We start from the raw sequence: 286,547 nt of genomic DNA on the forward strand, positions 1-286,547 counted from the left end.
GAGTTCATGTGATGAAACCCCCTGGAATAATGTGATCTAGATTAGTTTTGATTGCCTAAGGAGGTCGTATGAGCAAGGAGATGGAGCAGATTGATTCCAGCACGGGAAATGCCATGCCATTAACGATTTAGACAAAGGAACTGAATGTAATATCTCCAAGTTTGCAGATGATACTAAGCTGGGTGGCAGTGTGAGCTGTGAGGAAGATGCTAAGAGGCTGCAGGGTGACTTAGACAGATTAGGTGAGTGGGCAAATGCATGGCAGATGCAGTATAATGTAGATAAATGTGAGGTTATCCACTTTGGTGGCAAAAACAGGAAGACAGAATATTATCTGAATGGTGACAGATTAGGAAAAGGGGAGGTGCAACGAGACCTGGGTGTCATGGTACATCAGTCATTGAAAGTTGGCATGCAGGTACAGCAAGCGGTGAAAAAGGCAAATGGCATGTTGGCCTTCATAGAGAGCGGATTTGAGTATAGGAGCAGGGAGGTCTTATTGCAGTTGTACAGAGCCTTGGTGAGGCCACACCTTGAATATTGTGTACAGTTTTGGTCTCCTAATCTGAGGAAGAACATTCTTGCTATTGAGGGAGTGCAGCGAAGATTCACCAGACTGATTCCCGGGATGGCAGGACTGACATATGAAGAAAGACTGGATCGACTAGGCTTATATTCACTGGAATTTAGAAGAATGAGAGGGGATCTCATAGAAACATAAAATTCTGACGGGATTGGACAGGTTAGATATAGGAAGAATGTTCCTGATGTTGGGGAGGTCCAGAACCAGGGGTCACAGTCTAAGGATAAGGGGCAAGCCATTTAGGACCGAGATGAGGAGAAACTTCTTCACTCAGAATTGTGAACCTGTGGAATTCTCTACCACAGAAAGTTGTTGAGGCCAATTCACTAAATATATTCAAAAGGGAGTTGGATGTGTCCCTTACGGCTAAAGGGATCAAGGGATTATGGGGAGAAAGCAGAAATGGGGTACTAAAGTTGCATGATCAGCCATGATCATATTGAATGGTGGTGCAGGCTCGAAGGGCCGAATGGTCTACTCCTGCACCTATTTTCTATGTTTCTATTCCATGAGGTTGGGGGAGGGGAATTTGGAGTTTATAGCACCAGTATATTGGTAGTGATAGGATGGATGAGAGCGCTTTATACAGATGCCCTTAAACACATGTGTGGAGTGCATTTTAATTTCCTTACCTCTTCTAATATTGATGATGCATCATTCACAATTCTCACCCAAAAGTGCAGATCTATTCCATCAGAATGAGTGTTTAGCACTTTTGGAAGCTGAAAAGAAGATAAAGCATGTTTATATACTTTTATTTTTGTCCCAGAAGCTTAGCTCAGGGTCAAATAGGACACTGAGGTTTCGAACAGTCTGGTTCAGCCTCACCCTATTTCTATAAGCTCCTCCAGCCCTACAACTCCTACCACCCTCCCCTCCACCCTCCAAATCTGGCCTCTTGTGTCTTCGGCCCTCATTTCACCCACCAGTGACAGATAGGCTTTTATCTAGGCCGCATTCACTGGAATTTCCCTCCCTAAACTCCTTCACCTCTCCATTGCCCTCTCCTACTTCAAGACTGTCCTTAAACCTCACCGCTTTGAAAACCCCTCCTGATATCCATTTTTGTCTGATTACATGAAGTACATTGTTAATCTATGCTGTCTGGAAACTATTGTGAATATTGGGATGGAGAAACATTATCAAACCCTATGATACCATGGCAGTTTCACACTGCATTTGTCTTCCCGTTACCAGCTGGGTTATATCCAATTCTAAACTGTTCAGAAAATTAATAAAGGAATAAACAACATAAACATTATTGAAAATAATCAACACTGGGGAGTAAATTAAAAGTAATAATTCTACCTCGAGATTCAGGTAAACATGAAAGCAGGTAGTTCTCAGTCAGGTAACTCCACATAGAATTACCAAACTTATGGTCATCAATACAGATAACTTATACAAGTCAAAAGTACATGTAATGAAGATATTTAGTAACAGGCAAAAAGAACACTACATACTTTCCAGCAATAATAAATGAGCAAAATAATGGACCTACTGCTTGGAAGAGTTTAAAGAAGTCCACATTTGCATAAAGTACATCCTCTACTCTCTGGAGCTGTTGCTGAGAGAGAACACACATTCCACTCAGAACGGTACGCAATCCTCGGCGACTCAAGAACATGATGAAACGGTCCAGGAGGACCTGGCTACATGCTATGTCCTTGAGGGATAGGTCTGGAACGCCATAAGCAAACTGGAAATAAAACAAACCAAGAACATTTACAAGCAGTGTTACCTTTAGCTTACATTTCCCAAATACTTCATACAATCTATTCTTCATTAGCAAACACCAACATGTGTGTATCCATGTTCAGGGCCTATATACAGTAAAAAGTATTTTTGCACATACTATATAAAAGTAGATGCTATATATTTTGGGAGCGGAAGATGGTTAGGTGCTCTGAAAGTTCAAATGTTGTCGTTTTGAGAGTATCAGGGTCTAAATACTTTCTGTATGAATAGTGTTCAGATTTTATGATTTGAATTTTACAAGTTCTTGGATACAAATGGAAACTATTCCATACTCTGTTGGCCGGCCTCCCACTGTCTGTAAACTTGAGCTCATCCAAAACTCTGCTGCCTGTACCAAATCCCGTTCATCCATCAACCTGTGCTCGCTGACCTGCATTGGCTCCTGGTCCAGCAATGCCTATTTTTAAAATTCTCATCCTTGTGTCCAAATCTCTTCATGACCTCACCCCCTCCCTATCTCAGTAACCTCCTTCAGCCGTACAACTCCACCAAGATCTCTGTGCTCCTCCAATTCTGGCCTTTTGCGCATCCCCAATTGTCATTTCTTCACCATTGGCGGCCGTGCCTTCAGCAGCTTAGATCTTAAGCTGTGGAATTCCCTCCCTAAATATCTCTGCCTCCCTCTCCTCCTTTAAGTCACACCTTAAAACCTACCTCTTTGACCAAGTGTTTGGTCATCTGTCTTAAAATCTCTATGTAGCTCCACTACGTTAAAAGCACTGTATAAGTGCAAGTTCTTGTTGACTTGTGCTTTGATGCAACTATTTTCTTTAAACAAGTTCAATCGAGTATATTACATCTCGGAATGATCTGGAGAGCAATGCAGAGATATGATAAAGTAGCCCTTGTACAAGGATGCACCAGCTCTCCCAGTTATGATGTTCTTTGGGGTATATCTATCATGAATTGAGCAGGATTGGGTGGGGAAGAGAAGTACTATAAACGTGCAGTGACCAGAAATTCGTTACCTAGTCACATCAATGGTTTTTTTGTAATCCGTATAAAAGTGATGCTAATCAATTCCCCTTCTGATACATTCCTCAGCACCCCTTAAGAACATTCAAATGGGATCAGAAATTCGAACAACAAATCTGAGCCTAACTTCTCCAGTGCTGTACCCCACTGTGACACATTGCCACAATCCCATCCATAACATTTTCCATCGATCTTAATCAATGAAATTGCACGTCTCTCACAGAGTTGCTTGCTTTGGACAAAAGCAACTCATGAAGTTTACCAAGCTCACAATTCCTACCGCTGAAGTCGACGAATACTTGGTAACCAAGCAACCGACATCAGAAGCTTGTTGATGCAATTGGTTTAGTCAGAGAGTCAAGGTTAACTTTGCAAATATTATCAATGTATCATCCTTCAACCTTACTGAAGACACAGAATGTTGTGATCCTATTAATCTAATGAAAGCACACAATTGTGTTGCTGTGCATTTGCTGATATCTAAACTTCAACAAATATTTTAGGACTAATTATAGTTCACTGTCTGTGCAATGGGATTACTGATGTGTCAAAAGATTAATTGTGAACATCTTCAACAGACTGGTCAAATATTTTAAGATGTTAAAAGGGCAGGATGTTAAGAGCTATGATGTTATTAGTTGAAATTTATCCAACTTATTTTGTTTTGAATCATTTTTGCTTTCATTGTTCCCTTGCCTCATTCTCCTTTCCCGCCCAATTGAAAGCGATGATCAGAGCCACAGCTCCTGTGGGAAGGTTCTGCTCAGTGAAACAGCTGCTATGGAGCACACACCCACCTAAAGGGAGATGTGGGTTATGTGGTTGCCTCCCTGTTTTTTCCAAGGTACCCAGCCAACAGCACAGTAATGTCATACTGAACTCCCCAGGCAGGCTGCAGTGTTGGCCTCCCAAGCACTCTAATATACCCTGCTATACTCCATTGATATCAAGCATTGGATTTTTAATTTTCACTTAGATGAAATGTTAAAAAACGTTTTATACTTACAGATTGCCTTTTTTTAAAAATGAATGCAGTAACATTCTACTTTGAAATATTTGGAGGTCTACTTAACGGAAGAATCTAATTTAAAAATCTTGACTCGTCTGGTAATTATTCAGCTATATAGTTATAGATAGCTTGATTTTTGATTATTTAATAGAATCAGAAATGTTAATAGCAAACTGTCTATAACATTTTTGAATGAATTATTCAGATCTGGGAATCTGTCTACAAGTGGGGATGAGGGCCAGACTGAACCATAATCCTAGAATGAATGGTCTGGATCTCTGCAATTGTTTTATATTAGAGGAAGAGGGCAAGGTAATAATGGGTAATACCTCTCACAACAGAGTCTGACGCTGGGAATACTGAACGATTAGAAGAAACTCGTAACTGTAGTAGTAAACAATGAGAAGGAATGCAGCAGACTTCAGGAGAACACAGACAGATGGGTGAAATAAAGAAAGACAGACTTGCATTTATATAGCGCCTTTCACGACCATCAGACGTCTCAAAGCACTTTACAGCCAATTAAGTACTTCTGGAGTGTAGTCACTGTTGTAATGTGAGAAACGCGGCAGCCAATTTGCACACAGCCAACTCCCACACACAGCAATGTAATAATGGCCAGATAATCTGTTTTTGTTATGTTGATTGAGGGATAAATATTCGGCAAGACACCGGGGATAACTCCCCTGCTCGTCTTTGAAGTATTGCAGCAGGATCCTTTACGTCCACCTGAGAGAGCAGATGGGGCCTCAGTTTAACGCCTCATCTGAAATACGGCACCTCCGACAGTGCAGGACTCCCTCAGCACTGCACTGGAGTGTTAGCCGAGATTTATGTGCTCAAGTCCCTGGAGTGGAACTCGAACCCACAAACTTCTAACTCAGAGGCGAGTGCGCGACCCACTGAGCCACAGCTGAAATTAACAAGAGAAGAGTGAAGTGATACATTTTGATAGGAAGAATGAGGAGAAGCAATATAAACTAAATGATACAATTTTAATGGGATTGCAGGAACAGAGAGAACTGGGAGTGTAAGTACACAAATATTTGAAAGTGGCAGGACAAATTGGGAAGGCTGTTAAAAAAGCAAATAGGATCCTGGCCTTTATAAATAGAGGCATAGAGTACAAAAGCACCTTTATAAAACACTGGTTAGGCCTCAGCTGGGGTATTACGTTCAATTCTGGTTAGCACACTTTAGGGAGGATGTCAAGGCCTTAGAGAGGGTGCAGAAGAGACTTACTATAATGGTACCAGGGATGAGGGACTTTAGTTACAGGAAGAAAGTAGAGAACCCAGGATTGTTCTCCTTAGCGCAGAGAAGTTTTGGTAGAGGTGTTCAAAATCATGAACGGTTCTGATAAATAAGCAGGAACTATTTCCAGTGGCAGAACGGTTGGTAACCAGAGGACACAGATTTAAGATGATTGCCAAAAGAAACAGAGGCGACATGAAGAAACATTTTTTTTTAACACAGCGAGGTGTTGTGATCTGGAATGCACTACCGGAAAGGGTGGTGGACGCAGATTCAATAGTTACTTTCAAAAGGGAATTGGTTAAATACTAGAAGTAGGAAAAAATGTACAGGGCTATGGGGGAAGAGCAGGGAAGTGATACGAATTGGATCGCTCTACCAAAGTGCCGACACAGGCACAATGGGCCGAATGGCCTCCTTCTGTGCTGTATCATTGTATAAGAATAGGAACTATTCGGCCTTTCGAGCCTGCTCCACCACCTTCTACCTCAACTCCACCTTCCCGCACTATTCCCTTATCCCTTGGTTCCCTTAATATCAATGTATTGTTGTACTGTGCACCAATCAGGAATACAGATATGTTCTCGAAAATCCAATTCAGTGTTAAGCAGCATATGGGACTGGAGACACAGCACCAAAGGTAGGTGTTTTATTTCAAATTTTAATGGACGTTTAATTTGTGAAATATTGAATCCCTGGTTGTCTAGTGGGAGGAGGATGTATATGTGAACAAACTGTACAGGAGACAGTCCCACTAACCCCAGCTACACGTGGTCTGGCACAATGGTTAGTATGCATTTAGGTTCCCTGGCAGTTAGGGATGGTGCGTTATTTGTAATTGTCCATATTCTGATAAAGTTGAGGGAGGAAAGAAAAGAAAGGAACAGACAGGAAAAGAATATGGAAAAATAAAAATAAAATAAATTTATAGCATCTATCTTGACCTCAGGTTCCCAAAGCACTTTACATAGAAACATCAGTAAGTAACCTTAGCATTATTGTTGCCAAATTAAGTTATTCTAGGGGTTAAGTCATGGCAGGAGAGCTCAGACACGTGTTATGCTCCTCCTGTACTATGTGGGAAGTCAGGGACGTTTCCAGTGTCCCTGACGACTACATATGCGGGAAGTGTATCCGGCTGCAGCTCCTGACAGACCGCATTGCGGCACTGGAGCTGCGGGTGGATTCACTCTGGAGCATGAGCGGTGCTGAGGATGTCGTGAATAGCATGTTTGGTGAGTTGGTCTTACCGCAGGTAAAGGTTACACATCCAGATAGGGGATGGGTGACCAACAGGAAGAGCAGTGGAAGGAAGGTAGTGCAGGAGTCCCCTGCGGTCATCCCCCTGCAAAACAGATACACCGCTTTGGGTACTGTTGAGGGGGATGACTCATCAGGGGAGGGCAGCAGCAGCCAAGTCCATGGCACCGTGGGTGGCTCTGCTGCACAGGAGGACAGGAAAAAGAGTGGGAGAGCTATAGTGATAGGGGATTCGATTGTAAGAGGAATAGATAGACGTTTCTGCGGCTGCAACCGAGATTCCAGGATGGTATGTTGCCTCCCTGGTGCAAGGGTCAAGGATGTCTCAGAGCGGGTGCAGGACATTTTGAAGGAGGAGAATAAACAGCCAGTTGTCGTGGTGCATATAGGTGCTAACGATATAGGTTAAAAAAAAAATTGGATGAGGTCCTACAAGATGAATTTAGGGAGCTAGGAGCTAAATTAAAAAGTAGGATCTCAAAAGTAGTAATCTCAGGATTTCTACCAGTGCCACATGCTAGTCAGAGTAGGAATCGCAGGATAGCTCAGATGAATACGTGGCTTGAGGAGTGGTGCACCAGGGAGGGATTCAAATTCCTGGGACATTGGAACCGGTTCGGGGAAGGTGGGACCAGTACAAACTGGACCGTCTGCACCTGGTCAGGACTGGAACCAATGTCCTCGGGGGTGTGTTTGCTGTTGGGGAGGGGTTAAACTAGTATGGCAGGGGGCTGGGAACCTATGCAGGGAGACAGAGGGAAGTAGAATGGGGGCAGAAGCAAAGATAGAAAGAAGAAAAGTAAAAGTGGAGGGCAGAGAAACCCAAGGCAAAAAGCAAAAAGGGCCACATTAGCAAAATCCCAAAGGGGCAAAGGGTGTAAAAGACAAGCCTGAAGGCTCTGTGCCTCAATGTGAGGAGTATTCGGAATAAGGTGGACGAATTAACTGTGCAGATAGCAGTTAACGGATATGATGTAATTGGCATCACGGAGACATGGCTCCAGGGTGACCAAGGCTGGGAACTCAACATCCAGGGGTATTCAACATTTAGGAAGGATAGACACAAAGGAAAAGGAGGTGGGGTGGCATTGCTGGTTAAAGAGGAAATTAATGCAATAGTAAGGAAGGACATTGGCTTGGATGATGTGGAATCTGTATGGGTGGAGCTACGGAATACCAAAGGGCAGAAAACGCTAGTGGGAATTGTGTACAGACCACCAAACAGTAGTAATGAGGATGGGGACAGCATCAAACAAGAAATTAGGGATGCGTGCAATAAAGGTACAGCAGTTATCATGGGCGACTTCAGTCTACATATTGACTGGGCTAACCAAACTGGTAGCAATGCGGTGGAGGAGGATTTCCTGGAGTGTATTAGAGATGGTTTTCTAGGCCAATATGTCAAGGAACCAACTAGAGGGCTGGCCATCCTAGACTGGGTGATGTGTAACGAGAAAGGGCTAATTAACAATCTTGTTGTGCGAGGCCCCTTGGGGAAGAGTGACCATAATATGGTAGAATTCTTTATTAAGATGGAGAGTAACACAGTTAATTCAGAGATTAGGGTCCTGAACTTGGGAAAAGGTAACTTCTATGGTATGAGACGTGAATTGGCTAGAATAGACTGGCGAATGATACTTAAAGGATTGAAGGTGGATAGGCAATGGCAAACATTTAAAGATCACATGGATGAACTTCAACAATTGTACATCCCTGTCTGGAGTAAAAATAAAACGGGGAAGGTGGCTCAACTGTGGCTAACAAGGGAAATTAAGAATAGTGTTAAATCCAAGGAAGAGGCAAATAAATTGGCCAGAAAAAGCAGCAAACCTGAGGACTGGGAGAATTTTGTAATACAGCAGAGGAGGACAAAGGGTTTAATTAGGAGGGGGAAAATAGGGTATGAGAGGAAGCTTGCCGGGAACATAAAAACTGACTGCAAAAGCTTCTATAGATATGTGAAGAGAAAAAGATTAGTGAAAATAAACGTAGGTCCCTTGCAGTCAGTTTCAGGTGAATTTATAATGGGGAACAAAGAAATGGCGGCCAGTTGAACAAATACCTTGGTTCTGTTTTCACGAAGGAAGACACAAATAACCTTCCGGAAATACTAGGGGACAGAGGGTCTAATGAGAAGGAGGAACTGAAGGATATCCAAATAAAGCGGGAAATTATGTTAGGGAAATTGATGGGATTGAAGCCCGATAAATCCCCGGGGCCTGATAGTCTGCATCCCAGGGTACTTTAGGAAGTGACCATAGAAATAGTGGATGCATTGGTGATTATTTTCCAACAGTGTATCGACTCTGGATCAGTTCCTATGGATTGGAGGTTAGCTAATGTAACACCACTGTTTAAAAAAGGAGAAAGAGAGAAAACGGGTAATTATAGACCGGTTAGCCTGACATCAGTAGTGGGGAAAATGTTGGAATCAATTGTTAAAGATGAAATAGCAGCACATTTGGAAAGCAGTGACAGGATCGATCCAAGTCAGCATGGATTTATGAAAGGGAAATCATGCTTGACAAATCTTCTGGAATTTTTTGAGGATGTAACTAGTAAAGTGGACCAGTGGATGTGGTGTATTTGGACTTTCAAAAGGCTTTTGGTAAGGTCCCACACAAGAGGTTGGTGTGCAAAATCAAAGCACATGGTATTGGGGGTAATGTACTGACGTGGATAGAAAACTGGTTGGCAGACAGGAAGCAGAGAGTTGGGATAAACAGGTCCTTTTCGGAATGGCAGGCAGTGACTAATGGGGTGCCGCAGGGCTCAGTGCTGGGACTCCAGCTATGTACAACATACATTAATGATTTAGATAAAGGAATTGCGTGTAATATCTCCAAGTTTGCAGATGACACTAAACTGGGTGGCGGTGTGAGCTGTGAGGAGGACGCTAAAAGGCTGCAAGGTGACTTGGACAGGTTAGGTGAGTGGGCAAATGCATGGCAGATGCAGTATAATGTAGATAAATGTGAGGTTATCCACTTTGGGGGCAAAAACACGAAGGCAGAATATTATCTGAATGGTGGCAGATTAGGAAAGGGGAAGGTGCAACGAGACCTGGGTGTCATGGTTCATCAGTCATTGAAAGTTGGCATGCAGGTACGGCAGGCAGTGCAGAAGGCAAATGGTATGTTGGCCTTCATATCTAGGGAATTTGAGTATAGGAGCAGGGAAATCTTACTGCACTTGTACAGGGCCTTGGTGAGGCCTCACCTGGAATATTGTGTTCAGTTTTGGTCTCCTAATCTGAGGAAGGACGTTCTTACTATTGAGGGAGTGCAGCAAACGTTCACCAGACTGATTCCCGGGATGGCGGGACTGACATATGAGGAGAGATTGGATCAAGTGGGCCTTGATACACTGGAGTTTAGAAGGATGAGAGGGGATCTCATAGAAACTTATAAGATTCTAACAGGACTGGACAGGTTAGATGCGGGTAAAATGTTCCCGATGATGGGGGAAGTCCAGAACCAGGTGACACAGTCTTAGAATAAGGGGTAGGCCATTTAGGACTGAGTTGAGGAGAAACTTCTTCACTCAGAGAGTTGTGAACCTGTGGAATTCCCTACCGCAGAGAATTGTTGATGCCAGTTCATTGGATATATTCAAGAGGGAGTTAGATATGGCCCTTACGGCTAACGGGATCAAGGGTATGGAGAGAAAGCAGGAAAGGGGCACTGAGGGAAGGATCAGCCATGATCTTATTGAATGGTGGTGCAGGCTCGAGGAACCGAATGGCCTACTCCTGCACCTATTTTCAATGTTTCTATGTTTCTATAGAAACATAGAAAATAGGAGCAGTAGTAGGCCATTTGGTCCTTCGAGCCTGCACCGCCATTCAATATGATCATGGCTGATCCTCTATTTCAACACCATATTCCCGCTTTCTCCCCATACCCCTTGATGTCTTTTGTGTCTAGAAATCTATCGATCTTCTTAAATATATTCAGTGACTTGGCCTCCACAGCCTTCTGTGGTAGAGAATTCCACAGGTTCACCACCCTCGGAGTGAAGAAATTTCTCCTCGTCTCAGTCCTAAATTTCCTACCCCGTATCCTGAGACAGTGACCCCTTGTTCTAGACTTCCCAGCCAGGTGGAACATTCTCCCCACATCCAGTCTGTCCAACCCCGTCAGAATTTTATACGTTTCAATGAGATCCCCTCTCATTCTTCTAAACTCTAGTGAGTACAGGCCTAGTCGACCCAATCTCTCCTCATACGACAGTCCTGCCATCCCAGGAATCAGTCTGGTGAACCTTCGCTGCACTCCCTCTATGGCCTTTCTTAGATAAGGAGACCAAAACTGCACACAATACTCCAGGTGTGGTCTCACCAAGGTCCTGTATAACTGTAGTAAGACATCCTTGCTCCTGTACTCAAATCCTCTTGCAATGAAGGCCAACATACCATTTGCCTTCCTAACTGCTTGCTGCACCTGCATGTTTGCTTTCAATGACTGGTGTACAAGGACAGCCAGGTCCATTTGTACATCGACATTTCCCAAGCTATCATCATTTAAATAATACTTTGTTTTTATGTTTTACCTACCATAGTGGATAACTTCGTGTTTATCCACATTATACTGCATCTGCCATGTGTTTGCCCACTCACTCAACCTATCTAAATCGCCTTGCAGCGTCTTTAATCCTCCTCACAACCCCACCTAGTTTTGTGTCGTCAGCAAACTTGGAAATATTACATTTGGTTCCCTCATCCAAATCATTTATATATATTGTGAATAGCTGGGGCCCAAGCACTGATCCCTGTGATACCCCACTAGTCATTGCCCGCCACCCCGAAAAAGAGCCATTTATTCCTCTGCTCTGCTCCCTGTCAGTTAACCAATTTTCAATCCATGCCAGTATATTACCCCCAATCCTATGTGCTTTGATTATGCATACTAACCACTTATGTGGGACTTTATCGAAGGTCTTCTGAAAATCCAAATACACTACATCCACTGGTTATCCCTTATCTATTCTATCAGTTACATCTTCAAAAAACTCCAGTAGGTTTGTCAAACACGATTTTCCTTTCATAAATCCATGTTGACTTTGTCTAATCCTGTTGATATTATCTAAGTGTCCCATTATCACATCCTTTATAATAGCTCTAGCATTTTCCCTACTACTGATGTTCGGCTAACTGGTCTGTAGTTCCCTGTTTTCTCCCTCCCTCCTTTTTTAAATAGTGGGGTTACATTTGCCACCCTTCAATCTGCAGGAACTGTTCCATAATCTATATAGAAACATAGAAACATAGAAAATAGGTGCAGGAGTAGGCCATTCGGCCCTTCGAGCCTGCACCACCATCCAATAAGATCATGGCTGATCATTCCTTCAGTACCCTTTTCCTGCTTTCTCTCCATACCCCTTGATCCCCTTAACCGTAAGGGGATATCTAACTCCCTCTTGAATATATCCAGTGAACTGGCATCAACAACTCTCTGCTGCAGGGAATTCCACAGGTTAACAACTCTCTGAGTGAAGAAGTTTCTCCTCATCTCAGTCCTAAATGGCCTACCCCTTATCCTAAGACTATGTCCCATGGTTCTGGACTTCCCCAACATCGGGAACATTCTTCCTGCATCTATCCTGTCCAGTCCTGTCAGAATCTTATATGTTTCTATGAGATCCCCTCTCCCATCCTTCTAAACTCCAGTGAATAAAGGCCCAGTTGATCCAGTCTCTCCTCATATGACAGCCCAGCCATCCCTGGAATCAGTCTGGTGAACCTTCGCTGCACTCCCTCAATAGCAAGAACATCCTTCCTCAGACTAGGAGACCAAAACTGAACACAATATTCCAGGTGAGGCCTCACTAAAGCCCTGCACAGCTTAATTAAGACCTCCCTGCTTCTATATTCAAATCCTCTAGCTATGAAGGCCAACATACTATTTGCCTTCTTTACCATCTGTACCTGCGTGCCCACTTTCAGTGACTGATGAACCATGACACCCAGGTCTCGTTGCACCTCCCCTTTTCCTAATCTGCCGCCATTCAGATAATATTCTGCCTTTGTATTTTTGCCCCCAAAATGGATAACCTCACATTTACCCACATTATACTGCATCTGCCATGTATTTGCCCACTCACATAACCTGTCCAAGTCACCCTGCAGCCTCTTAGCATCTTCCTCACAGCTCAAACCGCCACCCAGTTTAGTATCATCCACAAACTTGGAGATATTACACTCTATTCCTTCATCTAAATTGTTAATATACATTGTAAAGAGCTGGGGTCCCAGCACTGAGCCCTGCGGCACTCCACTAGTCACTGCCTGCCATTCTGAAAAGGACCCGTTTATCCCGACTCTCTGCTTCCTGTCTGCCAACCAGTTCCCTATCCACGTCAGTATATTACCCCCAATACCATGTGCTTTGATTTTGCACACCAATCTCTTGTGCGGGACCTTGTCAAAAGCCTTTTGAAAGTCCAAATACACCACATCCACTGGTTCTCCCTTGTCCACTCTGCTCGTTACATCCTCAAAGAATTTTGGAAGATGATAACCAATGCATCCACTATTTCCATGGCTACCTCTTTTGGTACTCTGGGATGCAGATTATCAGGCCCTGGGGATTTATCGGCTTTCAGTCCCATTAGTTTCTCCAGCACTATTTTCTTATTAATAATCATTTCCTTTAATTCCTCTTGCTCACTAGACCCTTAGTTCCCTTGCATTTCTGGGACATTATTTGTGTCCTCTTCTGTGAAGACAGAACCAAAGTATTCATTTAATTGTTCTGCCATTTCCTTGTTCCCCATTATAAATTCTCCCATTCTGTCTGTAAAGGACCTACATTTGTCTTCACTAATCTTTTTCTTTTTACGTACTTGTAGAAACTTTTGCAGTTGGTTTTGATGTTCCTTGCAAGTTTACTCTCATACTTTATTTTTCCCCTCTTAATCAATCTCTTGGTCCTTTTTTGTTGAATTGTAAACTGCTCCCAATCCTCAGGCTTGCTACTTTTTCTGGCAACTTCGTATGACTCCTCTTTGGATCTAATATGATCCTTAATTTCTTTTGTTGGCCATGGTTGTGCCACTTTTCTTTTTGTGTTTTTGCGCCAGAAAGGAATGTATAACTGTTGCAATTCATGCATGCGTTCCTTAAACGTTAGCCAGTGCCTATCCACTGTCATGCCTTTTAATGAATCTTCCCAATCTACCATAGCCAATTCATTCCTCATACCTTCGTAGTTTCCTTTGTTTAGATTTGGGACCCTAGTTTTGGATTGGACTACTTCACTTTCCATCTTAATAAAGAATTCAATCATGTTATGGTCACTCTTCCCTAAAGGACCCCGCACAACAAGACTGTTAATTAACCCCTTTTCATTGCACAATACCCAATCTAGGATAGCCTGTTCCCTAGTAGGCTTCTAAAAAACCATCTCGTACACACTCCAGGAATTTATCATTCACAATATTATTACTGCCGTCCCCTATATTACCACGACTGTTTGGAGGCCTATAGACAACGCCCACCAATTTTTTCTGCCCCTTGGTGTTCCTTTGCTCCACCCAGACTGATTCTACATCTTGATTTTCTGAGCCAATATCCTTTCCCACTATTGCTCGGATTTCATCCTTTACTAACAATGCCACCCCCTTTTTCCTTTTTGCCTGTCCTTCCTAAATATCAAATATCCTTGGATATTCAGTTCGCAACCCTGGTCACCCTGCAACCATGTCTCCATAATTGCAACTATATCGTATCCGTTTACATCTATTTGCGCTGTTAATTCGTCTACCTTATTACGAATGCTTTGTGCATTCAGATACAGTTCTTTTAGATTTGTCTTTTTAACATTATTAGACATCGTAACATTATTTTGTACTGTAGCCTTATTTGTCGTATTGCTATTTTTTCTTACTTGAACCGTAGTAGTGCACCCTTTTTTTTGTATGCTCTGTCCCTTTCTGCCATAATCTGGTTATCCTTACCACAATCACTTTCCTGCATTGCTTCCTTTTCTTTTCTCTTTAGCATTATAGATTTCTCTCCACTGGGTCCTTCCTCCCCTCTGCCGCCCCCCCTTTATTTAGTTTAAAGCCCTGTCTACCTCTCTAGTTATTCGATTCGCTAGAACTCTGGTCCCAGCATCGTTCAAATGTAGTCCATCCCCACGGAACAGCTCTCTCTTTCCCGAGTATTGGTGCCAGTGGCCCATGAATCGAAACCCACTTCTCCCACACCAACCTCTTTACAACCAATTAAGTGTTTTTGAAGTGTAGTCACTGTTGTAATGTAGGGAAATGTGGCAGCTAATTTGCATATAGCAAGGTCCTACAAACAGCAATAAGGTAAATGATCAGGTAATGTGTTTTTTAGTGACGTTAGTTGAGGGATAAACGCTGGCCACGACACGAGGAGAACTCCCCTGCTCTTCTTTGAAATAGCCATCATAGGTGGTCCCGGAGAGATCAGCGACGAAAGATCGCGGCGGAGGTGCGGCGAATGTTGTAGCGGAGGAGCGGTGAGAGATCATGGCGGAGGTGCAACAAATGAGGGTGCGGGGCCCAGAGGAACCGAGGGCCCAGGGGCAGCATGAGCCAGCCCACACTGCGATATGTGTGCGCACCAGGTCCATGCAGCAGAGCAGGTCTCCAGTCGTCCTGGTTTACCCTTGCCACTGGATAAAGGCCTAGCTCTGGGATCTTTAACGTCCATCTGAGTGAGCACTGTTCTTGGTGTGAAGTGAGACCACTTCTTGCAGATGATCTCACTTATGGCAATAATAGCCCACAACAGCAGCTTTACACTGCTCTTTAGGCACTGGCACCACAGGTCGAGTATAAAGGCAGCAGGACTGCTTCAGTCGCAGAATCGGTTATAAATACATTATGACCTTTGACTTCAGCTGCATCATGAGGCACATTAACTCCTCAGTCTATTTGTATGCTCTAAATCAGCATAAACTCTTCCAGGTGACATCGATCTTTGGAAAGATTCTTTTCATTTAATCACATAGTAAAAAAAACTCACTTTATGTCTAAAATAAATAATCTAAAAATGGATTCCAACAGAAAAGCCACAAGTCAATCCTTTGCGAGCTTCTGCAAATCCTTCGACATTCCAGCCGCTATGTGTGAGACATGAAGATATTGTACTATTTGTTTGCTACATTACTATTCAGGACTTATCCATGTGTCATAACCACAAACACATAGAAATACACACTGGTCAAAGAGCCCTGTCACAAAAATGCTGACAGTTCTTTAGGAACGCTCCAGCTTGAAGCTTTTAATGAAGGTTAAGGTGGTTAAGTCTTGGTCATTTTGAATCACAGCATACGTGGATGTTTTGCATATGAAAAGGTCCTTTAGCACTGTGTTCCAATTTTGTTATTATCCCAGCACTGTCAGTCAGTGCTGCTTCCCACACTGGTGCATTCCATCCGTTAAAGAATTTGGGGCCACACACCATTACCAAAGGAACATTCTGATGCAGATTGCAATTACTTCAGCACTCAGACATTCAGTGGGTGAAGGGCTGCACTGTGTCTAAACTCTTTGGTTAAGGGCGTGCACTGCACTTGCAAATAAATCTGTTCCAGCAGATTCTCATCAATTTTTTAAAAACTTTTTTTTAAACTAGGAAGGATTTGATTACGATTTTCAATGATATAAAAAAGTTCCGGATGAAATTTCATGCAGAGAATTCGATTTTGTTTTAGAATGCAATTGTTTGATAATGCTCCTGTGAAGCGCTTTGGGGCACGTTACTACATTAAAGGCGCTACATAAATGCAAGTTGTTGTTATTGTTGTATGAATCCCTCTATCTTCTCCCTGGTTCTCAGTCTCCCCATTCCATACAGCATTTGCAAACCTTGGTGACCTGCTGCCAGGCTGCTCCTAAGCTCATTCTACACCAGTCACTGGCAGGCACATGGCCCAGGGATGAGCCTTCCTCTGATTTTCCCTTGTACTGGGGGCGAGGCGGGGCGGGGCAGGGGGAGGGCGCGGTGGACGACGGTGGGAGGGGTAATGCACCAACCTAACTTGGTACACCTGAGCATAGAGGTTCTTGGGGCATTGGTGAGTCAAACTCCATGCCAATAAACTGTCTCCCCCACACACTCAATTTCTATTTACATAATGAATATACCTAAATGTTCTCAATCTAGGACATCAGATGATGCTATGAGCCACATTAAGACAGTGATATAATTGGTATTTCGTTTCTGCACAAGAAAGAGTACTCTGGATCAATTGTTACCTTTACAAGGGAACTGGGTCAACATCTGTTGAGACGAGGGTTTGAAATTATAGAGACACATTAATAATTTGATTCACATGGGCATTGTGGAGCTCTTGGCTGGGCAGTTTGAAGGAGTTCACGATTGAGGTTGTCGTATGTACAAAAGACAGAAAGGAGATGAGGAAAAGTGGAGGGCAGAGAAACCCAAGGCAAAGAACAAAAAGGGCCACTGTACAGCAAAATTCTAAAAGGACAAAGGGTGTTAAAAAAACAAGCCTGAAGGCTTTGTGTCTTAATGCAAGGAGTATCCGCAATAAGGTGGATGAATTAACTGTGCAAATAGATGTTAACAAATATGATGTGATTGGGATTACGGAGACGTGGCTCCAGGATGATCAGGGCTGGGAACTCAACATCCAGGGGTATTCAACATTCAGGAAGGATAGAATAAAAGGAAAAGGAGGTGGGGTAGCATTGCTGGTTAAAGAGGAGATTAATGCAATAGTTAGGAAGGACATTAGCTTGGATGATGTGGAATCTATATGGGTAGAGCTGCAGAACACCAAAGGGCAAAAAACGTTAGTGGGAGTTGTGTACAGACCTCCAAACAGTAGTAGTGATGTTGGGGAGGGTATCAAACAGGAAATTAGGGGTGCATGCAATAAAGGTGCAGCAGTTATAATGGGTGACTTTAATATGCACATAGATTGGGCGAGGCAAACTGGAAGCAATACAGTGGAGGAGGATTTCCTGGAGTGCATAAGGGATGGTTTTCTAGACCAATATGTCGAGGAACCAACTAGGGGGGAGGCCATCTTAGACTGGGTGTTGTGTAATGAGAGAGGATTAATTAGCAATCTCATTGTGCGAGGCCCCTTGGGGAAGAGTGACCATAATATGGTGGAATTCTGCATTAGGATGGAGAATGAAACAGTTAATTCAGAGACCATGGTCCAGGACTTAAAGAGTAACTTTGAAGGTATGAGGCGTGAATTGGCTAGGATAGATTGGCGAATGATACTTAAGGGGTTGACTGTGGATGGGCAATGGCAGACATTTAGAGACTGCATGGATGAACTACAACAATTGTACATTGCTGTCTGGCGTAAAAATAAAAAAGGGAAGGTGGCTCAACCGTGGCTATCAAGGGAAATCAGGGATAGTATTAAAGCCAAGGAAGTGGTATACAAATTGGCCAGAAATAGCAGTGAACCCGGAGACTGGGAGAAATTTAGAACTCAGCAGAGGAGGACAAAGGGCTTGATTAGGGCAGGGAAAATGGAGTACGAGAAGAAGCTTGCAGGGAACATTAAGGCGGATTGCAAAAGTTTCTATAGGTATGTAAAGAGAAAAAGGTTAGTAAAGACAAACGTAGGTCCCCTGCAGTCAGAATCAGGGGAAGTCATAACTGGGAACAAAGAAATGGCAGACCAATTGAACAAGTACTTTGGTTCAGTATTCACTAAGGAGGACACCAATAACCTTCCGGATATAAAAGGGGTCAGAGGGTTTAGTAAGGAGGAGGAACTGAGGGAAATCTTTATTAGTCGGGAAATTGTGTTGGGGAAATTGATGGGATTGAAGGCCGATAAATCCCCAGGGCCTGATGGACTGCATCCCAGAGTACTTAAGGAGGTGGCCTTGGAAATAGTGGATGCATTGACAGTCATTTTCCAACATTCCATTGACTCTGGATCAGTTCCTATCGAGTGGAGGGTAGCCAATGTAACCCAACTTTTTAAAAAAGGAGGGAGAGAGAAAACAGGGAATTATAGACCGGTCAGCCTGACCTCAGTAGTGGGTAAAATGATGGAATCAATTATTAAGGATGTCATAGCAGTGCATTTGGAAAATGGTGATATGATAGGTCCAAGTCAGCATAGTTTTGTGAAAGGGAAATCATGCTTGACAAACCTTCTGGAATTTTTTGAGGATGTTTCCAGTAAAGTAGACAAGGGAGAACCAGTTGATGTGGTATATTTGGACTTTCAGAAGGCTTTCGACAAGGTCCCACACAAGAGATTAATGTGCAAAATTAAAGCACATGGGATTGGGGGTACTGTGCTGACGTGGATTGAGAAATGGTTGTCAGACAGGAAGCAAAGAGTAGGAGTAAATGGGTACTTTTCAGAATGGCGGGCAGTGACTAGTGGGGTACCGCAAGGTTCTGTGCTGGGGCCCCAGCTGTTTACATTGTACATTAATGATTTAGACAAGGGGATTAAATGTAGTATCTCCAAATTTGCGGATGACACTAAGTTGGGTGGCAGCGTGAGCTGCGAGGAGGCTGCTATGAGGCTGCAGAGTGACTTGGATAGGTTAGGTGAGTGGGCAAATGCATGGCAGATGAAGTATAATGTGGATAAATGTGAGGTTATCCACTTTGGTGGTAAAAACAGAGAGACAGACTATTATCTGAATGGTGACAGATTAGGAAAAGGGGAGGTGCAACGAGACCTGGGTGTCATGGTACATCAGTCATTGAAGGTTGGCATGCAGGTACAGCAGGCGGTTAAGAAAGCAAATGGCATGTTGGCCTTCATAGCGAGGGGATTTGGGTACAGGGACAGGGAGGTGTTGCTACAGTTGTACAGGGCCTTGGTGAGGCCACACCTGGAGTATTGTGTACAGTTTTGGTCTCCTAACTTGAGGTAGGACATTCTTGCTATTGAGGGAGTGCAGCGAAGATTCACCAGACTGATTCCCGGGATGGTGGAACTGACCTATCAAGAAAGACTGGATCAACTGGGCTTGTATTCACTGGAGTTCAGAAGAATGAGAGGGGACCTCATAGAAACGTTTAAAATTCTGACGGGTTTAGACAGGTTAGATGCAGGAAGAATTTTCCCAATGTTGGGGAAGTCCAGAACCAGGGGTCACAGTCTAAGGATAAGGGGTAAGCCATTTAGGACCGAGATGAGGAGAAACTTCTTCATCCAGAGAGTGGTGAACCTGTGGAATTCTCTACCACAGAAAGTAGTTGAGGCCAATTCACTAAATATATTCAAAAGGGAGTTAGATGAAGTCCTTACTACTCGGGGGATCAAGGGGTATGGCGAGAAAGCAGGAAGCGAGTACTGAAGTGCATGTTCAGCCATGAACTCATTGAATGGCGGTGCAGGCTAGAAGGGCTGAATGGCCTACTCCTGCACCTATTTTCTATGTTTCTATGTAGAAGATGGAAAGAGCGGGCTTGATGGGCAGACTAGCCTTTTCTCATTCCTTATGTTATTATGCAAGGGACATGGTCACAGCAACACTCACCTCTTCAGGCCGCACTTGGGCATTGATCAACTGATAAACAACAGAGTCTGAGAGTCCAATATCTTTGAGTAAAAATGAGGTCAGGGTTTCATCATCCTTCAGAATATCTTTGATTCGAATACCTCTCCCTTAAAATAAAAAAGGAATATTGTGAAAATAGAAACAGAGAAACAAAAGGTCTTCTTGACCCATCAACTTATTTTTTTTACTTTGATAGGTTAATCAGAGGATAAGATTGCAGATCATAAAACCTTACAGCACAGAAGGCCATTTCACCGATCATGCCTATCCTATTAGTTCCAGTCCGCTGTTCTTTTCCCATAACCCTGCAATTTTCTCCATTTCAGGTACTTACTCAATTCCGTTCTGAATTTTATTTTTGAATCTGCTTCCACTACCCTTTCAGGCAGTGCATTCCAGATCATAGCAACTTGCCTTGTAAAGAGAAATGCTTCCTGATCTCACCTCTGGCTCTTTTGCCAATTATCTTAAATCTGTGTCTAGGGGTTACCGACCCTTCTGCTACTGGAATCAGTTTCTCCTTTACACCATCAAAACCCTTCATGATTTTGAACACCTCTATTAAGTCTCTCCTTAACAGCTCTGCTCTAAGGAGAGCAATCCCAGCATCTCCAGTTTATCCACATAACTGAAGTCCTTCATCCTTGTTACCAGTCTAGCAAATCTCCTCAACACCCTCTCCAAGGCCTTGATATCCTTCCTAAAGTATGGTGCCCAGAATTGTACACAATACTCCAGCTGAGTGATTTATTAAGGTTATGCATAACTTCCTTGCTTTTCTACACTATGCCTCTATTTGTACTCTAAGTCCTACAAAATCCAACATAAAACCAGAACGGCAAACGAATCTTACTCACATTATCTACCAAAGTCCATTATATTCAGAGGACTTTGCCAAAGCTACGGTAAACAAGGAGGCTGTTAGGAGTTTTGGTCTCCGTATCCAAGGAAGGATATAATTGCATTGGAGGCTGTTCAGGGAAGTTCACTAGGTTGATTCCGGAGGTGAGGGGGTTGACTTATGAAGATAGGTTAAGCATGTTGGGCCTATACACATTGGAGTTCAGAAGAATGAGAGGTGATCTTATCGAAACATACAAGATAATGAGGGGGCTCGACATGGTGGATGCAGGGAACATATTTCCACTCATAGGGGAAACTAAAACTAGGGGGCATAGTCTCAGAATAACAGATCGCCCATTTAAAACTGAGATGAGAAGGAATTTCTTCTCTCAGAGGGTTGTAAATCTGTGGAATTCCCTGCCCAGAGAGCCCTGGAGGCTGGGTCATTGAACATATTTAAGGCGGAGATAGACAGATTTTTGAGCTATAAGGGAATAAAGGGTTATGTAGAGCAGGCAGGGAAGTGGAGCTGAGTCCATGATCAGATCAGCCATGATCGTATTAAATGGCGGAGCACGCTCGAGGGGCCAAATGGCCTACTCCTGCTCCTATTTCTTATCTTCTTATGTTGATACTGGATGAGATAAAAATAGATAAAAAGGAAGCACTAGAAAGGCTGGCAATACTTAAAGTGGATATGTCACCCAGTCCAGATGGAATGCATCCTAGGTTGCTGAGGGAAGTAAGCGTAGAAATTGCGGAGGTACTGGCCACAATCTTTCAATCCTCCTTAGATACAGAGATGGTGCCATAAAGAAGAATTACAAATGTTACACCCTTGTGTAGAGGGTGGATAAACCTGCAATTACAGGCCAGTTAGTTTAACGTCCGTGGTGGGGAACCTTTTACAAACAATCATCTGGGAAAAAATTAACAGTCACTTGGACAAACATAGACTAATAAAGGAGAGCCAGCATGGAATTGTTAAGGGCAAATCATGTTTGACTAGCTTGGTTCTGTTTTTTGATGAGGTAACCGAGAGGGTGGACGAGGATATTATGGTTGATGTTTTGTATATGGACTTTAAAAAAGTGTTTAATAAAGTACCACATAATAGGTTTGTTAGAAAAATTGAAGCCTGTGGGATAAAAGGGGCAGTAGCAGCAATGATACAAAATTGGCTAAGAGATAGAAAACAGAGAGTTGTGGGAAAAGACTGTCTTTCGAAGACTGGAGGTACACAGTGGAATTCCCCATGGTTCAGTACTTGAACTTGGGGTACAGGGCACAATTTTGAAATTTGCAGATGATACGAAACTTGAAGTGTCGTAAACAATGAGGAAGATAGTAATAGATTTCAAGAAGACATAAACTGGCTGGTGGAATGGGCAGACACATGGCAGATGAAATTTAACGCAGAGAAATGTGAGGTGATACATTTTAGTAGGAAGAATCAGGAGAAACCATACACACTAAATGGTATAATTTTAAAGGGGGTGCAAGAACAGAGAGACCTGGGGGTGCTTTTGCACAAATCTTTGAAGGTGGCAGGATTGGTTATCAAAGCAATTATTAAAGCATATGGGATCCTGAGTTTTATAAATGTGTGGTGGAAATTAGTTACCGCCCATTTTGAGATGTTAATCCAGGCAGAACGATAATTTTAACACCTTCTGCCGAGAAATTTGTTGGAATCGGGCCAAGAGCTGACAAGGGTGTTAAATCAGCCATTACACATTTGACCTGGGGGGGGCGCTAACGAAAATACTCGTGTTAAATTCTGGAATCCATTGCGCATGCTCTTAAGTCCGATTTGAAATCCCGATAAAAGCCGAGTCTTAAAGGCGCGGCATTGTAATACAGCCATTAAAGTTTTCAAAATCACTTGTTTTCAAGCTGCAATGTTATATCTGTCTGTGCTCTGTGCAAACGTTGCATTGACTGTGACCTCCGAGGGAAGCGTTTCCTCATCCTTTTAAGTAACCACCAGTTAACGACTGTGGAAGGCTATAACGACTGTTTTTTCCAGACGTTATTAGTGGCGGTTGCTAAATGAGGTAGCGGGGCGCTAGCGAGGTCATTGTACCCGACTGAAGTGATGATCGGACAGATTGTCAGCAGCCAGGCGCTAGCATTTCGCGTCCCAGTTAGCCCTCAACTAAATTTTCCGGCGTGGCGCTAAAAGCTGCGTGCCCGGTCACTAAGCTATCACGCTTGCTTTAACGCCCCTTCTGGCCGCTAACTGAGGCACTGGACAACCGAATTTCCACCCCATAGGGTATAAAAGCCAGGAAGTTATGCTAAACTTATATAAAACACTAGTTTGGCCCCAGCTGGATTATTGTGTCCAATTCTGTGCATTAGAAAGGACGTGAAGACTTTGGAGGGTACAGAGAGATTTACTAGAATGGTTCCAGGGATGAGGGATTACAGTTATGTGGAGAGACCGGAGAGTCTGGGGTTGTCCTTCTTAGAGCAGGGAAGGTTAAGAGGAGATTTGATAGAGGTGTTCAAAATCACAAGGGGTTTAGATGGAGTGAATAAAGAGAAACTGTTTCCAATGGCTGAAGGGTCAATAACCGGAGGGCACAGGTTTAAGGTGATCGACAAAAGAATCCGAGGCGACATGAGGGAAACCGTTTTACGCAACGAAAGGTGAGGATTTGGAATGCACTGCCTGATAGGGTGGTGGAAACAGATTCAGTAGTAGCTTTCAAAAGGGAATTGGATAAATACTTAAAAGTAGAAAAAATTTGCAGGGATATGGGGAAAGAGCAGGGGAGTGCGAGTAACAGCATTGCTTTTTGAAAGAGCCAGCACAGTTTTGATGGGCCAAATGACCTCTTTCTTTGCTGTACGATTCTATGATTCGGATGCCACCACCCTGTTTAGCATAATAACATTTTTATTTCATAAAATTCATTAATTTATGAACAGTCTTGTTCTGGACAATGGACTGTGTTGTTAATTGTTGTTATGTGAGACAGAATTTTGGCAATTGTCAATGCTGTCTCTTGTCATTTCATTGAATCTTCTCTCCACCCCTCCTCCGTCCTGATACGGTTGCTGACTCTAAGAGAAATACGAGCCACTGTTCTCCTGTAAATTTGTTCTCAATGATCTTGATAAACAGCCTCCCTCTATTGCTTCATTTTATTCTACCCTTATATTAGACATTACGTTTTATTCCTGCCAGATCTGTCCGATTTCTTCCACTCTTAACTGCAACATCTCTGGTCCTCATGGTATCCTTTTCATTATCCTCAAGAACTTATCCCTGTCCTCTATACTCTCTTTGTCCCAATCCAACTTTACCTCAACTAGAAAATTTGCTTGGATACAGCCGAAGAAAGGTAGCTGCTATTGCCCCAATATTGATATTCAAACTGCTGTTAACTCTTACATTACACCTTGAAAGCTTTGACCTAATGCATGAATGGTTTTCACCGTGGTTTTCTTTCCTATGTTATACACCTCTTGAATTCTACCCTTGACCAACAATTCCTTGGACAAATTGTTCATCTCGAAAAAAATTCCCATCGTATAACTCCCACCAATGCTATGTACGTGGCTATCAATTTGTTTTCTTAGACGGCACCTTTGACAGTGCAGTGTCCTTCAACGACTGTCTGTCCCCACCTGTGATAGAGACTGTAATTCCTGTATTGGACTGTAGTCACCTGAGAACTCACTTTTAGAGTTCGAAGGACTGCCTATGATAGTGTTAGACTAGATTTTGTGCTCAAATCTCCAGTGTGGGACTTGAACCCATAGCCTCCTAACTAATGAAGCGAGAGTGCTACCACTGAGCCACACTAACACTAATATTATTGTGCATTAAAAGTCATCTTTCTGGGTGGAGGAGCTTGTCTTGTCATTACTGATAGACCAGTGCTGATACTGGACCAGTGCCACTGCTGTACTGAGAGTTTGTGCATGTACCCCCCAGGTCTCTCTGTTCTATCAGTGCTTTGGATAAGAGGTTAAACCAAGGCCCTGCCGTCCTACTCAGTTGGACATAAAAGATGTGAAGGTACAATTTGAAGATGAGCAGGGAGTTTTCCTAATGCCCCGGACAATATTTCTCCCACAACCAATGCTACAAAAATTAAATTAACTGGTCATTCATCTAGTTTTCTATGTGCAGGACCTTGCAAATTGGCTGTTTCTTTTGCCTTTATGACAAATGAAACTTCAAAAGTAATTAATTGGATGATAAAGCTGCTTCTAAGGAGCTCAGTTTCCGTTTCAGGTTGAAAATTAAATTTTTCCTCAGCAACTTGTTTCACTCTACAAAGCCAAGTCCATCTAGAACTTGAAAATTGCTCCCAATTCTGGAGAAGCTCTTTGAACACCTCATTTGCATCCATTGATATAAGAAAATGCTTTAATCTTTAGCTTTCAGTCCATTTTTCCCCATTACAATCTTTCTGGTCTCTTCTAGTTTATCAATGTTACTATGGTCAGCAAAACCTCTGAGCTTTTTTTAAGCTCCAAATATACTGTTTTATATACTCTTGCTCCTTACATCAAAACTCAACACACAACCTCATACTTTCTTTCCCAGAACTTTTCAAATCCTTGCCTCCCCTCAGTTTTTACATCATATTGCAATCTTCAGGCTTTTAAAACTTAAACTTGGTGTCACTTTATCACTACTTCAGGATTTACTTTGCCTTTTTTCTACTTTTGAGTCTTGGCGCTGCCAAATGGGGGCCTCAGCCCTTCATCTAGGTTCCTTAACTTTTAACAAAATGTCATATTATACATGCAAGGATAAACCAGTCCTAAAATCTTCTAGTTTTGCCATATCTTGTACATATTTTATTCATTACAGGTACCATGAAAGTCTATTGTAAAACCTAAAAGTAGTGGAGCAATTGGTATCTGTAAAACAGGAATGGAGAGTGTTTATGCTGCATCTGGAGCTGTGACAGCTCTTCTCTCAGTACAACAGTGGCACTGGTCCAGTATCAGCACTGGTCTATCAGTAATGACAAGACAAACCCCTCCACCCAGAAAGATGACTTTCAATGCACAATAATATTAGTGTTAGTGTGGCTCAGTGGTAGCACTCTCGCTTATGTGTCAGGATGTTGTGGGTTCATAGTCGCATTCTAGAGACTTGAGCACAAAATCTAGTCTAACACTGTAGTGAGGGGGCGCTGCGCTGTCAAAGGTGCCGTCGAAGAGAACAAATATATAGCCAAATACATAGCATTGGTGGGAGTTATATGATGGGAATTTGTTGGTGTATAACATAGGAAATAAAACCACACTGAAAACCATTCATGGAGCAGGTCAAAGCTTTCAAGGCATAATGTAAGAGTTAACGGCAGTTTGAATATCAACCTGCGCCAGGCAATGACAGCGGCAGCTTCAGGGGACATGAACCGGGCAGCCAGCCACTCGTGGGGCGATAGTTAAAGAGGAGGTGCAGCGTTTGTAAAAAAAAAGGTGCGATTTTTTGGTGTGTTCCGATGGCACTTTGAACGCGGGGTCTGTGCCGTGATCGGTCAGCCCGACACTTTGCATGAGTGCCAGGCTGTTGGCTTGGCATCCCCACTCCAGGTAGGACCCTTTTTATAATGCAGTGTTTGCAGCTTGAGCCCTTCCCTTTAATTAAGGGAAGAGCCCCTCCTACCCGGCCCAGTGTGTAGTGCTGCACGCCACTCCTGACCCGGCTGCCCCACTACTGTCCCAGAAAGGAAGTGAAGTGCGTTATTTTACGCTTCACTTCCTTTCGGGGACGGTATACCCAATCTCTCACGAGAGGTGAGACTTCCGCGCCTGCTCGCAAATGTTACCGCCCCAAAACGGGGCGCAACGGAATTTCCTCCCATTATCTGGTCAGTTATTCAATTGTTGTTTGTGGGACCTACTTGCTGAGCTGCCACATTTTCTACATTGCGACAGTGACTACACTTCGAAAGTACTTCAATGGCTGCAAAGTGCTTTGAGATGTGCTGAGCTCATGAAAGGCGATATATAAATGCAGGTTTTTCTCTCTTATAATAAAGGTGACTGTATAGTTTCTTCTTACCTGCAATTTTTCTGGGATTGGTTCTGAGTAAATCCATGAAGTCAGACAGAAAACACACATCTTCCCAGATCTTTTGCAGATGATAGATTTCAGGTTTATCAAACAGCACTTCCTGAGCATCAGCATATACTCGAGCGAGTCTAGAAAGAGGTCCAGGAGAACATGAGAACGTTAGCTTTCATAGCACATGATGCAAACTCACCTACAACTTCATCTGCTACCTTTTAACAATGTACATGTAAAAATATCAATGTTCAAGCAGAACTGTAGGTTTCACATCTAAGTCTAAACAGAGTCAGCTGATCTTAGCCAGGGCGGCAGTTGAGGTGCTCCAATTTACCTCACAGGGAGAAAAAAAGGAGTCACATTTCCCTGCTCCTGATCACTATCCACTGCTGGGAAACATGTATGTTTGCATATCAGGCAGGAGCAGGATTGGCCTCAGCTACAATGCTCTCCATTGTCAAGTAGCTTACTCACAGTCACTGACTCGGCTCATACATGAAGAATGGCCACTTCAGCGAGGAAGTAGAGGGATGTTGGTCTCTTGGAATTGTCAGCACCTTTAGAAGAGGAAGATGAGTATACATTGGCAAATCCCCCTCCCCCTCCTGTAACTATATAATATTGTACAACAGACTGCATGCAGCCATCAACACAACTAAACTTTCTGACACAGAAACAGTTATCGTACCTTAATATATAATTGTACCAGGAATGTGTTGAATCTGTATACAATGCTCAACACAATTGAATGGATCAGCACACGCACAATGAAGACAAAATATTTCAGCTTTCATGATACATTCCCAAAATCAGAATTGCACAGGGAGCTGGGTAGCACACACCAGACTGATTCCAGGGATGGCTGGACTGTCATATGAGGAGAGACTGGATCAACTGGGCCTTTATTCATGGAGTTTAGAAGGATGAGAGGGGATCTCATAGAAATGTATAAAATTCTGATGGGACTGGACAGGTTAGATGCGGGAAGAATGTTCCCAATGTTGGGGAAGTCTAGAACCAGGGGACATAGTCTTAGGGTAAGGGGTAGGCCATTTTGGACTGAGATGAGGAGAAACTTCTTCACTCAGAGACTTGTTAACCTGTGGAATTCCCTGCCGTAGAGAGTTGTTGATGCCAGTTCATTGGATATATTCAAGAGGGAGTTAGATATGGCCCTTACGGCTAAAGGGATCAAGGGGTATGGAGAGAAAGCAGAAAAGGGGTACTGAGGGAATGATCAACCATGATCTTATTGAATGGCGGTGCAGGCTCAAAGGGCCGAATTGCCTACTCCTGCACCTATTTTCTATGTTTCTATGTTTTCTATGTAATGCACGGTGCCATGAGCCAAGGGCCAAAGATTTGATCTCAGCCACTGTTTGACATGACCATTGAACTTAGTGAGGTTATCCGTTGCAATAACAAACCGTGCTGGGTCAATCGAGGAGGAAAACGATATCAGACTGAAGGAATCAATATGCAGCATCTCTTCACCCCCTAATAGCCCTCCTGGCCTTCACACACAAGCCTCTAATGAAGAATGGCATGGAATCACACACCAGCGCTAGTCACGACCGTCAGAGAAGGACAAGAGTTAAGAGTAAGGGTTGTAGCTATGTCCAAAAAAAGGATGAAAATAGATTAAGGGATAACTGAATCATCTGTACTATTCACAGCTAATTCATTTAGGATTATGTTAAAGTTTTAAAACTATTTTTACGCTTATTTATGAATGAATAACCTTTAATTAATCATCTATTGATATATATAGACTTGCAACTTGTTAATTTTATTGTCTCAAATGTCACTGCTGCCAGAATTCATTTTCTAACTTTAATGTTTTAGGTTGTTTCAACTGGTTATTAATGCCATGAATCCTTAAATTATACTTACATGGAGTTGTTGTAGTTTGAAACCACACCAGGAGTTTCTCCATGGGTAGGGTAGTGGAAGCAGGGGTTGTTCAGATTACAGAAAATTCCCTGTAACCATGGCAACATTCCTGCAGAGGGCATCGCTTTATTCGGAAAATGGCCTAAATAGGAAAAAAAATGCAAAGATCTTTCAAAAATGAGTTGTTTGTAAGTTTATTTAATGACTTCTTCTTAGAAACTTATTTAAATTCTCTTTTAAAAACAAAGCTGGTGACTCCAGAGAAAGGAGCTCTGTTTAATACTTTGCTTCTTCTGATTGTACCAATACTTCAGCTAAACGAAGTGTCCTTGGAACTGTATCAACTATTCCGTTTCGGCTCAAGCACCAGAAAGCCTCTCCATGCCGCACCGCTGTTGTTGTCATTCTGTCCATGAAATATGCACCTCTTGGGGAAAGAGATTGATGAATTAGGGCAGCTTGTGCCGTGCAGTTATTATTCAGACCAAAAACAGACGGAGACTCCTGCCAACATTATCCACTTGTAAAATCTTACACTCAGCAGCTCCTCATGACGCATCGTTGGGCTCAGTTTCAGGTTTATAGGTCCGGAGATTCAAAAGCGATGGCATATCTTTTCGGCATCGAGTTACATGTCAGTGATTTAGAAATAACAACAAATGTTACGATGTACATAATCTTTACTCACATTCATGTCGCTGATAGAGTGGATTTGATTTCCGCAGCCAAACCAAAACAAACAAAAGAGATAGAGGCCAGACAAGTTCCACCAGGAAGCGGAGCTGGTAAAACATATAAAATGGGAGTCATTTTAAGAGCGGTGTTAAAAAACAATAAATTTATGTTTTATAAATAGCTTATTAAGTTGTTTTCAATGCAGTTTTCCTTCATTTTACCCCTCATCAAATTTAATTTGGTCACAAATTGGTTCTCTATAACTTCTCTTAACAGCCTGGTGAGTAGGTGATCGCATCAACAATTGTTGGATACTTTTGTCAGTCACTTTGCAGGATGGCTATGCTAGGAACAGATTTTACACTTTAATGGTGTTTACAACTTGCAAGGCAGGCATAACACCTGTTAGAGACAATTCAGAATGTCCCCCACATACTGTGACCAAACCGCACCAGGTCAGGACAAATTATGTTGTGTTTCAGGACTGATTTGTGTACTGGCTTCATAGTTATTGGGAGCTGGATCAAGACTTCCAATTAAGTATAATTAGAAGCACGAATAAATAGACCCCCATCAGCTCTGATCAGTTTAGCGTTCGGACAAAAAGATCAACAAAGACAGCATTATCTTTGACTGATAAATATACCCTGGAGAAAGGAACTTGGACAAATCACACTCCTAGTCTTAATAGACCACAGCACAATTCGTGCCAAGCTCAGTGGAAATGGAAGTAAAATGTGACTACTTAATAGAGAAAAGATATATCATCAAACCAGCCATTTACCTGTCAAGATCAATAGCTGGTGTTTTCAGCACAGAATTTTCCTGAGTCTGTTCCTATGCCTTAATTATTGGTGCCTACATGTTAAAGATATATCACGATTCAAGAATTTCCTTATTTCATAGAATCATTGTACGGAAGGAGGCCATTTCGGCCTATCATGTCCGTGCCGGCTGACAAAGAGCTAGCCAGCCTAATCCGACTTTCCAGCTCTCGGTCAGTAGCTCTGTAGGTTATGGCACTTCAAGTGCACATCAAAGTACTTTTTGAATGTGTCGAGGGTTTCTGCCTCTACCATCCTTTCAGGCAGTGAGTTCCAGACCCCCACCTCCCTCTGGGTGAAAACAGTTCCCCTCAGGTCCCCTCTAAATCTCCGACCAATTATTTTAAATCTATGCCCCCTGGTTATTGACCCCTCTGTTAAGGGAAATGGATCCTTCCTATCCACTCTATCGAGGCCCCTCATAATTTTATACACCTCAATAAAGTCTCAGCCTCAGTTCCTAAGAAAAGAAACCCAGCCTATTCAATCTTTCCTCATAGCTAAAATTCTCCAGTCCAGGCAACATCCTCGTACATCTCCTCTGTACCCTTTCCAGTGCAATCACATCTTTCCTGTAATGTGGTGACCAGGACTGCACGCAGTACTCCAGCTGTGGCCTAACTAGTGTTTTATACAGTTCAAGCATAACCTCTCTGCTCTTGTATTCTATGCCTCGGCTAATAAAGAGAAGTATTCCGTATGCCTTCTTAACCACCTTATCCACCTGTCTTGTTACCTTCAGGGATCTGTGGACATGCACTCCAAGGTCCCTTTGTTCCTACCATTTAATGTGTATTCCCTTGCCTTGTTAGCCCACCTTTTTAGGTGACACCCAGTTAAGGATGATGTGTTTGCCTGAGCTCCCTGAATGTTCAAAGACGGCTAGTGGATAGACAAAACGCAGAACATCTTCAGCAAGATCATGCTCACACATTGTAGACACACATAAAGTTGAACCCTTGACTCAACATGCAGCTATTTCCTTCAGTAAAAGACAGCTCAAATGATGGAACAAGAAGTTGCACATATATCATGTCTATAACCTGGTGAAAACTCATTAATCTATAATCACGTGAGAAAAGATTGCCCTCAGCACTTCATGAAACCATGAGTGGAGCGCCTTTTCTGAAGTATATTAGATTGCACAGCAGGTAATTGACCCATTATTTGTAATAACCCGGTAAGAGAAGCTCCAAATCAACCACATTTTGCAACAAAGTTTAAATTACTAAGCATTAAATAACTGGAACAGTTCAACATAGGTAAGCCCTAAAAATACCTAACACACTATGCAAGTTTCCATGAGCTCCATGGAAACCTATTAGGAAAACCCTAATGTACCTGTACCTTATTTTGCCATTTTAGAGCTTCCAGTTATGAAATTCCAGCTCTGAACTCCAACTCAGTTGAAAACCTTCCCTTTCTACTACATAAACAGTTTTTTTCCTTTAAATAAATTACTTGATTTTCTTTTGCGGGGTCTCCATGTTCCAAGCATTTCCCCCCACCAAGGAGACAACCTACAGTCCTACTATCAGGCCACTGCCAGTGTCGCTCAATACCCAGCCAGTGAGCAATGCATAAAAACATCTCAGGCTGATCTCCTGATTATGGCATGAAACCTTGCAACTGCAAAGACCTGCGGCACCTTCTATGTATTACCAGGAGATTGGGAACATCAGTTTCTAAAATCAGTCCAAAGCAACTATTTATTCCAACTTACTAGGCATTCTGCTTTGTCACTTCTAGTGCCAGTCTAGTAAATCACCTGTTTGAATGCATCAAAATTTCATCTTAATTGTTATTGTATTAAATGGCTAACGTCTATTCTTCCATAGTATTGGAATCTAAATTCCCAATGACTAATTATTGTTTTAACTTGTTGTGGTGAACTTATATTCTTATTCCATTTCATTTCATCTAAATCCTAGTTGTATTTAGTTTGATTTTAGGGATAATAAAACCTAGAATGCTCTGAACATTTTCACTGCACTTACAAGTATTGCTGGACATCCAGTTTGGTTTCAAGAACAAATCTGACTACTAAACAAGCCTAGAGATGTCAAATGTTAGTGGGTGACTTTTTCATTCTTACTGTGGATGATTTGGCAGCCCCAGCTCTTATAGAGCAGTGCTGAATTCCCATAGATAACTGATGTCTGCTGCTAAAGATTGGAACGGAGGCAAAACAGAGCAGAGATCTCCTAGTTGCATGCAACTTCAGAATTTAAAAAAAATTTGGATTCAAATTTTGCTTGGCAAATTGGAGTTGCATGCAAACTGGCATGATCATACATAAACAAAATGAAATCTGTATCAATTGACTGAACACAGTGTTCTGCTGTCCATGTCCTAACTCGCACCAAGTTCCGTTCACCTATCACCCCCTGTGCTTGCTGACCTACATTGGCTCCCGGTTAAGAGACGCCTCGATTTCAAATCCTTCCATATCTCTATAATCTCCTGCAACCCCACAATTCTCCAAGATATCTGCGCTTCTCGAATTCTGGGCTCTTGCAGATCCCCGATTTTAATCACTCCACCATTAGTAGCTGTGCCTTTGGATTTATGAAAGGGAAATCATGCTTGACAAATCTTCTAGAGTTTTTTGAGGATATAACTAGTAGAGTGGATAAGGGAGAACCAGTGGATGTGGTGTATTTGGACTTTCAAAAGGCTTTTGATAAGGTCCCACACAAGAGATTAGTGTGCAAAATTAAGGCGCATAGTACTGGGGGTAATGTATTGATGTGGACAGAGAATTGGTTGGCAGACAGGAAGCAAAGAGTGGGAATAAATGGGTCCTTTTCAGAATGGCAGGCAGTGACTAGTGGGGTGCCGCAGGGTTCAGTGCTGGGACCCCAGCTATTTACAATATATATTAATGATCTAGACAAAGGAATTGAGTGTAATATCTCCAAGTTTGCAGATGACACTAAGCTGGGTGGCAGTGTGAGCTGTGAGGAGGATACTAAGAGGCTGCAGGGGGACTTGGACAGGTTAGGTGAATGGGCAAATGCATGGCAGATGCAGCATAATGTGGATAAATGTGAGGTTATCCACTTTGGTGGCAAAAACAGGAAGGCAGATTATTATCTGAATGGTGACAGATTAGTAAAAGGGGAAGTGCAACGAGACCTGGGTGTCATGGTACATTGAAGTCATTGAAGGTAGGCATGCAGGTACAGCAGGCAGTAAAGAAAGCAAATGGCCTTCATAGCGAGGGGATTTGAGTATAGGAGCAGGGAGGTCTTACTGCAGTGCTTGGTATTGTGTGCAGTTTTGGTCTCCTAATCTGAGGAAGGACGTGCTTGCTATTGAGGGAGTGCAGCGAAGGTTCACCAGACTGATTTCCGGGATGGCAGGACTGACATATGAGGAAAGACTGGATCCGCTAGGCTTATACTCACTGGAATTTAGAAGAATGAGAGGAGATCTCATAGAAACTTATAAAATTCTGACGGGACTGGACAGGTTAGATGCAGGAAGAACGTTCCCGATGTTGGGGAAGTCCAGAACCACAGATCTCAGTCTAAAGATAAGGGGTAAGCCATATAGGACCGAGATGAGGAGAAACTTTTTCACCCACAATTCTCTGCCACAGAAAGTTGTTGAGTCCAGTTTGTTGGACATGTTCAAAAGGGAGTTAGATGTGGCCCTTATGGCTAAAGGGATCAGGGGGTATGGAGAGAAGGCAGGGGTGGGGTACTGAGGTGAATGATCAGCCATGATCATATTGAATGGCGGTGCAGGCTCGAAGGACTGAATGGCCTGCTCCTGCACTTATTTTCTATGTTTCTATGTTAACCTGCCAAAGCCCTAAGCTCCAGATTATCCTCTCTAAACCTCTCTTTTCTCCTTTAAGACGCTTCTTAAAACCTACCTCTTGCCTAATATTTCCTTATGCGGCTCGGCGTCAAATATTTTGATAACGCTTTTGTGAAGCGCCAAGGGACATTTTACTACGTTAGAGGCACTATACAAATGCAAGCTGTTGTTGGTAAAGTAAAAATATCTAACTGAATTCAGTGACAATCTGCTAGTCCAGTGTCTGAACTTGTTTTCACAACATTTGATCCTTTATTAATAGTCTTCTTATTCCATTTCCTTTCTACAGTTAAGTGATGTGGGAATGAATGCAAGCTGTTGCCTTTGTTCATGCACTGACCTTTTGTCTCTTCCTGAGCGTCCAATTCTTCCACAGCAGCAGAGAGATCTGATTGGAGGAGCTCATTCTTTTGCTGCTCTCCCACTATAGTAATTTAGTATGTGCAATCCTAAAAAGTAAACAGCAACGTCTTAAGATACTAGTTTACAATTGAATTTTAGACAATTGAATCATTTTTAGATACAGGAAGGAGGGGCACTTCAGGAGATGCCAGTGCTTGACTCAGAGTTCCTTAGCTTCCACAAATAGCTCCACTGGTTGGGCCAGTGATTAGCTGAACTATACAGACCAGGAAAGTCCCAGAATCTGTGGTATGTTCAGTGTTGGCTGATTTTAGTCAAGGTAGCAGTAGAGAAGCTACAAAAGAAAATGAAAATGCCAGAAATCTTAAATAAAAACAGAAAATGCTGGATTTTACACAGCAGGTCAGTCAGTATATGTAAAGAAGAAAGACTTACATTTAAATACTTTCACCGGACGTTTCAAAGTGCTTTACAACCAATGACGTACTTTTGAACTGTAGTCACTGTTGTAATGTGGGAAACGCAGCAGCCAATTTGATCACAAGCAAGCTCCCACAAACAGCAATGTGATAATGACCAAATAATCTGTTCTTTTTGTTATGTTGATTGAGGGATAAATATTGGCCAGGACACCACGGATAACTCCCCTGTTCTTCTTCGAAATAGTGCCGTAGGATCTTTTACGTCCACCTGAGAGAGCAGACGGGGCCACGGTTTAACGTCTCATCCGAAAGACGGCACCTCCGACAATGGAGTGTTCCCTCAGCACTGCCTGGAGTGTCAGACTGGGGAAAAGACCAGTTAACGTTTCAGTTATGTACCCTTCATCAAAACGGTTCACAGAAATGTTTCTTGGTCTTCAGTTCTGATGAAGGGTACATACCCAAAATTTCAAAATCTATTCTTTCTCTTTCAGATGCTGATTGACCTGCTTTGCATTTCCAGCAGTTTCTGTTTTTATTGGTGGAGATGCAACAATTAGCCCATTTGGTGTGAAAGGGGGAAATTGGCTTCCAATCACTATCCAGTCACCATTGCATGCATATGGATTTCAGGTGAGGGCAGGATCAGGATTGGCTGGGATGTGCTCCTGCAGTTGGACAGCTTTCTGACACTCATTATCCAGATGAAAAATAGCCACTTGGATAAGGCACTGTAGGGTGATGGATGCCTACAGAACCATACAATAGTAAGGCTCTAACACCTTTAGGAGAGAAGAAGGGATAAAACAGATGGGAAAAGAAGCCAGAAAATAACAGATCTCTATCTTTATGCCAGGAACACAAGACCTGGAATATCAGTGACAATGTTCTCTCTCAGACACTGCAGTCTTTGGAGTTTTATAACCCTTGGAAAGAATTGTGGAAATTCTAATACAGAAGGAGTCCATTGTGCCGGTGTAGCTATGAGATCATGTTGGAGCTATCTAGCTTTCCTGCTTTCAGCCTTTATCGTAGATTCATAGAATGTTACAGCACAGAAGGAGGCCATTCACCTATCATGTCTGTGCCGCTCTTTGGTAGAGCTATCCAATTAGTCCCACTCCCCTGCTCTTTCCCCATAGCCCTGTACATTTTTTCCATTCAAGTACTTAGCCAATTCTCTTTTGAACGTTACTATTTAATCTGCTGCCACCACCCTTTCAGGCAGTGCATTCTAGATCATAATAACTCACTCCATAAAAAAATATTTCCTTATGTCGCCTTTTATCAGTCTGTCTATGTCCTGAAGTCTGATACTATCTTCCTCATTGTTTACTACATTTCCAAGTTTTGTGTCATCTGCAAACATTGAAATTATGGCCTGTATACCCAAGTCTAGGTCAAAAAGAGCAGTGTTCCTAATACGGACCCCTGGGGGAACACCACGGTATACCTTCATCCAGTCTGAAACACAACTGTTCACCACTACACTCTGCTTTATGTCCCTTGGACAATTTTGCATCTCTGCTGCCACTGCCCCTTTCATCCCATGGGCTTTAATTTTGCTAACAAGTCTATTATGTGGTACTTGGTCAAACACCTTTCGAAAGTCCATATACACATCAACCCTGTCTGTTACTTCATCAAAGAATTCAAATCAAGTTAGTCAAACATGATTTGCCTTTAACAAATCCATGCTGACTTTCATTTTTAGCCCATACTTTTCCAAACATCAATTAATTTTGTCCCGGATTATTGTTTCTAAAAATTTGCCCACCACTGACATTAGGCTGACTGGCCTGCAGTTGCTGGGTTTATCCCTCTCCCTTTTTTTAAACAGGGTATAACATTTGGTATCCTCCAATCACCTGACACCACCCCCATATCTAAGGAGGATTGGAAATTTGTGGCCAGAGCCTCTGCAATTTCCACCCTTAATTCCCTCAGTAACCTAAAATGCATCCCATCTGGAACGGGTGACTTTTCCACTTTGAGGACTGCCAACCTTCTAAGTACATCCTCTTTATCTATTTATATCCTACCCATTATCACTACTACCTCCTCCTTTACTGCGACATTGGCTACATCCTCTTCTCCAATGAAGGCAGATACAAAGTGCTCAGCTATACTCTCTGCCTCCACAAGAATTTTTCCTTTTTTTGTTCCTAATCGGCCCCACCCTTCCTTTTATTATTTATGTTTTTATAAAAGATTTTTGAGTTCCCTTTTATGAGAACCACAAATCTATTCTCATACTCTTTGCCCCACGTATTCCCTTTTTTAGATCTCCTCTGTACTTCTTACATTTAGCTTGGTTCTCTACTGTATTATGAATCTTACATTTGTCATAAGCCTCCATTTTCTGTATCATTTTAATCTCTCCATCTTTAGTCATCTAAGGAGCTCTAGCTTTAGGCGACCTTCCTTTCCCCTTCATGGCGATGTATCTACTCTGTACCCAAACCTCCCATTGTTCAATTATTGTTCTACCTACCAATTTTTGATTCCAATCTGGGCCAGATCCCTTTTCAATGCACTGAAGTTAGCCCTCCTCCAGTGAAGTATTTTTACGCTTGATTGTTCCTTGTCTTTTTCCATAACTATTCTAAATGTGGTAATATTTTGATCACTGTTCCCTAAATGCTCTCCCACTAAAACATGTTCCACTTGCCCTACATGATTCCTCAGAACTAAATCCAGCACTGCTTCCTTCCTCTTTGGGCTGGAGAGATACAGATCAAGAAAGTTCTGTTGTACACATTTCAGTAATTCCTCCCTCTCTTTGTCCTTTACACTGTTACTATCCCAGTCTATATTAGGATAATCGAAGTCCACCATTGGAGGGAATTTTAACCCCAAAAAAACTGGTGGGTTGGGTTCGGGTGGGAGGTTAAAGAGTTACAAACTAATCCCGCCCCCAACCTGCCCACTTCCGGTTTTAACGGAGTAAAGGACGGGGGGCGGACAGCTAACCCACTCCCAGGAGGCGGGTTGTCCATTTCAATATTCTAATGAGGCTGGCGGGTCTCATGGTGATCACCCTTTCAAATATAATTGTGGGCGGGCAGGTTTCCAGGGCCTCGGGGAACCTACCAGTTAAAGGGAGGTGAGGACTGTTGGATCCAGGAGGTAAGTGCCTTTCTACTTACCTACTAAATCCAGCATCACTTCCTCCCCCACCCCCCATGATTGGACCCCCCCCCCCGATCTCCCACACCTATCCCGGGGCCACCGACCTCCCCTCCCGAGGCCTCCGATTTTCCCCTCTGGCCTCCGACCACCCAGCTCTGACCCCAGATTGCCTTTTGAACTCCCCTCTCCGGCCCTTGATCACCTTCCCGCCATTCCCCCTCCTGCCCTGATCTTCCTCTGGCCTCGGACTACCCGCTCGATCCTCCTCCGGCTTCGACTACCCACCCCCCCCACCCCTCCCTCCTCCTCTCTGCGGCCTAGTGCTGCAGGCCTACCCACCCGCCAGCCATCAACCTCTCTATCTGCATGTTCAGCCATGAACTCATTGAATGGCAGTGCAGGCTCGAAGGGCCGAATGGCCTACTCCTGCACCTATTTTCAATGTTTCTATGTTTCTATTGGACTGGCTGTGGGTGGGAAACAGAGTTTTGAAATGTTAATCAGGTCTTGCTATTATATTCGGCAGGGCCTGCTGGAAACCCCTTCTCCCGGGTTTCCCGACTGCTTTTTAGGCCACCCCTCATGCCCCCGCCCCCCCACCCCCTTTACTGCCTCCAGATTAAAATTCCGGCAATTATCACTACCATGTAGTTCTTGCATCTTTCTGTAAATTGCTTGCAAATTTGTTCCTTCTCACTATTTGATAATAGTTTATTTGATCAATACTGCCACCCCCTTCTTTTTTTAGAAACATAGAAACATAGAAAATAGGTGCAGGAGTAGGCCATTCAGCCCTTCTAGCCTGCACCACCATTCAATGAGTTCATGGCTGAACATGCAACTTCAGTACCCCATTCCTGCTTTCTCGCCATACCCCTTGATCCCCCTAGTAGTAAGGACTTCATCTAACTCCCTTTTGAATATATTTAGTGAATTGGCCTCAACTACTTTCTGTGGTAGAGAATTCCACAGGTTCACCACTCTCTGGGTGAAGAAGTTTCTCCTCATCTCGGTCCTAAATTGCTTACCCCTTATCCTTAGACTGTGACCCCTGGTTCTGGACTTCCCCAACATTGGGAAAATTCTTCCTGCATCCAACCTGTCTAAACCCGTCAGAATTTTAAACATTTCTATGAGTCCTCTCTCATTCTTTGAACTCCAGTGAATACAAGCCCAGTTGATCCAGTCTTTCTTGATAGGTCAGTCCCACCATCCCGGGAATCAGTCTGGTGAAACTTCGCTGCACTCCCTCAATAGCAAGAATGTCCTTCCTCAAGTTAGGAGACCAAAACTGTACACAATACTCCAGGTGTGGCCTCACCAAGGCCCTGTACAACTGTAGCAACACCTCCCTGCCCCTGTACTCAAATCTCCTCGCTATGAAGGCCAACATGCCATTTGCTTTCTTAACTGCCTGCTGTACCTGCATGCCAACCTTCAATGACTGATTCACCATGACACCCAAATCTCGTTGCACCTCCCCTTTTCCTAATCTGTCACAATTCAGCTAATAGTCTGTCTCTCTGTTTTTACCACCAAAGTGAATAACCTCACATTTATCCACATTATACTTCATCTGCCATGCATTTGCCCACTCACCTAACCTATCCAAGTCACTCTGCAGCCTCATAGCATCCTCCTCGCAGCTCACACTGCCACCCAATTTAGTGTCATCCGCAAATTTGGAGATACTACATTTAATCCCCTTGTCTAAATCATTAATGTACAATGTAAACAGCTGGGGCCCCAGGACAGAACCTTACGGTACCCCACTGGTCACTGCCTGCCATTCTGAAAAGTACCCATTTACTCCTACTCTTTGCTTCCTGTCTGACAACCAGTTCTCAATCCACGTCAGCACACTACCCCCAATCCCATTTGCTTTAACTTTGCACATTAATCTCTTGTGTGGGACCTTGTCAAAAGCCTTCTGAAAGTCCAAATATACCACATCAACTGGTTCTCCCTTGTCCACTTTACTGGAAACATCCTCAAAAAATTCCAGAAGATTTGTCAAGCATGATTTCCCTTTCACAAATCCATGCTGACTTGGACCTATCATGTCACCTCTTTCCAAATGCGCTGCTATGACATCCTTAATAATTGATTCCATCATTTTACCCACTACTGAGGTCAGGCTGACCGGTCTATAATTCCGTTTTCTCTCTCCCTCCTTTTTTAAAAAGTGGGGTTACATTGGCTACCCTCCACTCGATAGGAACTGATCCAGAGTCAATGGAATGTTGGAAAATGACTGTCAATGCATCCGCTATTTCCAAGGCCACCTCCTTAAGTACTCTGGGATGCAGTCCATCAGGCCCTGGGGATTTATCGGCCTTCAATCCCATCAATTTCCCCAACACAATTTCCCGAGTAATAAAGATTTCCCTCAGTTCCTCCTCCTTACTAGACCCTCTGACCCCTTTTATATCCGGAAGGTTGTTTGTGTCCTCCTTAGTGAATACCGAACCAAAGTACTTGTTCAATTGGTCTGCCATTTTTTTGTTCCCCGTTATGACTTCCCCTGATTCTGACTGCAGGGGACCTACGTTTGTCTTTGCTAACCTTTTCTCTTTACATATCTATAGAAACTTTTTCAATCCGCCTTAATGTTCCCTGCAAGCTTCTTCTCGTACTCCATTTTCCCTGCCCTAATCAAACCCTTTGTCCTCCTCTGCTGAGTTCTAAATTTCTTCCAGTCCCTGGGTTCGCTGCTATTTCTGGCCAATTTGTATGCCACTTCCTTGGCTTTAATACTATCCCTGATTTCCCTTGATAGCCACGGTTGAGCCACCTTCGCTTTTTTATTTTTACGCCAGACAGGAATGTACAATTGTTATAGTTCATCCATGCGGTCTCTAAATGTCTGCCATTGGCTATCCACAGTCAACCCCTCAAGTATCATTCGCCAATCTATCCTAGCCAATTCACGCCTCATACCTTCAAAGTTACCCTTCTTTAAGTTCTGGACCATGGTCTCTGAATTAACTGTTTCATTCTCCATCCTAATGCAGAATTCCACCATATTATGGTCACTCTTCCCCAAGGGGCCTCGCACAATGAGATTGCTAATTAATCCTCTCTCATTACACAACACCCAGTCTAAGATGGTCTCCCCCCTAGTTGGTTCCTCGACATATTGGTCTAGAAAACCATCCCTTATGCACGCCAAGAAATCCTCCTCCACTGTATTGCTTCCAGTTTGGCTAGCCCAATCTATGTGCATATTAAAGTCACCCATTATAACTGCTGCACCTTTATTGCATGCACCCCTAATTTCCTGTTTGATGCCCTCCCCAACATCACTACTATGTTTGGAGGTCTGTACACAACTCCCACTAACGTTTTTTGCCCTTTGGTGTTCTGCAGCTCTACCCATATAGATTCCACATCATCCAAGCTAATGTCTTTCCTAACTATTGCATTAATTTCCTCTTTAACCAGCAATGCTACCCCACCTCCTTTTCCTTTTATTCTATCCTTCCTGAATGTTGAATACCCATGGATGTTGATTTCCCAGCCCTGATCATCCTGGAGCCATGTCTCCGTAATCCCAATCACATCATATTTGTTAACATCTATTTGCACAGTTAATTCATCCAGCTTATTGCGGATACTCCTTGCATTGAGACACAAAGCCTTCAGGCTTGTTTTTTTTAAACACCCTTTGTCCTTTTAGAATTTTGCTGTACAGTGGCCCTTTTTGTTCTTTGCCTTGCGTTTCTCTGCCCTCCACTTTCACTTATCTCCTTTCTGTCTTTTGCTTTTGCCTCATTTTTGTTTCCCTCTATCTCCCTGCATTGGTTCCCATCCCCCTGCCATATTAGTTTAACTCCTCCCCAATAGCAGTAGCAAACACTCCTCCTTGGACATTGGTTCCGGTCCTGCCCAGGTGCAGACCGTCCGGTTTGTACTGGTCCCACCTCCCCCAGAACCGGTTCCAATGCGCCAGGAATTTGAATCCCTCCCTGCTGCACCACTGCTCAAGCCATGTATTCATCTGCGCTATCCTGCGATTCCTACTCTGACTAGCACGTGGCACTGGTAGCAATCCCGAGATTACTACTTTTGATGTCCTACTTTTTAATTTAGCTCCTAGCTCCTTAAATTCGTTTCGTAGGACCTTATCCCTTTTTTTACCTTTGTCGTTGGTACCAATGTGCACCACGACAACTGGCTGTTCTCCCTCCCTTTTTAGAATGTCCTGCACCCGCTCCGAGACATCCTTGACCCTTGCACCAGGGAGGCAACATACCATCCTGGAGTCTCAGTTGCGGCCGCAGAAATGCCTATCTATTCCCCTCACAATTGAATCCCCTATCACTATCGCTCTCCCACTCTTTTTCCTGCCCTCCTTTTCTGTCCCTATCTTTCCTGAGTACCATGTAGTCAGGAGTATTAAGTTCCCAGTCCTCCCCTTCTTTTATCTTTTAATATTCTCCTTCAAGTGTTAATCTAATTCCTTCTGAAATGTCGTGCTAGAGTCAGCTTCAATAGCTACTTATGATAATGTATTGGCCCAGAAATCCCGGTCGGCTGCTTCCCACGGGCGATCGGGTAAAAAACTTAAAAAAGATCCCGGTCCTGAGGCCTCCACTGACTGCGCATCGCAGCGCGTGCACGTCGGGACGTGCGCAGGGCTGGAGCTGCAGTCACATGGCTCTAGACAGCCAATCAGGTAAAGTATATACTCATTCATAATAATGGAACTCCGTACGTTGGAGTTCCCATTATTATGAATGAGAAACCCCCCCCAAACACACAAAACATTAATAAAAAAGAATAAACTACATATTTAACATTAATTTAAATTAGTTAATTATGTATTATTAAATATATATTTTTTTCAGATTTTTAAAAAAAGTTTTTTTAATTATGCTTTAAAATAAATTTAACATAGTGGGCAGGGTTTTTAAAAATAAAATGTGTTTTTTAAATTTAATTTTTTATGTTTTAAGTGTGTTTTAAAACACTTACGCCTGTAAAAGTGGGCAATGCGCCTGCTTTTGTCAGGCGCAAGAGTTTTCAGGACATTTTCTGGGCAAGATATGGGTAAATACCGCAATCTATCCCTTGCAAATATCCTGGCTGCGAAGATACGAAAGATCTGTCAAGCTCCAGCATTGTGCTCTGAAAACCGGCTTTTGCGATGCCTTCCCGGGTCCGTATACACTCCGTATGGACCTGGGAGGCCGGAATTTCTGCCTCAATTACATTAAGGGATTTATTTTAACTACTCCATTTATATATTTCTAATACTAGTCCTAAATTCATACCCCCAGTTACCAATTCACAAACCATAGAAATAATCTTTCACTTTTTATCATCTCTACCCTATTCAAAACTTTGAACACTGCAATGAAATCCACCCTCAACTTTTTCTGCTGCAGTGTTTTAACAAAACTATAATCTCTCATTCCTTGTAAATGTGAATTGTCCCACATTGCTCCAGTGTCTTGTAGAGATTCATCGTCACCCCCTTGCTTTTATATTAATGTCCCTATCTATAATACCCGCAATCCCATGTGTCCATTTTACAGCTTGAATTATACTTTTACAGATCACACCCCCTAGTCTTCCTCCACTCAATATCAACAAGATATATTTCTGTTCTATTCATTTTCCAAAATGCATTAATTCCCATTTATCTACACTGTATGAGCTGCCTTACCATTGGTACCTTGGGCTTCAATCTTGACAACAAATCTTTTATGCGGCATTTTATCAAATGTTTTTTGAAAGTCCAAATATGTCACATCTACTGCATTCCCTTTGTCTACACACAGTAATTTGAATCAAACTACTGAAGTTCGACCTGCCTTTTTACAAACTTGTTGGTCTTTTTACAAACTTATCGCCCAGATTATCGCCGAGCGCTACTTTCGGCATTTTGCCCACAATTCGCCCAAATGATCGCTGGCCCAAAAATAGGCTACTAAACAGCCTTAATCAACTCGCGAACAGCATTCTCTGTGACTCTGTCAATGATGCGATATCTCTCGATATCTGTTTACCTACACCTCTGTGAAGCTCATTAGGACGTTTCTTTATGTTAAAGGTATCATATAAATGCAAGTGTTATTGAGACATCTGTCCTTATTACAGTTGTCTCCAGTTGCTCATATTACGTCACCTAAAAAAAAAAAGGAAAATATGTTGTGTTTCAGGATATTTAGACACTTGGGCACTTACTTTCGCCACAATTGTGTCTAAACGTTTTTTGCTGCGAAATACTCACTTACCAACTTTCGCCAATGTTTGGACGGCGGCGCCTAAACATTTTTGGTGCCGACCCAAGTCAAAGCAGGATCCAGCGCCATTTTTGTGGACTTAATTGATTTCTTTCAGCGTGCACACTGCCCAAAAGCCCCACGAAAGAAAACGTACGTTAACTTAAGGAATTAGCACAAGAGACCAGGAACGAGGCAATAAGAATACACAACAAAATACCTTTTTTTTTTCCTCACAGGAAACTCTTTAGAGCAAGGGAAGATGATTTCCGGGCCGAGAGGATTGCTCCCCATCGGCTGGACCCGTTGCAATCCCGGGCTGAGTGGCCCTCCCCTTAGTCCCGCTCTCCCTGCGAGTTAAAGTCCGGGAGCGGGAGTGCCATTCGGCCGGGGATTGCAGCGGGTCCAGTCTGGTGGGGTGGGGGGGAGCGGTGGCCGTGGGACCAGCTGGGGGGGGGGGGGGGGGAGGGATCCTTTGTGGCCCTTTCGGCAGCGGTGGGGTAGCAGTCCTTTCGGGGGAGCGGGCTTCAGCATCTCTGGTTGTCCTGGTAACTTCAGCTTTTCGTGCATGCCCAGAGTTTTTTTAGCGCAGACTTGAAGCTCCGACCCCCGACTAACTTCAGAGAGCGCTGTGCCAAATTCAAATACTTCTTGGGCAAAAGTCCCGATTTTTTTTCTGGCGCAAACATACACAAAAAATAATCATACGTTAACGTGCGCGGGCGCCAAAAATCGAGCAAGTTGAAAATAGGGGCCATAGGCCTTGATATTAATCCCCGACAATGCATGAGAGAGGATCAAGGGTGGGGGGTGGGTTGGGGAGCGGATTAAAAACTGAAATATGTGCAGCGGATTGGAAGGTAGAAAATGTAACCCCGCTATTCAAGAAAGGAGGGAGAGAGAAAACTGGGAACTGCAGGCCAGTTAGCCTGACATCAGTCGTCGGGAAAATGCTGGAATCCATTGTGAAGGAGGTGCACTTGTTGTGCCGGGCTGCACGGTGGTGGCCTGGACCATGCCAAAGAAGCACAGAAGGAGCCGACCGGGGAGTCGGACAGAACAAAAATGGCGGTGCTTGCCGTTCCCAACTACCGCTGTAACTTCCACCCCGGGAGCTCGCGGCAGCCTCATGGGGCGCTGGCCAATCTCCACCGCAGGGCGGAAAGGGGACGGTGTGCGACACTAAATGCTTGCTGTGCAGTGATAACGTCATCGCCGGTTGTGCCGTGATCCGGGGCACTACCAGCGGGTCGTGGCACCACCGTAGCAGCGCCTCCGCTAATTCCTGCGCAATGTCATGGGAGCCGGTAGCAAACAGGGCAATTTTGGCCCCAAAGAGTCTGCAAAGGATACAAATAGACTAAGTGGGTGGGCATTGAGGTAGCAGATGCAGTAAAATATAGGGAAATGTGAGGTTATTCACTTTGGTAGGAAGAATAGAAAAACAGAATATTTTTTATATGGTGCGAAACTTTTAAATGTTGGCTGTTATGTATGCATGCCAATGATATAATGATGTACTGTAATACTAGACCTGAATGTTCTTTCACCCTGTATATACCTTACTTATACACCAGAGGGTGCTGCTGCTGGAGACCTAAGGGTCACCTGTACACCGCAGGTAACCCAGTATAAAAGGGAGCTCACCTCTTGGTGTCCTCACTCTAGGAGCTGCAATAAAGGACTACAGTCTGTACAGTTCAAGTGTCATACCCCTGCCTCGTGGCGTCATTAACAGAGTGCCTACATACACAATAACTGGCGACGAGGTTACGAATTCCATGCACAACATGTCTAATCTCAACAACTTCGAACAATTCACCGATGGGGAAGATTGGGGCGCCTTCGTGGAAAGGCTAGAACACTTCTTCATTGCCAACGATCTGGATGGGGACTCACCGGCCACGCTGGCGAACAAGCGCAGGGCCATCCTGCTCAGCAGTTGTGGGCCCACTATCCATGGCCTCGTCAGGGACCTACTAGCCCCAGCGAAGACAACAACCAAGAGCTATGAGGAGCTCGTAACCCTAATACAAGAGCAACTGAAACACAAAGATAGCATCCTCACAGCCAGGCACCGGTTTTACACTCACCGGTGACTCGAAGGTCAAGAAATTGCTAAGTATGTTGCAGATTTAAGAAGATTGGCTGCAGCGTGTGATTTTGGCGACCACCTCACCGAAGCACTAAGGGACATATTTGTTATTAGAATCGGCCACGAGGGCCTCCTCCATAAACTGCTCTCTGCGGACATCACAGTCACCCTGCAGAAGGCAATTAAAGTGAGCCAGGCCGACATGATTTTGGTCTACAACTCCAAATGAATGATGACCCAAACCCAGGACTCTAAACCGATGAGCGCAGTGAACTGAACGGCGACTTTCACAGAAATGCTGCCCCGAGTCCCGCAACCCTGAGTCCGCCACATGGAGCTAACCGGCTCGCCCCATGCTGGCGCTGTGGAGGAAACCACAGGGCCCACCGGTGCCGATACAAAGACTATACCTGCAAAGGCTGCACCGCGAAAGGTCACCTTCAGAGAATGTGCAGAAAAAGCTTTACTCACCGTGTCGCTGAAGAGTTGGCTGATCACCTGGGCTCCGACACTGATGAAGACGAAGCTGCTCAACCCCTGGAAGAAGAGTACAGAATTTATATCTGCTCCACCGAGAGTTCCCCGTGGAAGGTGGAAGTGGACATCAATGGAGTTCCAGTTTTGATGGCGAGCCAATCTTTGATGAGCCAGATGACCTTCGAAAAACTTTGGAACAATCCCGCCGAACGACCAAAACTGTCTCCTATCCAGCAAAGCTGCTCACTTACACCAAAGGCACCATCCCAGTCGTTGGCAACGTAAACGTCCAGGTCTCCCAGGCGGCGTGATGAACAAGCTCCCCCTCTGGATTGTTGCCGGCGATGGTCCAAACACTGCTGGGAAGAAGTTGGATGAAGCAGATCCAAGTCGGTCGAAGCAACGACGGCCTCTGGGCCCCAGCGATTGACATCCCACCCAGCCCCGACCTTGGATCCATCGCTGCACCTAGAAATCCTACTGTCCAGCTCGAATGCGCGGTGAAGACTGCACAACACGGTGGCGAAATCACCCAACCCGAACGTCCAGACCTCATCTTCCGAGTCATGGCAGGACTCCGAGGGAAGAAGATCGGTGAAAAAGGTGGATTCCCGACGTCTGTGGCCGAACCTGAAAAGAAAAAGATCACCACAGCCTACCTCGAGGAGAGCGAGAAGATGGCAGCCGCATCACGAGGTGAAGAACCTAGAAAATGGCTGCGACCAGACCACGAGGGACAGCGTTGGAGGAGCGACACATGGCACTGAGCGGCCAACCGGATTGGAAGGCCCCCTTAAAGGAGACCGGTAACCCAAAGAAATTAAAGGGACAGTTTCACTCTAGGCACAGCAATGCCAAGGACTTTAAAGTTAAAAGTGCAGTAAGCAAATGTAGGTTTGCAAATGTAGTTTTAAATTGTGATGCCGGATTAACTGATAAAAAAATTGTAATGAATGCTTATGAAAATGATGTTAGCAACAAGTTTGCACTGTTAAATAATGATGCTAGAAATTTTAATATGATAAATGTAACCCTGTATGGAAACACCGATATACAAGGAAGTGTTTTAATTGCTAAATGTGACAATGTAAAGAAAGATAACTGTGTAGAATCGACTATTTGTGATCTGAGCCAATGTGTCATGCGTGCAGAAAGTAGACTGTTAAAGGACACTGGGTTCTACAACTACAATGTAAATGCCAGAGGCATCCCCCCGTGGGAGACCCCCAGGTCCAGCGGGCCACCTGACTATGTAGCCTGAGCTTTTGGGACAAATGTGATGCCCCTGGAAGGGCTCACACACATCCAGTGGGAGCAAACCCACTGCAGGGACAGCCACTATCACTGGCAACCTGCCCCAGACCGGCCCTACAGCCCCTGGCCACCAGGGCCAGCACCAGGAGCGAGAGGGCCAGTACCCTCCAGCTTTCCTGGCAGACCCTGGGTTGACCAGGCTTCCACCACCAACGGAGGACAAGGAGCCCACACAGTCCTGTGGCTCTGCCCACCACCAAACACCACCACTTACCCACTCTACAGTGTGTGTACCTTACCCATTGCACTGGCTCCACTACTGAGGAAACCCCAACAGTGACACCCACATGGTCTGTGTGTGGAGTGGGGGGGGGGAGAATGTATGAGGCCAGCCTCAAGCACAGGGATCACACCCGGCACCCACACAACCCTCACCACAACCTCCCACAGCCCACTACTGATCGCCTCCCCAGGTCATGGCAATAAGGACTTGGGAAAGGCTTAGGGGGGAGTGTTGTTATGGATGCATGCCAATGATGTAATGATGTACTGTAACACTAGACCTGAATGTACCTTCACCCTGTATATACCTTACCTGTACATCAGAGGGTGCTGCTGCTGGAGACCTAAAGGTCACCTGTACACTGCAGGTAACCCAGTATAAAGGGGAGCTCACCGCTTGGTGTCCTCATTCTAGGAGCTGCAATAAAGGACTACAGTCTGTACAGTTCAAGTGCCATACCCCTGCCTGGCGTTGAGAGAGATTTGGATGTCTTCATGCAAGAAACACAGAAAGCTAGCATGGAGGTACAGCAAGCAATAAGGAAGGAAAATGACTTGTTGGCCCTTATTGCAAGGGGGTTGGAGTACAAGAGTAAGGAAGTCTTAGTACAATTGTACACGGCTTTGGTGAGACCACACCTGGAGTGCTGTGCACAGTTTTTGTCCCCTTATCTAAGGAAGGATATACTTGCCTTGGAGGCGGTGCAACAAAAGTTCGCTAGATTGGTTCCTGGGATGAGAGGGCTGTCCTAGGATGAGATTATATAGATTGAGCCTGTACTCTCTGGAGTTTAGCAGAATGAGAGGTGATCTCATTGAAACATACAAGATTCTGAAGGGGATTGACAGGGTAAATGCTGAGAGGTTGTTTCCCCTGGCTGGAGTGTCTAGAACTAGGGGGCATAGTCTCAGGTACAGCACGAGCTGGTGCAGGAGGGCGACAGCTGTGAAGAGTGACGTCATCAAGGTCCAGGTCGGTGATTGGAGTATGGGCAGATGCAGCGAGAGACTGTAGAGGGACATGATCGGGGCTCAGGGGAGGTGCGAGTTCGGGGCCAGGGGCCCCAAGGGCAGCACGGACCAGCCCACACTGAGATAAGTGTGCACACTAGGTCCATGCAGCAGAGCTGGTCTCCAGTTGTCTTGGGTAATCCTTGCCACTGGACGAAGACCTAGCTCTGTCAAACCCACGTGATGGCTGGTGTGCCACGGCCACCACACGTTAAAAAAATTCACGCACAGGCATCTTCCACCTTTCAGGATGTAGTTCGGGTCCTTCATTGAAACACCTGTCAACGCGTTCTTTTTTTGGCGTGGCAGCAAGTCATCCTCGTTTCGAGGGACCGCCTATGATGATAATGATAGTCTCAGGATAAGGGGTAGGCCATTTATGACCAAGATGAGGAAGAATTTCTTCACTCAGAGGGTAGTGAATTTTCAGAATTCTCCATCCGAGAATGCTGTGTCTCTGAATATATTCAAGGCTGAGATAGATAGATTTTTGGACTGCAGGGGAATCAAGGAATATGGAAATCGAGTGGGAAAGTGGAGTTGAGGTCGATGATCAGCCATGATCTTATTGAATGGTGGAGCAGGTTTAAGGGGCCGTATGGCCTACTCCTGCTCCTATTTCTTATGTTCTTATTATGTGACCCCTACCACCGCTCACGCATCCGTCGCCTTTTTTTATGCCGGTGGTTATTAGGATGTCCAAGGGTCCCACCCTGGAGGTGGGACACTTAATTAACATATTTAAATTGGTCTCCAACAGTGCAATTGGGAGCTCGATTTAAAATTTACTGCTGCTGCATGGGTTTGTCGGAGTTGGGAAACTCAACAGTGGGAGGCAGGAGCTGCCGGCTTCCCAAAGTAATTGGCTGTTTTAACACTCCTTGTGGGCCAGGAGGGCCAGGAATGTTCCACCCCACATCCCCAGACCCCTCAAGAAAGTCTTCGGCTTCAAAAGGTTTGATGCTCAAAATATGACACAGGAAGTGTGAGGTGACGGACAGGAAATTGCATTAAATTTGCATTAAAACTGTAGTCTGCAGGTGACATGTGGTTAGTGGGTGGAGAATAATTGGACTTGGGGGGGTGTGGGGGAAATTGCCCTCCGTCTTGTTTCGGGCGGATAATTATTCGAATTATTACCGCCCGGCGGGATCATGTCACCGCAACGGTGATATCAGCGTGACGAGGACGTGCCATGTCGTGCTGACGCATGGCAACGTCCCTCCCCTTCAGTTAAAGAGGGGGAACTCTGTCCTTTGGCACCACTGGGCCATCAGAGAAGGATTCGGCCAGGTCGCCAGCCCTGCACCCAAGAGGGGATCCCGGGTTGTCTGTTGGTAACGCGGCCAAACCTGCCGCCGCCGTTGTCGGTCGACTGCAGTTGGTCAACAATTAAGAGAAAATGGCGGCTGCGACGGCGCGCGTTCCCCTTTAAGGGCAGCCGCACCGACCAGCCATTGGCAACTTCCCGCCTCGCGAAGCTGTCAGTGACAACGACCGGCGGCGGCCGAGCTCCCGCAGGCCGGAAAAGGGATCACCGCCGGAGGGCAAGGGGTCGGTGCGCAGCTGACAAGGGGTCAGAGCGCCGGGCGGGGCGGAAAGTCGGGATGGAAAGTCGTTTCTGCTGCCCATGGCCCGGGGGCAATTGCGGATGGAACTCACCCTCCGCCTGCCACTGGTTGGTAAGGCCTTACTGCCCCATTACAGTCTCTAAGAGGTGGTAATGGGCCTTAAAAAAGGGGCAATTTCAACCACTATATTAAAGTCATACCTTCTGTTCTTATTTTTAGCTTTCCATTATAAATTCCTACATATGGATTTATAATAGGAATTGCTTACTCCTGGCCGGCTTCCCACCTTCCACCCTCTCTAAATTTGAGCTCATTCAAAACTCCTCAAAAGGACAGAGCTTCTGTTCCTGATCACTATCCATGATTGTTCCTGGAAATGCACATGTGTGGACGCTGGATTAGAACAGGATTAGGATTGGATGTGGTGCCTCTTGCTTGAATACCCAGTCCACACTCAATGTTAATGGCCACTTGGGATGAATAGTAAGAGAGTGATCGTTGACTATGGAACGATGGGGGTGATTTTGGCATTGTGGCATAGTGTAAAATGGGTGATAGTGAATTGGCAGCTCATTTTACATCTCTCCCGATTTTTATTTCCATTGAAGTCAGGAGAAGGGCATAGAGAAACTTGGTGAAAAATGTTTTCAGAGCATTGCTGATGCTGATTCTCAGTAATAAAAACATAAGAACATAAGAAATAGGAGCAGGAGTAGGCCATATGGCCCCTCGAGCCTGCTCTGCCATTTAATAAGATCATGGCTGATCTGATCACAGACTCAGCTCCACTTCCCTGCCCGTTCCCCATAACCCCTTATCATTTAAGAAACTGTCTATTTCTGTCTTAAATTTATTCAATGTCCCAGCTTCCACAGCTCTCTGAGGCAGCAAATTCCACAGATTAACAAGCCTCAGAGAAGAAATTTCTCCTCATCTCAGTTTTGAATGGGCGGCCCCTTATTCTAAGATCATGCCCTCTAGTTCTAGTCTCTTCCATCATTGGAAACATCCTCTCTGCATCCACCTTGTCAAGCCCCCTCATAATCTTATACGTTTCGATAAGATCACCTCTCATTCTTCTGAATTCCAATGAGTAGAGGCCCAGTGGGGAGCAGTCATTTTCCTGACTCATTTCCTTCCCACTCATCCCGCTCCCATCCCAGATAACCCAATCAAGATGATCTAAAGAAACAGTTTGAGGAACTGTTCCAGATTGGCACCCAAGATTACAGTAGTGTGAACCATTTAGATTATATCTGCTGATATTAAAAAGTTTCAAGATATTCATCCAAGAAGAATCCACTTGACACATATGTGAATATGATTGAAGTTCTACTCCCTATTGACAATTAGGAGTTTGATAATAGCAGTCTAAAGGTATCAATAACCAATGTACAACTTAATATTTTCACAAGATTTGACTTGAGGATTGTAGTGGAATTTTAGACTTCAGTTTATATATACACATTTATTCCACACACTTAATTAATTCTACTTCACATAATTTATGGCAGTGACTTTATAGAAAATCAGTTTAGCAAAGGTTTATTTGAAAAGAGGAATATATTTTTAAAAGCTAAAAGGGTACTTTTTTGCATTCAGAAGGCTACAGGACTGGTTTTATTTCATAATACCAACATTAGTTAAAGGAATTAAAGTCCATTTCATCATTTTATTACCCAAGGTGCACACGTTATGACTTTAGTATAATATCATTTATAATTGCATTACCACTTGTAATGTTCATTCCACATTTGCAACAATATAAAGTTCACAAAAATAGTTACTAATATCTAACAAACTCTTTTTTCATATCATATGTACTATAATTTAAATTTCATTATCTGGTTCAGAACTGAGAAGGATTATTAACAGATCCCATGCTTGCACATATGGGGCCATCATATTCATAAAGCTGGTGCGTTAGTATTGTGTCTGTGATAATACTTAATCCAATTAAAACAAATTCTTATGATGGAAAAGGATTTTATTTTGCTGACATGCCCAGAAATGTGGACCGACGAACATTAAATCCTTATACAAAACTCTCAAGATGGTCATGTAGGCAAAAATCAATCAATATTTAACAGATTCAAATCTAGTTCTTACACTGATTTCTTAGAATGTTGCTTTATAAACTTAAAAAATGATACACATATGAACACGGCAAAGACAACGGCTTTACTGCAACACAACCTTTACTTCAGTTAACAAAACTCCAACCAACAACTTAGGTATATATTCTTCGATGTCTGCAAAAAAATCTGGTCAGAGATCTACAGATAATTAGGTTATACTTAATTATGAAAACACATTTTAGTGTGTACAGATGGAAACGGTCAATTTGGGGTCTTCATAGCCTCATCCCAAGTATTTCTCATAATCATGCCTTGTCCTTTTCACACTTAATAATTTGCAATATTCTCATCCTTTTATAGAAAGTTTTAGTTTGCATTGCACTAAAGCATCTTTAAAGAAACAACGGCCTAGAAATTGGATCATGCTGTGCCCATTTTATAGGCATAAAACAGACGCCAAAGGGTCTAATAGGGTGGGTGGTGTGTGCACGTTGTATTGTTTAGGCCTGCTTAGTCTGTATCCACCTGAAACTGGTGTTAGACCCATTGGTTTCATATGCATTGGACCCAATGCTTGCTTCTGGGCCCTTTACAAAACTGGACTGCGAATAACTACAACAGAGGCTCAGCAGCCAAAGCAGCGGTCCTTAAAGGGACTGCTGGAGGCTGCCACCCAAAAGGTAAGTTTTAAGTTTCTTACTTACCTCACTGTGGAGCCCGGAGCAAGAATGTTCTGCCCAGCGCCGCTTTAAAACTGTCGGCCACTGCTTACCCGGCCCCCCCCCCTCCATCCCCGAGGACCTCAGCCAGCATGAACCAGTCGATTTTGCTGCCCCTGCGACAGCCGAGCTGCTTCTGGGGGCTGCGAATGCTGCCTAAAGCTCATTGCTACTATCCTAATGAGGCTGGCAGGCTGATTTGCTATGGTCTTGCCGCCGGATTTATTCGGCGCCTGCAGCGTTCACTGCACCAGGATTGCACCCCAATTCAGGCACTATCCAATTTCTAGGCTAACATTCTGTACTTTAAAGGCTTTCTATATTGCTTCATACATAGAATTTAGAGAATTACCTTTACACGTATGTAGAATTAATCTGAAGCATTACTACTTCTCATTCTTCAAGAATGTGCATCCATTTCAGACTACATTTTTCCACAAAACTAAGGTTTCAAAGTGCTCCTTGTACGATTCCAGAAGCCAAAAGGACTTTATTCACATGTGCATCTACACAACAATTCTGGCATTCCAACAGTTATTAAGCATGGTTTGAGCAATAATGATCTCGACTAAGCAGTAAGGCCTGCATCGGATTAACAAGAACCTATGGAGTAGGTAGAACATGCAAAACAAGAACTACTTGTTGAATGTAAAAAAGAGAATACTATACTTTAGCCTACCTCAGATTGAGAACTGACATTTGAAAGTAATATCCAAGGGAAACAAACTCTTCTTAAGAGAATACATTTCTAAGCGAATTCCTAATGACCCACATCTCACTAGGAGCTGCTTCAAACTACACAGCTCAATTGTAATCTGATTGTTTTAATCCCTTACTCAAAATGGAACATCTCTAGCTGAGCAATAAGTGCAAGAAAAAACTAGTTAACAGCGATTTGTTTTTTTCCATCGACTTAGTTGAAGAGAAAACCATTTGAACAAGTTATATATTTCACTGACTTCTAATTAAAACATTTGAAACAAAAGCATGAAGTAAATTTACAATAGGAGGCTTTGTTAATACATGACCTACATTTCACGCCACTTTATGATGCCATCCTTATTAAATTTTAGCAAATCATATACAAGGCTGTCATTATTAATTAGTCCAAGATGCAGCAGTACTAAAACCCTCTGCAGATGCAGTAACAGCACAAATTGGACAGGCATAATATTCTTAGGCTAACTACCAAAATAATATCTGCTTAATTGTGACTACAATTATTTTTGTTTAAGGATTTCCATATTTCAATGCTGCAAAAAAGCCAAAAATTTAATATAAAACAATAACTGATAATTTGAATTTTATGAGGATATTCTTCTTATTCTTATGTTCTTGTGTGGGTTGCAGGAAGGTCTAAATGGGCTTCCATTGTATCAGTTGAGGACAGGTAAAATTCTACAGACCAGTCCTGCGAAGCGTCTTGGGTCATTTAACTAATTTGAAGGTATTACATAAATGTAATTTGTTGTTGGTCCATTTGGATTGCTTTGAATACACATTTTCTCACTCCTCCTCTCCAAGTTTTTGGCAGCAGTGGGGATTTTAACCCCTTCTAATCTAAATAGGACTTAAAAGTAATACTTCAATATAAATATAGGGTACGGTAGTGTAGTTATGTTACTGGACTAATAATTTAGAGAATGCGAGTTCAAATCTCATCAAGGGAATGTGAATTCAGTTAAGAAAATTACTGAAATAAAAGCTGGCATCAGTAAAAGTGACTATAAAGCTGTCGGATTGTTGTAAAAATCCAACTGTTTCACTAATGTCCTTTAAAAACGTTATCTTTAGAAATACTGGTGAACTTAATTCACATTGCTGGGCACAGCATATATAAACTTCTAATTATAGCATAGAGTAGCAAAGTGGTGGTATTTACAATTGTACAGAGTCCTAGTACCAGACTTACAGGAAGCAACAGTGTATGAATGATCCATACACTCAGTCGTTGTGAACTTAATCTGGTAGATCTGATTGGGCAGATCACTTCTGGGGAATTAGGAGACTGCAGTCAAACTGGGCTGTTATCATGATCACCTTCTCCATCCAGGCATGATTAGGATCATATAAATTCGGTAGAAAAGGAGATATGCATAAATGAATTTATTTAGTCAAATATGGGATCGTGGGCTGGGAACAAAAGAATAGCACTTGTGCATTCTATCCAACAGCAAATAATATACCTTCTATCAAGATTCACTGGATAATAATCAGGAGCAAAAACTCTGCTCGACTTTCCTTTCACTATCAGAGATGCTGAGGCCAGTTAACTCAGCAGATTGAATACTGAACCAAGAATCCTCTTGTTGCTTGCTGCCTTTTACCAACCAAGGCAGCAGGGGAGCTCAGCAAATTCTTAGTGTTTTTAAACAAAAAAGTTCAAAATCTTGATAAACCTATTCCAATTTCCAGTTTTTCTTCCCTCATCCCCTCCTATCTCATACCAGAGGGTAGTTCCACGGGCATATAGTATCTCATCGAATTCCACCTACATTGCAATACGAGCATACCAAAAGACAGACAGAAAAAGACCAGGTGATTCATCAAGTTTGTCCTATTCAGTCGTGTTCTAACTAGGCAACGTGGCCTCAATGCACCCCATACACCAGCAACCATGAAAGGCAAAAAAAAAACAATTAAAAAGCCCTAGGTCAATTCAGGAAAAAAGGATTTAACGGTGACCATGAGTTACATCACCCAACATCTCATCTACCCTTCTGTATGCAGCAATTACTTATTCCAGAGATCATTAACCCCATGTGAAAAGAAAAACCTCCTGACATCTAACCTAGTTGTATGCAGTCATAGTTCATATGCATGGCCCTTGTTTTCCCCATCCAATTTATCTAATTAAAATAACCCGACCACATGGACAGTCTAGTTCTTTTATCATTCTGAAGTCACCCCAACGTCTATGCTTTTCTAGAGTACAAAGACCCAGCTCTCCAAAGCTATTGTGATAACAAAAGGTTTTTAAAGTAGGTGTTAAACTAGTGGCCTTCATCTGAATATTTGCCAGGGCCGCTATAACTCCCACCACGTAAGAGGATCAGAGCTGGACACAGTATTCTAGATGGGGTCCAACCAAGGTATTGTACAATGACACTATGGTGCTTTGGGAGAGAAATTCACGTTTGGGGCACTAACTTTTAAAAGTTTGAAAAGTTAGTGCCAGGCGCTAACAATTTCAAACTTCAAAAAAAATTGCCGTTTGTGCTCCAAGAAGGAAGTGGAGCACTAAATCAAGTGTTCCACTTCCTTCCTGGAGCGCAATCGGCAGCAGGCGGGTGGTGACTTCAGCAGTGCTACACACTGGGCCGTGCAGTGCTGCTGTGTTGAGAGGCATCTCCCCTCCCTTAAAAGGAAAGGGCCATTGCTGCAAGCTCTGCAAAATAAAAAGTACCTACCTGGACCGCCACAGCAGCCGTGATCCTGCGCGATCAGCCCGGGCAGGAACCGGCAAAAAAAACTGGAACAAAAAAGGTATGTTTTTTTAAAAAACTTACCATGGCTACCTCGCCTTTAAGCATTGCCCCTGAAGTGGCCGGATGCATGCCTCCGAATACCTAGGGCTGTAGAGAGGGCTTTAAAGTAAATAGTGAGGGGGGGTGGTGGGGGAGGGTTCAGGTGAGCAGAAATTTTAAAAGTCAAAGAGCAAGGAGAAGGCAATAGAGCAGGGTAGCACTGGGAGAAATGATAACCAGAGTGTGACAGGAAGGGACAGAATGTATAAACATAAAACTGTATCAGAAAGTGGGATCAAAGCAGGGAAAAATGGTAAAAAAGCAAAATTAAAAGCTCTTTATCTGAATGCATGCAGCATTCATAACAAAATAGTTATAAATGGGTATGATCTGATAGCCATTATAGATATGTGGTTGCAAGGTGACCAAAGCTGGGAACTGAATATTCAGGGGTATTTGACAATTTTGAAGAATAGACAGAAAGGAAAAGGAGGCGGGGTAGCTCTGTTAATAAAGGATGAGATCAGTGCAGCAGTGAGAAATGATATTGGCTCAGAAGATCAAGATGTAGAATCAGTTTGGGTGGAGATAAGCAATAATAAGGGAAAGAAGTCACTGGTAGGCGTAGTCTATAGACCACCTAACAATATCATTATCATAGGCAGTTCCTCGGAATCGAGGAAGACTTGCTTCCATTCTAAAAATGAGTTCTTAGGTGACTGAACAGTCCAATACGAGAACCACAGTCCCTGTCACAGGTGGGACAGACAGTCGTTAAGGGAAAGGGTTGGTGGGACTGGTTTGCCACACGTACTTTCCGCTGCCTGCGCTTGATTTCTGAATGCTCTCAGCGCCCTCCTAGATGCACTTCCTCCACTTAGGGCGATCTTTGGCCAGGGACTCCCAGGTGATGGTGGGGATGTTGCACTTTATCAGGGAGGCTTTGAGGATGTCCTTGAAACGTTTCCTCTGCCTACCTTTAGCTCGTTTGCTGTGAAGAAGTTCTGAGCAGAGCACTTGCTTTGGGAGTCTCGTGTCAGGCATGCTAACAATGTGACCTGCCCAGCAGAGCTGATCGAGTGTGGTCAGTGCTTCAATGCTGGGGATATTGGCCTGGTGCATCTGTTCTACCAGGGGATATGCAGGATCTTGTGGAGATATCGTTAGTGGTATTTCTCCAGCGACTTGAGATACGTGCTACACTGTTGGACAGAGTATAAATCAAGAAATAATGGAGGCTTGTAAAAAAGGAATGGCAATAATCATGAGTGATTTTAATCCTCATATTGATTGGATAAATCAAATTGGCGAAGGTAGACTTGAGGAAGAGTTCATAGAGTGTATCCGGGATGGTTTACTTGAACAGTACATTGCAGAACCAACCAGGGAGCAGCTATCTTAGATTTGGTACTGTGTAATGAGACAGGATTAATAAACAATCTCCTAGTAAAGGATCCCATTGGAATGAGTGATCATAGCATGATTGAATTTCAAATTCAGTTGGAGGGTGAGAAAGTTGGATCTTAAACCAGTGCCCTGAGCTTAAATAAAGTAGACTCCAAAGGTATGAAGGCAGAGTTGGCTAAAGTGGACTTGGTAAATAGATTAAAGTGTAAGATGATTGATGAGCAGTGGCGGACATTTAAGGAGATATTTCATAACTCTCAACAAAAATATATACCAGTGAGAAGACTTTAAGAGAAGGGAGAACCATCCTTTGCTAACTAAGGAAATAAAGTATGGTATCAAATTGGAAATAATGGCATACAAAGTTGCCAAGATTATTGGGAGGCTTGGGAAACTTTAAAAAAACAGCAAAGAGCAATTAAAAAAAATAAAGAGGGTAGATTATGAGACTAAACTAGCAAAAAATATAAAGAGAGTTTGTACAGGTACATAAAAAGGAAAAGAGTGACTAAAGTAAATGTTGGTCCCTTAGAGGATGAGACTGGGGAATTAATAATGGGGAACAGGGAAATGGCAAAGACTTTGAACAAATATTTTGTATCAGTTTTCACGGTAGAAGACACTAAATACATCCCAATAATGGATAATCAAGGGGCTATAGGGAAGGAGGAACTTAAAACAATCACTATCACAAAAGAAAAAGTACTCGGTAAAATAATGGGACTAAAAGTGGACATGTCCTCTGGACCTGATGGCTTGCATCCTCGGGTCTTAAAAAAAGTGGCTGCAGAGATAGTGGATGCATTGGTTGCAATCTACCAAAATTCCCTGGATTCTGGGGTGGTCCCAGGAGATTGGAAAACCGCAAATGTAACACCCCTATTTAAAAAAGGAGGCAGACAGAAAGCAGGAAACTATAGACCAGTTAGCCTAACATCTGTCGTTGAGAAAATGCAGAAAGTCCATTATTAAGGAAGGAGTAGCAGGACATTTGGAAAAGCATAATACAGTCAAGCAGAGTTCGCACGGTTTTATGAATGTTTGACAAATTTGCTGGAGTTTTTTGAGGATGTAACGAGCAGAGTGGATAAGGGGGAACCAGTGGATGTGGGTCGTTGGATTTCCAGAAGGCATTCGGTAAGGTGTCACATAAAAGGTTACTGCACAAGATAAAAGCTCACGGGGTTGGGGGTAATGGATAGCGGATTGGCTAACTAACAGAAAACAGAGTCGGGATAAATGGGTCATTTTCTGGTTGGAAAAAGGTAATTAGTGGGATGCCACAGGGATCGGTGCTGGGGCCTCAACTATTTACTATTTATATTAATGGATGAAGGGGCAGTGTGTAATGTAGCCAAGTTTGCTAATGATACAAAGATGGGTGGAAAAGCAAATTGTGAAGACACAAAAAATCTTCAAAGGGATATAGACAGACTGAGTGCGAACATTTGGCAGATGGAGTATAATGTGGGAAAGTGTGAGGTTATCCACTTTGATAGGAAAAATAAAAAAGCAAATTATTATTTAAATGGAGAGAAATTACAATATGTTGCAATACAGAGGGATCTGGGGGTCCTTGTGCATGAAATACAAAAGGTTAGTATGCAAGTACAGCACGTAATCAAGAAGGCAAAGGGGATGGAGTATAAACGCAGAGAAATCCTGTTACAACTGTACAGGATATTGGTGAGGCCACACCTGGAGTACTGCGTACAGTTTTGGTCTCCTTACTTAAGGAGAGATATACTTGCATTGGGGGCTGTTTAGAGAATGTTCACTAGGTTGATTCCTGAGATGAAGGGGTTGACTTATGAGGAAAGGTTAATTGGGTTGGACCTATAATCATTGGAGTTTAGAAGAATGAGAGGTGATCTTATTGAAACATACAAGATACTGAGGGGAGTCGACAAGGTAGATGCAGAGAGGATGTTTCCTCTCGTGGTGGAATCTAGAACTAGGGGGCATAGTTTCAGATAAGGGGTCGTCCATTTAAAACTGAGATGAGGAGGAATTTCTTCTCTCAGAGGGTTGTAAATCTGTGGAATTCTCTGCCCGAGAGCTGTGGAGGCTGGGTCATTGAATATATTTAAGGTGGAGATAAACAAATGTTTGAGCGATAAAGGAGTGAAGAGTTATAGGGAGTGGGCAGGGAAGTGCCCAAGATCAGATATGATCTTATTGAATGGCGGAGCAGGCTTGAGGGGCCAAATGACCTATTCCTGCTCCTATTTCTTATGTCCTGCAGCTGCCGGTGTTTTCGTCCGGCGATGTTGCAGAGGGCGGAAGGCAATTTCAAGCCCGGAGCGATGACATCACGAACTCCGTGTGGAAAGAGATCGGGGCGCAACACTGTAGCGCCGCTGCAAAACTCCCGCCGAATATGGTGGGAGTCGATGTCATCGCCGTGCCCGGTCGCAAAGCCATTTGCACCCCTTTAGCGCCCCCAAAATTCGCCCCCCCACCCCCTTGATTGGATTGTCCTAGTTATAGATCCTAATCCTCTATTTGCTTTAGCTACAGTATCTTGGTAATGGTTGTGAATGTTTTATAGAGATTCACGCATGAAAACACCTAGGTCTCTTTCCCATTCAACATGCTTTAATTTAGAATTCAGCAGTGTACACATACTTGGCATCAACCCTACCCACGTGCTTAACAATATTTATCTACATGAATTATATTGACTCATTCCTCCATCACATCTAGATTAGATTGTAACCTTTTTGTCTCAAGGGTTCTGACACTAGCACAGATCTTCCAGTTATCCGTAAAACTGCGAACAGTAAATATCCTCCACCCAGTTCATTGAAATAGATAGTGAAAAATAATGGTTTTACCATCTATCCTTGTGAATTACTACTCGTAACCGGTCTCCATGTAGAGCCACTAGCTTTAATGGCAACTCTTGTCTCCAAGAATGCAACCGATTCCCTAACCAACCCAGGATCCACCCTCCAATTGCACAGGACTCTCTCTCTTTTATATAACCTATTGTTTGGCACCTTAACAAAAGCTTTTTGAAAATCAAGATATACAATGACTACAGGGCTACATTTATTTATCAATCTAGTAACCTCCTCAAGGAATTCAACCAAACCTTGTTCAGTCTACATTACACCAACTGCATAATGGCAATGGTAGAATACCCTAGCAGAAAATGCAGGAAGCTTGAACAATTAGATCGCAGAATGACGTTACAAACTTTCCGATTCCATTCAACTGCAATCAAGTACCTTCCTCCACACACGTCTCCATTCGGAGCTCCTCCGAGCCCTCGAAAGAGGTCTAGCATGATCGCTGGGGACTGCACGGATACTTCAATAAGATGAATCTTCTGAAGGCATTTTAAAGTGATTCTACCTCCCAAACATCTATTCCTGGTAGCCTTAAGTTAGAAATACAAACATTAAATTTAATACTTTGTGCAGCTACCTTTTATTCCTTGATTAAGTGTTTAAAAAATACTTAAGGTAGATATATATTTACTTCATTCTCTGATGACCACCATCTGAACAAAGCTAACCATATGATGAGAAGTGTTCAATGGTTGAAAGATTCTTATAGCAAGTCCCTTAGCCAACTCTCTGCTCTTTTCAGTTATTATTGATGATCAATGTTGGGAGTTGGCTTGATTCTGTGGAGTAAACTACTTTAGATGACTGACTTCAGTACTGATGGAGTCAATACAATCACCTGAGTAATTGTTGGAGAGCCGAATGTTCCGGTTATACAACTAGAGTTTGAATTGGAAAGTACTCAACTTCTAAATGAACCTGAGGTTTGGGGCTGATTTGTGACCAAATGTTGGAGGAGGTTGTTTGGAACTAGAACACCTTCACCCCAGCTATAATAATAAATAAAGAATAAAAGGAGAATTTGAAACCCTCAAAAACAGGTGGGTTTGGGTCAGGTGAGATGTTAAAAAACTGAATCCTGACCCCAACCCGCCCACTTGCGGTTTTAACGGAGGCAGGACGGGGATGGGGGCAACCAACCCGCTCTCAGGAGGCAGGTTGGCATTTTAAATATTATAATGAGGTTATGTATCTCATATTTAACTACCATTTTAAATTTAACCCTGGTCGGCCGAGTTTTCCTAGCCTTGGGAGGCAAGGACTGTTGGACCGAGGAGGTAAATGCCTTTCCACTGCAGGATCCAGTTTACCTGCTTCACGTGCCCCTGCAATCAGACACCCACTGAGCCTTCTGATCGCCCCTCACCCAATCTCCTCCACGAGTCCTCCGAACTTTCCTCGACTGTGAATCTACCCTCTGGCCTCCAATTTCCCCTTATCCCGACCTCGTCCCTGCTCCGGATCCTGACCTTGTTTGTGGCCTCCGAACTCTGGACCCCGATCTTGCCTCTGGCTTCTGATCTCCCCACTGCTCCGGCCTCCAACCTCCCCCACCCTCGGCCTCTGATCTTCTCTCTGGCCGATCGTCTCCCCCCACAACCCCGCCTGCCTTTCAGGTTCCTCTCTCCTTCATCTCCGCTCCCCGGCTGCGGCCTCGTGCCAAAAACCTACCTGCTCGACGGCCTCGCAATCTGATTAGCTGCGGCCGGGAAACATCGACAGAAAATGTTAATCAGGTCTTGCCTTTAAATTCGACATGACCTGAGGGAATCCCATTCTTCGACCTCAAAGCAGCCCCCCCTCTCCCACCGAGTTAATATCCAGCCCTAATGTTCAAGAACAGCATCTCACTTAAGCAAGGAGGGATCATCTAGAGATACAAAGACATTTTCTCTATACATGCAAGCTGAGACCAGTAGAGCGTGAAAAACTAATCTTGGCAAAAGTGACACAAGTAATGACAGTTTAGTTTTTTTGAAAAAAAATGCATGGTAGAAGTGGTGTGAAAGTGGTCAAGGAATATGGCAATCTCTATATTATTGAGATTTTTCTTCACCAATAAGCATTCTCGTAAATAAAAAGAACATTTATTACAATCTAGTGCCATACAAGGAGGCTATGGTTCAGAATTTCCAATACTGCAATATAGTAGAATGATTAGGACAGAAAAAAACCAATCTGACTTCATTCCGTAAGCATTACTAGAATTTTCACTCTCCAAAGATAGCATGTGTCAACTGTAAACATAAAACACCAAAATGCTCACAGAATGTCTCAGTGACCATGCCTCACCCTTCCTTCTTCCATCTGAGACCTACATAACATTGCAGGTCTCCCCTCTGAAGGAATACTGAGAACAGTGGATCACTGGTAAAACTTCCTATAAAACGTTGCAACACACAAATGCTAAGCAGAAAAGTGAGATATTCTTGGAATAGCTGTAACAAACATTGATGTGAAACACTGCCCATTTACACCTCAGTCAAATTTTCTACGGCTCAAATAATCCACCTTAAAGCATTACCAGTACAAAAACAGAAAAAGTTCATAATTGATCTTGTATAGATGGTGTCCAATTAGTTTACACAAATTTAACATTTATAAAATACACATATATAAAACCTAAATTTTAATAAATTACATAAGGCAACTTTCCAAAGGTTAAGACATTTCTTTCAACTCATTACACTTCATATACAGGAATTAATATATTTGCTTTAAGGAACATAGCTTAGTGTGTCTTGTGTACAAAGTAATGTAAATAAAAAAAAATACATGCAACAAAATGAACTTATATAAATAATAAACTGATGCACACATTAACGGTAATGCTTTTCCAATTCACATTTTAAGAGAGTCCCTAATGAGTACATCATTTTGGTCACTGACCATACTACATATACCGATATAAAATGAAGACTACAAGTTATGCACTTTAAAAGTCTCTTGCCTTATAATATGTGGATAAACCATTAATATGGACACATTTCAGGGGTTTGCACATTAAGGAACATGCCTTGTTTTTAAGATTGCTATAGGAAGCTTTGATTGCACAATTAAGAATGGCAGCGGAGGATACAAAGCTCGTAAGACTTTGGATGATTACAAAAAATTCTACAAGTATTAACATATTACTATTGCCTTAAAGTATGGCTGTAAGTTTATACTGTGCCACGTATTTAGCAATTATCCCACTTTTACTGGATAAACATACACTTCAACTTGTATATTACTTTAGGATTTAAAATCAACTCATTTAAAACTCAATATGAATATCTTAAAAGACAAACTTCTCCCGCTTTTGTTAGGAAGCTAGGGGAGCTTCAGAAATATGAAAATTGCAACACATTTTTTGTTGATAATAGCTACCTAGAGGAATTTGAACTTCACTTCAAGGTGCATCTTTACTGTCAAAGATTGTATTCCAGATTTTGTTATGGCACTGTTTCCTCACATAGAAAAATAAAACATTTCAAAATTATATTAAAAAGTTACTTGGTAGATTAACACTTCAAGAGTACAGGTCATTGGCCTTTAAACAAAATGGGCTTCTCTGTGTTCATAGTCTGGTGGAATTCGTTTTGATCGCAGTCTTTGAAATGTCAGTTTATGCTCTGCTTGGGCTTCTTTGGCTGTACCTCGTGGATTCTCCATTTCCTTAGCTACACCATTTTCATTATCCTCTACAGGATTAAATGTTCCATTGCCACCTTGTATTGAATCAGCGCTATTAGCTAATGCTGCAATAGGTTTGGACAATGAGTCTCCAGTATGTTTGATTATATTAGAGGGAGGTTTGTAAAAAGTGCCAGGTGGAGGCTGCAAGGTTCTTGGAGGACGAAATGCATAAAGGGAAGCAGACTCTGATGAGTTCCCATCAGTCTTGGTGGTCCTTACTGGCTTAACAGTCACTGTACATGGCTTATTGGGAAGCAAACTACTTGCAAAGCTATTGCCAGAGCTATAGGTTAGGGGTGGAGATAAAGAATTGTCATTGGTTTTGTTTTCTGGAGCAACATTTGCCATAATCATAGCTGTCTTTTGAGTAATATCATAACATTTATACTGTCTGTCCCAAGTTCTACGTAGTGACTGGGTATCATAGTATGAATATCTGCAGCATGTAGGTGTACGAGATGGAATTTTTATCTCTGGGACTTCTTCAATAATAGGACTCCATTCACTGTTGTTTGTATTGCTGCACCCTTTTGAATTTTTGTCATTCAAGGAGTAAGAAATCATGGTTTCAGGAACAGGTAAGCTAGCAGGCCTTGGAATAACTGGTTTCAACCTGGGAGGTCGCATATGAACTTTAACAAGCGGTTGACTAGCTTTGTCAATTAATGATGACTTGTTGGCCTTGTGTACTTCTGGCGCTTGTGGATATTGTAAGTCCTTCAGCAATTCAACAGGTTTTTCTGCATTGAGCGAGACATCTGGACCTGAAATGTTATACCATAATAAGTACTCAAAGTAGATCATTTAATGATTAACAATGATACATTTTTTGACGACAAGCTAAGCATTGGGAGTGTCAGTCTACATTATGTGCTCAAATCGCTGGAGTGGGGCTTGAAACCATGACTTTCTGATTAAGAGATGAGAATACTACCAGAGAGTCAATGCTGACACTTATTTAATGGCTTAATTTCTTGAAATATTGCATATTAATTGTGAAACAATAATCTTATTACAAATGTGGTAGTAATATTACTGCAGCTTGATGCCACTATTTAATACTTGAAAATCTTTTATAATACCAATTTGAAAAAAGTGATTTATAATGTTTGCTTTTACTCAACTTTTGAAATCTCAAAATCAATCACTATTTTTATAAACATATGTCAAGCTACAAACCTGATTCATTGCCTTTTCTGTTCCATTTTAGATCCTCCCCCTCATTTAGGGTCGCACTGGAAGATGCCATTTCTGAAGATTCCCTCTCATTTTCAGACAACCCAAAGCCCTGCCAATGTAAAGTAAGTTACTGCTACATTTGTAAGTTAGGGCAGCATTAATACATCATGTAAAAGCATTGCATCTCCATTTCACTTCATTTGTTGTACAAAAAGTCTAGTTGCTACAGAAAACTTTGAAAACATTGAGGTATTACAGTGCATGCTATAGTATTTTGTATAACACTCAGGGATTTAGTACAGGTAAATACTTTCTAAATCTAATTTAAGCTTTAATGTGGATGTACATTAATGGAATACAGATGTGAAGTATGCCTATAGCTAATGATGTACTTGACTTCTGGTGACCCATATTTTCATGGGTTGTGCAAGCTACTGTCAAGCCTCCAGTTAAACTAAAAACAGAGCCCCAATTTCCTCCCATTTAGCAATGGGAATTGCGTATCTCCAGACTTGATTAGCACTGGCAGGAAGAACAGTAATTAAGGAAGATTGCTGACTTCGCTTTTCTCCATTGCCTCATTTCATCCTACTTGACTGATTTTCTCCAGCAATATGTCTATCATGTACACCCGACATTACTTCAATGACAGATCGTTCCATGTTTTCTGCTTCAGTAGTGGCAGTTATGTTCCTACCCTTAAACTCTCTCCACTGCCATCCATATTTAAAAAAAAAGCTTCATTCCCTCCTGGTTCTTTCTTCAATCTTGCCTTTGTCCTTTCCCTCAAATTATTTTTTTCCTCTTGTTCAGTTTTCATCATCACCCCCTTCCCCCCTCCATCTTTTAAAGTGCTACATTGCTAGAAATGTATTTGTACTTTAAAATGTATTCAAAGTATTGCAGGCAGAGAGGAAAAAGAAGCAGTTATTTTTCACACAATTTTCTAATACTAACTAGCACTTACCTCTTTGTCAATTATTGGATGAGCTTTGTTTTGCGTGAAACCTTCCTCCTGTGATAAAGACATGATCTTGTTTTTCTCATCAGTTAATACATTTCCAGTTTGTGAATTTGATGATGGAGTCAGTGAAGAAACAAATATATTTTCATAGTGGGTTATGAGTAACTCCACCATTTGAGCCTGATATGGATAATCAACAAGAGAAGATAATGATACAGTAGCATCTGTTTGTCTTGGTCGTATGAGAGTGGGCCCAAAAATTATTCCAAGGTTGCTGGCTGACATTTTATTTTCTTCTTCTTTCTCTGCCACCCTGTTGAGCAAAAATGTAAATATGATACTTTTAAACCATGCACTTGGCTGTTTATCCATTCTATGATTAACAAAAAAAAATTACTCACGTTTGTTATCTTTGTTAGCAAACTATCCTTGATACACCATAGGATTGTCTTAGTTGCCAAACTTCTTTTTTTGTAAGGGATAAGAAATCCGGGATGATAAAAAACATCAGACCATCACTTTAATATTAATATGCTAGTAATCTAATTCCGGTATCTTTGAGGTAAACCCACAGCTCTTAAAGCCAATTAACCGATTTAAAAATAAATAAATATGAAAATATTGTTTTCAAAATGTTAAGAGGAGATTTGACAGAGGTGTTCAAAATCATGAATGGTTTTAATAGAGTCAATAAGGAGAAACTGTTTCCAGTGGCAGAAGGGTCGATAACCAGAGGACACCGATTTAATTGACAAAAGAACCAGAGGTATCATGGCGGGGGGAAAATATGTAGCGAGTGGTCATGATCTGGAATGCACTACCTGAAAGGGTGGGAAGCAGTTTCAATATTAACTTTCAAGAGGGAATTTAATAAATGTAAAGGAAAAACATTTGCAGGGCTATGGGGGAAGAGCAGGGGACTGGGACAAATTGGTTAGCTTTTGAGAAGTTGCCACAGGCATAGTGGGCTGAATGGCCTCTTCCTGTGCGATATAATTCTATGATTCTATTAACAAAAAATGTTGTGATCTAAAAATAGAACTTAGTAGACATTGGATAATTTAAAAACAAAATAAATTCAAGTCCCTCGACATCTAGCTATATTCCATACGTTAAAAAAAAGTAACAAGCAAAGAACATTCCAACAATGACAAAAGATTAGCTGGCAAGAGAGGCTGCTGTGGGGGACAACAAATGGGTAAGACCTTGATAACCGAAAGACCCGTACTACTGGGAACATAATTCATCTTTATGCTCTCATTCACTGTACACTATACCAACTGAGGGAGAATAAAGTGGCCCTCTTAGATGAGATAAAACCTCTGCCATGGTCAGCTTCAGTTGATATGTCTGAAGAATTATTTTTGAGATCTACAAATTAAATCATGTGGCTACTTTGTAGATACTTTTAACGGAGTTGTTTTCAGCTGTGAATGTCACTTAAATCAACCTGAAAACTGTAGAAACTGAGGATGCAAGCCAACAACCACTTTGATGGCCTTTGTTTGGAAACGGTGTTAGCTATGGTTGAAGACCACAAAATACTTAATTGACAATATTTGAAGATATCATTATCTGGTTTATGTAAAAAGCCAGAGCTCAGCTTGTATTGACATAGTAGAAATGACTAGATCCAACAAATGAGGCAGAAAGTATAAATGAAGGCATAACAATGTTATAAAAAAGGTGAATTCTAAAAGCATTTTGAGAAGAAACTTAAGAGTTCCAAGAATATTAAATTTGGCAAACCAAGTAAGATTAGGTTGACTGAACACCACAGCTTTTAATTTATAGACCTTCTTGGCTGAGAGCTAAATGATCAAGAAGGGTCTCCAGAGCCAAGATATTTAAACATTACATCACTGAGATTGGACATATTATAAATCTAAGAGGTATAATCTGATAAGGATTCAAGGGAGCATGAAGGGCCTGTGATGTTCAGATTCCAATTGCCACCTCTGGTTGCATTTGCAGAAAAAGAGGCCAGCAGAAATCTTTGAAAGAGACTCCTCCAAAGCTGTAGTAATGAGATAATCATGAATATCGATTCATTCGGGACACTTTCAACAGTTGGTGCTAGCACAGAAACTGACAGTTATCCCATAAAATTGAAAAGGCATAAGCAGATAGCAGGGAGTCCTTCAGCAGCCAAATGATTTCAGTGTTCAAGTGACCTTTGGAAACCAAGGTCGAACCTGGATTGCAAAGCACAGTAACACACTAATATCGTAGAATCATAGAAATTTACAGCACGGAAGGAGGCCATTCCAGCCCGATCGTTTCCACGCCAGCCGACCAAGAGCTATCAAGCCTAATTCCACTTTCCAGCTCTTTGTCCATAGCCCTGTAGGTTATGGCACTTTAAATGCACATCCAAGTATTTTTTAAATGTGGTGAGGGTTTCTGCCTCTACCACCCTTTCAGGCAGTGAGTACAGACTCCTCCCCCCCCCCATCCTCTGGGTGAAGACATTTCCCCTCATATTTCCTCTGTACCTCCCCCCAATTACTTTAAATCTATGCCCCCTGGTTGTTGACCTCCTCTGCCAAGAGAAACAGGTCCTTCCTATCCACTCTATCCAGGCCCCTCATAATTTTGTACACCTCAATAAAGTCTCCCCTCAGCCTCCTCTGTTCCAAAGAAAAAAGACCCAGCATCTCCAATCTTTCCTCATAGCCAAAATATACTAGTCCAGGCAACATTCTTGTAAATCTCCTCTGCACTCTTTCCAGTGCAATCACATCTTTCCTGTAATGTGGTGACCAGAACTGCACACAGTACTCCAGTTGCAGCCTAACCAGTGTTTTATACAGTTCAAGCATAACCTCCTTGCTCTTGTATTCCATGCCTCGACTAATAAAGGCAAGTATTCCATATGCCTTCTTAACCACTTTATCTACCTGGCCTGCTACCTTCAGAGATCTGTGGACCTGCACTCTAAGGTCCCTTTGTTCCTCTACACTTTTCAGTGTCATACCAGTTAATGTGTATTCCCTTGTCTTACTTCACACTTATCTGATTGAATTCCATTTGCCACTGTTCCGCCCTCCTGACCAGTATATTGATATCTTCCTGAAGTCCGCAGCTTTCTTCTTCATTATCGACCAGTCTATTTTAGTGTCATCTGCAAACTTCTTAATCATACCCCCAACATTCAAGTCCAAGTCATTGATGTATAACCACAAAAAGCAAGGGACCCAGCACTGAGCTCTGCGGAACCCCACTGGATACAGTCTTCCAGTCACAAAAACACCCATCAACCTTTACTTCTTGCCTCCGAGCCAACTTTGGATCCAACTTGCCACTTTGCCCTGGATCCCATGGGCTTTTACTTTCGTGACCAGTCTGCCATGTGGGACCTTATCAAAAGCTTTGCTAAAATCCATATACACTACATCGTACGCACTGCCCTCAGCGACTCTCCTGGTTATCTCCTCGAAAAATTCAATCAAGTTAGTCAGACACGACCTTCCCTTAAATACATGCTGACTGTCCTTGATTAATCCATGTCTTTCCAAATGAAGATTTATCCTGTCCTTCAGGATTTTTTCCAAAAATGTTCCCCCATTGAGGTTAGGCTGACTGACCTGTAATTACTAAGCCTATCCCTTTCTCCCTTTTTAAACAAAGGTACAACATTAGCAGTCCTCCAGTCCTCTGGCACCACACCTGTATCCAGAGAGGACTGGAAAATCCAGAGAACCTCTGCCATTTCCTCTTTTGCTTCTCTTAATAGCCTGGGATACATTTCATCAGAGCACGGGGATTTATCCACTTTCAAAGCTGCCGAGCCCCTTAATACTTCCTCTCTCCCTATGTTCATCTCGTATAATATTTCACACTCCTCCTCCCTCATTGCAAAGTCTGCATCGCCCCTCTCTTTTGTGAAAAAGAGATGCAAAGTATTCATTAAGAGTCATACCCACATCTTCTACCTCCACACACAGATTTCCTTTATGGTTTCGAATAGGCCCTACTCTTTAGTTATCCTCTTGCTCTTAAATGTATTTATAAAATATCTTTGGGTTTTCCCTGATTTTACTTGCCGCCATTCATTCATGCTCTCTCTTTATTTTCCTGATATCTTATTTAATTGTACCCAATCACTTCAGGTCTCCCCTCAGTCTCCTCTGTTCCAAAGAAAACAAACCCAGCATCCTCCAATCTTTCTTCATAGCCAAAATTATCCAGTCTCTGCAATATTGAATTCTCGGTATCTGTCATAAGCTCCCCTTTTTTTCCTTTATCTTACCCGGTATATCCCTTGACATCCAGGGGGCTCTAAGATTTATTAGCCACACACTTTTTTTTTTAAGGGAACATACTTGCTCTGTACCCTCAGGATCTCGTCCTTGAATGCCTCCCACTACTCTGACACTGGTTTACCATTAAGTAGCCGTTTCCACTTTGGCCAAATCCCATCTCAGCTCAGCAATATTGAGCAAACTGGAACAGGGAAATGAGTGTGACAGATGTTGATTCTACCTTGGACGTTTAATGTGTTCAGCCTCAGAGGGACAGATATAGATTTGAGTCCCATGCTGCTCAGCTCCTGATTGGAACCAAAGAGAAATCAAAGGGAATTGTCACACCTAGAAAGCTCCTTGCAACCCATTACAAAGGATTTAAGTGACCATGTGGGAGTAGGCCACACAGCCATTGTCTCAGTTTTAAATTTTAAGCCAAGTGCATAAATGAAAAAAGAAATGGAGCGGGGGAGGGTGGAGACAGCAGTACTCAAAGGTCTCGGCCATATTACAATTGTAAAATGCCTAAATATTTTTACTCTTACACACCTGCGAAGATGGCTCATGAGGTACTGCAAAGTGTTGTAATTGGTTTGTGGCAACTGCCGGAGTAGATCTTTGACCTTAAAAAGGATTCTCTTCCTTCCTATGTTGGTTGACCATTTTGTGTGTGCTGTCAGGCTATTTGGTTTCCCATCATTTTCATCACCAACATTATGTCGTTCCTTGGCCAAGCCAATAAATTCATTGTAAAGGCGGAATGATATCAATGGCTCAGGGAGCTATTGGACAACAAAAACAGATAATTATATTCCAATAATAAGGATTAGATTTTAAATAAATGCTTTGCAGAATCTTATCCTACATGGGTTTACCTGACGAAGGAACAGTTTTAGCACATTGCTGATATCATGAGCATACAAATCTGAGAGTTCCACTAAATCCTTCCCATTTTCGAAAGCTTGGCACAGCTTTTCAACTCTGGATTTTGCTCCATTCACCCGATAAATACCCTTGAACAGATAACAATCCCTTATTAAGTGAATTAACACTTATAATGAGTTTCATGTAGGTAGGAAGTATAACTGAAATATGGATATTGCAAAAGAAGATAATGCAAATGTGAGAAGATTGTCACGTACAGAGGATTGGACAATATCAGACAATGATTGTGACAGTAAAGCCTTAAGACAAGTTTTACATTTAAACTGCAAGAGTACAACTTTAATAAAACATGTATATTTTCTGATTCAATCATTTCTGAACTTTTCCATTATAATTTGTTTATCAGATTGTATTGTTCATTAATACAACCATCTGCATTATGACAATCCTGTTGTCATGCACCACTTCTAGCAAGGCAGAGATTTAGAGCTCAAAAGCAACCATGGCAAGTTGCAAATTGAACTCAATAAATCTGGTGATTTGTGGAATGGCACTAGAAAAAGGTAACTATAAAAGCCGACAGATAGCTGTAAAAACCTACAGGTTCACTAATGTCCTTCAGAGAAGGGAACCCAACACCTCCATCTGGTCTGGTTTAACACATGACTAGTCCGATATTACATATCTGACAGCCAATACCTTCTGAATTGGCTCAGCATAGTTGCAAGAACAATTGCTACAATAATTCACTGCCTAACAGGGCAAAAGATGGACAATAAATATGGCCTTACCAGTGTCGCCCACATCCAGAGAACAAATAAAACAAAATGTTGCAGGGCTGAATTTGTTAAAAGAATTCTGGCAGTAGACCAGAGATACAACATCAACGATGGGAAAGTAGTTTTAATTGACTGTATATTAATACTATATGGGCAATTGGTACACCATCATTTGCGGCAATCAGATACTTAGGTTAGCAACAGCTACTATCTGTATAGCAGTTATCACTGAAATTACTAATATTCTTATCCATAGTTTTCATGTATGGAGTACACTCTTTCATGTCCCACATAACTAGAAGGTGCCGTTGAATATAGCATACTCTTAATTGAAAGGGTGTGTGGGAAAGGATGTGTCTTTGTGTGTGTGTGTATATGTGCACATGTTTTTTGAAGAAAACAACTGCACAAAGAAAGTTGACTGAATTTAAAAAGACTTGCATTTAAACAAAAATGCTAATATTTTTGATGCAATGCAACCAATTAAAATGTGTGTTTTTGCAGGACATATGCTTGGCAAGTTAGAATCTTACCTTTATAGTTAAAGCTCGGCTTTCAATCTCAGAAGTGCATTTTTTAATAATGAAGGGAATTCCATCAGAACAATTTTTTGCTGTTTGAGTGAAATCCACCCCAAACAGGTGCAGTCGACCATGAAGTTTCTTATGGCCACACTGTATAGCCAGAGTCTCGAGGCACTTTTTGTGGCATGCCAAAGTACACTGCAGAGTGAAATTAATTGCAAATATTAGCTCACAAAAACTAATCTCAGTTCAAGGCTGATTTCGAGCACATAGGGGCCGAGTTTTCATTTGTTTACGCTTATAATATCAGCACAATCCGGGCGGAATCGGCCGAACCAGTGCAAAGGATTGGGGGCGGGTTTAAACATGAGAGTTATGCTCCCAAACCACTTATGTTTGTGTTTTCTGCTAGTTCAAGATTCAATTCCCCCAGATCAGAACCCAGCCACAAAATTGACCATACCCCCAGGTCAAAATTGCGAGATTCTGCTGGTTCGGGAAGGCTCTTCAAATTGCTCTCATTCTTTTAGGCGCCCAGGCAGTAATCAAAAAATATTTAATTTACAATGAAAGTGACATTTGCACACGAATGAAAATATTAAATGGCTCATTGTAGTTTTAAAAAAAAGTAATTTTCAGAGATTTTAAATCAGGTTACTCACTGGTGGAGGAGTGGGCACTCATTAAAAATACTTCGAGTTGTTAACCATGTTAACTAGTGTCTGGTTCTTTGCAGCTCGTTCCCAAACAAAACCGTTTACCTGTAAGCTCAGTTAGTATGTTGCAAGGACATTGTGTTAAGTTTCTCCCCTCCTACATTAACGATTTAGATGAAGGAATAGAGTGTAATATCTCCAAGTTTGCGGATGACACTAAACTGGGTGGCGGTGTGAGCTGTGAGGAGGACGCTAAGAGGCTGCAGGGTGACTTGGACAGGTTAGGTGAGTGAGCAAATACATGGCAGATGCAGTATAATGTGGATAAATGTGAGATTATCCATTTTGGGGGCAAAAACACGAAGGCAGAATATTATCTGAATTGCGGCAGATTAGGAAAAGGGGAGGTGCAACGAGACCTGGGTGTCATGGTTCATCAGTCACTGAAAGTGGGCACGCAGGTACAGCAGGCGGTAAAGAAGGCAAATGGTATGTTGGCCTTCATAGCTAGGGGATTTGAATATAGAAGCAGAGAGGTCTTAATGCAGTTGTACAGGGCCTTAGTGAGGCCTCTCATGGAATATTGTGTTCAGTTTTGATCTCCTAGTCTGAGGAAGGACGTTCTTGCTATTGAGGGAGTGCAGCGAAGGTTCACCAAACTGATTCCAGGGATGGCTGGGCTGTCATATGAGGAGAGACTGGATCAATTGGGCCTTTATTCACTGGAGTTTAGAAGGATGAGAGGGGATCTCATAGAAACATATAAGATTCTGACAGGACTGGACAGGATAGATGCGGGAAGAATGCTCCCGATGTTGGGGAAATCCAGAACCAGGGGACATAGTCTTAGGATAAGGGGTAGGCCATTTAGGACTGAGATGAGGAGAAACTTCTTCACTCAGAGAGTTGTTAACCTGTGGAATTCCCTGCCGCAGAGAGTTGTTGATGCCAGTTCACTGGATATATTCAAGAGGGAGTTAGACATGGCCCTTACGGTTAAGGGGCTCAAGGGGTATGGAGAGAAAGCAGGAAAGGGGTACTGAAGGAATGATCAGCCATGATCTTATTGAATGGCGGTGCAGGCTCGAAGGGACGAATGGCCTACTCCTGCACCTATTGTCTATGTTTCTATAGCCCTTAGACAATCACAATCACTAAGGAAGTGGTACTCAGTAAAATAATGGGACTAAAGGCAGATAAATCCCCTGGACCTTGATGGCTTGCATCCTAGGATCTTGAGAAGTAATGGCAGGGATTGTGGATGCATTGGTTGTAATTTACCAAAATTCCCTGGATTCTGGGGAGATCCCAGCAGATTGGAAAACTGCAAATGTAACGCCCCTATTTAAAAAAGAAGGCAGACAAAAAGCAGGAAACTATAGACCAGTTAGCCTAACATCTGTGGTTGGGAAAATGTTGGCGTCCATTATTAAAGAAGCAGTAGCAGGACATTTGTAAATGCAAAATTCGGTCAAGCAGAATCAGCATGGATTTATGAAGGGGGAAGTCATGTTTGACAAATTTGCTGGAATACCTTGAGGATGTAACGAACAGGGTGGATAAAGGGGAACCAGTAGATGTGGTATATTTAAACTTCCAGAAGGCATTTGACAAGGTGCCACATAAAAGGTTACTGCACAAGATAAAAGTTCACTGGGTTGGGGGTAATATATTAGCATGGATAGAGGATTGGCTAACTAACAGAGAACAGAGAGTCGGGATAAATGGTTCATTCTCTGGTTGGCAACCAGTGGGGTGCCGCAGGAATCAGTGCTGGGACACCAACTATTTACAAGCTATATTAACGACTTGGAAGAAGGGTCTGAGTGTAACATAGCCAAGTTTGCCGACGATACAAAGATGGGAGGAAAAGTAATGTGTGAGGAAGACACAAAAAATCTGCAAAAGGACATAGACAGGCTAAGTGTTTGGGTAAAAATTTGGTAGATGGAGTATAATGTTGGAAAGTGTGAGGTCATGCACTTTGGCAGAAAAAATATCAAAGAGCAAGTTATCATTTAAATGGAGAAAGATTGCAAAGTGCCGCAGTACAACAGGACCTGGGGGTACTTGTGCATGAAACACAAAAGGATAGTATGCAGGTACAGCAAGTGATCAGGAAGGCCAATGGTATCTTGGCCTTTATTGCAAAGGGGATGGAGTATAAAATCAGGGAAGTCTTGCTACAGCTATATAAGGTATTGGTGAGGCCACACCTGGAATACTGCGTGCAGTTTAGATTTCCATATTTATGAAAGGATATACTTGCTTTGGAGGCAGTTCAGAGAAGGTTCACTAGGTTGATTCCGGAGATGAGGGAGTTGACTTATGAGGAAAGGTGGAGTAGGTTGGGCCTCTACTCATTGGAATTCAGAAGAATGAGAGGTGATCTTATCGAAACGTATAAGATTATGAGGGGGCTTGACAAGGTGGATGCAGAAAGGATGTTTCCACTGATGCGGGAGACTAGAACTAGAGGACATGATCTTAGAATAAGGGGCCGCCCATTTAAAACAGAGATGAGGAGAAATTTCTTCTCTGAGGGTTGTAAATCTGTGGAATTCGCTGCCTCAGAGAGCTGTGGAAGCTGGGACATTGAATAAATTTAAGACAGAACTAGATAAGGGGATAAGGGGTTATGGGGAGCGGGCGGGGAAGTGGAACTGAGTCCATGATCAGATCAGACATGATCTTATTGAATGGCGGTGCAGGCTCGAGGGGCTGTATGGCCTACTCCTGTTTCTATTTCTTATGTTCTTATTTAACTTGCTGCACACAGGCAGGGTCTGATGGGAAGATGGTCAACTAGTAACAGTCAATATTCTAACATGCACCAGGTTACCACTTTTAAGCATCAAGGAATACTTTTCAAAGGAAAAAAAATCAATGATTACTGGCTGATTGCGCTAGTTCATGGAAGATTTTGTTTGTGATTATGCAAATGAATTTCAGTGGAAACTTAAACCATAACCTACAGGGATGTATACTGGAACACTCACTGGGAGGGTGTGTGTGTGTGTAAGGGAGGGAGGGTGTGAGTGTGTGTGAGGGAGGGAGGGTGTGAGTGTGTGTGAGGGAGGGAGGGTGTGAGTGTGTGTGAGGGAGGGAGGGTGTGAGTGTGTGTGAGGGAGGGAGGGTGTGAGTGTGTGTGAGGGAGGGAGGGTGTGAGTGTGTGGGAGGGAGGGTGTGTGTGTGTGTGAGGGAGGGAGGGTGTGAGTGTGAGGGAGGGAAGGTGTGAGTGTGTGTGTGAGGGAAGGTGTGAGTGTGTGTGTGAGGGAAGGTGTGAGTGTATGTGTGAGGGAAGGTGTGAGTGTGTGTGTGAGGGAAGGAGGGAGGGTGTGAGTGTGTGAGAGGGAGGGAGGGTGTGAGTGTGTGTGAGGGAGGGAGGGTGTGAGTGTGTGAGTGGGAGGGAGGGTGTGTGAGGGGCCATAAAAGAAGTAGCGTGGAGGCATGCCACTACAAGGTACAGTGCGAGCTGGTGCAGGAAGACAACGGCAGCGAAGAGGGACGTCAGTCAGGTCCAGGTCGGTGATTGGAGCGTGGGCAGATGCAGCAGGAGCGGTGAGAGTAACGGTCACCACATGTTAAAAAAAAACACGCACAGGCATCTTTCACCCTTGAAGATGTAGTTCGGGTTCTTTATTCGAAACACCTATGATGATGATGATGATGATGATGATACTGGGAAGCCGATTTGACAAGCACCTATTTTATACAGTAGCTGATGTTGTAAGTTCCGACAACAGTTTTCTCATACAAACAGCCTGACAACCGTTTCCATAAGTAGACTGTCTTCCATGAAGAGAAACCTGTGGCCTTTAGTCTCTGTCACAGTTAGTGTAGCTCATGAATAACAATTAATCAGATTACTGTAAATTGCTTATTAGAGAACCCGTAGGATGCCCACTACCCCTGGTGCAAGAGTCAAGGATGTCTCGGAGCGGCTGCAGAGCATTCTGGAGAGGGAGGGTGAACAGCCAGTTGTCGTGGTACATGTAGGTACCAACGATATAGGTAAGAAGTGGGAAGAGGTCCTACAAGCTGAATTTAGGGAGCTAGGCGTTAAATTAAAAAGTAGAACCTCAAAGGTAGTAATCTCTGGATTGCTACCAGTGCCACGTGCTAATCAGAGTAGAGGGAGCAGGATAGTTAGAATAACTACGTGGCTTGAGCAGTGGTGCAAGAGGGAGGGATTCAAATTCCTGGGACATTGGAACCAGTTCTGGGGGAAGTGGGACCTGTACAACAGGGACGGTCTGCACTTGGGCAGGACTGGAACTGATGTCCGAGGGGTAACATTTGCTAATGCAGTTCGGGAGTGTTTAAACTAATATGGCAGGGGGATGGGAACCTATGCAGCGAGATAGGGCGAAGTAATATGGAGTCAGAAACAGATGGTAGAAAGGTAAAAAGCAATAGTGGAAGGCCGAGTAAACAAAGGCAAGAAACAAAAAGGGCCACACTACATCATAATTCTAAAAGGACAAAGGATGTTAAAAAAACAAGCCTGAAGGCTTTGTGTCTTAATGCAAGGAGTATCCATAATAAGATGGATGAATTAACTGTGCAAATAGATGTTAACGGATATGATGTGATTGGGATTAGAGACGTGGCTCCAGGATGATCAGGGCTGGGAACTCAACATCCATGGATATTCAACATTCAGGAAGGATAGAATAAAAGGAAAAGGAGGTGGGGTAGCATTGTTGGTTAAAGAGGAGATTAATGCAATAGTTAGGAAGGACATTAAGCTTGGATGATGTGGAATCTACATGGATAGAGCTGCAGAACACCAAAGGGCAAAAAACGTTAGTGGGAGTTGTGTACAGACCTCCAAACAGTAGTAGTGATGTTGGGGAGGGCATCAAACAGGAAATTAGAGGTGCATGCAATAAAGGTGCAGCAGTTATCATGGGTGATTTTAATATGCATATAGATTGGGCTAACCAAACTGGAAGCAATACGGTGGAGGAGGATTTCCTGGAGTGCATAAGGGATGGTTTTCTAGACCAATATGTCGAGGAACCAACTAGGGGGAGGCCATCTTAGACTGGGTGTTGTGTAATGAGAGAGGATTAATAAGCAATCTTGTTGTGCGAGGCCCCTTGGGGAAGAGTGACCATAATATGGAAGAATTCTACATTAGGATGGAGAATGAAACAGTTAATTCAGAGACCATGGTCCAGAACTTAAAGAAGGGTAACTTTGAAGGTATGAGGCGTGAATTGGCTAGGATAGATTGGCGAATGTTACTTAAGGGGTTGACTGTGGATGGGTAATGGCAGACATTTAGAGACCGCATAGATGAACTACAACAATTGTACATCCCTGTCTGGCGTAAAAATAAAAAAGAGAAGGTGGCTCAACCGTGGCTATCAAGGGAAATCAGGGATAGTATTAAAGACAAGGAAGTGGCATACAAATTGGCCAGAAATAGCAGCGAACCTGGGGACTGGGAGAAATTTAGAACTCAGCAGAGGAGGACAAAAGGTTTGATTAGGGCAGGGAAAATAGAGTACGAGAGGAAGCTTGCAGGGAACATTAAGACGGATTGCAAAAGTTTCTATAGATATGTAAAGAGAAAAAGGTTAGTAAAGACAAACGTAGGTCCCCTGCAGTCAGAATCAGGGGAAGTCATAACGGGGAACAAAGAAATGGTGGACCAATTGAACAAGTACTTTGGTTCGGTATTCACTAAGGAGGACACAAACAACCTTCCGGAGATAAAAGGGGTCAGAGGGTCTAATAAGAAGGAGGAACTGAGGGAAATCCTTATTAGTCGGGAAGTTGTGTTGGGGAAATTGATGGGATTGAAGGCCGATAAATCCCCAGGGCCTGATGGACTGCATCCCAGAGTACTTAAGGAGGTGGCGGATGCATTGACAGTCATTTTCCAACATTCCAGTTCCTATCGAGTGGAGGGTAGCCAATGTAACCCCACTTTTTAAAAAAGGAGGGAGAGAGAAAACAGGGAATTATAGACCGGTCAGCCTGACATCAGTAGTGGGTAAAATGATGGAATCAATTATTAAGGATGTCATAGCAGCGCATTTGGAAAGAGGTGACATGATAGGTCCAAGTCAGCATGGATTTGTGAAAGGGAAATCATGCTTGACAAATCTTCTGGAATTTTTTGAGGATGTTTCCAGTAGAGTGGACAAGGGAGAACCAGTTGATGTGGTATATTTGGACTTTCAGAAGGCTTTTGACAAGGTCCCACACAAGAGATTAATGTGCAAAGTTAAAGCACATGGGATTGGGGGTAGTGTGCTGACATGGATTGAGAACCGGTTGTGAGACAGGAAGCAAAGAATAGGAGTAAATGGGTACTTTTCAGAATGGCAGGCAGTGACTAGTGGGGTACCGCAAGGTTCTGTGCTGGGGCCCCAGCTGTTTACATTGTACATTAATGATTTAGACGAGGGGATTAAATGTAGTACCTCCAAATTTGCGGATGACACTAAGTTGGGTGGCAGTGTGAGCTGCGAGGAGGATGCTATGAGGCTGCAGAGTGACTTGGATAGGTTAGGTGAGTGGGCAAATGCATGGCAGATGAAGTATAATGTGGATAAATGTGAGGTTATCCACTTTGGTGGTAAAAACAGAGAGACAAGACTATTATCTGAATGGTGACAGATTAGGAAAAGGGGAGGTGTAACGAGACCTGGGTGTCATGGTACATCAGTCATTGAAGGTTGGCATGCAGGTACAGCAGGTGGTTAAGAAAGCAAATGGCATGTTGGCCTTCATAGCGAGGGGATTTGAGTACAGGGGCAGGGAGGTGTTGCTGCAGTTGGAGTACTGTGTACAGTTTTGGTCTCCTAACTTGAGGAAGGACATTCTTGCTATTGAGCGAGTGCAGCAAAGGTTTATCTGATTCTCGGGATGGCGGGACTGACATATCAAGAAAGACTGGATCAACTGGGCTTGTATTCACTGGAGTTCAGAAGAATGAGAGGGGATCTCATAGAAACGTTTAAAATTCTGACAGGTGTAGACAGGTTAGATGCAGGAAGAATGTTCCCAATGTTGGGGAAGGCCAGAACCAGGGGTCACAGTTGTTGAGGCCAATTCACTAAATATATTCAGAAAGGAGTTAGATGTAGTCCTTACTACTAGGGGGATCAGGGGATATGGCGAGAAAGCAGGAGTGGGGTACTGAAGTTGCATGTTCAGCCATGAACTCATTGAATGGCGGTGCAGGCTCGAGGGGCAGAATGTCCTACTCCTGCACCTACTTTCTATGTTTCTCTGTCCCTTGTCAATTCAAAAGACAGGAACATACTGAATCTAGATCTTTTTGCAAACAATTAAGAACAGATTTACAATTAAAATGTGTTGGTAGAAACAAAGGAAAATACAGGCAAAGATACTACATTGCACAATACTTGTATAAGAACTGGAAACAGTGCCCAAGGGATTAATCTACCCTTCTCAGAATGCTGCTTTCAACCTTTCTTAGTTTCTTAGAGTAGAACTATTTCTTTAAATGAATCAGTTGAGCTTTCTCTTGTTCGATGGTAAGGAATACGCCGTCTTCATGCGTCGCTTCCTGGATGAGATGTTATAGGTGGATTACAAGAGCTATAAATGCCCATGAAAATTGAAAAACACAAGCAGCCAGACCTGGAACATTGATTTCTATGGGCGCTTTTGGGGAAAAAAAAAGCATCATCTTTGAAGAAGTCAAAACAAAATTCTTCCTACCTTAATGAATAATCGTCAACAACAATTGTACTTCCTTTGCATTTCAACCAGATTAGGTCAGCAATGGACACTGGAAGTTACATATTAATCTGACAAATACTGCATAAATTAACATTTTAATAATCTTACCCATTCAAATCAAAAGAAACCTCAATGGAGAGTCTCTGGTTCCTCATTTTGCATTTAGTAAAGCAGCAGCTTCTAATTTAAACCAGTTATTTAAAATGGGATAAATCCAAGGATAAAAAATTCCCATTTTGTCACAACCACCCTTGTAATTCGAGATATCAATTATGCTATATAAACCATGAAATGTTAAAAAGGTAAAACAAGTTAAAGGCCATGGAAAAAAATTGATGCTTGTATTTACAAATAGGTCCTTCCCGTCATCCATCAGAAATGCCAACCTCGTTTGCCCATTTGAAATCTCAACTTGGAAAATAACTACCCCTTCAATCGAAGATAATTTACCTCTTCACACTCGGCTCCATGAAACACAACAAGGCTGTCACATTCTCTACACTTCGATGGGGCTCGCAACTTTCGCAGCTTGTGTGTTTGTGCTGCCTTTGACATAAGAGTATTGCGGAAGGGTCCTGGAGAACTTGCCATTTCTGTCACAATCTCATTTAAGCCTACGTTACAAGGAAAGGAGCATAGTACAAATTAGCTTATCGTGGTGTTTCAATATTCTTAGCCTGTGACACACAGTACATCAAGTAAATATAAAGGCCAAGAAATTTGGTTGCATCCATTTTTGGACGATCTCTGCACATGAATGGTGACGTCCGAAGAGCCCTCAATATTGGGCTTCGAGCATCATTAACATCAAGTTGGTGTGGCGGGAGGAGCCAGATAAGAAATGCGAGCCAAGATCGGGCTATTGCTAGCGTCGCAGTGGCCCTCAAAAAAGTGAAGGACGGATTCGCGGGCCTTGGGGAAGGAAGGGATCGGGCCTCAGGGAAGGAAGATAGTGGGCATTGGGTGGGTAAGCGGCAGAAGCTCACGTTCTTTTAATGGGGTGGGAGGAGCACTACTGCTCATCCTAGCTCTACATTTAGTTAAGTATTGGGCGGGGGGGCATCCTGCTGGTTACCGCCACATTGTGCTGTGAGAGGTCAGCACGTGGTGAGTGAAATTTGAAAATTGTAAATGCAGAACCCTAATTTAAATACACTGTTCTGCAATTAAAATGTTCCCGGTGTGCTCTCCTGCCATGAGCGCATCTACCTTTTCCAATATTTCTGGCCAGAAATGTGTGCACGTTTCCGACCCGCAATATTGGGGGCTTAGGAGACCAATTAGCATCTGACAAATAGGAACTGCGCAGCTGAATTTCTAGGCCAATAAATCAAACAAAGTAGCTATGAATTAAATTTTGAGCTAACAGTTCTGGGGGTGGAGGACAGGGTGAGAATAATATAGAACAGAAAGCCAGCTAACAATCATATAAAATCTGCCGAGACAAATGTGAATAGTACTGTTTATGCTAATGTGAATTACAAGGTAGAATGTATTTTTAATGTGTATTTTTAATGGTTTGAACATGCCCAGTGAAAGTCCATATATAAATGTACTGCACTATCTTTATCAACGCTCTGTTATTTCATCAAGAATTTAATCAGTTTAGTCAGACACAATTTGCCTTCAACAAATCCGTGCTCGGTTTCCCTTATTAACCCATGCTTCTCCAAATGAGAATGAATTTTGTCTTTGGCAATGGTTTCCAGTAGTTTCCCATCACTGATTGACCTGTAGTTACCAAGTTTATATCTCTCCTTTTTTTTGTAGTGGTGTAACATTTGCAATTCTCCTGTCCTGATACCACTCCCACATCCAAGGAGGATTGAAAGATTGTGGTCAGAACTGCTTCCCTCTTCAGCCTAGGATGCAGTCCATCTGGACCGGGTAACATATTAACTTTGAGTGATGCAAACCTATTTAGTATCTCCATTCCATTTTTATCCCATCAAATATCTCTACTCCCCTTTCATCTATTGCAGTGTTACTTAATCTTCTTTTGTGAAAACAGAGTACCTCAATCATGCTCTCTGCCTCCACAAGATAATTTTCTTTTTTGTCGCAGATGAGCTCCTCTATTTCTTCATACTTTTACTTTTTATTTGTTGATAAATATTTTTGGGTTCCCTTTTATGTTACTCACTTATCTTCTCTCATACTCTTTCTTTGCCCTTCTTGTATCCTTTTTCAATTTCCCCCTGCACTCTCTCTCTCTCTCTCTCTCTCTCTCTCTCTCTCTCTCTCTCTCTCTCGAGGGCTCGATTTTGTCCAACTTTGCGCCCGGGATTTCGCTGCGATTTGACCCTCCGCAGCGAAAACCTGGTCGACGGGATCCTTAATGACCTCTTTGCAGCAACGCTTCCACGTACCACCGGGGAGAGGTACGCTGGCGTGCAACGACGCAAATTGCGCTTGAATCGTACTTTCAGATCTCTCGGGACCCGTACACCATGCCCAGAATACCGACAGGGTCAAACCTGTCAGTACAGCCCTGCAAAAAGGCAAGTTAAAGTTTTTATTTTTTTAAGTATTTTGCAGCGATTTAGTAGGTGAATGTTTTGTGGACTTTTTTTTTGCAATTCTTTGTTTGTTTTCCCCCTCCCAAGGCCTCTCTCGCAGCGCGACCAGCTTCAGCTTAAAGTTGCCGAAACTCACGGTTCGCACCTCGAATCCTCGTGCAACACCGCTTTTACCGATGTGAGTAAAAACCGAAAGTTAGCCCTGAAAATGGTAGCGCAGTGAAAACGGTAATTTTGGCGTAAAACCCCGAAAATCCAGCCCTCTATATTCCGCTTGGTTTTCTACTGTATTCTGTACCTGGCATTTATCATAACCTCCTTTTTCTGCTTAATTTTAACCGTTATCATCCAGAGAGCATTAGTTTTGGATGCTCCTTATGGGAACATACTTGGGGCTCAATTTTTGGCGCCCAGGGGCGGGCCAATTTTTTTGTGCCTGATTGCGGCGAAAAAAAACATTGGAACTTTCATCAAAGTAAAATTTCATTTTGGCGCTGCGGTAGCAGAAGTTAAATCTGGGGGCGGAGCTTCAAGTCTGTGCCAAAAGCTGAGGTTGCCAGGGTTGCCTGCACAGGAGGGCAGGAAAAAGAGTGGGAGAGCAATAGTGATTGGGGATTCAATGGTGAGGGGAATAGATAGGCGTTTCTGCGGCCGCAACCGAGACTCCAGGATGGTATGTTGCCTCCCTGGTGCAAGGGTCAAGGATGTCTCGGAGCGGGTGCAGGACATTCTAAAAAGGGAGGGAGAACAGCCAGTTGTCGTGGTGCACATTGGTACCAACGACATAGGTAAAAAGAGGGATGAGGTCCTACGAAACGAATTTAAGGAGCTAGGAGCTAAATTAAAAAGTAGGACCTCAAAAGTAGTAATCTCGGGATTGCTACCAGTGCCACGTGATAGTCAGAGTAGGAATCGCAGGATAGCGCAGATGAATACGTGGCTTGAGCAGTGGTGCAACAGGGAGGGATTCAAATTCCTGGGGCATTGGAACCGGTTCTGGGGGAGGTGGGACCAGTACAAACCGGACGGTCTGCACCTGGGCAGGACCGGAACCAATGTCCTAGGGGGAGTGTTTGCTAGTGCTGTTGGGGAGGATTTAAACTGATATGGCAGGGGGATGGGAACCAATGCAGGGAGACAGAGGGAAACAAAAAGGAGGCAAAAGCAAAAGACAGAAAGGAGATGAGGAAAAGTGGAGGGCAGAGAAACCCAAGGCAAAGAACAAAAAGGGCCACTGTACAGCAAAATTCTAAAAGGACAAAGGGTGTTAAAAGAACAAGCCTGAAGGCTTTGTGTCTTAATGCAAGGAGTATCCGCAATAAAGTGGATGAATTAACTGTGAAAATAGATGTTAACAAATATGATGTGATTGGGATTACGGAGACGTGGCTCCAGGATGATCAGGGCTGGGAACTCAACATCCAGGGGTATTCAACATTCAGGAAAGATAGAATAAAAGGAAAAGGAGGTGGGGTAGCATTGCTGGTTAAGGAGCAAATTAAGGCAATAGTTCGGAAGGACATTAGCTTGGATGATGTGGAATCTATATGGGTAGAGCTGCAGAATACCAAAGGACAAAAAACGTTAGTGGGAGTTGTGTACAGACCTCCAAACAGTAGTAGTGATGTTGGGGAGGGCATCAAACATGAAATTAGGGGTGCGTGCAATAAAGGTGCAGCAGTTATAATGGGTGACTTTAATATGCACATAGATTGGGTTAACCAAACTGGAAGCAATACGGTAGAGGAGGATTTCCTGGAGTGCATAAGGGATGGTTTTTTAGACCAATATGTCGAGGAACCAACTAGGGGGGAGGCCATCTTAGACTGGGTGTTGTGTAATGAGAGAGGATTAATTAGCAATCTCGTTGTGCGAGGCCCCTTGGGGAAGAGTGACCATAATATGGTGGAATTCTGCATTAGGATGGAGAATGAAACAGTTAATTCAGAGACCATGGTCCAGAACTTAAAGAAGGGTAACTTTGAAGGTATGAGGCGTGAATTGGCTAGGATAGATTGGCGAATGATACTGAAGGGGTTGACTGTGGATGGGCAATGGCAGACATTTAGAGACCGCATGGATGAACTACAACAATTGTACATTCCTGTCTGTCGTAAAAATAAAAAAGGGAAGGTGGCTCAACCGTGGCTATCAAGGGAAATCAGGGATAGCATTAAAGCCAAGGAAGTGGCATACAAATTGGCCAGAAATAGCAGCGAACCCGGGGACTGGGAGAAATTTAGAACTCAGCAGAGGAGGACAAAGGGTTTGATTAGGGCAGGGAAAATGGAGTACGAGAAGAAGCTTGCAGGGAACATTAAGACGGATTGCAAAAGTTTCTATAGATATGTAAAGAGAAAAAGGTTAGTAAAGACAAACGTAGGTCCCCTGCAGTCAGAATCAGGGGAAGTCATAACGGGGAACAAAGAAATGGCGGACCAATTGAACAAGTACTTTGGTTCGGTATTCACTGAGGAGGACACAAACAACCTTCCGGATATAAAAGGGGTCGGAGGGTCTAGTAAGGAGGAGGAACTGAGGGAAATCCTTATTAGTCGGGAAATTGTGTTGGGGAAATTGATGGGATTGAAGGCCGATAAATCCCCAGGGCCTGATGGACTGCATCCCAGAGTACTTAAGGAGGTGGCCTTGGAAATACTGGATGCATTGACAGTCATTTTCCAACATTCCATTGACTCTGGATCAGTTCCTATGGAGTGGAGGGTAGCCAATGTAACCCCACTTTTTAAAAAAGGAGGGAGAGAGAAAACAGGGAATTACAGACCGGTCAGCCTGACATCGGTAGTGGGTAAAATGATGGAATCAATTATTAAGGATGTCATCGCAGTGCATTTGGAAAGAGGTAATATGATAGGTCCAAGTCATCATGGATTTGCGAAAGGGAAATCATGCTTGACAAATCTTCTGGAATTTTTTGAGGATGTTTCCAGTAGAGTGGACAAGGGAGAACCAGTCGATGTGGTATATTTGGACTTTCAGAAGGCTTTCGACAAGGTCCCACACAAGAGATTAATGTGCAAAGTTAAAGCACATGGGATTGGGGGTAGTGTGCTGACATGGATTGAGAACTGGTTGTCAGACAGGAAGCAAAGAGTAGGAGTAAATGGGGACTTTTCAGAATGGCAGGCAGTGACTAGTGTGGTACCGCAAGGTTCTGTGCTGGGGCCCCAGCTGTTTACACTGTACATTAATGATTTAGACGAGGGGATTAAATGTAGTATCTCCAAATTTGCGGATGACACTAAGTTGGGTGGCAGTGTGAGCTGCAAGGAGGATTCTATGAGGCTGCAGAGCGACTTGGATAGGTTAGGTGAGTGGGCAAATGCATGGCAGATGAAGTATAATGTGGATAAATGTGAGGTTATCCACTTTGGTGGTAAAAACAGAGACAGACTATTATCTGAATGGTGACAGATTAAGAAAAGGAGAGGTGCAACGAGACCTGGGTGTCATGGTACATCAGTCATTGAAGGTTGGCATGCAGGTACAGCAGGCGGTTAAGAAAGCAAATGGCATGTTGGCCTTCATAGCGAGGGGATTTGAGTACAAGGGTAGGGAGGTGTTGCTACAATTGTACAGGGCCTTGGTGAGGCCACACCTGGAGTATTGTGTACAGTTTTGGTCTCCTAACTTGAGGAAGGACATTCTTGCTATTGAGGGAGTGCAGCGAAGGTTCACCAGACTGATTCCCGGGATGGCGGGACTGACCTATCAAGAAAGACTGGATCAACTGGGCTTGTATTCACTGGAGTTCAGAAGAATGAGAGGGGACCTCATAGAAACGTTTAAAATTCTGACGGGGTTATACAGGTTAGATGCAGGAAGAATGTTCCCAATGTTGGGGAAGTCCAGAACCAGGGGACACAGTCTAAGGATAAGGGGGAAGCCATTTAGGACTGAGATGAGGAGGAATTTCTTCACCCAGAGAGTGGTGAACCTGTGGAATTCTCTACCACAGAAAGTTGTTGAGGCCAATTCACTAAATATATTCAAAAAGGAGTTAGATGAAGTCCTTACTACTAGGGGAATCAAGGGGTATGGTGAGAAAGCAGGAATGGGGTACTGAAGTTGCATGTTCAGCCATGAACTCATTGAATGGCGGTGCAGGCTAGAAGGGCCGAATGGCCTACTCCTGCACCTATTTTCTATGTTTCTATGTAACGAGAGACACATTGAGGGCTGAAGCTCCGTCTACCTGCGAGGTGAAGTTCCACAGCTAGGGCTTGCAGCGGCAGGGGGATTGCATCAGGACCAGGAAGGGAGGCGGGGGGGGAGTAACCATTCGGCCCAGGATTGAAGCGGGAGGCCCCCAATCGGCCCGGGATTGAAGCAGGGCCGGGAGCAGGTGGGGGGGGGGGGGGGGGGGGGAAGGTTCCATTCGGCCTGGGATTGCAGCGGGTGGGGTGGGGGTGGGGCAACGGCTCGGGATTGCAGCGGGACCAGGAGCGGGGTCCTTTCGGCGCGGGAGCGAGTGGCCAACACTAGAACAAGTAAGTAATCTTTAATGTAAAGAGATGCAAGGAACGGACTAAACATGATCATTATAAACTATCTTTATAGACTAAAATGCAAAGAAACAGCTCCGATATAGACCTGAGCGGCAATTTCCTTAACTTGACGTAGAGTTTTTCTAATCAGTACTTAAGGCCACTCTGCGCCGTCCTTAAAAAAAAAATCGGTGTTGGGGAAAATCGCTTAAATGGCTAAAAACGGCTTGGAAATCAGTTTTCACCCAGACCTGCGCCAAAAAATATGCTGCACAAAAAATTCGGCGCTGACAGTCGTCGCCGGCGAACAAACTTTGAGGAAGGTTGCAAAATCAAGATTGCTCCAAAAAAATCAGCGGACGCCAAAAATATGGCACCCACTGGTGGCGAAAATGGAGCCTTGGTTTGTTTTCCCGAATAATCTGTGCCTTGAAGGCTTGCCATTGCTGATTAACTGTTTTCTGTGTCAATTTTTGTTTCCAGTCTACCTGTGCGAGATTCCGTCTCAAAATCATTGAAATCTCTTCCAGTTGGGTATTTTCACTTTCGATTTTCCTTGTCCCTTTCCAGAACTACTTTAAACCTATTTATATATTATGATTACTATTACACAGATGTTCTCACAGCAATACATTCTACTTGCCCTACTTAATTCCCCAGAACTAGATCTAGAACGACTTCATTCCTCGATGGGCTAGAAACATAAGGGGTAATTTTAACTCCCAAAAACGTTAGGGTTTGGATCTGATTCCCAACCCCAATCTGCCCACTGCCAGGTTTAACGAAGGTGGGACGGGCAACGAATCCACCTTATGTTTAACCATCATTTTAAACATAACCCTGGCCGGCCAGGTTTTTCAGGAAACCCGGCAGCGAAAGGAAGGCAAGGACTGCTGTATCCAGGAGGCAAGTGCCTTTCAAATTGCCTGCTGGATCCAGCTTGCCTGCTTCACCCCACCCCCTGACCCTTCCGAACTCCCCCACGACTTTTGCAATCTCCCCATGAGGCCTCAGATCCCCACCTCCCTGATCTCTTTCTCTCTCTTCTCCTCCACCCCCACCCCCCCATTGCCTCAAAGCCTCCAACCCCTCTCTTGCTCCTCTCCATTCCCCGACTGAGATCTGATGTCTCGTGATCTGGCTGGCTGAAGCCAGGAACTGGAGAGACAAAGTGCTAATCCTGCCGTTAAATCCGGCATGACCGGAGGTAAACCTGTTCTTCCAGGTTTACCAACCTCAAAGTAGCCTACCTTACCCTCATAGAAACATAGAAATTTACAGCGCAGAAGGAGGCCATTTCGGCCCATCGTGTCCGTGTTGGCCGACAAAGAGCCACACGGCCCTCTGTCAGCAGCCCTGAAGGTTACATAAAAACCTATGAACAATGGCAGACAGGTAAAGAGCATCCGGTCCAACCAGTCTGCCCCACACAACCGCGATACCCCATGTACATTTTACACTCCACCCCCGGAGCCATGCGATGCCCTGGGAGAGGCAAAAAAACAGATTAAAAACCCAGGCCAATTGGGGGGATAAAAATCTGGGAAAATTCTTCTCCGACCCATCCAGGCAATCAAAACTAGTTAAGTACTTACCATCGTGTCTGCGCCAACCAACAAGAGGTTATCCAGTTTAATCCCACTTACCAGCTCCAGGTCCATAACCCTGTAGGTTACGGCACTTCAAGTGCACATCCAAGCACCTTTTAAATGTGGTGAGGGTTTCTGCCTCTACCACCCTTCCAGGCAGCGAGTTCCAGACCCCCACAACCCTTTGTGTGAAGAAGCTTCCCGTCTAAACCTTCCACCAACCACCCTAAACCTATGCCCCCTCGTAAATGACCTCTCCACCTAGGGAATTAGGCCCTTGCTATCCACTATATCTAGGCCCCTCAAAATTTTATACACCTCAATGAGATCTCCCTCAGCCTCCTCTGTTCCAAGGAGAACAAACCCAACCTATCCAATCTGTCCTTAAGATTCTCCATCCTCGTAAATCTCCTCTATATCCTCTCCAGGGCAATCACGTCCTTCTTATAATACAGCGACCAGAACTGTACGCAGTATTCCAGCTGTGGTCTAACTAGTGTTTTATGCAATTTAAGCATAACCTCCATGCTCTTGTATTCTATGCCTCGGCCAATAAAGGTAAGCATTCCGTATGCCTTCTTAACCACCTTATCCACCTGGCCTGCTACTTTCAGGGATCTGTGGACAAGCACTTCAAGGTCCCTTTGTTCATCTACACTTCTAAGTGGCCTACCATTTAATGTGTATACCTTTTCCTTATTAGCCCTCCTCACACTTACTCTGAATTAAATTCCATTAGCCACTGTTCTGTCCACCTGACCAGTAGATTGATACCCTCCTGCAGTCCATGACTTTCCTTTTCATTATATACCACAGCTAATTTTAGTGTAATCTGCAAACTTCTTAATCATACCCCCTATATTCAAATCTAGATCACTGACGTATACCACAAAAAGCAAGGGACCCAGTACTGAGCCTTGCGGAACCCCAATGGAAACATCCTTCCAGTCACAAAAACATCCATCAACCATTAGCCTTTGCTTCCTATCTCTCAGCCAATTTTTGGATCCAACTTGCCACACTGCCCTGGATCCCATGGGCTTTTACCTTTGTGGCCAGTCTGTCATGTGGGACCTTATCAAAGACTTTGCTAAAGTCCATATACACCACATCGTATGCATTACCCTGGTTACCTCCTCGAAAAATTTAATCAGGTTAGCCAAAGACGATCTTCCCTTAACAAATCCATGCTGACTGTCCCTGATTAATCCTCGACTTTCTAAATGTAGATTTATCCCGTCCTTCAGGACTTTTCCCAATCATTTTCCCACCACTGAGGTTAGGCTGACAAGCCTGTAATTACTAGGCCTATCACTTTCTTCCTTCTTAAACAAGGGTACCACATTAGCAGTTCTCCAGCACCATGCCTGAATCCAAAGAGGACTGGAAAATGATGGTCAAGGCCTCTGCTATTTCCTCTTCTGCTTTGCTCAACAGCCTGGGATCCATTTCATCCGGGCCTGGGGACTTATTCACTTTCAAAGCTGCTAAACCCCTTAATACCTCCTCTCTAACTATGTTTATTTCACCCAGTTTCACACTCCTCCTCAATAACACTATCTACATTGCCCCTTTCCTTTGTGAAAACAGATGCAAAGTATTCATTAAGAAGCATACTCACATCTTCCACCTCCACACACAGATTACCCTCATGGTCTCCAATAGGCCCTACCCTTTCTTTAGTTATCCTCTTGCTCTTAATATATTTATAGAACATCTTTGGGTTTTCCTTGATTTTACTTGCCAAGAATTGTTCATGCTCTCTCTTAGCATTCCTAATATCCTTCTTAATTTCACCTCTGAACTTCCTATATTCCTCCAGAGATCCTACAGTATTTAACCGTCGGTATATGACATAAGCTATATTTGGACTTTCAGAAGGCTTTCGACAAGGTCCCACGCAAGAGATTAATGTGCAAAGTTAAAGCACATGGGATTGGGGGTTGTGTGCTGACATGGATTGAGAACTGATTGTCAGACAGGAAGCAAAGAGTAGGAGTAAATGGGGACTTTTCAGAATGGCAGGCAGTGACTAGTGGGGTACCGCAAGGTTCTGTGCTGGGGCCCCAGCTGTTTACACTGTACATTAATGATTTAAACGAAGGGATTAAATGTAGTATCTCCAAATTTGCGGATGACACTAAGTTGGGTGGCAGTGTGAGCTGCGAGGAGGATGCTATGAGGCTGCAGAGCGACTTGGATAGGTTAGGTGAGTGGGCAAATGCATGGCAGATGAAGTATAATGTGGATAAATGTGAGGTTATCCACTTTGGTGGTAAAAACAGAGAGACAGACTATTATCTGAACGGCGACAGATTTGGAAAAGGGGAGGTGCAACGAGACCTGGGTGTCATGGTACATCAGTCATTGAAGGTTGGCATGCAGGTACAGCAGGCGGTTAAGAAAGCAAATGGCATGTTGGCCTTCATAGCGAGGGGATTTGAGTACAGGGGCAGGGAGGTGTTGCTACAGTTGTACAGGGCCTTGGTGAGGCCACACCTGGAATATTGTGTACAGTTTTGGTCTCCTAACCGGAGGAAGGACATTCTTGCTATTGAGGGAGTGCAGCGAAGGTTCACCAGACTGATTCCCGGGATGGCGGGACTGACCTATCAAGAAAGACTGGATCAACTGGGCTTGTATTCACTGAAGTTCAGAAGAATGAGAGGGGACCTCATAGAAACGTTTAAAATTCTGACGGGGTTAGACAGGTTAGATGCAGGTAGAATGTTCCCAATGTTGGGGAAGTCCAGAACCAGGGGACACAGTCTAAGGATAAGGGGTAAGCCATTTAGAATCGAGATGAGGAGGAACTTCTTCACCCAGAGAGTGGTGAACCTGTGGAATTCTCTACCACAGAAAGTTGTTGAGGCCAATTCACTAAATATATTCAAAAAGGAGTTAGATGAAGTCCTTACTACTAGGGGGATCAAGGGGTATGGCGAGAAAGCAGGAATGGGGTACTGAAGTTGCATGTTCAGCCATGAACTCATTAAATGGCGGTGCAGGTTAGAAGGGCCGAATGGCCTACTCCTGCATCTATTTTCTATGTTTCTAAGCTTCGCTTTATATCTTTATCCTCCCCTGTAGGTCCCAAGACATCCAGCGGGTTCAAGAATTGTTATTCCCATCCTTTTTCTTTAAGGGTGCATGTTTGGCCTGAGCCCTCCCGATCTCTTCCTTGAATGCCTCCCACTGTTCAGACACTGATTTACCTTCAAGTAGCTGTTTCCAGTCCACTGTGGCAAAATCACTTCTCAAATTAGCAATGTTAGCTTTTCCCCAATTTGTGACTTTTATTCCTGGTCTATCCTTGTCCTTATCCATAACTACCTTGAATCTGATTGAATTATGGTCACTGGCACCCAAGTGCTCTTCCACTGATACCCTTTCACCTGCCCAACTTCAGTCTCCAAAATTAAATCCAGCACTGCCCCCTCCCGTGTTGGGCTTGTTACATACTAACTAAAAAAGTTCTTGAATGCATTTTAGGAATTCCGCACCCTCTAAATCCTTCACACTATATTTGTGCCAAACAATATTAGGATAGTTGAAATCTCCTACTATTACTGTTTTGGACTTCACAGAAATTTGCCTACATATTTACTCTTCTATCTCCCTCCTACTGTTTGAGGGTCTATAATACACGCCCAGCAGTGTGATCGCCCCTTTTTTATTTTTCAGTTTGACCCATATGGCTTCATTTGATGATCCCTCTAACATATCATCCCTCCTCACAGCTGCAATAGTTTCTTTAATCAATACCGTGACCACCCCCCCCCCCCCACCTTTTTACCCCCTCTCGGTCCTGTCTAAAAAATCCAATAACCAGGAATATTGAGCTGCCAAACCTGCCCCTCTTTCAGCCATGTCTCTGTAATGGCTGCAATGTCATACTCCTAAGTGTCTACCTGTGCTCTCATCTCATCCGCCTTATTCGCTATACTCCTTGCATTGACGTATATACCATTTATCACAGGAAGACCTCCTTGATTACTACTTACTAATCCTGGTTTCCTCTATCTTACAAATTCACTTTTTACATTCTTGCTTTGCAATTTCAGCTTTACTTCCTTCCCTCCCTATTGAATTTGTTCTCAAGTTCCCAACCCCCTGCCAAGCTAGTTTAAACTCTCCCCAACAGTACTAGCAAATCTCCCCGTGAAGATATTGGTCCCAGCGCTGTTGAGGTGCAATCTGTCCGGTTTGTACAGGTCCCATCTCCTCCAGAAGTGGTCCCAATGCCTCAGGAATTTAAAGCCCTCCCTCCTGCACCAACTCTCCTGCCATGCGTTCATCCATCTAATTCCTGTCCTTGCTACACTATTCTTTGATCTGTTGGTTTGACCCTTCTAGTTTTCTATGCACCTCATCTCTCCTCTCTGCTGCTACATCCTGGTGCCCCTCCCCCTGACAAATTAGTTTAAACTCTCTCCCACAGCACAAGTTAACCTCCCTGTGTGGACATTGGTCCCACCCCTGTTCAGGTACAACCTGTCTGGCTTGTACAGGTCCCCCCCTGTTCCAGAAGTGGTCCCAATTTGATATTCCCACACCATACAGATGTAATCTTAAAAATATTGAAAACATCATGTGCATTATGTCGGGAGTAAATTAAGATTAAGAATGTCAGTTTAAAATCTTTTAAGTGTCTTCTTGTAAACAGGTGAACCAAATCTGTGGATGGCTCTCAGTGGGCCCATTTTCAAAAAGCAGGCAGTTACTGATGAAAGAGATGCAAAGTTTTATGAACTTGAAAATAGTTCAGCCGATTTTGAAGAATATGTTAATGAGTGTCATTGCAACAACATGATCTTAATCTTCCCATCGTTAAACCTCCCTCCGCCCCCCAGGAAACAATGCAACTAACAAAAAGCAAAGTTAATTTACATAGCATAAGATGACAAGATTTGGAATAGTAAACTTCGAAAATACTACTCTTGATAATGGACCTCAAACATACCAGAACAAAAAAGTGTAAATATGGAGGAACTGAATACACACCATTGTCCGACGGCGATGGTGGTTCTCTTTCATCCAAGTCGTCTGCTGAAGACATGGTGCCTGTTGAGGGTGTTCGGGGTAGCCTTCGTTTAAAGTTACCTAGGTTAGCCAATAAAATAACAATATTTATTACAGGTTGTACCTCTCCAGTCCGGGACTCTTTAGTCCGGAAACATCCCTGGTCCAGCATCAGTCCCGGTGTGGATGGCATCCATTGAAAAAAAACATTGTGGCTCCACGTGTTAAACATACGTGAGATGCATTTTGGATGACAAATCTTGACAGCCTTGCCCTGGCCAGCTGGAGATTTTACACACTCGCTAGTGCTGTGGTTTGACACGTGCTCCTCTCTGCCGAGGCCGTCTCTCCTTGCCTGATTGGCGGCGGGCGTGCATGCTCTGAAGGCTGCAGCGCCAGGCTGAGCTGACATTTCCCCCTCCCCCTGGTTTTGAGGGGTTGTTGTGAGCGTGTGTCTCGGTGTGAGAAGGCTGCTGCTTCCACCAGTCAGGCTCTGCTCGCGGCTTACACATGGACTGGTGCCGGGAGTAGGATCGTGGGTAAGGGTCAGCGTCTCTCCTTGACTTTATCCTCCACTTTATCTCCGATCTCTAGTTTTTTCTGTGTGTATGTATGTGGTTTTTGAGGTGTTGGTGTCGATTGAGGCAAGGAAAGGGAAGGGATGGGTAGGCGGCTGACTGAGGTGCCCAAAGGTCACTGATACCAAAGGTCACTGATACCAAATGTACAACCTACTTGTGCCCTGGTTGAGATCAATTAACTGAGTACAGATGAAAATTAAATGCAAGACTCTGCTGGTCTTTCTGCTCAGTTTCATCTTGGGCAGTGTACTTACCAACTGAATCATTGGGAAACACTTTCCTTCAAATATTTGAATCTAATAACTATGGAAATGATCCATGTCCATAGTTGCTATATTAGCACGGTTTCCTCATCCTACTAGCAGCCAGAGACATAACCCCTCTGCCTATTCAGGAGCTTTACATTATATTACCATATTTGTGACATGCTGTAGCAAATTCAGTTTTGTAACATCCAATGTGCAAGTTTTCCTAGCATTTGAAACAAACCAAGAATCTCAAGATTAAACAGAAAATAATTTCAATAAAGGCTTTTGGTTACACACCTGGACTAGCAGAGGGAGAATCCATGGATCGCGACTCACTGCTTCCTCCTCCACTTTCTGAATCACTACACATACCACTCCCCTGGCTGCCCAAGGGCCAAGCTCTAAATGGCCCATGACTCCGGACTGTTGAAGCAAAAGCAGGCAAGCATTGGTAATGATACACATCTGATAATATTGCCTCATGAAGCCATATCCTTGGCACAACTGACCATCTCATATAACCAGACAGTAAAATAACAAAAGAAAAACTATTTCCCATGAAATGGTAAAACGGAAAAGGATATGCAGTAGCATTGAGCAATGGACCACAAATACTTAGTGCCACAGCATGAGATGATGCGGGATTGATTTTCTACTCTGCTAAACTGGATTGGAGTGCTGTCTGCTGATCAGACCTCAAGTGAATGTTATGTCTTTACATGAGCAAGGAAAAATCTGACATTGAATTCCATCTTGGGCACTTCCTCACATTTCGTATCAACTAACCAAAGGGGCACTGGCAGTGGCATAAGGGCGAGTCACATCTTCAGTACCTTAGCAGAAGGGGTTAGTCCAGATGGACCAAAGAAACAAGAGAGATAATTTAGCTAGGAAAATGACAAAACAGGATTAATTGTACAGCTTTAGATGTAACATTTCTTATACTTCAAATAAAAATATAGTCTAAATAGGTTAAATCTGGCAATCTAGTGGAATTTCATTTGGTATATTTATCCCTTATAAGGAGATTCTGCACCAAGCAAGTTTACATCAATGGGGTAGATTTTACTATCCGGCAATTAACCGTTGGTAGCATGCCCCATTGACAGATATGTGGCGAGCTGCATGCACGAGCATCCACATGTAGCTTGTTGCTCTGATTAAGAAAGGGAAGATAGACTATGAAAGTAAACTAGCACAAAATATAAAAACAGATAGCAAGAGTTTCTATAGGTATATAAAAAGGAAAAGAGTGGCTAAAGTAAATGTTGGTCCCTTAGAAGATGAGACCATGGAATTAGTGATGGGGAACATGGAGATGGCAGAAACTCTGAACAAATATTTTGTATCAGTCTTTACAGTAGAGGACACTAAAAATATCCCAACAGTGGATAGTCAAGGGGCTATGGGGGGGAGGGGGGATGGCGGGGAGAGGAACTTAATACAATTACGAAGGAGGTTGTACTCAGTAAGATAATGGGACTAAAGGCAGATAAATCTCCTGGACCTGATGGCTTGCAACCTAGGGTCTTAAGAGAAGTAGCGGCAGGGATAGTGGATGCATTGGTTGTAATTTACCAAAATTCCCTGGATTCTGGGGAGGTTCCAGCAGATTGGAAAGCTGCAAATGTAACGCCCCTATTTAAAAAAGGAGGCAGAAAAAAAGCAGGAAACTATAGACCAGTTAGCCTGACATCTGTGGTTGGGAAAATGTTGGAGTCCATTATTAAAGAAGCAGAAGCAGGACATTTGGAAAAGTATAATTCAGTCAGGCAGAGTCATCATGGATTTATGAAGGGGATGTCATGTTTGACAAATTTGCTGGAGTTCATTGAGGATGTAACGAACAGGGTGGATAAAGGGGAACCATTGGATGTGGTGTATTTTGACTTCCAGAAGGCATTTGACAAGGTGCCACATAAAAGGTTACTGCACAAGATAAAAGTTCATGGGGTTGGGGGTAATATATTAGCATGGATAAAGGATTGGCTAATTAACAGAAAACAGAGAGTCGGGATAAATGGTTCTTTCTCAGGTTGGGAATCAGCAACTAGTGGGGTGCCGCAGGGATCAGTGCTGGGACCCCAACTATTTACAACCTAAATTAACGACTTGCATGAAGGGACCGAGTGTAACGTAGCCAAGTTTGCTGACGATACAAAGATGGGAGGAAAAGCAATGTGTGAGGAGTACACAAAAAACCTGCAAAAGGACAGACAGACTAAGTGAGTGGTTAAAAATTTGGTAGATGGAGTATAATGTTGGAAAGTATGAGGTTATGCACTTTGGCAGGAAAAAAAAAAAATCGAAGAGCAAGTTATTATTTAAATGGAGAAAAATTGCAAAGTGCTGCAATACAGCGGGACCTGGGGGTCCTGGTGCATGAAACACAATAGGATAGTATGTAGGTACAGCAAGTGATCAAGAAGGCCAATGGAATCATGGCCTTTATTGCAAAGGGGATGGAGTATAAAAACAGGGAAGTCTTGCTACAGTTATACAGGGTATTGGTGAGGCCACACCTGGAATACTGCATACAGTTTTGGTTTCAATATTTAAGAAAGGATATGATTGCTTTGAAGGCAGTTCAGAGAAGGTTCACTAGATTGATTCCGGAGATGAGGGGGTTGACTTATGAGGAAAGGTTGAGTAGGTTGGGTCTCTACTCATTGGAATTCAGAAGAATGAGAGGTGATCTTAATGAAACATAAGATTATGAGGGGGCTTGACAAGGTGGATGCAGAGAGGATGTTTCCACTGAGACTAGAACTAGGGGGCATAATCTTAGATTAAGGGTAACCCATTTAAAACTGAGATGAGGAAGAGTTTCTTCTCTCAGAGGGTTGTAAATCTGTGGAATTTGCTGCATCAGAGAGCTGTGGAAGCTGCCGTCATTGAATAAATTTAAGACAGAGATAGACAGTTTCTTAACCGATAAGGGAATAAGGGGTTATGGGGAGCGGGCAGGGAAGTGGACCCGAGTCCATGATCGGATCAGCCATGATCGTATTAAAAGGCGGAGCAGGCGCGAAGGGCCGTATGGCCTACTCCTGCTCTATTTCTTATGTTCTTATCTAGAGGTCAACCTGTCCATGAAACATGTAGAAAAAGTAGGTCTGGGTAGGGGCGAGGAGTCCGGGGCCTGAGTAGCCCATATATTCTTGTGGAGCTTGGAGAAGCACTCGTGCTCCTCTTTGACCCACAAAAATAATTTAAACACTTATCTTTTCAGGTCTCTTCTGCTGTACTGCTAATTATTAACCAAACAGAGCATCAATGGTGCTCCCTCCACTCATTAGACATCGGGGTCCAACGTACATCACTGGAGGCTGATTTAAATAGATTAACGTGGCTCCTGCCCAATTCAGGTGGGCAATCAGTAGCAGAGTAGAAACTGGTGGCTAAGTATACCAACTCCATTTTAATTCATCTACCGCCCCAGTTAATTCCCCCCCAATGACTTGGTCTCATAAATTCAATACAAACTAGTCAAATTTGCAGATGATACCAAAACTACAAAGAGCAGTAGAATTGGCGGAGGCAGCTCAGAAATTGAGAACGAGTTGGACAAAATATACAAGTGGGAGGAACAAATGACAATTGTATTAGTGAAAGGCATAAGGTAGATGACAAATGTTTCTTAGAAACAGACACCCTATTATTTTTCCAATAAATTTTCAAAGTTACCCTAGTTTTCGGAGGGCAAGGGAAGAAGAAATTCAAGTTACTGGTAATGACACCCAATAACAACACATGGCTGAAAGCATCTCCCAGCTTCTGGGTATCACTAACCTTTCCCCTAAATTTAGTTCTGTGTTTCTGTCCCCTACTAGCAACAATGGCCCAGATTTGTAGACTAGATATTTAAATTGATCTGATAAAAACATGTAGCTGGAGATAGATTTTAATTGTTTTATTTTCTGCATTCTCCAAAGCACCTCATCAAGCAATGAAATGTCCTGCAAACCTAGTAACGCATCACTGGGACGGATGAAATAATTGCGCAACCATTGATGGCCGTGCCTTCTGGTGCCTAGGCCCCAAGCTCTGGAACTCCCTGCCTAAACCTCTCCGCCTCTCTATCCTTCTTCAAGACTCTCCTTAAAACATACCTCTTTGACCAAGTTTTTGGTCACCTGCGCTAATTTCTACTTATGCGGTTCGGTGTCAATTTTTAAAAATCTCATAATATTCCTGTGAAGCGCCTTGGGACATTCATTGCGTTAAAGGCGCTATATAAATACAAGTTGTTGTTGAAATCAATTATTGCTTCAAAATTGCTTCTGGTCACCAGAGGTATAATTGAACCTGCAAGATCTAATATAAAGCAATGAAGTCTCATTATAATCTTATCAGGCATTGAACATATTTGCATTTGAGAAAAAATAATTGTATTCATTTTAATTACCTTGCAGATCAGTGCTACTATTTGACTGCTTCTCTCCGATATTACTGGACCTAATGTGAAGAGGACTTTCAACATCAGGTGACTGAAGAGGAAGATCACCTGAGGTACCTGAAGTCTGAGATAAATTTCCTTGTGATGAATGGGGGCTATTTGCTGCTCTTTTAATACATGGAAGTCTACAGAGGAAACAAAATAAGTAACTGTAAAAGGAAAAAAAAAAATTCAACAATTTATTACAATCAGTTTATTCTTAAGAGTTTGGAGGTGGAGAAGGGAGATAATCGCTGTTTATGCCTCAGTTCAGCCCCTGTAAGCGAGGCTGAGATTGAGAATTCAGTGAGGGGATGGGAGGAAACCACAAGCACAATCTTACATTATGTCTCTTTGTGCTCCAGATTATCTATTTGTTATAACATACCAACTTATTGTGCCACTGTCCCACTCTTGCAGATGAGCCCTTTCCCCAAAATAATTACGACCAATACCCAATGCACTTACCCTCCATTTGATGAAACCGAAAACTGTAATAAGTATGGCTCCATAGGAACTTCCTCCTTTGGTAAACTTTTGACAAATTCTGAATACTGTTGCCCTGGCTCATATAACTTGGTATTTTCACAAAGAGATTGATAGTTAACAGGAAGGGAGACCACTTGGGCATGCTGCACCTGAAACAAGTTGACTGTCACCTGAAAGAGTCATAATTATTTTTTATTGAAGTATACTCTGCAAAAGATAGTAGTTTTGCAACTTAAAGTTTCATGCTTTCAAATTAATAAAAGGATTTATATACATACACTTATCAATTCTACTCTCTTCAGCTGAAACTATTTCATACAAGTTATAACTACGCAAGCATGATTTGCAGAACATGGTCTTACTGATTTTAAGGTGAGATCACACTGATAGATGAGTTCACGTAATTGTGTTAGTATATCACTCTTGACGTTTTCCATATTGCTTCGTTTTTCATTGGTATCTGATATAGAAGCTTTAAAATGTTCTTCAGCTTCTTCAGCCTGCAAAACAGATATTTCAAAATTATAAACAATTCTGCATGGATCCAGTTATTATTGTCCTAATTTTAAAAGTAATTGAACCTTTAAGGCAAAAATCACTGTACAAACAATTTTAACATTAGGATACTGCATCCATTTAAAATGGGGACATTTGGATGAAATCTTCAGTCTACCTCAGAAATATGAGACATGCAGTATTCATCAACTTCGACTGAATTAAAAAAATAATGACACTTAGTATCTGTTACTGTCTATCAAATATTACTTTTTACTTCCAAGAAAATTCTCCATATATTGAATAGTATATTGTATCCAAGGATTAGTAATGACAACAACCAATGAAAGTACCCTAAAAGAATTATCAAGATCAGGATAATAACTAAAGAAAATCAGTTAACATTTTTAACTGTCAAACTGATGTTAACAATTATTGTGTCAAACATACAGCTGAGGGGGGGGTCATATTTTTAAGCACAGGATTCAAATCTTCATTTGCACCCTCAAACTGAGTTGAAATAATGCAGCATTATTAACAGAGCTACAAAAAGAGTGGCCGCTTTTACCCTGGGAGAAAACAGCCTGTAGGTTTTAAAATGGCTTAAAAAATTACTTTTTGTAAAGCATCTTCTTCCAGTTTTCTTTTTTTTTCAAGATGTCTGTTGTAATTTCCAGTTAGCCCACTACTTAAAGTCAAATGTTCCTCTTCTGCTCGAATTGTAGAAGACTTTGCCTTCTCATATTCTTCTTGCCGTTGAATGTACAATAGATTTGCTTTCCTATGGGATGTTTCTGCCTCATGCTGTCAAGTGCATAAAAGGATCTTAATGTTCATAAGATGTGCATTTCTTTTTCAAAAAAAACAAACGATAAATGGAGAGCAAGTCCAAAAGGAGCAGATTAAATACTTAGAGACAGGTTAAAGCTCATTTTAAAGAGTATGTAGAACATAGTACCATTTTTCTTTGCTCTCGCTGCCACTGTTCTTTAATTTCTTTACGCTGCTTATCTAGTTCATTTCTTCGCAACAGAAGTGGCTGCAAAAATATTTAAAACAAAGTGCCAATTTATACCAAAGTTGCCAACCCTTCTGGTTTCTAAAAATATTAATACCATATTATTATGGATTCAGACGATTATATTGCAAGAGTCAATCTGCAATTTCAAATGTTGACATATGCACCTGAAATAATCCCACGCTCAAGGTTATAGAAGTTATGAAGATAATTTTGCAAAAGTGAAATAACAACCATTCTTTGCAATGAGTTGAGGCAAAAAAGATTTTTCTGAGCAAAAGAAATACAAAACATGCAAATAACTCACCTGAATAAATTTATTTGATTGGAGGCCTGCTCCAGTTTGAAGAAGAGCCTGACTATACTCAACATCATTTTCAAAAGCAGACATATACACTGATTGAAATGGCATGTGTACCTGTTTAAAAAAAGATGATAAAACTATTAACATATTTTGGTCAGAAGACTGTTAGCCCAGCTAGCCTATGCACTCTTTTTCCTATGAGGTAGCTTTATCATTTATAAAATGTAATAACCGTGTATCTGAATGAATGTAGGAACTGGTCTATTTCCTTACTGATGCTTCGTAAAATCTCGTTGACTGCCTACTCTAGTAATTTCTTGCCTACAGTGACTGCCCATTCGCTCAAGAAATTTGATCTGACGTGCTTATTTATTTACCTTATCTTGAATCTATGCCCTCCTCCCTCCCCATTCTTGTCTATATATGGTAGGAAAACTCTTTAGAAAAAATGGAAGTTGACAACTTGCTAAACAGCTTATTTGGCAACAGTACTTGAAGGAATAATGCATTTCCTTCACTTTAGACATGATGATATTTACCTGTTGGCCAACAAATGTCTTAGCTGATTCTGCCAATTTAGAAAAACTTCTTGCATATTCCATATCTGCACAAATTAAAAAAAAGTTAGAAATATATTCCCTATATAAATAGCAAACGGGTAGTCAAAGAAAGGGTGGGGCAGATTAGGGTCAAAAGCGAGATCTTCTTGTGGAGGCAGAGAGCAAGGCTGAGTTACTAAATGAATACTTTGCATCTGTCTTCACTAAAGAGAGGATACTGCTAATGTCAAAAGTAAAGGAGGATGTAGTGGAGAAATTAGATAGGATAAAAAGGATAAAAAAGGCTGGCAGCACTCAAAGTAGGAAAGTCACCTGGTCCGGATGGGATGCTTCCTAGGTTACAGAGGGAAACAAGGGTTGAAATTGCAGAGGCTCTGGCCAAAATCTTGCAATCCTTCTATAGATATGCCAGAGAACTGAAGAATGCTTGCCTTTATTGGCCGAGGCATAGAATATAAGAGCAGGAAGGTTATGCTTAAATTGTAGAATACTTCGGTGAGGCCACAGCTGGAGTACTGCAATTCTGGTCGCCGTATTGTAGGAAGGACGTGATTGCACTAGAGAGGGTGCAGAGGAGATTTACTAGGATGCTGCCTGGAATGGAAAATCTTAGTTATGAGGACAGATTGGATAGGCTGGGTTTGTTCTCATTGGAAAACAGGAGGTTGAGAGGAGGCCTCATCGAGGTGTACAAAATATTGAGGGGCCTGGACATAGTGGATAGTAAGAGTCAATTTACATTGGTGGAGGGGTCTATTACGAGGGGGCTTAGTTTTAAGGTGGTTGGTGGAAGGTTTAGAGGGGATTTGAAGGGGGGCTTCTTTACGCAGAGGGTTGCAGGGATCTGGAACTCGCTGCCTGGAAGAGTGGTGGATGCAGAAACCCTCACCACTTTTAAGAGATGGTTGGATGGGCACTTAAAGTGCAGTAACCTGCAAGGTTACGGGCTTAGAGTTGGTAATTAGGATTAGACTGGATGACCTTTTGTTGGACGGCGCAGATATAATGGTAAGTACTGCAGTGAATAGAATATGGCCAGGGTGATCTCCTGGACTAGTGTCGATCGCCTGGATGGGTCTGTTGTGTATCTGTAAAGCATGCACTCACATGTTCCGCCACCAGGGAGCGCATCCCCTGAAGTCCCAAGGGATCCCAGCATCCCTTGGGAGCACTGTATATAAGCCGGCCCCTAAAGCCTGTTACTCACTCTGGAGGGTCATAATAAAGACTGAGGTCACTGTTACATTAACCTCCCTGTGTGCAGTCTCATCTGTGTTAGGAACAACAACTGGCGATGAGTACACGAATCCAACGCAAAGATGCAGCAAACTGTGGGCATTCTGGAGAAGTTCTCGGAGGGTGAGGACTGGGAAGCCTATGTCAAACAGCTAGACCAGTACTTTGTAGCCAACGAACTGGATGGAGAAGTAAGCACTGCAAAAAGGAGAGCGGTCCCCCTCACGATCTGCGGGGGATCGACCTACAGCCTCATGAAGAACCTTCTGGCTCCTGTGAAACCCACAGATAAGTCGTATGAGGAGCTATGTACACTGGTTCGGGAGCATCTTAACCTGAGGGAGAGCATGCTGATAGCGAGGTATCGGTTCTATACGTACCAGCGATCTGAAGGTCAGGAAGTGGCGAGCTGCGTCGCTGAGCTAAGGCGATTTGCAGGACAATGTGAGTTTGATGGCTACCTGGAGCAAATGCCTAGAGACTTTTTTGTACTGGGCATTGGCCACGAGACCATCCTACGAAAACTTCTGACTGTAGGGACACCGACCCTCAATAAGGCCATTGCGATAGCACAGGCATTTATGTCCACCAGTGATAACACCAAACAAATATCTCAGCACACAAGTGCTAGCAATGTTCATAAATTAATTGGAACTGTGTTTGCGAGCAGAAATGTACAGGGCAGAAACCACGAGTCTGCAACTGTCAGCAGGCCTCAGATGACCCAGATGACTCAGAGTCCACAACAAAGGATGAATGCAAGGCAATTCACACTTTGTTGCCGTTGTGGAGGCTTCCATTCAGCCTATTCACGCCGCTTCAAAAGCTATGTTTGCAAGGGCTGTGGAACAATGGGGCACCTCCAACGATCATGCAGACGAGCCGCAAGCTCTGCAAAACCTGCGAACCACCACGTGGCAGAGGAAGATCGGTCCATAGTGGACCAAAGCAATTTCGAGCCTCAAAGAGAGGAGGCAGATGCTGAAATACACAGAGTGCACACATGTTCGATGAAATGTCCACCTATAATGCTAAATATAAAATTGAATGGCTTACCCGTAGCCATGGAACTGGACACTGGCAATAGCCAATCCATCATGAGTAAAAAGATGTTTGAGAAACTGTGATGCAACAAGGTACTCAGACCAGCCCTGAGCCCCATCCACACGAAACTGACAACATACATCAAAGAGCTTATCACTGTCCTGGGCAGCACCATGGTCAAGGTCACCTACGAGGGCGCGGTGCACGAACTGCCACTCTGGATTGTCCCGGGCGATGGCCCCACAATGCTTGGAAGGAGCTGGCTGGGCAAAATCCGCTGGAACTGGGATGACATCCAAGCGCTATCACATGTCGATGAGGCCTCATGTACCCAGGTTCTTAACAAATTTCCTTCCCTTTTTGAGCCAGGCATTGGAAACTTTTCCGGGGCGAAGGTGCAGATCCACTTGGTCCCAGAGGCACGACCCATTCACCACAAGGCACGAGCGGTACCTCACATGATGAGACAGAGTGGAAATCGAGCTGGACTGGCTGCAACGCGAGGGCATCATCTCCCCAGTGGAATTCAGCGAGTGGGCCAGCCCGATTATTCCAGTACTCAAAAGTGATGGCGCGGTCAGGATTTGCGGCGATTATAAAGTAACTATTAATCGTTTCTCGCTACAGGACCAATACCCGCTACCTAAGGCAGACAACCTATTTGCGACGCTGGCAGGAGGCAAGACGTTCACCAAGCTCGACCTGACTTCGGCTTACATGAAGCAGGAGCTGGAGGAATCTTCGAAGGGCCTCACCTGCATCAACACGTACAAGGGACTGTTCATTGAACTACAGATGCCCGTTTGGAATTAGGTCGGCTGCAGCGATCTTCCAGAGAAACATGGAGAGCCTACTCAAATCGGTACCACGCACAGTGGTTTTTCAGGATGGCATATTGGTCACGGGTCGGGACACCGTCGAGCACCTACAAAACCTGGAGGAGGTCCTCCAGTGACTGGATCGCATAGGGCTGCGGCTGAAGAGGTCGAAATCCGTCTTCATGGCAACAGAAGTGGAGTTTTTGGGGAGAAAGATCGCGGCGGACGGCATTTGGCCCACAGATGCCAAGACAGAGGCTATCAGGAACGCGCCCAGGCCACAGAACTTCACGGAGCTGCAGTCGTTCTTGGGACTCCTCAACTATTTTGGTAACCTCCTTCCGGGGTTAAGCACACTCTTAGAGCCCCTACATGTGTTATTGCGTAAAGGTGAGAACTGGGTATGGGGAAAAAAACAAGTAATTGCTTTTGAGAAAGCCAGAAACATTTTATGCTCCAACAAGCTGCTTGTATTGTATAACTCGTGTAAAAGACTTGTGCTAGCATGTGACGAGTCGTCGTATGGAGTCGGGTGTGTATTACAACAAGCTAACGTTGCGGGGAGTTGCAACCTGTCGCCTATGTCTCCAGGAGCTTGTCTAAGGCCGAGAGGGCCTACAGCATGATTGAGAAAGAGGCATTAGCGTGTGTGTTCAGGGTAAAGAAAATGCATCAGTACCTGTTTGGCCTCAAATTTGAGCTGGAAACCGATCACAAGCCCCTCATATCCATGTTCGCTGAAAACAAGGGGATAAATACTAATGCCTCAGCCAGCATACAAAGGTGGGCACTCGCGTTATCAGCGTATAACTATACCATCCGCCACAGGCCAGGCACCGAGAACTGTGCGGATGCTCTCAGTCGGCTACCATTGCCCACCACGGGGATGGCGCAGCCTGCAAACTTGTTGATGGTGGCGCAGCCCGCAGACTTGTTGATGGTCATGGAAGCGTTTGAAAATGATAGATCACCTGTCACGGCCCGCCAGATTAGGACTTGGACCAGCCAAGATCCTCTGCTGTCCCTAGTGAAAAACTTGTACTGCATGGGAGCTGGGCCAGCATCCCCGTTGAAATGCAACAGCTAATCAAGCTGTTCCAGTGGCGAAAGGACGAGCTGTCCATTCAGGCAGACTGCCTGTTTTGGGGTAACCGCGTAGTGCTACCCAAAAAGGGCAGGGAGACATTCATCTCTGATCTCCACAGCACACACCCGGATATAGTAATGATGAAAGCAATAGCCAGATCCCACGTGTGGTGGCCCGGTATAGACTCTGATTTAAGAGTCCTGTGTACAGCAATGCTGCGTGTGTGCTCAGTTGAGCAACGCGCCCAGAGAGGCACCACTAAGTTTGTGGTCCTGGCCCTCCAGACCATGGTTGAGGATCCATGTCAACTGTGTGGACCCGTTTCTCGGTAAAATGTTCCTGGTGGTGGTGGATGCTTTTTCAAAATGGATTGAATGTGAAATAATGTCGGGAAGCACCGTCACCGCCACCATTGAAAGCCTGAGGGCCATGTTTGCTGCCCACGGCCTGCCTGACATACTGGTCAGTGACAACGGGCCATGTTTCACCAGTGCCGAATTTAAAGAATTCATGACCCGCAATGGTATCAAACATGTCACCTCGGTCCCGTTTAAACCAGCCTCCAATGGGCAGGCAGAGCGGGCAGTACAAACAATCAAACAGAGCCTTAAACGAGTCACAGAAGGCTCACTCCAAAGCCGCCTGTCCCAAGTACTGCTCAGCTACCGCATGAGACCCCACTCGCTCACAGGGGTGCCCCCGGCTGAGCTACTCATGAAAAGGACACCAGTGACTCTCGCTGGTTCACCCCAACCTGCATGATCAGGTAGAGAGCAGGCGGCAGCAACAAAATGTGAACGATGGTCGCGCCACTGTGTCACGGGAAATTGATCTGAATGACCCTGTGCATGTGCTAAACTATGGACATGGCCCCAAGTGGATCGCGGGCATGGTGATAGCTAAAGAAGAGAGCAGGGTGTTTGTAGTGAAACTAGACACAATGGACACATTTTCAGAAAGCACCTGGACCAAACGAGGCTGCGGTTCACAGACTGCCCTGAACAACCCACAGCAGACACCACCTTTTTCGAGCCCACAACACACACCCAAAGAATCAACGACACCACCCCGGACCAGGAAATCGAATCCATCACGCCCAACAGCCCAGCAAGGCCAGGCTCATCCAGCAGCCCTACAGGGCCAACAACACGCCAGCCCAGCGAGGGCACAGTCAACAGAGCAGAACAGACATTTGTACCGAGGCAGTCCACCAGGGATAGAAAGACTCCTGACCGCCTCACCTTGTAAATAGTTTTCACGTTAACTTTGGGGGGGGGGCGGGAGTAATGTTGTGCATCTGTAAAGCATGCACTCCCATGTTCCGCCACCAGGGAGCGCATCCCCTGAAGTCCCAAGGGATTCCAGCATCCCTTGGGAGCACTGTATATAAGCCGGTCCCTAAAGCCTGTTCCTCACTCTGGAGTGTCTAAAGACTAAGGTCACTGTTACTTTAATCTCCCTGTGTGCAGCCTCATCTGTGTTAGGAACACAACAGGGTCGGAGAAGAATTTTCCCCAGATTTTTTCTCCCTAAATTGGCCTGGTTTTTTAATCTGGTTTTTACCTTTCCCAGAAGATCACATGGCTCCGGCTGGGGTGGAGTGTAGAGGTTGTCAGTATAAGGGGTGTCGCAGTTGTGTGAGGCGGACTGGTTGGGCTGGGTGCTCTTTGCCTTTCTGTCATTGTTCATAGGTTTATATGTAACCTTTAGGGCTGCTGACCAAGGGCCGTGTGGCTCTCTGTCGGCCGGCGTGGGCACAATGGGCCGAAATGGCCTCCTCCTGAGCTGTAAATTTTTATGTTTCTAATTGCAAATGTTACACCCCCGGTCTAAAAAGGAGAGAGGAATAAACGCAACAAATACAGACCAGTCAGCCTAACTTCGGTGGTGGGGAAGAGAATAGTCCTGGACAAAAGTCATTGGCACTTTGAAAAGTATGGGCTAATAAATGAAAGTCAGCACAGTTTTGTTAAAAGCAAATCATGTTTGACTACTTGATTGAGTTATTTGATGACGTAACGGAGAGAGTTTGAGGGTTGTGCAGATGATGCTGTGTGTATGGACTTTCAAAAGGCGTTTGATAAAGTATCATATAATAGACTTGTTAGCAAAATTGAAGCCCATGGGATTAAAGGGACAGTGGCTGCGAGGTTACGAAATTAGCTAAGGGACAGAAAGCATGTATTAGTGATCTGGACTTGGGTATACCGGACATCATTTCAAAGTTGGTAGATAACACAGAAGTCAGAAACATAGTAAACCGTGAGGAGATAGTAACAGACTTCAAGAGGACCGGGTGAAATGGACAGACATATCGATGAAATTTAATGCAGAGAAGTATAAAGTGATATGTTTTGGTAGGAAGAATGAGGAGAAGCAATATAGAACATAGAACAAATAAAGCAAGACAGCACAGCAAAGAACTCACCCAGATTGAGCCGTTTTTCCAACCAGGCCAGAATATCTTTGGTATATTTTGACCAAGTTTTTGCATACATTAGAGCTGACTCTATCCCACTGTCGTTTTTAAGTAACATATCGTCAACTTCTTCTGCTCGGAGAGACCCTGAAAACAGGAAGTGAAATATAAGAGAATGAGGATGAGACATAAATCAAGTTCCAGCAACAAGCTGACATCCACAATGTCCAGACTGAAAAGCTACTGTGACCTTGAAATATACCTTAATGCAAGTTGACGCTAAATAAGTGGTGGTACTGAGGGGATGGGGAAAGGAGGAGGATGGAGGAGGAAGGAAAACATTTGCAAATTAACTAATGTCTTGTGGTATAAAATGATTCTTTACAGTCTTTGGCTGCTCAGGATGCAAACATAGTACAGTAAAGTTGCTAGATGAGTCATCTTATGTAAATTCTGCATTTAATTAAGTTATACATTATAAATGTTTTCTCTTCGTATTGGATGTAAACTTTTTTTTTCAGTATTTGTTTCATCAATTGCAAAATTGGTACTAGATGTTTTATACTTCATTGTTCTGGCTGCCAAAAATGCCTTATTAGTAATAACCTTGTGGTGATCTGTACTAACTGATTCAGTATTCCAAAGCTACTTGTTACTTTAGCCAAACCTATCTAACCAATTCAAATAGTTTTTTTTTCAGCTACGCTATCACTGAGAAAATTATGGAACAACTGTATACTGGCTGACACCTGGTGGTGGTCGGAGGAAGAAAACGTTATCCAGTGTATCTTGCTGTGATTGTTTTACCGATGCAGTAATACACATCAGTCATTGTACGTCTTAAAGAAAGAACTTGAATTTATATGGTGTCTTTCAAGATCTCAAGATGTCCCAAAAAAATTTACAGCCAATTAAGTACTTTATCAAGTGTAGTTGCTGCTGTAATGTGGCAAAATGTGGCCATCAATTTGCACACAGCAAGGTCACACAAACAGATAAATACCCAATTAATCTGCTTTAATGGTGTTGGTTGAAGGATAAATGTCGGCTAGGGTACCGAGAGAACTCTTCTTCAAAAAGTGCCAAGGGATCTTTTATGTCTACCGTAACATTTCATCCAAAAGACAGCACCTCTGACAGGGCAGCACTCCTTCAGTACTGCACTGAAGCATCAGCCAAGATTATGTGCTCAAGTCTATGGAGTGGTGCTTGAACCTACAACCTTCTAACGCAAAGGATAGAGTGCTACCACTGAGCCAAGGCCGACATCTAAATCTTAAATAATTATCTGTGTTGATCTCCTAACAAGAAAATAGTTCATAAACTGCAATGCAGTTTCCATTTCAGTCTTTTCCCACATTTACATGGAACTACCACTTAATGTGGCAGCTTCCAATGTAATCTGGAGATCATTTTCAAATAGTTATGCAAATATTTGTAATTGTGTCCCGACTACATAATATATCACTGAAATATCACCAAATATCATCACTGAAATGTCTCTGCAAGATCCTGCAAATCCCCTGGAGGACAGTCGCACCAACATTAGCCTGCTCGATCAAGCCAACATCCCCAGCATTGAAGCATTGACCACACTCGGCCAGCTCTGTTGGGCGGGCCACATTGTTCGCATGCCTGATACAAGACTCCCAAAGCAAGTGCTCTACTCGGAACTCCTACACGGCAGGCGAGCCCCAGGTCGGCAGAGGAAACGTTTCAAGGACACCCTCAAAGCCTCCTTGATAATATGCAACATCCCGACCGACACCTGGCAGTGCCTGGCCAAAGACCGCCCTAAGTAGAGGAAGAGCATCCGGGAGGGCACTGAGCACCTCGAGTCTCGTCCCCGAGAGCATGCAGAAAGCAAGCGCAGGCAGTGGAAGGAGCGTGTGGCAAACCAGTCTTCCCACCCACCCTTTCCTTCAATGATTGTCTGTCCCACCTGTGACAAAAACTGTAATTTCCTATTGGACTGTTCAATCACTAATAACTCACTTTTAGAGTGGAAGCAAGTCTTCCTCAATTTCGAGGGACTGCCTTTGATGATGATTCGAAGATTCACCAGACTGATTCCCGGGATGGCGGGACTGACATATCAAGAAAGACTGAATCAACTGGGCTTGTATTCACTGGAGTTCAGAAGAATGAGAGGGGATCGCATAGAAACGTTTAAAATTCTGACGGGTTTACACAGGTTAGATGCAGGAAGAATGTTCCCAATGTTGGGGAAGTCCAGAACCAGGGGTAACAGTCTAAAGATAAGGGGTAAGCCATTTAGGACTGAGATGAGGAGAAACTTCTTCACCCAGAGAGTGGTGAACCTGTGGAATTCTGTACCACAGGAAGTTGTGAGGCCAATTCATTAAATATATTCAAAAAGGAGTTAGATGTAGTCCTTACTACTAGGGGGATCAAGGGGTATGGCGAGAAAGCAGGAATGGGGTACTGAGGTTGCATGTTCAGCCATGAACTCATTGAATGGTGGTGCAGGCTCGAAGGGCCGAATGGCCTACTCCTGCACCTATTTTCTATGTTTCTATGATGATATCACTGGCAATACAATTGAATGTGCTGAAAGAATTTAGTGGCCTTAAAGTCAGATGAGCTACAGCTTGCATGCAACTGAACAGAATTGGAAAATATATATTGTTTATTGATATTTCAAGTCAAGATCATTAATTTCATTTTTACAATAACTTATTATAGGAAGGATTCCCACCAATTCTAAGTGGAAAGACCAGATTAGTAGGTGCCTTTAAAATAATTTTTTGCTGATTTTTTCTAATAAATTCCTGGATATTGTTGAATCAATAAAAAATGGATTTCCTCCTGAATTGAAGAAAAAGACTCCTGAAATTTCACATTTTTTTCTTAATAAAAATTGGGTTGAGATGCACATTGCATCCGTAATACCAGGTCACAAGTTTAAGAGCATTAATAATTATTACAGCTATGTTATGATCATGGAAACTTACATTTCTTTGAAACAGCCAAAGGCCCATAAAAGTGTTTATACAGTTCATAGAATATTGTTGGTTGTCATTTAGTTTAACTGTGTTTTGTTAACTTGCTTGTTTTTGTGAGGTTCAAAATTAAAACTGATTTTCTCATAATTTACCCTGTGCTCATCTCAGGCCAAGATACATAACTTTCTGGTGCACAAATATCATTTTTCCCCAGGCTCCAATACAAGATATAGTCCTGAATAGGGATTATTTTAAATTTTCTCATATTCAGGCTGAACAAGCACACCCTGGGGGAGAGCGACTAAAGCATTTTGCGTTCAGTACCAGTGATTTATATAATTGGGTGAGACTCTGTCCTACAGAGAATGAGGGCTTGTGCCTTTCTACAGGCTGAGACCTGGGCTCTTGATGTGAAATGTAATCAATTGTAATGTTAATGTTAATCTTAGACCATATCCTGTCCAGTCTTCCCTTACTGTTCATCCTGTCTATCCAAAGAAATCAGTGGAATGATCAAATGTGACTCTTCACTTGCATTTGAGGAGCACAGTGACATGAAGTCACTGGGAGGCTGAGGGAGCAGCAGATTTCCTCATTCTGGGTTCGTGCTCCCCTAATCCTTGAAGGGGACGTTTTGTACCGTGACCAAACTGTTTGAAGAGAAAATAAAACTATGCATCTGTGCCCCGAGGCCGGGCACTGGGTCTGCTTAAAGCGCGTCTCAATACAGCGTATGCTTTAATGGTGATATATGAACAAATTAAACTTGCTTATTCAATATTTTCTTGGCAGCATACAGTGACCTCACCATTGTCCATTGCCAGTCTAGGGAAAACCTAAGATCCTAAACCCGGATGAAATGTATCCCAGGCTGTTAAGCGAAGCAAAAGAGGAAATAGCAGAGGCTTTGACCATCATTTTCCAATCCTCTCTGGCTTCAGGTGTGGTGCCAGAGGACTGTGAGACTGCTAATGTGGTACCTTTGTTCAAGAAGGGAGAAAGGGATCGACCGTGTAATTATAGGCTAGTCAGCCTAACCTCTGTGGTGGGAAAATTATTGGAAAAAATCCTGAAGGACAGGATAAATCTTCATTTAGAAGGACACGGATTGATCAAGGACAGTCCGCACAGATTTGTTAAGGGAAGGTCGTGTCTGACTAACTTGACTGAATTTTTCGAGGAGGTAACCAGGAGGGTCGATGAGGGCAGTGCGTATGATGTAGTGTATATGGATTTTAGCAAAGCTTTTGATAAGATCCCACATGGCAGATTGGTCACGAAAGTAAAAGCCCATGGGATCCAGGACAAAGTGGCAAGTTGGATTCAAAATTGGCTCAGAGGTAGGAAGCAAAGAGAAATGGTTAATGGGTGTTTTTGTGACTGGAAGGATGTTTCCAGTGGGGTTCGGCAGGGCTCAGTACTAGGTCCCTTGCTTTTTGGGGTATACATCAATGATCTAGACTTGAATATAGGGGGTATGATTAAGAAGTTTGCAGATTACACTAAAATCAGCTGTGTGGTTGATAATGAAGAAGAAAGCTGCAGACTGCAGGAAGATATCAATCAACTGGTCAGGTGGACAGTAAATGGAATTTAATCTGGAGAAGTGTGAGGTAATGCATAAACGCTAACAAGGAAAGGGAATATACATTGAATGGTAGGACATTGAGAAGTGTAGTGGGACAAAGGGACCTTGGTAGTGTATGTCCACCGATCCCTGAAGGGAGCAGGCCAGGTAGATAAGGTGGTTAAGAAGGCATACGGAACGCTTGCCTTTATTGGCCGAGGCATAGAATACAAGAGCAGGGAGGGGTTATGCTTGAACTGTATAAAACACTGGTTAGGCCACAGTTTAAGTACTGCGGCAGTTCTGGTCACCACATTACAGGAAGTACGTGATTGCACTGGAGAGGGTACAGAGGAAATTTACGAGGATGTTGCTGGGAGTGGAGAATCTTAGCTATGAGGACAGATTGGATAGGCTGGGTTTGTTTTCCTTGGAACAGAGGAGGCTGAGGGGAGATCTCATTGAGGTGTATAAAATTATGAGGGGCCTAGATATAGTGGATAGAAAGGGCCTATTTCCCTTAGCAGAAGTGTCAACAACCAGGGGGCAGAAATTTAAAGTAATTGGTAGAAGGCTTAGAGGGGATTTGAGGGGATATTTCTTCATGCAGAGGGTTGTGGGGATATGGAACTCACTGCCTGAAAGGGTGGTAGAGGCAGAAACCCTCACCACATTTAAAAAGTACTTGGATGTACACCTGAAGTGCCGTAACCTTCACGGTTACGGACCTAGAGCTGGAAAACGGGATTAGGCTGGATAGCCTCTTGTTGGCATGGACACGATGAGCCGAAATGATCTCCTTCCGTGCTGTAAACTTCTATGATTCTAAACCACATGAAGCAACATTAAGATATTAACATTTTGTTTTCAGAACACCATGGAAGACTGATGCAAAATGTTTTTCAACTAGCCAATAGTATATACATTGGTGTCAATGTGACCAAATTCATTTAGGTTCACTGCAAACAAATTAATCCCTAAACCGGATGGGCTTGTGTAAAGAACTCCTTGATCCAAGCATCGCTCAGCTTTGACTTCTTGGTAGATGCTGGGTGATTTCTTTCAAGAGTATATTTGGTATACTTCCACCTAAACCACCACCACCAGGGTGTGCTTAAATGGGGTCCATCCAAATCCTACAGTATCCAGTATGTTACACATGTTCTGAATGAGATTGTTGTGGGTAGCAGTACAGTAAAAATAGGAGGTGGGTGGGGTGGATTGACCCATCCACCTCCACGGAGGTGTGTGGGGGGCCTGACCCATCCACCTCCATGGCACGAACCTGGTATTGCAGTACTTCCAGGAACGGTGCAGTGGCTCTAGGCCTTTTGGCTAAGAGCATTGGCGCAGAGTGATCCTTGATGTGTGCAAGGTGACCTCTGGCGTTTGTGATTTGACAAAGAATTGGAAAGATTGGCAACGAAAAATAAAAAAAAATAAAAAAAAATTTGTTCCATATGATTTTGTCTGTCAACTTCATGGTGGGAAAGAGCAGGTGATAAAAAGAGAGAATGACAGAACAAAATCCTAGCAGGTGGAAAGATAGATTTGATCCAGGATGCTACTCATGCTTGAGCTCTGGGTTACAGCCACTGGACTCAAGATGAGAAATGATGCAGGTGTTGCTATTGAAAGATATACATACTGAATCCATATTGTGCTCAGGATAATCTCAGTGACAGACACTGGCCACCTGGTTCTTATCCAAGCACTGGAGTCTTGGGTCACATTTAGGTAACCAGGACTGAAGACGGCTGTAAAAGGCTCCAAGACAACAACCCCAGCAGCTTTCTGCAGCCACACAAACTCAAAATGAATATGTGTTTGACTGCAAACAACACTTTTAGTGAACTGAATCCTGAAGCTGGGAAGAAAATAGGAGGGGAAAAAAAAAACTGGAATCCAGCTCAGCACAAAGAAGTGTGTGGCTGCGCAGTCATTTGCAAGGTCCCGCATAGGCCGCTCATCGGCTTTTCCATTGTAGATACCGCGCATGCGCAAAAATTTGAATGGGCCACGCAGGAGGTAGTGCAGCTTACAGGAGACATTGCTTGGTAGACCCCAAATAAAAACGTTTATCCTAGGATCACAAAGCAGGTTGAACATTTCTAATACAGTAATAATACTTAGAATATAATTAGATTTCAAAAAAATTTTTAAAACTTATTTGTACCTTGTAAGTCATCCTTTTCCTGAACTGATCCTCCAGATCCCACAGACAGGTTTTCATAAGACTTTTAAATTAAAAAAGAACAAATAAATCATCACTAATGTTACAGGCTGGAACAGGTATTAATAGAGAATGAACGCTTCATATTTAAACTGTACAGTTCCAAATTATCAGAACCATCTGCCAGCAGGGAATTTTAAAATAAAGCTTATTTTCTTTTCACAGCTGTAGCTCATTTAATAATAGTTCTCCTCAAGCCTGTAATAGGTAGATGACATATAAATAGTATGTAAATGAGTATGTAAAATCTGTACCAAACCAAAAAAAACTGAATCCAATTTTAGTTTATATATCAGTGTGATGTAAACAATGGACATGGCTTATCCTAATAAATGCTCAGGCAGCTTTATGTATTCAGCATATATCCTTTAGGTTGCAGTTTGCAAAAAGCATTCATAGAAAGCATCAAGTATAAGGGGGTAGAGTGCAACAAACACTAATATTTGAAAGTGCTTCCTGATCAACAGATCGATCATGCTCCAATCATCTCTGTAATGTTGCCTGGAGAAGCTGGGATTGTTCTCCTTAGAGCACAGAAGGTTAAGGGGAGATTTAATTAAGATGTTCAAAATCGTGAAGGGTTGTTGTTGTTGATAAAATAAATAAGGAGAAACTGTTTTTAGTGGCAGGTAAAAAGAGTTAGAGGTGAGACATTGAGAATTTTTTTTTTTAAAGACATAGCAAGTTATGATCGGAAATGTACTAACTGAAAGTGTCATGGAAGTAGATTCAATCGTAACTTTCAAAAACGATTTGGATAAATACTTGAAGGGGAGAAAATTGGAGGATTATGGAGAAATAGCAGAGTCGTCAGACTAATTGACTAGCTCTTTTAAGAACTGGTATGGGCATGATGGGCCAAGTGGCCTCCTTCGATACTGTACCATTTTATGATTCTATAAACATGCTACTATTGATTTAGCAAACTAATATCAGCATCACATCCTGAAACAATTGTGAATCACTACTGCTTCTAGTTAGTGTAAATGTTTCTGTGAACTTACACGGCTTCTCCCATTCAGTGGGAGTCCCATAGATGAACTATAGTCCACGTCTCCCATGAGGAAGTCTGAAATGCTGTAAGGCAGAATTGGTTGATTTCAAAGATTAACAGTTATATTTTCATTATTTCTTTAAACTGATTTTCAATTTCCTTTATTCCCATTCTGCTCAAAAAGTCAGTCATTTATACAACTACATTTATACATCTTGCTAAGCAATACATGAGAGAAAAATATGTGACTCGAAATTATATTCAATGTCCTTTTTAAATATTGAGTTTTATGCATCACCCTTAAAATATCTCCTTTTATATTTTCAGCTGAACTGCTCAGCATCAGTATTACTTTTCAAATACTTCAGACACTCCCATATTCCCAAACTTAACTTCTCTAATCCAGACAGCGTCGTTAAAATGATTAAAATAAAACACAACGGAAATGTAAGGGGCATTGTGTGACATTTTCATATCACACCCACTTCAATTGAAGATTCAGTATAAATACAGTTTTGGTTATTCCAAACTTGGATTGCCAAACTTACATTGTCAGGAGAGCAATTTAATACTGGTGTGAAATACTCATATCAGGTAGAGGCAGTTTTGGAAGCAATTTCAGGTTACATAAAAATAAGGAGTAGGTGTCGGCTATTCGGCCTCTCGAGCTTGCTCTGCCATTCAATGAGATCATGGTTGATCTTCTACTTCAACTCCACTTTCCTACACTATCCCCATATCCCTTGATTCCCTTAATATTTAAAAATCTATCGATCTCTGTCTTGAATATACTCAAAGACGGAGCCTCTACAGCTTCCATAGATTAACCACCCTCTGAGTGAAGTTTCTCCTCATCTCAGTCCTAAATAGCCGACCCCTTATTCTGAGACTGTGACCCCTGGTTCTGGACTCCTCAGCTAAAGGAAACATCTTCCCTGCCTCTACCCGGTCAAGCCCTGTAATAATGTTGTATGTTTCAATGAGATCACCTCTCATTCTTCTAAACGCCAGAGAATATAGGCCTAGTCTCCTCATAGGTCAATTCTTCCCCCCATCCCAGGTATCAGTCTGGTGAACCTTCGTTGTACTCCCTCAATAGCAAGTATATCCTTCCTTAGGTAAGGAGACCAAAACTGTACACAATACTCCAGGTGCAGTCTCACCAGGGCCTTATATAATTGCAGTAAGATGTCTTTACTCTTATACTCAAATCCTCTTGTAATAAAGGCCAACATACCATTTGCTTTTTTAATTGCTTGCTGTACGTGCATTTAACTTTGAGTGATTTGAGTACAAGGACACTCAACAAGGACACTCAAGTCCCTCTGATCACCAACATTTCCCAATCTCTCACCATTTAAAAAATATTCTGATTTTCTATTTTTACGACCAAAGCGGGTAACTTCACATTTCTCCACATTATGGGCCCAAGTTTCCACATGATTCGCGCCTAATTTTTAGGAGCAACTGGTGGAGAACGGACTATTTTAGAAATCGCAATTCTCCATATTTTTTTTTCTGCAGTTCTAATCAGGTAGAACAGTTCTAGTTTAGAACAGAATTTTTTCTTCAAAAGGGGGCGTGTCCGGCCACTGACGCCTGATTTGAAAGTTTCCACAGTGAAAATGTACCCCAAACTAAAGTAGAATGGAGCCAGTGAAGATTTTTGTAGAACTGAAAAAACCTGTTCTACACATTAAAAAATCAGGCGCAGGTTACAAATTAGGTGTCCAGAACGAGGTGGGGGGGGGGGGGAGGAAGGGAACTCATTAAATTCGACAATAAATCCTTATTTATACTTCTACAAATATTATACAAATAAATCCAACCTGAATAAACATTTATAAACCAAGAAAAGATTAAATAAACCATCTTCCTACCTGTGTGAAAGTGCTTCAGCCAGAGAGAATTCTGCAGCCGTTCGTGCCGCTGAGCGGGAGGGGGAAGAAAGCCGTTCGTGTCGCTGAGCAGGAGGGGGAAGAGAGAGAGAGAGAGAGGGGGAGGGAGGGAGAGAGAGGGGAGGGAGGGAGAGAGAGGGAGAGAGAGGGGAGGGAGGGAGGGAGAGAGGGAGGGAGAGAGAGAGAGAGGGAAGGGAGGGAGAGAGAGGGAGAGAGCGAGTGGGGGGGGGGGAGAAAGAGAGAGAGAGGGGGGGAAGAGAGGGGGGGGGGAAAAGAGAGGGGTCGGGGAACAGGAGCGCGGGTCGGGTTGGGTCAGTCGGGTGGGGGGGGAGGGAGCGGGTGTCGGGTCGGGGCAGGGGGGGGGGGGGAAGCGGGTGTCGGGTCGTGTCGGCGGGGGGGGGGGGGAGCGGTGTCGGGTCGGCGGGGGGGGAGCGGGTGTCGGGTCGGGTCTGGTCGGCTGGGGGGGGGGGGGAGCGGGTGTCGGGTCTTGTCGGGGGCGGGGAACAGGAGCTGGCCGTGGGAGGAGCCTTATTCACGCAGCCCCAGTGAGGCCATTCAGCCAGGGCAAGGGGCTGCGTGCTTCGGGCCCCTCCCACACAGTTCAGCGCCTGGAGCTACTGCACTTGCGTGCCGACTGTAGCACGCATGTGCAGAGGTCCCGGCACTGTTTTCAGCGCCGGGACCTGGCTCCGCCCCCCCCAAAGCTCGTGCTGGCTGCGCCGAGGGCCAGAGGACCTGTAAGTAGGTGGAGAATATCGAGGATTTTTTTAGGCGCGTTTTAGGCGCGAAAAACGGGCGCCCAGCTCGGAGGGGCGCCCGTTTTTTTTCTTGTGGAAACTTGGGCCCTATATTCCAAATGAAGTTTGGCACATACTCAGTGAACAATAGCACCAACACATTACATAAACCAAGTGACAACAATGGCAATCTAGATACTACATTTAAAACAAAATACATTTAAAAAACCAGTGTTTTTTTTAGCAATTGGAAATGTTAAAAAGTAGATTGCTCCAGTTTAACCACAGCTCTAAGCTACCAGATGATTTGTTATATGACAGTCATTTTAAATTTGCGGTTATAAACAGGATGTGGTAAAGCAACAATCTTACTTGACAGTTACAAAAAGCATACAGAAAATCAAAATGAAAGTGAAGATATCTTTCCAAAAAAAAATCTTAACCCTTGAAGAGCTGCTTATAACATTTACTTTACTATTCACGACAAATGCAAATTATGGTATTCTTAAGAAAATATGCTAAGCTCAATTTTTTACATTAATCTCATATAGTAGCTCATAAAAATGTACTTTAAAAAAAACATTCGAGTAGGCCCAGCAAATATAAAGTACACAAAAATGTAACCTTTAACACTGAAACAGCAATTTTACCAGGTTCTCATTTTTAGTTGCTAAGCCTAAACCCTCTTAAAAATGTATTTTTAAAACAATAAATTAAACACATAAATGCAGTTGTCCTGACAGCGTAGTGAATAAAAGCACCAAGCACTGCACTAAACCTCACAGTCTAGAGGTCCCAGGTTAATTATGTAGTCTGTGTTGAATTAGATTTAGATTTCAACCTCCATAGCAATTAGGGTACAGGTTGAGCATCCAAAATCCGGAGTTCCGAAATTTGGAATCTGGACACCGGGCCGATCCGTGGCGGGGTCATCCAGAATCTGGAAAATGTTCTGAAATCTGGACTTGCTGCCCCACCACCAGACCTCTCCCCCGCTCGGCCACCATCTCCAAGCGTTTCCAGATTTGGGACGTTGGAAAGACGTTCTGAAATCTGCAACGGCCTCGGTCCTGAGGTTTCCAGACGCTCTACCTGTACTACAATTGGCGAGACATGAACATGTTAGAAAATGATCAGTTGGGGTTCTCACCAGTGACCAGCTATAAAGTGCTCATATGCAGATGTGGTCTGAGAACAGGATTGGGCTTGGCTGCAATAGCTGAATAGCCTGCTAACATTCACTATTTAAGCTCACGTTATACTTAAGCAAGCAATTGGAGAGATATTAGTGCCAGTAGAACTACATCCCAGTAAGAATTAGAATTTACAGAAAAAACGTTGAAAGGAGTGGGGGATGAGAAGAGGAGGAAGAAACACAATTACTAAACCGAACAGTTCAATAAGACTGACCCAATACTATTTTTCGCTGATCTAATTTAAATAAAAGCATACTTTGAGCTACTGCTTCAGAGATATAATTGTGCATTAGTTCAGCTTTATCACCTCAATATTGTTTTAGCTTAAAACACCCATAATAGGCACACAGGTTAGAGAAGGAAAGTCAAATCTACACAAAGTTGTGTTACTTACACATTACCAAATGTAAACGCCAAAGTGTCAATAGAAGCAAATATTTCACTGAAATGCTCTCTTTTGTCTTCATTTACTTCATTGTAGTTTGCACCTGAGGGGAATTTATAGTTTAGTACAATACAAGGTAGATATCAGCAGTCACTCCATGAAAATACAGTAAAGATTAACCAATAGCATCACCTCAATGAATGTATACCAACTAAATGAGCACTGAAGCATTTTCAACTTTAAATATGCACCTACAAAACTGGTTTACTGTAATTTTATAACCAGATTCTGCGAATAACATATCCCGGCAAAAAAAAATATGTAACTGCCAAGTGGATCATATCAACACAGCTATAATAAAATCCGTGGACAAAATGCACAAAATCATTCTTCATCCAAGCACAAACAAAATGCTCAGATTAACTTAGATACTGAAATTTGGACTGCAATCTTGTCAAGGCACCAGTTTCCTGTGCCACTAAACACACTAATGGGTGAACAGTAACGTAAATAAGCCATAACCAAGTACTCTTTAATTAACTTCCTTTGAAGGAGCTACAATGCAATCATCTTAGTACAATCGTTAAAGAAAAATACCAATGTTGCAGGGAAAAAAATCTTCAGGTTCTATAAATCTGTAAAAAAATAAAATCACTGTAAAGACCTCAGTTCCCCAGGAGCTGCCAACTACAATCCAATGCTTCAATTCTTGCCCCTCCCCACCACCCCCACAGAAACAGCAAACTTCGAAGTTTGGAATAAAACTTGAAGTATACCCCAAACTGCCTAAATACTTGCCTTCATAACTAACTTACCCCTCGTAAACCACACCAGAAAAGCTTATACGCTCAAATGCATTTCATTACTTTGCAGTGAATCATTATTACACCATTATTAAAGAGCTCCAGTCGATCACAAAAGCAGTTACCAAAATCCTAATTTAGCACCTCACTTACAAATGCTAACACCAGTCAAAACTGCACAGAATAAGTAAACTGGGAGATTTTTTTTTCCTGTTGCAGGAAGGCAAAAGTTTTTGCTTTTAGTCCTTTGATCTCATCAAGTTTTGTTTTAAGGAAACAAACTTCCTGCAGTTTTTGTTCAGATGTGTGCAATCTAAGTCACAAGCACGAGTAGTATGTTTTAAAAACAACTTCAGTTTGAATTTTAGGGAAAACTGTAATTTGTGGTTAGATATTTTGTCACATCTTTATAACTGCCAAGCTTATTTAGCAAACACCCAAAGCTTCCAGCAACTCCCTGCAAACCTTTCCACAGCTTCCTGAGTAGCAGAGTATCTTTAGACAACTTTATAAACATAACCACACCCATAGATTTCTTTTTAAAATATATTTACAGTATACACAAGTTTACCAGCAGTGGTTTATGGACATACCACTACTGGAACATTGTTCTCCAAGTCTGTCTCCTTCTTAGTCAGTCTATCCTCACTTTGCCTTGCTCCATTTTCTGTTGTAAATAGTGGACCACATGAACTGCAATGGACTACAGACATACTACATTAAAACAGGATTCCCTGAATTAAAGAGAGGTTTTTAGAAATCACATCTTCTATCTATATACAAATTGAAAAAGTCTTGCATCAATTGCTTTGTTCATTGAATCACACTTTTCTAATGCATCAACACCTGAGTGTGATCTCAGAAGCTTCACCCTCAAAAGTGTAACACCTTAGGCATCAAACCTAAAAAGCATTGCCTGTTTGCAGAGCAGAAAAAATGATTGGCTCAAATAACTGATTATCGGCTGTTACTCATATCTGATTGGCTAAGTGTGAGCAAATACAAAAAGGAGCAAAAATACGACTGAGAAATTAGCAAGCAGCAGAAAACAGACTAAATGACCAATTTCTTTCCCTCAAACCTAAAATTGCTCATTTACCAGCAAGGAAGACAATATCAGCTTTTTGCAGAAATTAGGACATAGGATTACAAACATTTAAAATGTAACAAAAAATATTACACAATTCTAAAAATATTGACTAAATTTTAGGTAATTTAGAGTTAGAAATGAATGCGAGTTTCACCTCAGATTTGTCTGAAGTCAGAGGCTTGAGTGTGAAAACATACATGTGTGAGAGTATGTGAACGTGGGAGCAAGTGAATATGACAATGAGGCGTTACAGCATGTGGGCCTTTCAGGAACAGGATGCTTTACCTCCACATGGCAGAGGAGCAGTCCAAGGATGCACCAATCACTGACCCATGTTACTTATTACAGCAGGAATGAAGAAACACCTGTGGCTCTGAAGGCAACAATGGTTCTCAACTATGCAGCAGGTGACATCAGCAACATCAGTCAGTTTGCTGTCTATATGGTCAGTAAGCAGGTGACGAATGCCCTCTTTGCAAAAAGACAGCAATACATAGCCTCCCCAATGCAGGCTGCTGATCAAGAAGAGAGATCTTTTGGATTTGCCCGCATGGCTGGATTTCCCCAAGTGCACAAGTGCAATATGTCATTGACTGCACATTCAGGCTGGCAGCTTAGAGACGGGAGGTATCCCCATGTACCTGGCTCATGGTCTGTCAGGAACTCGGGCATAGACGTGGAGCGCCAATATAAAGAAAGCCACGCTCAAAACAGAGCTCTCATTGATCAAACCACAGGCATCCTCAAAGGTTCCAGAGCCTGGACCAATCTGGTGGAGTCAAGCAGTATAGCCCTGAGCAAGTCTCTCGAGTTGTAGTGGCTTGCTACATGCTACACTACACCATGCCATTTAGAGGGGCCAAGCCTTGCAACCACCACAGGAGGAAGCAGTGCAGGAGCAGGACAAAGGGCCCAAGTTTCCACACGATAAAAAACGGGCGCCCCTCCGAGCTGGGCGCCCGTTTTTCGCGCCTAAAACGGCGCCTAAAAAATAAAATCGCGATTCTGGAGCGTTCTGCAGCTCCTTGTCTGTCTGGCGCGGCGCCCAGGGGGGCGGAGCCTACACTCGCGCCGATTTTGTAAGTGGGAGGGGGCGGGTACTATTTAAATTAGTTTTTTTTCCTGCCGGCAACGCTGCGTGTGCGCGTTGGAGCGTTCGTGCACGCGCAGTATGAAAAAAAACATTGGCACTCGGCCATTTTATAAAGTGCTGCAGAAAACGTGAAGATTTGTTCTTGGACCCCTGCAAAGACTTGTATTTTAATTTTATTGATATTTCTGTGTGTGAGGGAGTGCTTTTAGCAGCACTGCTGAAGAAATCACCTGCTGAAATCAGTGAGTTCAGCTTTTCAGTGCTAAACTTGCAGTACCTGTGCCTGCAAAGTAAGGACTGTGTTTGGAGAAAAAAAAGTGCCAATTCAACTTTGCAATGGATCAACGTCTACCAAGAAAAAAGAATTTCTCACATGAGGAAGTTGAGATATTAGTGAATATAATTGAGCAGAGATGGCAGGAGCTAGATACCAGCAACAGAGATCGCATAAAAGTGCCACCAAAAGAAATGAAGAAACGCTGGATCCAAGTTGCAGAAGATTACTGCGCAGTGGTGCATACCAGGAGATCTGGAAGTCAGTGTAAAAAGAAATGGCACGACCTTGGTCAAGTAGTTAGTGTAAGTAATATTTCCCATTTTTAATTTAATCGTAATTGTAACCTGGCTATCTGTATGTCCCACCTTGCAGACTGACACACTGTAAAAAGTTATATTTTACTCTTTGCAGAAGAAATTGGCCCACAACAAAAGGGAAGCAACTCGAACAGGAGGAGGCATGCCCAATCTGCATCCACTGACACCCTTGGAACAAAGGGTAGCTGCTATGATGAGTCGGACATGGAGTAAAGCAATTGGTACAGCACAAGCTGGGCCCGCACGCGAGGAAGAGGGCAAGTCCTGAAAATGCATCGTGGCCCTTTAAATCAACCTGCTGCCAGGCCTGCTATGTGTGAGAGTACTCATGCCACCCACCCAGTCCCCTCCCTTGCTGTTAAGCATTTGACTGTTCTGATGTATTTTGCAGAACATGATGATGATGATGATGATGACGATGCTGCTGCTGCCAACCCTGAGGATCCTGAGGGTACAGAACAAGAACCAGTACAACCAGCTGCGGACGATCCAGACTGGATGATGGCAGCGATGACTGAAATGTCTGCAGGGGAGAGCTTCCAATTTAATGTTTATGAGCCCCCAGCAAGGGGCATCAGAGTTTCAACCCCTAGCATAGGTCTTGGTCCCATCATCCATGGTTTCGCTTCCGATGTTGCGGGTCCCAGTGATGCTGCTGGTATAATGCAGTTTTCTACAGTCACTGCACTACCGTCCCAGCCTACGCCTCCCTCTCGCATAGGTTCTGGTTCCACCTACGATGGTTTCGATTCCGACGCTTCGGGTCCCAGTGTTGCTGCTGATATCATTGAGCAGTTTACACCCACTCGTCCAACATCCCAGCCCATGGCTCGCACTCGAGTGCTGCCGTCTGCAACACAGAGCATCCCACCATTCCAGCCCGAGCCTCTCCCCCCAGTTCAGCTGTCTGGAACACAGAGCGTCCCACAGTCGCAGCCTGCGCCTCCCTGTGCAGTGGTGCCGCTTGCAACACCGAGCATCCCACCGTCCGTGCCCGCGCCTCCCAGTGTAGTGGTGCCACGAGGCAGACCCAGGCAGAGAAGGAGATTGGAGACACGCTCTCCTGAGATGCAGCGTGCAACAGATGCGGCTCAGGTTGTGGCATTGGCTATGGAGACCAATGAGCTTACCCGATCACTCATCGGTGGCATCAATGCAGTAGGTGAAGACGGCCCTGACAGGAGAAATAGCAGTAATGACACGGGAACTTAGGGAGGGAATGTCAGAGGGAGTGCAATCGACGGCACAGGCCGTCAGGGAGGGCCTGGTTGAGATAGCTGCTGCAATAAGGGCACACAGCCCAGCCAATCAAATGACACCCCCATGAGGAAGTGAACGTTCACTGAGACATGATTGCAGCCTTTCTTTGCTGCTTTTGTTCTTGTTCTTGACGTAGCTGTAGTAGCGTTTTTCAAATTGAAATTGTTTTGTAAGTTTTGTTACGTTACAACCTATAAGGGATCTTATGGTTTTTAAGTGATCTTAGTGTAAATGCGCTCTCATTTTTTTGTATTTTATTTAATTTTGCACCTAAAAAGTGATCCTGAAGTTTAAAAGTGTTCTTCAGAGTGTAAGATTTTTCAAATTGAAATTGTTTTGTAAGTTTTGTAACTTTACAGTTTATAAGTGATCTCAGGGTTTTCCAAGTGTAAATGCTCGCACATTCTGTAAATTGTTTAATTTTGCATCTAAAAAGTGATCTTGAAGTTTAAGTGATCTTAGAGTGTAAAATTTTTCACATAGAAAGTGTTTTGTAATTTTTCAAGTTTATAAGTGATCTTAAAGTTTTTAAGTGATCTTCAAGAGTCATTAAAAAGTATAGTTTGATGCAACAAATATTTTATTAGAGTGACGTTAACTTTTCAATAAAATATTTTTTCATTAAAACTGTTTCATGTTCCATTAACACAACTCAGTGACAACTTCTCTGCGAAAATGCAGCCTTTTCATACAATCAGCCTCGCTTATGTCCAGATACGAGCGCCTGGTTCGATATTGTCGACGTGGGTAAGGTCTCCTGCCCATCAACCTACGGGCTACGACGTTCCTGTTGCGGTGAGCTCTAATCAATTCTCTCCTATGCAGTGAATTGATGGCGAACCATTGCATAATATGTGGTGTTGACAATGCAGCACCCATTCTGCAAATGTAAATATAAAACTGTCGATGTGGTTGCCTCTCCCTGTCCAAATGGCCTCAGTCCCCCTCACAGCTCGAAGCCTGCTGCTGTATCTTTGGCTGCCTGCCTGCCCCTCCCTCCCGTTCGCGGGAACATCGCTGAGCTGACTAAGGCTTCCACCTCAAGTGGAAGGCTGCTTGCTGCCTCGTTACTGCCTGCCCCTCCCTCCCTCCCGTTCGCGGGAACATCGCTGAGCTGACTAAGGCTTCCACCTCAAGTGGAAGGTTGCTTGCTGCCTCGTTACTGCCTGCCTGCCCCTCCCCCCCTCCCTCCCGTTCGCAGGAACATCGCTGAGCTGACTAAGGCTTCCACCTCAAGTGGAAGGCTGCTTGCTGCCTCGTTACTGCCTGCCTGCCTGCCCCTCCCTCCCGTTCGCGGGAACATCGCTGAGCTGACTGAAGCACTTGCACACAGGTAGGAAGATGGTTTATTTAATCTTTTCTTTGCTTATAAATGTTTATTCAGGTTGGATTTATTTGTATAATATTTGTAGAAGTATAAATAAGGATTTATTGTCGAATTTAATGACTTCCCTTCTCCCCCGCTCCCCCCCACCTCGTTCTGGACGCCTAATTTGTAACCTGCGCCTGATTTTTTAATGTGTAGAACAGGTTTTTTCAGTTCTACAAAAATCTTCACTTGCTCCATTCTAAGTTAGTTTGGAGTACGTTTTCACTGTGGAAACTTTGAAATCAGGCGTCAGTGGCCGGACACGCCCCCTTTTGAAGAAAAAATTCTGTTCTAAAGTAGAACTGTTCTACCTGACTAGAACTGCAGAAAAAAAAATGTGGAGAATTGCGACTTCTAAGATAGTCCGTTCTCCACCAGTTGCTCCTAAAAATCAGGCGCAAATCATGTGGAAACTTGGGCCCAAAGAAGGGGATGAGAATGAAAGGGATAAGGAAGACCAAGGCTGAGCAGTGCTGTCAGCTGCCAGAGCTGCAAGGCAACAAATTGAGAGATTTTCCTCAGCAAACCATCCCCACAGCACACCATCCATTTGACCCACTCCTCCTACCCACCTTCTGAATGTACTGCAACACCCCTACCTCATTGGTCTTCCTCTTGCATAACTATAAATATGAAGACAAACATCAATGCAAAACAAATATAAACTCAAAACTTTTATTCTTCCTTTCAGGTGTCAAGAATCACAGGGTTCAACAACTCTTGGATACCAGAACCTTCTTCCCATTCACTTTATTCTGACCCATCCAATGTTCCCTTTAATATTTTTTGGCTGCACGGCCCATTCAAAATACTGCACATGTGCAGTTTTTCTATAAAATCCGGCTGCGTGGGACCTTCAGAGCGCTGCGCAGCTGCACAGCTTAAAGGGAACATTGACCCCATCCCTCTTTCAATCGAACCCCTTGCAGTGTTTTCACTATCCCCTCTGACCTTCCCCTCTCTGACCCTGAACGATCAGTCCTCAGTTCTATACCCTTATGCCTCCACCTCAATGTATTTCGAGCTCGAAATGATGCTCAGCTCTTCAGTCATCTTCGCCTCCACGCCTGCTTCTTTGGCCAAGACTTTTTCTCCCGTCTTCAGAGTTCTCGCTGTACCTGGACCCCTCCCACTGGCCTCTTACCCACTCAAGATATTTTTCATTGGAACTGCCGGCGTGATATCGGACATCTCAATTTCTCTGTTGCCCTCACTCATTCTAACTACCACCTGCCGCACTCTGTTCTCTCAGATTCAACCCTAACCTCGTAACAAGGGTGGCACTGTTGTTTGGCGAACCGACCTCTTCCTTGCGGAGGCTGAACAGCAACTCTGACACCTCCTCCTACTTCCCTCTAGACCATGACCCTACTACCGAACATCAAGCCATCGTTTCCAAGACCGTCACTGATGTCATCTCCTCTGGAGATCTTCCCTCCACAGCCTCCAATCTCAGTCCTCCAACCCCACTACTACCTTCGTTCCAAGATCCATAAACAGGACTGCCCTGGTTGACCCATCATTTCAGCCTGTTCTTGCCCCACAGAACTGATTGCTTCCCATCTCGACTATTTTTTCTCCCCTTGTCCAGTCTCTTCCTACCTATATCCACGACTCTTCAGACACCCTCCACCACTTTAATGGTTTCCAGTTTCTTGGCCCCCAAGCATCTCCTTTTCACCATGGACGTCCAATCCCTCTACACCTCTATGACCTGAGGGCTCTGCTTCTTAACAGAGGCGCAACCAGTCCACCACCACCTTTTTCTGCCTTGCTGAACTTGAACAACTTCTGCTTTAACTCTGATGAAGGGTCATCGACCTTAAACGTTAACTCTGTTTTTCTCTCCACAGACCCGCTGAGATTTCCAGCATTTTCTGTTTTTATTTCAAGTTCCAGCTTCCGCAGTATTTTGCTTTTGTTCTCCTTTAACTCCACTCACTTCCTCCAAATAAGAGATGTTGCAATGGGAACCCTTTTGGGATATGGAAACATTCTTTCTTCTAATCCTACTTGGGTCCCCTCTCTTTTTCCGGTACATTGATAACTGTATCGGAGCCATTTCCTGCTCTTGCCCGAACTGGAAAATTCAATCAACTTTGCATCCAATTTCCTCCTTCCCTCATAATCAAACGGTCCATCTCTGATTCTTCCCTTCCCTGACTTCTCGGTCTCCATTTCTGGGGATAGGCTATTGACCAATGTCCACTATATACCTACTGACTGACAGTTAGCTTGACTACACTTTCTCCCACCCCACTTCCTGCAAGGACTCTATTCCATTCTCCCAGTTTTCTGTCTCTGTTGTATCTGATTCGACGATGCCCCCTCCAATCCAGTGGTTTAGATATGTCTTCCTTTTTCCTCAACCAAGGATTCTCCTCCACTTTGGTTGATAGGGCTCTCGATCGTGTCAATTCCATTACCCGCACTTCTGGTCTCACCCCTTCTCCTCCCTTCCAGAACCACGATAGGGTTCCCCTTGTCCTCACCTTTCACCCCACCAGCCTCCACATTCAACTTGTCATCTTCCACCTTTTCCGCGACCTCTAGTGTGATCCCACCACCAAACACATCTTCCCCTCCCCTCTACTTTCAGCATTTCGAAGGGACCGCTCCCTCCGCGACACCCTGATTCACTCCTCAATCATCCTCAACACCCCCTCCCCGTCTCACGGCACCTTCCTGAACAAGCGCAGGAGACAACACCTGCCCTTTTACCGCTTTGATTCCCAAACACTCTTTCCAGGTGAAACAGCAATTTACTTGCACTTCTTTCAATTTAGTATACTGCATTCGCTGCTCACGATGTGGTCTCCTCTACACTAGGGAAGACCAAATGCAGATTGGGTGACCGCTTTACAGAACACTTCTGTTCAGTCTGCAAACGTGACCCCGAGCTTCTAGTCGCCTGCCATTTTAATTCTCCACCCCACTCCAACCTCTCTGTCCTCTGCCTCAGACACTGTTCAAATGAAGCTCAAGGAACAGCACCTCATCTTTCTATTCGGCACTTTACAGCTTTTCTCACATGACAAGTGACTACATTTCAAAAGTACTTCATTGGCTGTAAAGCGCTTTGGGACATCTGGTGGTTGTGAAAGGCGCTATATAAATGCAAGTGTTTCTTTTTTCCACTCAAAATTAAGTTCAACAATTTCAGATAACCTCTGCCCTCATTTTTTCTAGACAGCAGCTGTTCCCATTTACATCTCTTCTAGGATCTGTTGTTTCTTTACTTGTCCCGTTACCATCTCCTTGTCCCATTACCATCTCTTTTCACCATGCACCATCATTCCTGTTGTCTTTAAATCTCTCCTGTCTCCACCCCATCACAGACCTTTCCTTTTGTTCTTTCCTCCCCGCCCCATTTTACCTGTCTCGGTACTTGCTTAAAACTGGTTACATCTCTAACCGTTTCCAATTCTATGAAAGGTCATCGACCTGAAACATGAACTCTATTACTCTCTCCACAGATGCGGTCTGACCCACTGATTATTTTTAGCGTTTTTTTTTAAATTTCAGATTTCCAGCATCCGCAGTATTTTGCTTTTGTATAATTCATTTCATATTGTGTACATTGTGGATTTAATAACTTTTCCTTCTCTTAATATTGAAGAGAAAACACCCTAGTGCTATCCTATGGTGCCTGGTCCTCGTGCTTGTTTACCTATTCTAGTGCTCCTCAGAGATGGTTACCCTTTCGCAGGAGTCTGGAAGTTGAAAGGCTGATGATCATTCACTGAGGCCACTAAAGTTGGCCACAGTGGTGTCCACGCAGCTCTGGGCCTCGAGAGCCAAGGCGCAGACTGCTGTGTCGGCGTGGCCAGAGCAGTCTGGACCAGCTAGCTGTGAGGAACCAACAAAGGCACTGGTCAGAGGATAGCAGGGGAATTGGCATGCTATCATCCTGAGAAAGAAAGCATGAGCCACTCCCATGGAGCAAATGCCACTGTCATGAGGCTGCGTCTGCACTCCCAAAGTTCAGTGTGAGAACAGAGTGAAGTAGTGCAGTGATACGTTGGAAGCCTCCTATCCATGTTCTCCTCATGGACTGAAAGCTAAGGAGATGCTAAACCCCAGAGCCATGATAACAGTCTGAGCTCCCAGCAAAGCTGCCACCAGAGACTCCATCATTCAGCTCCACTGCTGTGTTCATTGAGCTGGCCATTTGCTCCAAGGCTGACTGCATGATCTGAATACCCCCTCCATGCTCTGTGCACAATCTCTCTGGCTTAAAAAGGTCCTGGTGTATAGGGATCATGTAGGTAGTGCCCTCGAGATCTTCATCTGTCCCCTTGCAGCAATCCTAAGATGCAAGCTTTCTCTATGACTAGCTGCCTCTGTACCGTCCCACCCCCTCTGTTCATGCTCCCGCTTACTAGTGCTCAGCGAGTCTCCCTGTGCAGAACCCTTTAGCCTATCCTCTAACATATGTGTAGTGCCAGTCTCTGAGCTGGTTCTTACTAAAGTGAGGTCGAGTGATGCGGTATCAGCTGGATGATGCTTTTTGACTCCTTCGTAGCCTCTGGCTGCTCTATATTTTGTTGATCTGCAAGTGAAGAGAGGGATAATGATCTTTTAGTGCGAAGGATAAGCAGAAACAAATGAATGGCTGATAGAAGCAGTTGTACTTTGTCATGCAGTGTGCGAGGGTGATATTTCAGTGAGAAAGTGTTAGATAGCCAAGAACCCTGTAGGACGTGGAAAGGTTTTGGGGAGGCAGCAGGTAAGACACTCGCGGCAGACCTGCCTGACCTGCTCTGGTAGCCACATTATTTACATGGCTGGTCCAGTTAAGTTTCTGGTCAATGGTGCCCCCCCCCCCCCCCCCCAGGATGTCGACGGTGGAGGATTCGGTGATGGTAATGCCGTTGAATGTAATGGGGCGGTGGTTAGCCTCTCGCTTGTTGGAGATAGTCATTGCCTGGCACTTGTGTGACACAAATGTTACTTGCCACTTATCAGTCCAAGCCTGAATGTTGTCCAGGTCTTGCTGCATGTGGGCATGGACTGCTTCATTATCTGAGGAGTTGCGAATGGAACTGAACACTGCAATCATCAGCAAACATTCCACTTCTGACCTTATGATGGAGGGAAGGTCATTGATGAAGCAGCTGAAGATGGTTGGGCCTAGGGCACTGCCCTGAGGAACTCCTGCAGCGATGTCCTGGGGCTGTGATGACTGACCTCCAACCACCACAACCACCTTCCTTTGTGCAAGGTATGACTACAGCCAGTGGAGAGTTTTACCAGGGCTCCTTAATGCCACATGCAGCACTAGTAGTATCCTAGTGCAAGATCTTAGTCAGGCCGCACTTGGAATACCGTGTCCACTTTTGGTCTGCTCACATGGTGGATGATATTGAGGCTCTGGAAAGGGTGCAGAAGAGGGCCACTAGATTAATTCCAAGTCCAGAGCATCTTGGTTATCAAGATACGCTAAAAGAGTTGGGATTCTATCCCTTAGAGCAGCTTAGATAATGGGGGGATCTGATTGAGGTTCATAAGATAATGAAGGGAATAGACAGTGTTCCAGCTGACAGTTTATTTCAATTAAATAGGTTAGGCAGTTTAGGGCTAGATCTAGGTTAGACACCAGGAGGTGGTTCTTTTCACAGAGAATAGACGACCTCTGGAACATCGCTGAATTCCTTCAAGCGAAAACTGGCTGCGGCGGGGATCATGCTGCCAGTGGTGTTTTTAAACATTTGGAGTATTTATTATCGTGCATTTATCTGGAAAGTTTGCACAGATTTCTGGCTGCGGCGGCGATCACCTCTTACAGAAGGTAGGTACTGCAGGGAATTCAAGGCCAGAGTGATCTCCTGGACTAGTTTCGATCACCTAGATGGGTCGGAGAGGAATTTCCCAGATTTATTTTTTTCCATATTGGTCTTGGTTTTTAATTTTTTTTTGCCTCGCCCAGATCATCACATGGCTCTGTCACTGTAACGTAAAAAGCGAGTTACTCACGGTTTGTGGGTTCAGTTTCCATAAATAGCTATGGGGAAAGGGCGGAGTGACACTAGCTGAAGTGCTGCTGCAGAGAGCCAGCATGGGCCAGACGGGTGAATGGGCTCCTTCTGGGCTGTAACCATTTTATGATAAATCTGTGCAAACTTTCCAGATAAATGCACGATAATAAATACTCTAAATGACTAAAAACACCATTGGCAGCATGACTCAGAAATGACACAATTGTATCGATTGTAAGATTGGTTACTTAGAACTTTAAAAAAAAGTTTACAGCGAGTTTTGAGTCTCAACTCATCTATGAAGGAATTTTAGCGACTCATTCAAAATTAGTCCTGGGCTTGATTTCATTCCAGTGAATTGTAAAATGCTATTTTGATTTATTAATACAATTGGGTGAAAGGTGTTGCCTGAATTCCATGGGGGTACCACCAGTCTCCCGGCAAAACTCTGGCACATCACAGGCAGTCCCTCGAACGAGGATGACTTGCTTCCACAAGAGTTCACAGATGTTTCAATGAAGGACCCAACATTCCAGTCCTGAACTCCAATTGAGGGGGTGGAAGGTGTCTGTGCATGGATTTTTTTAACATGTGGTGACCATTGCACATCAGCCACCACATGGGCTCAGACCCAGTTACGTCAGGTCCCTGCTATTTCCTCAGTGAAGAGTGGGGGAACTTCCAGTTCAGTGGTGGGCAGAATATGGGCCATATCGGCCTGCCAGTTCATTCTGTCCGGTTCGCTGAACGGGACAGAAATAAAGTGCGAGACGGGGCTTGAGCTGCACATTAGTCTGAGTCGAGTCGTGGCTGCTCATTGCAATGATTCGTTTACCAAGGGAATCTTCATCTCCATCTTTTATACGGGATTGTATCCTGGAGCAAAAGGACACCAGGTAATGGCACACAATTGTAGTTCGGGCCTTGCGAAGGCCCGGGTTCCTGCATTCAGCACACTAAATAGAGAACACCTTTCGCATCGGAGGCCTTGCAGACTTGAGCCGTTCTGTCAAACAGCCATGTTGACTTTCAGTACGATATATAATCGATCGATCAATCATTTCATTCATTTAGTAACGAAAGATTTTACTATTTTACACTACATTTTGTGTATTTAAGATAATATGTGACTACTATCTGAATTTTTGTTTATAAATTATTGAGATAGTAGAAGTGGGAGTGATGATCAACACTGAGTTGGCCGGTTTCAAATTTACCAATTTAACACTTCGCTCACATCAACGTCTGCAATCCCTTTAAATATCTCTTCCAGCGGCAGGAGCTGGTCAGCGGCCTTGCGAGACCTTGCGATTGGTGCTAGAGGGTGTAGCCGCGCACCTTAGGGGGAACATTGGTGTGCGGCCCGCAAAAGCTCACCAGAATTCCTTAAGCGGCCATACAGCCCAAATAATTGCTCAGCCCTGGAGTAGGAGGTGCAGGCTGTGGCATTAGGAGCAAAAGGAGGTGGAATGAAGTGTACTGCAGTGAATAGAGAAGAGCACTGGTAAACAGGGAAGGGAAGGGTTGCAAGTGCTGGGACTTCAGGTAGTGCAGGGTTATGAGAGATACGAGTTAGGAGTCTTAGAACATAAGAACATAAGAATTAGGAACAGGAGTAGGCCATCTAGCCCTTTGAGCCTGCTTCGCCATTCAACAAGATCATGGCTGATCTGGCCGTGGACTCAGTTCCACTTACCCGCCCGCTCCCCATAACCCTTAATTCCCTTACTGGTTAAAAATCTATCTATCTGTGACTTGAATACATTCAATGAGCTAGCCTCAACTGCTTCCTTGGGCAGAGAATTCCACAGATTCACAACCCTCTGGGAGAAGAAATTCCTTCTCAACTCGGTTTTAAATTGGCTCCCCTGTATTTTGAAGCTGTGCCCCCTAGTTCTAGTCTCCCCTACCAATGGAAACAACCTCTCTGCCTCTATCTTGTCTATCCCTTTCATTATTTTAAATGTTTCTATAAGATCACCCCTCATCCTTCTGAACTCCAATGAGTAAAGACCCAATCTACTCAATCTATCATCACAAGGTAACACCATCATCTCCGGAATCAGCCTAGTGAATCATCTCTGTACCCCCTCCAAAGTCAGTATATCCTTCCTGAAGTAAGGTGACCAAAACTGCACGCAGTACTCCAGGTGCGGCCTCACCAATACCCTATACAGTTGCAGCAGGACCTCCCTGCTTTTGTACTCCATCCCTCTCGCAATGAAGGTCAACATTCCATTCACCTTCCTGATTACCTGCTGCATTTGCAAACTAACTTTTTGGGATTCATGCACAAGGACCCCTCTGCACCGCAGCATGTTATAATTTCTCCCCACTCAAATAATATTCCCTTTTACTGTTTTTTTTCCCCAAGGTGGATGACCTCACACTTTTCGACATCGTATTCCATCTGCCAAACCTTAGCCCATTCGCTTAACCTATCCAAATCTCTTTGCAGCCTCTCTGTGTCCTCTACACAACCCGCTTTCCCACTAATCTTTGTGTCATCTGCAAATTTTGTTACACTACACTCTGTCCCCTCTTCCAGGTCATCTATGTATATTGTAAACAGTTGTGGTCCCAGCACCGATCCTTGTGGCACACCACTAACCACCGATTTCCAACCCGAAAAGGACCCATTTATCCCGACTCTCTGCTTTCTGTTAGCCAGCCAATTCTCTATCCATGCTAATACATTTCCTCTGACTCCGCATACCTCTATCTTCTGCAGTAACCTTTTGTGTGGCACCTTATCGAATGCCTTTTGGAAATCTAAATACATCACATCCATCGGTACACCTCTATCCACCATGCTCGTTATATCCTCAAAGAATTCCAGTAAATTAGTTAAACATGATTTCCCCTTCATGAATCCATGCTTCTTCTGCTTGATTGCACTATTCCTATATAGATGTCCCGCTATTTCTTCCTTAATGATAGTTTCAAGCATTTTCCCCACTACAGATGTTAAACTAACCGGCCTATAGTTACCTGCCTTTTGTCTTCCCCCTTTTTTAAACAGAGGCGTTACATTAGCTGCTTTCCAATCCGATGGTACCTCCCGAGAGTCCAGAGAATTTTGGTAATTATAACGAATGCATCTGCTATAACTTCCGCCATCTCTTTTAATACCCTGGGATGATTTTCATCAGGACCAGGGGACTTGTCTACCTCGAGTCCCATTAGCCTGTCCAGCACTTACCTTAGCATTAAAATTCTTTTGACACTGCAGTCAGATCCATGGCTCGATAATCCCGACAACAATTTCTGCCAGCTGTGCTCAATGCTGTCAAGCAGCTTGTCGTGATATCAACCTGCTGCTTGGTTGGAAGAGCACATTCCTCCTCCTGCTGACCTCCTCCAGCAGGACCTCCACTGCAGTATCCATAACATGCAAGGTCCTTGAAGCATCTGCTTGTCCTACTATCTCCAGAGTTGCCTTCCAGTTAGCTCCAGCCAAAGTGCACCTCCCCTTTAAGAGGTGCAGATTGCCTTTAATTATCAACTGAATATTGGGAACATAAGAAAAAGGAGGAGTAGACCACCTGGCCTCTCAAGCCTGCTCTGCTATTTAATAAGATCATGGCTGATCTGATCATGAATTTAGCCTCCCCTGCCCGCTCCCCATAACACTTATCACTCAAATATCTGTCTATCTCCACCTTAAATATGTTCAATGACCGAGCCTCCTCAGCTCTCTGGGGAACAGAATTCCACAGATTTACAATCCTCCGAGAGAAGAAATTCCTCCTCATCTCAGTTTTAAATAGGCGGCTCCTTATTCTGAGACTATGTCCCCAAATTTTAGTTTCCCCTATGAGCGGAAACATCCTCTCTGCATCCACCGTATTAAGCTCCCTCATTATCTTATATGTTTTGATAAGATCACGTCTCATTGTTCTGAATTCCAATGAGGGAAGACTGAAGCCATTGTCTTTGCTCCCAACCACAACTCTTTTCCCTAGCCACCGACTCTATCCCGCTCCCTGGCAACTATCTGAGGTTTGATCAGACTGTTCGCAACCTTGGTGTCATATTTGACCACGAGATGAGCTTCCGATCACATATCCGTGCCATCATTGAGACTCCCTATTTCCACATCCATAACATCACCAGTCTCTGCTCCTGCCTCAGCTCACCTGCTGCTCAAATCCATATCCCACTCACTAATCACCCCTGAATTTTAAATAGAAGTGTTGCTTAACCAGGAGCCAATGTAGGTCTGCGAGCACAGGGGTGATGGGCGAACGAGATTTGGTACGAGTTAGGACATTGGCAGCTGAGTTTTGGATTACCTCAAGTTTATGTAGGGTAGAACGTGATAGGCCAGCCAGGAGTGCGTTGGAATAGTCAATTTTAAAATTCTCCTCCTCGTTTTCAAAACACTCCCAAGGTGTTGCCCCTCCCTATCTCTGTAATCTCCTCTAGCCCTACAACCCTCTGAGATATCTGTGCTCCTCCAATTCTAGTCTCGTGTGCATCCCCAATTTTAATTGCTCCACCATTGCGTGGCCATGCCTTCAGCTGCTGAGGCGCTAAGCTCTGGAATTCCTTCCGCCTCGCTACCTCTTTCCTTCTTTAAGACACTCCTTAAAACCTACCTTTGACCAAGCTTTTGGTCATCTGTCTAATATCTCCTTATGTGGGTCGGTGTCATTTCATGACAATGAGGGCCCTTATTCAATTTTACTTCCTAGTTCCGCCCACGTGATTTAATCCGCAATGCCAGTGCAGTGACCTGGAAATGGGCCCACACAAATTTCCACCCCAAAATGTTTTGCCAAAAGGTTTTGTGTAAATACATTAAAGTTTAATATATTTCTTGGCTAGATCAAGCAACAACATAAAAAGATGGGCAGCTGGATGAAAATGCTGCTCTTGCATAATGCAAGTGCAAAGATTTATTTATTTATGCAATTGTGGTATTGCAAGAGATAAATTTAGATCTAGCTGCAGTTAGCAAGGATGATTAATATGTAAATATATTTGTTTTCAGAGACTAATGAAAAATACACTTATTTCATGGTCTCTCGGAGAGACAATACAAGCTTCTTGTCCAAATTCAGATGCAACCCTGCCCTCACTTCCACAAGGCATGTGGGAATGACTACCAGCAGGTATTTGTATACTTTGTAATAGATTTTAATAGTTACACTGACTGCAGGCTTCCACTCCACCACTCTCCCAATCACTCTCCTCACTCTCTCATCTGGAATACCAATGTGCAGACCTGAGTTTTGGCATCCTGGGCCCTGTTCTCCCTTGCTTTCTCTCGAAACATTATTAGTAATTGAACGCATTATCACTTTCACTCCATCTCCTGCACTGCTAAACAAAAAAAAAATACAGCCACATAGTTCCGAGCTGTCATAGCTCCCCTTGCACAAATGTATTTATTGTAATAGTATTACATGAGGGAAGCACATTTATTTTTAATTCATATATCTGTAATTCATAATAAAAACAATGCATTTATTTACCAGGAACCAAAAACTTAATTGTCTCTCAAAATCCTTTTAAGTAGCCTAGTCATCCGTTTCCCACTCCATTATTGCTGAAACTTCAGTGCAGTACTAAGGAAGTTCTACACTGTTGGAAACGTCATCTTTCGGATGAAATATTAAACCTTCTGAACGCTCAGATGGACGTAAAAGATCCCATGGCACTATTTGACTCAACCAACACCAGCAAAAAATATTATCTGATAATTTCCCTCATTGATGTTTATGGGATCTGACTGTATGCAAATTAGCTGGCATGTTTCAGTATTGTACAATATGGACTACACTTAAAAGTATTTCACTGACTATGAAGTGTGTAGGATGTACCGAGGACAGGGGACCTGGGGGTACTTGTGCATGAAACACAAAAGGTTAGAATGCCGGTACAGCAAGTGATCAGGAAGGCCAATGGTATCTTGGCCTTTATTGCAAAGGGGATGGAGTATAAAAGCAGGGAAGTCTTGCTACAGTTATATAAGGTATTAGTGAGGCCACACCTGGAATACTGCGTGCAGTTTTGGTTTCCAGATTTACGAAAGGATATACTTGCTTTGGAGGCAGTTCAGAGAAGGTTCACTAGGTTGATTCTGGGGATGAGGGGGGTTGACTTATGAGGAAAGGTTGAGTAGGTTGGGCCTCTACTCATTGGAATTCAGAAGAATGAGAGGTGATCTTATTGAAACGTATAAGATTATGAGGGGGCTTGACAAGGTGGATGCAGAGTGGATGTTTCAACTGATGGGGGAGACTAGAACTAGAGGGCATGATCTTAGAATAAGGGGCCGCCCATTTAAAACAGAGATGAGGAGAAATTTCTTCTCTCAGAGGGTTGTAAATCTGTGGAATTCGCTGCCTCAGAAAGCTGTGGAAGCTGGGACATTGAATAAATTTAAGACAGAAAAGACAGTTTCTTAAACGATAAGGAGATAAGGGGTTATGAGGAGCGGGTGGGGAAGTGGAGCTGAGTCCATGATCAGATCAGCCATGATCTTATTGAATGACGGAGCAGACTCGAGTGGCCGTATGGCCTACTGCTGTTCCTATTTCTTGTTATGATGTTCTTTATGATCTTATTAAATGAAAGCCCTTTCCTTTCCCTCAGTGCTGCTCTGAAGCCTCAGACTAGATTATATATTTAAGTCCTGGAGTGGGGCCTGAACACAACCTTCTGGCATACAGGCAAGAATGCTACTACACAGACATGCACAATAGGTGCTGATTGAAGGGTAGAAATAAAAGCTGAAAAACTATACAAAACTGTTTTCAGTGATTTGGTGCAAGATTCAGCTGACTGTCTCAAATAAATAAATTGGACCAGAGCAATTAAAAAGTACACTATATGCGCACACTTTCTGTCCAAAAAGTACCACTATTAAGTCGGTATTTGTCAATGTTTATAATGAAAATTCTTCATTTCCTTATGTTAATAATGGCTGTCATGATTTGGCCCCAAAGCCACTAGGTGGTGCTATTTTAGCTCAACTATGCTGCTCAGCTACCTATCTTTCACCACACTCAAACTACCTTTCTCTGCTGCTGCAGCCTTACCGAAACACAGACATGTCCACACCATTAACATAGAGCATATCATCATCTATCCATTGAAACATGAAAAATCTTGCATATACTTCCACAGTCAACTTTTTCAATGATAAATACCCACATGTATACTTATACATTTATAATAGAATCTTCCTACATAAATTGTCAGGCTACTTTTGCAGCCACCCAACAATGTGGGTGCTGCAGTTACTATTATAGATGCAGACACAAGAATTTAAAATGAAAATATAAAAAGAACAGAATATATGACTTAAAAATGGAAACCAAAATATATTTGAGTTCATTGGGGGGGGGTGCAAATGAGCGAGGGGGAAGCGAGGCGGGCGAGAGCGAGCTCGCTCGCGCGAGGCGGGTGAGAGAGAGAGCTCGCGCGAGGCGGGAGAGAGAGAGAGAGCTCGCGCGAGGCGGGAGAGAGAGAGAGAGAGCTCGCGCGAGGCGGGAGAGAGAGAGAGAGCTCGCGCGAGGCGGGAGAGAGAGAGAGAGCTCGCGCGAGGCGGGAGAGAGAGAGAGAGAGCTCGCGCGAGGCGGGAGAGAGAGAGAGAGCTCGCGCGAGGCGGGGGAGAGAGAGAGAGAGCTCGCGCGAGGCGGGAGAGAGAGAGAGAGAGCTCGCGCGAGGCGGGCGAGAGAGAGAGCTCGCGCGAGGCGGGCGAGAGAGAGAGCTCGCGCGAGGCGGGCGAGAGAGAGAGCTCGCGCGAGGCGGGCGAGAGAGAGAGCTCGCGCGAGGCGGGCGAGAGAGAGAGCTCGCGCGAGGCGGGCGAGAGAGAGAGCTCGCGCGAGGCGGGCGAGAGAGAGAGCTCGCGCGAGGCGGGCGAGAGAGAGAGCTCGCGCGAGGCGGGCGAGAGAGAGAGCTCGCGCGAGGCGGGCGAGAGAGAGAGCTCGCGCGAGGCGGGCGAGAGAGAGAGCTCGCGCGAGGCGGGCGAGAGAGAGAGCTCGCGCGAGGCGGGCGAGAGAGAGAGCTCGCGCGAGGCGGGCGAGAGAGAGAGCTCGCGCGAGGCGGGCGAGAGAGAGAGCTCGCGCGAGGCGGGCGAGAGAGAGAGCTCGCGCGAGGCGGGCGAGAGAGAGAGCTCGCGCGAGGCGGGCGAGAGAGAGAGCTCGCGCGAGGCGGGCGAGAGAGAGAGCTCGCGCGAGGCGGGCGAGAGAGAGAGAGAGAGAGAGAGAGAGAGAGAGAGAGAGAGAGAGAGCTCGCGCGAGGCGGGCGAGAGAGAGAGCTCGCGCGAGGCGGGCGAGAGAGAGAGCTCGCGCGAGGCGGGCGAGAGAGAGAGCGCGCGAGGCGGGCGAGAGAGAGAGCGCGCGAGGCGGGCGAGAGAGAGAGCGCGCGAGGCGGGCGAGAGAGAGCGCGCGAGGCGGGCGAGAGAGAGCGCGCGAGGCGGGCGAGAGAGAGAGCGCGCGAGGCGGGCGAGAGAGCGAGCGCGAGGCGGTCGAGAGAGAGAACGCGAGGCGGGCGAGAGAGCGAACGCGAGGCGGGCGAGAGCGAGGCGACTTGAGGGCATGAACGAGAGAGCATTGGGGGGGGGGGGCTCGGTCACATGAATAGAAAGCTGAATTTTGCAGGAATATACAATTGCGCTTTTAAATAATCAGTACTCTCGTCTCGTATGGACAAGGTATGTTTTAAACATTTACCTCACTTTTGAAGTAGTTTCAACAAACGGTTTTCAAGTTAAATAATTTGCTGAAACAATTTTACATATTACTATGTAGTTAAAAAAACTGTTCGGCCTTACCTTTTACTTTCGAAATGACTGTTCCTGTTGCACTTAGAATGTCCACTGAATTTAACGACTGATGCTTGTTAATCACTACTTTTAATACTCTTAATAGCTCTCCGAGACGTTCATGGGCCATATGATCTAAATTTTTATTTTCTGAAAGAAAAAAATTATTCCAGTTAACAGTTAAGCTTGCTTCCTTAAAAAGAGTACTGCCCAATAAAGTTTAATCATTTACATGCTGTACTCAAATTCCTTCACGAACAATTTTAAAAACAGAATAAACTCTCCAACTCCAGAAAATGGAGCCCACAATTTAATCAAAATCTAGAAACACCACTCATTCTGATACATGTACATCTATACACACACACACAATTATATTAAAATTCTATTCTATATACATAAAAATATATCAACATACATCAACGACATGAAGGCCGGAGGGGTGAGGGATCTCAAGAATCATACAGCATGGAAGAAGGCTATTCGGCCCATCGAGCCCATGCCGGCACTTTGCAAGAACACTTCAGCTGGGCCCACTCTCTCGCCCTGCAAATTATTTTCCTTCAGGTACTTAGCCAACTCCCTTTTGAAAGCCACAATTGAGTCTACCTCCACCACTCGTTGCATAAAAATGTTTTTTCCTCGTGTCGCCTTTGGTTCTTTTGCCAATCATCTTAAATCTGAGTCCTTTGGTTCTCGACCTTTCTGCCAATGGGAACAGTTTCTTTCGATCTACTCTGTCCAGACCCCTCAGGATTTTGAACCTCTATCAAATCTCCTCTCAACCTTCTCTGCTCGAAGGAGGACAACTCCAGCTTCTCCAGTCTATCCACACGACTTAAGTCCCTAATCCCTGGAATCATTCTCGCATATCTTTTCTGCACCCTCTCCAATGCCTCACATCCTTCCTAAAGTGCAGTGCCCAGATTTGTACACAATACTCCAGTAGAGGCCGAAACAGTGTTTTATAAAGGTTCATCATAATTTCTACGCTTTTGTACTCTATACCTCGATTCATGAAGCCCAAAATCCAGTCAGCCTTTTAAACTGCTTTCTCACCCTGCCCTGCCACCTTGACTGATTTGTGCATATATCACCCTAGGTCTCTCAGTTCATGCACCCCCTTTAGAATTACACCCTTTAGTTTATATTTCCTCTCAAGTTTATATTTTTATTTATTCCTCAATTAACATAACAAAAGCAGATTATCTGGTCGTCATCACATTGCTGTTTGTGGGAGCTTGATGTGCGCAAATTGGCTGCTGCGTTTCCCACATTACAACAATCACTACACTCCAAAAGAACTTCATTGGCTGTTAAGTGCTTTGAGACGTCTGGTGGTCGTAAAAGGCGCCATATACTTGCAAGTCTTTCTTTCTCTCCTCATTCTTTCGACCAAAATTTATCACACTGCACTTTTCTGCATTAAATTTCATCTGGCACGTGTCCGCCCATTCCACCAGCCTGTCTATGTCCTCTGAAGTCTATTCCTACTCTCAATATTCACTATACTTCCAACTTTTGTGAATTCTACAAATTTTGAAATTGTGCCCTGTACATCCACATCCATGGAGGATTGAAAGAGTATGGCCAGTGCCGTGATTTCTTCCTCACTGTCCTAGGATGTATCCCATCCGGTCCTGGTGACTTATCTACTTTAAGTACATCAAGAAAAGCAGTGGTCCTAGAACCGACCCCTGGGGAACACCACTGTATACCTTCCTCCAGTCCGAAAAACAACCGTTCACCACTACTCTCTGTTTCCTGTCACTTAGCCAATCTTGTATACATAACCTTTTTAATCCATGGGCGTCAACTTTGCTGGCAAGCCTATTATGTGGCACTTTGTCAAACGCCTTTTGAAAATCCACGTACACCACGTTAGCAGCATTGCCCTCATCAATCCGCTCTGTTATCTCATCAAAAAACTCAATCGAGTTGGTTAAACACGATTTGCCTTTAACAAATCCGTGCTGGCTTCCCTTAAATTAATCCACACTTGTCCAAGTGACTGTTAATTTTGTCCCTGATTACGGTTTCTAAAAGCTTCCTGACTACTGAGATTAAACTGACAGGCCTTTAGTTGCTGGGTTTATCTTTACATTCTTTTTCAAACAAGGGTGCAACATTTGCAATTCTACAGTGCTATGGCACCATCCCCAGTTTCTAAGGAGGATTGGAAGAGTATGGCCAGTGCCGCAATTTCTTCCTCACTGTCCTAGGGTGTATCCCATCTGGTCTTGGTGACTTATCGACTTTAAGTACAGCCCAGTCTTTCTAGTACCTCGTCTTTATCAATTTTTATCTCATCCAGTATCTCCTCTACCTCCTCCTTCACTGTATCTATGGCAGTATCTTCTTCCTTGGAGAAGACAGATGCAAAGTACTCATTTAGTACCTCATCCATACCATCTGCCTTGTGCATAGGTCTCTCTTTTCATACCTAATCGGCCCCAACCCTCCTCTTACTATTTATATGCCTATACCGGTGCAGCATCGAAAATCCGGAGTTACGGAATCCAGACCGATCGATGGCAAGGTCGTCTGGAATCTATAAAATGTTCCGAAATCCGGACCCGCCGACCCTGCCTACCACGGGGTCCTCGGCCTCGCCGCCCCTCGCGCCACTGCTGCCCTTACCTTGGGGCCTCCTTGCCGGCCCGCCTGAACAGCTCCTTGGCGGCAGGACCTGCTGGAACAGCTCCACCATGGTGGGACCAACCCGAACAGCTCCTTAGCGGCAGGACCCGCCCTAACAGCTCCTTGGCGCCGGGGCCCCGCCCGACGACCTCATCGATGTGGCCTGTGGCTCGAACAGCTTCTCGGCGCAACCCTCCCCTTTCTGACGTTCCGAAATCCGGAAATACCCGAACCTCGGCTTGGGTGTTTCCAGATTCGTGACGTCAGAAAGACGATCAAAAGTCTGCAAAAGCCCGGAATCCGGAACAGCCTCGATCCCGATGCTGCAACTGTAGAAGACTTGTGGATTGTCTTTCATGTTGGCTGCCATTCTATTCTCACACCCTCTCTTTGCCCCTTTTATTTTCTTTTTCAGTTCACCTCTGAACACTAAATTTTTATTACAATCAATGGAATCTTTTCACTTGGCTATCTTCATCTCCTAATAGCATTTCTTGCACTGGAGAACTATAGGAAAAAGCACTGAACCCAGCTTTGGCACCCAACAGCTAGGCACAGCCGTGACTTGAAGCACTTAGGTAAATAAAACAGCAGTCTACTGAGGATCACAGGTGAAGTGGAAGCAGGTTAAAAGTGGCTGATCTTTGTTAAGACCTATTACCATAATACCTGGATGATGCCAGGGATGAGAAACTGAAGTTAGGAGAGTCTTAAGCCATTAGGATTATTTCCACTGTAGCAGAAAAGGGTAAAAAGAGATGTAATCAAGGTTTTTAAAATTTATACTTTTTATATGGAGAAAGGCTATTTCCTGTAGATGGTTCGTCAGTCACAAGGAATAATCAATTTAAAAAATGTCCCTAAAAGAATGAGGAGAGGTTAAAAGAAATGTTTGACATAGGTTGATGCAGCATAGAATGCTTTGTCACAGGTGGAGGCAGAAGCTACTGTGGGCAAAAACCTCCATTTTTTTTTGCCTGCTTAATGCCCATTTTATCACTGAAATGACATATAACACCCATATATCGCCCGTTTTAGCACAAAATGGAAACAGCCAGGCATTTTTTGGAAACTTATTGCTGAGTGTTACTTTCCCCATCTGCTTAACGGCAAAAAAAATATTACCACCTGCCCACTTTTTTTTTTGGACGGAATCAGCAGAACGGGCGAATTCAACACCCATAATATCGCACAGCGTTAATTCCGTGCGGAAAGTAACGCCGAGATTCAATATAAACGCCCGCCCATTGTTTTTTGTCGTAAAGAGCATGTTTACCCAAACTAGCGGCCATGGAGATCGCCCATCGTCAATTTCACCACCTCGCACACACATCGGCCACAATATCGCTCGCAAAAAAACGCCCACAAAAACGAATCACAGCGTTATGGACGCCATGTTCCAGGTCACATGTCGTGTCCTTTAAAAGGCTGCTGTGCTTCAACCTCGGCGGAAACATAGAAACATAGAAAATAGGTGCAGGAGTAGGCCATTCAGCCCTTCGAGCCTGCACCAACATTCAAGATCATGGCTGATCATTCACCTCAGTACCCCTTTCCTGCTTTCTCTCCATACCCCTTGATCCCTTTAGCCATAAGGGCCATATCTAACTCCCTCTTGAATATATCTAATGAACTGGCATCAACAACTCTCTGCAGTAGGGAATTCCACAGGTTAACAACTCTCTGAGTGAAGAAGTTTTTCCTCATCTCAGTCCTAAATGGCTTGCCCCTTATCCTTAGACTGTGTCCCCTAGTTCTGGACTTCCCCAACATCGGGAACATTCTTCCTGCATCTAACCTGTCCAGTCCCGTCAGAATTTTAAATGTTTCTATGAGATCCCCTCTCATCCTTTTAAACTCCAGTGAATAAAGGCCCAGTTGATCCTGTCTCTCCTCATAGGTCAGTCCAGCCATCCTGGGAATCAGTTTGCTGAACCTTCGTTGCACTCCCTCAATAGCAAGAACGTCCTTCCTCAGATTAGGAGACTAAAATTGAACACATTATTCCAGGTGAGGCTTCACCTGTACAACTGCAGTTAAGACCTCCCTGCTTCTGTACTCAAAACCTCTAGCTTGAAGGCCAACATACCATTTGCCTTCTTCACCACCTTCTGTACCTGCATGCCAACTTTCAATGACTGATGTACCATGACACCCAGGTCTCGTTGCATCTTCTCTTTTCCTAATCTGCTGCCATTCAGATAATATTCTGCCTTCGTGTTTTTGCCCCCAAAGTGGATAAACTCACATTTATCCACATTATACTGCATCTGCCATGCATTTGCCCACTCATCTAACCTGTCCAAATCATCCTGCAGCCTCTTAGCGTCCTCCTCACAGCTCACACCGCCACCCAGTTTAGTGTCATCTGCAAACTTGGAGATATTACACTCAATTCCTTCATCAAAATCATTAATGTATATTGTAAATAGCTGGGGTCCCAGCATTGAGCCTTGCGGCACCCCACTAGTTACTGCCTGCCATTCTGAAAAGGACCCGTTTATCCCGACTCTCTGCTTCCTGTCTGCCAACCAGTTCTCTATCCACGTCAGTACATTACCCCCAAAGCCATGTGCTTTAATTTTGCACACCAATCTCTTGTGTGGGACCTTGTCAAAAGCCTTTTGAAAGTCCAAATACACCACATCCACTGGTTATCCCTTGTCCACTCTACTAGTTACATCCTCAAAAAATTCCAGAAGATTTGTCAAGCATGATTTCCCTTTCATAAATCCATGTTGACTTGGACCGATCCTGTCACTGCTTTCCAAATGCGCTGTTATTTCATCTTAATTGATTCCAACATTTTCCCCACTGCTGATGTCAGGCTAACCGGTCTATAATTACCTGTTTTCTCTCTGCCTCCTTTTTTTTTTTTTTTTAAAAGTGGTGTTAAATTAGCTACCCTCCAGTCCATAGGAACTGATCCAGAGTTGATAGACTGTTGGAAAATGATCACCAATGCATCCACTATTTCTAGGGCCACTTCCTTAAGTACTCTGGGATGCAGACTATCAGGCCCCGGGGATTTATTGGCCTTCAATCCCATCAATTTCCCTAACACAATTTCCCGCCTAATAAGGATATCCTTCAGTTCCTCCTTCTCACTAGACCCTTGGTCCCCTAGTACTTCCGGAAGGTTATTTGTGTCTTCCTTTGTGAAGACAGAACTAAAGTATTTGTTCAACTGGTCTGCCATTTCTTTGTTCCCCATTATAAATTCACCTGATTCTGACTGCAAGGGACCTAAGTTTGTCTTCACTAATCTTTTTCTCTTCAAATATCTATGGAAGCTTTTGCAGTCAGTTTTTATGTTCCAGGCAAGCTTCCTCTCATACTCTATTTTCCCCCTCCTAATTAAACACTTAGTCCTACTCTGCTGAATTCTAAATTTCTCCCAGTCCTCAGGTTTGCTGCTTTTTCTGGCCAATTTATATATCTCTTCCTTGGATTTAACACCATCCTTAATTTCCCTCGTTAGCCACGGTTGAGCCACCTTCCCTGTTTTATTTTTACTCCAGACAGGGATGTACAATTGTTGAAGCTCATCCATGTGATCTTTAATTTTTTTTGCCATTGCCTATCTACCGTCAACCCTTTAAGTATCATTTGCCAGTCTATTCTAGCCAATTCACATCTCATACCATCGAAGTTAACTTTCCTTAAGTTCAGGACCCTAGTCTCTGAATTAACTGTGTCACTCTCCATCTTAATAAAGAATTCTACCATATTATGGTCACTCTTCCCCGAGGGACCTCGCACAACAAGATTACTAATTAGTCCTTTCTCATTACACATCACCCAGTCTAGGATGGCCAGCCCTCTAGTTGGTTCATAGAAACATAGAAAATAGGTGCAGGAGCAGGCCATTCGGCCCTTCGAGCCTGCACCGCCGTTCAATATGATCATGGCTGATCATTTTTTTCAACTTTAGTACTCCATTCCTGCTTTCTCTCCATACCCCTTGATCCCTTTAGCCGTAAGGGCCATATCTAATTCCCTTCTGAATTTTTCTAACGAACTGGCCTCAACAACTTTCTGTGGTAGAGAATTTCACAGGTTCACAATTCTTTGAGCGAAGGCGGCCTGGGTTCATGAATCTGGATGGGAAACCAAAACAGAATTCTAATCGCAACCATATAAAATGGTTTCTGTATAAAAATGATACAAAAATACATGCTAAACATAGCCACATAAAATCTTGGAAACACAGGAAGGCATTTAGCAATTGCCACTGAATTTACTCTAACCCAATCTCCCTGCTCTTTCCCATCCCCTTTAATGTTTTTCTTCAAGTGTTTATTTAACTCCCTTTTAAAATCTCGAGTGGTTTGATTTCAATAACCACTTTAATATCTCGTGAAAAAATTAATTCTAACCTTCCCAGCATTGCTTAGACAATTACTCCTGAGTTTGCGTCCCCTTGTTACTGACTCACTGATCAGTGGAAGTAATCTTTTATTATTTATCTTTTCAAATTTTTGAACAGTTCCACCTCTACTTAACGTTCCCTGCTTCAGCAAGTAGTTATGCAAGAAAACCCAGAATTTAATGACATCACAGCAGTGAACTCCAGCAAGTAGCGTGATTGTGTATGTCACAATTCATTTTAGGCTGCGGTAACTGCCCAAATCCTTGCCAATTTCCCTAACCAAGTTTCACAAACACAAAAACAACACGAGGAAGGTGCAGCACATTAGTCTTATGCAATGGAGTAGCAATGATCTAAACCATGGAGTGGTGGGTCCCAATCTCAGTCTGGTCACCATGTGCAGTTCATCATAAAGGAAAATGGAGCAATTTTTAGATTTGTGAAGCTGCAATGCGCCCCCCTGCTGGCAGCTTACCACCGATTTGGCAGAATTCTTGGAGGAGGTCACCCTTTCCCAAGCAGCACTTGACCCAGGGACATCGGGGAATGGAGAAATATTGGGGGAAGGGGAAACGAATTAATGAGAGGATCACACCAAAATTAGAATTAATTTGATTCTTGTGTCAATATCAAATGTTATGGGACATTGGTCGACATATTGGTCCAGAAAACCATCCCTATTGCAATCCAGGAAATCCTCCTCCACCGTATTGCTACCAGTTTGGTTCGCCCAATCTATATGTAGATTAAAGTTGCCCATGATAACTGCTGCACCTTTATTGCACGCATCCCTAATTTCTTGTTTGATGCTGTCCCCAACCTCACTACTACTGTTTGGTAGTCTGTACATAACTCCCACTAGCGTTTTCTGCCCTTTGGTATTCCGCAGCTCCACCCATACAGATTCCACATCATCCAAGCTAATGTCCTTCCTTACTATTGCGTTAATTTCCTCTATAATCAGAGTTCGGAGTTCGGATGTACTCTACAGGTCGTTGGAGTTGATGTGAACACCTGTAAAAACATCTTGACCAGACTGTGACCGATTGGAATTGAAGAGGTGTCTTCGTCGGGACATTCCTTGTTTGTGACCAATCGGTGGAAAACAGAGAGCTACTGCAATGGGGCCTGTCCTTTCTCACCCTCTCTTGGTGACCAAATACATGCAACAGACTCGACATCGCCGAAGGAACTGCATTATGTGCCCAATGTAAGAAGTGCCAGACAGATGAGGAGGACCAGGCATTACATCGCCCGCAAGTACAAGGAGAAGCATTCTTACCTCGACTTGCCCGACATCAACTGCCTTCGGAGACTGTGCTTCCACAAAGAGGTATGCCAGCTGATAAGGGCAAATGTGCAGCCTGCAAGCACCATCAATACTGCACTGTCGGTCGAGGTCAAAGTAACCGCGGCATTGTTGTTCTACGCCTCGGGTTCTTTTCAGGCCACAGCTGGCAACATTTGCGGACTTTCTCAGCATGCCACACATTGCTGCATTAGACAGGTCACTGAAGCCCTGTACGCACGGAGGAGGGACTTGATCAGCTTCCCTATGACTAGGCAGGCACAGAGTGAGAGGGCTCTAGGATTCTCCAGAATTGCAAACTTCCCCAGGGAGCAATAGGCTGTATGCACATCGCAATGATTTTTCATCGCAATGAAACCTTTTCAGGATGCTGAGGTTTTCAGGAACCGCAAGGGATTCTACTTCTTGAATGTCCAACTGGTTGTCGACCACCAGAAAATTATACTGGCAGTGAATGCTCAATTTCCGGGCTCACATCCTGCATGAGAGCACTGTATCTGACTTGTTTAACAATGGGCCACAAGGTCAATGCTGGATGTTTGGACAAAGGATATGGCCTCGCCACCTGGCTGATGATCCCCCTGCATGACACCCACACCGAGACCGAGAGGCAATACAAGAGCCACAAGTGCAGCTCACAATATCGTGGAGAAAACCCTTGGAGTGTTGAAGCAGTGCTTTAGACGCCTGGACCACTCAGGAGGCGAGCTCCAATACCACCCCGAGCAGGTAGCTCAATTCGTAGTGGTGTGCTCCATGCTACACAACTTGGCTATCAGGAGGGACAAGAATTGCCTGATGAGTCTGACAGTTCATCTCACCAGAGAGAGGAAGAGGAGGGCGAAGAGGTGGACGCTTACATCAGCCCAGACAATCAGGCTGACGCTGAAGCCATGCCCCCGCCCCCCCTGTAGACCGCATGAAAGGGCCCATGGTGGCATGATAGCTGCAAGAGCCTTACATCAGGAGCTCATCAATGATCGCTTTGCCTGAAAGAACGTTGGTGTTATTTACAAGGCTGACACACTGCTGGGTGTGTAGGTCATACATCAATGGTGGGCATCACCTTGGTGACAGTTAAAGTTTAAGTTCATTGAAGTGAAGTGTGATTATACCCTTTGATGTAAAGGAATCACCAGCGTGTATTGGTGCAGCTATCTGAGCCAATGCGCTACAAGGTTTTGTGAAATAAAAAGCATTTAAACCGAACATTAAGTCTGAAATCATCAGTATTTCTGTACAAACCAACACTCCTCTCCCCTCGCTCCGCCCCGCCTCTCCTCCCCACCTCTACCCCTTCCCCTTTTGACTCCAAGCCGCCTGGCTGAGGTGGTCCATGCTTCATTGGCAGGGGGGGGGGGGGGTGACGGCCGAGGCACTGCTTGGATGGATACAGGAGAGGACGTTCCCGAGGTGGGAATGTGCTCCGTTGCTGCTGGCTCTCATGTGTGGTTGGTAGTGGGGGTGCAGTGTAGCGCTCCGGGACCACTCTGCCACCAGTGTTCCTGGCAACCAGCTCCAGGGCCTCCTCCATCCCTTCCACGTTATATCTTATTTGTTGGACAAAAACTTGGTGCCAACTATGTTCTTGGTACTTAGTAGGCTTTTTCCTACTGGCTTTTTCCACAACAACCAGACAAGCACACACCACAGCTGCACACACTTTCAGTACATCTAAGCTCCCTCCCTCTCTCTCTCTCTGTCTCCTCTTCTGCGCATGTCATGATGACCCTTGACCTTCTGAATCGCGGGAATCAAGCGTTGCCATGCCGTTGCTAAGGACGGCCACACTTTACGGCAGAAGGTCAAAAAAATTTAACACTGCCCCCCATTTGATATTGCTCGCGGTAACGGCCATTTTCAAAAATGTAAACTAGGTGTTTTGAGAATGGGCGAGAAGCCAGCGATCTGAAAATCCTTTTTTAACGTCCACGCCGGAAATAACGTCCATTTTTAGGTGATAAGTGCAAAAGTGGAGGTTCTACCCCTGTGTCTTTTAAAGGAAAAATGGCTGAACATTTATATAGCACCTTTCATGACCACCGGACGTTCCAAAGTGCTTTACAGTCAATGAAATAATTTTGAAGTGTAGTTACTGTTGTAATGTAGAAAACGCTGCAGCCAATTTACACACAGCAAGCTCCCACAAACAGCAATGTAATAATGACCAGATAATGTGTTTTTGTTATGTTGATTGAGGGATAAATATTGGCCAGGACACCAGGGATAACTCGCCTGCTCTTCTTCAAAATAGTGCCATGGGATCTTTTACATCCACCTGAGAGCGCAGACGGGGTCTGGGTTTAACGTCTCATCCGAAAGAAGGCACCTCCAACAGTGGCGCACTCCCTCATCAGCATTGCACTGGAGTGTCAGCCTAGATTTTTGTGCTCAAGCCCCTGGAGTGGGTCTTGAACCCACAATCTTCCAACTCAGAAGCGCGGGTGCTACCAACTGAGCCACTGATACAGGGATAAGGGTGGAGAGCAGAGCAGTGGGATTCATTTTGGAATGCTCTAGCAAAGAGTTAGGACAGACACAATGATCCAAATTACCACCTTCTGTTTTATAACCTTTTATGGATTTATGCATCAAAGATGTTAAGACACAATGAATGAGGCCATAATCTGGCTCAATGACTCATCAACATAGGCGGTCCCTCGTATTGACGATGACTGGCTTCCACACCAAAAAGGGATGAGTTCACATGTGTTTCAATGAAGGACCTAATATTCCAGGTCTTGAACTACATGTTGAAGGGTGGAAGATGCCTGTGCGTGGATTTTTTTTTTTTAAAACGTGTGGTGGCCGTTGCACACCAGCAACCACACAGGCTTGACAGAGCTAGGTCTTGGTCCAGTGGCAAGGATTAACCAAGATGACTGGAGACCAGCTCTGCTACACAGACCTAGTGCGCTCACATATCTCAGTTTGGGCTAGCCCGTGCTGCCTAAGGACCCTTGCCTCTGCTGCGCCCTGAACTCACGTCTCTCCTGGGCCCCGATCACATCTGCTCCACGATCTCTCGCCGCTCCTTCGCCCCGACCTCACCTCTCCTGATGTACCTGCCCGCGCTCCAATCAGCGATCTGGATTTTGGCGATATCCAATCCAGTTACCCACTTCACAGCCATCCCTCTCTTGCACCAGCACGCGCTGTAGCTCCTTTAAGGCCCTGACCTGCTGCTGATGGTCCTCGCTGCTGATGGATGAATGCCGGATCCACGCTGCTCCTCTTTTAATGATTTGGGAGATGTTTGACTGTCCGTGTGGCCTCAAGACACACCACTTTCAGACGCCACACTCAGAATGACTAGGACTAAAGCAACTACCCAAAGTTAAAAATTAGTGATCGTTTAAAAAGTGATTAAATCAGGTGTGAATAACTTGCAACTGATTTAACTTATAAACATATGATACCACTTGTTGGGAAAAATTATCAAATTGTTGTACTTGTGAAAATTGTTTCTTTTAGACTCATGGAGGATGACTTTCCACAGGAATTTTACCACTTGTCCATCATAACTACTGTGGCGAGGTCTTTGGCTTCGACCTCCCTCAAAGACAGTGGACATCATTAACCGAATCTGCACGAGCGATGTGGCCACCTGCTCCACAAGTGGAAGATGAGGAAGAACCCGAAGTGCGACTGTGACCATGAGTCTCAGACCACGGAACACATCACATCAGCGTGCCCACCTCATTTCTCTACTCGGTCTCAGGAGGCCATCGAATGGATAGCCAAACTAGACATCCCAATACAAGCTTTTCCTGTCACACGAAACAACAACTACTGTGGAAAGAGTCACAGAAACCCTCGGAAACTGATGCCCACCGGAGGGCCATTAAAACATATACTGAGTATTTCCTGCCTCTGATGATTGCTATTGCAAATCGAGAAAACAAGTCAAGTTGTGTGCGTTGTTAGAGGTGTGGAGCTCAACTTCTTTATATCAGCGAATGTGCCATTGACAGTGGGAATACCACATCCCTGCTGGTGACAGCACACTGGACAAAACTGCCCATTAATCTACCAGTTCTATATTGAATACAGAAACAGATCACTGAAACACCTATTCTGGACCAAGTTTTTTTTGTTGAAAGAAGTGTTTTATAAAAGTACTTGTCATACAACAGAAATACCAAAAACGTGCATTTCCTTTACTGTAGCATATCTAGGTCAAAGACCTAAAAAGGAACAAGAACTTCCTGAAAAAGATCTAGTAATTTCCCAGGAGCTGGTAGCGCCCCCACCATCCCGGGTGAACAATGCCTTGCACTAATGGAGGTGCTAATGGGCCACTGAAAAAGGGTCAATTTCACCCCTCTTTGTGTTCTCCTCGCAGCTTACTTTTCCACCTAGCTTTGTATTGTCAGAAACCTTGGATACATTACACTCAGTCTCTTCATCAAAGTCATTAATATAAATTGTAAATAGCTGAGGCCCCAGCACTGATCCTTGCGGCACCCAACTAGTTACAGCCCGTTTATCTCTACTCTTGGTTTTCTGTCCGTTAACCAATCCTCTATCCATGCTAATATATTGCCCCTAACCCCTTGAGTCCTTACCTTGTGTAACAACCTTTTATGTGGCACCTTATCAAATGCCCTTTTGGAAATCCAAATATACTACATCCACTGGTTCCCCTTTATCTACCCTGCTAGTTACATCCTCATAAATTTGTCAAACATGATTTCCCTTTCATAAAACCACGTTGACTCAGAAAATCATAACATGATTAGGCAAAGTCCCCTGTTACCACTTCCTTAATAATGGATTCTAGCATTTTCCTGACGACTGATGTCAGGCTAACTGGCCTGTAGTTCTGTGCTTACTCTCCCTCCTTTCTTGAATAGCGGGTTACATTTGCTACCTTCTAATCCACTGGGACCGTTCTAGAATCTTGTGAATTTTGGAAGACCATAACCAATGCATCCATTATCTCTGCAGCTACCTATTTTAGAACCCTTGAATGTAGACCATCAGGTGATTTGTCAACTTTTAATCCTATTAGTTTCTCAAGTACTTTTTCTCTGTTGTTCCTCACTATTAGCCCCTTGTTTCCTCACTATTTTTGGTATGCTTTTTGTGTTTTCAACTGTGAAGACTGAAACAAAATATCTGTTTAAACTCGTTGCCATTTCCTTATTCTCCATTATAATTTTCCCTGTCAAAGCCTCGAAAGGCATTGCTAGCAAGGCCACCATTTATTGTCCATCCCAATGTGCCCTTGAGATGGTTGTGATGAGCTTTCTTCTTGAACAGCTCCAGGATTTTGACATTGCAACAATGAAGGAACTGCAATACTTGTCCAATTTGGGATGGTATGTGACTTGGAGATGATGGTGCTCCTATGCACCTGCTACCTTGTCCTTCTCAGTGCTGTCGAAGAAGCCTTAGCGAGTTGCTGCAGTACACCCTATAGATAGTGGAGGGTGCAGATATTTAAAGGTGGTGGATAGGCTGCCGATCAAGTGGACTGCTTTGTCCTGGATGGTGTCGAGCTTCTTGATTGTTGTTGCAGCTAGTCAAGTGTAGAGAATTCCATCACTCTCCTGACTTGTGCTTTGTAGGTACTAGAGAGGCTTTGGGGAGTCGGCAGGTTAGCAAGGGATGTTTATGGTGGGACATTTGCCAATGATAATACTATTGAATGGCACTTTACTTGCCACTGATCAGCTTAAGTCTGGATGTGTACAGGTCTTCCTGCATGTGGCCATGGATTGCTTCACTATCTGAGGAATTGTGACTGTGTAATCAATAGCCCACTTCTGACCTTAGGATAGAGGGAAGGTCATCAAGGAAGCAGCTAAGTGCAGTTAGGTCTAAAACGCTTTTCTGAGGAACTCCTATGGGTCTGTTTTGGGGTCGAGATGATTGGGCCTCCAACAACCAGAACCATTTTCCTTTGTGCTAAGTATGACTCTAGCTTCTGGAGATTTATCCCCCCATACACAGACTTCAGTTTTACTAGCGCTCCTTGGTGCCACACTCATTCGTGTGCCACCTTGATGTCAAAGGCAGTCACTCTCACCTCTGGAATTCAGCGATTTTATGCATGTTTGCACCAAGGCTGTAATGAGCTCTAGAGCGGATTGGCCCTGGCAGAAACCAAATTGAGCATTGCTCGATATTGACTCCTTCCATCACTTTGCTGATGATTGACAGCAGGCTGATGGGATGGCAGTTGGCCAAGTTACATTTGTCCTTTTTTTTGGGCTCTTTCCACCTTGTTGGATAGATGCCAGTGCTGTCGCTGTCATGGAACAGCTTGGCTAGAGGAATGGCTAGTTCTGGAGTACAGGTATTTTAGCACTACAGCCGGGATGTTGTCCGGAGCTGTAGCCATGTCCAGTCCGCTCAGCAGTTTAGTGACGTCATATGGAGTGAATCGTATTGGCTGAAGACTGACATGGTGGGGACTGCAGGAGGTCAAGAAGGATCATACACTTACGAACACTGCAGCATGCTGGGCTCTACCATCTGAGAATGGGGCAATTCATGGAGCCTCCTCCTCTCGTTAGTTGCTTAATTGTCCACCACCATTCGCTACTGGATGTGGCAGGACTGCAGAACTGATCTGTCGGTTATGGGATTGCTTAGCTCCATCTGTGTAGCATGCATGTAGCTTCACCAGGTTGGCACCTTACTTTCAGGTACACCTGGTGCTGCTCCTGGCATGGTCTTCTACACTCCTCATTGAACCAGGGTTTATCATCTGGCTTGATGGTGATGGAGGAGTGAGGATATGCCAAGCCATGAGGTTACAGATTGTGGTGGAACACAATTCTGCTGCTACTGATAGCCCAAAGCGCCTCACGATTGCCTAGTTGAGCTGCTTGATCTGTTCTTAATCTATTCCACTAAGCATGGTGGTAGTGCCATACGACACGATGGAGGGTGTGGTCAATGTGAAAATGGGACTTGATCTTCACAAGGACTGTGTGGTGGTCCCTCCTACCAATACTGACAGATGCATCTGCAACAGTTAGATTGGCGAGAACGAGGTCAAGTAGGTTATTATCTCGTGTTGGTTCCCTCACCACCTGCTGCAAGCTCAGTCTGATAACTACGTCCTTCAGAACTCAGCCAGGGGTCGTATTACCGATCCGCACTTGGTGATGGACATTGAAGTCCCCCACCCAGAGTATATACTGTGCCCTTGCTACCCTCAGTGCTTTCTTCAACCGGTGTTCAACATGGAGGAGTACTGATTCAACAGCCGAGGGAGGCCGGTAGGTGGTAATCAGCAGGAGCTTTCCTTGCGCATGTTTGATCTGAAGCTACGAGACTTCATAGGATCAAAAGTGAATGTTGAGGACTCCCATGATGATTTCCACAGATGCTATACCATGGTGCTGTCACCTCTGGTGGGTCTGTCCTGCCAGTGGGACATTACATACCATGGGACGTTGGCTGAAAGATATATTTCTGAGAGTATAACCATGCTAGGCTCTTACTTAGTGAGGAGGACTGTGCTAGGCTGGGCTGGGCGTCAGCATTATCATCATCATAGACAGTCCCTCGGAATCGAGGAAGACTTGCTTCCACTCTTAAAATGAGTCCTTAGGTGGTTAACAGTCCAATATGAGAACCACAGTCCCTGTCACAGGTGGGACAGATAGTCATCGAGGGTAATGGAGGGTGGGACAGGTTTGCTGCATGCTCTTTCCGCTGCCTGCGCTTGATTTCTGCATGCTCTCGGCAATGAGACTCGAGGTGCTCAGCGCCCTCCCGGATGCACTGCCTCCACTTAGGGTAGTCTTTGGCCAGGGACTCCCAGGTGTCAGTGGGGATGTTGCACTTTATCAGGGAGGCTTTGAGGGTGTCCTTGTAATGTTTCCTCTGTCCACCTTTGGCTCGTTTACCGTGAAAGAATTAGAGTAGAGCGTTTGCTTTGAGAGTCTCGTGTCAGGCCTGCCCAGCGGAGCTGATCAAATGTGGTCAGTGCTTCAATGCTGGGGATGTTGGCCTGGTCGAGGTCGCTAATGTTGCTGCGTCTGTCCTCCCAGGGGATTTGTAGGATTTTGCTGGGTGTACAATTCTCATGTCCGACGCAGTTGAGTGGTCTGTTCAATATTATTCTTTGTAACGGTTTGATACAACCGAATGCCTGAGATTGGAATACAAGAGAGTCACTTATCCCTTCATTACTTATGTTACACTTAAAATGTACAAATAAATGATTAAAAAATCTTATTCTCTTTGCCAAGTCTTAAAAGTAGAGAAACTTCTATATAGATCATTTGAACTGCATTTGAAATGGTTACCGCAGGGCACTGCACCTAACCTACTGCTTTAAAAAAAATTGTTCCTGGGATGTGGTTGTCACTGGCAAGACCAGCATTTATTGCCCATCCCTAATTGCCCATGAGAAGATGGTGTTGAGCCACCTTCTTGAACTGCTGCAGTGTGTGTTGTTAGTGAGGGAGTTCCAGGATATTGTCCCAACGACGATGAAGGAACGGCGAAATATTTCCAAGTCAGGATGGTGTGCAAATTGGAGAAGAACTCGGAAGGGATGGTGTTCCCATGCGCTGCCCTTGTCCTTCTAGGTAGTCGAGGTCGCAGGTTTGGGAGGTGCTGGTGAAGAAGCTTTGGCGAGTTACTGCAGCGTAGATAGTACACAATGCCTGCTCTTGTAGCCACAGTATTTATATGGCAGGTCCTGTTAAGTTTCTGGTCAATGGTGACTTCCAGGATGTTGATGTTGGGGGATTCGGCAATGTTAATACCGTTGAATGTCAAGGGGCAGTGGTTAGACGCTCTCTTGTTGAAGATAGTCATTGCCTGGCACTTATGTGGTGTGAATGTTACTTGCCACTCATCAGCCCAAGCCTGAATGTCTTCCAGGTCTTGCTGCATGCTTTATTATCTGAGGAGTTGCAAATGGAACTGAATAGTGTGCAATCATCAGTGAACATCCCCACTTCTGACCTTATGATAGAAGGAAAGTCATTGATGAAGCAGGCTGACTCTAGGACACTGACCTGAAGAATCCCTGCAGCAATGTCCGAGGCGGAGATGATTGGCCTCCAACAACCACAACCATCTTGCTTTGTGCTAGGTATGACTCCAACCAGAGGAGAGTTTTCCTCCCCGATTCCCATTGACTTCAGTTTTACTAGGGATCCTTGATGCCACAGTCGGTCAAATGCTGCTTTGATGTCAAGAGCCGCCATTCACATCTCTGGAATTCAACTCTTTTGTCCATGTTTGGACCAAGACTGTAATGAGATTAGGAGCCAAGAGGCCCTGGTGGAAACCAAATTGAGCATCAGTGATTAGGTTATTGATGGGTAAGTGCCGCTTGATAGCAGTGTCAACATCATCCTCCATCACTTTGCTGATGATTGAGAGTAGACTGATGGGATAATAATTGGCCAGATTGGATCTGTCCTGCTTTTGTGGACAAGACATACTGGGTAGTTTTCCACATTGACAGGTAGATGCCAGTATTGTGCTGGAGCAGCTTGGCTTGAAGCACGGCCAGTTCTGGAGCACAAAGTTTCCTTGCCCATGTTTGACCTGATGCCATGAGACTTTATGGGGTTGGAGTCAATGTTGAGGATTCTCAGGGTTACTCCCTCCTGATTATACCACTGTGCAATCATCTTTGGTGGGTCTGTCCTGCCAGTGGGACAGAACATACCGAGGGATGGTGATGGAGGAGTCTAGGACCTAGGTCGATGCTGGATGGTCCATCCGGTTTTATTCATATTCTTTTTTTGTAGTGGGTGGTTACAACGGAGTGGCTTGCTGGGCCATTTCAGAGGGCAGTTAAGAGTCAATCATATTGCTGTGGGTCAAGAGGCCAGATCGGGTAAAGACGGCAGATTTCCTTCCCTAAAGGGCATGAGTTTTATGACAATCCGGTAGTTTCATGGTCACCATTACCAATGCTAGCTTTTTATTTATTAGCAATTTATTTAATTAACTGAATTTAAAATCCTTAGCTGCTGTAGTGGGATTTGAACTCTCGTCTCTGGATCATTAGTCCAGGCCTCTGAATTACTAGTCAAGTAACATAACCACTATGCTACTGTACCCTATTTCCCCAACAGTTAGTCGTTGGGAAAACTGGAGCCGTCATTTGCCCCAGCCACAAATTCTGTACCCATGTCACTAAATCCATACCCTCCTTCCCGATACTCTTTCAGATTCATCCAAATTATTCACAACCTTGGTGTCCTAATCGACCCCGAGCTGAGCTTTCAACCCTGTATCTTCGCCACCTCAAAGACCTAATACTTCCACCTCCATGACATCACCCACCTGTGCCCCTAATTCAGCACATCTGCTGCTGAAACCATGATCCATGCCTCTGCCACCACCTCCAGACTCAACTATTCCAATGTTTTCCTGGCAACCCTTCCATTATCCACCTTCCGTAAACTTAATCTCATCCAAAATTCTACTGCCCATATCCTATCTTGCAACAAGTCTGCTCACCCATCACCTTAGTCCTTGATTAACCACGTAGGCTCTCAGTCTCCCATCGCCTCAAATGTAAAAATGTCATCCTCGTGGTTAAATCCTTTCATGTCCCCGCCCCTTCACATTTCTGCAATCTCCTCCAGCCCTGCATTTCTCTGATTCTGGCCTCTTGTACATTAGCTTCCCCCCACCCCCCACTCACCTTCATTTGTTCCACCATTGGAAGCTGTGCCTTCAGCCACTCATCATTAAACCCCTCTGCCTCTCCACCCCGCCAACCCCCTCTCTCACCTTCTTTAAGACCGTTATTAAAACCCACCACTGACCAAGCTCTTGATCAGCCCATCTAATATCTCTTTTGGCACGCAGTCCATTTTTTGGGATTATATCTCTATGAAGCCTATCGGGACAATTTGCTACACTAAAGGTGCTAAATAAATGTATGTTGTTGTTAAAACATAGAAACATAGACATAGAAAATAGGTGCAGGAGTAGGCCATTCGGCCCTTCGAGCCTGCACCGCCATTCAATATTGATTATGGCTGATCATGCAACTTCAGTACCCCATTCCTGCTTTCTCTCCATACCCCTTGATCCCTTTATCCGTAAGGGCCACATCTAATTACCTCTTGAATATATCTAACGAACTGGCCTCAACAACTTTCTGTGGTAGAGAATTCCACAGGTTCACAATTCTCTAAGTGAAGAAATTACTCCTCATCTCGGTCCTAAATGGCTTACCTCTTATCTTTAGACTGTGACCCCTGGTTCTGGACTTCCTCAATATCGGGAACATTCTTCCTGCATCTAACCTGTCCAATCCCGTCAGAATTTTATATGTTTCTATGAGATCCCCTCTCATTCTTCTAAATTCCAGTGAATAAAAGCCTAGTCGATCCAGTCTTTCTTCATATGTCAGTCTTGCCATCCCGGGAATCAGTCTGGTGAACCTTCGCTGTACTCCCTCAATAGCAAGAATGTCCTTCCTCAGATTATGAGACCAAAACTGTGCACAATATTCAAGGTGTGACCTCACCAATGCCCTGTACAATTTCAGTAACACCTCCCTGCCCCTATACTCAAATCCTCTCGCTATGAAGGCCAACATCCCATTTGCCGCCTTCACCGCCTGCTGTACCTGCATGCCAACTTTCAATGACTGATATACCATGACACCCAGGTCTCGTTGCACCTCCCCTTTTCTTAATCTGTCACCATTCAGATAATATTCTGCCTTCCTGTTTTTGCCACCAAAGTGGATAACCTTACATTTATCCACATTATACCGCATCTGCCATGAATTTGCCTACTCAACTAAACTGTCCAAGTCACCCTGCAGCCTCTTAGCATCCTCCTCACAGCTCACACCGCCACCCAGCTTAGTGTCATCTGCAAACTTGGAGATATTACATTCAATTCCTTCGTCTACATCATTAATGTATATTGTAAATAGCTGGGGTCCCAGCACTGAACCTTGCGGCACCCCACTAGTCACTGCCTGCCATTCTGAAAAGGGCCCGTTTATTCCTCACTCTTTGCTTCCTTTCTGCCAACCAGTTCTCTATCCACGTCAATACATTACCCCCAATACCATGTGCTTTAATATGTCGAGGAACCAACTAGGAGGGAGGCCATCTTAGACTGGGTGTTGTGTAATGAGAGAGGATTAATTAGCAATCGCGTTGTGCGAGGCCCCTTGGGGAAGAGTGACCATAATATGGTAGAATTCTGCATTAGGATGGAGAATGAAACAGTTAATTCAGAGACCATGGTCCAGAACTTAAAGAAGGGTAACTTTGAAGGTATGAGGCGTGAATTGGCTAGGATAGATTGGCGAATGATACTTAAGGGGTTAACTGTGGATGGGCAATGGCAGACATTTAGAGACCGCATGGATGAACTACAACAATTGTACATTCCTGTCTGGCGTAAAAATAAAAAAGGGAAGGTGGCTCAACCGTGGCTATCAAGGGAAATCAGGGATAGTATTAAAGCCAAGGAAGTGGCATACAAATTGGCCAGAAATAGCAGCGAACCCGGGGACTGGGAGAAATTTAGAACTCAGCAGAGGAGGACAAAGGGTTTGATTAGGGCAGGAAAATGGAGTACGAGAAGAAGCTTGCAGGGAACATTAAGACGATTGCAAAAGTTTCTATAGATATGTAAAGAGAAAAAGGTTAGTAAAGACAAACGTAGGTCCACTGCAGTCAGAATCAGGGGAAGTCATAACGGGGAACAAAGAAATGGCAGACCAATTGAACAAGTACTTTGGTTCGGTATTCACTAAGGAGTACACAAACAACCTTCCGGATATAAAAGGGGTCGGAGGGTCTAGTAAGGAGGAGGAACTGAGGGAAATCTTTATTAGTCGGGAAATTGTGTTGGGGAAATTGATGGGATTGAAGGCCGATAAATCCCCAGGGCCTGATGGACTGCATCCCAGAGTACTTAAGGAGGTGGCCTTGGAAATACTGGATGCATTGACAGTCATTTTCCAACATTCCATTGACTCTGGAGCAGTTCCTATGGAGTGGAGGGTAGCCAATGTAACCCCACTTTTTAAAAAAGGAGAGAGATAACGGAATTACAGACCGGTCAGCCTGACATCGGTAGTGGGTAAAATGATGGAATCAATTATTCAGGGTGTCATAGCAGTGCATTTGGAAAAAGGTGACATGATAGATCCAAGTCAGCATGGATTGTGAAAGGGAAATCATGCTTGACAAATCTTCTGGAATTTTTTGAGGATGTTTCCAGTAGAGTGGACAAGGGAGAACCAGTTGATGTGGTATATTTGGACTTTCAGAAGGCTTTCGACAAGGTCCCACACAAGAGATTAATGTGCAAAGTTAAAGCACATGGGATTGGGGGTAGTGTGCTGACGTGGATTGAGAACTGGTTGTCAGACAGGAAGCAAAGAGTAGGAGTAAATAGGGACTTTTCAGAATGGCAGGCAGTGACTAGTGGGGTACCGCAAGGTTTTGTGCTGGGGCCCCAGCTGTTTACACTGTACATTAATGATTTAGACGAGGGGATTAAATGTAGTATCTCCAAATTTGCGGATGACACTAAGTTGGGTGGCAGTGTGAGCTGCGAGGAGGATGCTATGAGGCTGCAGAGTGACTTGGATAGGTGAGTGGGCAAATGCATGGCAGATGACATATAATGTGGATAAATGTGAGGTTATCCACTTTGGTGGTAAAAACAGAGACACAGACTATTATCTGAATGGTGACAGATTAGGAAAAGGGGAGGTGCAAAGAGACCTGGGTGTCATGGTACATCAGTCATTGAAGGTTGGCATGCAGGTACAGCAGGTGGTTAAGAAAGCAAATGGCATGTTGGCCTTCATAGCGAGGGGATTTGAGTACAGGGGCAGGGAGGTGTTGCTACAGTTGTACAGGGCCTTGGTGAGGCCACACCTGGAGTATTGTGTACAGTTTTGGTCTCCTAACCTGAGGAAGGACATTCTTGCTATTGAGGGAGTGCAGCGAAGGTTCACCAGACTGATTCCCGGGATGGCGGGACTGACCTATCAAGAAAGACTGGATCAACTGGGCTTGTATTCACTGGAATTCAGAAGAATGAGAGGGGATCTCATAGAAACGTTTAAAATTCTGACGGGGTTAGACAGGTTAGATGCAGGAAGAATGTTCCCAATGTTGGGGAAGTCCAGAACCAGGGGACACAGTCTAAGGATAAGAGGTAAGCCATTTAGGACCGAGATGAGGAGGAACTTCTTCACCCAGAGAGTGGTGAACCTGTGGAATTCTCTACCACAGAAAATTGTTGAGGCCAATTCACTAAATGTATTCAAAAAGGAGTTAGATGAAGTCCTTACTACTAGGGGGATCAAGGGGTATGGCGAGAAAGCAGGAATGGGGTACTGAAGTTGCATGTTCAGCCATGAATTCATTGAATGGCGGTGCAGGCTAGAAGGGCCGAATGGCCTACTCCTGCACCTATTTTCTATGTAATCCATTCCACATGGGAGAAGGCTGAGTTTTAGACAGACGTCTTTATGTGAGTTCAGAGTTAGATTTTAAGGTTGTTTGAGGCTTTTAGTGGATTATTTGAGAAAATTGGAGGACATTTTAAGGATATTTAAGAAAATTTGAGGACATCAGCTCATAAATCAATGCTATGCTTGAACAGTGAGAGTTACATTTCATCTTTCCTGCCCACTCTATCATTGAGTTTTACCCTTCATTTTCTAAAAGTTAGTCACAGTACAAGAATGGTTAGGTTTAACCACATTTTATAAAATGCTGTAAACTTTGAAAAATGTAAAAGTCAATAAATAAATTATTTTTTTAACTTCCAACGATTTAAATTTTTTTGCTATAACAACAAGAACAACTACAAGAACTACAACACCAACAGTAAGAACAAAAACAGCAATAAAACATCAGCCCCCCCACTCCCGGCACTTCTTTTACCTGCGGTCAAGACTCCAACATCGAAATACCACTGAAAATTACCACCAGAGGTAAATTCATCAACACCACCATTTTTACCACCCGCAAAAATACCACCCATTGCACGATCAAAAATAACAATACAGTTAGCCCTGCCACTGGTCATATTTGATGAAAATAGCGGCCTTGAGTGAAAGTGGTTTAAAAAAACGTGATTTTTAAATAGCACCGAAATACCACTGGAAAACCAGTGCTAGGACTAAATGATGAAAATCCAGTCCTTTTTTTGTACTTTATTTTTATTTAAAGCACTCTCCTAGCCCTGACATAATGCACACTGTTCTGTGAGTGATGATCACTTGGATTCCCTTTGTAATCAGTTGCCAAGAAGTGTATGTGAGCTGCCTTGGCTGACCTACCTGCCTATATATAATACATGTCTAGCCATATATATTTGTGCAGCTTATCTCAACATGGTGTGTGTCCATGCTGTTTAAGTTACATTTTATTTCTAATTTTATTTGTTTCATGTGGCAAAACTTAAAGAATTAAGTCTTGCACGTGTCTTGTCATGTCGCATCTTACAAAGCCATCACACCTCAGAAGTATCTGCACCCAGGAGTGCCAAGTATTCATAAGGTTAAAAATTGGACACATTGATTTGTACTATAAAAATGGTCAACCTTGTCTCTGATTGGTCCCTTTGGAGGATAAGCCACACACTGAAGTTTCACAAGAATGTGTAACTGGAACCACCCAGCCCAAGTTTTCACTGACTTTGCAAATTGTAACTCGATCCACTTTGACTTCCAGAAGCCACAGTGGATAGATCTCTCCAGAAACCACCAAGTGTCAGCCGAAGTCCCTTACCCCAGCGCAAGAGCATCTCTCCCCCTAGCCGAAGTCCTTTGCCCCAGTGCAAGTGCATGATCCCTCCCCCCGCCATAGATGGGGCATTGTGTGCAGATTGTTAACAAGTTTATTGGATCTGAAGTGAATAGTGACAGTGTTGTGACTTGTGGATTGGAAGAACCTCTCTCCCCTCCGATTCTGCCCCCCACCCCCCCCCCGTCTCTCTATACCACTACCCCACCGCCCCCCCCCCCCCACCAACTAACCTTGCATTCAGTAAATGTGGTCTCAAGATTCCTGCAGTAACAGTCCATTATGTGCATTGAGTGGCAAATACATTTAGAACTGCTGCACTGTTGAGTTTGAGATTTTGTAATGAGCCCAAAAGCTGACTACACTAAAGTGCCTCCCATGTTACTTGTCTGAAGTTGATAAATGACCAGATTATGTAATGTTAGAAAGATTTCTAACCCAGCTGCAGTATGAATTAGTAAATTATTAATGCGCTCTCTCTCCCTTTCCCTAGTCCTGAAGTTGTGAAAGATGCTATATAAATGTAAGTCTTTCTTTCCCTCTCTGTCTCCTTGTCTCGGTCGCTCTGCATGATACTAGTTGTGAGTGATTGATGTGACCCAGTAGATGAGGCGAGTAGTCTTGACGCATCTTGCTGAGCAGAAGGTCATGCTGTTTAGGGTCATGGATCAGGGCAAGGTCATTACTAGGCCCCCAACTTTGTAACTGATTACCCTCGATTGGATTGAGTAACCCCAGTTTGTACGCTAGCCATTAAAACTGTTTAATAAGGAGGAATATTATACCATGTAATGCACTATGTACTATAGATGTAGGTGGATGGGTGAGAAAGAGATGGGTGTGGGTTGTTTTTCCAGGTTTCAATTGGTGGCTTATAAATGTTCACAGTTTTGAAACGACCACAGTGATGGTGGATAAGACGCAAGCTGCATCTAAGATGTTTGTTACGGACATGGGTAGCTCGAGCAATGTATAGCAGTTCATTGGATATATTCAAGAGGAAGTTAGATATGGCCCTTACGGCTAAGGGGATCAAGGGGTATGGAGAGAAAGGAGGAAAGGGGTGCTGAGGGAATGATCAGCCATGATCTTATTGAATGGTGGTGCAGGCTCGAAGGGCCGAATGGCCTACTCCTGCACCTATTTTCTATGTTTCTATGAACTGCATAACATACCAAAACAAATCCATCAATAGCAAAGTGCTCCTTTTCTGCTTTCACCTCTGTCACTTCTATCCTACCCCACCCCACTACACCGAGAGATTCTTTTTGGCAATGAGCAATGTGATACAGATCATCTTTTTGTATAATTGTCTTCTGTATATAGCAGTTCAATACTTACTTTTCCTCTACCATCTGAGTGGAAGGAGCAGCATGGCAGCCTGGCCCAGCAGTCTGAGCAGCCCCAGCCTGCAAGCACCATCGGAGCAGGCCGGGGAGCGGAAGGGACAGCGTAGTGGCATATCACTCCAGGGAACAGCGAAGAGGGTGACTGGATTGGACGTCACCAAGATCCAGGTTGCTGATTGGAGCGTGGGCAGGTATTGCAGAAGCGGCAAGGTCGGGGCGAAGGAGCGGCGAGAGATTGTAGAGGGACCTGATCGGGGCCCAGGAGAGGCATGAGTTCGGGGCCCAGAAGAGGCGAGGGCCCAGGGGCAGCACGGGCCAGCCCACACTGCGATATGTGTGCGCACTAGGTCCGTGCAGCTGAGCTGGTCTCCAGTCGTCTTGGATAATCCTTGCCACTGGACCAGGACCAAGACCAAGCTCGGTCAAGCCCGTGTGGTGGCTGGTGTGCAACGGCCACTACACGTTAAAAAAATCCACGCTCAGGCATCTTTCACCCTTCAAGATTTAGTTCGGGACCTGGAATATTAGGTCCTTCATTGAAACACCTGCGAACTTATTGGCATGGAAGCAAGTCATTCTCGACTCTAGGGGCTGCCTATGATAATGATAGCAGTTCAATACATTTAGTATATACATAGTGCATTACATGGTATACTATTCCTCCTTATTAAACAGTTTTTACCTCTAACATGATGAGGGCTGTCATTACAAAACAGCGTATCCTCCAAACCAAGACAAGCAATACCACAGGTCTGCTAGTATATATTTTCTTAAAGCAATATAGTTCTGCAATTGTCAACCTTGAAGTTTTTAAGTTAAAAGTTGCCAAATTGTCTGCATCCAATCAGAGGGAAACCTATAAATTCTAAACCCTGATAAGACCAATTTTGTTTCATTACAAGCTGCTTGTATATTCCCTTACAAGCACTGTTAACATTTTAACAGAAGTCATGCACATTTCTGAAGTGTCAAATGCAGACAGTCTGTTAATTATACGAGCAGATCTTGCTGCCAGTTCTTTCATGTGTGTTCCTTATTGAAACAAAGCTACTTTTTAATTGGAAAACAACAGGTAACTTATTTATCAGCTATTTTGCTGACAACTGATGGAGACTGATTGAGGATGTTGCCATAGCATGGCATATGACTCCAGAGATCCTGGTGTGCCACTGGTTTAGAGGTTTCTACAAAATACAATAACGTATTGAGTCAATATGATTTGGTAACTGCACAGTATGGGTTTGAAGAAGGTAGAAGTGAATAGCTGGCTTGTACCACAGTTTTAGGATTTGTAAGAACAAGTTTTCTATTGATCTGGATTAAATGAATGAAAAGAAAGAACTTGCATTCATATAGTGCATTTCACAAGACATCTGAAAGCACTTCACAACCAATGAAGTATTTTTGAAATGTAGTCACTGCTATAATGTAAAGAGAAATAAGTTGCAGTTTTCTGTGCAGCAACTATAGTAAACACTTGCAATGAACTTTATGTTTTATTATTTTTCTTCCTTTTTCAGCTAAGACTGTCTTCTAGATTATGGCAATTCTCTCAGATAGAAGCATTGAAAGTTTTCACATAAGAGGAAACCGTTTAATCGTTTTTGCCTGCATTTAGAAACATAGAAAATAGGTGCAGGTGCAGGCCATTCAGCCTTCTAGCCTGCACCGCTATTTAATGAGTTCATGGCTGAACATGAAACTTCAGTACCCCCTTCCTGCTTTCTCACCATACCCCTTGATCCCCGAGTAGTAAGGACTTCATCTAACTCCCTTTTGAATATATTTAGTGAATTGGCCTCAACTACTTTCTGTGGTGGAGAATATCACAGGTTCACCACTCTCTGGGTGAAGAAGTTTCTCCTCATCTCGGTCCTAAATGGCTTACCCCTTATCCTTAGACTGTGACCCCTGGTTCTGGACTTCCCCAACATCGGGAACATTCTTCCTGCATCTAACCTGTCTAAACCCGTCAGAATTTTAAACGTTTCTATGAGGTCCCCTCTCATTCTTCTGAACTCCAGTGAATACAAGCCCAGTTGATCCAGTCTTTCTTGATAGGTCAGTCCCACCATCCCGGGAATCAGTCTGGTGAATCTTCGCTGCACTCCCTCAATAGCAAGAATGTCCTTTCTCAAGTTAGGAGATCAAAACTGTACACAATACTCCAGGTGTGGCCTCACCAAGGCCCTGTACAACTGTAGCAACACCTCCCTGCCCCTGTACTCAAATCACCTCGCTATGAAGGCCAACATGCCATTTTTGCTTTCTTAACCGCCTGCTGTACCTGCATGCCAACCTTCAATGACTGATGTACCATGACACCCAGGTCTCTTTGCACCTTCCCTTTTCCTAATCTGTCACCATTCAGATAATAGTCTGTCTCTCTGTTTTTACCACCAAAGTGGATAACCTCACATTTATCCACATTATACTTCATCTGCCATGCATTTGCCCACTCACCTAACCTATCCAAGTCACTCTGCAGCCTCATAGCATCCTCCTCGCAGCTCACACTGCCACCCAACTTAGTGTCATCCGCAAATTTGGAGATACTACATTTAATCCCCTCGTCTAAATCATTAATGTACAATGTAAACAGCTGGGGCCCCAGCACAGAACCTTGCGGTACCCCACTAGTCACTGCCTGCCATTCTGAAAAGTACCCATTTACTCCTACTCTTTGCTTCCTGTCTGACAACCAGTTCTCAATCCACGTCAGCACACTACCCCCAATCCCATGTGCTTTAACTTTGCACATTAATCTCTTGTGTGGGACCTTGTCGAAAGCCTTCTGAAAGTCCAAATATACCACATCAACTGGTTCTCCTTTGTCCACTTTATTGGAAACATCCTTAAAAAATTCCAGAAGATTTGTCAAGCATGATTTCCCTTTCACAAATCCATGCTGACTTGGACCTATCATGTCACCATTTTCCAAATGCGCTGCTATGTCATCCTTAATAATTGATTCCATCATTTTACCCACTACTGAGGTCAGGCTGACCGGTCTATAATTCCATGTTTTCTCTCTCCCTCCTTTTTTAAAAAGTGGGGTTACATTGGCTACCCTCCACTCGATAGGAACTGCTCCAGAGTCAATGGAATGTTGGAAAATGACTGTCAATGCATCCGCTATTTCCAAGGCCACCTCCTTAAGTACTCTGGGATGCAGTCCATCAGGCCCTGGGGATTTATCGGCCTTCAATCCCATCAATTTCCCCAACACAATTTCCCGACTAATAAAGATTTCCCTCAGTTCCTCCTCCTTACTAGACCCTCTGATCCCTTTTATATCCGGAAGGTTGTTTGTGTCCTCCTTAGTGAATACTGAACCAAAGTACTTGTTCAATTGGTCTGCCATTTCTTTGTTCCCCGTTATGACTTCCCCTGATTCTGACTGCAGGGGACCTACGTTTGTCTTTACCAACCTTTTTCTCTTTACATACCTATAGAAACTTTTGCAATCCGCCCTAATGTTCCCTGCATTTAGCCCCTTTCACACTGATTTTACATTCTAATTTTCCTGCAATTTCCCCCTAACTCTTTTATATATTCATCATTTTCAGCATCTTCTTGAAAGCTATAATTGATTGCAGCAAAACATTCCACATTCTGATAATTGCGTGTGAAAACGTTTTTCTTATTGCCCTCTCTGCACCTAGTGCTTCTCTTGAGACCTTGACCCCTTATCTTCAATTTATCTACCAGTCGTAATTATCTTTGTTTACCTTGTCTATTTATTTTATCATTTTGAACATGTCTATCAAATCCTCCATTCCCCTTAATCAGTTTGGAAGAATATAACCCTAGTTGCTCTAGCCTTTCCTTTGTAACTCAGACCACTCAATCCTGGTACCATCCTGATCAATCTGCATTGTATGTAGTCCAGCAAGCATCAAAGTCCATTTTCTCGAGCTTTAATACCAATGTGCATATTACTATTTTTTTTTTTTAAACTGTTGCCATTGTCCTTAGTTATTAAATGCTTCCTGTTAGAAGAGTTGATGCTTTGGAAAGCATAACCATATTTAGCTGCTCTTTCAAAAGGATAATAATGCTTTGTGGCTTGAGAGGAAGGTTAGATTAGTGTCTCTGCACATATCAGAAATCATTTGAGGCAGCAAGCTTATTGTATTGTGCTATAATTGCCTGCAGCTTAAACCACACACTTGTCCATTCAGTGAACTGTTTCCTGTTGCAAGTTCAAATTTAATCCAGGTCCATTGGTGTTTCTGTCTACTCTACTTTTTTCCCAATGGCCCTTTTACTGAATTATAACTCATTGTGCAAGAAACTTAATCAAAATGCATTCCAAATAACCAGGTATCCTACCTTTTTGCAGCTCTGTTTTTTTTAAAATGGTGTCCGTAGCACTGGATTCAATCAGATAAGACTGCACTTTTCTTGGTGGTATTTTAGGCCAGTGGTAAAAATGTGGTATTGATTCATTTACCTCTGGTAGTAATTTTCGGTGGTATTTCAGTGTTGCACACTTAATGACGTCATAAAAACAGCAAAAATGTAAGGTTGGTGGTATTTTTTTTTATCACCGGTGGTAAATCATTGATGAATTTAACACCGGTGAGATTTCGGTGCTGAATTATGAAAATATTTCGGTGGTAATCTGCAATGAATTTACCACCGGTGGTATTTTCGGTGGTAAACAATCGAAAAAATGATGAAAATCCAGCCCAAAGAGTCTGCCACACCCTCCATTTTAACTACGTATCTAGATTGCACAATCTGTGTAAATTAAGATGCTGCAGTATATGTCTCAACTTTTAATCATTACTTTGATTTTTTTTTTTAAATAGTTTAACGATACGGATACCACCTGCATCCAATTTCATATTGTGAAGGCTGTGCAGATAAATACTTCAAGAACTTTCCTCACCTCACTCAGTGTTCAATGGCTTGCCTATCCCAGACATAGATGAGAACTCATCATATAGGGCAAGAAAAACAACTGCCTTACAGCAAGCTGTTGGTGAACTCTGCATAAACATTGAGGAAGGAATTTCAACATTCAAGTTTTGTGACCTTATGAGCGACCCATGAGTTACACCACAAAAGGAAAGGAAACTGCTCAGAGAGGGAATGAGAACGGATGTTGCGCAATTCACTATGGGACATTAGATTACCAAATGGCAAAAATAACTACTGAATATACCAATTATTTTCCAAATTAATTTTAATAGTACATTAGAAAGTTATAGCAGTTTTGCAATCCGGTATGAATGGGTAAGATCCAGAGACCGCAATAAATAATAAAATTAATACTCACCTAGAAAGAGGACATCCAGCATGGATTTGTAAAAGGCAAGTCATACGTGACAAATTTAATATGGTGTTCTTTGAGAAAATAATGCATTGGTAAAATAAATGTAGGGGATGTTGTGTACATGGATTTTTCAAAAGGTATGGTAGTGATAGGGTTATAGTAGCTGACTAGCAACCCAAAGATTAAAAATTCAAATCCCACCATGGCAAATTGGGAAATTCAATTCAATGAATCTGGTAAATTGTGAGCTGCCACCAAAGATTGATGATTAAAAAGTGGCAAATTGTTATAAAAACTCAAATGGTTCATGAATGTTGTTCAGAGAAAGAAACTTGCCTTCCCTTTTGAAGATTTTCCCTGTAGAATAAAAGAACACGATTTAGCATCTGCCCTGGGCATTCATTGAGCTAACACCTCTACAATACAGTATCATTCATGGAGCTCAGTAAAGGACAACTTGGGTTTAGCAGCAAAAAAGGAATATTTGGTTTAAGATTGATTTGTGAGCAGGCAATAGATTTGTGGAAAGAGTTGGATCGATGCTTCACAGAGGAGCATTTATCGAGGAGACATGTGAGTGATTATTAAATGCACTGCACAGGGCTGAGATTGATGCGAAAGTCATGGGAATTATTCGGAGATGTGAGGGCAGCAAAGGGAATAGGAGCAGCTGAAAGTGAGTTAACAAAAGGGAGCAAGGTAGGAAGGGGCAAGAGACAAGGAGATGTTATCTTAATCGATCGTTTAGTATGCGTCCAAAGTCATTCAGGCAAACTGTCGGGTTGACTGAGCAGCCCGGGTGCTCCACATCGATGCCGAGCTGCTCCCGGCTACGTTGCCGTCACTCAGTCGGGAGTGAAGCCGAACTCCCGTTACGGGCGTCAACATGGGGTTTCCACCATGCTTCCGGCAAAGATCTGACATGGGAACAGGAGCAGCTCTCCCGGTGCTTCTTCTGTGAATCCTGCCCCTAGCCCTGGCCAAACGGCTTGCCGCTGCTGCGTGTCCTGTCCCGGAGGGCTGGCCGAACAGTTTTGCCGGTGCATGTTCCAGTCGGCAAGTTAGGACTTTTTATTTCTTATTACTTGATTTATTTTTCATTTAGTATTATTTATGAATTATGATGGTTTCTATGCTTCTTTATTGTTAAAAGTAGTGTTTAATGCTTTCGAAAATCATCTAACTTCCCTTTCCCCCCACCATCTCTGGCTACCTGCTCTGATTTCTTAAGTCTCCGCAAGGTTTTTTTGAGCGTACAAAAGTGGACACATACGCTGGCTTAAGTTAGTTTGGAGTAACTTTTCCCTGGCTAAACTTGCTTAAATGGCCAAAACAGGCATAAGTGGCTGGTAACGCCCCCCTTTTGAAAAACTGAACTAAAAAAAAAACTGAACTAACTTACTTAAACTGGAGCAAACTAAATGGAGAGAATTGCAATTTTTAAGATACTCCAAAAAAAACTAGTTGCTCCAAAAAAAAAAATAGGAGCAACTCCTGGGGAAACTTGGGTTCATTCCTCAAGCAGCTATTTTATTTGCCCATGTTATTTAAAAGGTTAGAAAATATGCATGAAGCAAAAGATTAGATCAAGTAGAAGAACTCATACACAATTTATAAATCTAAAAATGGCACCTTTCACAACCTCAGCACATCCCAAGGCACTACATAGTCAATTAAGTACTTTTGAAGCATAGCCACTTTGTAATATAGGCAAAAGTAGCAGCTAATTTGTGCACAGTGAGGTTCCACATACAGAAATGAGATTAAATGATCAGATAATCTGTTTTAGTGATGATGGTTGAAACTGTTGGCAAAGAGACTGAGAGAAATCCCCTGCTCTTCCTAAATAGCGCCAGGAGTTATTTTGCCCCAAGTTTCCACATGATTTGCTCCTGATTTTTAGGAGCAACTGGTGTAGAACGGAGTATCTTAGAAATCGGAATTCTCATCATTTAGTTTGCTCCAGTTCTAGTCAGTTAGAACAGTTTCACTTTGGAACAGAATTTTTTTTCCAAAAGGGGGCGTGTCCGGCCACTTACGCCTGATTTCAAAGTTTCGTGAGTGAAAACTTACTCCAAACTAACTTAGAATGGAGTAAGTGAAGATTTTTCTACGTTCGAAAAAACCTTGTCTACACTTGAGAAAATCAGACGTAGGTTACAAATTAGGCGTAGGGAACGAGGTGGGGGGGGGGGGGGGAAGGGAAGTCATTAAATTCTACAATCAATCCTTAGTTATACTTATACAAATATTATACAAATAAATCCAACCTGAATAAAAATTTATAAGCAAAGAAAAGATTAAATAAACCATGTTCCTACCTGTGTGAAATAGCATCAGCCTTCGAGCTGCTGTGCTTCAGGCAGGCCTTTCATGTTGGAGACAGGCAGGGGTGTGGCGTCAGTGTCTCGACGGCAGCGGCAGCAAACTTCGAGCTGAGCTGCAGTGCTTGAGGCAGGCATTCATTCTCTTCGTGGCTGGCCGCGAAGAAGCAGCACCGGACGGACCCGAGGCCATTCGGCCATGAGATCTCAGCAGCGTCAGTGGCTGGCCGACAACCGAAGAATCAGCAGCGGACCGATGTGAGGCCATTCGGCCACGAGATAGCAGCGGCGTCAGTGGCTGGCCGGCAGCCGAAGAATCAACGCAGGACACACGCAGATCATTAAGGTTCTTGAGGCCATTCGACCACGCTTCAGGGGCGGCGTCAGTGGCTGGCCGGCAGCCAAAGAATCAGCAGCGGATGGACGTGAGGCCATTCGGCCATCGGATATCAGCGGCGTCAGTGGCTGGCCTTCAGCCGAAGAATCAACACCCGACACACGCAGCTCTTTATGGTGCTTGAGGCCATTCGGCCACGCTTTAGGGGCGGCGTCAGTGGCTCAACGGCAGCCGAAGATACAGCAGCAGCCTTCGAGCTGTGAGGGGGACTGAGGCCATTTGGACAGGAGAGGCAGCCACATCGACAGTTTTATATTTAAATTTGCAGAATGGGTGCTGCATTGTCAACACCACATATTATTGCAAAGTTGAATTGGCACTCTTATTTCTCCAAACACACAGTCCTTAATTTGCATGCACCAATGCAGCACCGGTTCTGCAAGTTTAACAGTGAAAAGCTGAACTCACTGATTTCAGCAGGTGATTTATTCAGCAGTGCTGCTAAAAGCACTCCCTCACACACACAAATATAAAAAAAAATTATAAATTACAAGCCTTTGCAGGGGTCCAAGAAACAAATCTTCACTTTTTCTGCAGTATTTTTAAAAATGGCCGAGTGCCAATGTTTGTGTGAGACTGGCGTGCGCGCACGCTCCAACGCGCACGCGCAGGGTTGCCGGCACCACGAAGGCTAATTTAAATTGTACCCGCCCCCTGCTACTTAGAAAATTGGCGCGAGTGTTAGGCTCCGCCCCCTGCTGCGAAGAGCGCGCCGTGCCAAGCAGACATCGAGCTCCAAGGAGCTCGAGAATATCGGACTTTTTTTTAGGCGCAGTTTTCGGCGTGAAAAACAGGCGCCCAGCTCGGGGGTGCGCCGTTTTCGCCGCGGGACGAAACTTGGGGCCTTTATGTCCACCTGAGGGCAGACTTCAGTTTAACATCTCATCCCAAAGACAGCACCTTCAACAGAGCAACAATCCCTTCGTAGTGGACTGGGGTGTCAGCCAACATTATGCGCTCAAGTGTCTGGAGTGGGGCTTGAACGTGACTCAGAAATGAGAGTTCTACCACAGAGCCAAAGCTGACATTCACACACACACGCTAACTTGCTGAAGCAATATAAAAGCAACTGATATTACCAGAAAAATGTTAAGAACAGTTGAGGAGATGACACAACAGGGGAGCACCATAATAAGCAGGAATGAGAAGCTGAGTGCCAAAGCAAGCATTTTAAAAACTTCCCCTTGGGTTTCTGATCAGGTGACATGGAGAACAAATGAATGAAGTACAAAGATTTGGGAAGTATGCTCACAAGGCATTGCAACTTTAATGATAGAGATACTAAAATGACTACCTAAACAATTCTGAAGCATCATAACTGATGATTTACAGCTGAATCTCACTGATTTTTGCATTGGAATTAGTTATATTCCCAACAGTTTCTGACCCGAGAAGATCAAAAGATTAGTGGGCCAGGCACTTCTCCACAGGGAAGAGGAAGGAAAAAAAGTAAAATGCTTACACCCCTTTCATCTGCAAGTTGGAACAGCAGCACTTTTTCACTCTCTCAACCAGAAATTATGAAGGGCAAACAGAGATCAAGAGAAGCAACAAACTGCTTTGAAATATTTCCCTCTGGTGAGTGGGCCAATAATCAGAGGTCCTAGATTCAAAATCATTGGCAGAAGATCTCGAGGGGAGATGAGGAAAAATGTTTTCATTCAGAGTTGTTGGGATCTGGAAATTTCTACCTGAAAAGGTGGTGGAAGCAGATTCCATAAATAATTTAAAAAGGGAGTTGGGTACTTGAGGCTGAGGCACTTAAGGGTTACGGACAAAAAGCGAGGATGTGGGAAGAAGTACAACTGCTCTTGCAAAGAGCCAGCACAGGCACGACTGGCCGAATGGCCTCCTTCTGTGCTGTAACTTTCTATGATTCTATAAAGCTACAGCTAACAGAATATCTCTAATGCACTCCTGCTTCATACTTGTTGCTTAAGTCATTTATCTCCCTTGTAACAGGCTCATTACTCTTATGATAAAATCATGAATTCTATATTGAAGTGGAGAATATGTAATATATTAAGAGCTGACAAAAAGTTTGGTCAGTCAAAAATTACATCACATCTAAAACAGAAGTGATTATACTTGAAACTTAATGCACCATGTATTTCAGCTATTCCATTAGTGTGCAAGTTTCCCTTTCCCTGAAATGCTATTTTAAGTTCAGCTCAGTTTGCACTAACTGGTTCACCTCCCCAGAATGTGCTGACTCCCCAGTTCAGTTCTGCACTCACTAAGGCCTCTTCGTCTCCTCCCCTGAAGGTGTTGACCTGCAGGGGGTGGGGGGGCGTCAGAGCCTCAGGTCTCGTTTCTGGCTCCACACGGATGGAATGATTCAGCCGGAGAGGGGGCAGGGCTTGACAGGGGGCGGAGCTTGAACAGTGTGGTATAGGTAGTGGGAGGCGGGGTTGGTCAGACGCCTGTCTGTCCAAACAAATGCCATACAAATAGTCCCATAAAATATTTGAGACATTCCTTTACGCACTGGGACCCGGTTGGAAACAGACACTGACATTGCTCACGTTGTTCCTGCCCCAAGATGGCTGCGCATGCGCTTTGTTGCTCACTGAATCAAGATGGCTGCGCGCTGAACCCGTTTTCCTGCACCAAGACGGCCACCGTTAGCCTGGGTCTGTGACCGGGAGAAAGCCCCGAAGCTGCAACTGCCGATATTCTGGTTATTATTCTGGGCTTGCAGCGGGCACCAGTTGTTTATGAAACCTCCCTGGCTCCCCGCTGGTTCATTAATGATTTAGACGAGGGGATTAAATGCAGTATCTCCAAATTTGCGGATGATACTAAGTTGGGTGGCAGTGTGAGCTGCGAGGAGGATGCTATTAGGCTGCAGAGTGACTTGGATAGGTTAGGTGAGTGGGCAAATGCATGGCAGATGAAGTATAATGTGGATAAATGTGAGGTTATCCACTTTGGTGGTAAAAACAGAGAGACAGACTATTATCTGAATGGTGACAGATTAGGAAAAGGGAAGGTGCAACGAGACCTGGGTGTCATGGTACATCAGTCATTGAAGGTTAGCATGCAGGTACAGCAGGCGGTTAAGAAAGCAAATGGCATGTTGGCCTTCATAGCGAGGGGATTTGAATACAGGGGCAGGGAGGTGTTGCTACAGTTGTACAGGGCCTTGGTGAGGCCACACCTGGAGTATTGTGTACAGTTTTGGTCTCCTAACTTGAGGAAGGACATTCTTGCTATTGAGGGAGTGCAGCGAAGGTTCACCAGACTGATTCCCGGGATGGCGGGACTGACCTATCAAGAAAGATTGGATCAACTGGGCTTGTATTCACTGGAGTTCAGAAGAATGAGAGGGGACCTCATAGAAACGTTTAAAATTCTGACGGGTTTAGACAGGTTAGATGCAGAAAGAATGTTCCCAATGTTGGGGAAGTCCAGAACCAGGGGTCACAGTCTGAGGATAAGGGGTAAGCCATTTAGGACCGAGATGAGGAGAAACTTCTTCACCCAGAGAGTGGTGAACCTGTGGAATTCTCTACCACAGAAAGTAGTTGAGGCCAATTCACTAAATATATTCAAAAGGGAGTTAGATGAAGTCCTTACTACTCGGGGGATCAAGGGTTATGGCGAGAAAGCAGGAAGGGGGTACTGAAGTTTCATGTTCAGCCATGAACTCATTGAATGGCGGTGCAGGCTAGAAGGGCTGAATGGCCTGCTCCTGCACCTATTTTCTATGTTTCTATTACTCCCCGCCGCCCCGTTGAAAATGAGCGCTTCTGCAGAGCAGATGTTAACCGTGTCTCCTTCGCCATTACGCGCACCGCACATGCTCCAAAAACGGTGACAGATCGTGGCGGGGGTGTGGCTATTGAGGGTTCGGGGCCCAGAAGAGCCGAGGGCCCAGGATCAGCATAGGTCAACCCACACTGCATATGTGTGCGCACTAGGTCCGTGCAGCAGAGCCGGTCTCGTGTCGTCCCGGTTAATCCTTGCCACTGGATAAAGGCCTAGCTCTGTCAAGCCCGTGTGGTAGCTGATGTGCAACGATCACCACATGTTAAAAAAATCCACGCACAGGCATCCCCTCAATTGGACTTCAGGATTAGAATATCGGGTCCTTCATTGAAACATCTGTGAACTCATGTGGAAACAAGTCATCCTCGTTCGAGGGACCGCCTATGATGATGATGATTTTAAATTATTTTACTGATTTCACTGTTAATAATAATTTCTAAGTATGGGAACATAAAATTTGTTTGACCATACATGTATTCTCATTAACTTTATATTAATTTGTATGAAATATACAATTTGAAAATAAAATCTACTAGGCAATGGAAATTAAAATACAAATTTGTTCAGAATAGTTTGAAAAGTATTTAATACACCCAAGTTTTCAGTCATCAGCACTGTTAAGCAATCATTGCTAAACATCAGTGGTGGTTAAGGCTTTAGAAACAATAATCAGGGAAAAAATTAACAGGCACTTGGAGAGGTTTAAATTAACTAAGGAGAGCCAGCACGGATCTGTAAAAGGCAGATCGTGTTTGACTAATCTAATTAAATTTTTTGATGAAGTAACAGACGGTTGATGACGGAATGCAGTGTATGTTGTCTATATGGATTTTAAGAAAACGTACCGCATAAAAGGCTGGTTAATAACATTGAGGCTCATGGAATAGGAGGGTTAGTGTCAGCATGGATAAGAAATTGGCTTAAGGACAGAAAACAGCGAGTCGTGGAAAATGGTTGTTTTGCAGACTGGAGGATGGTAGACAGTGGTGTTCCCCAAGGGTCAGTGCTAGGACCACTGCTTTTTTTGATATATAAAAATAAATGATTTGGATATTGGAATAGAGTAAAATTTCAAAATTTGCCAATTATACCAAGCTTGGAGGTGTGGGAAACAGTGAGGATGATACCAATCGACTGCAACAGGACATAGATAGGCTAGCAGAATGGGCAGACAAGTGGCAGATGGAATTTAATAGAGAGAAATGTGAGGTGATGCATTTTGGCAGAAGGGATAGGGAGAGACAATATAGACTTAATGGCACAGTTCTAAAGAGTGTGCAGGGACAGAGGGACCTGGGGGTTCATGTGCATAGATCTTTGAAGGTGACAGGATATATTGAGAGAGTAGATCTTGGGCTTCATAAATAGAGCTTTTGAGTACAAAAGCAGGGAAGTTATGCTGAACCTTTATAAAGCTCTGGTTAGAGTATTGCGTCCAGTTCTGGTTACCACAATTTAGGAAGGATGTGAAGGTCCTTGAGAGGGTGCAGAGGAGATTTACCAGAATGGTTCCAGGGATGAGGGATTTTAACTACAAGGTTAGGTTGGAGACGCTGGGGTTGTTCTCCTTGGAGCAAAGAAGGTAGATGGGCGATTTGATAGATTATGATGGGTTTGGATAAGGTAGACAGAGAAAGGCTGTTCCCATTAGCCGATGGTACAAGGATTAGGGGACAAATATTTAAGGATTTGGGCAAGAAATACAGGCGATGTGAGGAAGAACTTTTTTACGCAAGGAGTGGTAATGACTTGGAACTCGCTGCAGCCGAAGGTGGTGGAAGCGGAGACAATCAATGATTTCAAAAGGAAATTGGATATGCACTTGAGGGAAATAAACTTGCAGAGCTACGGGGATAGTGCAGGGGAATGGGACTGACTGGATTGCTCCACAGATAGCCGGCATGGACTCGATGGGCCAATGGCCTCCTTCTGTGCCGTAATGACCAACAACTGCTTACTGACATTGTTGAGCTATCGTCAGTCCTTGAAGTTACCAGAAATTCCAGTAGGTGGTTTTCATTTTGATGCTGAAACCAAAAGTTCCATACAGCACTAAATTTGTTAAGTTACAACCCATAGTAAGTTCTACCACAATGAAAGCATCAAAACTGCACAAACAGGATTATGTATTGAAGAACTATGCAGTCCACTGTCTCTCTCAAGGTTCATACCATATGACTGCAACCCTTAACCACATGCTACTTTTTAAATGAATTGCAAAGAAATTACAGCACAGAAACAGACCACTCAGCCCAATGGTCTATGCCGGTATTTATGCTCCACACAAGCCTCCTCCCACTTACTTCATACCACCCCATCAGCACATCCTTCTATTCCTTTCTCCCTTATGTAATTATCTAGCTTCCTCTTAAATGCATCTATGCTATTCGCCTGAATAACTCAACGTGTAGCAAGTTCCACATTCTAACCACTCACTAGGTAAAGAAATTTCTCCTGAATTCCGTATTGAATTTATTGCAGACCATCTTATATTTTGTCCCCTAGTTATGGACTCCCCTACAATTGGAAACATCTTCTCTACGTCTACTCTATCAAACTCCTTCATAATTTTAAAGACGTCTAAGTTACGCCTCTGCCTTCTCTTTTCTAGGGAAATTTAAAACATCAATTTTAATAAAAACGCAGGATGTTTCTAGTTGAACTGGTTAGCTTGACTCCCTTCTTGAGAACCCATTAACCTATTTCAAACACGAGGGCACCACCAGAGAGACATCTGTACAGAATCTCTGCCACAAATCACTTATGCATCACCATAGTTGAGTCAGAAGTCACTTCAGAATGTTGCTTTAGAATCTTAATTCAGAAGCCAGTACTTTATGTTGCTGAGGAGCTGAAGTTATCTTAAGTGTGCAGTTATGCTGTCATTTTTGTATAACAGTACCACAAAGTGAAATTCCACTTAACGGAAATGGAAAAGTGACAGTTTAATTCCGGAGTCAGGTTCTGATCTGGGAATTTAGACGAGTGAAACCCCTCCACCCCCCTCTTTGGGGTGTTGCCTCTCACAAGTAGGAGTAAAAGTATATAGTCTCAAAATAATGTATTGGACCTCCTGGGTATTTAGTAATTTTAAAAATGTTAACATTTTTAATGTTTTGAGAAAGCAAATACTCTCACCCACACTAACTTTTTTTGCAAGGGGTCACTATAACAGCAGGGGAAGATGACACAGGACAGCAAAACAAAAACTGGCTCATCTGTAGTGGGCAAGTGAAACCATTCAACTGCTCATCGTCACCTCACAGCAAGCATTTGTATTACCATCAAATATTCAGGCCCATACCACCACTGACTTTGTTTGCCAGCAGCAACAGTTTGTTAGAATTAGGACCACGGCTCTTTTTGATATATATTAATAACCTGGACTTAGGTATAGGGGGCATAATTTCAAAGTATGCAGATGACACAAAACTTGGAATGGAGTAAACAATGAGGAGGACGAAAACAGACTGGTGAAATGGACAGGTAAATGGCAGATTAAATTTAATGCAGCGAAGCAAATGTTGCATTTTAGAAGGAAATAGGAGGCGAGGCAACAGAAACAGTTTAATTTTGAAGGAGGTCCACATACACAAATATTTGAAGATGACCAGGACAAACTGATAAAGCTGTTAATAAAAAGAATGTCGGATCCTTGGCTTTATTAATAGAGGTGTAGAGTACAAAAGCAAGAAAGTTATGCTAAACCTTCATAAATCACAAGTTAGGCCTCAGCTGGAATATGGTGTCCAATATTGCCACCACAGTTTAGGAAAGATGTCAAGCTCTTGGAGAAGGTACAGAGGAAATGTATTAGAATGGTACAGGGATGAGGAATTTCAGTTATTTGGAGAGACTAGAGAAGCTCGGATTGCTCTCCTTAGAGCAGAGTAGATTAAGGGAAGATTGAATAGAGGCATTCAAAATTATGAAAGGTTTTGAGTAAATAAGGAGAAACTGTTTCCACTAGCTCGAGGTCAGTAACCAGAGGACATAGATTTAAAATAATTCGCTAAAGAATGCTTTTTATCCAGCGAGTTATGATGAAAGGGTGTGGAAGCTGATCTAATAATAACTTTCAAAAGAGAATCGGATATATACTTAGAAAGTAAATATTTGCAGGGCTCTGGGGAAAGAGGTGAGTGGGACTAACTGCATACCTCTTTCAAAGAACCGGTACAGGTATAATGGGCTGAATGGCCTTCTGTGCTGTATGATTCTGTAACATAGAATCATAGGGGTCAAGTTTCTGCTGCCCGCTAGAACGGCGCACATCGGAGAGGCCCGCCTAATTTATAGAACAAAAATTGCGCCGAATACTTACCTCGCGATTCTCAGATAGCTGTAGGCCCAATTTCACCTTGGCGCAGTGCAGCAGGAGCTGCTGGGGGCGGAGCTACAGCCCTGCACCGAAAACAGTGCTGGCAGCTGCGCGCGTGCGCAATGGAGGCTGCGCGCGTGCGCAGTAGCTGCCGGCGTCCTGTCTCCGGGGTAACGACCCTATCCCAGGCTGAAAGGACGTCGCCCTTGTCCCCGGCCGAGCAGCCTCCACATCTTACCTCGGTGGCGGGGCCTGCCCGCCCGGCCTCTCGCTGGGGCAAGCCCCGCCCGAAGAGTCGGCAGCGGCTTGGCATCGGCTGCATGCGGGCCCCGCCCGAAGAGTCGGTGGTGGCGGCAGCCCGGCATCGGCGGACCCCGCCCGAAGTCCTCGGCAGGGCTTGCTTGGCTTCCTCATTGGTGGCGGGGCCCGCCCGCCCTGCATCTCACTGGGGCGGGCCCTGCCCGAAGTCGGCGGCGGCAGCCCGACATCGGCTGCGTGCGGGGCTTCTTCGGCGTCTTCTCTCTTTCCCTCCCCCCATCGTCTTCTCTTCCCCGCCCCCCAATCTTCTTCTCTTCCCCCCACCTCCCTGGTGCTGCAGGTGAGTAGAAATAATTTTTTATTTGAGTGATTTTAAATTTTTTTTAAATTTAAAATTTTTAAATTTGGATTGATTTATTGGGTTATTTATTGATTTATTTATCATTTATTGTTGATGATGGCTCTTTATTTGTAAAAGTGAAGTGTTTAATGTTTGTAAATCCCCCCCCCCCCCCCCCCCACCGCCTCATTCCCCATGCCTGATTTGTAACCTACGCCTGATTTTCTAAGCGTAGGCAAGGTTTTTCTGAGCGTACAAAAATCTACATTTACTCCATTCTAAGTTAGTTTGGAGTAAGTTTTTGCTGCCTAAACTGGCAAAACAGGCGTAAGTGGCCGGACACGAGGTCTTTTGAAAAAAAAAAATCTGTTCTAAAATGAAACTGTTCTAACTCACTAGAACTAGAGCAAACTAAAGGCTGAGAATTGCAATTTCTAAGATACTCCATTCTAAACTAGTTGCTCCAAAAAAATAGGAACTCAGGCCGAAACTTGACCCCATTGAATGGTTACAGCACAGGAGGCCGCCATTCGGCCCGTTGAGCCTGTGCCGGCTCTATGCAAGAGCACTTCAGATAGTCCCACTCCCCCATGGACAAGATTCTATGAGAGGTTTTTGCCTTCAATTATAGGATTAGTTAGAATTACCTTTCCTACTCTGTTTACTAAGTTTAGGGTATCCTATTTCCCGCCCTTTCACACATTGGATTGATCTGGTTATAAACAGAAACAGAATATGTGTGTTCTGGCAAAAAAATTATGAGGCAGCATTTTCAGACACCAGGGAACAGGTTACCAACTAATACTCTCAGCTAGGGACTAGTGCAAAATGAGCTTGTATATCTGCACCAGTGGCATAGGTAGAAGTGGCAACATGGCATTTCCAAATTGGGTCATAAAAAGCCAACAAATCAAAGGAAATCGTCGTCTGCAGCAGATGGGATTGGTAAGCTGCTTCAGGCAAAAACCAAGATCAGTTTGTCGCCGCTGCCAGTGCTGTTCCCCCCGAGGCTAACATCCGACACTGGGTGTGGCCCAAGGGAAATCGGCTTCAGATCATCAGGGCCCAACCTCTCCACTCCACCTGGTCCCATGATCTCAGGCCTGGCTTCTCCCAGCCCTACTTCTGGCTCCTGTCGTGACATTCATTTTGGGTGGGATTTTGTACTAATTGAGTGGACCACAGCTCCACATTTTTGGTTGCAGCAATTCTTTTGTAAAAGTACTGCCCAAGATTTGTTGCTGGTGAGCTGAAAAAACATAAAATCTCAGGCGACATTGTTCTAAAACAGATCATGGCCCCCACAAACTCGTGAGTGGCAGTCTTCAGGAATGTCACATCTTTTCAAGAAATATAAACAATCTCTTGAAATAGCAAAAGCTTCTTCACTTTTTGCAAAGTACTTTTTTTTTGAGGATGTGAGGATGGTTAGAAATGCAAAAGGAGCTCTGGACAAGTCAGGAGAAGAGGCTGATGGGTAGGAAACATGGATATGATGCCAAAGGCAGCTAGGCTCCCAATCTCTTGTTCCTTCGACTCTTCAAAGCCGACAAATCCCAGCAAACTCAATACTGGTAGACTCTCCCAATGTTCAAAAACCCTCTCCCAGTCCTGTTGGGACAGCAGGACCCCATCCTCAAGGATGTGCTTGCTAAATCCCAGAAACCCTCCCCTTAGGTGTTTTTTTTATAAAACAAAAGCTTGACTAAAAGGGATTTCCCAAGAAAGTCCCATGCCAAGATTGGATTAGTAGACAAGATGTGAAAATTACAATGCAATACGGGAAATTGTTTCTCTGAGCTAAACAATGAATAATTTGTTAGCCATATCTGGTCATTCAGAAAGACACTTCGCACTGTGGTATTGGAAACCTCTTGATATATATGGAGGCTGAGAAAGGCGTTACAAAATCAGACACCTAACAAGCAGCAGAAAGCTGTGAATGGGATGAACTACTGTCCTAGGCAATGGACAAGGTAGAGATAGTGCTCTTGAGTTGAGTTAGATGACCGACTAGTGTGTTCTTCATTTCTGTAATAGTATACAACAGATATATACTGTATCAAGTATTTCCCACTGTGGAAGTGTTTTACCCACTGTGGAATAAAGCAGCTTACGATGCAAACCAAACTTTGTCTCACTCAGTTGGTCCAGCGTCAGATAAACCATGCTTAATAAACACAAACCTGATCCAGATCACAAGGCTATTTCATTCTCCCTCATGCCACTTCCACACAAGTAGATATAGGATAGTGGGAGTTAACCTCCATAAAAAGGTGGCTTAAAGGAGCGATATTAAATGCAATATTTTTATTTTAACTGCAAGATAAAATATTGATGGCATTTGCATGAAGATTTCTACAAATAATACTGAGCTCAGCAACAAGTTCTGCATTCCTTACAAGGCCCTTACTTGAGCTTTATAGCCATCGGATAAATCCAATTTAAGACACTGGATATTAATTATTACATAGAATGGAGGGATGGAGCATGAAGGATATAAAACTCACAGCAACTGAAGTTAATATGGTTTGTATCATAGTATAGTATGCATCATTCTGCATCTCAGGAAATGGTATGCAGTAGGATTGTGCAATTGACCAATGTGCTGGAGGACGTATACAAAAAAAGAAACTTTTCATGTGCATCCTGTTCATCACCAGTTTGTACATTGATATGACTAGATCAGCTTCTGATGCAATTTTAAACCCTTACCACCTGATGACCTCATTCGCAGCCCTGCCAGCATTGAATAGAATCACTGGTTACAACACAGAAGGCCAATCAGCCTGTCGAGCCTGTGCTGGCTCTCTGAAAGAGCACTTCAGTTAGTCCCACTCCCCCGCCCTTTCCTCATAGCCCAGCAATTTTGTTTTTTCCTTCAGGTACCTATCCAATTCCTTTTTGAAAGCCACAGTTGAATCTGCCTCCATCACCCTTTCAGGCACTGTATTCCAGACCCTACCCACTTATTGCATAATTTTTTTTCCCTCATGTCACCTTTGATTCTTCTATCAATCACTTTGAATCGGTGTCCTCTGGTTCTTGACCCTTCCGGCAATAGGAACAGCTTCTCTATCATCTGTCTAGACCCCTCATGACTTTGAACCTTCTCCAGCCACGTAACTGAAGTCTCTCATCCCTTGAACCATTTTTGTAAATCTTTTCTGCATAATTGTGCCCCAATAAGATAACTCATCAGTACTGCTCCAAAGGTTAACATCTAACTTCAAAAGAGTACATCCTTCTACAACATGATATTTGTATCATTATATTGACGTCATTCTTGTGGCCTTTCTAAGCAAGACCAATTTTAATATAGAAAAATGTTGAATTTGTGTGTCAATTATTGGGTGGCTATGTTACAATAAGGGCTATGTGCTTCTCAAATTGAATATGTATTAATTCACAGCTGTGTGACTGGAAAAAGGCAGAACTGCACTGAGTATTGGTATGCTAGGTGAGTGCTTATGGTACTAGGCTTGTAACCCAGAAGTCAGGAGTTCAAATTCCACCATGGCAAGTTGTGAAATGTAATTCTCTGGTAATTTGCAGGCTAGCACCAGAAAAACAACACTGAACCACGAATGTCCTAAAATTCCAACTACGTGTTACAAAGCTCAATAATTCCCCACCTAACACCATCAAAGACGCCAGCACTTGAAAAAGGCCCACCACCACCACCTTCTTGGGGAAACTAGGAATGGACAATAAATGCAGCCTTGCAGGTCACACCTCAAAAACAAATTTTAAAATGAATATCCAGTTTAGGTTGGAAGAGGAATGGAAAGATGGACTTAATAGGACTGGTCACTGATGACTGTCATGCTTTTGGATCTTTTGCCCACTTTCCCATAGAAAGGATTTGGGAAAAAAAGTTACCCTTGAATGTTGTGTTTTGAAGCACAGTATATTCATGTAAATAACAGCTCATTTGGTACTTAGCAAGATGCTTTAATGTGGTTTTCCCATAGCTTATAAATAATAAGCAATTTGTTAGCTTGTCCCATTGTTTTTTCAAGTCTCTATTGTGGGGGCTCAACAGGAGGGGGGTAGGGGGAGAGGCAAAGCTTTTCCTTTTCTGCTGTGAACAGAATATAAGAGATGAAGACAGGTGCACAGGCAGTCAGGTTATTGAAACAAAAAACTGCAAAGCAGTCATGACCAGCAAAGGTACTGACGAAGAGGTTAGAAATGGTGGAGGACAGTTTGAAGTCCTCTTGTTTGTCAAGTCTGTATTTTGAATTATGAAGATATGATGTACTGATTCAATTAAGTGATTGTAATTATAGATGCTGTTCTGTTTATTTCACAGCAAGGCAAACAAAGTAGCTCATCAATTCGTAGCAGGGCGCATTTCACAAAATATGTTTGGTTCACCATTGGAGAGATATGAATATTTGATTCAAGTCACAAAGGAGTGTAATTTGCCTTTATTGCAAGGGGGTTGCAGTACAAGAGTAAGTCTTGCTGCAATTATATAGGGCTAAACTTTCCTTTCATTTTCGGTGGGTTCTCAGCGATTTTCTCGGCGGTAGAGCTGTTTTGCTGCCCAGCGAAAGTTTTCCCTTGTGTTTTTCAATGTTATCGCCCAAATCTGAAAACGCCCGCCGGGACCAAACCGCCGTGAACCACCAAAAAAAAAAAAAAATCGCCAGGGCATAAATTTTGTCTCAACGGAAGCCCGTCCAGATCGGCAAGGGAACTGCCCTGTAAAAGCTGCTTAAAGAGGGCAATAGGTGAGTACTCTGCAAAGAAAGGTAAGTTAAAGGTTCTTTTTTTTTTCATTCTAAAATGGTGATTAGGTGTAAAAGTGTCTTGGGAATGTTTAACTTTTTTTTGTGAATTTTTTTTTAGTTTCCCCCCCTCCCGAGCTAGGCCCAACCGCAGCCTCGGACTAAATTTTTTTTTAAAAACTGCCGAGATTAAAAGGTGCAAGACCCATTTTCTCGCTGGGCGATTAGTTTTAATTAGTTTTAACTTAAAAGTGGAAATTTTACTTACCAAACGTTAGCGGTTTTTCTGGGCGGGCAATCGGGAAAGTCGAGCCCATAGAGCTTTGGGAAGACCACACCTGGAGTGGTTTTGGTCTCTTTTCCCAAGGATAGATGTACTTGCATTGAAAATTCACTAGATTGATTGCTAGGACGAGAGGGCTGTCTTATGGAGAGACTGAGAATGTGAATGTTTAAAAATGTATAGAGACATTGAAGTTGAGAACGTGGGAATTGTATAGGGACAGTATAAGCTAACAAACAATTCATGGAGGAATAGCCATAACATCTCAGACTCGAGACTGCGAAATGTTACAACACTAACACATTGAAACAAAACCCACAGCTTGCAGAAAAACCTCAAAGTCTTATTAAATCATGTTATTAACCTGAAACATTGACAGAAGGTTTTTGTTTAAAATCGGACCATGCTTGGGTCGGCTTATGAGTGGACAAAGGGAAGGAGGGATCAAAAGAGATGGGCTGAGCTGGGATGTCACTCTAGCCCTATCTTGTTATCTTTTGCCAAAAATGTATAACCATCGTGCCTTGACAATGTAACGTCACTTATCCGTAGGGAGTGTGTACGCTCTATCGAGAGAGTATATCTTCTGTCTGATAAGTCTTGCCGGCCGGTAAAATAAAGACTGCTTTGTTTAAAGCACAATAGGTATTCGACTCAGTAATTTTACTGAACCAGATTGAGAGAAAAGAATCTACATTTACAAGAAGAATGTGCAGATATTATTTGGAGCTTAGATGAAATGTATTAAATTCTTGGACTCGAAAGGGTAGATGTTGAGAGGCTGTTCCTTTTGGCTGGGGAGTCTAGAACTAGGGGTCACAGTCTCAGAATAAATAGTCAGCCAGATAGGACTGAGGGTTGTGAATCTTTGGAATTTCCAACCCCAGAGACATGTAGATACTAAGTCGTTGAATATATTCGAAACGGAGATGGATAGATTTTTAGGCACTAAGGGGAATCAGGGGATAGGGCAAGAAAGTGGCGTGATGTAAAAGTTCAGCCATTATTTTACTGAATGGCAGAGCAGGCTCAAAGGAGTCGTACGGCCTACAGACAGGGAGCAAAGAGTAGGAATAAATGGGTCCTTTTCAGAATGGCAGGCAGGGACTAGTGGGGTACCGCAAGGTTCAGTGCTGGAACCCCAGCTATTTACAATATACATTAATGATTTAGATGAAGGAATTGAATGTAATATCTCCAAGTTTGCAGATGATACTAAGCTGTGAGGAGGATGCGAAGAGGCTGCAGGGTGACTTGGACAGGTTAGGTGAGTGGGCAAATACATGGCAGATGTGGTATAATGTAGATAAATGTGAGGTTATCTACTTTGGTGGTAAAAACAGGAAGGCAGATTATCTGAATGGTGACAGATTAGTAAAAGGGAAGGTGCAACGAGACCTAGGTGTCATGGTACATCAGTCATTGAAAGTTGGTATGCAGGTACAGCAGGCAGTGAAGGCGGCAAATGGCATGTTGGCCTTTATAGAGAGAGGATTTGAGTATAGGAGCAGGGAGGTCTTACTACAGTTGTACAGGGCCTGGTGAGGCCACACCTTAATATTGTGTACAGTTTTGGTCTCCTAATCTGAGGAAGGACATTCTTGCTATTGAGGGAGTGCAGCGAAGGTTCACCAGACTGATTCCCAGGATGATAGGACTGACATATGAAGAAAGACTGGATCGACTAGGCTTATAAGCAATGGAATTTAGAAGAATGAGAGGGGATCTCATAGAAACATATAAAATTCTGACGGAATTAGACAGGTTAGATGCAGGAAGCATGTTCCCGATGTTGGGGAGATCCAGAACCAGGGGTCACAGTCTAATGATAAGGGGTAAACCATTTAGGACCGAGATGAGGAGAAACTTCTTCACTCAGAGTTGTGAGCATGTGGAATTCTCTACCACAGAAAGTTGTTGAGACCAGTTCATTAGGTATATTCAAAAGGGAGTTAGATGTGGTCCTTGCAGCTAAAGGGATCAAGGGGTATGGAGAGAAAGCAAGAATGGGGTACTGAAGTGCATGATCAGCCATGATCATGTTGAATGGTGGTGCAGGCTCGAAGGGCCGAATGGCCTACTCCTACACCTATTTTCTATGTTACACGTCTGAGTGACACTACTGTACAAGTAGATACAGGGTAGTGTGGATCAGCTCTCTAAAAGGAAGACCTCGGGCCACTTACGGGAGAAAATTTTGCCACTGAACCCAAGAAGGTATTTACAGCAGAACCAAATCTGTACTACCCCTTTAGTTTACAATGCTGTCACCATCAGCATTATAAAATAAGTGAGGTTGCACTACTGGTTGCCTCTGGAAGCATTGAGGGCAGCTTAAAGCCATCTCTGCTGCGAGTAAGAATAGTTGTCTGGTCACATGCCACTGGAGCACTTAGCCAATTTGTGGTAATTTTTTTTAATTAATTGCTTTATGCATACTTCTACCATCAGTAGGCTCGGTGACCAAAATGATTGAAAACCATGACTTACGCAGTTGCTTGTTTTCTGCTCCTATGCTATGGAATTTCCCTCACACCCACAACATAAGAGAGCCTTGGTAATATGTCACCCAAGCAATTCTGTAATATAAAGAGGGTAGGAGTGCAAAGATCTTAAGGTGTAGTATCAGCTTTGTCTTTTGACTTCTGTCGACGCCACTATGCTGAAACACACCAATGTATATTTTTTTAATTATGTAGACTTGCAGTCAACTTCATTTTGCCATTCACTCAGTCTGCTATTATAAACCACTGCAGTTTTATTCTTGTGGTTTAAGACCTCAGAACAATGTTGAACTCTGCCAATTATTTGCTCAGCTAAAGGAAAAATAACAGGATGATGTGTTCCCCAGCCAAAAGCATGAACACTCAAAATTTAAACACTGCTGACCAACTTTATACAAGACATCCAATTTCAGATTCTAGATGAGCTGCAGGTATTTTTAAGCAATCATGTTTTTATTGAGCAAGAAGTTGAACAAATTGTAGTTTGATCACAAGGCAAATTGCTTTATAAAGCAGATTATAAAAACGGCAATAGGCTTAATCCAGTCACCCACTTGGACATGGAATTCTGCACGGAAGAGAAAGTAGCTTCATTTTCTTGGATGCATGTGCAGATTTCAGTGAGAACTCAGCAACTTTCAGGTTCAAGTGAGTTCACTTACCAAAGGAAATAGACTTTGAGATGGAGGTGGCAGTCCACAAGTAATGGGTATTTAATACTACATCAAAGTGTCAGTTCTTATGGGGGTGGGGAAGGAAGGAAGGAAGGGAGAGAAGGAAGAACTAAGCGATATCAGACTCAGATGGTATGGTATACAATGGCAATTCTGCAATGCATCTACCAAACACATTAATCCATGGATACAATTTATACAAAACATAATTTGAGAAAGGGAAGCAGAGTACTGCGGATGCTGGAATGCGAAACAAAAACAGAAAATGCTGGAAACACTCAGCAGGCCAGGCAGCATCCGTGGAGAGAGAAAGAGAGTTAAGGTTTCAGACCTGAAACATTAACGCCATTTGTCTCTCCACGGATGTGCCTGGCCTGCTGAGTGTTTCCAGCATTTTCTGTTTCTGTTTCGGATTCCAGCATCCGCAGTACTTTGTTATTGTAAAGCAAAGAACTATGTTGACTATGTGTGAAAATGACAAATATTACAGATGGTTAGCATAAAAAATTGAACACAACACAATTTTGAATTAGCATCAATATCAGACTCAAAATAATGTATGGTCATAGCAGATCACCTTCCACAATTTCTAGTATTCTTACACAAGAATGTTACTAAATTTAAATCTGAACATGGCTTTTTTTCCCCTATTTTGGGAAAACACTATACATTTCAAATGGCCTTTCCATTTTATTCTGACTATTAGTTCAATACACAACTTATTAAAAAGAACATTTTTATTTTCAAATTACTTTTCCATCTCTTTAAAAGCTTTACTGAAACTTCTTGTCCAATTTTCCATAAATATGAAAGTAATATCAAAAAGCAAATGATCAATGCTCATGTCCTAATTGAAGAGATCTCAGGCAATGATCCCTGCTACAAATATTGTCTCCAGAAATTCTAAAAACCAAGAACAGGTAGTACAAAATGTCAATGGTTATCTCAAGTCAAAATATAATTTTTCAGTAGTGGAGTAAAACATCCAAGATATGTTTAGACTCAACAATATGCTGAAATGCCACCTTGTCCATAGCCCACCCATCACCCATACACATTTGAAGTTGTGTGTGTTTATACTCAAATGATTCAGCTAGAAAAATCCATATTGTTGAAATATTACTATCAGGAACCCACATTTGGGGGTTGCAGGAGTTTTTGCTTGAAGAACCAAAACACTAATCTCAAACCCCTGTAATGAAATTTCAGCTCACATATACACACACAAAAAAGAAATCAAAACACTATACAACTATCATTCCAATCACTGAACTGATTGTGATATACAGGAAACAAGTATATAACATATAAACTTTATAAAATTACCAAACAATCCTGCTCAGTGTTCACCTGACATTTTGCTTTTGTAATCTATCATCTGAACTGTTCAATTAAGTTACACTGCAGAAACTGACTACGGCTTCAACACCCATCAAACTCTCAACCTCCACCACCTAGCATGATGAGGGAAGATGATGCATGGAAACACCATCACCTCTAAGGCCCACTACCACCTTCTCAGGCCAACTAGGAATGGGCAACAAATGTTGGTCTTGCCACACCCTGAGAATGAAAAAATATCTTTACTTCCAAGTATCTTTTATATTTCTGATCAAGATTAGATGAATTATTTTTATTATTGGGCATCCTAGGTAAAAGGACCAAGGCTAGACCAACTACATGATGCTTTCGAAGAGAAAGGATCCTCAGTACAATAAAATATAAATGCAACACTACTAATCCTTTATTCAGGCTTTCGACAGAGTCAAAACCTGCAAGAATTTGTCACTGCCACAATTCTGCTCATTCCAAGTTACCAAATCAAGCTAATCCTTCGGAAATTGAGGGATAAGCATTAAGTAAATTACACACCTTCTGAAAGAAAGGCTTCTTTCAAATGCTCCAGTACATCTGCAAACTTCCTGACATCATTCACCAACTGCATAATGTATTCTGGGTCCACAACTGGACTGTCATAACAATCTGAGTTAGAGCTGATGCTGCTGATAGAACCGCTTTTGGCATTTCGGCCCATACTCCAGTTTCCTGAGCTGGGCAAGGCAAAGAAATTTGAACTGGAGAAACGGGCAAACCCCAAACCACGTTTATTACTTCCGACAGTCTGTCGCAACATCCCAACTGTTACGCTGCTTGCGAATTTCTCAGGGCAATCTGTAGATAAGGCTAAAAGACCATCTGCAAAAGTTTAGGATGACAGATCCTAGAAGAAGAATGGAAAACAAAGGTTTAGTTAATATGTTCACGATAACTTCAATACATTTTTTTTTGCTTTAATTGATTGTTAAAATAATCCCTTCCAACAATAACTTGCACTTATATAGCATGTTTATTTGTAGAAAATGTCCCCGAGGCAATTCCCAGAAGTGTAACAGGAACATTTTAGTGGGCAATAAAGAGGGATACCCACAACTGCAATTTTGCTTCATATGGAAAGATTAATACTATTTCAATCATCACCTTTAGATACAATGGCCCATTAAGCTACTGCACAAGGCTCAACTCACTTGTCTACTGTAATATCAGCCGTTCACTGGAGTGGTTCGCACTGAGGCACTTGCCACATCTCAAGCTTTTGGATCTAGTTTTGTAGCAGGGAGCAATGCTTCAAATCCTACGTGACTATAACAGTTCTTTATTGCAAAATACTTAAAAAGTCACCAGAACTAAATCAGATTCATTATAATATTAGCACAATGTGTGTTATCAACAAAGGTTATAAGAAGACATTTACAATAAACTAGAGCACAACCCAGAAAGTGGCTGAGAATCTCAGCAAAGATGTTCATAGGGCAAATGAGGCAGATTGGAAACTCATTAAAAGTGTAGCACTAAGTGACACATAGAAATAAGATAATAGTATAAAAACACTCCTGTAGTAATAAATTATATCCTTAACTATTTTTATTTGTCTACCTTGATAACCTACAACACCCACACCGCAACTTATGTCGCAAGAGACTTTCCTGTTTACTTCTGAGAAGCAAGCTCGTTATTTTCAAGAGCATATTTTAACCAATATTTCACCACACGTTTGAATGTTCTTCAGCAGCAGCAGTATTGACGGATAATAAAAAAGCAGCACTGCACATATGAATATAATAATCAGATTCGATCGTCACACTTGGGGTGGGAGTAGTCACTTTTAATGAAACACATTTCACAGCCACATAAAACTGTATTTTTTGTTGCTGTGAGTTTTGCTCATCTCCAACGGGAGTATCTGCACTGGGCCAAAACCGGTGCTCGGCTGAAACAAGTGCAGACGTGGTGGTTTTCAAACCCCTAAGTTTTTTTTTAAAAAAAAAGCAGATCCACGGCTGATAACCCTACTTGTGACGTGCGACACTCTTATCTTGCAATGGATTTCTTGCATTCCTTTAGTTTAAATAGCTCCACACCCATCCACCACCAGACCTCAACCCACTCCTTCCCCATCATAGTGTTTTGTTTTAAGCCACCGTGGAACAGAGCTGGCAGTGTGAGCCCTGCGCGCTCTCGGGGGTCCCGGAATCCGGGAGGGGAAGAGAAGTCGGTGCCTCAAAATCCCCCCCGCTAGCCTGCCCCGCACGGAGGGCGCGCGAGCCTGCCCCGCACGGAGGGCGCGCGCCACACCATTCCACTCGGCACAGCGCGAGCCCTGGAACCCGAGCCTCGAGTAACGGTCACTTTTTAAAGGGGACTGGGGCGGGCGTGGGAGAAGCAAGCGGCCGTCCGAGTAAACCGCCCTCAAGTTTCAGCAAATCTCAAAGCATTAAAAAAAAAATCCGACTAAACTTCAAATAACGCCGATTTTGTTTTCTTCTCTTTTTTTTTAAAAAAAAACAAATCGTTTTTTGGGGAAAAAACACAGACGGAGAAATCAAACTGAACTCACCCGCCTCACAAAGGTATCGCGATCCGATTTCGTTAATCTTTTTACTGCCATTGCTTTTACTGATTTGGCGTCGCGTCCTCCCCTCCCAGACAAGAAACAAATCAGGCGACGGGTTTGAAAGCCAGAGTTTGACGCCTTTCCCTCCGCGGCTGCTCGGTGTGAGAAGCCCGCCCGCCGTCGTTTACCTTCACACTTGTCCGGTGCCCTCCCCGCACCACGTGACCGCAGATCGGACAGCCGATTGGCCGAGTGCCGCGAAGAGCCCCGCCCCTCCCCCCGAACACACAAATCTGGCTCCAGCAACAGCAACAGGTGAAGCTTCAGGGCAAGGGATCGGGTTGCAACGGGGCTGGTGGTGCACCTACTTTTTTTTTTGAGTTTAAGTGGAAGTTGTGAGTGCCTCCACGTCCGAGAGGAGAAATGCAATCAAAATGCAACCATTTGGGAAAACTGCACCGCCCGAGCAATACACAGTCTCTCATTCAGTGCAAATACATGTTTCTCCCTCTCGCCCCAAGTACTTTTACTGCCTTCATGGATTTAACACTTCAAAACCTGTCAGGAGAGGTGCTGTCGCGATCAAAGACTTGACTCTTGGTTTACACCAGTAATAAATAATATTGTGATAGTACCTGCCACATTTCCTCCCCAAAATATGTCATTCATAATGGTCTAGACTCTTTTTTGAAACAAAAGACTAGGATTTGTGATTTACATGTCTATAAAGAATGGCACAATGGTATTACCATAGACTGGCGCGGGGATTTGTGCCGGAGAACCCTCATGCTGTTAAGGATTGGGAAAGAGGGTAAAACTAGACAGAATTCACTGGGCAATTCTTGCCAACGCTCTGGTCAAGTGTGGCATTTTGTGAAGGTCGACTAACCAGTGCTAGTGGCGTCTCCTTGTCCTTAAGCGTAGCCGGAGGTCGACCAGAAAAAAAAGTGAGGGAAAAAAATGAAAATCTGTGGAACATCTTAGTATAAAATATAAACAGATCTTTTGAAGAAAAAGTGAGCCGTTTTCCTCGGACACTTGGTGATAAGGTATTGTGCATTTTTTTCGCTATAATATAGAGATCACAGACACAGTAGTTTCCCCACAAGGTTTCTCTTTACCTGTGTCAGCCGATTAGATTTCTGAAATGAAAGATTAACCTTAGCTCATTTGTTGGGCCAATAGGGCATTCCATCTGTCCTGAAACGCAAGATGAAATCTATGTGCAATCCACATACCTGAGGTTAGCAACGCACAGTCTATGAAACACTAATTTACTGTTCTGCAGGATGACAGGAATGTAAAGGCCCTTTGATACGTTTTTGGTTCCAAGAGGAATAAAAAAAATCGATGTTCTTAAGATATTCTCACTCTTTTAAACATATTTATCAATAGCTTATTCACAATTTACGTTTTAAAATATTCATAGAAGTAATGTCACTGAAAAATATTTTCCTCTGACTCGCTCTGCAGACAGCAGTCTCGTAAATAGCAACAGCTATGAATTTGCTATTTTGAAAAGGCACTTTAAAAATATTACCTTGTTAAAAATCTAACAATATAAAGTATACAATAATGGAAAGTGTGTTGCAAACCTGCAACACGCCCAAAAAGGTTGTTATAAACTGCAAGAACAAATTTCAAAAGTGATCCAAATTAAGAGTATGGTCCAGGATTGATTATACTGTACCTCCAAACATTGTTTTGCTTTTAAATAATGTATACAACTACTTAGTTGCATTTACTTTTTCAGCGTTTTCTTTAAGTAGTTTACTGTTGCATTTTTAAAACTTTTTTGCCAGTTATAGTTGCTGATTTTTTCCCCCCACTGTGTAGTTCTTTATCGCACTTCACCTAGGTTAGGTGAGTGGGCAAATGCATGGCAGATGAAGTATAATGTGGATAAATGTGAGGTTATCCATTTTGATGGTAAAAACAGAGAGACAGACTATTATCTGAATGGTGACAGATTAGGAACAGGGGAGGTGCAACGAGACCTGGGTGTCATGGTACATCAGTCATTGAAAGTTGGCATGCAGGTACAGCAGGCAGTTAAGAAAGCAAATGGCATGTTGGCCTTCATAGCGAGGGGATTTGAGTACAGGGGCAGGGAGATGTTGCTACAGTTGTACAGGGCCTTGGTGAGGCCACACCTGGAGTATTGTGTACAGTTTTGGTCTCCTAACTTGAGGAAGGACATTCTTGCTATTGAGGGAGTGCAGCGAAGGTTCACCAGACTGATTCCCAGGATGGCAGGGCTGACATATCAAGAAAGACTGGATCAATTGGGCTTGTATTCACTGGAGTTCAGAAGAATGAGAGGGGATCTCATAGAAACGTTTAAAATTCTGACAGGTTTAGACAGGTTAGATGCAGGAAGAATGTTCCCAATGTTGGGGAAGTCCAGAACCAGGGGTCACAGTCTAAGGATAAAGGGCAAGCCATTTAAGACCGAGATGAGGAGAAACTTCTTCACCCAGAGAGTGGTGAACCTGTGGAATTCTCTACCACAGAAAGTTGTTGAGGCAAATTCACTAAATATATTCAAAAAGGAGTTAGATGTAGTCCTTACTACTAGGGGGATCAAGGGGTATGGCGAGAAAGCAGGAATGGGGTACTGAAGTTGCATGTTCAGCCATGAACTCATTGAATGGCGGTGCAGGCTCGAAGGGCCGAATGGCCTACTCCTGGACCTATTTTCTATGTTTCTAAACGTGAATTTTATTCAGTATGATGCTACACCAGGCTTATGCATAGCTCAGCAGAAAGGAGAGAATTTTGAGAAATAATATACCCTTGATAGCTGGTTAAAGGCCAGTGATCAAGATGTCGGAATTGAGTTCAAATCCAGCCTGGACTGATGGGATGAATAGGACCTACCAAAATGAATTTGAGTTGTCTCAATCCCGTTCCTGTTAGGCCTCAGCAGAGAATGGCCCTTTATTACCAATAAAGTGGCAGTGTCACTCAGACTGTAGGTGTAGAAAATGGAAAAAGTGTCACACTGGTGCATTTTGTGGTGTTCTCAGGTTGAGACATATTGTTGAGGCAGAGTAGAAGAAGCACTACTCCACATAACCTGAGAACGATGTATACCACACTCATTGTCTGAAATGAGAAATGTTCCGTTGCCTGCACTGACACCCCTCACATCGATGAGCACAGAAACAAAATTCAATAATAATGAACACACTCTATTTCCCATTGCTATATAATTCTATATATATTGTACTCAGATTGTGGACTTGAATTAGTGGCACTATTTATTCTTATGAGAAAATTGCATTGTTCATTGATGTGAAAACTCATTACTTGACCAAATATCTTCACTCATCTTATGATGCCACAGGATACAAGAGTTGACTTAGATGCCTGAGTCGTCACATTATTTAAACTTATTAAAACATTTGAACAACAATTGTAGGAGTTCTATATATTTGTATCATTTAGAATATATTGAAAATCTTATGTCACATCCTGTATATAAAACCTTACTACTTCTTGTCCCATTTTTGTATCAGCTTTTCCCCTAAATTCCTATATCCACATTTAGAATGGAGACTGCTTATGTAAACTTATTGCACCTAGTGGTGGCTCTGTAGCACCTCGGTTTTGCATCTCCCAATTTCTCAGCCTGTACTGCAGAGAAATTATTTACAAAAAACTGGGGAGGAGGTAAATTTTGAATTGGTTAAAAGTGAGATGAGAGATTAATAAATTAAAGGAAAGTATGAGAGGTCAATTAAGCTGTAGGACAAAAAAATTGCAGGACCTGATAACATACATCAAAAGATCCTGAGCAAAATGGGCAAAGATCTTAGAAATTGTGGTGGATGCAGACTCGCTGAATTCCTTCAAACGAAAGCTGGATTTGTTTCTGGCTGCTGCAGAGATCGTCTCTTACAGAAGGTAGGTACTGCAGGGAATTCAAGGCAGAGTGATGTCCTGGACTAGTTTTGATTGCCTAGATAGGTTGGAGAGGAATTTCCCAGATTTTTAATTTTTTTTTTGCCTCTCCCAGGAGATCACATGGTTTCAGGTGGGGTGGAGAGTATATGGTGATACACAAGGTATCGCAATTGAGGGACAGGCTCGATGAACCAGATGGTCTTTACCTGTTAGTCGTTGTTCATAATTATATTTCAGAGCTTTATTGAGAGCGGATGTGTGCCGGCGGACAGGAAAGTGGCCAATGTAGCACCCATTTTCAAAAGGGGCAGAGCCAACCTGAATAATTACAGTTCGTTTAACATTAGTGGTAGGGGAAATTTTTTAATCTTTCATTAAAGATGAAATAACTAAATATGAATTATGTATCTGATAAATCTGAGATGAAGTAATTAGATGCATCCACCATGGATTTCAGAAAGGAAGATAATGCTTGACAAACCAAATAGAGTTCTTTGAGAGGTGGATGGGAGAAAGGTAGTGAATGTGATGTAAATAGACTTTCAGAAAGGCTTTGACAAGATACCGTACAGGAGATTTGGAAAAGATTAAAGGGTATCAAATTAGGAAGGAAACATTAGTAATTAAGGGCAGTTTCTTAGAGTGGTTTGAAGTGGGTCGTGGTGCCCCAGAGTGTTCTGTTCTGGGATGACTTCTGTTCACTGTGCACATCGATAATTTGGATATAGGGCTAGAGGGAGTGCTGTCCAAATTTGCAGATGATTCTAAAATAGGAGCCATAGCAAATAATTCTGAGGATCAAAGGAATATGCAAGGTGATACAAGATGGCGGAATGGGCAAAAATGTGTCAGGTGGAATTCAATGTCAGTAGATAGAGGTGGTGCTTTTTTTTTTTAAATAGAAGTAATAATTATAACTTGAATGGAAAAAAGTTGGCTGATATGAAGGAAAGAAAAAAAAAAACAAGGGCTCAGATTCACAAGACATTAAAAGCAGCATTTCAAGTAGATAAGTCCGTAACAAAAGCTAATGGAATCCTGGATTTTATGGCAAAATATATTAAAAATGGAGATGAATCTATATAAAACTTTAGCAAAACCACAGTTGGAGCATGTGTGCTGTTTTGGGCTCCACACTGTCAGAAATATGTTAAGGCAACAGAGTACAGCAGAGAATTACTAGGATGCGGTCTGGTACAAGGAAGTACAAATATGAAGAAAGGCTTGAAAAATTGGGGCTATTTTTTTCTAAGAACATATATGGAGACATATATGCAAAATTAATTGTAAGATATTTAGGACAGAGCAGGAGAAACATTTTTATGCAGAAGATTATGAGGCTGTGGAATGCACAGTTAGTGATTGAAGCAGAGACCATATCAAAATTTAAGAATGAGATGAGATGGATAGGTGGTTGGAGGAAGAGAGAATAAAGGGATATGAGAATAGGAAATAAAATGATAATGGATTAGAACTACTGCTGGTGGAGAGGATGAACACCAACATTGACTGCTTGGGCCAAATGGCCTGTTTCCATGCTGTTCCCACATTCTACCCTAAATAAACTAGAGGTGATGCAAAACTTGGCTGCCCATGACCTAACTCGCACCAAGTGCCGCTCACCCATCACCCTGTGCTCGCTGACCTACATTGGCTTCTGGTTAAGCAACGGCAAGATTTCAAAATTCTCATCTTTATTTTCAAATCCCTCCATGCCCCCCCCCCCCTCCTCCCGCCCCACCGAGATATCTGTGCTCCTCTAACTGTGCCCTCTTGAGCATACCTGATTATAATTGATCAACTATTGGTGGCTGTGCCTTCTGTTGCTTAGGCCCCAAGCTCTGGAACTCCTTATCCAAACCTCTCCGCGCTAATTTCTACTTGTGCGGCTCGGTGTCAAATTTTTTAATCTCAATACTCCTGTGAAGCGTCTTGGGACGTTGTTGTAATTTTTATATGGATGCCTTTCTTTACATGTATATGGATGTAAAACTCCAATGCTCAAACCAACTATTCTTCCCAACTTGCCATAATGTTTTCTATGTAACTGAATCTATAATATACTAAAAATTGTGCATGTATGTGTCGGCCACTGTAAATTACTATGCTCGTATTTATAATGGAAACTGTCTGTGTAAATTTCTCCTGCTTTAGTTACAACTTCTCCCTTGGCATTGACGTGCTGCAGCGCCATCACTCGTAAGAGGGTGTAATTACAGCAAGACACCAGTAGCTTCCATTATAAATGTGGACATAGAAATTCATAATGAAATATAAAAGTAAAAACAGAATATATGAATTTAAAATGGGGGCTGAATTATATTAGCATGCTCTAGTCCAATTATCCCTTATCCTGTAATCCCACTTCACCTGAAGACTATACTTGGCCTTGACTTCCCGTCTGCAGTACCATGGGGAATTGGCCAGTTCTACTAAATAAAAAACAAGAAATTCTGGGCAGTTATACAAATCTTGGGGCTTAGATGAGGTTTTCCATTGACTATAATGTCTTGTTAATCTCTAAATTAGTATGTCAAATTTCAAGACTGATTAATATGAGACAAAGCATCGTACAGTAATTATACCCAACTCAAGTGTTTCAAAGCTAGTTGCAAGTGTACTGTAATGCCAAGTCCACAAACTATATAAATACTGTACCATATTTCATAGGACCATCTGTTTTTTTAATTAATTAGTCTTGTTGCATTTTTTGATACAAGTTTCATTATATTTGTGTTCTTATTCTATAAATTAGTCAGGGACTTATCAGGCAGATACAGATTTTGTTGGACAAAATATGCTAGTCTGACTCTGGAGGTCAGGTTGTTCTGATGTAGCAAATAGTGTTTCTAGATGAAGCAGTGCCAGCAACAGTTTTTGTAGCTGTTTTTTGTCCCTCTCTCACTTATTGGTATTTTTAAAAGAAAATAATACATTGAAAAAATGTATTCTTGTAAAATAATAAAGCATGGAAATAGAAACGGTCATTTAATGCATAAAGCCAATTCTTTCCACAGTCTATGCATAATCTGCACTGAGAGATTTTGTCCAGCCCTTTAAATGTTCTGAAGATTTTTCCTAAGATCCTAACAATGTAGTCTAACCTTGCACTCGGATATGTATGCAAGTTTGACCATGGGAGAATTACTTTCTAATTTTTCGTGCCTCCCAGTGGCATTTTCAGATAGCCAACCAAGCTAGAGAATGACCTATTGGATTGGTATTGTTGATGAGTTGTGTTACAATCCTTTATGTAGCACTTATTGTTCCAAACTAATACCTGAAGCATATGATATCACCCAACACATGCTAGGTTCTGCAGAGAGGGAGAAATGAAATGAGGTTGAATTAGGGAGTTTACATGAAACTAATTTTAATCTATTTGCTTCATACGGTTTTAAAATCTACACCAAGAGGTAGGTGTTCTAATCTGAATGGTAAGCAAATTTAGTGCTCCGAACAAAATGGAATCAACAGCTGTCCTGTAAGTGTATCTACTGAAACACAATGTCTCATTAATTGGCCTTTCCCAAAGCAACTTTTTAATTGAAGGTTAGTGGTGAGTCATAAATTAAATTAAGCGAACAATCTTTGTTAAATTCTAGTCGGCTAACCGTAATAATCTGTTTTTCAGATTTTGCTACAGATATAAATACTCAGCCCCAGTGACGCCAACATCACTGTTCATGAGTGGTTTAATGATATTCAGAAAGAAGAATGTTTAATGAGATTAACATTCTGAAACATTATTTTGTCCTTGTACTTTCAAAAGTATTGCTCAAATTCTGCCATAATTACCAAATTGTTTCACATCCTTATCACTTCTCATAAAAATGTGAGCTATTTGTTGGGAGTTATCATAGCACGCGTGTGAGTGGGGTTGTTTTATGAGCTGTTATGAATTTGTTTATGTTTCTAGAGAAGTTTTATGCAACGAGGCAGGAGTACTGGTTTGTGGTATGTGAATAATTTAGGTGGTACATACTAGGATTTTAAAATGTGCACTGATAATGTGATTTGGATGAGGCATTTTGTATGCATGCAATGTAGTGTTTTAGAGCCCAAGTTTGGCCCACCTGCATTTTCGGCGCACTCACCAGAGATGTGCTGACTTCATAGGTTGAAAACGGCACCAAAAAGATCTCCCCGGATTCTGGCCGCTCTGTTGACGCTCCCGGGGCTTGGCGCGGCATGGCCAGTGGATTAGGGGGCAGAGCTAGGGCCCTATGCGTGAAAGAGTGCCGGCAGCGCTGCGCATGGGAGCGTTCGCGCATGCACAGTAGCAAATAACATTGGCAATCTGCCAGTTCCCTGTGCTCCCCTGCCCGGTCGTCCCGCCCGCACCTATCCCCGGCCGAGTGGCCTCCCGCACCGGCCGGCCGGCCCGCCCGCTGTCCATTGATTCCTGCAGCCAGCCAGTGTCTTCTACGATAACAGCCCAGCCAGCCTGTGTCTTCTGTGAGCCCAGCCCAGCCAGCCAGCCTGCGTATCTTCTGTGAGCCTGTGGCCAGTTCCCTGTGCTCTCTCGCCCGCACCTATCCCAGGCCGTGTGGCCTCTCGCACCGGCCGGCCCACTGACTTCCCGGGCTGAGTTAGGAAGGTAGGACTTAAGTTTTATTTTTTATTTCTTCTTGATGGTTTTTATGCTCTTGAATGTTGTTGTGCTTTGCAAGGCCCTCTCCGCTTCCCTTCCCGCCTCTATTTCTGGCTACTTGCATTGATTTCTTAACTCTCCGCAAGGGTTTTCTGTGCAGCCACAAGTGGCCACATACACTGGCCTAAGTTAGTTTGGAGCAACTATTAGCTGTCCAAACTGACTTAAACAGCCAAAATTGGCGTAGGTGGCTAATAAAGCCCCCTTTTGAAAAAAACTAAACTAAACAAAATCCTACTAACTCACTTACACTGGCACAAATTGAATGTGCAAAATGGGGATTTTTAAGATACTCCAGAAAAATCAAGTTGCTCCAAAAAAAATACAGAGCAACTCCTGGACAATTTTGGGCCCATTGATACTATGTTTCGTATTGAAAGAAAGACTTGCATTTATATAGCACCTGTCACAACCACCGGACGTCCCAAAGCACTTTACAGACAATGAAGTACTTTTTGAAATGTAGTCACTGTTGTAAAATGAACATACACACAATAACGGACAGGTAAAGACCATCTGGTCCATCGAGCCTGTCGCACACAATTGCGATACCCTGTGTATCACAACATAGACACTCCACCTGACTGGAAACCGTGTGATCTCCTTGGAGAGGGGCAAAAAACAGATTAAAAAAGCCCAGGCCAATTTGGAAAAAAGAAAATCTGGGAAATTCCTCTACGACCCATCTAGGTGATCGAAACTACTCAAGGGGATCACTCTGGCTTTGAAATCCCTGCAGTATCTACCTTCTGTAAGACGGGATCTCTGCCGCAGCCAGAAACAAATTCAGCGAATCTGCATCCACCACATGAAATGGCAGCCTATTCCAGATGTCCACTATTCTCTGGGAAAAGAACCACCTCCTGACATCTAACCTAGATCTGGCCCTAAACAACTTAAATTTGAGATCCCTGATCTTGCCTAACCTATTTAATTGAAATAAACTGTCAGCTTAAACGCCATCTATTCCTTTCATTATCTTATAAACCTCAATCAGATTCCCCCCATTGTCTACGCTGCTCTAAAGTATATAGAGTTTAGCCTATCTTGATAACCAAGATGTTTTAGACTTGGAATAAGTCTAGTAGCACTCTTCTGCACCCTTTCCAGAGCTTCAATATCACCCACCATGTGAGGAGACTAAAACTGGACACAGTATTCCAAGTGCGACTGACTAAGGTCTTATACAAGAACAAAACAGTATGCCTCATCTTATACACAATTGTCCTACTTTGATATACCCTAACACCCTATTTGCTCCAGCTGTCGCTGCATGACATTGTTCATGTACCATTAAGGATGTATGCACTAGAATGCCCAAATCTCTTTCTATCGCCACCATCTTTAATGCCTTTCCCTGGAGGGTGTATGAATGTTGAGCATTTGCCCTGCCCACATGCATAACAATGCACTTATTCCAAGTTATACCTTTACATCATTTTCCAGTCTTGAGCCCAATCCCAACACATTAAGATCTGCCCAAAGACGGCGAGCATCTTCCTCAGTTCCAACACTCACACAGATCTTGGTATCATCTGAAAATTTTGCCCCCAACCCCAAAATCCAGATCATTAATAAAAATAGTAAAAAGCAATGGTTCCAACACTGATCTCTGTGGGACACCATGGTGACTGGTCTCCAAACCAATCCAAATCCATCTATAACTTTTTTTTTTTACCTGTAACCTGCCAGCCAGTTCTGAATCCAGGTCAATATATTTCCACCAATACCAGAGGCTCTGATCTTAGAGAAGCCTCTTATGTGATAGCTTGTTAAAAGCTTTTTGGAAATCTAAGTAGACAATGTCTATTGGGCTTCCCTCATCCACCAACTTTGTAATTTTCAAAAATTACAATTAGATTTGAGACACATGACCTCTTTTTTATGAAACCATGTTGGGTGTCCCCAATATGTCCCTCCCTATCCAAGTATTCATATATTGCATCCCTTTTGATTCCTTCAAGCATCTCACCTATTACTGATGTTAAAAATTGGGACTACATTAGCCTCCTTCCAAGCTGTCGGAACTATTCCAGAGTGCAGGGAGCTATTAGAAATACAGGCCAGGGACTCGCACAGCACATGTCCCGTCTCCCAGAATTCTTAATTCTAAAACAATAAGTTTGTCTATATTAATGTTACTAACAAAATTAGTATTAAATTGTAATATTCGATCATCTTCAAGGGTGAAGACTGATGCAAAGTACTCATTTAATATTTCCACCATACCTAGTGAGTCCTTTGTAACCTGTCCTTGAACACACTTCCGTGGCCCAATACAGTCCTTGATAGTTCTCTGACATAACTAAAGAAAGCTCTTCCCATTACTGCCACAGTTGGCTACAATTCTTTTTTCCATTAGCCTTTTTGCTGATTTAATAGCAGCCTTTGTTTTCTTTAGTTGTTCCTTGTATTCAACCCTGTTTGAATATTAAATGTTTTTAAATTTATAAAAAAATCATAGAAAATAGGTTCAGGAGAAAGTCATTCGGCCCTTCGAGCCTGCACTACCATTCAATATGATCATGGCTGATCATTTTTGCAACTTTAGTACCCCATTCCTGCTTTCTCGCCATACCCCTTGATCCCTTTAGCCGTAAGGGCCACATCTAAACTCCCTTTTGAATATATCTAACGAACTGGCCTCAACAACTTTCTATGGTAGAGAATTCCACAGGTTCACAATTCTCTGAGTGAAGAAGTTTCTCCTCATCTCTGTCCTAAATGGCTTGCCCCTTATCCTTAGACTGTGACCCCTGGTTCTGGACTTCCCCAACATCGGGAACATTCTTCCTGCATCTAACCTGTCCAATCTCATCAGAATTTTATATGTTTCTAGGAGATTCCCCCTCATTCTTCTAAATTCCAGTGAATATAAGCCTAGTCGATCCCGTTCTTGATAGGTCAGTCCTGCCATCCTGGGAATCAGTCTGGTGAATCTTCGCTGCACTCCCTCAATAGCAAGAATGTCCTTCCTCAGATTAGGGGACCAAAACTATACACAATATTCAAGGTGTGGCCTCACCAAGGCCCTGTACAACTGCAGTAAGACCTCCCTGCTCCTATACTCAAATCCTCTTGCTATGAAGGCCAACATGCCATTTGCCTTCTTCACCGCCTGCTGTACCGGCATGCCAACTTTCAATGACTGATGTACCATGACACCCAGGTCTCGTTGCACCTCCTCTTTTCCTAATCTGTCACCATTCTGCCTTCGTGTTGCCACCAAAGTGTATAACCTCACATTTATCTACATTATACTGCATCTGCCATGCATTTGCCCACTCACCTAATCTGTCCAAGTCACTCTGCAGCTTCTTAGCATCCTCCTCACAGCTCACACTGCCACCCAGCTTAGTGTCATCTGCAAACTTGGAGTTATTACATTCAATTCCTTTGTCTAAATCATTAATGTATATTGTAAATATTTCTGTTTACATCTTATTTGTATGTGTATACAGCCAGTCAAGTCACCTTGGCTTTTTCTTACCACATTTCCTTCTTTTGATTCATGTTTGTTTTCCACATTTTTAATCTTTTCTTAAAAATTTTCCCATTTATATTCAACTTCGGTCTCATCATCACTGAGGAGGTATTAGCCAATTTACCCATTCCAAGTCATCTGCTATTTTGGAGAAGTTTGCTCTTCTGAAATCCAGTACGAGTTGCAAGGTTCTCCGTACCTTTAGCCAATTGGAACCTTATAATGTTGTGGTCACTGTTGCCCAGATGTTCCTCCAAATGGAGGACTGATAAAAGGTCAGGTTCACGACTAAATACCAGATCCAATATATGATTATTCCCAGTTACGTCATTAACATGTTGAGTCAGAAAACTGTCTTGTATATTTTCAATATATTTTTCAGCAGCACTTCCCACCACACAGCAGGTAAACCATCATGCCACGAAAATTAAAATCACCCACCAGACAAGGGTGGCATTTTATATTAAAAGCATTCGTGATCTGTTTCCATAATAACTCATCACGTTCAAGTGTCTGACCCGAGGGCCTATAACAATTACTGATAATTAATCCCTGTCCACGAGAGCTTGGTCCATTTGAACCCAGATAGCTTCAGCTGTACCTGATGATTTTCATCTCGCCATTTTTCAGAAATACACAATATGTCTAAATTCTCCAACACAGCAAAGGATTGCAATTCTAACAATTTGCTTCTACATAAAAGCAATTTAAAGTTTTCCCATCTAATTTCTTAGTTATTAATTCTGGTTTGCTTCCTACCTAGTTTATCTTCATCTGTGTAATCATCACATGCAGTAAGGCTAACTTTGAACTTATCTACACAGTGTATTTCTAAAACATGGCTAGATGAAAATGATGGCACAGAAATTAATCTGAAGGGCTACAAGGGTTTCAGAAAAGATAGGGTAGGTCAAAGGGGAGGTGGGGTTGCTATTTTTAAATCAGTGAGAATCTAACAGCTAGAGAGAGACTGGATATTGCCTCATCATCAGGTACAACTGAAGCTATCTGGGTTCAAATGGACCAAGCTCTCGTGGACAGAGATTAATTATCAGTAATTGTTATAGGCCCCCGGGTCAGACACTTGAACGTGATGAGTTATTATGGAAACAGATCACTAATGCTTTTAATATAAAATGCCATCCTTGTCGTCTGGTGGGTGATTTTAATTTTCTTGACATTCAGTGGCATGATGGTTTACTTGCTGTGTGGTGGGAAGTGCAGCTGAAAAATATATTGAAAGCATGCTGAACACCCTCTGCCAGCCTTTTAGTGCCCAAGAAGTTAAGATGGAGCTTGCCCCTCCAAAACAACTTACCTTGTCCAGCAAACGCCTCCCAATTATCGATGAAGTGAAGCTTCTTCTTTTTGCAGAGGTCCCAAAGCCAGATGTTGAACCCTACGATTCGGCTATTCCTCTCCATCGATCGGGATATGACTGGCAATAGCCCGGAGACTACTACCCTTGCACCCTTTTGCTGACGGACATCTATGAGGCATTTTTAGGAATCCTGCAAAACAAATGGACCTATCCTTGATATTATTAGTTCCAATATGTAAACCTACCACAGTATCTTGACACTCCCCTTTCATCAGTTCATCCACACGATCTGTGAGATCAGCTACCTTGGCCCCTGGAAAACAGAAGACTGCTCTTGTCAGAGCCTTACCTCTACATAGGGTGCTGTCTGTATGCCTGATGATTGAGTCCCCTATGAGAATTCTCCACTGCCTGTTGCTCTTCCTTGGCTTTTCAAACGGCGCCTCTTGAACTTTGCAGCCGACCCCATACCTCTTCCACGATGCTGATATCAGCATTGATGTTCAGTGTCACTGGTGCTGATCTCACTCCCTGTTGTGCTCTCTATAATCACAAAACGGAGCATACCTGTTCGGAGTAACAAAATAATCCAAAGTGGTAAGAGATCTGGTGATATCAATGTCAGACAATAAAAGATTTATTTACTTTTTGTCCCAGTCAGGAAGTCATCGAAATCCACGTCAATTGGTCAATCTTCTCTTTTAGGCAAACGGTTTCCTTCTGCAGAGACAAAACCTGGACACACTTACTGCAAGTGAAAGTACCCTAATGCTTCACTTTGACACCATTTCTCTCTAGCATTACCTTAAAGGTGTACATGGAGCACACCTCACATTGGAGCCATTCTCCTTTCCTTTGGGACCCAGAGTTCACCATCTTGATTTAAAAAAAAAGGAATCTACAAAGAAAGCAGAAGAGAGAAGCAGCAGAAGGAACAAATAGACCCAACTCCCTCAGTCGCAACTCTCAGCAAAAGATGACCACACTCCGCTCAAGGCACACTCAGCTCGAGTCATGTAGGAAACCTGGCAGCCAATTTGCACACAGCAAGCTCCTACAAACAGCAATGTGATAATGACCAGATAATCTGTTTTTCTTTAGTGAAGTTGATTTTAGGGATAAATATTGGCTAGAACACTGGGGATAACTCCCTTGCTCTTTGAAATAGTGCCATAGGATCTTTTATGTCCACCTGAGAGGACTTGGTTTAACATCTCATCTGAAAGACGGCACCTCTGACAGTGTTGCTGTTACCAGAAACTTTTGTATTCCGTTTGATTTTAGGAATAAAGAAATATCTATTTTATTTTAAATCCCTCAAGTTGATATTTTAATTAAACAACAGATTTATCATTTGAAAAAGGTCCTCCTACTGCTGTGTACGTCATTGGAATTTTTTCAACATATCTCACCAGTTTGCTTGGTCACATTGATGTTTCTATCCTTTCTTCCGGCAAGCTTGTTGAGTGTAGGCCACTGAGTGAACATCTAATGTGATGATACTATATTTAATTTGTAATTCAAATCATCTAATCATTAAGCTTGTTGAAATGTACTTTATTTTGATGACATCAAACTTGAATCGAATATAATTGAAACTTTTTTTTACAAAATAAACCGACACTTTAGGATTAAAAAAAAACTATTATCTTTCTCTTGATTTAATCTTCTCTCCTCTTCTGAAAGTACTAACTCATGCCTGGGGTACAGTTCCATCAGTACCAGTCTGGTGAGTGGCCATAATTAATTTGTGAGTCCAGAGAATAATTATTTAATTCAGGGCCACCAATGATCATGTTGTCACCCTGATATCTAATCTCACTTTCCAGCAGGGATTATTGGATAGTGATCAGAGGTCACAAACCTGGTTCATGTTTTTTTTCATACGTCTCCAGCTCGGGTGCACTAAAGCCAATTGTAACATTAATTTTACTGACTTGGAGATCAGATAATTCAGCACAAACCAGGGATGGTTTACTACATTGGTAGTCAACCTGCCGTGTATAAGGAACCCAATCCGTAAGCTGTGAATTCAAGAAAAGACCAGCAACAATTGGTGGGGCGAGGTTTTTATAGAATGGGTTGATATCTACCATATGACTGACAGGAGAGTCATTTAAAATATTTTTAAATGATCCGAGTAAGGACCTTCCTTCAGAATCGAGGCCCAACAGAATATTCCTGTGAGATATTCTGTGTGCAACGCACTCATTTAATCACAATGGTTTATAAATTAATCATTTAGAGATTAAATATATTGTGTTCCTAACACAGATGAGACTGCACATAGGGAGGTTAAAGTAACAGTGACCTCAGTCTTTAAGACACTCTAGAGTGAGGAACAGGCCTTAGGAGCTGGGATCCCTTGGGACTTCAGGGGATGCACTCCCTGGTGGCGGAACATGGAGCAAGCTTTACAGATACACAACATCATTCCCCCACAAAGTCAGAGTGAAAACTATTTACAAGGTGAGGCGGTAGGGAGCCTTTTTTCCCCTGGTGGACCGCCTCGTTACAAATGTCTGTTCTGGCGTGTTGGCTGTGCCCTCGCTGGGCTGGCGTGTTGTTGGCCCTGCAGGGCTGCTGGGTGAGCCTGGCCTTGCTGGGCTGTTGGGTGTGATGGGTTCAATTTCATGGTCCAGGGTGGTGTCGTTGATCCTTTGGGTGTGTGTTGTGGGTTGTTCAGGGCAGTCTGAACCGCAGCCTCGTTTGGTCCAGGTGCTTTCTGCAAATTTGTCCATTGTCTAGTTTGACTACAAACACCCTACTCCCTTCTTTAGCTATTACCGTGCCCGCAATTCACTTGGGACCATGTCCATAGTTTAGCACATACACAGGGTCATTCAGATCAATTTCCCGTGACACAGTGGCGCGACCATCGTTTACATTTTGTTGCTGCCGCTTGCTCTCTACCTGATCCTGCAGGTTGGGGTGAACCAGCGAGAGTCTGATTTTAAGTGTCTTTTTCATGAGTAGCTCAGCTGGGGGCACCCCTGTGAGCGAGTGGGGTCTCGTGCGGTAGCTGAGCAGTACTCGGGACAGGCGGGTTTGGAGTGAGCCTTCTGTGACTCGTTTAAGGCTCGGTTTGTTTGATTGTACTGCCTGCTCTGCCCGCCCATTAGAGGCTGGTTTAAACGAGGCCGAGGTGACATGTTTGATCCCATTGCGGGTCGTGAATTCTTTAAATTTGGCACTGGTGAAACATGGCCCGTTGTCACTGACCAGTGTGTCAGGCAGGCTGTGGGTGGCAAACATGGCCCTCAGACTTCAATGGTGGCGGTGGCAGTGCTTCCCGACATTATTTCACATTCAATCCATTTTGAAAAAGCATCCACCACCACCAGGAACATTTTACCAAGAAACGGGCCCGCATAGTCGACATGGATCCTCAACCGTGGTCTGGAGGGCCAGGATCACAAACTTAGTGGTGCCTCTCAGGGTGCGTTGCTCAACTGAGCACACACGCAACATTGCCGTATATAGGACTCTAAGTTAGAGTCGATACCGGGCCACCACACGTGGGATCTAGCTATCGCTTTCATCATTACTATGCCAGGGTGTGTGCTGTGGAGATCAGAGATGAACATCTCCCTGCCCCTTTTGGGTAGTACTATGCGGTTACCCCACAACAGGGAGTCTGCCTGAATGGACAGCTTGTCCTTTTGCCACTGGACAGCTTGATTAGCTGTTGCATTTCAACGGGGATGCTGGCCCAGCTCCCATGTAATACACAGTTTTCTTTTTTTTACTAGGGACAGCAGAGAATCTTGGCTGGTCCAAGTCCTGATCTGGGGGGCTGTGACTTGTGATTTATCATTTTCAAACGCTTCCATGACCAACAAGTCTGCGGGCTGCGCCACCATCAACAAGTTTGCAGGCTGCGCCATTTCCACCCCTGTGGTGGGCAATGGTAGCCGACTGAGTTCATCCGCACAGTTCTCGGTGCCTGGCCTGTGGCGGATGGTATAGTTATACGCTGATAGCGCGAGTGCCCACCTTTGTATGCGGGCTGAGGCATTAGTATTTATCCACTTGTTTTCAGCAAACAGGGATATGAGGGGCTTGTGATCGGTTTCCAGCTCAAATTTGAGGCCAAACAGGTACTGATGCATTTTCTTTACCCTGAACACACACGCTAATGCCTCTCTCAATCATGCTGTAGGCCCTCTCGGCCTTAGACAAGCTCCTGGAGGCATAAGCAACAGGTCGCAACTTCCCCGCAATGTTAGCTTGTTGTAATACATACCCGACTCCATAAGACGATGCATCACATGCTAGCACAAGTCTTTTACACAGGTTATACAATACAAGCAGCTTGTTGGAGCATAAAATGTTTCCGGCTTTCTCAAAAGCAATTACTTGTTTTTTTACCCCCCCATACCCACCCAGTTCTCACCTTTACGCAATAACACATGTCGGGGCTCTAAGAGGGTGCTTAACCCCGGAAGGAGGTTACCAAAATAGTTGAGGGGTCCCAGGAATGACCGCAGTTCCATGACGTTATGGGGCCTAGGCGCGTTCCTGATAGCCTCTGTCTTGGCGTCTGTGGGCCGAATGCCGTCCGCTGCGATCTTTCTCCCCAAAAACTCCACTTCTGTTGCCAAGAAGACGCATTTCGACCTCTTCAGCCGCAGCCCTACGCGATCCAGTCGCTAGAGGAACTCCTCCAGGTTTTGTAGGTGCTCGACAGTGTGCCGACCCGTGACCAATATGTTGTCCTGAAAGACCACCGTGTGTGGTACCGACTTGAGTAGGCTCTCCGTGTTTCTCTGGAAGATCGCTGCAGCCGACCAAATTCCAAACAGGCATCTGTTGTAGATGAACAGTCCCTTGTGCGTGTTGATGCAGGTGAGGCCCGTCGAAGACTCCTCCAGCTCCTGAGTCATGTAGGCTGAAATCAGGTCGAGCTTGGCGAATGTCTTGCCTCCTGCCAGCGCCGCAAATAGTTCGTCTGCCTTAGATAGCGGGTATTGGTCCTGTAGTGAGAAACTATTAATAGTTAATTTATAAATCGCCGCAAATCCTGACCGTGCCATCACTTTTGAGTACTGGAACAATAGGACTGGCCCACTCGCTGAAGTCCAGTGGGGAGATGATGCCACCGCGTTGCAGCCTGTCCAGCTCGATTTCCACTCTCTCCCTCATCATGAGGTACCACTCGCGCTGTGGTGAATGGGTCGTGCCTCTGAGACCAAGTGGATCTGCACCTTCGCCCCAGAAAAGTTTCCAATGTCTGGCTCAAAAAGGGAAGGAAATTTGTTAAGAACCTGGGTACATGAGGCCTCATCGACATGTGATAGCGCTCAGATGTCATCCCAGTTCCAGCGGATTTTGCCCAGCCAGCTTCTTCCAAGCAGTGTGGGGCCATCGCCCGGGACAATCCAGAGTGGCAGTTCGTGCACAGTGCCCTCGTAGGTGATTTTGTCCATGGCGCTGCCCAGGACAGTGATGAGCTCTTTGGTGTACGTTCTCAGTTTCGTGTGGATGGGGCTCAGGGCTGGTCTCGTTACTTGTTGCACCACAGTCTCTCAAATATCTTTTTACTCATGATGGATTGGCTATTGCCAGTGTCCAGTTCCATGGCTACGGGTAAGCCATTAAATTTTATATTTAGCATTATAGGTGGACATTTCGTCGAAAATGTGTGCACCTCGTGTACTTCAGCATCTGCCTCCTCTCTGAGGCTCGAAATTGCTTTGATCCACCAATCTTCCTCTGTCACGTGGTGGTTAGCAGGTTTTGCAGAGCTTGCAGCTCGTCTGCAAGCTCGTTGGACATGTCCCATTGTTCCACAGCTCTTGCAAACATACCCTTTGAAGTGGCATAGATAGGCTGAATGGAAGCCTCCACAACGCCAACAAGGTGTGAATTGTCTTGCATTCATCCTTTGTTGCGGACTCAGTCATCTGGGTCACCTGAGGCCTGCTGGCATTTGCAGTTCTGCCCTGTACATTTCTGCTCGCAAACACAGTTCCAGTTAATTTGTGAACATTGCTAGCACTTGTGTGCTGAGAGATTTGTTTGGTGTTATCACTGGTGGACATAAACACCTGTGCTATCGCAATGGCCTTACTGAGGGTCGGTGTCCCTACAGTCAGAAGTTTTCGTAGGATGGTCTCGTGGCCAATGCCCAGTACAAAAAAGTCTGAGCATCTGCTCCAGGTAGCCATCAAACTCCCATTGTCCTGCAAGTTGCCTTAGCTCGGTGACATAGCTCACCACTTCCTGACCTGAACTGATACCTCACTATTCGCACGCTCTCCCTCAGGTTAAGATGCTCCCAAACCAGTGTACACAGCTCTTCATATGACTTATCTGTGGGTTTCACCAGAGCCAGAAGATTCTTCATGAGGCTGTAGGTCGGTGCCCCACAGACCATGAGGAAGACTGCTCTCCTTTTTGCCGCGCTTCCTTCTCTGTCCAGCTCGTTGGCTACAAAGTACTGGTTTAGCCGTTCGTCATAGGCTTCCTCGTCCTCACCCTCCGAGAACTTCTCCAGGATGCCCACAATTTGCTGCATCTTTGCGTTGGATTCGTATACTCATCGCCAGTTATTGTGTTCCTAACACAGATGAGACTGCACACGGAGGTTAAAGTAACAGTGACCTCAGTCTTTAAGACACTAGAGTGAGGAACAGGCCTTAGGGGCCGGCTTATATACAGTTCTCCCAAGGGATGCTGGGATCCCGTGACTTCAGGGGATGCACTCTCTGGTGGCGGAACATGGGAGTGCATGCTTTACAGATACACAACAAAATACATCAAATGAAAAACGCTACCTTCATAGATTATAAACAAACTTTAGGAAGAGTGATTCTGTTTATTTTGTCACATCCCTTGATTGAACGTTTTATTTTTGAAATTCACTTAATTATTACAAATCTTGCATCTGTCTGCACTTCTTGACAGCTTTCTCCATTATAAATTCCTATGTCCACCTTTATAATGGAAATGCAGTGCATAAACCACCCCACTTGAAGTCACTGCATGTCACCACTGATGGGAGGGTGCAGTTTTTGTGCAACATGTTTACATAGGTAGTTTCTATTATAAATGTGGACATCGAATCATAGAATCTTACAGCACAGAAGGAGGCCATCCAGTTAATCCCGCTCCTTTGTTCTTTCCCCATAGCCCTGCATTTTTTTTTCCTTTTCAAGTATATATGCAATTCCTTTTGGAAGGTTACTACTGTTTTGACCACCCTGTCAGGTAGTACATTGCAACCTGCTGCGTGAAATAAATTCTCATCTCCCCTTTGGTCCTTTTGCCAATTACCTTAAAGTGTATAACAGATATAAAACGAGGAGAGAATGTATGTTTTGTTTTTAAAGTTTGACAGATTCTATCTTCCCCTCCCCCTTTCAGTCCTCCTTAAGAATGTTCTTTTCGAACATTTGCCAGTTCTGACAAACATTAACTATTTTTCTCTCCACAGATGCTGCCTGACCCGCTGAGATTTCCAGCATTTTGTGTTTTTATTTCAGATTCCAGCATCCGCAATGGTTTGCTTTTGTGTTCTATGTGTTTTGGTTCAATTATCCCCCACCCTCTAAACCCACTTCACTTAAAGATTCTTTTGGACTTGACTCAACTAGTATTGGCAAATAATGGTTGCAATATTTACATTATTCCCATTCATTTTCTAATAATGCTAGTGAATCTTTAATATGGATTTCTGTTAAATATTCACAAAAATTAAGTTGTGTGTGTATAGAAAGTGTAAAAATGGCCTGTGCTCCAAACATTTTCACCATTTTATAAAGCTCTATAGAAAATACAGGCAAGGAGGTTCAGGAACAATCTTCTTGGTGCTAAAATAAGCCCAGAGCATGTCGGTTATACAGAAGTACAAATATCAGCGAATATGTTAGTATATTAGGGAGATTAGAGACAGTATCTTGAAAAAATACATTTATCTTATTGTATGACATTCAAAAATCAACAGAATTTTAAAGATCGTAAGATAAGTATATTGATGTGCTTTACAGAATCTAATCATGGAGTATTCTTTTATTTTTGCTTATTTAGTGTAGTTTAGCCTTAATTTAACCACTTCCACTAGCCTTTAGATTGTTCAAGGTCATGTATTGTTACAAACGGTAGTCTATTGTCTATGTCTCCGAGACACGTACCAGTCACGGAAATATGGGGTCAGGCTGCAGGGGGAGTGGGAATGTACAGCTGCAGCTCGCTAAGCTGGCGTGATTCCAAAGCGGTGGTCTTAGATGATGAACTGGAACAGTTCCTTCTCTTTTCATTGTTTTAGCCCATACTCTGTGGAATAAACAGGAACTTCACACAGCTCACACAACATTCCAGTGACTCATCTTTTAAAGGGGTACCTTCTAAAAAAATACCACAAACAATATAAATGTCTTTGCTTTAGAATCACTTTATCAACTGTAGTACTGTCAAATCTGATATTGACGAGACATCTCTTAAAGATGTCTGTTTTAACAGATACTGTAGTTAATCAGATCTGCTTGTGTCCTCCAGTGACACACTCAAAATTGCGCTGTTAATGACAAGTCAATGCCTTTGAATTAATTTGCAAGTGTTAGTGGAATCATATCGACATAAAATAACAACTTAATCTGTTTTTACTGATGAACTGGATTGCTTACTTTAGTATTAATGACTTCAGGGGGGGGGGGGGGGGGGGAGAATTGCCCACCACTCCAAACAGGGCAGATAAATTGAATAAGATGATTATTCGCCACCCAAATCTTTGGGGCGGCAAATGGAAGGATTTTGGCCTCTTAAACTTTTTCAAATTGTTCGGGCGACTGTGGGGCAGAAGTGCGTCGGGAGCAGGGCGGAAGGCAGGCGGTGTCATCAGCGCGCGCCGATGACTTAAGCGCGATGCGGACGTGCCGTGACCCACAGCAACATCCCACCTCTTCAGTTAAAGGGGAGGGCCGCTGCAAGCTCTGCAGCCACTTTAGTGGTGCCCACTGGGCCACCAGAGAGGGCTTTGGCCGGGCCAGCGGTCCAGCACCCAAGAGGGGGTGCCGGGCTGCCTGTTGGCGGCCCGGCCGAACCTGTGGCCACCATTGTCGGGCCGACTTGAGCCGGCAGACATTGAAAATAAAAATGGCGGTCGCAGCGGAGCGCCCACACCGCCAGCCACTGGCAGCTTCCTGCAGTCAGGGGCACTGACAGGTGGCCGCTCTGCGGGGCAATTTCCCTCACAGGGCGGAAAGGGGACGGCGGGTGCTCGACGGGACGGGCAAACAGGGGCGGTGGGGTGGAAAAACAGTTTGATGCCCCCATACGGGGGCAATTTCTGATGGGTCGGCCCATCCGCCTGCCCCCGGTCGGAAAGGCTTTGCTGCCCCGTTGTAATGAACCTTAAAAAGAGGGGGGCAATTTCAGCCCCCATGTTTTTAGTAAATAAGCAAAGCAACATATCTTATGTTACTATTTTCAATGTAGAGAATTTTTTCATAGTTGCTTAATATTTCACACATTTAAAAAAAAAATCACAATTGTAATAATTGTCTACAATATTTCAGGACTTTTTTAAATTTTAGAATTTTATGAAAAATATAGCCCTATGATATAAAGAAACATTATGGAATTTGATTTTTTTTAAAATCCATTACTTAAGGCTAGCTGCAAAATTAGAGCTGCCATTTTTCCATTGCTTAGTGAGCAGAGATCTAACATGACAGCGCTTAGTTTGGTGCTTAACACATTTTCTATAGAATATTTTAAAGAATAGTTTGAAAAGTGACCGAGTGTGCGGTGAGGAAAAAGGTTGAATTGTGCAGGCTGAGAAGAACTCACTGGGTGTTGCTAAATCAGATTTAGCGAATTAGGAATTGGGTATGGGCAAGTAGTTTTAAATTGTCTCAAAACCCAAGAATTTTTTCTAAATTATCAGGGTATGTTTTCGTAAGCAATTCAACACGAAAGCCATTACGGAGCTTCCTCCTGGAATATGCCTTTAAGATAATGTAGAAATGGAAGTTGGCTGTTGGGATCAAGGGATCAGTCACGTTTTACAAATACAGGTTGAAACTCCTTTATCTGGGACTTCCTTATCCGGCACTGTTATATATGCAGACTATAGATATACTCTCTGTGTAGTCACTGTATAGTTGAAGATTGAGACTGGTTACCTGATGTACTATCAATAAGGTTTACACTGTGTATATATTATGCTGGCACCACTAGAGGGTGCAACTGGTGGAGATCGGGGTTTCCTGCCCCTGTGTCAGAGGCTGTCCACCAGGAGGGCACTGTGGTGGGAGACCGGAGGGTCACTTGCATAGGTGTGCAGGGCCCAGTATAAAAGGCTGCTCACCATGCTTGTGCCTCACTCTGGAGTTACGAATAAAGGACCAAGGTCACTACAGTTTGAGTACAACACATTGACTTGTGAAATCATTCACAAGTGCATTACAGACATAACTGGCGACGAGAATACTGACTTTCATGCGCTTATGGGATGCCTTCACGGAAAGGCTCAAGCAATAATTCGTGGCAAACGATCTGGCAGGGGAGACAGACAAATTAGCGGAGAAGCGCAAGGCTATACTGCTGATCAGTTGTGGGCCCGAGATTTACCGCCTCGTCAGGGACTTGCTGGCACCCATGAAGACCAAGGATAAGACATATGATGAGCTGACTGAACTAATTCACGACCAACTAAAACCAAAACAGAGCATCCTCACGGCCAGGCACAGATACTACACTCACTGCAGACCTGAGGGCCAGGAGATTGCACAATATGCTGACGATCTCAGGAGATTTGTGGCACCGTGTGATTTCTGCACGCACCTCAACGAAGCACTGAGAAACATCTTCATTATGGGAATTAGCCACGAGGGCCTCCTTCACAAGCTGACAGCAGTGTCAACCTGCAGAAGGCCATCAGCATCAGTCAGGCATTCATGACCTTGACCTGCAGCACCAAGCAAATTATTCATCCTGTGGACGCAAACCCAGCAAGTACTGTACACAGAATGGTGCCTTTCACAGGCAAGACTATAGAATGTTGTTCTGCCCAGGGCTGAGAGCACAGACCTCAGGGTTCCAGAACTCAGAATCCACGAGGGGTGCTAATGGAGTAGCACCATGCTGGCGTAGGAGGAAACCATAGGGCTCACCAGTGTCGGTTTGCTGAGTACGTATGCAAAGCCTGTAACACGAAGGGCCACCTCCGGCATATGTGTAAAAGAAATACGACTCACCGAATAGCAGAGGAGCCGGTCGATGACTTTGATGATTTGGCCAGAGAGGCAGCTCAGCTCCAAGAAGAAGTGTATGGAATGTATCCCTGCACCACTGCTTGTCCTCCAGTGAAGATGGAAGTCGAGACCAATGGCGTTCCAGTCTTCATGGAAGTGGATACAGGAGCGAGCCAGTCAGTGATGAGCCAGGATGCCTTCGAGAGGCTATGGAACGAAAAACGACCCAAGCTGGTTCCAGTACAGGAAAAGTTGCACACCTACATCAAAGAGCTGATCCCAGTCCTTAGTAGCATGGATGAAAGTGTAATCCATAATGGCGCGGTGCACAAGTTACCTCTGGATTCTTGCAGCTGATGGTCCAATGCTACTCGGAAGAAGGTGGATGGGGAAGATCCAGTGGAAATGGGAAGACCTTTTCACTCCAGCAATCGATGTCCCCCGTGCTTAGAGGCAGAGCAAAACCTCACCTTCGGTTGGGTCAGGCACCAGAGAACAGACCAGCGCAGCATCTGAGGCACAGACCATCCATCACAACTGCGTGGCAATGATCCGACCGGAATGACCTAAAAGTACCTTCCCGGCTCCTGTAGAAGGACTCCTGGGGAGGAAGATCAAATTTACAGGCTCTCCAGCTTTTGTGGCAGAATCGCAGGAGAGAAGGATCAAGGCAGTCGACCTCGAGGACAGAGGCAAGATGGCATCCCTGCTGCAGCGAGGTGCAGCGTGGCTGAAAAAAAAAGATAGCCGCAGCCATATCACGAGGTGCAACACTGAGGGACCAACACCTGATGTCCAACAAAGGATTTGATTGGGGTAAAGCCTGCAGGGTTCTCTTAAAGGAGACCTGCAACCAACTGAACTTAGAGACATTGTATGCATGGCAATCAATGTAACGAACCGATTAAGATTGTGAACAAAATGTTGTTGCGAGATGTCGGTACCAGTCCTAATATAAAGAACAAAATATTTTTGAGATGTTGGGAATAGAGTATCCCCAAAAGTAGCAAGCGAGTGAATTCAGGAGGGTAAAGTTGCTGATCCTGATGCCCTGCCCCAGGTGTCCCCACTAGTTATTAGGTCAGCGACCTCGGGAGGGTGAAGGTACTGATCCTGATACCCTGCCCCAGGTCTATCCCATGCTGCCGGCACCCGATGGCACTATTCGCCATGGACCTGGAAACGAAAACGGCACCAATACGCAGTCGGCCGCCGTCGCCCCACCACCTGGGTGGAGACGGCGCAGCCCCCAGACCCAGTCACTACCTCGGCCATGCCCGGGAGCGAAAGGTCAGAACCAACGAGTTCCCCAAATGGGACCTGGAACAGCCAAGTTCCCAACACCGTTAGAGAGCAGGCAAAAAATTCTGCAACCCTCAAAGGAGGACAGGGAGGCCACACACATCTGTGGCTCTGCCCACCATTAGACAAGAGCGAAGGCCCAGAGTCCTGGCTAGGTGAGCAACCCAAGCCCACCCCAGTAGCAGGGGAAGGAGCGCCGCTATCAGACGACTAGGACTCCGCTCTGGAACCTGCGTCCTCACATACCTGCATTGCTACCTCAGTACTTACCATGACTGAACCATGAATGCAATCTACCCAATCCTGACGCATGACCACAAAACGTAATGAATGTAAGTCACAATACAAACTGTAACTTCCTTTCTTTGTAATTGCACTGTGTCTGATCCTGTTTGTTAATGTAACGGGCCTGCTGCATGATCTCACTGTGGCGGCGGGGGGGGGGGGAATGGATGCATGTAGCCATGGACACACACATGGATCACACCCAGAACCCACTGGAACCTCCATTGCATCATCGAACCACCCAAACTGGTAACCACTACCCAACGTTGTGGCAAAAGGTCTAGGGGGTTAACAGGTAGAGAGCCAAACCAAAGCACAGCCACGGTGCAAGGGCTATTGGCACTTAAGTCTGGGAAGAGCTAAGCCAGAGCACATAGTGCAAAGGTAATCGGCACAAAGGACTTGGGGGAGAGTGATGTTATATATGCAGACTATAGATATACTCTCTGTGTAGTCACTGTATAGTTGCAGAAGATGGAGACTGGTTACTTGATGTACGATCAATAAGGTTTACACTGTGTATATACTATGCTGGCACTACCAGAGGGTGAAACTGATGGAGACCAAGATTTCCTGCCCCTGTGGCAGAGGCTGTCCAGCAGAGGGCACTGCGGTGGGAGACCTGAGGGTCACTTGCATAGGTGTGCAGGGCCCAGTATAAAAGGCTGCTCACCATGCTTGTGCCTCACTCTGGAGTTACGAATAAAGGACCAAGATCACTACAGTTTGAGTATAACATATTGCCTCGTGGAGTCATTCATAAGTGCATTACAGACATAACAGGCATCACCCCTCTTCCAGCACCATTCCCGGCCATCGGGTGATGTATGCGCAGAACTCCGACATGAACAAATTGAAATCCTTCCTCGCAATCCACATCCCCCCCCACCCCCCACCGATCTCTCGGCCGCATTCCCAGCCCAGATATCCTCTTGCTCAATACCTGTGCCATCCAATTTCACGTGACCATCCCTCATCCGGCAAAATCCCTTATCCGGCACAGGCCAGGTCCAAAGGATGCCGGATAAGAGGGGTTCAGCCTATACTGACTTTGGCTTCATCTGGTTTGAGTTTTTTTTTAAAATTCACTATTTTTATCCTGTATTTGTTCTTTTTTTTAAAAAAAAACCTCCAGTACATGTAGCTCCTTTGATCAAGAGAATAGCTGACCTATTTATGGGCCTCTGCCATAGTCTCTCAAGCTAGTATGTAAATGATGCTGATTTCATAACTATTTGAAAGAATCAGGAAGTTCAGCGGGAGCGAGGACTCCTGTACAGGCCCTGCACTAGAGTGGTTCACTAGTACTGTTGTCTGAAATTGTCCACACTGTGTTCCTCATCTTATCCCAATCATCAGGGAGACAGAGGGAAGCAGCAAAATGGCAGATGGGGCAATAAAATGCACCACTACCTCCCTTTTGCTTCTGGACTGGTGAGTCCAATGCTCTTGCAAGTGGCTGCCCCTACCCTTCCAGGGCAATTGAAAACACCCACCCCATTCCCTTTGATCTTCAAATTCCAACTGAATACCAGAAAGGACAGGACCAATAAAATTCATATATTATATTTGCTTCTGAAATTATTGGTAATCCGACCTCTTAGTGGTTAAAGTGGAATTTTTTGTGAGGAGATATTCTTCTTTTAACTCTGGAAAATACTTTGTAACCTTTTGATGAATATCTTTTTGACTGCTTCTCTGTTCTGTACACAAGAATTAGGAGTAGTAGGCCAAAAAGGCCCTTCGAGCCTGCTCCGCCATTCAATATGATGGCTGTTCTTCAACCTCAACTCCACTTTCCCGCCTGATCCCTGGAAAACCCTAGAGTTCAAAAATCTATATCTCAGCCGTGAATATGTTGAACAATTCAGCATTCAGAGCCCTTTGGGAAAAATAATTCAAATATTCACAAACCCCCCCCACATCCCCAAGTAAAGAAATTTCTCTGAATCTCAATCTGAAATGATAGACCCCTTATTCTGAGACTGTGACCCCCCCCCAGTTCTGGACTCTCCAGCCAGACGAAACAACTTCTCAGCATCTACCCTGTCAATTCTCCTCAGAAACTTATATATTTCAATGAGATTACCTCTCATTCTTCTACACGCCAGAGAGTGTAGGCCCAATCTGCTCAATCTTTCCTCATTAGGGCAATCCTCTCATCCCAGGGATAAGAACATAAGAATTAGGAACAGGAGTAGGCCATCTAGCCCCTCGAGCCTGCTCCGCCATTCAACAAGATCATGGCTGATCTGGCCGTGGACTCAGCTCCACTTACCCGCCCGCTCCCCGTAACCCTTAATTCCCTTATTGGTTAAAAATCTATATCTGTGACTTGAATACATTCAATGAGCTAGCCTCAACTGCTTCCTTGAGCAGAGAATTCCACAGATTCACAACCCTCTGGGAGAAGAAATTCCTTCTCAACTCGGTTTTAAATTGGCTCCCCCGTATTTTGAGGCTGTGCCCCCTAGTTCTAGTCTCCCCTACCAGTGGAAACAATCTCTCTGCCTCTATCTTGTCTATCCCTTTCATTATTTTAAATGTTTCGATAAGATCACCCCTCATCCTTCTGAACTCCAAGTAAAGACCCAGTCTACTCAATCTATCATCATCTCCGGAATCAGCCTAGTGAATCGTCTCTATACCCCCTCCAAAGCCAGTATATCCTTCCTTAAGTAAGGTGACCAAAACTGCACGCAGTACTCCAGGTGCGGCCTCACCAATACCCTATACAGTTGCAGCAGGACCTCCCTGCTTTTGTACTCCATCCCTCTCGCAATGAAGGCCAACATTCCATTCACCTTCCTGATTACCTGCTGCACCTGCAAACTAACTTTTTGGGTTTCATGCACAAGGATCCCCAGTTCCGTCTGCACCTCAGCATGTGCTAGATCAATCTAGTGAACCTTTATTCATGCTATTTGCATTTCTAATTGCTTGCTTTACCTGCATGTGTTTTCTGTATGAGGACACCCAAATCTTTGAGCACCATCATTTAAGTTTCTCACCATTTAAAAAAAAGATTATGTTTTTCTATTCTTCCTACCAAAGTGAATAACTTCACATTTCCCCACATTATACTCCATCTGCCACCTTATTGCCCACTTAACCTGTCTATACCTCTTTGCAGGCTCTTTGTGCCCTCCTCACAGCTTACTTTCCCACCTAGCTTTGTATTGTCAACACACTTGGATACATTGCACTCGGTCCCTTCATCCAAGTCATTAATATAGATTGTAAATAGCTGAGGCCCACCCAAGCACTGATCCTTGTGGCACCCCACTAGTTACAGTTTGCCAACTGGAAACTTGCCCATTTATCCCTACTTTCTGTCCCATAACCAATCGTCTATCCATGCAAATATATTACCCGCAACCCCATGAGCCCTTATCTTGCTTTATGTGGCACCTTAGGGGTTATGATAGCATCGTGGTTATGTTACTGGACTAGTAATCCGGAGGTCTAGATTAATGATCCGGAGACAAGAGTTCAAAAATCCCAACTCGGCAGCTGGGGAATTTAAATTCAATTTATTAATTAAATCTGGAATAAAAGCCTTACCTGGTCTGGCCCATATGTAATTCCAGACCCACAGCAATGTGGTTGATTCTTAACTGCCCTTTGAAATGTATGCCATTCAGTTGTATTCACCTTTTTGAGGGCAATTAGGGATGGGCAATAAATTCTGGCCATGCCGGCGATGTCCATATCCTGTGAAGTAATTAAAAATAAAACCTTACTGAATGGCTTTTGGAAATCCAGATATACTACATCCACATGTTGTTCTTTATCTACCCTGTTAGTTACATCCTCTTAATAAATTTGTTAAACACTATTTCCCGTTCATAAAATCATGTTGACTATGCCTAATCACATGATTTTTTTTTTTTTTTAAGTGCCCTGTTACCACTTCCTTAAAAATGGATTCCAGCAATTTCCCGATGACTGATGTCAGCCTAATTGGCCTGTAGTTTCCGGTTATCTCTCCCCCTCCTTTCTTGAATAGCGGGATTACATTTGCTACCTTCCAATCTTCCGGGACCGTTCTAGAATCTAGGGAATTTTGGAATATCACAACCAATGCATCCACTATATCTGCAGCCATCTCTTTCAGAACCCTAGGATGTAGGCCATCAAGTCTGGGTTTTGTCAGCTTAGTTTTGTTATATATGTGGACTTGTATTTACTCTGTACAGCCACCAAAGGGCTCATTCCCCGGAGTCCCAAGGAATCTCAATCCCTTGGGAGCACAGGTATTTAAGGCGGCTTCACAGGTTGGAGAGGCACTCTGGGGACCTGCAACAAAAGACTAAGGTCACACTTTACTTTGAGCTCAGTCTGACCCTTTCTCCATACACAACAACTGGCGACGAGATACAGATAGCAAACCCAAAGATGCAGAGAACAGTGGGCACCCTGGAGAAATTCTCAGAGGGAGATGATTGGGAAACTTTTGTGGAGCGACTCGACCAATACTTCGTGGCCAACAAGCTAGATGGGGAAGAGAGCACTGCCAAACGTAGAGCGATCCTCACCATCTATGGGGCACCAACGTATGACCTCATGAAGAATCTGCTCACTCCAGCGAAACCCACAGAGAAATTGTACGATGATTTGTGCACACTGGTCTGAGAGCATTTGAACCTGAAGGAAGGCGTTCTGATGGCGAGGTACCGGTTCTACACCTACAAAAGATCTGAAGGCCAGGAAGTGGCGAGTTATGTCGCCGAGCTGAGACGCCTTGCAGGACATTGCGAATTTGAAGGACATTTGGAGCACATGCTCAGAGACTTTTTCATACTTGGCATTGGCCACGAAACCATACTTCGCAAGCTTTTGACTGTAGAGACCCCAACCCTGAATAAGGCCATAGCGATAGCCCAGGCGTTCATTGCCACCAGTGACAAAACTAAGCAAATCTCTCAGCATACAAGTGTTGCTGCAAGTACTGTGAACAAAGTGTTGTTGTTTATGTAGTGTCTCTGCATCTTGTTACAAACTCACACGAGGCATGTATATAATCAGACACGGTTACTCTGTGACCTTCACTTTATTCCCTGGATCAAGGAGTGCTGACCCTGGGTGGGACCTCCTTTTTATACCTGGAAAACCAGGTGAGGAGTGTCTCCTGCAGGCTCACCCCCTGTGGTCAGGGTGTGCATTTCAAGGGTACAGGTACAGTGTGCATGAGTTACAGTTACATAACTATTGTCATTGCAAGATGGTGAAATACATGACCGTTTTTGAATCGTAACATACAGGGCAGGTCATACATACCTGCAGTTACACGTTCGCAGATGTCTCAGAATCCACCATCAAGGGTGATGAATGCAAGGCCATTAACACCTTGTTGGCGCTGCAGGGGTGATCATAGTTTCCATTCATGCCGATTCAAAGGATACGTTTGCAAGGGCTGTGGAACAATGGGACACCTCCAACGAGTGTGCAGGTGAGCTGCTAGGCCTGTTAAACCTGCAAACCACCACATTGCAGAAGAGGATCACTACGAACCAGAGCCTCAGATAGAGGAGGCAGAGGTACATGGGGTGCACACATTCACCACGAATTGTCCCCCGATAATACTGAATGTTGAACTAAATGGACTCCTGGTGTCAACAGAGCTGGACACGGGCGCGAGCCAGTACACCATGGGCAAAAAGACTTTTGAAAGGTTGTGGTAAAAACAAGGCCTCAAGGCCAGTCTTAACTCCAGTTCACATGAGACTAAGAACTTATACTAAAAAACTGATCCCTGTAATCGGCAGTGCTACCATAAAGGTCTCCAACAATGGAGCAGTGCACAAGCTACCACTCTGGGTGGTACTGGGCGATGGTCCCACGCTGCTTGGCAGGAGCTGGCTGGGAAAGATACGCTGGAACTGGGATGACGTCCGAGCGCGATCGTCTGTTGACGACACTTCGTGTGCCCAGGTCTTAAATAAATTTCCTTCGCTGTTCGAACCAGGCATTGGGAAATTCCAAGGAGCAAAAATGCAGATCCGCCTAATTTCGGGCGCGACCCATCCATCACAAGGCGAGAGCAGTACCATACATGATGAGAGAAAGCGTAGAGGTCGAGCTAGACCGGCTGCAAAGAGGGGGCATCATTTCATCGATCGAGTTCAGCGAGTGGGCCAGTCCTATTGTCCCAGTCCTCAAGGGAGACGGCACCGTCAGAATCTGTGGCGATTACAAAGTAACTATCAATTGTTTCTCCCTGCAGGACCAATACCCACTACCAAAAACAGATGACCTCTTTGCAACGCTGGCGGGTGGAAGGACGTTCACGAAGCTGGATCTGACTTCAGCCCACATGACGCAGGAACTGGAGGAATCATCGAAGATCCTCACCTGCATCAACACACACAAAGATCTTTTTGTTTATAACAGATGCCCGTTTGGAATCCGATCAGCGGCGGCAATATTTCAGAGAAACATGGAAAACATAGAAACATAGAAAATAGGTGCAGGAGTAGGCCATTCGGCCCTTCTAGCCTGCACCGCCATTCAATGAGTTCATGGCTGAACATGCAACTTCAGTACCCCATTCCTGCTTTCTCACCATACCCCTTGATTCCCCTAGTAGTAAGGACTTCATCTAACTCCTTTTTGAATATATTTAGTGAATTGGCCTCCACAACTTTCTGTGGTAGAGAATTCCACAGGTTCACCACTCTCTGGGTGAAGAAATTCCTCCTCATCTCGGTCCTAAATGGCTTCCCCCTTATCCTTAGACTGTGTCCCCTGGTTCTGGACTTCCCCAACATTGGGAACATTCTTCCTGCATCTAACCTGTCTAACCCAGTCAGAATTTTAAACGTTTCTATGAGGTCCCCTCTCATTCTTCTGAACTCCAGTGAATACAAGCCCAATTGATCCAGTCTTTCTTGATAGGTGAGTCCCGCCATCCCGGGAATCAGTCTGGTGAACCTTCGCTGCACTCCCTCAATAGCAAGAATGTCCTTCCTCAGGTTAGGAGACCAAAACTGTACACAATACTCCAGGTGTGGCCTCACCAAGGCCCTGTACAATTGTAGCAACACCTCCCTGCCCCTGTACTCAAATCCCCTCGCTATGAAGGCCAACATGCCATTTGCTTTCCTAACCGCCTGCTGTACCTGCATGCCAACCTTCAATGACTGATGTACCATGACACCCAGGTCTCGTTGCACCTTCCCTTTTCCTAATCTGTCACCATTCAGATAATAGTCTGTCTCTCTGTTTTTACCACCAAAGTGGATAACCTCACATTTATCCACATTATACTTCATCTGCCATGCATTTGCCCACTCACCTAACCTATCCAAGTCGCTCTGCAGCCTCATAGCATCCTCCTCGCAGCTCACACTGCCACCCAACTTAGTGTCATCCGCAAATTTGGAGATACTACATTTAATCCCCTCGTCTAAATCATTAATGTACAGTGTAAATAGCTGGGGCCCCAGCACAGAACCTTGCGATACCCCACTAGTCACTGCCTGCCATTCTGAAAAGTCCCCATTTACTCCTACTCTTTGCTTCCTGTCTGACAACCAGTTCTCAATCCATGTCAGCACACTACCCCCAATCCCATGTGCTTTAACTTTGCACATTAATCTCTTGTGTGGGACTTTGTCGAAAGCCTTCTGAAAGTCCAAATATACCACATCAACTGGTTCTCCCTTGTCCACTCTACTGGAAACATCCTCAAAAAATTCCAGAAGATTTGTCAAGCACGATTTCCCTTTCACAAATCCATGCTGACTTGGACCTATCATATTACCACTTTCCAAATGCACTGCTATGACATCCTTAATAATTGATTCCATCATTTTACCCACTACCGATGTCAGGTTGACCGGTCTATAATTCCCTGTTTTCTCTCTCCCTCCTTTTTTAAAAAGTGGGATTACATTGGCTACCCTCCACTCCATAGGAACTGATCCAGAGTCAATGGAATGTTGGAAAATGACTGTCAATGCATCCACTATTTCCAAGGCCACCTCCTTAAGTACTCTGGGATGCAGTCCATCAGGCCCTGGGGATTTATCGGCCTTCAATCCCATCAATTTCCCCAACACAATTTCCCGACTAATAAGGATTTCCCTCAGTTCCTCCTCCTTACTAGACCCTCCGACCCCTTTTATATCCGGAAGGTTGTTTGTGTCCTCCTCAGTGAATACTGAACCAAAGTACAGGAAGGTTTACTGAAGTCGGTCCCGCACACCGTGGTCTTCCAGGACGACATCTTGGTCACAGGTCGGAACACAGTCGAGCACCTGCAGAACCTGGAGGAAATTCTGAGTCGACTCAACTGCGTGGGGCTCAGGTTAAAACACTCGAAATGCGTTTTCCTGATGCCTGAAGTGGACTTCCTGGGAAGGAGGATTGTGGCGGTTGGCATCAGGCCCATCAATGCGAAGACGGAGGCAAGCGAGAACGCACCGAGGCCACAGAATGTGGACGAGCTGCGGTCGTTTCAGAGATTCTTGAACTACTTTGGTAACTTCTTACCGGATCTCAGCACCCTGTTAGAACCACTACATGTCTTACTACGAAAAGGGGGCGAATGGGTTTGGGGCAAAAGCCAAGAAAATGCCTTTGTAAAAGCGAGAAAATTGTTATGCTCAAACAAATTGCTTGTGTTGTATGATCCATTTAAGCATTTGGTACTAGCATGTGATGCGTCAGGTGTGTATTGCAACAAGCTAATGATTTTGGGAAACTGCAACTGGTTGCTTATGCATCCAGGATTCTATCTAAACCGAGAGAGCCGACAGCATGATTGAAAAAGAAGCATTAGCGTGTGTCTATGGGGTAAAGAAAATGTATCAGTACCTGTTTGGGCTAAAATTCAAATTGGAAACTGATCATTAGCCACTTATATCCCTGTTTTCCGAGAATAAAGGGATAAATACCAACGCATCGGCTGCATCCAGAGATGGACGCTCACGTTGTCCGCATACAACTACGCCATCCGCCACAGGCCAGGCACAGAAAACTGCGCCGATGCTTTAAGTAGGCTGCCATTGCCCACCACGGGGGTGAAAATGGCGCAGCCCACAGATCTAGCCATGGTTATGGAAACATTAGAGTGAGCAATCACCCGTCACTGCCCAGCAGATCAAAACCTGGACAAGCCAGGACCCCTTATTATCTCCAAAGTCAAAAGCTGTGTGCTTCACGGGAGCTAGCCCAGTGTCCCAATGGAAATGCAGGAAGAGATAAAGCAGTCCCAGTGGCACAAAGATGAAATGTCTATACAGGCAGACTGCCTTCTGTGGGGCAATCGAGTAGTGGTCCCCAAGAAGGGCAGAAACACCTTCATCAATGACCTCCACAGTACCCACCCAGGCATCGTAATGAAAGCGATAGCCAGATCCCACGTGTGGTGGCTCGGTATCGATGCGGACTTAGAGTCCTGCGTTCACACATGTAATACATGCTTGCAGTTAAGCAATACACCCAGGGAGGCGCCGCTAAGTTTATGGTCTTGGCCCTCCAAACTGTCGACTATGCAGGCCGATGGGTAAAATGTTCCTTGTGGTTGTAGACGTGTACTCCAAGTGGATTGAATGTGAGATATGTCGGCTAGCACGCTCGCTGCCACCACTGAAAGCCTGCGGGCCATGTTTGCCACACATGGCTTACCCGATATCCTGGTGAGCGACAACGGGCCATGTTTTACCAGTGCGGAGTTCAAAGAATTCATGACCCGTAACGGGATCAAACATGTCGCATCTGCCCCGTTTAAACCAGCGTCCAATGGTCAGGCAGAGAGAACAGTGCAAACCATCAAGCAAGGCTTGAAGAGGGTCACTGAAGGCTCACTGCAGCCTCGCCTATCCCAAGTCCTGCTTAGCTACCGCACGAGACCACACTCACTCACTGGGATCCCACCTGTTGAACTGCTCATGAAAAGAGCACTTAAGACAAGGCTCTCATTCGTTCACCCTGATCTACATGAACAGGTAGAGAGCAGGCAGCTTCAACAAAGTGCATACCATGATAGCGCAAATGTGTCAAGCGAGATTGAAGTCAATGATCCTGTATTTGTATTAAATTATGGAAAAGTTGCCAAATGGCTTCCTGGCACTGTCGTGGCCAAAGAGGGGAGCAGGGTGTTTCGGGTCAAACTTTCAAATGGACTCATTCACCAGAAACACTTGGACCAAATCAAACTCAGATTCACGGACTACCCTGAGCAACCCACTTGGACCCTACCTTTTTTGATCCCCCAACACACACACCAGTGGCAACTGACATCACGCTTAACCACGAAGCAGAACCCATCATCCACAGCAGCCCTGCAGGGCCCAACACACCAGGCAGCCCAGCAAGGCTAGCTGCACAGCAGCCCAACGAGGGCCCAACAAATGATTCAACAACACCAGCTTACACACCAAGGCCATCAACCAGGGCAAGAAGGGCCCCAGATCGACTCACATTGTAAATAGTTACCCTATTGACTTTGGGGGGGAATGTTGTTATATATGTGGACTTGTATTTACTTGTATCAGAGGGCTCATTCCCCAGAGTCCCAAGAGATCCCATAATCCCTTGGGAGCACAGGTATTTAAGACGGCTTCACAGGTTGGAAAGGCACTCTGGAGACCCGCAATAAAAGACTAAGGTCACATTTTACTTTGAGCTCACAGTGTTCTCCATACACAAGTTTCTTAAGTACTTTCTCTCTACTGATACAGGGCTCAATTTTCCCTAATTATCTGCACTGTATTTTTGGCGTGCACTGTTTTTTTTGGAGTAAATTAAAATCGCCAAGTTTTCCCAAAGACAAAGACAATCAGCGCAGAAGATCCAGTTCCACAGCCGGGACAGCAGCGGCAGGATGAGGGAGGAGGGGGAGCATACGGCCCAGGTGTAGGGGAGGGAAGGCCTTTCGGCCCAGGATAGGAGCGGCACTGGCTCCGGGGGTGAGGGGGGAATTAGAGATTTGATGCAAGTCTTTTTTAGACTATTGCTTGCAGCAGCTCCATTTAACTTACTTCAGGAGTCATCAGACACATTTTAGCCACCTTTCATACACAGTACAATGTAAATTAATCCAGGAGTTTGGAGGGAAGTGTGTCTGAGTGATATTGTCCTGTTCCACCTATGTTATTTGTACTTGAAACAATCACGCTCATGACCTTAGTTTGGGACAGGTTGAGTCACTCTCTTGTAGCAACATCAGCCTATTTCGATCAGGGTTAGGAGCAGCACCGGCTCCGGGTGGAGGGGAGGTCTTTCGGCCCAGGTTAGGAGCGGCACCGGCAAAGTGGGGTGGGGAAGAGAGAGAGGGGAGGGGGGCCTTTCCAATTCTTACAGTTTACAGGATAGACTTTTGGCACAATTACTCTTCAATATTTTCATGTTGGTAAGCTGCTGCCTTAAAGAGCTGCAATGTGCAAGGTGCTTGTGCAGGTTGCTGTGAGCTGGCCAGAATGTCTTGTATGTTTCACTTTCCAGCCTCAGCCCTCGTTACCCGAGCAACCCGATCTTTTTGGCGCAGATCTTAGGCTCCACCCACAGAGCTTAAGGACAATCTGCACTGGGCCACACAAGTAAAAACTTGCAAATTTTTTTTGGCGTAGTTGGACACAAAAAAAACCAGCTGTAATTCTTCAACTATGCCAAAAATCTGCAATGTGGAAAATTGAGCCCACAAATTTAAGTTCCTCACTCTTATTAGCCCCTTGCTTTCCCACTATTTTTGGTATGTTTTAAAAAAAATGTATTCTACTCTGAAGACAGATATATAAATATTTGTTTAAAGTCTCCGCCAGTGCCTTATTCTCCATTATAATTACACCTGTCTCAGCCTCTAAGGGACCAACATTTATTTTTGCTATTGTCTTCCCTTTTACATACTTGTAGAAGCTCTTAGAATATGTTTTTATATTCTTGCTAGTTTACTCTCATGTTCTATTTTCTCCTTTATCAATTTTTTGGTCATCCTTTGCTGGTTTCTAAAGCTCTCCAAATCCCTAGGCTTACTACTATTCTTCCCAACATCATAAGCCACTTCTTTTAATCTCAAACTATACTTAACTTCTTTAGTTTTATATATCAATGGAATGTATATTTGTTGAGAATTTGGAATATTTCTTCAAATGTTTGCCACTGCTTATCTACCGTCACACATTTTAATCTAAATTCCCAATCTACCTCAGCCAAGCCGTCCCTCATACCTATGTAATTGGCTTTATTTAAGTTTAAGACTCATTTCAGATATTTCACTCTCAAACTCAATGTGAAATTCTATCATATTATGATCACTCTTCCTCAGAGGATCCTTTACTGTGAGATTACAAAATACCCTGTATTATTACACAAAATACAAAATCTAAAATAGCCTGTTCCTTGGTTGGTTCCATCACATATTGTTCTCGGAAACTGTCTTGAATGCATTCCACGAACTCATCCTCCAGATTATCTTTGCCAATTGCCCAGTCTATATGAAGAATAAGGTCCCCTATGAATCCGCACAGAGTGGGATTAAACGGCGTGCACATAAACAGAGTTGTTATTTGGGAATTTGGAAAGAGTGGGAATTTGGAGAAGAGGGGAAAGAAGTTGTTGCTTTTGGCCTACACTACTTGTAGTGCTTGTGTTAGAGGTAGATATTTAGTTTCATTACCCATAACTTAATCTAGATCAATTAAGTAGTCAAGAAACAAATCTGTAAACTAAGTTACTTAAATACAAATTTAATTAAATAGAACAAGGTCATATAGGGATGGCAGGACAGATGGTGTGCTGCAACTGCAGCATGTGGGAGTTTGTGGAGAGCATTGTGATGCTGGACAACCATGTTTGCAGTAAGTGCCTTCATCTTGAGGAACTTTAACTCAAAGTTATTAAGCCGGAGTCTGAGGTGCAGACATTGCGGAGCATCAGGGAGGTGGAAAGTTGGGAGGTGTGAGTGCCTCCTGGATGCTTTGATCGAAGAGGCAGTCACACCCTTTAGGTTAGTTAGTGGTACAGGTCTGGTTAGTGGTCAGGGACAGGAAGGTGTGACTGCAACTCAGGCAGGAAAGGGGCCCAGGTGCAGTGCTGGAGGAGCCTCGGCCTTTGCCCTTATCCAACAGGTATGATGTTCTTGCTGGCTGTGTGGGTGAGGGAAAAGCCTGTCGGATGGATGAGCAGGCTGACCATGGCACCATGTTGCAGGAGGCCATTCAAATGTGGGGAGTGAAAGGGAATGTAGTTGTGATAGGGGACAGTATAGTCAGAGAGCTAGATACTGTTCTCTGCAGCCGCGACCAGAGATTCTGAAGGTTGTTTTACCTGCCCGGTGCCAGGGTTAAAGACCCTTGTGGCTGGAGAAGAACTTGGAGTGGGAAGGGGAGGATCCAGTTGTCAGGTTCCACATAGGAACCAACGACATAGGTAGAACTAGGAATGAGGTTCTGCTGAGAGAGTTTGAGGATTTGGGGGTCCAAATTAAAAAGCAGAACCTCAAAAAAGGTAATAATCTCAGGATTGTTACCAAAGACATGCGCCAATTGGCATAGCGATAAGCAGATGGAAGGTTAAAAGCGTGGCTTAAAGAGTGGTGTGGGAGGCAGAGGTTTTACTTCATGGAGCCAATACTGGGGAAAAAGGGAGCTATGCCGTTGGGATGGGCTCCACTTAAACCGGGCTGGAACCGTGTTCTGGCAAATTGAGTAACTCGGGCTGGAGACAAGGCTTCAAAACAAATCAATGGGGTGGGGGGGTGGGGGGGGGGGAAGTTGGAGCAGGATGATTCAGGAAAGAGTAAGTTTAAAAGCAGCGAGAGAAATGTCAAGGCTCAAGAGCAGAGCAGAGTTTGGGTAAAAATAAGCAGAGTGGGTCAGGAAGGGGCAGAGAGAGTGTAACATAGGGAATCAGTAACCGTGACATCAAGGAAAAATAGTAAAAGAAAGTCAAAGCTAAAGGCACTATGTCTCAATGCGCGAAGCATTTGCAACAAAATAGATAAATCAATAGCTCAGATAGAAATTAATAGGTTTAATCTAATAGCCATTACAGAGACATGGTTGCAAAGTGACCAAGGTTGGGAACTAAATATTCTCAGATACTTTAGAAGAGATAGGCAAAATGGAAAAAGGAGTAGATAGTCCTGATAATAAAGGATGGGATCAAGACAGGAGAGAGAAAGGATCTTAGCTCTGAAAATCATGAAGTAGAATCAGTTTGAGTGGAGCCAAGAAACATCAAGGGGCATAAAACATTGGAGAGGGTTGTTTATAGGCCCCCCAAACAGTAGTTGTAATATAGGGCACAGTATAAATCAGGAAATTAGAGACACATGTAACAAGGGTAATACAGTAATCATGGGGGACTTTAATCTACATATAGACTGGGCAAGCCAAATTTGCAGTAATAGTGTGGAGGACAAATTCATGGAATGTATACAAGATAGTTTCCAAGATCAGTATGTTGAAGAACCAACTAGGGAACAGGCTATTTTAAATCTAGTATTGTGCAATGAGAAAGGGTTAATTATAACCTTGTAGTAAAGGGAGGGGCCTTTAGGGAAGAGTGACCATAATAATGATATAACATTCTATCAACTTTGAAAGTGATTTAGTTAAATCTGAAACTAGGGTCTTAATCTAAACAAAGCAAACTACGTAGGTATGAGGGACAAGTTGGCCAAGGTAGATTGGGAAACTACATTAAAAAGGTATGACCTTGGAGAAGCAATGGCTAGCATTTAAAGAATTAATACATAATTTACAACAAATATACATTCCTTTGAAGCACAAAATCCGCACAGGAAAAAAAGTGGTCCATCCGTGGCTAACGAGAAGTTAAATATAGTTTGAGATTAAAAGAAGTGGCCTATAATGTTGCCAAAAAGAGCAGTAAGCCTGAGGATTTGGAGGACTTTAGAATTCAGCAAAGGAGGACCAAGAAATTGATAAAGAAAGAGAAAATAGAATGAGAATAAACTAGCGAGAGACATAAAAACAGACTATAAAAGCTTCTCCAGGTATGTAAAAAGGGAAAGATTAGTGAAAGTAAATGTGGGTTCCCTACAGGTTGAGATAGGAGAAATTATAATGGGGAATACGGAAATGGCAGAGAAAGTAAACAAATATATTGTGTCCGTCTTCAAGGAAGACAACGCAAAAAACCTCCTAGAAGTAGTGGAGAACCAAGAGTCTAGCTAGAAATTAGTAGTTTAAAAAAAAATAGTACGTGTGAAATTAATGGAACTGAAAGCCAATAGATCCTCTGGAGCTGATGGCCTACATCATAGGGTTTTGAAGGAGGTGACTAGAGAGATAGTAGATGCATTGGTTGTCATCTTCCAAAATTCCATAGATTCTAGAATGGTTCCTATGGATTGGAAGGTAGCAAATGTAACCCCACTATTTAAGAAAAAAAAGGAGGGAGAAAGAAAATAGGGACCTACAGACCAGTCAGCCTGAATCAGTAGTTGGGAAATGCTAGAATCTATTACTAAGGACGTGGTAACAGGGCACTTAGAAAATAATAGGATTGGCCAGATTCAACACGGATTTATGAAGGGAAAATCATGTTTGACAAATTAGTTGGAGTTTTTTGAGGTTGTAAGTAGCAGAACAGATAAGGGGAAGCCAGTTGATGTGGTGTATCTGGATTTTCAGAAGGCATTCGATAAGGTGCCACCTTATTCGATAAGAGATTATTAAACAAAAATTAGGGCTCATGGGATTGTGGGTAACATGGTAGCACAGATTGATGATTGGTGGTTAATGGACAGGACAAAAGAGAGAGAGAGTGTAGGAATAAACAGGTAATTATCAGGTTAGCAGACTGTAACTAGTGGAGTACCGCAAGGATCAGTGCTTGGGCCTCAGCTATTCACAATCTGTATCAATGATTTGGATGAGGGGACCAAATGTAATATATCCAAGTTTGCTGATGATACAAAGCTCGGTGGGAATGTAAGTTGTGAGGAGGTGCAAGAGGCATCAAGAGAATATAGACAGGCTAAGTGAGTGGGCAAGAACATGGCAAATGAAATATAATGGAGCAATGTGAAGTTATCCAATTTGGTAGGGAAAAATAGAAAAGCAGAATACTTTTTAAATGATAAAAAATTGGAAATGTTGGTGTTCAGAGGGTCCTGGGTGCCCTTGTACATAATAACTGAAAGTTAACATGCAGGTAGAAACATAGAAAATAGGTGCAGGAGTAGGCCATTCAGCCCTTCGAGCCTGCACCACCATTCAATAAGATCATGGCTGATCATTTCCTCAGTACCCCTTTCCTGCTTTCTCTCCATACCCCTTGATCCTTTAGCCGCAAGGGCCATATCCAACTCCTTCTTGAATATATCCAATGAACTGGCATCAACAACTCTCCAGGGTAGGGAATTCCGCAGGTTACCAACTCTCTGAATGAAGAAGTTTCTCCTTATCTCAGTCCTAAATGGCTTACCCCTTATCCTAAGACTGTGTCCCCTGGTTCTGGACTTCCCCATCATCTAACCTGTCCAGTCCCGTCAGAATCTTGTAAGTTTCTATGAGATCCCTTCTCATCCTTCTAAACTCCAGTGCATAAAGGCCCAGTTGATCCACTTTCTCCTCATATGTCAGTCCCGCCACCCGAGGAATCAGTCTGATGAACCTTCGCTGCACTCCCTCAATAGCAAGAACGTCCTTCCTCAAATTAGCAGACCAAAACTGAACACAGTATTCCAGGTGAGGCCTCACCAAGGCCCTGTACAACTGCAGTAAGATCTCCCTGCTCCTATAAATCAAATCCCTGAGCTATGAAGGCCAACATACCATTTGCCTTCTTCACCGCCTGCTGAACTTGCATGCCAACTTTCAATGACTGATGAACCATGACACTCAGGTCTCGTTGCACCTCCCCCTTTCCTAATCTGCCGCCATTCAGATAATATTCTGCCTTCGTGTTTTTGCCTCTGCCATGCATTTGCCCACTCACCGAACCTGTCCAAGTCACCCTGCAGCCTTTTAGCATCCTCCTCACAGTTCACACCGCCACCCAGTTTAGTGTCATCTGCAAACTTGGAGATATTACACAATTCCTTCATCTAAATCATTGATGTATATTGTAAAGAGCTGGGGTCCCAGCACTGAGCCCTGCAGTACTCTACTAGTCACTGCCTGCCATTCTGAAAAAGGACTAGTTTATCCCGACTCTCTGCTTCCTGTCTTCCAACGAGTTCTCCATCCACGTCAGTACATTACCCCTACTACCACGTGCTGTGATTTTGCACACCAATCTCTTGTGTGGGACCTTGTCAAAAGCCTTTTGAAAGTCCAAATACACCACATATCCACTGGTTCTCCCTTGTCCACTCTACTAGTTACACCCTCAAAAAATTCCAGAAGATTTGTCAAGCATGATTTCCCTTTCATAAATCCATGCTGACTTGAACCGATCCTTTCACTGCTTTCCAAATGCGCTGCTATTTCATCTTTAATAATCGATTCCAACATTTTCCCCACGACTGATGTCAAGCTAACTGGTCTATAATTACCGGTTTTCTCTCTCCCTCCTTTTTTAAAAAAAAACTGTGGTGTTACATTAGCTACCCTCCAGTCCATAGGAACTGATCCACAGTCGACAGACTGTTGAAAATGATCACCAATGCATCCACTATTTCTATGACCACTTCCTTAAGTACTCTGGGATGCAGACTATCAGGCCCCAGGATTTATCGGCCTTCAATCCCATCAATTTCCCCAACACAATTTCCCACCTAATAAGGATATCCTTCAGTTCCTCCTTCTCACTAGACCCTCGGTCCCCTAGTATTTCCGGAAGGTTATTTGTGTCTTCCTTCGTGAAAACAGAACCAAAGTATTTGTTTAACTGATTCGTCATTTCTTTGTTCCCCATTATAAATTCACCTGATTCTGACTGCAAGGGACCTACGTTTGTCTTCACATATCCATAGAAGCTTTTGCAGTCAGTTTTTATGTTCCCAGCAAGCTTCCTCTCATACTCTATTTTCCCCCTCCTAATTAAACCCTTTGTCCTCCTCTGCTGTATTACAAAATTTTCCCAGTCCTCAGGTTTGCTGCTTTTTCTGGCCAATTTATATGCCTCTTCCTTGGATTTAACACTATCCTTAATTTCCCTTGTTAGCCACAGTTGAGCCACCTTCCCCGTTTTATTTTTACTCCAGACAGGGATGTACAATTGTTGAAGTTCATCCATGTGATCTTTAAATGTTTGCCATTGCCTAACCACCGTCAACCCTTTAAGTATCACTCGGCAATCTATTCTAGCCCAGTCACGTCTCATACCATCGAAGTTACCTTTCCCCAAGTTCAGGATCCTAGTCTCTGAATTAACTGTGTCACTCTCCATCTTAATAAAGAATTCTACCATATTATAGTCACTCTTCCCCAAGGGGCCTCGCACATCAAGATTGTTAATTAGGCCTTTCTCATTACACATCACCCAGTCTAGAATGGCCAGCCCTCTAGTTGGTTCCTCGACATATTGGTCCAGAAAACCATCCCTAATACACTCCTGGAAATGCTCCTCCACGGCCTTGCTTCCAGTTTGGTTTGCCCAGTCAATATGTAGATTAAAGTCGCCCATGATAACTGCTGTACCTTTATTGCACGCATCCCTAATTTCTTGTTTGATGCTGTCCCCATCCTCATTACTACTGTTTGGTGGTCTGTACACAACTCCCACTAGTGTTTTATGCCCTTTGGTATTCCGTAGCTCACCCATGCAGATTCCACATCATCCAAGCTAATGTCCTTCCTTACTATTGCATTAATTTCCTCTTTAACCAGCAATGCCACCCCACCTCCTTTTCCTTTCTAAATGTTGAATACCCCTGGCTGTTGAGTTCCCAGCCTTGGTCACCCTGGAGCCATGCCTCCGTGATGACAATTACATCATATCCTTTAACTGCTATCTGCACAGTTAATTCGTCCACCTTATTCCAAATACTACTCGCATTGAGGCACAGAGCCTTCAGGCTTGTCTTTTTAACACCCTTGGCCCCTTTAGGATTTTGCTGTAATGTGGCCCTTTTTGCTTTGGGTTTCTCTGCCCTCCACTTTTATTTTTCTTCTTCCTATCTTTTGCTTCTGCCCCCATTCTACTTCCCTCTGTCTCCCTGCATAGGTTCCCACCCCCTGCCATATTAGTTTAACCCCTCCCCAACAGCACTCGCAAACACGCACCCTCGGACATTGGTTCCTGTCCAGCCCAGATGCAGACCTTCCGGTTTGTACTGGTCCCACCTCCCCCAAAATCGGTTCCAATGTCGCAGGAATTTGAATCCCTCCCTTCTGCACCACTCCTCAAGCCACGTATTCATCTGAGCTATCCTGAGATTCCTACTCTGACTAGCACGTGGCACTGTTAGCAATCCTGAGATTAAGAATTTTGAGGTCCTACTTTTAAATTTAGCTCCTAGCTCCCTAAATTCGTCTTGTCGGATCTCATCCCGTTTTTTTTTTTAAACCTATATCGTTGGTACCTTTATGCACCACGACAACTGGCTGTTCACCCTCCCCCTTCAAAATGTCCTGCACTCGCTCCGAGACATCCTTGACCCTTGCACCAGGAAGGCAACATACCATCCTGGAATCTCGGTTGCGGCTGCAGAAATGTCTATCTATTCCCCTTACAATAGAATCCTCTATCACTATAGCTCTCCCACTCTTTCCTGCCCTTCTGTGCAGGAGAGCCACCCACAGTGCCATGGACTTGTCTGCTGCTGTCCTCCCTTGATGAGTCATCCCCCTCAACAGTACCCAAAGCGGTGTATCTGTTTTGCAGGAGGATGACTGCAGGGGACCCCTGCACTATCTTCCTTCCAGTCATCCATCCCCTATCTGGCTGTGTAGCCTTTACCTGCGGTAAGCCCAACTCACTAAACATGCTACTCACGACACTGGAAGCGTCCCTGACTTCCCACATAGTACAAGAGGAGCATAACACGTGTCTGAGCTCTCCTGCCATGAATTAACCCCTAAATTAACTTAATTTGGCAACAATAATGTTAAATGTTACTTACTGATAAAGAAAAGAAAAAGAAAAAACTACTCACCAATCACCAGCCAATCACTTACCCCCTTGGCTGTGACATCACCTTTCGATTTCTTTCTATTTTTTTGCCTTCTCTCCCTACTGCAGCTGCACCAGCTGGCCTTTATAGGCCGCTCCGACATCCCCGAACCTCTTGCTGTGACATCACACTTAGTTTTCTTTTCCTCCCAGGTCGGGGAGTCAGCACTGGTGGGGAAAACAAGACAAAGCAACACCTCCCACTTATCAAACTCTTACCTTTGCACTCTGACCTGCCGCTGCACTGCAAGCAAGACTGTACCAAACCCCCTCTTTTTATACTGTTCCTGGCTGACTCACTGGCCTATTTAGGGAACCAGTTTTTACTAGCTGCTCAATTAACTAAGCTAGCTTGCTTGTCTCTGCTTAAACCTACAAGAATCCTATCTGTTTAATATTGCAGTTTCACTTAAATTGTAATCTTATTTTACCTTTAGAAGCTACTAGAGATTGTCACTAGTAATTTACACCAACCTTGAAATGGTTTAAAAGGGGATTAACCCTTAAAGTTCTCCCACTTACCAAACGCTTACCTTTGCACTCTGACCTGCCACTGCACGACCACTGACCTGGTACAGCAAGCAGTTAAGAAAGCAAATGGTATGTTGACCTTTATTACAAGAGGATTTGAGTACGAGTGTAAAGAAATCTTCCCCTCTTTAGCAATCAGTGCCTGAGAGCCATTTGGGCCCTGCAGCGTAGTTGAGGACAAAGACAGGGTCATTGACATCAACACATTGCGCCCTCGCATTCCCGTCATGGTAGTCACATTGTGACCGGCACCTGCTCTCAACAATTTCTTTCATGGTGGGGTGTATAAGGGATAACCTGGTTTTGAGCGTCCTTTTCATTAGCAGCTCTGCAGGTGGAACCCCTGTGAGCAAGTGTGGTCGGGATCTATTGGCCAACAGGAGGCGAGATAAGCGGCTTTGTAGGGAACCCCCTTGGATTCTGAGCATCCCGTTTGATTATCTGCACTGCTCGTTCCCCCTGGCCACGTTTGAGGCCGGCTTGAACGGTGCCGTTCTGACATGGTTGATACCATTTCCTGCCATGAGATCCTGGAATTCAGTGCTTGTAAAGCACGGGCCATTGTCGCTGACCAAGATATCTGGTAGACCATGGGCGACGAACATTGCCCATAGACTTTTTACCGTGGCAGAGGATGTGCTTGAATTGAGAATGTCACACTCGATCCATTTGGAGTAGGCGTCTACTACAACCAAAAACATTTTTCCCATGAAAGGACCTGCGTAGTCCACATGGATGCGTGACCATGGCTTGGCGGGCCAGGACCAGGGGCTAAGGAGGGCTTCCCTGGGCGCATTGCCCAGCTGGGCACACGTGTTACACCTGCGAACACAAAGATCCAGGTCTGCATCTATCTCTGGCTACCAAACGTGTGACCTGGCAATTGCCTTCATCATGACAATGCCCGGGTGCTCATTGTGGAGTTCTCGGATGAACACCTCTCTACCCATCTGGGACATGACTACTCAGTTTCCCCATAGTAGGCAATCGGCCTGAATCAAGAGTTCATCCTTGCGCCTGTGAAATAGTTTAAATTCCTTCGGGCATGCCCCGTATGTGGCTGCCCAGTCCCCATTCAGGACACATTTCTTGACTAAAGACAGTAGCAGGTCTCTATTTGTCCAGACTTTGATCTGACGGGCTGTCACTGGTGAGCCTTCGCTTTCGAAAGCTTCAACAGCCATGACCATCTCAGCAGCATGCTCGGTTGCCCCCTCGGTGGTGGCTAGTGGGAGCCTGCTGAGTGTATCGGCGCAGTTTTCAGTGCCCGGTCTGTGCCGAATTGTATAGTTAAAGGCAGCTAACGTGAGTGCCCACCGCATTTATGGCCTTGTTGTCGGCCAAAAGGGATGTTAGAGGTTTGTGATCTGTCTCCAGCTCAAATTTCCTGCCAAACAGGTACTGGTGCATTTTTTTTACTGCATATACACATGCAAGCGCTTCCTTTTCCACCATCCCGTAGCTCCTTTCTGCCTGGGACAGACTTCTGGAGGCATAAGCTACCGGCTGTAACGGACACTTGGCATTCACATGCTGCAACACACACCCGACCCCATAGGACGACGCATCGCACGTTAAAACAAGTTTCCTACATGGGTCATATAGCGCTAAACAGATTGTTGGAGCATAACAAATTGCATGCTCTATCAAAAGCCCTTTCCTGGCTGTCCCCCCAGACCCATTCGCGACCTTTGCGTAGGAGCACGTGTAGCGGCTCTAACAGCGTGCTCAACTTGGGAAGAAAGTTACCAAAATAGTTCAGGAGCCCCAGGAATGAATGCAGCTCCGTCGTGTTACGGGGTCTGGGTGCTCTCTGGATCGCTTCAGTTTTGGACGCAGTAGGTCTGATCCCGTCTGCTGCTACCCTCATCCCCAGGAATTCTACCTCTGGAGCTAGGAAGACGCACTTCGCCTTTTTCAGTCGCAGACCTACCCGGTCCAGTCTGTGTAGCACCTCTCCAGGTTGTGGAGGTGTTCTTCAGTATCGCAACCCGTGATGAGGATGTCGTCTTTAAAAACCACCGTCTCTGGAATCGACTTGAGGAGGCTTTCCATGTTTCGTTGAAAGATCGCGGCGGCTGAGCGAATCCCGAATGGATATCTGTTGTACTCAAACCACCCCTTGTGTGTCGTGATGGTGGTCAGCTTCTTCAATTTACTCGCCAGCTCCTGGGTCATGTAAGCTGAGGTCAGGTCCAATTTTGAAAAAAGTTTGCCACCGGATAGCGTCGCAAAGAGATCCTCCGCTCTACGTAGCCGGTACTGGTCTTGGAGTGACACCCGATTGATGGTGGCCTTGTAATCACCACATATCCTGACCGACCCATCTGCCTTGAGCACCGGCACAATCGGGCTCGCCCAGTCACTGAATTTGACTGGCGAGATGATGCCTTCCCTCAACAGGCGGTCCAATTCGCCTTCTATCTTTTCCCACATCATGTACGGCACCGCTCTGGCCTTGTGGTGTACTGGCCTGGCGTCCGGGTTTATGTGAATCACTACCTTGGTCCCCATGAAAGTGTCAATGCCGAGTTGAAATAGTGAGTCAAATTTGTTCAGGACCTGTGAGCATGATATTTGCTCCACAGAAGAAATTGCATTGACATCGCCCCATTTCCAGTTCATGACAGCAAGCCAACTCCTTCCCAGCAGTGCGGGACCATCCCATGGGACAATCCAGAGTGGCAACCTGTTTTCCGAATCTTTGTGGGTCACGACTACCGTGGCGCTGCCTAGCACCGGAATGATCTCCTTGGTATATGTCCGTAGCTGTGCGTCAATCGGCAATAATTTTGGCCTCCTGGCCTTGGACGCCCACAACTTGTCGAACTGTTTGATACTCATCAGGGACTGACTGGCCCCCGTGTCTAGCTCCATTGATACTGGGATGCCATTGAGGAGCACTTTCATCATTATCGGTGGCGTCCTGGTGTATGAACTGTATATGTGCTCCACATGAACTTGCTGAACTTCAGCTTCCAGCGATTTCCCCCAGTGTCCATTTGGCCTCGTAGGGCTTACATCCGGCCCGTCCTCCTCGTACATCAACCTGGCTGCAGGCTTCCTGCACATACGCGCCAAGTGACTGCTGACGTTGCAGTTTCTGCAGGTATATTGCTGATACCTGCAAGTTCTGGCTGTGTGTTTGCCTCCACACCTCAAACACGAGCCGTTGTTGGAAACAAAAGGTCCATTACCAGTCGATTGTCTCTGTCCTTAAGCGCACCATTGACAGGTGTTGATGGCCCCATTACTGGCCGCATTGTCCCTTGCGATGGCATGAATCGCCGTACAGCTAGCCATTGTCTCTGTTGAATTCCCCTTTTGGGTTCGACTACATGCTCGGGCATGTCCGATTGCCCCTGTTTGCCTGGAGAACTGTGTGCCGCGTTAACAATGTTGACTCCCTGTCCATTTGCTGCATTTAAACCAAGATTTTTGTCAAACATCATTCTGGTCTCTTCCTCCCCTGAGATAAATGTTTGGGCCATCAAAGCCGCAGTTTCCAGGGTCAAGTCTTTGATCTCAATCAGTTTCTTGAAAACCCCAGCGTGCCCGATGCCCTCAATAAAAAAATCTTGCAGCATCTCCGCTCTGCATGCATCTGGGAACTTACATAGGCTCGCCAGTCGCCGGAGGTCTGCCACGAAGTCTGGAACGCTTTGCCCTTCTCGCCGCCGGTGCGTGTAAAACCGGTGTCTCGCCATGTGCATGCTGCTCGCCGGTTTAAAAAGTGTTCCCCGATCAACTTACTGAGCTCTTCAAAAGTCTTGTCCGCCGGCTTCTCTGGTGCTAGAAGGTCCTTCATCAGGGAGTACGTCCTGGATCCACAAATCGTCAGGAGATGAGCCCTGCGTTTGTCGACCGAATCCTGTCCTAGCCTTTCCTTAGTGACAAAACTTTGCTGTAGTCTCTCAATAAAATCGTCCCAATCATCACCAACACAGTACCTCTCGTCTGTACTGTTAGTGGCCATGCTCGCGTGGTTTAAATCCCAGTTTCTCGTCGCCAATAATATGTCCTTACTATACAGTACAAATGCACACGAGACCCATACTTGAGAGAAGGTCAATTATTAGCCAGCACTGAAGTGAAGAACGTGAGTGGAGCTTCCCCTTTTATACCTGAAAGTCCAGGTTAGGAGTGTCTCCCACAAGTTCACCACCTAGTGGTCAATGTTCTCACGGTGTACAACTTAGATCAGTTGATACATGGGTTACAATGACAGTTGAATACATGACACTTTACAAGCTCCATTTGTCGCAGGCCAAGCAATGTGTGCAGGGGTGTTTATTAGCAGTGTGTGTGGCCTAGTTATCAAGAGCTATAATAGCCCTCACTCCCTTGATCTTCCGGCCTTTTTCTTCTTTTTCCCCCCCACCTACTGGTAAGTATTTTATCTGAACGTGTACCAAGACACCCACCTCTTGATCCTGTCGAATATTGGTCTGACTCTCCTTTCTTCCAAGCAGATGGTGTTAGTTCCAGTAGTTCTGTTGTTGTAGTCTCCTCCTTTCTCCCTCTCTCCTAATTTGAAGTCGTGTCGTGACGTGACGTCTCCTCTCCTCTCCTCTCCTCTCTCTGGTCTCAGTAGCGGCAGCAGCAGCAGACCACTTGCTCTCACACAAAACTCACAACAACAGAGACATCTCTCAGCACCAAGCTCATCAACTTACAATTGCTGATTCTTCTTACAAGCAATTGCCTACTTAAGGATCAGCATGTGCCCCCTATTTAAAGGGGCAAAACAAATAAAGACTGTAAATTAACATAAATTTTAAAAGGAACCTTATTAAATTAAAATGTTATTCTCAGGGGTGATGAAGCACTCCAGTCCCTCCGACGCCCACTGATCGCAGAAGGCCTTGAGTGTGCCGGTGGACACCACGTGCTCCATCTCCAGGGACACCCTGGTGCGAACGTAGCCACAGAAGAGAGTCAGACAGTCGAGCGAAACAACCCTCTCGGCCGCCCGCTCCCTGGACCTGTTAATGACTACCTTGCCAGGCCCAGGAGCAGTCCCACGAGGAGGCCCTCTGACCTGCCCGCCCCTCCCCCTCCCACACAGGGTGACCAAAGATCAGGAACGCGGGACAGAATTGCAGCCAGATATTGAGGAGTAGCACCTTCAAATAGTGGAAGAGGGGCTGCAACCTCTCACAGTCTGTGTCGACGTGGAACATGGACTCCTCCAGGCTGCAGAAAATGCAGGTGGCCTGGGAGTCCGTGAACCGACTTAAAAACTTATTGCACAGGACTGCCCCATGCAACACCTTCCAGGCTAAGTCCCCAGTAGATAAAGGGAGGACTTCGCATAGAGAGGAAACCCCTCTGAACAGAATGGAAAGGCACGGAAGGGATTTCCTGGAGACGGCTCAAGTTGTGAGGCACCGGCTCCCCAGGGAGGTTTCGGGGCCTGGTGACGGTGAGAAATTCTGTCCAAATGGGGGTCAGTTCAGATGGGATCGCCCTACATGCTGGAGCTTCCTTGATACATGTAGTGGAGTCAAGGCGCAGTGCCACTTTTAGTGGCACAATGGCTTTGGCTGCGAGCCGGACGTTGGTCCAGGACAGCCTCTACACCAGCTCATCTGGTGCCATCCAACCTGCTCCTCCACCATCCAGCAAATCCCTGATTCTGGTCATCTTGCCAGCCAGTGCCCTGCCCCCCACCAGCCACATGAATCCATGATCGCGGATTCCTGAGCAGCGGTTCACGAAAGTGTAATGTATGCACTTGAGTATGCTCGCAGGTTTGTTGAGCTGTTGAGTTGTGAGTGGTTTAGCCAGTCACGTGGTGTTTATAAGACTCAATAAAACCCCAGTCAGTTTGGTTCAGGGGGACCATGATGAGGCAGATGGCTGCGAACCTGTGGATGAACTGGTAATGTGCAGTGTGATTGTTAAACCTTTGCTAATACTGCTACAACTACAGTGAGAGTGAGAGGAGGAGGAAAAAAAGCTGCCTTCTAGGTATATCTACAGGGAGATGTGAGTGTCTGGGAGGAGGAGAAGACCTGCTGCCCAGAGAAGGGAGAGCTGCCAATACTCCTGCAGAGTTTGAGAGAGGGGGAAGGAACAGCTGCCATTCGACTACTCACCGGCTGTGTGGAAGGAGGGAGAGCCATTGTCAACATCAACAGGTGGGTGTATTTTGGTGCATTCCCCAAAAAAGACTACTTAATCGGTGGGTGGAGGAAAGATGATTAATAAGAACATCGTGGGGGCGGGGGGGGGGGGGGGGGTGCGTGTGCATGCAAGTGTGTGGGGTTCTTGTGAACAACTAGGCCCCACACATGACTGGAAGCACCCCTCCCCCATTGCCTGCCCAGGTTGGCTGGAGCGACCTGGTTGATTTTTTTCCTTTCCCAATTAACCACTAAACATCGTTTGGAGGACTGTGCCTGAGTGGTTCGAACCATCCCGTCAGAAGAATATAAAAACTTTGTTTGTGATCCAGGGAGTGCACCACCTGCAAGCTCCCACCCAACGCTGTGAGGAGTGCCTGATACCACAGCCTCACTCTTTCCTACCCCCTCTCTCTCTGAGAGCCTCTTTTAAAATATATTTTATAAAACAAACCAATACTGAGCAGAGGGAAAAAGGCCCCTCCCCAATTGTATAAAGTTGGGGAGAAGTGTGCCTCGTTAAGAGCTCCCTCTGCTCATCAACGAGGCCAATCAAGAACCTTTTCAGGCCTGTGACTTTGGGGTGAGTGTAGCCCTTAAAGGGACCCCGATATGGCGAGTCCATCTTCGCCGGTGGTGGGGCCAACACAAACTTATGTGCACGTGGCAGCAAAGGCTGCCCCCTCCACCTTTCAGACTCCTTACTAAAAAGAACGGAGTCAATAGCTACACTCACCCCAACACGACTATCGAGGAGTGCGTGAGGGCAATGGCTGGGGTAGTCGGCCCCTCGGCCATTGTCGCTGCCTCCAAAATGTACAGGAAAGGCTGTGTTCTTCCTGGGGTCGGAGCCGGTGGTGTTCCTGGCCCTCAGTAAGGTGGGTGGGACCTTCATACCGGAGGATCCTCTCGAGGCCACCGCTCAGAGGGTCGTCATCTCGAACGTCCCGCCCTTTGTTCCCGGTGAGCTCCTCCTCCACCACCTGCATCAACTGGGCGAAGTGAGGTCGGGGATAACGCCGATACCGCTTGGCTTCAGGGAGGCCAGCCTCCGTCATGTGTTCTCCTTCCGGCGTCAGCTTTTCGTTCAACTGGCCCGGGAGGAGCTAACAGAGAGTGTTGTGCATCTGTAAAGCATGCACTCCCATGTTCCGCTACCAGGGAGTGCATCCCCTGAAGTCCCAAGGGATTCCAGCATCCCTTGGGGCACTGTATATAAGCCAGCCCCTAAGGCCTGTTCCTCACTCTGGAGTGTCTGAATAAAGACTGAGGTCACTGTTACTTTAACCTCCCTGTGTGCAGTCTCATCTGTGTTAGGAACACAATAACTGGCGACGAGAATACAAATCCAACGCAAAGATGCAGCAAATTGTGGGCATCCTGGAGAAGTTCTCGGAGGGCAAAGACTGGGAAGCCTATGTCGAACGGCTGGACCAGTACTTTGTAGCCAACGAGTTGGACGGAGAAGGAAGCGCTGCAAAAAGGAGAGCGATCCTCCTCACGGTCTGCGGGGCACCAACCTACAGCCTCATGAAGAATTTTCTGGCTCCGGTGAAACCCACAGATAAGTTGTATGAGGAGCTGTGTACACTGGTTTGGAAGCATCTTAACCCGAGGGAGAGCGTGCTGATGGCGAGGTATCGGTTCTACACGTGCCAGTGATCTGAAGGTCAGGAAGTGGCGAGCTACATCACCGAGCAAAGGCGACTTGCAGGACAATGTAAGTTTGATGGCTACCTGGAGCAGATGCTCAGACTTTTTTGTACTGGGCATTGGCCATGAGACCATCCTACAAAAACTTTTGACTTTCGAGACACCGACCCTCAGTAAGGCCATTGCGATAGCACAGGCGTTTATGTCCACCAGTGATAACACCAAACAAATATCTCAGCACACAAGTGTTAGCAATGTTCATAAATTAACTGGAACTGTGTTTGCGAGCAGAAATGTACAGGGCAGAAACCACGAGTCTGCAACTGCCAGCAGGCCTCAGGTGACCCAGATGACTGAGTCCGCAACAAAGGATGAATGCAAGGCAATTCACACCTTGTTGGTGTTGTGGAGGCTTCCATTCAGCCTATCCATGCCTCTTTAAAGGGTATTTTTGCAAGAGCTGTGGAACAATGGAGCACCTCCAACGAGCTTGCAGATGAGCTGCAAGCTCTGCAAAACCTGCTAACCACCACGTGGTAGAGGAGGATCGGTCCATGGTGGATCAAATAAATTTCGAGCCACAGAGAGAGGAGGCAGATGAAGTAGATGGGATGCACACATTTTCGACGAAATGTCCACCTATAATGCTAAATGTAAAACTGAATGGTTTACCCATAGCCATGGAACTGGACACTGCCGCTAGCCAATCCATCATGAGTATAAAGATGTTTGAGAGACTGGTGCAACAAGGCACTCAGACCAGCCCTGAGCCCCATCCACACGAAACTGAGAACGTACACCAAAGAGCTTACCACTGTCCTGGGCAGCGCCATGGTCAAGGTCACTTACGAGGGCACAGTGCACGAACTGCCACTCTGGATTGTCCCGGGCAATGGTCCCACACTGCTTGGAAGGAGCTGGCTGGGTAAAATCCGCTGGAACTGGGATGACATCTGAGCGCTATCACATGAGGCCTCATGTACCCAGGTTCTTAACAAATTTCCTTCCCTTTTTGAGCCAGGCATTGGAAACTTTTCCGGGGCAAAGGTGCGGATCCACTTGGTCCCAGAGGCACGACCCATTCACCACAAGGCGTGAGCGGTACATCACATGATGAGGGAGAGAGTGGAAATAGAGCTGGACAGGCTGCAATGCGAGGGCATCATCTCCCCAGTGGAATTCAGCGAGTGGGCCAGCCCAATTGTTCCAGTACTCAAAAGTGATGGCACGGTCAGGATTTGTGACGATTATAAAGTAACTATTAATCGTTTCTCACTATAGGACCAATACCCGCTACCTAAGGCAGACGACCTATTTGCGACGCTGGCATGAGGCAAGACGTTCGCCAAGCTCGCTGTGACTTCGGCCTACATGACGCAGGAGCTGGACCATCAACAGCTCTGCGGGCTGCGCCACCATCGACAAGTTTGCAGGCTGCGCCATTTCCACCCCCGTGGTGGGCAATGGTAGCCGACTGATAGCATCCGCACAGTTCTCGGTGCCTGACCAGTGACGGATGGTATAGTTATACGCTGATAGCGTGAGTGCCCACCTTTGTATGGCGACTATGCGGGCCTGTTTCTCGGTAAAATGTTCCTGGTGGTGGTGGATGCTTTTTCAAAATGGATTGAATGTGAAATAATATCGGGAAGCACCGCCACCGCCACCATTGAAAGCCTAAGGGCCATGTTTGCTGCCCATGGCCTGCCTGACATACTGGTCAGTGACAATGGGCCATGTTTCACCAGTGCCAAACTTAAAGAATTCATGACTCACAATGGGATCAAACATGTCACCTCGGCCCCGTTTAAACCAGCCTCCAATGGGCAGGCAGAGCGGGCAGTACAATCAAACAGAGCCTTAAACGAGTCACAGAAGGCTGACTCCAAACCCGCCTATCCCGAGTACTGCTCAACTACCGCACGAGACCCCACTCGCTCACAGGGGTGCCCCCGGCTGAGTACCCATGAAAAGGATAATTAAAACCAGACTCTCGCTGGTTCACCTGAATCTGCATGATCAGGTAGAGAGCAGGCGGCAGCAACAAAATGTAAACGATGGTCACGCCACTGTGTAACGGGAAATTGACCTGAATGATCCTTTGTATGTGCTAAACTATGGACATGGTCCCAAGTGGATCGCGGGCACGGTGATAGCTAAAGAAGGAAGTAGGGTGTTTGTAGTCAAACTAGACAATGGACAAATTTGCAGAAAGCACCTGGACCAAACGAGGCTGCGGTTCACAGACTGCCCTGAACAACCCACAGCAAACATCACCTTTTTCGAGCCCACAACACATACGCAAAGGATCAACGACACCACCCCAGAACAGGAAATCGAACCCATCATGCCCAACAGCCCAGCAAGGCCAGGCTCACCCAGTAGCCCTGCAGGGCCAACAACACGCCAGTCCAGCGAGGGCACAGCCAACACACCAGAACAGACATTTGTACCGAGGCGGCCCAGCAAGGAAAGAAAGGCTCCCGACCGTCTCACCTTGTAAATAGTTTTTGTTATGTATTGATGTGTGTATCGTCGTCCTGCGTTCTGGTGGGGGGGGGGGGGGGGGGGGGAAGTGTGATGTTATGTATTGATGTGTGTATCGTCCTGGTACCTTAAATGTAATATAAGCACAATGGTACACCATAGAGGGCGCTGTGGTGCAAACCTGGAAGTACCTGCAACAGGCACTATAAAAGGCTGACCACCACACCTGAGAGGCACTCTGGAGCTGAACAATAAAGGACGAAGGTCACAGCAGTTAGATTAACACCAGACCGTGTGGAGTCAGTGATTTGTGTGCTACATACACCATAGTTTTCACTCTGACTTTGCGGGGGAGCGATGTTGTGTATCTGTTAAGCATGCACTCCCATGTTCCGCCACCAGGGAGTGCATCCCCTGAAGTCCCAAGGGATCCCAGCATCCCTTGGGAGCACTGTATATAAGCCGGCCCCAAAGGCCTGTTCCTCACTCTGGAGTGCCTTAATAAAGACTGAGGTCACTGTTACTTTAACCTCCCTGTGTGCAGTCTCATCTGTGTTTGGAACACAATAGAAAGTACATTAGGTGTGGTCCACGAGAGGACTGCCTACCGCGTCTTCTGGACGGTGTGCGGTGCCCTGCCTGTAAGTAGATGGGGCACGTCCGCAAGAAGTGCCCCGCCTCCAAGGCCGCTAAAACAGTCAAAGCGGCCAAGGCTGGTGCCGCCGCCACTCCTCCCCCTACTACTGTCCGCATGCCAGGAGTTGTAGGTGAGTGGGCATTGTCGGAGGCCTTTGTCTTCCCGGCCTCCAGCGGGGGAGGAGAGCGAGCGTCCACGTGGAAGGAAAGCGCGGAAGAAAACAAACAAACACCCTCCGGACAGTCCCCTCAGTGGGCCACACAGCCTAATCAACGCGCTCACCCTCCCACTATCGCCAGTGAGCGCGGTGCATCCCGAGCCCCTGACCGCACCCGCCTCTGCGGGGATTTTGCCACCCGTGGTCGGGCTCGGGCGCAGGCAAGATAATCGGAAGGAGGGAGCGGAGGCGGGAGTCCCGGCAGATATGGAGTGCTTCCTGCCTCCGCATTCCTCCAGTAAAAAAAAAAGAGGCACCACGCCAAGGTAGCAGAGGATGACCAAGGTCCCTCCGTGGAGGAGTTGGTGCCCAGCGCAAGTCCTGCATCCCCTACCAGCGCTCCCAATGCGCGCCAGAGGCTGGGGGAGTCTGTCCCTCAGGAGGGCAAAACATCCAAGGCTGCCCAGCGTGACCCTCCCTGGGATGGGGAAGAAGAACTGCCACTTGCGGGGCCGCGGAAAAAAAAAATGTCACCGCCGGGTCGAGCATCTCGGGGCCTGAGGCGGACGGGGCCGATGAGGCCGAGTCCAAGCCCGCCCAGCCAATTATTGACATCCCCCGGAATCTGCTCGACCTAGCCGAAAAGGAACTAGATTTTAATGCACTTCATGAACATCCAGCCGCTGGGCCGGGGGGTGGTAGCGGGGAGGGTGTGGAACCCCAATCGTCATCCCTGACATTGGAGCCGGGGGATTTGGAGGACCTGGAGCTGTTTTTCGGACCCTTCTCCCCATGCTCCCCGGTGCCTGGGACGGAGGGGACCCCCGTCCGCTGCCACTTCCCGGCCCGGCATCCCAGGGAGAGCCCAGGGAGGACGACTCTGCCGACGATCCTGGGGGTGGAATCGTGACAGAGATAGGGCCGGACTGTTTGCCGTACCCCGTGCGGTCAACAGACCGGCTGCTGGTGGCGACCTCCCAGAGGGGGACGGGGTCTCGGTGGAGGGCGCGGGAGAAGATCTGGAGTCCATCACCAGTGAGGTGGTGGATTTCCTCGTTCCCGCCACTGAGTCACCCATCATTCCTGCCAAGGAACTCCGGGACTTTTTGGCGCAATGCCAGGGTCGCTGCAATAGAGCCCATCTGGCCCTGGACAAACGGTCTGAGCTGGAGCTGCACATCAGGACCGTCCACGCCGCCGTCAAAACCATGGGCACGGACAGGACCCTATCAAAGCCAGAAACCCTCGAGCTGCGCCGGCTCAGAACGTTCCTCGCTGGGCTGCTGAGGTAGTGGAGGTCATCAAATTACTCCGCCGCCTCCCCACCGCCCCCTTCCCCCCCCCATTGTTGTTTAAGTTAGAGGTTGCACTATGCTCATGTCATTTAGATACCCATAGCCAGCCTCAACATCAACGGCAGCAGAGAGGCATGCTGTAGATTTAACAATTTTTTGCTCCTACAGGGAGGAGAAATATGCGATGTGCTTCCTGCAAGAAATCCACACCATTCCGGGAAACGAGGCCACATGGCTCCTGGAATGGCAAGGAGAGGTCCGCATGAGCCACCTCACTGCCATTTCTTGTGGGATCGCTATCTTGCTGGCCCCACATTTTCAGCCGGAGATTTTGGGGGTCGACGAGCCTGTGCCAGGCCGCTTGCTCCATGTCATGGTTCGCCTGGGGGACGTGCCGCTCCATTTAGTGAACATGTACGCCCCCCCAGCCCAGCCCGCAGCAAGTGCACTTCTTCGAAGAAGTGTCCACTTTTCTAGGCTCCGTCGACGTCAGCGACTGCATTGTCCTCAGGGGGTGGGGGATTTTAACTGCACACTCAAGGCGAGGGACCGCTCCGGTGCCCCGCAGAACATGACGGCGATGTTGAGGGACCTGGTTGGGTCATTTGACTTGATGGACGTCTGGTGAAATCTCCATCCCGACTCCAGCGCCTTTACTTGGGTGAGGCCTGGAAGCGGATGGTCCAGAATCGACTGCCTTTACGTGTCTTGGGCATATGTCTCCTGCGTTCTGGCAGCCTCCATACGGCCGACACCTGGTGTGGGCAGAGCTCGCTTCGCTCCGCACACAGGTGGGGTCCGTGTACTGGCACTTTAACAACCTGCTGCTGGAAAACGAACGGTTCCAGAATTCGTTCCGTTGCTTCTGGGCTGACTGGAGAAGGAAAAAGGGGGGGCTTTCCCTCCTTGAGGTTATGGTGGGACGTGGGCAAGGCTCATGTCCGTCTCTTCTGTCAAGAGTACGCGAAAGGGTCGACCAAGAGGCAGGAGGCCAGGGTGGGTCAAGTCGTTAAGGACCCGGCCCTGCAGATGGTGTACGAAGTGAAGAGGGCCACGCTGAAGGACCTGCAGCTTGTCGGCTCCCTTCTTCTACTCGCTTGAAAAAAGACGGGGGGTCCGTAAGCAGCTCTTGATGCTGCTGGCCGACGATGGATCCCTGGTCTCGGATCCGAAGGCATCAGTAACAGGGCCCGAGACTATTACGGGGCTCTGTTCTCTCCGGATCCGTCCAGCGAGGAACTGCGTAGAGTTTTGTGTGAGGACCTGCCAAAGGTCGGCCTGGAGGGCGCCGGTTATGTATGCATGCTTGTATTGTTATATGATGTCTGTAACACTGAATGCACCCTGTACACACTTTACCTGTACACCAGAGGGTGCTGCTGCTGGAGACCTAAGGGTTACCTGTACACCGCAGATAACCCAGTATAAAAAGGAGCTCACCTCTTGGTGTCCTCACTCGAGGAGCTGCAAATAAAGGACTACAGTCTTTACTACAGTTTGAGTACCACACCCTTGCCTCGTGGCATCATTAACAAGTTGCCTATATATATAATAACTGGCGACGAGGTCACAGCATGTCGAATCTCCGTAACTTTCAACAATTCACCGAAGATTGGGATGCTTTTGTGGAACGATTGGAACATTTCTTCAAACCCACGACCTGGATGGGGACACACCGCTATTCAACAAGCGCAGGGCCATCCTGCTTAGCAGTTGTGGGCCCACCATCCATTGTCTCGCCAGGGACTTGCCGGCCCCAGAGAAGACCACAACCAAGAGCTATGAGGAACTTGTAACACTAATACAAGAGGAGTGCTGCTACAAAGACTATACCTGCAAAGAGAAAGGGTACCTTCAGAGAATGTGCAGAAAAGCTTTACTCACCGTGTCACTGAAGAGTTGGCTGATCACCTGGGCTCCGACACAGATGAAGACGAAGCTGCTCAACCCCTGGAAGAAGAGTACAGAATTTATATCTGCTCCACCGAAAGTCCTCTGTGGAAGATGGAAGTAGACAGCGACGGAGTTCCAGTTTCAATGGAGATCGACACAGCGGCCGAGCCAGTCTTTGAATGGCCAGATGACCTTTGAAAAAATTTGGATCAATCCCGCCAACCGACCAAAACTGTCTCCTGTCCAAGCGAAGCTGCTCACCTACACCAAAGGTAAAATCCCAGTCGTTGGCAGCGTGAACGTCCAGGTCTCCAGGGCGGCGTGATGAACAAACTCCCCCTCTGGAGCGTTGCCGGCGATGGTCCAATGCTGCTGGGAAGAAGTTGGATGAAGCAGGTCCAAGTCGGTCAAAGTGGCGATGGCCTCCGGGTTCCAGCAATCGACATCCCATGCAGTCCCAAACATGGATCCATCACTGCACCTAGAGATCGCACCGTCCACCTTGACTGCACGGTGACAACTCCACAACACCTTGGCACAAACTCCAGAACCGAAAGTCCAAACTTCACCTCCCGGGCCAGGGCAGGACTCCAAGAGATGAATATAATTGAGAAAAGTGGATTCCTGACGTCCATGGCCGAACCTGAGGAGGAAAAGATCACACAGCCTACCTGGAGAAGAGCCAGGAGATGCCGGCCGTATCATGAGGAGGAGGAGAACCTACAATCAAAATGGCCACGACCAGACCACGAGGGACAGCGTTGGAGGAGCGACACGTGACACCGAGCGGCGAACTGGATTGGAAGGCCCCCTTGAAGGAGACCGGTAACCCAAAGGATTTAAAGGGACAGTTTCAATCGAAAGATGACAAGGACTTTAAAGTTAAAAATGCAGTTAATGGGTGCAGGTATGAAAATGTAACGAGGAATTGTGATGCCAGAGTAACTGATGAGAAAAATGAAATGAATGCTTGTGTAAGTAAGGTTAAGAACAAGCTTGTAATGTCTGATGATTATGATAGAAAGTTCAAAATGACTAATGTAACCACGTATGGAGAGACCATGATACAAGAAAGTGCTGTAAATGCTGTAATTAACAATATAAAGGTAAAGGTAGTTAATAATGTAGACTCGACCATGTATGATTGGAACCAATGTGTCATGTATACAGGTAGGAGACTGTTAAAGGACACCAGATTCTACAGGGACAATGTAAATGCTAGAGGAATCCCGCCGTGGGAGACCCCTAGATCCAGTGGGCTACCTGACCATGTAGCCTGGACTTTTGGGACAAATGTGATGCCCCAGGAAGGGCTCACACATACCCAGTGGAAGCAGACCCACTACAGGGACAGCGGTCAATGGGCAGCACAGCCACCACCACTGGCAACCTGCACCAGACCGGCTCAACACCCCCTGGCCACCAGGGCCAGCACCAGGAGCGAGAGGCCAGTACCCTCCAGCTTTCCTGGCGATCCCTGGGATGACCAGACTCATCCCAAATGGAGGACAAGGAGCCCACACATTCCACACCCCTTGCCCACCACCACACACTTACCCACACCAGAGTATGCACCCTACCCACTGCTGCACTGGCTACCCCACTGAGGAATCCCACAACAGTTGGCACCCACATGGTCTGTGTGTGAGGGGCGGGGGGGGGGGGGGAATATATGAGGCCAGCCTCAAGTACAGGGATCACATCTAGCACCCACACAACCCTCACCACAACCTCCTACAGCCCTCCCCAGGTCATGGCAATAAGGACTTGAAAAATGCTTAGGGGGGAGTGTTGTTATGTATGCATGCTTGTATTGTTATATGATGTCTGTAACACTGAATGTACCTTCACCCTGTACACACCTTACCTGTACACCAGCGGATGCTGCTGCTGGAGACCTAAAGGGTTACCTGCACACTGAGCTGCAAATAAAGGACTACAGTCTTTACAGTTTGAGTACCATACCCCTGCCTCGTGGAGTCATTAACAAAGTGCCTACATACATAATAGCGGCGAATATCTGGACGCTCCGCTAAGCCTGGCGGATCTGACCTGTGCCCTCAACTAGCTCTCGAAGGGAAAGTCCCCGGGGCTGGACGGGCTGACCGTGGAGTTCCACAGGGCGTTCTGGGACATCTGGAGGCGGGGGGGGGGGGGGATGGTGGGGTGACTACGTGCGGGTCCTGGGGGTAAGTCTGGCGACTGGGGAGATGCCCCTCTCTTGGCGCAGGCCAGTCTTCGTCCTGCTGCCTAAGAAGGGCAATCTCTGCCTGCTTAAGAACTGGCGCCTGGTCTCCTCCCTCAGCACGGATTACAACATTTTTGCCAGGGTGATGTCGGCTCGCCTTGGCGCCGTGCTGGACCACATGATCCACCCCGACCAGTTCTACACTGTCCCGTGCCGGACAATCCACAACAACATCCATCTGGTCCGGAACCTGGTCCACCATTCCCAGGAGGCTGGTCTGTCGGTCGCCTTCCTTTCCCTAGACCAGGAGAAGGCGTTCGACAGGGTGGATCATGATTATCTATTCGGAACTCTGCGTGCGTTCGGGTTCGGGACGCATTTTGTCACCCGGATCCGACTTTTGTACACAGCCGCGGAGTGTCCAATTAAGGTTAACGGTTCTTTGATGGCGCCCCTTCGCTTTGGGAGAGGGGTGCGCCAGGGATGCCCAATGTCTGGCCAGTTATATGCCTCATGCATGGAGCCTTTCCTGCGCCTCTTGCGGAAAAGGTTGACGGGACTGGCTCTGCAAGGGCTGGACGTGGAAGTCATCCTCTCTGCTTACGTCGATGACGTGCTCCTCATGGTCGAGGATCCCGTTGACCTGTGGCGGATGCGTGAGTGCCAGGAGATTTATTCAGCCGCATCCTCTGCCAGGATCAACTGGGAGAAATGTTCCGGACTCCTGGTGGGTCAGTGGCAGGTGGACTCCCTGCTGGAGGAGCTCAGGCCTTTTGTCTGGAGCACGACCCATCTCCTGTATCTGGGAGTCTACCTTAGCCCAGATGAGGAAGCCTGGCCGGCGAACTGGTAGGAGCTGGAGGCCAAAGTCACCGCTCGCCTAGGGCGCTGGACAGGACTGCTCCGAGTGCAGTCCTACAGGGGTTGAGCGCTAGTCATAAACCAGCTGGTGTCCGCTATGCTGTGGTACCGGCTGGTCACTTTGACCCCTCCTCCTACGTTTGTCACCAAGATACAGAAGAAGCTGGTAGACTTCTTCTGGAACCAATTGAAGCACTGGGTCTCTGCCGCGGTCTTGAGTCTCCCGCTTAGGGAGGGTGGTCAGGCGTTGGTGTGCGTCAGCACCCAGCTAGCGACTTTCCATCTTCAGACCCTGCAGAGCCTCCTCCTAGGTGGTGTATTTCTTCTGCCAGCAGTACAGCCTCAATTATGACACGCAGCTCCTGTTTGTGAGCCGGGGGGGGGGGGCGTCAGGACCTCCATGCGGGGGCTGCCTGTCTTTTACCAGGAACTCATCAGGGTCTGGAACAGAGTCTCCACCAAGCGCAGCTCTCCCCCGTCTGGAGTGGCGGCTGTCCTGCAGGAACCGCTACTCAAGAATGCGTACCTCCACGACCGCGTTTTTAGGTGGCAGGCGGACGAGAGGGCTGTGGCTGGCGAGGTGACCAGGGTCAGGGACCTGCTCGATGACTGAGGAGCAGGCTGGCTGGCGCCAGATGAGCGGGAACAGCGCCTAAACTAGGCCGACGTCCAGCGCGCGGACAATGCCATCGAATCGCTAAAAACAGCACTAGGCCCTGACTCCGTTAGGTGTGCCGAGGAGGCTCCAACACAGCGAGAGATCTTGTCCGAACTGACCCCCATCCAGACGGAATTCCTCACCGGCACCAAGCCCCGAAACGTCCCTTGGGAGCCGGCGCCTCACAACTTGAGCCTCCTCGGGAAAATCCCCTCCGTGCCTTTCAGTTCTGCGCGGAGGGTTTTCCTGTACGGGCTGCTCTTGCACACTCTCCACCTTGCCATCCGGACACGCCATGGCACACCATCTTGCCGTCCGGAGGAGGCGGGGATCCCCAATGTAGTGCACTCTGCATGGGAGTCCTCACTCTGTTTATTGGGGACTTGGCCTGGAGGGCGTTTGCAATTTCTGCGGTCTGGAAGAGTCAGCGTTCCATGTTTTTAATCGAATGTGAGAGGTTGCAGCCCCTGTTCCATTATTTGAAGGGGCTGCTCCTCAAATTCTGGTTGCACTTCAGTCCCGCACTCCTGATCTTTGGGCACCCTGCGCGGAGAGGAGTAGGCAGGTCGGAAAGCCTCCTCTTAGGACTGCTCCTGGGCACGGCCAAGGGGGCCATCAACCGGTCCAGGCAGAGGGCGGTCAAGGGGGTCGTTCAGCTCGACTATCTGCCTCTCTGCCGCGGTTACAGCCGAGCCAGGGTCTCCCTGGAGATGGAGCACGCAGTGTCCATCGGTACGCCCATGGCCTTCCGCGAGAGGTGGGCGCCGGAGGGACTAGAGTGCATCATCACCCCCAGCAACCAAATTAAAATTTGATCATTTAAATTTAAAGTTTAATTTGCCAGTTTTAGTGCCCCTCCCCCACCTTTTAGCCAGGGGGCACTTGTATAATTTCTGTTTTTTGTGCCCTTAAGACCCCCCCCAAAAAAATTGGCACTGGAAAGAAAATTATTTTGGAATGTGACCCCTCCTTGCAGGGGCATTTGTTTAAAGTGCACAACTAAAATAGTTGAACTGGTAATGTGTAGTGTGATTGCAAAACCTTTGCTAATAATCTAACTAGTTCTTAATAGCAATGTGTGATGAATTCTTAAGCAAAGAACACATGAAGCAAATACGTTACAATGGAGGAAGATTTCTATCTGGAGGCGACGTTGTTTCAGACCCTGATCAGTTCCTGGTTGAAGACAGCAGCTCCCACAAAGAGGCATGGATACCCCCCAGGTTTACAAACATGAGCTGGGTGTCCTAATTGAGGCCATGCAGCTGGTGGAAGAAATATGTTGCCCGCGCACACCAAAAAGGAGGATCCTCGACGTACAGGTATCTCTGCAGGGTCTGAAGACGGAAAGTCACAGCCTGGGTATGAAGGCACACCAACGCCTGACTGCCCTCCCTAAGCAGGAGACTCAGAACCGCAGCAGATACACAAAGCTTCCTTTTGTCCCAGATGAGCTTCTTCTGGATCTTAGTGACAAATGCAGGTGGAGGGATCAAAGTGACCAGTACCACAGCATAGCAGCCACCAGTTGATTTATGATCAGTGTCATGTATGTAACCACAATGATCAGGTAAGGAGTGTATTACTGTATACACTCAACCTAGATGCACACCTTGACCACAAGGGGTGAGCTTGTAGGAGACACTCCTTACCTGATCACTCAGGTATAAAAAGGGAGGTCCCATGCAGGGTCACTGTCTTTGGAGTCCTGTGAATAAAAAGTTCAGGTCACAGAGTGACCTTGTCTCCAGAAGGTGCCTTGTGTGGTTTCATGCTGTAGAGTAAAGGACTTTGCATTGGCAACGAGAAACGGGAATTCACGACCCACGAGAATGGCCATCGGTAGCACAGAGGAACGGTACTGTGTTGGGGAAGACTGGGACGATTTTGTCGAGAGGCTTCAGCAAAGCTTCGTTACGAAAGAATGGCTGGGGGATGCAGCGGCCGACAAGCGAAGGGCTCATCTCTTGACCAGCTGCGGACCAAAGACTTACGCGCTCATGAAGGACTTACTAACACTTGAAAAGCCAGCGGACAAAACCTTTGAAGAGCTTAGCAAATTGATCGGGGAACACCTCGACACAGATTCTACACCCACCGACGTCATGAAGGACAGAGCATACCAGACCTCCGGCGTTTGGCCAGCCTCTAAGTTCACAGGCACCTGCAGGGGGGAGATGCTAAGGGACTTCTTTATCGAGGGCATCGGTCATGCAGGAACTTTCCGCAAATTAATTGAGACCAAAGATTTGACCTTGGAAGCGGCGGCGTTGATGGCTCAAACTTTCATGGCGGGGGAGGAAGAGACAAAAATAATGTACACGCGCAATTCTGCCTCTAACGCGCCGATGGATCAGGGAGTCAACATCATTAATGCGACTCAGAGCCCCGCAGGCAGGCAGGGGCAGTCCGAAGCAATAGACCCCAGAGCAGGACTTCAACAGAGACAATGGCAGGCTGAACGGACATTCATGCCATCACAGTGGATAATGCGGCCCGGGATGGGGCCATTGACACCCACTAATAGGGTATTTCAGAGCAGTCAAAGGGACAGTCAGCGTGGAATGCCTGGCCACAGCCCTGTTGTTCCCAACAATGGAATCTTTAACTCATGCTGGAGGTGTGGGGGAAAACACTCAGCTAGATCTTGCAGATTTCAACAGTTTGTCTGCAGGAACTGCAATCTCAGTGGCCACTTAGCTCGAATGTGCAGGAAGTCTGCAACCAGACTAATATGAGGCGGATGGTCCAAAAGGGGGTTCTTTGAGGCAGGATGACCTCTGGGGCAAATCAATGGACGCCGAGGTTCAGCGGATCCATGTGGCAAATATTCACAGTTCATACACCAAAACGCCACCAATGATGAGGGTTTTATTAAATGGTATCCCTGTACACATGGAGCTGGACACTGGGGCCAGCCAGTCACTCATGGGCATTCAGCAATTCGAGAAGCTATGACCACTTAAAGCCAGTAGACCCAAATTAGCATGTGTTGACACACAATTACGGACTTGCATGAAAGAAATCATTCCGGTGCTAGGCAGTGCAATTTTGGCTGTCACACACAATGGGTTAGTGCATCGGCTGCCGCTCTGGATTGTCCCGGGCAATGGTCCCGCACTGTTGGGGAGGAACTGGTTAGCTGAGATGAACTGGAAATGGGGGGATGTTCACGCAATGTCATCTGTGGAGCGAAATTCGTGCTCAAGTCCTACAACAATTCGATTCACTATTCCAACCTGGCGTCGGGACTTTCAAAGGCACTAAAGTAAGTGATACACATCACCCCAGACTCCAGGCCAGTGCACCACAAAGCCAGAGCGGTGCCGTATGTGATGCGGGAAAAGATCGAGAACGAACTGGACCGGCTGTTGGAGAGGGCATCATCTCGCCTGTCGAATTCAGTGACTGGACGAGCCCCATCGTTCCCATACTAAAAGCGGATGGCTCCGTCAGGATCTGTGGCGACTACAAGGCCACCATCAATCGGGTGTCCCTACAAGATCAATACCCGCTCCCGAGAGCGGAGAACCTTTTCGCCACACTGGCAGGCGGCAAGGTGTTCACCAAGTTGGACCTCACTTCAGCCTATATGACCCAGGAACTGGCCGATGAATCCAAACTACTGACCACCATCACCACACACAAGGGACTGTTAGTTTATAACAGGTGCCGGTTTGGCATTCGATCAGCGGCCACGATTTTTCAACGGAACATGGAAAGCCTGCTTAAATCCATTCCTGGAATGATAGTATTCCAGGACGACATCCCCATCATGGGTCGAGACACTGAGGAACACCTCCACAACCTGGAGGTGGTGCTACGCCAACTGGACCGGGTAGGCCTGTGACTCAAGAAGTCTAAATGTGTGTTCTTAGCTCCTGAGATTGAGTTTCTGGGCAGGAGGGTTGCTGCAGATGGGATTCGGCCCACCGAATCCAAAACAAAGGCGATTCGACGAGCACCCAGGCCCTGCAACACATCGGAGTTGCGTTCATTCCTGGGACTGTTGAACTATTTCGGGAACTTTCTGCCGAACTTGAGCACGTTTTGGAGCAGGTACATGTGCTTCTGCGTAAGAGTTGCGATTAGTTTTGGGGGGGACTGTCAGGAACGGGCTTTTGATCGGGCGCGAAACCGACTTTGTTCAAACAAGTTGTTGACCCTGTATGACCCCTGTAAAAACTTGATTCTGACATGTGATGCATCGTCCTATGGGGTTGGGTGCGTGTTGCAGCAGGGCAATGCTGAGGGTCAACGACAACCTGTGGCTTATGCTTCCAGGTCGCGCTCTCAAGCAGAACGGGGATATGGGATGGTCGAGAAGGAAGCGCTTGCATGTGTCTATGGTGTAAAAAAAAATGCATCAGTATCTATTTGGTCGGAAGTTTGAATTAGAGATGGACCACAAGCCATTAACATTCCTGTTGTCAGACAGCAAGGCTGTCAATGCCAACGCATCAGCTCGCATACAGCGATGGGCTCTCATGCTGGCTGCTTATGACTACTCCATCCGGCACTAGCCCGGCACTGAAAATTGCGCTGACGCACTCAGCAGGCTTCCACTGGCCACCACTGAGGGGGCAGCGGAGCAAAGCGCCGAGATGGTCTTGGCTGTCGATGCCTTTGACAGCGCAGGCTCCCCCATCACAGCCCGCCAGATCAAAATCTGGACAAACAGAGATCCCCCTCCTATCCCTGATTAAGAAATGTGTCCTGACTGGGGATTGGGCGCCCGCACACGGAGTATGCCCTGAGGAGGTCAGACCGTTACACAGACGGATGGATGAGCTCTCCATCCAAGCCGACTGCCTACTATGGGGCAGCTGGGTAGTTATGCCCCAGAAGGGCAGGGAGGCCTTCATCAGGGAACTCCACAGCGAGTACCCAGGCATTGTGCTGATGAAGGCCATTGCCCGGTCACACGTTTGGTGGCCTGGAATTGATTCGGACCTGGAACAGTGTTCACAGGTGCACGACATGTGCCCAGCTGTGTAATGGCCCCAGGGAGGCCCCGCTCAGCCTGTGGCCCTGGTCCACCAGGCCATGGTCACGCATTCATGTTGACTACGCGGGCTCGTTCATGGGTAAGATGTTCCTTATTGTGGTAGATGCTTACTCGAAATGGATCGAGTGCATCATTCTGAATTCATGCACGTCATCCACCACCGTGGAAAGCCTACGTGCGATCTTTGCAACCCATGGCTTGCCGGACATCCTGATTAGTGATAATGGCCCATGTTTCACAAGCTACGAATTCTGAGAGTTTATGTCAGCCAATGGCATCAAGCACATCAGGACTGCGCCATTCAAGCCGGCCTCCAATGGCCAGGCGGAACGTGTGGTCCAAATTATCAAGCAAGGCATGCTCAGGATTCAAGGGCCCTCCCTACAATGCCACCTATCGCGCCTCCTGCTGGCCTATAGATCCCGACCGCACTTGCTCACAGGGGTCCCACCCACAGAGCTATTAATGAAACAGACACTCAAAACTCGGTTGTTCTTCATTCATCCAGTCCTGACCGACATAGTTGAGGGCGAGCGCAAATCACAAAACGAGTACCATGACCATAATGAGAGGGGGAGATGTATCGAAATAAATGATCCTGTATTCATCCTCAATCACGCTATGGGGCTCAAATGGCTTGAGGGCACTGTAATTGACAAAGAGGAGACTAGAGTCATCGTGGTAAAACTCAACAATGGTTAGATATGCCGCAAGCATCTGGACCAAGTAAAAAAAATAAGGTTCAGCATCGACACGGAGGTACTTGAAGAAGACCATGAGATGGAGTTCACAACACTGCCAGTGAACGAGCAACAAGAGCAATCAGAAGAATGCACAGTCCCTGCGGTCAGCCCGGACAGGCCGGAATCATCACAGGTGACACTCACGTCAACCAGAGCCCCATCTGTGGCACTCCACGAGGGAGCGTAGACCACCTGAAAGACTAAAGCTATGATTACAATAAGACTTTGTGGGGGAGGTGATGTCATGTATGTAACCACAATGTAACACCACTGTATTACTGTATACACTCAACCTAGATGCACACCTTGACCACAAGGGGTGAACTTGTGGGAGACACTCCTTACCTGATCACTCAGGTATAAAAAGGGAGGTCACACACAGGGTCACTGTCTTTGGAGTCCTGTGAATAAAGAGTTCAGGTCACAGAGTGACCTTGTCCCCAGAAGATGCCTCGTGTGGTTTCATGCTGTAGAATAAGGACTTTACAATCAGCACTCTGAGCATTCCTGTCCAGCATTCTAGGCGAGCGGCGACTTTGGCCTCCAGCTCTTGCCAGATCGCCGGTCAGGCTTCCTTTGCGGGGCTAAGGCAGACACCCAGGTAGAGGAGATGAATTGTGCTCCAGGAAAAAGCCCTGAGCTCCTCCAGCAAGATGTCACCCCGCCACTGACCCACCAGGAGTCCAGAACATTTCTCCCAATCATCCTGGCGGAGGATGCAGCAGAATACACCTGCTGGCACTCACGCCTCCTCCGCAAATCAACGGGATCATGACCGTGAGGAGCACATAGTCAGCATTAGCCGAGTGGACGATCTCCACATCTGGCCTTTGCAGAGCCTGTCCCATCAACCTGTTCTGCAAGATTCTACACAGATGGCATATAACATGGGACATGGGACATCCCTAACGCACCCCTCTCCCGAAGCGAAGGGGCACGGTCAAAGACCCGTTAACTTCAATCAGACACTCTGCGGTAATGTACAGAAGTCGAATCCATGTGACGAAATGCAGCCTGAACCCGAATGTGCGCAGAGTCCTGAAGAGGCATTCGTGATCCACCCCGTCGACCGTCTTCCCCTGGTCTTGGGAAAGGAAGGTGACCGACAGACCAGTCCTCTGGGAATGGTGGACTAGGTCCTGGACCAGATGGATGTTGTCGTGGATAGTCCAGCTTGGAACTGTCTAGGATTGGTTGGGATGAATCATGTGGACCAGCACAGTGCCAAGGCGAGCCGACATGGCCCTGGCAAATATCTTGTAATCCAGTGCAAAGGAGAGAGAGACCAGGCGCCAGTTCTTGAGTAGGCGGAGATCGCCCTTCTTAGGCAGCAGGCCAATGACCACCAAGAGAGAGGCATCTCGCTGATCGCCAGACTTTCCCCCAGGACCCGCACATAGTTGTCCCCAGGATGTCCCAGCCCGCCCTGTGAAACTCGACGGTCAGCCTGTCCAGCCCCGGAGACTTGCCCCGAGAACAGGCTGAGGACGCCAGTCAGCTCCTCCAAGCTCAGCGGAGCATCCAGCTGTTCGGCGTGCTCCGGGCCGACCTTTGGTAGGTCCTCCCACAAAACTCTGTGCATATCCTCGCTGGACGGATCCGGAGAGAACAGAGCCTCATAGTAGGCCCGGGCCTCAGCAATGATGCCCTCCGGATCTGAGTTTAGAGATCCCTCGTCAGCCAGCAGCCCCAAGAGCTGTTGACGGACACCTTGTCTTTTTTTTCCAGTGAGTAGAAGAAGGGGGAGCCGTGGTCCGTGTCCTGGAGGAACTGAGGATAGTTTTCTCCCTGGCTTCACCATACAGGCCTGAGGCGGAGGGGGACATTGAACCGCTGCCGCTGCCTGACCCTGGAGGAACCTGATCCGCGACCTCACGAACGCGTCTCGGGACCAGACAAGCTGCAGGTCCTTCAACGCGCACTTCTCTTTGTACACCTTCCGCAGGGCTGGGTCCGCTACGACTTGACCGAGATGAGACTCCAGGTCAAGCACCTCCCATCATAGCCTCAAAGAGGGGAAGCCCCCCTCTGCTACCTTCTCCAGTTAGCCCAGAACCGACGGAACATTTCCCAGAACCGGTCGTCCTCCAGCAGCAGGTCCTCCAGCACCATCTCCAGTTCCTCCAACAAACCCGGCACCATTGGCCTCGCCCGCCTCAGCCCACAGGATGCCCGACTCGGCGACATGGGATGGTTGTGGTGGAGCAGTGGATGGATCAGTGCCCAACCCCCCCCCCCCCCCCCCCCCGACCATGGGCAAGGCTTCCTTCCCACCCACTGGTTGGCAGGGCCGGACAGAAGTATCTGTCTTCTCTTTCCCGGGCCCAAGCAGCTTGTAAATTGCCCGCAAGAGCATGTGTATGGTCGTCGGCTCAGGCATGTGATCCCTTGCGCTCACGGTCACCAGTGCGGGGTCAGGGACGAGCGTATGGGGCCGATCAGGTTATCCAAGGGACTCGCCCTGCAATGTTTTTTCTTTTGACACGCTTTCCTTCCGCACGGATGCTCTCCCTCCCACCCCTGCCGGAGGTGGTATTGGTCCTGTAGCGAGAAACGATTAATAGTTACTTTATAATCGCCGCAAATCCTGACCGCGCCATCACTTTTGAGTACTGGAACAATCGGGCTGGCCCACTCGCTGAATTCCACTGGGGAGATGATGCCCTCACGTTGCAGCCTGTCCAGCTCGATTTCCACTCTCTCCCTCATCATGTGAGGTACCGCTCACGCCTTGTGGTGAATGGGTTGTGCCTCTGGGACCAAGTGGATCCGTACTTTCGCCCCGGAAAAGTTTCCAATGCCTGGCTCAAAAAGGCAAGGAAATTTGTTAAGAATCTGGGTACATGAGGCCTCATCGACATGTGATAGCGCTTGGATGTCATCCCAGTTCCAGTGGATTTTGCCCAACCAGCTCCTTCCAAGCAGTGTGGGGCCATCGCCCGGGACAATCTAGAGCGGCAGTTCGTGCACTATGCATTCGTAGGTGACCTTGACCATGGCGCTGCCCAGGACAGTGATAAGCTCTTTGGTGTACGTTCTCAGTTTCATGTGGATAGGGTTCAGGGCTGGTCTGAATGCCTTGTTGGACCACAGTCTCTCAAACATCTTTTTACTCATGACGGATTGGCTAGTGCCAGTGTCCAGTTCCATGGCTATGGGTAAGCCATTCAATGTTACATTTAGCATTATAAGTGGATATTTCGTTGAAAATGTGTGCACCCCATGTACTTCAGCATCTGCCTCCTTTCTCTGAAGCTCGAAATTGCTTTGTTCCACCATGGACCGATCTTCCTCTGCCACATGGTGGTTAGCAGGTTTTGCAGAGCTTGCAGCTCGTTGGAGGTGCCCCATTGTTCCACAGCTCTTGCAAACATACGCTTTGAAGCGGCTTGAATAGGCTGAATGCAAGCCTTACAATGCCAACAAGGTGTGAATTGCCTTGCATTCATCCTTTGTTGGGGACTCAGCCATCTGGGTCTCCTGAGGCCTGCTGGCAGTTGCAGATTCATGGGTTCTGCCCTGTACATTTCTGCTCGGAAACAGAGTTCCAGTTAATATTGTTAGCACTTGTGTGCTGAGAGATTTGTTTGGTGTTATCACTGGTGGACATAAACGCCTGTGTTATCGCAATGGCCTTGCTCCAAGTAGCCATCAAACTCACATTATCCTGCAAGTCGCCTTAGCTCGGCGACGTAGCTCGCCACTTCCTGACCTTCAGATCGCTGGCACGTGTAGAACCGATACCTCGCCATCAGCATGCTCTCCCTCGGGTTAAGATGGTTCCGAACCAGTATACACAGCTCCTCATATGATTTATCTGTGGGTTTCACTGGAGCTAGAAGATTCTTCATGAGGCTGTAGGTCAGTGCCCCACAGACCATGAGGAGGACCACTCTCCTTTTTGCAGCGCTTCCTTCTCCGTCCAGCTCGTTGGCTACAAAGTACTGGTCTAGCCGTTCGACATAGGCTTCCCAGTTCTCACCCTCCGAGAACTTCTCCAGGATGCCCACAGTTTGCTGCATCTTTGCGTTGGATTCGTATTCTCGTCGCCAGTTATTGTGTTCCTAACACAGATGAGGCTGCACACAGCGAGGTTAAAGCAACAGTGACCTCAGTCTTTAATCGAACACTCCAGAGTGAGGAACAGGCCTTAGGGGCCGGATTATATACAGTGCTCCCAAGGGATGACGGGATCCCTTGGGACTTCAGGGGATGAGCTCCCTGGTGGCGGAACATGGGAGTGCATGCTTTACAGATACACAACATCTATTATGTTAATCTTCTGATGGGGGTTGGAAATGTCTTCACCTGGGGCAGCTGGAACTGCCCAGGCACAGTCCTCCACCAGGTGGTATTGCAAAGAAACTTCACCCAGGCAGCTCCAGCTATCCCGCGGCAAGCAATGCGGGGAGGGGTATGTATTAGTAGTGTGTATGGTCTAGCTATTATCAAGAGCCACACGCACCGCTAATAAATCAACAGGGTGGGAAGAAAAGCCATTCCTAGAGTTGCTGTGGCTATACTCGGACAGTTAAGAACGGAACCGAGCTACAGCTACCCCAGAGTTGGATAACGGATAATAGACGCTGGCAGAGGATGGTGTGGCCAACTGTGTCAAACGCAGGTTGAGGATGGATAATTTACTATGGTCACAGAGTATGTTGAAAGGATGTACGAAAGGGAAGTTGTGTTTGACAAATCTGTTACCCCAATCCTATGAGCCCTAACTTAGTTTAATAATCTCTTGTGTGGTGCCTTATCAAATCTTCTGAAAATCAAAATACACCACATCCACTGGTTCTCCCTTATCTATTCTGCTAGTTACAACTATTTTGTTGTAAACTAATAATCAAGTGGCCCTGATTAAAGGGCGGGGGGGCACACTCCAAAAACTTTGCAAGTGACCCTTTTTGTTGGAGGAGGCACTAAGAACACAAATTATACAAGTGCCCCCTGGTTAAAAGTGGGCAGGGGGGGGCGTGGGGAGAGCAATAAAACCAACAAACTTAAACAAATTAACCTTTAGACACTAAAGGTTCAAATTAAAATTTGGTTGCCAGGGGTGATGATGCACTCCAGTCCCTCCGGAGCCCACCTCTTGTGGAAGGTCTCGAGCGTACCGGTGGACACCGCATGCTCCATCTCCAGGGACACTCTGACTTGGATGTAACCGCGGAAGAGAGGCAGTCAGGCTGAACGACCACCTCGACTGTCCGCTGCCTGGATCGGCTGATGGCCCCCTTGGCCATGCCCAGGTGCAGTCCTATGAGGAGGCCTTCCGATCTGCCCGCTCCCCTCCGCACAGGGTGCCCAAAGATCAGGAGTGTGGGACTAAAGTGCAACCAGAATTTGAGGAGCAGCCCCTTCAAATATTGGGATAAGGGCTGCAACCTCGCACATTCAATAAAAACGTGAAACACTGAATCTTCCAGACCGCAGAAATTGCCCATGATAATTTCTCCTGTCTAAGCTAATCTTTTCCTTTTTACATATCTATAGAAGCTTTTATAGTCTGTTTTTATGTCTCTCACTAGTTTACTCTCTTGTTCTATTTTCTCTTTCTTTATCCATTTCTTGGTCCTCCTTTGCTGAATTCTAAAATCCTCCCAATCCTCAGGCTTACTGCTCTTTTTGGCAACATTATAAGCCTCTTCCTTTGATCTCGTTAGCTACTTTTGGACCACTTTTTCGATGGGGTTTGTAAGGGGGTGGTCCCGGGGGTCAGATTCACTTCTGACCTACTTGAGCGGTTCGAATCGCTCCCACTCCCTTGGCTTCTAGACTCTGGGTTTATTTGGGGGATGTGACAAAGTGAAAAGGACAACTGATTTGGTGCAAAAGAACTTTGATTTTGTTGCAGACAAGAAAATACAATGTCAAAACTTACACTCACTCTCTAAGAATGAGCAATACATTACACATTCAAGGGGGGGGGGGGGTACAGTAAAATTACACCTCCCACCTCCCAATACCTAATTCTAGCTAGGTTGGACTCCAGGGAAGGCAGGGATTATGCTTACCAATCCTTTCTGGTCAGTCAGCGGTAGTTCGCAATTTCGGGGTTTGTTGAAATCTGTAGGTTCTGCTTGCCGTACCCCGAACATCGGAAAAGACTTCTAGCTGCACAATCTTCAGTTGGGTTGAGTCCGCTGATGTGGTAAGGCGTGTTTTGGATCTATGGGGTAAGTATCCGGTTTTCTTCGTTAGAAATAGGTTTAAAAGTCTCTTTAGGTAATGTTTTCACCTGTTGGTAGTCAGGCCTGAGATTGTAGAGTGGAAACGTTTTGATTCTTCGGTTTTTTTCCAGTTGGAGTTTTGTTTCAAATTTGGTCGATTGCGGTGGTTTTTCGTTGGCACCACATTGGCTGTGGTCAGTTGCTGCCGCGATGGCGATGTTCTTCCTTCCTTCCTTCAAGATTTCGAGGCTGGAGAAGTTAGTTTACAACTGTCGCATTGGTTTCTTTCCCTTCTTGATGACATACGTGTGGTCTGGTTGTATGGCAAAGTGTGTCATACCCTCTGTTGAAATGGGGCCAGTTATACGGTTCGAGTTGTTCTAATCTTGACGCCAAATCAGTTCAGAATTCTTTGTTTAAATTTGGTGGGCTCGTTAACAGTTAATATGTTTTGGGTGGGTTGATGTTCAAAAACTGTTTTCCCCTTGGAAATATTCGCTTGGTAATCGTGATGTCCTTTTGTGCTTAGTTTTTTCGCATACAGGCTGGATTTGGCCTCTATGTGATGTATATGCTGAAACGGTTTTCCAGATTCAGGTTGATGGTTGGCTATCTCTGGGTTATTTGTTGTAATGTTAATACTTCTTGTGGAGAAGGATTCTCGAATACCCATTTCTCCAGACAAGTTGTGTTAGTCCCAACACCCAGACAGCCTCAATAATCAAGTAGTCTTCTGTTAGTTCTGGAAGCCTGCCTACAACCTTGAATTTGTCTTTTAAAAGTCCACAATTCGATTAAAGTGCGTAGTTTCTTCCATAAGCACTTTAGGGTTCCAAACTTTCCGGTAGATAGTCCCAAATTAAATTTCCTTTCGAATGAGCCCAAACACTTGGGGGGGGGGGGGGGGGGGGGGGGGGGGGGGGGAAGGGGTTTCTTGTGAATTTTGCACCCTTCAGGTTTTTTGCCTTAAAAGGAATGTATATTTGTTGTAAATTATGTATTAATTCTTTAAATGCTATCCATTGCTGGTCTACCACCACATCTTTTTAAATGTAGTTTCCCAAACTACCTTAGCCAACTTGCCCATCATATTTACATAGTTTGCTTTGTTTAGATTAAGACCCTAGTTTCGGATTTAACTAAATCACTTTCAAACTCAATATAAAATTCCATCATATCATGGCCCTCTTCCCAAAGGCCCCTTTACTGTTTTATTAATTAATCCTTTCTCATTGCACAATACTAGATCTAAAATACCTGTTCTCTAGTTGGTTCCTCAACATATTGATCTTGGAAACTATCTTGTATACATTCCATGAATTTGTCCTCCAAACTATTACTGCAAATGTGGTTTGCCCATTCTATATGTAGATTAAAGTCCTCCATGATTGATGTATTACACTTGTTACATGTGCCTAGTTTCCTGATTATACTCTGCCCTACATTACAACTACTGTTTGGGGACCTATAAACAACTCCCACCAATGCTTCTTGCCCCTTGCTGTTTCTTAGCTCCACCCAAACTGATTCTACTTCTTGATTTTTGGAGCCAAGATCCTTTCTCACTACTGTCTCTATCCCATCCTTTATTATCAGGGCTACCCCTCAACCCTTTCCATTTTGCCTATCTCTTCTAAAAGTTAAGTATCCTGGAATATTTATTTAGTTTCCAACCTTGGCCACTTTGCAACCACGTCTCCATAATGGCTATTAGAACAACCCTATTAATTTCTATCTGCACTATTAATTTGTCTATTTTGTTGTGAATGTTTTGTGCATTCAGATATAGTGCCTTTAGCTTTGACTTATTTCTATTTTTCCCTGATGTCACCTCAGTCACTGATGCCCTATTGCCTTTGTTCATCTCTCTGTCCCTTCCTGACCCACTCTGCTTATTTTTACCCAAAACTCTACTCTGCTCAAGAGCCTTGACATTTCTCTTGCTGCTGTTAAATTACTCTTTCCTGAATCCTCCCATCCCACCCCTTTCATTAGTTCAATGCCCTGTCGACTGCCCTAGTTATTCGGTTCGCTAGGACACTGGTCCGAGCCCGGTTTAAGCAGAGCCCGTCCCAAGGGAACTGCTCCCTCTTTCCCCAGTACTGGTGCCACTGCCTCATGAACTGAAACCCCTTCCTTCCACACCACTCTTTGAACCACACATTGAAATCTCTAAGCTGTTTGTCCCTATGCCAATTTGCATGTGGCTCAGGTAACAATCCAGAGATTACCACCTTTGAGGTTCTGCTTTTTAAATTTGGATCCAAGCTCCTCAAACTCCCTCAGCAGAACCTCATTCCTAGTTTTATGTAGGTTATTGGTTCCTACGTGGACCATGACAACTGGATCCTCCCCGTTCCTTCTTCTTCAGCTAAGCGGCGATATCCTTAACCCTGCCACTGGGCAGGCAACACAACCTCCGGAACTCCCTGTTGTGGCTACAGAGAACTGTATTTATCCCCCTGACTATACGGTCGCCTACCACGATCACATTCGTCTTTACTCCTCCCACTTGAATGGCCTCCGATACCACGGTGCTGTGTCAGTTTGCCCATCCTCCCTGCAGTCCTTGTTCTCATCCATACAGGCAACAAGTACCTTGTATCTGTTGGACAAGGTCAAGGGCTAAGGTTCTGTCATGTATCTCACACTACTGTACATAAATGTATCTTATCATGTTATACATGGCTGTAACTAGAGATGAACTGTAACCACTAGCTTACCTTACCACCAGGGGTGCACTTGCAGGAGACACTGGATACCTGCCCCATACAGGTATACAAGGACAGGTCTCAGGCAAGTGTGGCATTCGAGAGCTGCGTCATAAAGGTGTAAGTCCTGAGTGACCTTGACTTCAGCATGTGCCTCGTGTGAGTCTGTACTGCAGGGACAGGACTTTACAGTGGCGACGAGTTACGGGATTACAGAATCCACAGAATGGCGACCAATGGCTCAGATGAAAAATACAATGCTGGAGATAATTGGGAGGACTTTATAGAAAGACTCCAGCAAAGCTTTATAACCAAAGACTGGTTAGGTGACAATAAGGCAGACAAGAGAAGAGCCCATCTCTTGACCAGCTGTGGCTCGAAAACATACGCCTTAATGAAGGACCTGCTGGCACCCAAGAAACCAGCAAGCAAGTCATTTGAAGAGTTGAACACACTGGTAAGAGACCACCTGAAGCCAGCGAGCAGCCTACACATGGCCAGACACAGGTTCTGCAGACGCTGTGTGGGCCAGAGCATACCCGACTTCGTGGTGGAACTTCGGAGGTTGGCTAGCTTATGTGAGTTCTCCGATGAACTAATGAGAGAAGTACTGAGACTTTAGTATTGAGGGAATAGGCCACGCAGGCATATTCCGAAAGCTCATAGAGACTAAGAACTTAACCCTAGAGGCAGCAGCACTGGTTGCACAGACATTCTTGGCAGGAGAAGAAGAAACGAGGTTGATCTACACTGCGGGTACGACAACTAACGAAACATCGGAACAAGGGGTTCACAGCGTGAAACAAGCCGTGACCCCCACACACAGACAAAGGCAGGAGAGCAGTCCTCAACGCAGGCAGTGGCGCCAGAAGCCATCAAGGACCACATGAACGGCTGTTCACACCTCATCAACCCACAATGAGAGCAATCAACTACAAAATGAGAGAAGCTCAAAAGAGATCAGCCAGACACAGCTCATCCTTTGGAAACAATGGAAGCGGTCTGTGCTGGAGATGTGGGGGAAGGCACTCATCAAGGGGGTGTTGATTTCAGCATGCTGTTTGCAGAAACTGCGACTATATAGGGCATCTGGCCCGCATGTGCATAAAAACGGCAGCTCGGCTGGTATACGAATCGGAAAGCGGACCTGAAGATAGTGAGGACAGTACCCGGGACACCGAGGTACAGCGGGTCAACACGATCGATGGTCACTGCTCTTACAACAAGGCGCCTCCAATAATGATGAGGGTCCTACTCAACGGGATACCCATCAACATGGAGCTGGATACGGGAGCGAGTCAATCTCTCATGAGCACTCAACAATTTGAACAGCTGTGGCCGCCCAAAAGAGACAGACCAAAGCTCACAAGGGTCAACACCAAACTAAGGACCTATACCAAAGAAATCGTCCCAGTCCTTGGCAGCGCCATGCTCTCAGTTACACACAAAGGGACAGTGAACCGACTTCCCCTGTGGATTGTCCTCGGAGATCTCCCAGCACTGCTGGGGAGAAGCTGGCTGGCAAAACTAAACTGGAAATGGGATGATGTTCACGCCATGTTGTCAGAGGAACGGACCTCCTGCTCAACAGTTCTAAGTCGATTTGAACACCTCTTTCAGCCAGGTGTGGGCACCTTCAAAAGGGCTAAAGTCAAAATCTACATCACACAGGATGCTGGACCGGTCCATCACAAGGCTAGAGCTGTGCCCTATGCTATGTGATGAGGGAAAAGATTGAACATGAACTGGACAGGCTTCTGAGGGAAGACATTATCTCACCCGTGGAATTTAGCAACTGGGCAAGTCCCATCATCCCAGTCATGAAGCCTGATGGATCTGTAAGAATCTGTGGGGACTACAAATCTACCATATACAGAGTCGCCCGACAGGACCAATACTCGCTGCCCAGAGCGGAGGACTTATTTGCCACATTGGCTGGAGGAAAACTTCTCAAAACTATATCTCACATCTGCCTATATGACGCAAGAATTGACCGAGGAATCCAAGCTACTCACCACCATCAACACACATCGAGGCCTTTTCATGTACAATCGATGCCCATTCGGCATCAGGTCAGCAGCTGCTATATTCCAGCGCAACATGGAGAGTCTGCTCAAGTCCATCCCGGGGACGGTTGCATTTCAAGATGACATACTTATTACGGGCAGGGACACCGACTCCCATCTCCGCAATTTGGAGGAAGTACTTAAAGCGGTTGGATCGGGTAGGCCTAAGAGTTAAGAAATCCAAGTGCCTGTTTCTCGCGCACGAGGTTGAATTTTTGGGCAGAAGGATTGCCGCTGATGGAATCCGCCCAACAGAGTCCAAAACCAAAGCAATTCGCCTGGCACCCAAGCCCTGGAATGTCTCAGAACTGCACGCCTTTCTTGGGCTACTCAATTACTTTGGAAACTTTACGCAGAACTTAAGCACGCAGCTGGAGCCTCTCCACATGCTACTCAGAAAGGGGTACAATTGGTACGCAATAAGGCACGCAATCTTCTGTGTTCCAACAGTGTTCTGGCTTTCTTTGATCCAGGTAAAAAGCTAGTTCTTACATGTGATGCATCAACGTACGGGGTCGGGTGCGTTTTACAACATGTCAATAGTGCAGGTAAATTACAACCCATAGCTTATGCCTCCAGGTCACTTTCGCGGGCGGAGCGCAGATACGGAATGGTGGAGAAGGAGGCGCTCGCGTGCGTGTACGGTGTCAAAAAGATGCACCAATACCTTTTCGGGGCCAAGTTTGCGTTAGAAACCGACCACAAGCCCCTCACGTCCCTACTATCAGAGAGCAAGGCAATAAACACCAATGCCTCAGTGCGCATTCAACGGTGGGCACTCATGCTGGCCTCTTACGATTACAGCATAAGGCACAGACAACTGTGCCGATGCGCTTAGCAGGCTACCCCTGGTGACCACGGAAGAGTCTGACGAACAGGACTGTGAGATAGTCATGGCAATCAATGCCTTCGAGTCCACAGATTCGCCCATGATGGCTCGCCAAATCAGAGTCTGGACGACCAGCGACCCCACGTTATCCCTAGTAAAAAGATGTGTCTTAACTGGTGACTGGGCAGAGGCTCGCAATGCCTGCCCAGAGGAGATCAAACCTTTCCATAGGCGCATGCATGAGCTGTCACCACAAGCAGACTGCCTGATGTGAGGCAGCCGAGTAGTTATGCCTCTGCGAAGCAGAGGTGCATTGTCCGCGAGCTCCACCGCGAATTGTTCTCATGAAGGCCATAGCCAGATCCCACATCTGGTGGCCTGGCATTGACACGGACTTGGAGCTCTGTGTCCGACGGTGCACCATTTGTGCCCAACTCAGTAATGCCCCCAGGGAGGCCCCCTGAGCCCCTGGCCCACCAAACCGTGGTCGTGGGTGCACGTAGACTATGCGGGCCCATTCATGGGCAAAATGTTCCTCGTAGTTGTAGATGCATTTTCAAAGTGGATCGAATGCACCATTTTAAGCTCGAGCACCACCTCCACCACTGTGGAGAGCCTTGGAACTATGTTCGCAACGCATGGCCTTCCTGACATATTGGTCAGTGATAATGGTCTGTGCTTCATCAGCGCAGAATTCCAGGATTTTATGAGTGACCACGGCATAAATCAGATTAGGACGGCACCGTTCAAGCCGGCCTCAACGGCCAGGCGGAGCGAGCAGTGCAGATCATTAAACAAGGCATGCTCAAAATCCAAAGGTCCCACGCTGCAGAGTCGCCTGTCACGACTGCTGCTGGCATACAGATCTCGTCCGCATTCATTGACTGGAGTTCCTCCCGCGCAACGATTGATGAAACGGACCTTAAAGACAAGGCTCTCATTAATCCTCCCAGGCATGCATGAAATTGTTGAGGCAAAGTCCCATAAGCTAATTGAGTACCATGACCGAAATTCGAGGTGGAGGTGGAATGAGATAGGGGACAAAGTGTTTGTGCTAAACTAAGGCAGGGGTCCCAAATGGCTTGCAGGGACAGTAACAGGCAAGGAAGGAAACAGGCTACTGGTGGTACAAATGGACAATGGCCAAACCTGCCAGAGGCATGTAGACCAAGTCAAAAGTAGATTTACCAACAACACTGCTGAACCAGAAGCAGACTACAATGTGGAATGCACACCACACCTGGTGGACAGACAGAGGGAACAACCTGAGGAAAGGGCAATCCCAGACAGCCCAGGCGAGACACCAACAATCACACCGAAAGAAAAACAGGCACCAAGGCAAACAACTGAACCACAACTAAGATGCTCCACGCGAGCGCGTAGGCCACCTGAGAGACTGAACCTATAAAGACAATAAGACCTTGGGGGAGGGTGATGTCATGTATCTCACACTACTGTACATAACTGTATCTTACCATGCTATGCATGACTGTAACTAGAGATGACCTGTAACCACTAGCTTACCTTACCACCAGGGGTGCACTTGCAGGAGACACTGGATACCTGTCCCAGACAGGTATATAAGGACAGGTCTCAGGCAAGTGTGGCATTCGAGAGCTGTGTAATAAAGGTGCAGGTCCTGAGTGACCTTGACTTCAGCATGTGCCTTGAGAGAGTCTGTACTGCAGGGACAGGACTTTACAGGTTCCTCCATCACTATTTCCTGGGACTCACAGTCACACCTTCCTATCCTTGACCACTGATGAACTCTTAAAATACTGCTTAACCTAAGGGGTGTGACTGCCTCCTAGAATAAAGTGTCCAGGTAACTCTCGTCTTCCCTGAAGCATCGTAATGTCTGCAGGTCAGACTCCAGCTCAGCAATTCTGAGCCGAAGTTCCTCGAGCTGCAGGCACTGACTGCAAATGTGGTTACTCGGGATCTCATTGGTCTCCACCAACTCTCACATACAGCAGTTACGACACACCATCTGCCCTGTCATCTCTCTCAACCTTCTTTTATTTATATAATTAGTTACAGTATTAATTCAAACAATTATTTTCACTTTAATTTGTAATTTTAATGAGTTAATTTAGTTTGTTATTAATTCAATAAAGTTATAGTTAATACACTCCCAGTTCTGAATTTAATCCATTTACTCAATCTGGAGAGCAAAAGGGCTATAATACCAACCAATCACTTACCTGCTGTCCTGTGATGTCACTCCTTGTTTTTATTCAACTCGCTGCTCAGCTCTTCAACCACCGCCACTCCCAGTCAGATCCACTGTGTCAAGAAAGGGTGTTTGAGTTGGGCGGGAGGGGGGGGTCGGGGAGACGATAGAAGTTATTAAATAAAACGCAACAGTGCCTGAGGAGTGGGAAGCATTTGCAGTGTTTAGATTTTATTGCTCCTGCATTTTAGATCAGTTTCATAGTTGAGTCCCAACTCCTTTCTTAGTTTAAAAAAAAATTGTTCATAGGATGTGGGCATCGCTGGCAAGGCCAGCATTTATTGCCCATCCCTAATTGCATGAGAAGATGGTGGTGAGCCATCTTCTTGAACCACTGCTTTGATATCTAGGTAAACTTTTGGTAATGTTCACAGGACAATGAATAGAACAACCTTTCTATCAATTATTTTAGCCATTAAAAATCTATAATTTTCCTTTCTTCAATAAATGATCATAGAATCATAGAAATTTACAGCATGAAGGAGGCTATTTTGGCCCATAGTTTCCGCTCTGGCCGACCAAGAGCTATCCAGCCTAATCCCACCTTCCAGCTTTTGGTCCGTAGCCCTGTAGGTTACGGCACTTCAAGTGCACATCCAAGCATGTTTTAAATGTGGTGAGACTTTCGGCCTCTATCACCCTTTCAGGCAGTAAGTTCCAGACCCACACCACTCTCTGGGTGAAGAAATTTCCTCTCATATCTCCTCTAAACCTCCCCCCCCAATTAATTTAAATCTATGCCCCCTGGTTGTTGACTCTTCTGCCAAGGGAAACAGGTCCTTCCTATCCACTCTATCCAGGCCCCTCATAATTCTATACACCTCAATCAGGTCTCCCCTCGCCTCTTTCGTTCCAAAGAATACAGATCCAGCATCTCCAATCTTTACACTGTTCTACCCACCTGACCAGTACAATATCTTCCTGCAATCCACAATTTTCTTCATTATCAACCACAAAGCCTATTTTACGGTCATCTGCAACATCTTAATTATACCCCCAACATTCAAGTCCAAGTCATTGCTATATACCACAAAAAGCAAAGAACCCAGCAGAGCCCTGTGGAACCCCACTGGATATAGCCTTCCAGTCACAACCATTACCCTTTGCTTCCTACCTCTGAGACAATTTTGGATCCAGCTTGCCACTTTGCCCTGGATCCCATAGGCTTTTACTTTCGTGACCAGTTTGCCATGTGGGATCTTATCAAAAGCTTTGCTAAAATCCATATACACTACATCATACGCACTGCCCTCATCGGGACCCTCCTGGTTACCTCCTCGTAAAATTCAATCAAGTTAGTCAGACACGACCTGCCCTTAACAAATCCACGCTGACTGTCCTTGATTAATCCATGTCTTTCCAAATGAAGATTTAGAAGAACATAAGAAATAGGAGCAGGAGCAGGAGTAAGCCATTTGGCCGCTCGAGCATGCTCTGCCATTTAATAAGATCATGGCTGATCTGATCATGGACTCAGCTCCACTTCCGTGCCCGCTCCCCATAATGCTTTATTCCCTTATCGCTCAAATATCAGTCTATTCCCGCCTTAAATATATTCAATGACCCATCCTCCACAGCTTTCTGGGACAGAGAATTCCATAGATAGAGGCGGAGAGATTGTTTCCACTGGTTGGGGAGACTAGAACTAGGGGGCACAGCCTCAAAATACGGGGGAGCCAATTTAAAACCGAGTTGAGAAGGAATTTCTTCTCCCAGAGGGTTGTGAATCTGTGGAATTTTCTGCCCAAGGAAGCAGTTGAGTCTAGCTCATTGAATGTATTCAAGTCACAGATAGATAGATTTTTAACCAATAAGGGAATTAAGGGTTATGGGGAGCGGGCGGGTAAGTGGAGCGGAGTCCACGGCCAGATCAGCCATGATCTTAAATGGCAGAGCAGGCTCGAGGGGCTAGATGGCCTACTTCTGTTCCTAATTCTTATGTTCTTATGTACAACCCTCAGAAGAAATTCCTCATCTCACTTTTAAATGGGCGGCCCCTTATTCTGAGACTATGCCCCCCTACTTTTAGTTTCCTCCATGAGTGGAAATATCCTCTCTGCATCCACCTTGTCGAGCCCCCTCATAATCTTATACGTTTTGATAAGATCACCTCTCATTCTTCTGAACTCGAATGAGTATAGGCCCAACCTTCTCAACCCATCTTCATAAGTCAACCCCCTCATCTCCGGAATCAAATAACTATGGCTGTAGAGAGGGCTTTAAACTAATTAGTTGGGGGGGGGGGGGGGGGGTTCAGGTAAGTGGAAATTTGAAAAGTCAAAGAATAAGTAAAAGGCAATAGAGCAGCATAGCACTAGGGGAAATGAAAACCAGAGCGTGACAGGAAGGGACAGAATGTATAAAGATAAAAGTGTATCAGAAAGTGGGGTCAAAGCAGGAAAAAAAAGTAAAAAAACTAATTTAAAAGCTCCATCTGAATGCACGCAGCATTCGTAACAAAAAAGATGAGTTGACGGCACAAATAGATGCAAATGGGTATGATCTGATAGCCATTACAGAGACGTGGTTGCAAGGTGACCAAGGCTGGGAACTAAATATTCAGGGGTATTTGACAATTTGGATGGACAGACAGAAAGGAAAAAGAGGTGGGCTAACTCTGTTAATAAAGGAGGAGATCAGTGCTTTAGTGAGAAAGGATATTGGATCAGAAGATCAAGATGTTGAATCAGTTTGGATGGAGATAAGGAATAATAAGGGGAAAAAGTTGCTGGTGGGCGTAGTCTACAGGCCTCCTAACAGTAGCTACACTGTTGGACGGAGTATAAATCAAGAAATAATGGAGGCTTGTAAAAAAGGAACGGCAATAATCATGGGTGATTTTAACCTTCATATTGATTAGACAAAGCAAATTGGCGAGGGTAACCTTGAGGAAGAGTTCAGAGTGTATCCGGGATAGTTTCCTTGAACAGTACATTGCGGAAACAACCAAGGAGCAGGCTATCTAGATCTGGTACTGTGTAATGAGACAGGATTAACAAACGATCTCCTCGTAAAGGATCCTCTAGGAATGAGTGACCACAGCATGGTTGAATTTCAAATTCAGTTGGAGGGTAAGAAAGGTGGCTCTCAAACCAGTGTCCTAAGCTTAAACAAAGGTATGAAGGCAGAGTTGGCTAAAGTGGACTGGGAAAATAGATTAAAGTGTGGGATGGTTGATGAGCAGTGGCAGACATTTAAGAAGATATTTCATAACTCTCAACAAAAATATCTTCCAATGAGAAGGAAAGACTGCAAGAGAAGGCATAACCATCCGTGGCTAACTAAGGAAATAAGAGATGGTATCAAATTGAAAAAAACGGCATACAAAGTGGCCAAGACTAGTGGGAGGCCAGAAGATTGGGAAACTTTTAAAAGCCAGCAAAGAATGACTAAAAAAATAAGAGGCAAGATTATGAAAGCAAACTAGCACGAAATATAAAAAAGATAGTAAGAGTTTCTACAGGTACATAAAAAGCAAAAGAGTGGCTAAAGTAAATGTTGGTCCCTTAGAGGATGAGACTGGGGAATTAATAATGGGGAACAGGGAAATGGCAGAGACTTTGAACAAATATTCTGTATCGGTCTTCACGGTAGAAGACACTAAAAACATCCCAATAGTGAATAATCAAGAGGTTATAAGGAGGGAGGAACTTAATACAATCACTATCACGATCACTAAAGTAGTAGTACTTGGTAAAATAATGGGACTAAAAGCAGACAAGTCCCCTAGACCTGATGGCTTGCATCCTAGGGTCCTAAAAGAAGTGGATGTATTGGTTGTAATCTACCAAAATTCCCTGGATTCTGGGGAGGTCCCAGCGGATTGGAAACCCGCAAATGTAACACCGCTATTTAAAAAAGGAGTCAGACAGAAAGCAGGAAACTATAGACCAGTTAGCCTGACATCTATCATTGGGAAAATGCTGGAGTCCATTATTAAGGAAACAATAGCAGGATATTTGAATCAAGCAGATTCAACATGGTTTTATGAATGGAAACCATATTTGACAAATTTGCTGGAGTTCTTTGAAGATGTAACGAGCAGGGTGGATAAGGGGAACTAGTGGATGTGATGTATTTGGATTTACAGAAGGCATTCAATAAGGTGCCATGTAAAAGATTTATCCTGTCCCTCAGGATT

General features: G+C 44.7%; 2 protein-coding genes across 5 annotated transcripts in view; both read right to left on the reverse strand.

Annotated features, from left to right (window-relative positions):
* abca4b (ATP-binding cassette, sub-family A (ABC1), member 4b) overlaps positions 1-34,857 on the reverse strand; it is a 177,162-nt gene extending 142,305 nt beyond the window's left edge. For both annotated transcript variants that reach the window (XM_070886629.1, XM_070886628.1), the window contains exons 1-7: positions 34,792-34,857; positions 29,813-29,906; positions 29,125-29,266; positions 27,226-27,365; positions 20,319-20,446; positions 2,085-2,282; positions 1,216-1,305 (exon numbers count right to left, since the gene is read on the reverse strand). In XM_070886629.1, coding sequence (XP_070742730.1) covers positions 1,216-1,305; positions 2,085-2,282; positions 20,319-20,446; positions 27,226-27,365; positions 29,125-29,266; positions 29,813-29,906; positions 34,792-34,857 — 858 coding nt within the window. The remainder of the gene's footprint in view (positions 1-1,215; positions 1,306-2,084; positions 2,283-20,318; positions 20,447-27,225; positions 27,366-29,124; positions 29,267-29,812; positions 29,907-34,791) is intronic.
* A 29,028-nt stretch (positions 34,858-63,885) lies between these two features.
* LOC139268457 (rho GTPase-activating protein 29-like) lies at positions 63,886-212,548 on the reverse strand. 3 transcript variants are annotated; one of them, XM_070886631.1, is made up of 26 exons: positions 211,979-212,548; positions 211,683-211,900; positions 211,331-211,523; positions 195,946-196,294; positions 174,802-174,822; positions 143,781-143,921; positions 122,815-122,908; positions 118,600-118,672; positions 117,539-117,599; positions 110,839-110,976; positions 104,205-104,269; positions 103,669-103,779; positions 103,302-103,382; positions 102,959-103,147; positions 102,211-102,348; positions 101,828-102,018; positions 101,330-101,505; positions 97,219-97,344; positions 96,075-96,173; positions 82,905-83,068; positions 74,080-74,268; positions 72,758-72,895; positions 72,432-72,664; positions 67,639-67,948; positions 66,672-66,780; positions 63,886-66,256 (listed from the first exon to the last, which is right to left on the reverse strand). In XM_070886631.1, the coding sequence occupies exons 4-26, from the start codon at positions 196,205-196,207 to the stop codon at positions 65,349-65,351; spliced, it is 4,017 nt and encodes a 1,338-aa protein (XP_070742732.1). In that variant the 5' UTR covers positions 196,208-196,294; positions 211,331-211,523; positions 211,683-211,900; positions 211,979-212,548; the 3' UTR covers positions 63,886-65,348. The 3 variants fall into 3 exon arrangements, with proteins under 3 accessions (XP_070742732.1, XP_070742731.1, XP_070742734.1); XM_070886630.1 differs by lacking the exons at positions 211,331-211,523; positions 211,683-211,900; positions 211,979-212,548 and adding an exon at positions 197,969-198,165; XM_070886633.1 differs by lacking the exons at positions 174,802-174,822; positions 211,331-211,523; positions 211,683-211,900; positions 211,979-212,548 and adding an exon at positions 197,969-198,165.
* Positions 212,549-286,547: the final 73,999 nt, after the last annotated feature.

Source organism: Pristiophorus japonicus, chromosome 8 (assembly GCF_044704955.1).
Source record: "Pristiophorus japonicus isolate sPriJap1 chromosome 8, sPriJap1.hap1, whole genome shotgun sequence".
In the NCBI taxonomy this organism is placed as follows: domain Eukaryota; kingdom Metazoa; phylum Chordata; class Chondrichthyes; family Pristiophoridae; genus Pristiophorus; species Pristiophorus japonicus.

Bases quoted from the DNA above. Each gene is read 5' to 3' on its own strand.
- LOC139268457 (XM_070886631.1), bottom strand. From the start codon at position 196,207: ATGTTGCGACAGACTGTCGGAAGTAATAAACGTGGTTTGGGGTTTGCC. The intron at 143,922-174,801 runs GCAAGTTTCTTT...TTTTTCTTTCAG, and splicing joins GAAAATCTTCAAAAGGGAAG to AAAATAAAAATTTAGATCAT. The intron at 83,069-96,074 runs GTGTGTATTCAG...CTTGTAACGTAG, and splicing joins ACCATCGCCGTCGGACAATG to GCTTAAATGAGATTGTGACA.